Genomic DNA, 288358 nt, shown 5'->3' with positions numbered 1-288358 from the left:
CAGGCCGAGACCCTTCATCAGGACTTAAATTTATTTGCCTGGAATGACAAAATTTCTTGGCAAAGCAATTAGTACACCTGAATTTTGGAAGGAGATTACAATAATTTAGAAAAATAAATTTGAGGGAAAAATTTGCTATTCCACTAACAGATTTTAAAAGTAATTGATTGTGTTCATACAAGCCCTTAGTTGGCACAATCAAATGAAATAAAAGTGATTTCTATGATGTTCCTTGATGTTCTGTGGTGTTCAATAGGTGGAGGCAACAGATAAAGGAAACCATGTTGATGAAACACCATTAGAAGTCTTCACGACTCTTTTCAACTTACCATTGCTTTGGCAAAAATAAAGGAGGAGGAATTTCTTTTACTAGAAGAAGAAAACCAATATCCATACCAGCAGATTGGAGGCTACCCATGTGAAATATAAGGCATTGTTCCTCCACCCTGAGTATGCCTCAGCTTGGCATGAGAGGAGACAATGGACCAACATTTTGTAACAAGAATAGGAATTGGAATCCCTCTCCTCTCTTCTAAATTCCCCACTAAGACCTTTTACCTCTTCTCTCCTGCCTATCACTTCCCTCTGGGTACCCAACCCCTCCTTCCTTTTCTCCTATGGCCCACTCTCCCTCCCTAAAAGATTCCATCTTCTCCAGCCCTTCACCTTTCCCCCCAACCTAGCTTCACCTATCATCTTCCAGCTTCCTGTCCCCATATCTTTTTATTCTGGTGTCTTCTCCCTTCCTTTTCAGTCCTGATGAAGGGTCTCAGCCCGAAACAGTGACTGTTTATTCATTTCCATAGAGGCTGAGTTCAACACAGTAATTTGCACGAGTCCTTCTAAAAACTCATCTCGGTTTCCATTTGTGACTTCGGGTTTATCAGAACAATTGTTAATATACCAAGTTATTGTTTCCATAAGTTTCCCTACTACAGAGTTTTATCCAACTGGCCTGTGGCTTCTGGGTTTAATTTTACTCCTTCTTGAACAGATGTGTAACATCTGCAGTTCTCCTGCCAATTGGCACCACACATGTATCTAAGGAAGATTAGAGAACTATGGCAATGCTCAAGATTAAGAGTTCATGTGTATGGTTTTTTGGATATTATCACAAAAAGGTAATTCATTTCATGAATTAAAACCATGATGACTTGCTCTAAGTTTGGGGTTTTAGATGTGCTGTATGTAAACTCATGTGGTTAAAGAGAGCAAACTTGGAGAAGGTGTAAAACCTTGAATTGCACAGACACTTGGGGGCAAGACTACTGAGATAGCTACTTCAGCTCCAGGCACATTCATCAATAATATTCTAGATCCGTTTCATCAGCAAATTGTTAATTATATCGTCACAATTGTATCTAATGTCCTCAAAACTTCCCAGTACAGCTGAAGTGATTGTGCTTCCCGATGACCTTTAAACCTCTCAAATTCCAACCCTACATCCCTGTTGTGAGAGGTGAAAATGGGTAAGGCCAGCCAACGGGGCTCTGGTGTAGCTGAGTCGGCCAATCCCCTCTACAACGGATACAATCGATTACAGAAACAATGATGAATTCCAACCATACCATTGACTTTGGGAGATGAGAGGTCATCAATGGCCAATGCTCCACTGGGAGCTAAGGGTCCAAGAAGAAGAGGAATAACCTTTAAGAAAGCCACCAAGAAAATCGAGCAATTCCTATCCCAAGTTTTCTTAATTCCAAACACTGCATTAAGCAACCAGCAACCATAGTGTCATCAAGCCGGATGAGCAGACAAAACAAATGTTAATTAGAATAGACACAAGTAACTAAAGCAGCAAATGAAACGTAACTAAATCCTCTTTTTTGAAGTACTGAAGGAACTCACAATGCATTTCATAATTTTTTTCCAGTGCCAGATGTTTGGTTTGTGATAACTATAGCCTAGCTGACCAATCTTCTTCTTATCATGTCCACAGACAGTCTATATATGGCCCAACCTGAACTGGACACATTTTTGTGTCTTGTTGTTGAATTCGGCAAGATCTGCAACAGTACAGGGTTCCTTTAGTGTTGGGCATTGCAGGAGATGCTTGTGGCTCAGTTCCACATTCACAAGTTGTCGGGCTGGTTGTATATCCCCATTTGCTTACTGACACCTTTGAACGACCTACACCAGTCCTAAGTCTGTTAAGGAACTTCCAGGTTGGGGTCAAAGTATTCATATTGCAGCCCTGTTTCAACCAATTCTACCACCACCATGCGCAGCAAGTAGCTGACCAATAAAACCAATTGATAGATGACACAATAGCCACACCTCTACACACCGTCCTTACACACCTGGAGAATGGGAGAATCCTGTTCTTGGACTACATTTCAGCATTCAACACCATAATTCCTCCAAGGTTGACAAGAAGCTCAGAGACTTCACCCTGCTTTGTGCAGCTGGATCCTGGACTTGCTGTCAGATCACCGGCAGGTGGTAAGAGTGGGCTCCCTCACCTCTGTCCCTCTGACCCTCAACACAGGAGCCCCTCAGGGTTGTTACTAAGCCCCCTCCTTTACTCTCTGCATACCCATGACTGTATCCACAGCTCCAATCTGCTAATTAAAGTTGCTGATGATACTACATTGATTGTACATTCAAATAATAATGAGGCAGTCTGCAGAGAAGAAGGCATCGCCCTGAAACAGTGGTGTCAAGAAAACAACCTCTCCCTCAACGTCACAAAAACAAAGGAGCTGGTTGTGGATTACAGGAGGAATGAAGATGAGTAACCCCTATTGACATCAGTGGATCTGGGGTTGAGAGGGTGAACAGCTTTATGTTCCTTGGCATTCACATCACTGAGGACCTCACGTGTGGTGAAAAAAGCATAACAGCACCTCTCACACCTCAAATTGTTGAGGAAGTTTGGCATGAGTCCCCAGATATTAAGAACTTTCTACAGGGGCACAATTGAGAGCATCTATGGGAAATGTACTTCCCTCAACCACAGGATTCCACAGAGTGGAGCGGACAGCCCAGCCCACCTGTAGATGTGAAATTCCCACTATTCAGGATATTTACAGAGACAGGTGTGTAAAAAGGGCCCAAAGTATCATTTGGTCACCCCAACCACAAACTGTTCCAGCTGCTACCATTTGGGAAACGGTACCGCAGTATAAAAGCCAGGACCAACAGGCTCCAGGACAGCTTCTTCCACCAGGCCATCTGTCTGATTATTTCACACCGACACAATTGTATTTCTAAGCTATATTAACTGTTGAACATGCTATTTATTACAAATGACTACAAATTGCACATTGCACATACAGAGATGTAGCGTAAAGATTTTTCTTCCTCGTGTATGTGAAGGATGTAAGAAATAAAGTCAATTCAATTCAATTCAATTCAGACTGACGTTAGTGTTGGGTTATTTCAAGTGCCTTAACATATATATATTCTGCAATTCATGTTATTTTATGTGATCTTTTAACATTCCATTGAATAAGACTACAGAGAGCACAGCTTGGAAGGTTACAAAGTCATTGGTTAAGTACACAACCCTGAAAATATCAAAGTTTCAGACACTCTCGTGGAAAAATAACAACGAAGACTGGAAGTTTCACCATTATTATTGGAGCAAAATCTCACAAAGTCTAACCCTACATCCCTGCCATGAGAGGTAGAAATGGGTAAGGGCAGCCAGCAGGGCTCTGGTGTAGCTGTGGATACAACCGATGATAGAAACATTGATGAACTCCAACTATACCATCAACTTTGGACGATAGAGATGGGAGATGGGAGGTTATAAATGGTCTATGCTCCACTGGGAGCTAAGGGCCCAAGAAAAAGATTATGGCAAAATCTGGCCCAAGATAATTACAGGGCAACAATTCCTTCAATGCAGAAGCAAGTGTGCCTAAATGCTTCTTAAACTTTATTTACTTTCCTTAAAGTGCTTGTTTTTACTCAACTGAGTATTGCAATTATAGGTGGGGCAGATATTTTTGAGGTTACACAATTTTTGGTTGAGAATGAATGAATAAAACATGAAGCATTTTTGATAAACCCTCTCATGGGCCCAGAAAATAATTGGATACCACCCCTGTAATTTAAATAATGTGTATATGTCATGCAAAGCACAATTTATTAGAAGTATAAAGAAAATACATTTCCTTCTACTACTGTGGAGCAAATTTCTGTTTCAGGAACTGTCATAATCACAAAACTACCATTTACCGACTGGTATTTTGTTATTCGCTCCTTTCAGATTCCTTACTCTCCAGCCTTTTATCTTTTCTCCCCACCTGGCTTCACCTATCACCTTCTAGCTATCCCCTTTCCCCTCCCACCACTTTTTATTCAGGCATCCTACCCCTTCCTTTCCAGTTCCATAAAAGGGTCTCGGCCTGAAACATTTCCATAGATGCTGCCTGGCCTGCTGAGTTCCTTCAGCATTTTGCACGTGTTGTTTTGTTATATCGATTAGATAATACCAATACCAGCATTTCTGAAACAATTTCTTTGGTATAATATGTATAATATACTCTCCTCTGAATACTTAACAGTTTCCTCTCTTCCTGTCTGTTTTATCTGAATTCTACTTGCATACCAAGCTATATGGATAGCCTGGTTTCTAGATGACAATATTGTGTGCACAGACTGAGGGGATATTGAACATGAGCTGTAAAATGGGTTCAACTTCAATACATCTTTTATAGTGTGATGCACTGAATAGCTTCCTTCTCTTCTGTAAATTCCTCTGAATACACACAACTTGGAAAAAAAGGACAGAACAATAGTTTCAGTTCTCAAAGAAATTGACCAATCAATAAAATGGGGTGGCATGGTAGCGTATTGGTTTGCTCAACGCTTTAGAGTACAGGGTTCAATTCCTGCCACTGCTTTTAAGGAGTTGGTACATTCACCCCGTGACCACGTGGGTTTCTTCGGGGTGCTCTTGTTTCCTCCCACAGTCCAAAGACATACCGGTTGGTAGGTGAATTGGTCATTGTAAATTGTCCCATGATTGGACAAGGATTAAATCAAACGATTGCAGAGTGGCGCAGCTGTAGGTCTGAAAGGGCCTATTCCATGCTGTATCTCAATAAAATAAAAAATCAAGTAAGAAAAAAAGCAGCTGGAATTGTTTTGTGGAAAATTGGGTCAGACTGAACAGATTTGAAAGACGGAGTCCTTACACAAGCAGTAAACACATGCCAAATGAATGCTTTTTTTTTGCACGGGGAATCCACTTTTCTAGACAGTAGGTGCAATATTTGCACCAAAACTGGAAGCTGCCACTCTCCAGCCTCTAACATTGAGCTGAGAGATTGGACCTATTCAAGTACATAGTACTTTATATTGTGTTCCACTGTTTATTTCTGCATGATGTAACCAAAAATGTACATAGCATGTAATGAAACTTAAGAATGGACGATACTCAAAATACGAAATTCTGAGGGGTATAGACAGGATAAATGCAAGCTGGTTTTTTCTACTGAGGTTGGGTGGGACTACAAACAGAGGTCATAATTTGAGGGTGAAATGTGAAAAGTTTAAGGGGAACATGAGGGGAACCTTCATCACTCAGAGGGTCGTGAGAGTGGGAAACAAGCTGTCAGCGCAAGTGGTGAATGCAAGCTTGATTTCAACGTAGAAGGGAAGTTTGGACAGGGAAATGGATGGCATGGGTATGGAGGGCTATGGTCTCGGTGCGGGTTGATGGGAGTAGGCAGGTTAGGTGGTTCAGCATGGACTAAATGAAGAACCTGTTTTGGTGCTGCGCTTTTCTATGACTCTATGACATTGCAGCCCTTAACACTGAACTGATAAATTCCACCTGTTCATGTAAGTAGTATATTAAGTTGTGTTTCACTGTTTATTTATGTAAGATATTACCAAAAATGTACATAGCATGTAATGAAACATAAAGGCGTGCATTATGCATTACCCCAAATGTACAATTAGGCACTTCCAACAACAAACACTTCCAGTTCCATGTTCCTTTTGGACAATTAACTGGTAAATTAGTCGGAACTGTCTTGGAAGTGATTATCAATACTCTCACACATTTTTCTAGCTTCCTCCATAACATATCTGCTGTTCAATTCAACCATTCCATGTGGTAGCCGAGAATTTTGGAAATAATTACCAAAATTCAATGTGGATTGCCTTCTGACAACATGAATTCTAAAAGTCACAAAAGGATCAACAGAAGCCATTATCCTCATTTTTTCCATGCTCTCTAAACTGTGCACACTTTGCCAAAAAGACGGGAGAGTAACCAATGCAAGTTCTCTGGTTCAAGAAATGATAGTGAAGTAAACCAGATATCTGCACTTGGGTTCATCTATTCTTTCTTGTGGGTGAATCTATAATTTCTGATTAAAATTAATGAGTATTTAAAAATGCATAACTTAATCAAGGACAGCTGGCATGAATTTATTAAAGGCAAATTACATTTGACAGATGTAATCAACACTTTTCGAGAAGTGACATCTCTCGTTATCGAAGTTTATTCAAGAGTGGATAAAGGGTCTGCAGGAGAGTGGCAGATATCAATTTCCAGAAAGCATTAATAACATCCCCTGTGAAAGGCCTGCTATGAAAACCCAGGTGCAGTGACCAAAGGAAAGGCAAATAGCAGGGAACAAAGTGACTGAAAATAGGCTGGAAGCATTGTAGCCGAATCTCCCTTTTAATAATATATAACTTATTTGCATAGGCTCGAGAAGAACATGATCGTGTAATTCACCAGCCATGCAAATCGTAGGGGTTCTGGAAAAAGCAAGGAATACGCGAAAAGAGATTAATGTAGCGGTCTGATTTAATAATGGGATAAATAAATATATTTGAAAAAAGAATAAATTATGAAATGAAATGAAATTATTAATTCAATTGCTAAATGAAATGTATATTAAATTTTTTAAAAATGAAGGAAGAGACCCATGCATTGGTAGAAAGAGTTCAGCAATATGGTCGCAGAAATCAAACCCATAATGAAGAGGAAAGAGAGAGATTATCTTTATTTGTCATAGTGAAATCCAACCTTGCATGTCCATAACTCACTAACCCAGGGGTTGACAACCTGCGGTCCGCGGACTCCTCAGTTAATGGTAGGGGTCCATGGCATAAACGGTTGGGAACCCCTGCACTAACCCTAAACAGATGGATTGGAAGGCCACTTTCAATGTAGCAGAGGCTGAGGCATTTAATAAGGCTTTTATGATAATTATGAACTTTTATGATTGACTTCAAAGTTAATCCTTGTTGTCACACTACGTTTCAAATTCAGCTTCATTGATTCAAGTGGAAATGATATTCATAAATAGAGCACAATAAGGAGCCTAGCACATTTAGCACAAAATGACTGAGCCAATATTTCTTTCAGGATGTAGCTTAAGATGATTTTAGACAACCTTAAAGATGGAAAATTTTAAAGTGGTTACTATTATAAATGCTAATACCAGTGACAGTATATGACAGTATGCTGGTTATGGGAAGAGACACATCTTGGATTTTTGTGAGGAGCAGAGGGATGGGGCAAGATGAATCAAGTTGGAAGAATATGACCAGAACTTGAGAAGATGCACCAACCTTTTCATAAACATTTTGTGAAGTCAACCATTGTTTCTTTATACATTCTTCTTTTCTGAATCTTTTTATCTCCAAATACCTTGACATGGGTGGCTTTAGACCATTCAAAATTTAATTTAGGCCAATTAATTTAATTTGAATTAATTTAGAGATACAGCATGGCCCTATGACCTGCTCCATACAATCAGACCCATATGACCAATTAACCTACCAATCCATGTGCCTCTGGAATGTGGGAGGAAACCAGAGCACCTGGGGAAACCACATTTTAGCAAAATGAATACCTTGAGATTCGAAACATATTTTTACAAATGACAGAAACTCCTTTCTCTTTTGTATGAAACATGCAAAACACATGATCATATTTGTAATGAGTACCAGTTCTGAAATTGAAATCAATATAATAGATTTATGAAGTGGATTTTTATATGCAAACATTGCTGTGTATGTAATAAAAAACTTCTTTCACTTACACAGATTAGATACACTTGTCATTTGTCACATGTGCATCAAACTTACTTATTACCCGTTGCTGCCACTAGTGATTAAGGCAGCAATGAAAGTCCTCCAACTCTGTCTATCCTTGGCCATCTTCTGGGTCTTCATTTCTCCCTCTACGGTATGGTGCCATGTCGTCTTTGGGCTCCTCTGCCCTTCAGGGATCCAGTGAAGTGCTGGCTTGATGATGGATTTGGCCTCTCCTCTCATCATGTTCTCAATCCACTTCCAACACTTTCTCATGATGATTGTGCCCATGTTCTATTAATGTCATCAAAGGAGTAGGGTGCGACTGGAGATCTTTCTTGGCCAGAAAGTATGGAGGACCTTCCAGAGGGTCATTGTGTGAAATAATGACAGCTTGGCGAAGTGGCTCGTAAAAGATGCCTTTTTCTTCAACCTCACTATCATTAGTTGGAGCATAGCACTGGATCACAGTCGTGCTTACTTGCTTCCCTTTCAGACTGACTTCCATCGGCGTCCTTTTGATTAGTTTCCACTCCAGCAAGCACATCTCAACGTCTTTCTTCAAAACGACATCATGATACTGATCATCTTCCCTTCGTGAGGAAAAAACTGTTTCAGCACATACAAACTGATCCACGTTCACTAGGGAGATGAGTAGAAGACAGTGTTCATCACATCTGCTGGCCACAATAAGTATATGCTGATGCCTTTTGGACTTTCCAACAGTCCATCCTTTTTCCAAGCCTTCATCAATGAGGTTCTCTGAGACATGCAATACAGGTATGTGTTTGTCTGAACCAATGACTTTCTCATCTTCTCCAACGAACCCCAAGACCATGTCTTTCACGTTCTTTCAGTCCTACAGCATCTGCTTGAAAATCAATTGTTCTTCAAGTTGGAAAATTGCCATTTTCACACCCTAGTCATTTCCTTCCTGCATTATGTCCTTTCACCCCGAGGAAGAACCATGGACTCAGTAAAAATGCGCATCATCACTGAATGGCCCCGAACCCGACTGCGCTCCCTTAAACAGATACAGCACTTCTTAGGCTACTCCAAGTTCTATCATCATTTCATCAGGAACGATAACGAAATTGCTGCTCCTCTCACCTCCCTCACCAACTCACCCACGTCACTGCCGGCCTCCTGCCATGAGCCAAGCTTTTGAGGAGCTTTAGAGACCCTTCACCATTCTCCACCATCCAAAACCATTCGGACCTTTTGTGGTAGAGATGATGTATCTGAGGTGAGCACCGGGGCCATCCTCTGCCAACGAGGATGGGAAGATACACCTTGATGCCTTCTTATTGCACAAGTCCAACTCTGGACAATGCTGTTCTCCTGCGACAGATGTGCTCTATGGTGGGGTGTGCTTTAGTTGTGATGGACTGGGCCAAGTCCATTACTTCTTGTCGGCTTTTCTGCTCAAGGGCATTGGTGTTTTCCTATCAGGATGTGATGCAACCAGTCAATATACCCTCCACCACACATCTGTAGAAGTTTGTCGATGTTTTAGATGACAAGCCAAATCATTACAAACTTTTAAGTAGAAGCACTGCAGTGCTTTGCTTGGAATGGCACTTACATGCTGGACCCAGGACAGCTAATCTGAAATATTAACACCAAGGAATTTACCATTCCCCTCCCCACCTCTGATGTCCGAATGAGGACTGGCTCATGGATAATCGGTTTCACCCTCCTGAAGTCAATAATCATTTCCTTGATCTTGCTGACATTGAGTAAGAGGTTGTTGCTAAGCACAACTCAGCCAGATTTTCAATCTCCTTCCAACTATAAATGCTGATTCGTCACTATATGGTATCGTCGATAAACTTAAATATAGCTTTGGAGCTGTGCTTAGCCTCACAGTCATAGGTGTAAAGCATGTAGTTCAGGGGGCTAAGCACACAGCCTTCTGGTGTGCCAGTGCTTGCTTCAGCTAGCAGCTTAATATAGGGGAAGATAGCCCCCCCCCCACCCCCCTGGCCCAGCTAAACTTAAGAAATCTCATTTGGGTGGATGCTGTGTGGTGTGTCCCCTGTTACAAATCAGTACCATGAAATAACAAACAATGCACAATATGCGATTAAACAATTGAGCTTTATAATTCTTAATTTGACTATATGGTTAGTAAAGAAAACTAAAAAAAAGAAAAGGGGCCCATTCTCAAGAAACAGTCTAATGCGCAACGTTGGAGCTCACTGATAAGGCCGTTCGTCCACCATCAACCTCCTCCGATCGTCGCTGACCATCGGACCCTCGCTCCAAGTCTACTCTGTCTGGCGGTCTACCAACTCCATTTGCGTCCTCTCTCCTCATTGCTCCCCGGCAAAATACCGTGAATTCCCGGCTCCCAGACACACAAGAAAGAACAACATCCTGCTCATTGGCTAACATGCCCATTATCTCTAGTCATAACCCAAACATTGCTGCTACAGAGAAACCATTACCTCAGCAGTGGAACATTACAGAGAAGCCATTACATTAGCAGTGAAACCTTACAGTGTGTTACACATGCATTTCATTGTACTGCTGCTATAAAGTTAACGAATTTCACCACGTATGCCGGTATATTAAACGTAATTCTGATTTTGATTCACCCGTGACTCGTTTCCAACTCATCAGCTGCAGTCTATTTAAACCCAACTTATATCCACTGGCCTTCATTAGCATTCATTTCAATAGCAGGGATGTGATGCTCAGGCTATACAAGGCACTGGTGAGGCCTCACCTTGAGTACTGTTAACAGTTTTGAGCTCCTCATCTAAGAAAAGATATGCTGGCATTGGAGAGGGTCCAGGGGAGGTTCACAAGGGTAATTCCGGGAATGAAAGAGTTGTCATATGAGGAATGTTTGATGGCTCTGGGTCTGTACTTACTGGAATTTAGAAGGATGGGGATCTCATCGAAACCTTTCAAATGTTGAAAGGTCTGGACGGGTAGATGTGGAAAGGATGTTTCCCACGGAGGGGAGTCTAGGTCAAGAGGGCACAATCTCAGGATAGAAGGGCATCCATTTAAAACAGAGATGGGGAGAAATTTCTTTAGCCAGCGGGTGGTGAATTTATGGAAATTATTACCACAGACAGCAGGGGGGACATCCTTTGGGTGTATTTAAGGCAGAGCTTCATAGGTTCTTGATTGGACAGCATCAAAGGTTACGGGGAAAAGACTAGGGAGTGGGGTTGAGGACAAAATAAAAATATCAGCCAAGGTTGAATGGTGGAGCAGACTTGACGGGCCAAATGGTCCAATTCTGCTTCTATGTCTTATGATCTTATGATCTTTGTTCACTCATCAAACTAGCTGGCTTCAACCAGTTGCTCCTAGCCTTCAGTTACCTTGGTACCTTGTCAAATTATGCACCTGTTCTCTCTTGTTTTGTGGCCTTCCCTGACATGCTATTTTGCATTTTATTCATAAAATATCATTTACTGCTGAATCATCTCCGCCACACTGCTTTTGGGTCAAATCTCCTCTACATTTCCGGAAAAGGTCACATCAAAAATGCCGCTGTCAAGGCTTTTTGGTTTTACCTTGTAGTTACATCATTACTATTGATTTTCCAGTCAGAATGTGATAAATCACATGCCAATACACAGAATTAATGTTGTTTCTTGTTGAACAAAATATGTGATATCGAGGGCAAGTTACTCCAGGGAAGGTTCAAATATCTATCTGGAACCAAGCAACACACACAAAATGCTGGAGGAGCTCAGCAGATGAGGAGTAGATATAAAAGGTGGCCGGGGGGTGGGGGGAGCAGGGAGAAACACAAGGTGATGGGTGAAACTGAGATGGAGGAGGGGTGAAGTAAAGAGCTGGGAAGTTGATTGGTAGAAGAGATACAGGGCTGCAGAAGCAGGAATCTAATAGGAGAGCACAGAAGGCCATGGAAGAAAGAAAAGGGGGAGGAGATGGAGGCAATAAGCAGGCAAGGAGATAAGGTGAGAGAGGGAAAAGGGGATGGGGAATGGTGGGGGTGTGGGCATTACCAGAAGTTCGAGAAATTAATGTTCATGCCATCAGGTTGGAGGCTACCCAGACAAAATATAAGGTGTTGCTCCTCTAACACCAAGGTTGAATGGTGGAGCAGACTTGACGGGCCAAATGGTCCAATTCTGCTTCTATGTCTTATGATCTTATGATCTTTGTTCACTCATCAAACTAGCTGGCTTCAACCAGTTGCTCCTAGCCTTCAGTTACCTTGGTACCTTGTCAAATTATGCATCTCTGGTTTCTACAGTTATATTAAAAGCAAGAGGATAGTGAGGGATAAAATTGGCCCCTTAGAGAATCAGAGTGGTCAGCTACGTGTGGAACCGAAGGAGATGGGAGAGATTTTGAATGATTTCTTCCCTTCGGTATTCACTAAGGAGAAGGATATTGAATTGTCTAAGTTGTGGGAAACAAGTAAGGAAGTTATGGAACCTATGACAATTAAAGAGGTGGAGGTACTGGCGCTTTTAAGAAATTTAAAAGTGGATAAATCTCCGGATCCTGACAGGATATTCCCCAGGACCTTGAGGGAAGTTTGTGTAGAAATAGCAGGAGCTCTGACGGAGATCTTTAATATGTCATTAGAAACGGGGATTGTGCCGGAGGATTGGCTCATGTGGTTCCATTGTTTAAAAAGGGTTCTAGAAGGAAGCCTAGCAATTATAGACCTGTCAGTTTGACATCAGTGGTGGGTAAATTAATGGAAAGTATTCTTAGAGATAGTATTTATAATTATCTGGATAGACGGGATCTGATTAGAAGTAGCCAGCATGGATTTGTGCGTGGAAGGTCATGTTTGACAAATCTTATTGAATTTTTTGAAGAAGTTACGAGGAATGTTGACGAGGGTAAGGCAGTGGATGTAGTCTATATGGACTTCAGCAAAGCCTTTGACAAAGTTCCACATGGAAGGTTAGTTAAGAAGGTTCAGTCATTAGGTATTAATGCTGGAGTAATAAAATGGATTCAACAGTGGCTAGATGGGAGATGCCAGAGAGTAGTGGTGGATAATTGTTATCAGGATGGAGGCCGGTGACTAGCGGGGTGCCTCAGGGATCTGTTTTGGGCCCAATGTTGTTTGTAATATACATAAATGATCTGGATGATGGGGTGGTAAATTGGATTAGTAAGTATGCGGATGATACTAAGGTAGGAGGTGTTGTGGATAATGAGGTGGATTTTCAAAGCTTGCAGGGAGATTTATGCCGGTTAGAAGAATGGGCTGAATGTTGGCAGATGGAGTTTAATGCTGAGAAGTGTGAGGTTCTACATTTTGGCAGGAATAATCCAAATAGAACATACAGAGTTAAAGTTAGGGCATTGAGGAATGCAGAGGAACAGAGAGATCTAGGAATAACTGTGCATAGTTCCCTGAAAGTGGAGTCTCATGTAGATAGGCTGGTGAAGAGGGCTTTTGGAATGCTGGCTTTTATAAATCAAAGCATTGAGTACAGAAGTTGGGATGTAATGCTAAAGTTGTACAAGACATTGATAAGGCCAAATTTGGAATATTGTGTGCAGTTCTGGTCACCGAATTATAGGAAAGATATCAATAAATTAGAGAGAGTGCAGAGACGATTTACTAGGATGTTACCTGGGTTTCAGCACTTAAGTTACAGAATGTTGAACAAGTTAGGTCTCTATTCATTGGAGCGTAGAAGGTTGAGGGGGGTTTTGATCGAGGTATTTAAAATTTTGAGAGGGATAGATAGAGTTGACGTGAACAGGCTGTTTCCTTTGAGAGTAGGGGAGATTCAAACTAGAGGACATGATTTGAGAGTTAGGGGGCAGAAGTTTAAGGGAAACACGAGGGGGTATTTCTTAACTCAAAGAGTGATAGCTGTGTGGAATGAGCTTCCTGTAGAAGTAGTAGAGGCCAGTTCAGTTGTGTCATTTAAGGTAAAATTGGATAGGTATATGAACAGGAAAGGAGTGGAGGGTTATGGGCTGAGTGCGGGTAGGTGGGACTAGGTGAGATTAAGGTGAGACTAGGAGGGCCAAGATGGCCTGTTTCCGTGCTGTGATTGTTATATGGTTAACACCTCATCATGACGGTAGAGGAGGTCATGGATTGATATATTGGAATGGGAATGGAAAGTGGAATTAAAATAGGTAGCCACTGGGAGATCCCACTTCTTTTGGCAGACAGAGCATAGGTGTTCAGTGAGGCAGTCTCCCAATCTGTGTCTGGTCTCACTAATGTACAGGAGGCTGCCCCAGGAGCACTGGACACAGTATATGACCTCAACAGACTCACAGGTGAAGTGTTGCTTCATCTGAAAGGACTGTTTGGGGCCCTGAATGGTAGTGAGGGAGGAGGTATAGGGGCAGGTGTAGCACTTGTTCCACTTGCAAGGATAAGTGACAGGAGGGAGGTCGGTGGGGAAGGGTGAATGGACAAGGGAGTCACATAGGGAGCGATCCCTGCAGAAAGCAGAATGTGGTGGGGGGGGGGGGGTGGAAAAATGTGTTTGATGGTGGGATCCAATTGGAGGTGGAAGAGATACTGTTCAGGGCACCATTGATGGTGGAGGAAAGGAAGACCCTTTCTTTGATGAAACAGGACATCATTGTTCTGGAATGGAAAGCCTCATCATGAGAGTGGATGCAGTGGAAATGGAAGAATTGAGAGAAGGGGATGGTGTTTACACTCGTAACAGGGTGGGAAGAGGTATAGTCCAGGTAGCTGTGAGAGTCAGTGGGTTTATAATAGACATCAGTATATAAGCTGTCTCCAGAGGTAGAGACAGAACGACCAAGAAAGGGGAGGGAGGTGTCAGAAGTGAACCAGGTAATCTGAGAGCAGGGTGGAACCCAGCACAGCAGCAACCATGAAACACAAAGCCTATGCAGCAGTTCTTCAGTCTGATTTTCCCACAAGATGTCACTATCATTCCTTGTAATGACTAACCTGTGTAACAAAGATTCTCAGTAATAAAAGTAGCTTTGTGTCGAACTGAATGTTTATGCAACCCAGTACATTCTGCGATACAAAGGCCTTGCGATCTAAACCAGATTTTAAAAAAGCCAGAAATTTTCTCTCTATTGCGTGAAATATGCAGTGAGTGCCACTCCTGAGACTGGAATCAGCAGAAATCCCCTTCGTCAAAAACAGGAAGAAATTACTTTACAAACACTGTAAGTCTTTAAGAAGTGGATTTTTATGTGCAACCGTTGTTGTGCATGCAAGAGAAATACTTTTGCACATACAAGCGTTTGTAAAGTAATTTCTTTCTGTGTTTGACGAATGACTAAAACATTCCAGCATGATCAGACATAAAATGCCAAACCCTACACTAAGCAACTGAGATGAACTCTCAGGAGGGTCTGAGGGACATTGGGGTCGCTTGGAGACAGTCAGGAAATCAGATGTGGTGCAGATTCAGCAGGGCCATAGGCACAGCACAATTCATTCTTTTAATTTTTCTACATCCATTAAGAAATGGATAATGTTCAGAATCGATCCTTATTCATTGGCCTAGATTTAGATGATCTCTTTGCTGGTATCATCCACTTTATGAACTAAAACAATATTTGGAGTTCATACACAAGGAAATCTGCAGATGCTGGAAATTCGAACACACATAAAATGCTGGTGGAACACAGCAGCATTTTGTGTGTGTTGTTTGGAGTTTATACATATTTTAGAATCAGAATGCAAAAGCTGAAACTAAAATCATGGCTTTGGCTACATTTCATCTTTATCTCATGGTCCCTGGATTCTGAAATTCCCCTTTATAATGCTAATGTAGATGCATCATATTTCAATCGTTATGTGCCGTGTCATATGACATGAGTGATCATGGTCTTTCCATGACCATAGTTGTTCTTGGCAAATTTCTCTTCAGAAGAGGTTTGCGATTGCCTTCTTCAGGGCAGTGTCTTCACAAGATGGGTGACCCAGAGATAGTCTGCTTGACATCAATGATCACAAAACCAGGATTTGTGATACGCACCAGCAGCTCATACGACCCTCCACCACCTGCTCCCATGGTTTCATGTGACCCTGATTGGGGGCTAAGCAAGTGCTATGCCTTGCCCAAGGGTGACCTGCAGGCTAGTGGAGGGAAGGAGCACCTAACACCTCCTTTGCTAGAGACGTATCTCCACCCCGCCACTCATAGGGTCCTTCAAAAAGAGGCCTTGTTTCACCCATCTCAGGGTAATCTGGTGCATTGAACTACAGTATCTCCAAAGAATAAAATATATTTTTTGGGACACTCTCAAAATACTCCAAGGAAGAATATCTCCAACAACCCATGCCCCCTTTACGTAAGACAATGAAGAGATTATGAGACCATAAGACTTAGTTAGGCCATTGAGCCCATCAAGTCTGCTCTGCCATTCCATCATGGCTGATCCCGGACTCCACTTAACCCCAGACATCTTCCTCCTTGCCATATCTTTCGATGCCCTGACTGATCAGGAAACTATCAAATTTTGCCTTAACTATACCCACGGACTTGGCTTCCACCACAGCCTTTTTTCCATTATTCATTCACGGAATGTGGGCATCACCAGTTAAATCAGCATTTATTGCCCATCCTTAATTGCCCTTGAGAAGGTGGTGATGAGCTGCTTTCTTGAACCGCTGCAGTCCCTGACATGTAGGGACACTGACGGTGCTGTTAGGGAGGACCCCATGAAGGAACGATGATGTTTCCAGTTCAGGATGGTGAGTGACTTGGAGGGGGATTCCCATAATGTTTTTTTACCCTTGCAGTCTCTTAACTCCACCCACAATGATTCAACATTCTCTGACCTATGTCACCTCTTTCTAAAGATGTAATTCCATCTCTTACCAAGAGAGTCACACCACTGCCTATGCCTTCCCGTCTGTCCTTTTGATACAAAGAATATCCTTTCATGATAAGCAACTAGCTATGGCCTCCTTTCAGCCACGACTCAGTGATGCCTACAACGTCATACCAACCAATCTCTAACTGCGCTACAAGTTTGTTCACCTTATTCCAAAGGCTACATTTCTTCTAAATACAGCATTCTTCATCCTTTTGAATTTTGCCTCTGTGGTACAATTTAACTCTTTGCTCTGTTTGTGTTTGTCCTTCCTTACATTCATGTTACATCTATCATCTACTTGTAAACCTGCTAGCTCCTCAACTTTATCATCCTGGTTCCCATATGAGTTTAAACCACTCCTAACAGCTCTATTAAACCTGCCCACAAGAATATTAGTTCCCCCTCGGATTCAAGTGCAACCTGTCCCTTTTGCTTAGGTCACACCTGCCCCAGAAGAGATCTCAATTATCCAGCTATTTGAATTCTTGCCTCCTGCTCCAATTCTTCAGCCACACATTTATCTGTCACCTCATTCTATTTCTACCTTCACTGTCGCACGACACAGGCAACAATCCCAAGGTTACTACCCTCGAGGCTCTGCTTCTCAGCTTCTTTCCTAACTTCCTGTATTCTATTTTCAGGATCTCCTCCCTTTTTCTACCTATGTCCTAACATGTACCATGACTTCTGGCTGCTCAACCTCCCTCTGCAAGATATTGTGGATGCATTCAGAAACATCTCAGACCCTGACACCTGGGAGACAAACTACCATCCATGTTTCTTCATTGTGTCCACAGAATTACATATCTGTCCCTCTCACTATGGAATCCCCTATTACAGCCACTATCCTCTTCAGTTCCCTATTCCTTTGAGCCACGGGGCCAGACTCAGTGCCGGGGCACAGCTGTTGTTACTTCCCTCAGTAATCTGCTACACATTTCCATTATTCTCTCATCATCATGTTTGCAAATTACAGATTCACAGATTTAGAATAAGCCTACTTTTACTATATTTTATTCAATTAAATAGAAATTGAAAATCCCAGGTTATATTTTAGACAGTTCTGCCCAATTAAGTGGCAGCTTGAATCAGTCAAGTGCAAAGAATGAATCTGTGATGAAGTCATGTAATTGACTGACATTTGGTTTCAGTGTGTGAGCAGAATGAGAGATTCTAATGAAGTATTCATACTTCCTTCTCAAAGTTTATGAGTAAAAGAAATTTCATGAATTGGATTGAATTGAAAATACACATGAAATAAGATGTTAACTGTCCTGTGCTATCATTAGTTGATCTGCCACCTGTCCTCAGGAGTTTTGGCCCGCTTATGATCAAGACTCCTTCGAGGTTGTGGGCCACCAGTGCTAAAGCACCACCTCCCACTGATGAGCTTAACAACTTGGCGTCTGCCTCTATCAGAGTTGTTGGTCACTTCCATCCAACAGATAGTCTACTCTTCAGGTGTCTACGCAGCTACTGAAGAGTTTACAGAAGATGGATACACTGTCTGACTGTCTGTCCCTCTGGATGTACTTGTAACACATGAAATACGAGAGGTAGAAGAGGAGAAGAGGTTAGTTAAAACAGCTGTTCTGACCAAACAAGGGGCTTGGACCTGGTGGGAAAGTGTTGAACAACGACACCTATCTTGGAATGTCCTGTGGCAGATGGAACCGCTCCGCATTTCTTTTCTATATGGAGCAGCGTATGTCCTGCTCGCAACACCTGCCAACCTCAGCACCTGGTATAAAGATAAGACAGACAGGTGTGCTGCTTGTGGTGAGAAGGGAACACTTCAGCATATTGTGAGTGCATGCAGAGTCAATCTTTCCAGCGACATGTACACTTGGAGACATAACAACGTTCTCAAAGTTGTAACAGAGCGGTTGAGCAGAGAGAACTGCAGCACAACTTATCTCATGCCTCATGCTGCACAGAACATCACATATCATTTGTGAAAGAAGGCTCCAAGTCAAGGGTGTACAGCACAGGCCCACGATCAAGCATACTTTCTTCAGCCAATGACTGGTGTGTCAAGGCTGACCTGGATGGGAAAGGCAGTTTCCCGGAGCAAATAGTTTTCACCACATTGCGTCCAGATATAATCGTCTGGTCTGACACCAGCAGAGAAGTGGTTATTGGTGAACTCTCAGTACCCTGGGAAGACAACATCGATGAAGTCCATGAGCGCAAGTTAACCAAGAATGTAGAATTGAGATCAGAGTGCAGAGACAGAGGGTGGAAGGTCTCATTCTATCCATTCGAAGTATGGTGCTGTGGCTTTATTGCGTTCACCTTCCAGAAGTGGCTGTGTGACCTTGGCTTTGTTAGAAGAGAGATCAAGTCAACCAGCAGGGCTGTAGCTGAGGCAGCAGAGGCAGGATCGTCATGGGTGTGGACTAAGGGAACTGATGCTATTCCCATGCCAGTCCTAAATTTATGTGGATCCTCTGTAAACCTAGGGTGTTTTAAATGACAGATATCAGCCCATCAGTCAGTTTGCTCTTCCTTTGGATACAGCAAGGATCCAACAGTACGGCCTGAACCACTGGGATTTCCAAATAGAATGATTCCTCATATCTGGTCTTCTGCCAATCAAATTTGGCACAGTACTGGCGAACATGTTAAGTTCAAGGTAACTCAGGTCCTGGAAGTTAGGACAAAGGTGAATACTTTTACTGATCTTATTTTGATCAACTAATTTTTTTTAACCTTTCAGATTTTTTTTAGTACATTGTAATTAATATGCAATGTTTAAAAAAATTGAACGTACTTAATAATTATTTATAGTTGCTGTATTAGGTCTTAACTATCTCAAAACATCAGAAACTTTGAAAAACTATAAACTAAAATCTTCACATGCTGATTAAAGGTAACGTTAGCGATTTTGATGATGGCGTGTCCAGTAGTCAGAGGTCCGATGTCTGTGAGTCGACAGGTTTGTGCCAGGTATGAACCTGGGACAGCAAGTCCCAGGATCAGAAGCCCGTGCAAGTCTGGAGTTCAAAGCCTCGTAATTGGTGAGTCCTGGGATTGATACCAACACCTGAAGCACGAATGTTGATGATGACAGTCGGCAAGTCCGTAAGTGAAGTCCCAATTGTCAAAGCCCCTGGGTGGGGGCAAAGGACACTGCTATGGCAACTAGTGTGCACATGGCTGCAAGAAGCTGCAGAGAGCATGGACACAGCTCAGGACATCAGTCTCCCCTCTCTGGGCTCTGTCTGGACTTCTCGTCATCTCAGTAAAGCAGCCTGGATAATCCAAGGCCCCACCCACCCCAGACATTCTCTCTTCTCCCCTCTTCCATCGGGCAGAAGATACAAAAGCACATACCAGTAGCTCAAACACAGCTTCTATCATACTGCTGAATGTCTCTCTTGTGCAGTCAGATCTCACAATCTACCCCATTGTGGTTTTGCACTGTATTGTTTGCCCACTTTGTACTCTCATGGTAGCTTTTTACAGTTTAAAAACGCAAACATGAGGAAATCTGCAGATGCTGGAAATTCAAGCAACACACACAAAATGCTGGTGGAACGCAGCAGGCCAGGCAGCATCTATAAGAAGACGTACCTTCAATGTTTCAGGCCAAGAAACAAAGGGTCTTGGCCCGAAACGTTGACTGTACTTCTCCCTATAGATGCTGCCTGGCCTGCTGTGTTCCACCAGCATTTTGTGTGTGTTGCTTTTTACACTTTATTCTGCTTTGTGAGCATTTTATCTTATTCTAATTCATAAAGTACAGCACAGAAACAGGCCCTTTGGCTCATCTAGTCCACGCTGAAACCATTTAAACTGCTTACTCCTGTTAACCTGCACCAGGACCATAGCCCTCCATACCCCTACCATCGATGTATCTATCCAAACTTCTCTTAAATGTTGAGATAGAACTCACATGCACCACTTGTTCTGGCAGCTCATTCTACACTTCGCAATCCTCTGAGTGAAAAAGTTTCTCCTCATATTCCCCTTAAACTTTTCACCTTTCACCCTTAATCCATGATCTCTGGTTGTTCTCCCACCCAACCTCAGTGGAAAAGCATCTGCTGCAATTATCCTGTCTATACCCCTCATAATTTTGTATGCCTCTACCAAATCTCTCAATCTTCTATGTTCCAAGGAATAAGGTCCTAACCTATTCAACCTTTCCATATAACTCAGGTACTCCTGACCTGGCAACATCCTTGTAAATTTTTGATGCACTTTTTTAACATTATTTACATGTATCCTGCAGGTAGATGACCAAAGCTATAAACAGTACTCCAAATTAGGCCTCATCAATGTCTTATACAACTTCAACATAACATCCCTTCATAACATTCAATTTCAGGAGAAAATCTGCAGATGCTGGAAATCTAAGCAAGACACACAAAATGCTGGAAGAACTCAGCAGGCCAGGCATCATCTATGGAAAGGAGTACAGTAAAAGAGACCTGATGAAGGGTCTCGGCACAAAACATTGACTGTACTCTTTTCCAGAGATGCTGCCTAGCCTGCTGAGATCCCCCTGCATTTTGTTGGTGTTCTTAGAACATAGAACATAGAAATCTACAGCACATTACAACCCTTCGGCCCACAATGTTGTGGCCATGTAACCTACTCTAGAAACTGTCTAGAGTTTCTCTAATATGTAGCCCTCTACTCAGTTCATTGATTTATGAAGTTCAATGTGCCAGAAGCTTCCTTTACAAATTTATCAATGAAAAATCGACTATTCCCAGATCCCATTGTTCTACCCCAATCCTCAGAGCCTTACCGTTCACTGTGTAAGACCTACCCTAGTTGCTCCTACCAACACTTATCTACACTAAATTCCATCTGTCATTTAAAGATGGAATTTCCAGCTGATCCAGATCCAGATTCCTCTTCAAGCCGTGATAGTCTTCCTCGCTGACTACTCCTCACAAATTTGTTGACATGTTTGTATGTAGGCCTCCATTAGTCTCGATAGACCATGGATTTGCACCTTGGAAAGTTTCCAGGGTGCAAGCCTGGGCAAGGTTTTTTTTTATGGAAGACCAGCAGTTGCCCAAGCTGCAATTCTCCCCTCTCCATGCCACCAATGTTGTCCAAGGGAAGGGCATTGGGACCCATATAGCTTGGCACCGGAGTCAGCGCAGAGCAATGTGTGGTTAAGCGCCTTGTTCAAGGACACACATGCAGCCTCAGCCAAGGCTTGAACTAGCGACCTTCAGATCACTAGACAAACGCCTTAACCACTTGGCCACGCGCCAGCACTTGCTGACATAGATCACAAATGACAATGGTCCCACTACTGATTCCTATGACACTCCACTAGTTCATACAAGGAATGTTTGATGGCTCTGAGTCAGTACTCACTGCAATTTAGAAGGATAAGGGAGGATCTCATTGAAGTTTTTCAAAGGCATAGATAGAATAGGTGTGGAAACGATGTTTCCTATGGTGGTGGATTCTAGGGCAAGAGGGCACAGCCTTAGAATAGAGGGAGTCCTTTTAAAACAGAGGTGAGGGAAAATTTCTCTAGCTTGAGAGTGATGCATTTGTGGAATTTGTTACCACAGACAGTTGTGGAGGCCAGGTCGTTGGATATATTTAAGGCAGAGATTGATAGGTTCTTGATCAGCCACAGCATCCAAGGTTATGGGGAGAAAGCCAGGGACTGGGCAGAGAAGGGGGAAGAAAAGGATCAGCCATGATTGAATGGCAGAGCAGACTCAATGGGCCAATTGGCCTAATTCTGCTCTTCTGTCTTACGGTCTTATCATCTCTGGTCTACAGTCCATATTGACAGTATCCACTACCTTGCCTTCATCCATTTTCCTGGTAACTTCCTCAAAAAAAACTCTATAAGATTGGTTAGACATGATCTACAATGCACAAAGCCTAGCTGGCTATCATTAATCAGTCCACGCCTATCCTTACACTTATATATCCGATCCCTTAGAATACCTTCCAATAACTTTCTCACAACAGGTGTCAGATTCGCAGGCCTTTAATTTCCTGGTTTATGTTTAGAGCCCTTTTTAAGCAAAGAAACAACATTGGCTATTCTCCAATCCTCTGGTATCTCTCCTGTCACTAGGATACTTTAAATATCTCTGCCAGTGCTCCAGCAATTTCAACACTTGCCTTCTGCAATGTCCGAGGGAACACCTTGTCAGGCCCTGGGGATTTATCGACCCTGATTTGCCTCAGGATAGCAAACATCTTCTCCTCAGTAATCTGCAGAGGGGCCATGAAGTTGATGCTGCTTTGCCTCACCTCTATAGACTCTGTGTCTGTCTACTGAGTAAATACAGATACAAAGAACTCACTTAAGATCTCCCCCTTCCGTTTTGGCTTCAAACATGGATTACCATTCTGGCCTTCCAGAAGACCAACTTTGTCCCTTGCGATCCTTTTGCCCTGAACATATCTGAGGAATTCCTTCGGATTCTTCTTCAGCTTGTCTGCTGGAGCAACTTAATGACTTCTTTTAGCCCTCCTGATTTCTTTCTTAAGTATTCCCTTGCATTTCATTTACTCCATAAGCACCTCATTTGTTCCTACCTGCCTATACCTACTATGCACCTCCTTTTTTCTCTTAACCAGGGCTTCAATGCCAAGTACAACTTTGCTAGGAAAAAGCCTGTCCCAATCCACACTTGCTAGATTGTTTCTGATGTCATCAAAATTGGCCTTTCTCCAAATTAGAATTTCAACCTATGAACCAGACCTATATTTTTCCATTTTTACTTTGAAACTAATGACATAGTGATCACTGGAGGCAATGTATTTCCCTACACAATCTTCTGTCACCTGCCCTGTCTCATCCCCGAATAGAAGATTAAGTATCATACATTCGTTCATTAGGATTCCTAAATACTGATTAACGAAACTTTCCTGAACAGGTTTGACAAACTCTACCCGATCTGGTCCTTTTACAGAATGGGAGTCTCAGTCAATATGTGGAAAGTTAAAATCACGATCTTGTGTTTCTTGCAATGGTCTGCAATCTCTCTACAAACTTTTTCCTCAAATTCCCTCAGAGTGTTGGGTGGTCTATAATATTGTCCCATTAATCCGGTCATACCTTTCTTATTTCTCTCTTCCACCCACAATGGTTCACTAGACAAGTTCAACAGTCTGTCCTAACTGAGCACTGCTGTGACATTTTCCTTGACTAGTAATGGCACCCATTCTCCTTTAATCCCTCCCACTCTGTCACTTCTAAAACAATGGAACCTGAGAATATTAAGCTGCCAATCCTTCCCCTCCTACAACCGAATCTCAAGATTGGTTGTATAATTCCAGGTATTGATCTATGCCCTCTGCTCATCTACCTTTCCTACAAAAAGTGCAAAACAAAAATAAATAATAATAATAATTTTAAAAAACAATAGATATTGAGAACTTGAGATAAGGAGTACTTGAAGATGAGTTCATGGGTAGTGGGAACAGGTTAATGATGGACCTGTGAAGTTAAGTTATCCCTTCTGGTTTAAGAGCCTGATAGTTGAGGAGTAATAACTGTTACTGAACCTGATGGTGTGTGTCCTGAGGCACCTGTGTCTTCTTCCTGATGACAGTAGTGAGAAGAAAGCATGACCCCTGTATGTTTTGATGTCCATGTAGCAAGTTAATCTTCATCTTTATCAAGTCCCTGAGGATGCTCTGTGCAGTTTTGTGAATATTAAATGTTGATCATTTTTATTAAATTACAACTTCTCAGAATTATAATTCACAGAATAATTAGATGATTCCAATTCAACAAGACACGTTCTAAGAATTAACAATTCAGCTGTATACAAACTGCAGATAATGATGCAAATTTATCAGGCTGTTTGGTGGCAGTGAAAGGTATTCTTTATTTTATATTTAAATTTGAAATTTATTTTCTTAGTGTTCTGATATTGAACGAGTATAGCATCAAGGTGCCCTTGCTAAAATGGAGTCAATGGGAATTAGGGAAAAACCCTCCACTGGGTGGAATCATACCTGACACAAAAGAAGATGGTTGTGGTGTTGGAGGTCAACCATCTCATCCTCAGGGCATCACTGCAGGAGTTCCTCAGTGAAGTGTCTTGGACCAACCATCTTCAGCTGCTTCATCAATGACCTTCCTTCCATTATAAGGTCAGAAGTGAGGATGTTTGCAGATGGCTGCACAATGTTCTGCACCACTTGTGACTCCTCAGATAGTGAAGCAGTTCAAACCCAAACACAGCAGGACCTGGACAATATCCAGGCTTAGGCTAACAAGTGGCAAGTAACATTTGAGGCATGCAAGTGCCAGGTGATGACCATCTCCAACAAAAGAGGGTCTAACCATCGTCCCTTGAAATTCAGTGGCATCACCATCACTGAATTCCCTGCTATCAACATCCTGGGGGTTACACTGTGGCTACCAGAGCAGGTCAAAGGCTAGGAATCCTGCAGCGAGTAACTCACCTCCTGACTCCCCTAAACCTGTCCACCATCCACAAGGCTCAGGTCAGGAGTGTAATGGAATACTCACCACTCACCCGGATGAGTGCAGCTCCATCAAGACTCAACAAGCTTGACACCATCCAGTACAAGGCAGCCCACTTGATTGGTACCCCTTCCCCAAGCACCCAATCCCTCCACCATCGATGAACAGTTGCAGCAGTGTGAACTATCTACAAGATGCACTGCAACAACACATCAAATTTCCTAAGGGATCACCTTGCAGACCTACGACCACTACCATCTAGAAGGACGAGAACAGCAGATACCTGGGAACACCACCACTTGGAAATTCCCCTCCAAGTCACTCATCATCCTGACTTGGAAATATATCGCCGTTCCTTCATCGCAGGGTCAAGATCATGGAATTCTCTCCCTAACAGCACTGTGGGTGTACCTACACCTCAGGGACTGCAACTCATCACCACCTTCTCAAAGGCAACTAGGGATAGACAATAAATGCTGGCTTAGTGGCGACGCCGACATCCCGTAAATGAATAAATTTTAAAAAACGATACAGGGTACTGCTGAGACCACACCTGGAATACTGTCTGCAGTTCTGGTCTCCTAATTTGAGGAAGGACATACTGAGTTTTGAGGCGGTGCAGAGGAGGTTCACCAGGTTGATTCCAGAGATGAGGGGGTTAGACTGTAAGGAGAGTTTGAGTCACCTGGAACTGTACTTGCTGGAATTCAGAAGAATGAGAGGAGATCTTATATAAATGTATAAAATTATGAAAGTGATAGATTAGATAAAGGCAAGAAACTTGTTTCCACTGATAGGTGAGACTAGAATTAGGGGACATAGACTCAATATTTGGGGGAGTAGATTTAGGACAGAGATGAGGAGGAACTGCTTTTCCCAGGGGTGGTGAATCTGTGACGTTCTCTGCCCAATGGAGCAGTGGAGGCTGCTTCAGTAAATATATTTCAGACAAGGTTGGATAGATTTTTACATAGTAGGCGAATGAAAGAATATGGGGAAAGGACAGCTAGGTGAAGTGAGTCCATGGCCAGATCTTATTGAACGGTGGAACAGGCTTGACAAGCCAAATGGCCTGCACCTGCTCCTATTTCTTATGTTCTAATGTTCTTATACTTATTTTCAGTTAACAACAACAGTATCTGAATACAGGAGCAAGGAAACCCTACCGTAATTACGGAGGGTCTTGATGAGACCATCTTGGAGCTGTCAGTTGTAGGACCTTCAGCCCATCTAGTTCATGCTCTGTTATTCTGCCTAATGTCTGTAATCTTACAGACAATGTTGGTCTGCATGTTCAAAAGAAGATGTACTTACAGGTGGTGAGTGCAGTGAATGTTCACCCAATTGGTTCCAGAGTAACACACACATAATGCTGGAGGAACTGGCCGGTCAGGTAGCATCTAGGGAGAGGGATAAACATTCAACATTTTGGGCTGAGACCCCCAGAGTTGGTGGGTTTTCTAGTTGAGGAGACATTAAGTAGCTAGTATCTCTATTCTTCAACGATTAGAAAAATGAGAGGAAAATTCAGTAAAGCCTACAAAACTCTTAACAGGAGTTGACAGGCTGGACACAGGGAGGATGTTACCCCTGACTTGGGAGTCTAAAACTGGATCACAGCAAAGCACTATGGAGATATCTATATAAAACTGAGATGAAGGGACACTTCCTCATTTGGGGGTGAACTTTTATGAACTCTCTTCCCTGGGGGGTTGGAGGTTGTCACGTTCATTCAAACAGAGGTTGTTAGATTTCTGAATATTAAAAGGATATGGTGATACTGTTGGAAAACAACACCAAAGTGAAGCAGATGATCAACACCTGCTCTTATTTCTTATGTATAGAAACAAGTATTCTAATAAAGGGTGATATTTCTCATTGCATACAAAATTTCAAAGTTAACGTGTCTGTTCCTGTTACTGGGATAAATTCAATTTACAGGGTGGCAATGCAGGAAGCTCGATGGAACAAAACATTATGTTTGTATGTATTCATGCCTCAACTTGAAGTCGCTCACACCCGTCGCCTGGAGAACAAATGAGAAAACTAGGAGTAATCCACAGAGAGAGAGAGAGATAGTGGGGGGGGGGGGGGGGGAGGGAGAGAGGGGGAGAAAGAGAGGGAGAAAGATCAGAAGAGGGAGAGAACAGAGAGAGAAAACAGAGACAGAAAGCAAAAGAGAGAGAGAGAACAGAGAGAATTAGAGAGGGGGAGCAAGAGTGAGAGAACACAATGTTGTGCCAGCATTTTAATCTACTCTAAGATCAACCTGTCTCTACCCTCTTACATAGCCATGTACTTTTCTATTATTGATGTGCCTGTCTGTTTCTTAAATGGCCCTAATGTACAGTATCTATCTCTAGCACCACTCTCTGTGTAAAAAAATAATTACCTCTGAAATCCCCCTATACTTTCCTTAAAATGATGACTCTCATATTAGTAATTTCCACTTTGGCAAAAGAGTATCTGGCTATCTATTCGATCTATGGCTCTTATAATCTTGTACATCTGTATCATATAACCTCTCATCCTCCTTCACTTCAAAGAGAAAGCCTAAATTTGCTCTGCGTATCCTCAGAAGATGTGCTGTCTAATCTAGGCAGCTTCATGTTCAATCTCCTCTGCACCTGCAGAGCCAACAACCTGTATCTGAACAAAACAAAAGAGCTGGCTGTTGGAACGACCACTCTTCACTGAACGTCAACGGCTTCTCCGTAGAGATCGGTAAGAGCACCAAATTTCTTGGTGTTCACTTGGCGGAGAATCTCACCTGGTCCCTCAGCACCAGCTCCATAGCCAAGAAGGCCCAGCAGAGTCTCTACTTTCTGCGAAGGCTGAGGAAAGTCCATCTCCCACCCCCCATCCTCATCGCATTCTACAGGGGTTGTATTGAGAGTATCCTGAGCAGCTGCATCTCTGCCTGGTTCAGAAATTGCACCATCTTGGATCATAAGACCCTGCAGTAGATAGTGAGGTCAGCTGAAGGGATCATTGAGGTCTTTCTTCCCGCCATTACAGACATTTACACCAAGTGCTGCATCCGCAAAGCTAACAGCATTGTGAAGGACCCCTCACACCCCTCATACAAACTCTTCTCCCTCTTGCCATCTGGGAAAAGGCACCAAAGCATTCGGGCTCTCACGGCCAGACTATGTAACAGTTTCTTGCTCCAACCCATTAGACTCCTCAATTCCCATAGTCTAGTCTGACACCTAACACACACACACACACACACACACACACACACACACCACTTTGCAATTTTTGCTCATTTCTTTCTCAATTTCTGCTAAAACATTGTTTAGATTTAGATTTACATTTACATTTACTTCATTTACTATTATATTGTAATTTGCCCTTTACTGTGTCTTTTCTCGTGTTTATTAGTTACTGTTTTGTGCACTTTATGTAGTCCTGTGTAGGTTTGAAGTCTAATGTAGTTTTGTGTTGTTTCGCGTAGCGCCATGATCCTGGAGGAACGTTGTCTCAATTTTACTATGTACTGTACCAGCAGTTATGGTTGAAATGACAATAAAAGGGACCTGACTTGACTTGACCTACTCTAAATCTTCCACATCCTTCTTATAATGAAATGAACAGTAATTAACACAATATTCCAAGTGTGGCCTAACTAGTGAACATAGTGAAAAGTTCATTTCTGATATTGGAAATTTTGATGCAACTACATTATTACCTAAATATGGGGGGGGGGGGATAATTACAATAGGCACTGAAAATAGATGTTGTATCAGATTGCAAAGATAAAACATGTCCATTCAGTGTCAATAATCCAGTAGCCTCGGACAACAAGGAAAAGGTGAAACACGCAAACTGCTAAAGAAACTTAGCAGGTCAGGATGAAGGGTTTCGACCCGAAACGTCGTCACTACCTCCTCCCATAGATGCTGTCTGTCCTGCTGAGTTCTGCCAGCATTTTGTGTTTTTATTGGCAGGTTGGGAAGCACTTATGGAGGGAAGTGAACAGTGGATATTTCGGGCTGAGACCCTTCACCTGAGCAAGCCTTCTGCAGAGATGCACAGGAACCACGAGATGCAGAAGCAAGGGCTTTCCAAAATGGTTCTTTTTCCCCATAGCAGACTCCCACATACATAGATAGTTGACATGCCAAGCCACTGGGCATGAGGCAAAACAGAAATTTCCTGGAGCACTACTCGGCCATCTTGGACAGCCCTTGCTCCTAAACTTCATGAGTTCCTTGCAAATTTCTGCAGAAGGCTTGTTCAGATGAAGGATCTCGACCCAAATTTAAGGTCTATGACCTTTCATCAGAATTAGGAACAGCTGAAAAATCAAATCTATTTAAAGCCACAGAGAAGAGTGGAATGGGAAAATGAGACAATATCTGTAAGGATGAAAACAATGACACAGATAGTGATGGCAGCTGAAAGAGTGTATTGAACGATGAGAGAAATAGAGTTAATAATGTAAGCTAATGACTTTCAGGACTGGTCAGTTCTGATACAATCTGGAATGGCGTGTTATCTGAAATTGTTGAATTTAGTGTTGAGGGATGCTACGTGGAAGATAAGCTACATTTCATTGAGATTTTTAAATTGGGTTTCAGTGGAACATGCAAAAGGCCCATGACAGATAGGGTGGAGAATTAAAATGATAGGCAATTGGAAGTTTAGCGAAAGCTTGGACTCATCTGATTTGTATTTGATTTCTCCAATATGGTGAAAACCACATCATAAGCATCAAATGTAATATGCAAAGTGGAGAAAGGGTAAAAGTACAATTTACCCTAGTACCGTTTCATTCCAGCTACTTAAGAACAGCATCCTCAACAGGTAGCAGATAATAGATACTCACTTGGCATGACAATAACAACCTTAGAAACTCCATGATTTATAGAGAGGCTCACAACATGCATTCATCATTAAAGTCACTTACAATCCAAGACACAACTACTTCCCTTTACTCCAGTACCCCTCCTGCAGGGAGGAGGTACAGGAGCCTGAAGATGCACACTCAATATTTTAGAAACAGCTTCTTCTCCTCTGCTAACAGGTTTCTAAATGGTCTTTGGAAATGTATCTGTAACCTGTGGTGAACTACATATACCTGTCTGGATACACCCCCTGCTGACTGCTCCTGTGGCTCCTCCCACAGACCCCTGTATAAAGGCGATCAAGGCCTGAGCCCGGCCTCTCAGTCTCCAGGATGTAGTATGGTGGTCAACCACTGCTTGTTCCTTCTTCCAGTCAATAAAAGCCGATATCTTGCCTTTACGTCTCAGATAGAGTTATTGATGGTGGATCATAGCCCTGAAATCCTTATGAGTTTATAACTTCTGTAAAATGTAATATGACAAAATGGAACCTGATTGAGGTCAGAGTGCTTTGCTGGTTTGTTGATATGTGTGTGTTTATGGCAGGGAGAGTTTTGACAGCAGAGAAATACAGGACACAGCTGTCCTTAGAGCAGTGGAGAAGAACACTCAAAGACAAATGGGTTCATTAAAGACAAATGCAACTCATTTAAGACAGATGTAGATTTGAAAGGAATGCAATTAAGGATTGAATGACCTCTAAACCATGAAGTTGATGAATTACTGGACTCTGTAAGTGTATAAAGATGTTCTGTTTTGAGCTGCAAGATTGAAGCTACCAAATGATGATCTAACCTATGAAGGTAGACTTTCCCTTGCAAATAATAAAAGCACTTATAATTTGATCCATTCTGTGTTTGTTGTGGTCTATTACTGTATACCTAGAAGATCAGTCTGAATTGTACGCAACATGACCTCACTGTTTTGCTCTCTTTTTGAACTATTTATTTATTTTTATATTTCTTATTGCAAGCTATAGTAATCGTGTATTACATTGTACTGCAGCCACAGAATAATAATTTTCATGAAATACGTCAGTAACAATAACTCTGATTCTGATTTGGATTGTAACCAGGACTGGTACAAGGAGAACATAGGTGCCAGTTTACTGCAGGATAATGGTGCATGCCAGTTCTTTTGCAGAAGATTTAAAGGAGAAATTCAATGGGGCAGTCTTCAGACAAAGGATGCTATGGAGCACCTGCAGATGGGAAGAACCCAGATGCTTAAATGTCCTGGACTATCGGGTGACTGTGGAAATGAACTATAGATTATGAGAAGTTGCTTATTGTTATGTTTTTGTTACAGTATGCACCCTATTGTGCCAGCCCCTGGGGTTTAGTCTCTCTGATTCTCTGGAGTATGGATAGCTGATGTGGTCCCTTTAAAGATCTGGCCTACTCTGTTAATTGGTGGCCATGATCTGGTGCCAAGATTTGGATATTTGAAGAGCACCTGAACTCAGGTTTGCTGCTGATTTGTCAGCTCAGCTGAGATCCAGTCTGCAATTGCGTTTGGGATTTCCGTCTCATTTAGATTCTCATCCAGTCTCATCAGATTTTTGTCTAACATTTAATCATGAACCCTATTCTTGTTTCAGTCTTGAAATTCTGTCCCAATTCCAGTCTTGGATACACCAGCACATGGGCCCTTATCATCCTCACCTAGGCCTCTCGTCACAGATTTGTAACTTCAAAACATTAAATAAATTCAAAGCAAGACATGGGAGTCTGGGAATGCTGGTCTAATTTTGTGTTTTCTTGAAGCACGACGCACGCATATTATGTGGCAGCATGATGATGTATGCAATCCACATTTTTATACATATAGCCCGTAATGAATTATTGAAACAAATGAGAATGGTTAATCAAACAATATATTTACAAGGTTCAAAGTACATATATTATCAAAGAACATATAAATTATACAACATTGAGATTTATCTGCTTACAGGCAGCCACCGAGCAGGAAACTCAAAAGAACCCAATTAGAAAAAAATAAAGATCAAAACCAGATGCGCAGAGAAAGAGAAATCATGCTAAATCATGCAAATGATAGTAGCGAGCAACACCATTCCGAGCCAATTTAAGTCCTCAGATCGGAATCCCCAGTGCAGCCTAGAGTAGGCCCCAAGCCTTGGTCTCAGTTCATCGTATTAGTAGGCAAATCACCGCGAAGCTCCCAGACACAAAACACAACAGCCGAGGTCGTCTCACAGCCTCAGCATTGTGGAGAGACGAGTGAACATCATGGGATTACTCAAATATTACTGAAATATTAAATACACAACACTTATATTTGCTTTTTGAAGAGGGACCTTTGCCATTTATTCTTTCATGCTCTATTCTCTGTACAGTGCCGACTATTGCACCATTCTTGGCAGACACGATAGTGGGTAGAAACCCAAGGTCATAACAGTTTTTCACCACCTGCTGCACCGTTCCCTAAAGGGTTTTGCAACCCAAAACAACCAAAGAATGCAGTACCTAACTCTAGTATTGCAACCAATTTAGCCTGCAACTTGACAGCAAGTACGAAACAATTTCCTGAAATAGCACTGGTGAAGTTCTCAGAGCTGAGGGGGTGAAAAACTACCGGAGGTTAAATGGGAGCATTGGCCTGGGAGCTGAATTTCAGTGTGGGATCATGGCCATCAAATCAGCTCTGATAGTTTTAAACAACCTGCTGTGATAGCCATATTTGCCAACAAATTCCTGATTCTTCTAATTCCTCATTAAAAATTTTGTTGCAAGTTTGGGAGAAATTGCAATTTTGGAGAGACATCAGGGATTTCTTTTGTTCTTTGGTTGTTTGGCTGCTTTCGTTTGTATGCAGTTTTTTTTATTAATTCTATTATGTTTCTTTGTATCTACTAAGAATACCTGTAAGCAAGTGAATCTCAGGGTAGTTAATCGTGACATATATGTACTTTGATAATAAATTTACTTTGTGCTTTTGAGCTTTGATTTCTATTGTTCTGTTTAAGTTTCTTCGGTGTGACTATTTCAGAGGACCTGTCCTGAATCCAGCAGGAAAGTGCAATTGCAAAGAAAGCACAGCAGCATCTTTACTTCCTTAGGATTCTGCGGAGATTTGGCATAATATCTGAGATTCTGCTAAACTTCTATAGGTGTTTAGTGGAGAGTATATTGACTGGCTGTACCACGGCCATGTTCTTGTTATTTATTTATATTTGCATTGTGCGGTTCGGTGTTTTCTGCACTCTGGTTGATCTTTCATTGGTCCTGTTATAGTTACTATTCTATAGATTTACTGAGTATGCCCACAGGAACATGTATCTCAGGATTGTATACGACGACATATAGGTACTGTGATAATAATATTTACTTTGATCTTTGAACTTTGAAGTTTCCAAAGCTATTTGGAACAACTGTGGAAATTGTCAATGAACAATGTTTTGACCCTTTTACAAACCATTAGGTCCTCTTTCAAGTCACCTTTCGTCCTAGGGGAATGAGAAGTGGATAGGTGTACAGGATGTTGAGATGCATAGATAGATAGCTGGAGATTTTTCCCAGGGTGGAAATGATTTACACAATGGGGCATAACTTTAAGTTGTTTGGATGAAAGCATGGGGGGCGGGGGTTGCCATCGGAACTTGTTTTGTTATTTTACACACAGTGGTAGGTGCATGGAACATGCTACCAGTGTAGTGGTAGGGACAGCTACATTATAGGCATTTAAGAAAACCTTAGCTAGGCACATGGATGAAAGAAAGATAGAGGTGTTATGTGGAAGGAAAAGTTTAGACTGATTTTAGAGTAGGTTAAAAAGTGGGCAAAACATCATGGGCCACAGGGTCTGCACTGTGTTGTGCTGATCCATGTTCTGTGTTGTATGTAGCTGAAATGCTGCTTCCTTCTTCCTCAGCCACATGCCACTTAGTAAAAGATTGATTTTCATATAATGCTGATCATATTTCTTTCAGAATATCCCAAAGACTTTTGTGGGAACTGGAGTACAGTGTATTTAGTGGTGTGATAGGAACATCAGAAACAGTAACAAGGCATTTAATAACATGGCAGTTGACTGGTCACCTACACTCAATGGCCTCCTTTAGGCACACCTGTATACTTGATCGTTAACACAAATCAGCCAATCATGTGGCTGCAACTCAATGCATAAATGCATGGCGGCATGGTCAAGAGGTTCAGTTGTTCAGACCAAATATTAGAAAGGGGAAGAAGTGTGATCTTAGTGCCTTTGACTGTGGAATAATTGCTTGTGCCAGACGGGGTAGTTTGAGTATCTCACAAAAAGCTGTTGGAATTTTCATGCACAACAGTCTCTAAAGTTTACGGAGAATGGTGCAAAAATAAAACATCCAGTGAGCAGCAGTTCTGTGGCAAAAATGGCTTGTTAGTAAAGCAGGTCAGAGGAGAATAGCCAGAATGGTTCAGACAAATAGGAAGGTGACAGTAATTCAAATAACCTCATATTATAACATCAGAAGAGCATCTCTGAATGCACAACATGTCAAAATTTTAAGTGGATAAGTTACAGCAACAAAGACAACAAGCATACACACAAGTACAGGAGGTACCTCATAAAGTAGCCATTGAGTGTATATACCCTAAATATCAAAAGATCTATCAATCCATCTATTAAATGATACATGGGAATTAATTTGGACAACAAGTTGTCTTAAGCAGAAATGCAATAATGACCAGATAATCTGTTTCAGAAATGTCCTTTATGAGAAATGCTGGCTAGAATATCAGAAGTGACCTCCCTGTTCTTCAAAATAGATCTTGTATGCCCAATATTTGGCAGCTCAGATAGTGAATCACTCCCATGATATTGCGCTGGAGTGTCAGACCAGATTGTTGTGTTCAAGGATTTGGAGTGGGATGTGAAACTGAAACTCTTGAACTCAGAGACAGAAGAGCTACTGGCTGAGTCACAGCACCTAGTTTTGACCTCTGCAGCCGAGAGAACGCTCACATGATATTACAATGAGTGAAGTGCATTAACCTCTTCAGCACTATATATAATTCTATGACATACAAATATAATTCTATGATATCTCAGGAAGTATTATAGATCAGAATAATGCTTTTACCCTCATTGATGCTGTATCAAATTTTGTAGACCATTTCCATTCACAAGCAGAACTTATCAAAGGTTAGAACTGCTGGCCTCAATGTTCACTTAATTTTACAACGTTCTGGTAGCGATACGGCACTGGAAGGGAAGAATTATTTCTCTGGATATGCCAGGCAAGTAGGTCAAGAAACTAACCAAATTCTTTCTCCATTAAAAACAAAATTTCAAATGAAGGAAGCGGCATCAAAATGACTGAACTTAATTATTGGAACAAACACGATGTAATCACGTTAAATGACTTCCCTAACTGCAAACCTACAAGCATGGCTTAAGCTTAAGAATCGGAATCTGAACCTGAATAGCCTAATAAAATAGGCGCTATTGTGCTACGGCCTTTGTACTGTCTAAAATTTCCAGTTTCATTGAGCAGTGTGCTTAGATTCCTGGAACTAATTGTGATGACAAACAAAATGAGTGCACTTCAGAATAATTGAAACCTAGTAGCTATTTTTTTTTCCACACAAACCACTGAACTGAAATCAGCCTATAATAAGCACTTTCAATGGAGATCGACACTCTATGCCAACAAAATACAAAAACTCTGGGAAATGAAAGCCCGCTCTTTATCTTTCAGCTCTAATCTGCTTCTCCACTTAGTTAAAATGTTTAATGATGCATTTACACTTGCTCTACAACATTAATACACTGAAGTTAATTAGACAGAACATCCTACCATGCCAGATAATTGCACACAGATTATAGCTTCGCTAATAATTATTTCAAAAAAACAAAATAAATCATACAATCTACATTTTACACAAATAAAATTTGTGATGCCTATTTTTAAGGAAGTCTTTTTTCTTCTACATTTACAACTCCAATGTGACGGATGAATCCACGCAGCTCTGACAGTATTTAAACTCTAAACACCTCAAGAATTCTAATTTAGTATTTTATCAGTTTCTGCAATAATTGATTTTTTGTGCAGTCTGTGTACTCACCAAGCAGCAGAGCTATAGGAATCTTCTTATATTCACTCAGCAGCCACTGTAATGATTAATATCCTGAGAGAGAGGTTCAGCAGAAGAACACATGTTGGTCTATATTTGTGACTGGCTATTTCTGCCTGGCTGATTTTTATGTGAGCATCACATTGCCTCTGTGATACTGTGACATCAGCCAAGCTTGCCTCATCCACACAATGAAGAGAGGTCTGAAGCAAAACCCAAACCTGTTACTTTTGATTACAATGTGGCAATGCTTTATTAAATTAGTTGTTTACAGACTATAAAAGCCACAAAGCCTGTAATTTAGGCTTCCATTTGTTATTTAAGTTCAATGTATGTTGAAACAAATGGAGACACCCCATGATTAATTATTCCATTGGTAGGGTCCAAATTATTGCAGAAAAGGTGATCTAGTTCGTCAAAGAATGCCTCACATCTGGAGACTTGATTCAGATGAATTTCCAAAGCTGTCAATGACATCAAAATCATGAAGTGATATCTGAGAGCAGTATGAATGATAATGGTCTTTAGGAACATATAAAACACAGTCTCCAGTTACAATTAAGAGTGGCATGAACCTTAATTTTAAATTAGGTTAAATTATTATTAACCTTAACTGAAAGCACCACTTTCCATTGAGGCAATTCACTGAAAGTATTGTTAGAGTTATTATGCTCATTTACCAGAATATGTATAATTCTACACAGACAGCCTGACTGAGGAGATTCAGTACCTTTAAATCCACACAATATGTGAACAGCACTCTGCTTGATGAACTATATGGCTGAATATTGTTTTGTACAATGGGAAAGAATTAATTGGCAATCTGGATGCAAAGATATCTTTTGAGCAGGGTTTCCCACATTTCTTTATGCCTTGGACCATTACCATTAACCAAGCAGTTTGTGGACACCAGGTTGGGCAACTCAGCTTTAGAAGAAGAGTTTTCTATAACTTGACATTTTGCAGCTGGTTTGGAAGTGATGTAGTTCATGACAAAATTAGGGTCTTAAATCTCGAGAAATGTGAGGGGATGAATGGAAAGTAAGTTTGGTTGAACTGAAGTTAATACAATATAACTAATTATTCCTTCCCCTGTCTTTAATCTGCCCTTGGCTATTGTGAATGCCAAATTTGCTGTGTTTGGCTATTGTTAATCCCTTGTCTTGCTCAGAATTCCACCCGCACCCACTGCCAAGCTAGTTTAAACATCCAATATAACACTACCAAATTTCTCTGCAAGGATATTTATTCCATATAACCATATAACCATATAACAATCACAGCACGGAAACAGGCCATCTTGGCCCTCCTAGTCCGTGCCGAACCCTTAATCTCACCTAGTCCCACCTACCCGCACTCAGCCCATAACCCTCCACTCCTTTCCTGTCCATATACCTATCCAATTTTACCTTAAATGACACAACTGAACTGGCCTCTACTACTTCTACAGGAAGCTCATTCCACACAGCTATCACTCTTTGAGTAAAGAAATACCCCCTCATGTTTCCCTTAAACTTCTGCCCCCTAACTCTCAAATCATGTCCTCTAGTTTGAATCTCCCCTACTCTCAATGGAAACAGCCTGTTCACGTCAACTCTATCTATCCCTCTCAAAATTTTAAATACCTCGATCAAATCCCCCCTCAACCTTCTACGCTCCAATGAACAGAGACCTAACTTGTTCAACCTTTCTCTGTAACTTAATTGCTGAAACCCAGGTAACATCCTAGTAAATCGTCTCTGCACTCTCTCTAATTTATTGATATCTTTCCTATAATTCGGTGACCAGAACTGCACACAATATTCCAAATTTGCCCTTATCAATGCCTTGTACAACTTTAGCATTACATCCCAACTTCTGTACTCAATGCTTTGATTTATAAAGGCCAGCGTTCCAAAAGCCCTCTTCACCACCCTATCTACATGAGACTCCACTTTCAGGGAACTATGCACAGTTATTCCTAGATCTCTCTGTTCCTCTGCATTCCTCAATGCCCTACCATTTACCCTGTATGTTCTATTTGGATTATTCCTGCCAAAATGTAGAACCTCACACTTCTCAGCATTAAACTCCATCTGCCAACATTCAGCCCATTCTTCTAACCGGCATAAATCTCCCTGCAAGCTTTGAAAATCCACCTCATTATCCACAACACCTCCTACCTTAGTATCATCGGCATACTTACTAATCCAATTTACCACCCCATCATCCAGATCATTTATGTATATTACAAACAACATTGGGCCCAAAACAGATCTCTGAGGCACCCCGCTAGTCACCGGCCTCCATCCTGATAAACAATTATCCACCACTACTCTCTGGCATCTCCCATCTAGCCACTGTTGAATCCATTGTATTTATTCCTCTCTGGTTAAGTACTATTTTAGCTTCTTGTGTCTGTCACCTTGACCCCAGAAGATATCCAAATGGTCTAAGAATCTGAGTTCTGCTCCCTCTCCCACACCAGCTCCTCATCCTCACCTAACCTATCCTTCGATATCCCAACTCATTAGTAGATAGTGCTCGGGGTAGAGAGCTATCCACATCTACTGTGCACTTTATGTGCTGAATCTCCATGGTCAGACTGTCTGTATACAATTATATATATCCTGACAAATGGGCATCAGTAACACTATAGCAATATTTTCAGTGGATTGCCATAAATGGAAAGTGGACCTTTCAGTTAAGATTCACAGACACTTAACTTAATTTCTGGAGTTCACTAAGGTTGAGGTTCTGTTTTTTTAACTTCTTAACTAACACACAATACTCATTCTGCAGGACTTCATCCCTTGTTCGACCTAACATCATTTTCACCAACGCAGACAACCACCACTGGTTACCCTTCTGCTGAAGAATTTTCTGCAGCACCTGTGAAGCAACAAGCTGTCCTGGTATCTTCTCTGTAGTCACAGAACCTCTTGAGTATCCTCCTGACAACCGAGTCTCCAATCACTGTTTGCTGCCTTTCCCTCAGAGCCTCAGAACTAGTCACAGAACCAGAGGCCTGACAACTGCTGCTAGCTCCTGAAAGAACATTGCCCTCAACAGCCACAGGCTGTTGACTGTCTGCTGCACTTACATTTCCTGATGGTCAGCTCTCTCTCTGACGCACGAAATTTGGGTGTGACTCAAAATAGTTATCACCAACAAATCAGTACCAGAGGAACCAACACATTGAACCACGGTTACACCACCATCAAGAGAGCTTACCATTCAATTCCATGCCCACACTTCGGAAAGTCTGATCACCTAGCTGTACTTCTATTCCCTGAGTATAGACGGAGACTGAAGACTGGTAGTGAGGAGCAAGAAGGTATGGACAGGGGAGGTGCAGGAGTGCTTTGAGTCGGTGGATTCCGTTGACCTTTGGCTTGCACAGGATAGTGAGAAGATCATCAATCAGAGTTATAGGGAAGTAGTCACCTCTAAGTTGTGGAAGGCGGGTAGCTGGGTGATTGTCAGGAGAAGGAATGGGAAGGTGATAGGCATTTGATGCTGAGCACCCCTCTGACCGTTCCCCTCAATAATAAGTATATTGTTTTGGAACTGCGGTGGTGGGATGAGCTCCCAGGGGGAATGCCACAGAGACCAAGTTAATGGCACAGAGCATGGGTTCATGGTGAGAAGGGAAAAATTCAGAAGAGGGGAGTGGCAGTGATAGGGGATTCAATAGTCAGAGGAACAGACAGGATATTCTGTGGGCCTGAACAAAACACCCAGATGGTATCTTGCCTCCTAGGAGCTAGGGCCAGGAATGTCTTGGATCACATCCACAACATTTTGGAGGGGGAGGGGGAGCAGCCAGATGTCTTGGTACATATTGGTACCAATGACATGGGAAGGAAAAGCAAAAAGGTCCTGCAGAGGGAATTTAGAAAGCGAGGCAGAAAGCTGAGAAGCAGGACCCTCCAGGGTAGTCATTTCTGGATTGCTACCTGTGACATGCACTGGTGAGGGTAGAAACAGGATGATGTACCAGAAAAATGTGTGGCTGTGAAGTTGGAGCAGGGGGCAAGACTTCAGGTTCTTGGATCATTGTGATCTCTTCTGGAGGAGGTATAACATGTACAAGAGGAATGGTTTGCACTTGAACATGAGGTGGATGAAAATCTCAAGGCCAGGTTTGTTATAGTTGTTGGGGAGAAACTAATTTGGCAGGGGGATGGGAACTGGAGTGAAGGGACTCAGGATAGGACTGATGATAAAAAAGTAATGATAGTGTGATGTCAAACTGTCAGGAAAGGCAGACAGATGATAGCACAAAATTGCAGCCAACAGGGTGAGTATCAGTGCATTAGGGATGCAGAATCAAAAAAGGTAGCAAATACAGCACTCAAAACATTATATCTCAATGCATGGAGTATAAGAAATAAGGTGGATGATCTTGTTGCACTTTTACAGATTGCTGGGCATGATATTGTGGCCATCACTGAATCATGACTGAAAGACGGCTGTAATTGGGAGCTGAATGCCCAAGGTTACACATTGTATTGGAGGGATAGGAAGGCTGGCAGAGGGGACGATGTGGCTCTGCTGGTAAAAAATGGCATCAAATCATTAGAAAGATGTGACATAGGATTGGAGATGTTGAAACTTGTGTTGAGTTAAAAAACTGCAAGATTAAAAGGACCCTGATGGCAACTATGCTATATATGGAGGCCACCAAACAGCAACTGCGATAAGGGCTACAGATTATAATGGGAAATAGAAAAGGCATGTTAAAAGGGCAATACTATGATAGTCATGGGAGATTTAAAACATGCAGGTAGATTGGGAAACTCAGGTTGGTAATGGATCTCAAGAGAGTGAAATTGTTGAGTGCCTAAGAGATGGCCTTTTAGAGCAGTTTGTCATTGAGCCTATGCAATGAACTGGAGGCAATTAGGAAGCTTAAAGTAAAAGAACCCTTAGGAGGCAGTGATCAAAATGTGATTGAGTTCAACTTGAAATTTGATAAGGAGAAAGTGAAGTCTGACGTAGCAATATTTCAGTGAAGTAAAGGACATTACAGAGGTATGAGAGAGGAGTTGGCTGAAGAAAATTGGAAGAAAATGCTGGCAGAGATGACAGCAGAGCAGCAGTGACATGAGTTTCTCAGAAGATATGAGGAACATAAGACTATAAGGCATAGGAGCAAAATTAGGCCACCTGGCCCATTGAGTTTGATCCAGCAGTCAATCATGGTTGATCCTTTGTCCTCCTCAGCCCCAGTTCCCCGCCTTCTCTTCAAAACCTTTAATGCCATGTCCAATCAAGAACCTATCCATCTCTGCCTTAAATATACCCAATGACCTGACCTCCACAGCTACATGTGGCAACAAATTCCACTAATTCACCACCAATTGGTTAGTGAAATTTCCCTGCTTCTCTGTTTTGAAAGTGTGCCCCTCTATGCTGAGGCTGTGCCCTCTTGTCCTAGACTCTCCCGCCATAGGAAACATTCTTTCTACATCTACTCTGTCTAGGCCTTTCAACATTCAAGAGGTTTCAATAAGATCCCCACTCATCCTTCTGAATTCCAGAGAGTACAGACACTGAGCCATCAAATGTTCTTCTACTGATAATCCTTTTATTCCTGGAGTCATCCCTGTGAACCTCCTCTGGACCCTCTCCAATGCCGGCACATATTTTCTAAGATGAGGAACCCAAAACTGCTCACAATACTCAAAGTGAGGCCTCACCAGAGCCTTATAAATCCTCATTATCACATCCTTGCTCTTGTATTCTAGACCTCTTGAAGTGAATGCTGACATGGCATTTGCCTTCCTCACCACAGACTCAACCTGCAAGGTAACTTTCACGGTGTTCTGCACAAGGACTCCCAAGTCCCTCTGCATTGCAGCTTTTTGGATTTTCTCCACATTTAGAAAATTGTCCACACATTTATTTCTACTGCCAAAGTGTATGACCATGCATTTTCCAACATTATATTTCATTTGCTACTTTCTTGCCCATTCTCCTAATCTATCTAAGTCCTTCCACATCCTACCTATTTCCGCAACACTACCTGCTCCTCCACCAATCTTCATACCATCTGCAAACTTGGCAACAAAACCATTTATTCCATCACCTAAATCATTTATACAGAATAAAAAGAAGTGATCCCAAAATTCTGCTCCTTAGTCTATGGTCTTATAGACTAGATTCTCTTTAATTTTGAAGTCAAGCTTGCATGCACCATTTGTACTGGCAACTCATTTCATACACTCATTAATGTGCAACTCTCAAAATTGAAAATAACCTTTTCTTCCATAGATTATCCATCTGTAATGTTGACTCAGTCATTCTCTTAAAATTACCTGTCTAATTACTTCCTATAGAACCAACCTGCAACAAAGCCATCTATTCCATCATCTAAATCATTTATTAACAGCAAAAAAAGAAGTGGTCCCAACACCGACCCCTGCAGAACACCTCTAGTCACCGGCAGCCAACCAGAAAAAGATCCTTTTATTCCCACTTGCTGCCTACTACCAATCAGACAGTGCTGTAACCATGTGACTTTCCTGTAATACCATGGGTTCTTAACTTGATAAGCAGCCTCATGTGCGGCACCTTGTCAAAGGCCTTCTGAAGGTTCAAATACTCATCATCCACTGCATCCCCTTTATCTTTCCTACTTGTAATCTCCTCAAAGAATTCCAACAGGATCATCAGGCAGCATTTTCCTTGAAGGAAACCATGCTGAGTTTGTACTATCTTGTCCTGTGTCACCAAGTACTCCATCACCTCATCCTTAACAATTGATTTTTAACATCTTCCCAACCACTGAGGTCAGGTTAACTGGTCTATAAATTTCTTTCTGCTGCCTTCGTCCTTTCTTAAAGAGTGGAGTATCATTTGCAATTTTCCAGTCCTCTGGCACCATGCCAGATTCCAATGGTTTTTGAAAGATCATTTCTAATGCCACCACAATCTCTGACGCTACCACTTTCAGATCCCTAGGGTGCAGTTCATCTGGTCTGGTGACTTATGTACATTTGGCTCTTTCAACTTTTTGAGCACTTTCTCTTTTGTAACAGTAACTGCACCCAAACTAACTTTCCAGATAGGTGTATTCCAAAAACAAAGAAATACTCAAAGTGCAAAATAGTACAACTGTGGTAGGCAGGGGAAGTCAAAGCTAATGTAAAAGAAAAAGAGAGGGCATACAACAAAACAAAATTCATGGGAGGACTGCCTTGACGAGCATCTCTGGTCCATCCGCCAAAAGTGGAACTTCCCAGTGACCAAACATTTTAATTCCCGTTCCGACATGTCAGTCCATTTCCTCCTCTTGTGCCAAGATGAGGCCACCTTCAGGATTGATGAACAACATCTCATATTCTGTTTGAGTAGCCTCCAATCTGATGGTGTAAATATCGATTTCTCCTTTATTTAAAAACAGTTGTTTCCCTTCCCCCTCCCCTCCTCATTTATTTCCCCTCTCTGGCCTTTTGCCTCTTCTTAACTGACAATCACTTCTCCTGGGTCCTCTCTTCCTTCCTTTTCTCCTAAGGTCCACTCTCCTCCTATCAGATTTCTTTTTCTCCAGACTTTTACTTTTCCCATCCAGCTTAGCTCAGCTATCACCTTCAAGCTAGCCTCCTTCCCCTCCCCTCACCTCCTTTTTCTAGTGTCTTCCCCCTTGATTTTCAGTCCCGCAGAAGGGACTTTACCTGAAACTTCAATATTTATTTATTTCCATAGATGCTGCCCGACCTGCTGAGTTCCCACAGCATTTTGTGTGTGCTGCTCTGAATTTCCAGCATCTGCAGACTTTCTTATGATTATATTGAAGTTATTGCCTGTTTCTGAATGGAAGCTTTTATAAATCTCCATTAATAATGAAAGCCCAACCCCATATCCCCTATACCTTCCATAATCATATTCCCACACTTTGATTGGGAATAGGATTTCAGATGAGTGTCTTGCAACTCCATCTTGAGGGAATGGGTTTTTCTGGCCTGACTTCCTCTTGAAGGATTTTAGATGGTGGCTTGTCCTCAAGTGCTTCCTAATATGCATAATAGTTTCAGCACTTCCTTATTTTAATTTCAAATTTCTATTGCCTGTTCCATTGTGCTGTTGGTTCTGGTATTGTTGTAAACCTTTGTCTGAAACTAGACATCAAGAATGTTGAGAAGAGCAAGCAGCTCACAAATCATTCAATAGCTAGGATGAAAAGTTACCTAATTCCTTAATGACGTGAGCTGAAACTGCCTGGCCTGCTAACCATTTCCAATATTTCCTGTTTTTATTCAAATCTTCGGACTTTTTTCTGCTGAATATTCAGAATAAGTAATTACACAAATGCAACAACCGACAGATGTACACTAGATCAACACAAGATACTGGAGGAACTTAGCATGCTAGGCCAAATCCATGGAGTGAAATGAACAGTCAAAGTTTTAGATTGAAACCCTTCATCAGGATTAGGTCAGCTGAGTTCCTATAACATGTTATGTGTTTTGATGCAGATTTCCAGTATCTGCAGTCTCTTTTGTGACTCTGGCAGATGTACACTCTCCAGATTTAAATCCCTACATAGATTAATTCCCAAACAATATTATTTTACCTAGTTTAGCAGACTGGCAATAGAATTACCTTTTTGACATGCATTGCAGAGGATTAATCTCTTTGTAGTATAAATATGAGCTTTAGATGTCCCCAGTATTTTTGTGTTCACTGACAATGCATATGAACCTCAACATTCTAGAGTACAAAGTAAATTTATTATGAAAATACACATATGTCACCATATACAACCGTGAAATTCATTTTCTTGTGGGCATACTCAATAAATGCAACAGCCATAAAATAATTGGTTTAAGACACTGTGTACAACCAATGTGCAAAAGACAACAAACTGAGCAAATATAAAAATAAAGAAGAAATATTAATGATGATGATAATAATAACAATAATAAGCAATAAATATCGAGAATGTGAGATGAAGCATCCTTGAAAGTGACTCCATAGATTGAGGAGAACATTTCAGTGATGAGGCAGATGAAGATGAGTGAAGTTATCTCCTGTGGTTCAAAAACTTGATAGCTGAGGGGTAACAACTGTTCCTTAACTTGGTTGGTGTGAGTCCTAAGGCTCTTATACCTTCTCCCTGATGGCAGCAGCAAGAAGAGAGCATGGCCTGGCTGGTGGGGGTCCCTGAAGATGCATGCTGCTTTCCTACGACAACCGTCCATATAGATGTGCTCAGTGATGGGGAGGTATTTGCCTGTGATGGACCTGTGCTCTCAATGATCATTTTCTAAGAAATGAATAAAGAAATAAAAATAATTTTAAATGGAGAGTTGGTAATGTAGCCAAGAGAATAGACAATTGTTTTTTTATTCTCAGAAGAGCATATTTTTAAGAGAGAAGGTGTAAAGGAACAAGAAATAAGACCATAACAATTAAAAGCAGAACTAGGCCTGATCTGCCATTCCTTCATGGATGATTTACTATCCCTCATAGCCTCATTCTCCTGCCTTCTCTTCATAACTTTTGATGCTCTTACAAATCAGGAACCTATTGACCTCTCTTTTAAAGACTTGGCCTCCGCAGCCATCTGTGGCAATGAATTCCACAATTCTACCCCACCCCCCAGCTAAAGAAATTCCTCCTCATCTCTATTCTAAATGAATGTCCTTCTATTCTAAGCCTGGGCCCTCTGAACCAAGACTTCCCCATTAAGGAAACATCCTCTCCATGCCATTCTATCAAGGCCTTTCGGTATTCAATTGGTTTCAGTGAAATCCCCCCTCATTCTTCTAAACACCATTGAGTACAGGTCCAGAGCCATCAAACACTCCTCAAACATTCCTGTGAGCCTCCTTCGGACCCTCACCAATGTCAACACATTGTTTTTTAGACCAGGGGCCCAGAACTACTCACAATGCCCCAAGTGCAGTCTGACCAGTGCCTTACAAAGCCTCTGCATTAGATCCTTGCTCGTGTAACCAGATAAAACAAAGAATTACCCCTTTTGTTTCTGGCAGGGGGGAAAGTAGCATGGGTCCACCCTTCCCATGTGGCCTTAAACTCGGCCAGTGTCTAGTCCATAAGGGGAGGAGAGTGGCAATACTGCTGATCCTTTTAGTTCAATTATTTTAGTGACATGTGTACCTGCGTGAGGTGTGTTACTTATGCAGCTCCTTTTGTACATTTCAGGACGGTGTAGGTCTTTGTCTGAGTCACTGCTTTAGCCCTTTCACTTACTGTTTTTTGCTTAACTTGAGTTTGACTTATTTATATAGTTAGTCTTAAATCTCCTTGCAAACCTGAGGCACTGGTACTCTTTATTATACTAGTGTACTAGCTTTACCTAATAAACTTCATAGCACCTACTCTGTCTGATGATAACCCAAGTGCTGTATTTTATGTGAAATCTGACTTGCTTCTCCATGTACAATGGTTTTAACAAAACTGCTGTTTGTAAATAAAATTTGTTATAACTTTAAACTGCCTTGTCAGAATGCCTGCCTTAAAGGTGCAGAACCTGCCTGTAACCTGACATTTGTCTTGTTTTGTCTTGTTTACCTGGTTGATTTGTTTGCTACATATATAGAAAATGTCTAATGCTGATGCGTTGGCATCCAAGCCATTGGAAGTTGTGGCAATGGATTTCACAGTGCTTGAACCAACGTCGGGTGGGCGGGAGAATGTGCTGGTTTTGGTTGATGTGTTCTCCAAGTCTACTGTCGTTGTGCCAACACGTGATCAGCGGGCAGCTACTGCAGCTAAATGCTTGGTGAAGCACTAGATCCAGACATACAGGGTTCCAACTTGGAGACACTCAGACCTAAGGGAAGTGTTTCGAAACTGAGATGGTCCAGTCCCTGTGTAAACTCTATGCCATCCAGAAGAGCAGAATAACTCCATATTATTCCCAGGGTAATGGGTAATGTGAACGGTTTAACCAGATGCTTCACAACCTTCTTCACATCCTTTCCTCACAGAAGAAGAAATGGGTGAAGTATGTGCCTGACGTTATTTTTGACTATAACACTACGGAGCATCAAAGCACTGGGTATTCTCAATATTTTCTCCTCCTCGGATGGACTCCCAACATACCCCAAGACATCATCTTAGGAGCTGAAGAGTCTGACTTTGGGGGAGGGATGGAGGAGATGGTTTTGCAGCACCAAGACAAACTGCAGGCTGGCCAAAGTAAATTGGAAGTAGCTGCAGGCAGGAATGTCAGCAGAGCAGCAATGGGGTGCGATTCTGGGAAAAACGAGGAAGGTGCAGGACATCTGTATTCCAAAAATGAAGAGATCAGAATCAGGTTTATTATCACTGGCATGTGACGTGAAATTTGTTAACTTAGCAGCAGCAGTTCAGTGTAATATATAATCCAGCAGAGAGAGAAAAACACTAATAATAATAGTAAATAAAATAAAACATAATAATAAATAAACAAGTAAATCAATTATGTATATTGAATAGATTATTAAAAATGTGCAGAAACAGAAATAATGTATATTAAAAAAATGAGGTAATGTCCAAATCTTCAATGTCCATTTAGGAATTGGATGGCAGAGGGGAAGAAGCTGTTCCTGAATCATTGACTGTGTGCCTTCAGGCTTCTGTATCACTTACCTGATGGTAACAGTGAGAAAAGGGCATGCCCTGGGTGCTGGAGGTCTTTAATAATGGACGCTGCCTTTCTGAGACACCGCTTCCTAAAGATGTCCTGGGTACTTTGTAGGCTCAAGTGGTAAAATAGTACAACCATGGCTGACAAAGGAAGTCAAAGCTATTGTAAAAGCAAAATGAAGGGCATACAACAAAGCAAAAATTAGTGGGAAAATAGAGGATTGGGAAGTTATTAAAAAACTACAGAGAGCAACAAAAAAAATCATTAGAAGGGAAAAGATGAAATATGAAAGCAAGCTAGCAGATAATATAAAAGTGGACAATAAAAGTTTATTAAAGTATGTTAAAAATAAAAGAGAAATGAGGGTGGATATAGGACCCACGAGAAAATGAGGCAGGAGAAATAATTTCGGGGGCCAAGGAGTTGGCTGATGAACTAAATGAATATTTTGCATCAGTCTTCTCTGTGGAAGACACTAGCAGTATGCCTGATGTCATAGAGTGTGAAGGAAGAGAAGTGCTTCCTGTTACAAGAGAATAGGTGATCAAAAAGTTGAAAGACCTACAGATACTTATGTTACCACACCAGATGAACTGCACTCTAGGATTCTGAAAGTGGTAGCATTAGAGATTGTGGTTGCACTGAGAATGGTCTTTCAAAAATCACTGGAATCTGGCATGGGGCCAGAGGATTGGAAAACTGTGAAAGTCACTCCACTCTTTAAGAAAGGAGGAAGGCAGGAGAAAGGAAATTATAGACCAGTTAGTCTGACTTCAGTGGTTGGGAAGCTTTTGGAGTCAATTGTTAAGGATGAGATGATAGAATACTTGGTGACACAGGACAACGATTTTCCTTCAGGGAAAATCCTGCCTGATGAACCTGTTGGAATTCTTTGAGGAGATTACAAGTAGGATAAATAAAGAGGATGCAGTGGATGATGTGTATTTGGACTTTCAAAAGGCCTTTGACAAGGTGCCGCACATGAGGCTGCTTATCAAGTTAAGAACCCATGGTATTACAGGAAAGTTATATGGTTACAGCACTGTCTGATTGGTAGTAGGCAGCAAGTGGGAATAAAAGGATCTTTTTCTGGTTGGCTGCCAGTGACTAGAGGTATTCTGCATGGGTCGGTGTTGGGACCACTTCTTTTTTTGCTGTTAAATGATTTAGATGATGGAATAGATGGCTTTGTTGCAGGTTGGTTATATAGGAAGTAATTAGACTTAGGTAACGTTAAGAGAAAAACTGAGTTAACATTATGGATGGATAACTTTGAGAGTTCCACACTTATGAGTTTATGAAATGAGTTGCCAGTACAAATGGTGCATGCAAGCCTGACTTCAAAATAAAAGAAAAGCTAGTCCATAAGACTTATGAAAAGAATTAGGCCATCTGGCCCATTGAGCTTGCTCCGCCATTCAATCATGGCTGGTCCTTCCTTTCCATCTTCTCCTCAACCCCAGTTCCTGGCCTTCTCCCCATTAACCTTTGATGCCACGTCCAATCAAGAACCTATCAAGCTCTGCCTTAAATACACCTAATGATCTGGCCTCCACAGCTGCATGTTGCAACAAATTCCACAAATTCACCACCCTCTAGCTAAAGACATTTCTCCGCATCTCTGTTTTGAAAAGGTGCCCTTCTATCCTGGGGCTGTGCCTTCTTGTCCTAGAAGCTCCCACCACGGGAAACATCCTTTCCACATCTACTCTGTCTAGGTCTTTCAATATTCAAAAGGCTTCAATGAGATCCCCCCTCATCCTTCTGAATTCCAGTGAGTACAGACCCAGAGCCATCAAATATTCCTCGTATGATAACCCTTTCATTCCTGGAATCATGCTTGTGAAGCTCCGCTGGACCCTCTCCAATCCCAGCACATCTTTTCTAAGAAGAGGAGCCCAAAACTGTTCACAATACTCAAGGTGAGGCCTCAGCAGTGCCTTATAAAGCCTCAGCATCACATTCCTGCTGTTATATTCTAGACCTCTTGAAAAGAATACTAACATTGCATTTGCCTTCCTTACCACATGACTCAACCTTCAAGTTAACCTTCAGGGTATTTTGTACAAGGACTCACAAGTCCCTTTGCATCTCAGATTCCTGGATTTTCTTCTCATTTAGAAAATAGTCTGCACATTTATTTCTACTACCAAAGTGCAAGACCATGCATTTTCCAACATTAGATTTCATTTGCCACTTTCTTGCCCATTCTCCTAATCTGTCTAAGTCTTCTGCATCCTACCTGTTTCCTCAACACTACCTGCCCCTCCAGCAATCTTTGTATCATCTGAAAACTTGGCAACAAAACCATCTATTCCATCATCTAAATCATTTATACAGAATTAAAGGATAATAGGAAAGAAGTCAACAAATTAGAGAGAGTACAGAGGAGATTTACTAGAATGTTACCTGGGTTTCAGCACCTAAGTTACAGGGAAAGGTTGAACAAGTTAGTTCTTTATTCTTTGTAGCATAGAAGGTTGAAGGGGGACTTGATAGAGGTATTTAAAATTATGAGGGGGATAGGTAGAGTTGACATGGATAGGCTTTTCCATTGAGAGTAGGGGAGATCAAACAAGAGGACATGAGTTGAGAGTTAAGGGGCAAAAGTTTAGGGGCAACACGAGGGGGAACTTCTTTACTCAGAGAGTGGTAGCTGTGTGGAATGAGCTTCCAGTAGAAGTGGTAGAGGCAGGTTCAATTTTGTCATTTTAAAAAATTGGATAAGTATATGGATAAGAAAGGAATGGAGGGTTATGGGCTGAGTGCAGGTAGATGGGAATAGGTGAGAATAAGCGTTTGGCATGGACTAGATGGTCCGAGATGGCCTGTTTCCATGCTGTAATTGTTATATGGTTATATGGTTAAAAGGAAGTGGTCCCAACATCAACCCGTGCAGAACACCACTTGTCACTGGCAGCCAACCAGAAAAGGATCCTTTTATTCCCACTCGCTGCCTCCTACCAATCAGCCAATTTTCTAATCTTGTTAGTAATTTTCCTGTAATAGCATGGGCAGCCTCTTGTGTGGTACCTTGTCAAAAGCCTTCTGAAAGTCCAAATATACAACATCCACTACATCTCCTTTATCTATCCTATTTGCAACCTCCTCAAAGAATTCCAACAGGTTCATCAGGCAGGATTTTCCCTGAAGGAAACCATGCTGACTTTGTACTATCTTGTCCTGCGTCACCAAGTACTCCATCACCTCATCTTTAACAATTGTCTCTAACATCTTCCCAACCACTGAGGTCAGGCCAACTGGTCTATAATCTCCTTTCTGCTGCCTTCCTCCTATCTTAAAGATTATGGAGTGTCATTTGCAATTTCCCGGTCCTCTGGCACCATGCCAGAGTCCAATGATTTTTGAAAGATCATTTCTAAAGCCACCACAATATCTAACACTACTTCTTTCAGAACCCTGGAGTGCATACATCTCTGAAGGAGGGTAAAGAAAGGGTAAAAAGGAGAAGATACCTCTCTGGGAATACAAAATTTGCAGCACATCTTCTCTAGGGGAAGAAACTCAGGAACTTTGTTGCTGTAGAGTGGTCCGCACTTAATTAATTGCCACTCCAGAGTTAATGGCACACTTATGAATGCTTCATTAAAGGTTACAAAAACAGTAGATTGAACTGACCTTTACCTTCCTCTTCTACTGAGGAACAAATTAGTTTCTGGTAGTGATTAATATGTTCATAGATTAGGGAAGTTTGGAAGGTTACTTTGACCTTTAAGAAGTTTAGAGAATTTTTGTAGACTGAGATGTTCTAAATTGCAATGAATAAATTAGGAAATTAGAAGCGCACTTAACACCGACTATATGAATGTCATGGAAGACTTCAATCTGCATAGAGGCTGAGCAAATCAAATTAGTAGAAATAGCCTGGAGGACAAATTCATGAATTGTGTAAGAAGTGGTTTATCAGATCAGTCGTTGACGAATCAATGAGAGAACAGAGTACATTCGACACTTTTTCTCTGTCATGAGCATGGGTTAATTAATCAGGTAGTTAGTGAACATTTAGGCATAGCAATCAAAGCAAAACAGTGTTTTCCACGGAAATTGAAAATCGCTTAGTTCAATCTGAGACCAGATATATGAAAAAGTGAACTATAAATGTCTGAGAAATGAGATATGAGTTGAATGTGGCAGCCTGGAAGTTGGCACTGTCTACATTCACCTGAAGTATGTTTATCTAAACAACGGGGCGTTTAAACCAGTATGGCCAAAGTCTTAGCCAAGTCTTAGCTAACTTCCTCCCTCTGGCCTCTCCTATCCTCCAAAGTGAAGTGACCTTTTTCTGGATCTCATATAAATGGCTCCCCTCAATTGTGTGTCCCATGGTACCTATCAGATTGCAAGAAGTTAGTCCTTACTTTTAACCTTTGCCTCCTCCTTACTTAGTGGAATATCATTATTAATGGCACTGACCTTCATAGATTGTTTAGCCAGCCTATTGACTACTTTACTTCCCTCCACCCCAACATGAGCAGGAATCTACAAAAAGCAGTCATACACTTCCAAATACTCCAGCTGTAATATTGTTTGTTCAATTTCCAACAAATCACCTGGATGACTATTGGACACACTCACCTTAAGACTACACAGTACAGAGAAGGAATCAGAACAGACAGCAACACAGTTATGCTGTACGTCCTCTATCCACTGCAAAGCCGGAAGGATTGCCACCACTTCAACAGTATAAACTGGAAGTTTATTAGATAATCTTCTTTCTAATTAGCATCTGAAATTCTGGGACATAGATGGCTGAACCACTGTTATGAGCCATCTGTAAACACTGGAACCTTTTCATGACATTGATGATGCACAAATAGAGTCACCACTACCTCTTCAGATATTCTCTGGGCACATTCTGACAGCCTCTCCCAAAGAGTCAAATCTACCCCCGGTAAAGGAAATAGCCAGGAGGAATAATAGATAAAGCCACATTTGGAGCATCAGTCATATAAAACAGAGCCGTGATCTCTGCTTGATCATTTCCTTTCACATACGAAGAAACTGACGCCTGTTTCGACATCTGTCCCTACAGTCTAAACTGAACCTCTTGATCATGTCTGCATGCTTTTATGCATTGAATTGCTGCCACGTCATTAGCAGATTTGTATTAACAAGCAGGTGTACAGGTCTATCTAATAAAGTTACCACTGACTGCACATTGTATAAAGTAAGTTGTTAGTGGAGTTCTTATTCTTGTCTTGTTTTGTCTGGTGGATTTGGAGCTCCTTTCCTGGGAACGCGCTAAGACAGTAGTGCAATATTAATACGCAGCAGCCTGTGTGGACTCTGGATTGGGGATTGCCAAACGTTATGTGGATTTTCTGGTGTAGTCTGTTTTGTCATATGCTTTTGTGATATCATTCTGGAGGAACGTTGTCTCATTTTTTAACTGCATTGCATTTGTGGTTTCTAAATGACGATAAACTGAATCTGAATCTGAACCTGAAAAAAATAATGCTCTTGTCTAGCTCAGAGTTTTTTGAGGCTTTTGAGTAAAGATTTGCTATATATGTGAGTACATACAACATAAAAGATAGAAGGAGCCATTTGACAGTATGTAAATGCTACACTGTACAGTCTTTTACCTCAGTGTCACAGTCTTGTTCTAAATGTGTACTCTCTGCACAGGGACCTTTTCCCATACAATATAAACAGGAAATAGTGAGAATCCTCAATACAGCCAATTGAAGAATCAAAGTGGAAAGTACAGAGTAAAGTTAAAATATTTAATTTAATATAAAATCTTGTAAAGAAAGCAAATTCTTAAAATATTTAATTTAATATAAAATCTTGTAAAGAAAGCAAATTCAAGAAGGGAAAAAGCTGGGATTAAAATTGAAAGAAATCAGAGAGACAAAAAGAAAAACAATGATCTAAGTTATCAATGGTAATGAAATTTTGAAAGAATAGTACTCAATGCTTAAAAAAATTCTGGAGCAGAGAGGCTGTCTTCAGTATTTAGGACTAATCAATTCCTTAAGCCTTGACCCACACCAATCCTATATTTTTCTAGCATGTTTAGCAGGTAATTACTTCATACTTGTACCCTGGGTGTGTCAACGAGGTACCAGCATGACATGATTTATAGTGTAGATAGAAATATTAAAGAGCTGCTTCCAGATCCCTGAGTTTGAACTGCCCGTGTTTTCCACAAATTGCTGTCCGATAGCCTCGTAATTATTGTTATGATGATCAGCAGTATGCAGGCATAGGTGTGGAATCAGGAGACAATGAGGAAGACTGAAGGAAATGAAAGCACAGGTAATGATTAGGAAAGGATGGGAATGAAGCTGAGAGAAGATAAAAAGCAAGGAGAGGTAAAAGAGTTTGGGTAAAGGGAAAAAAATCTCCAATATTGCAATAGAAATTAGTTCCTTTATTAGACAACCAAAGAAAACAAATCAAAAAATAGGAAAAGGGACATATGATAATAATACTGTTGGAAAAGTATATGAAATTTAAGTTAATTTTGTGTAAAATGTACAGTTCATGGGTTATTAATACATTTTTCATAGTATTGTTTTCAAGTTTAATTATTTGCTATGCTACCTAATGTTTGCTTGTATTTAGATCTCTAGAAAATGCTGACAATTTTTTGCAGAAGGTGTCAAGGATTTTTCCAGCAGGATCTATAAGAACTTTATTAATGATTAGGCAATAATTCATTCATGAACGTTAGTCAGTGCTCGAGCCCTGAATGCAATTTCACAGCTAAATGAATCAGAAAGTAAGAGCTGTATTCCTTAATCAGTTTGAGTTATCTTATTTCATTACAAGCTTAATAAGCACTGTGTTTCCACATTGTTTATGGCTAAATCAAGGCAACAGACCAAGAGCTACAAAGTGGGATAAAGCTACATATCTTTACTTCAATCAATGAGGACAGAAAGAGCTAAACAGCCTTTCTTATTGTAAATTTTTGTGACTCTTCTACACATTCCATTAATTTTGTTTAACTCTTGTTCAAACATGATTTTTCTTTTGAGGGAAGCAGGTAACATTGAAAATGAAGAGTTATAGAATATAGAACATAAAGTATTACGGCACAGTGCAGGTTCTTCAACCCATGATGTTGTGCTGACCTTTTAACCTGATCAAAGATCAATCCAGCCGTTCCTTCCTACATAGCCCTCTATTTATCTGGCATACATGTGCATATCTAAGTGTTTCTTAAATGCCCCAAATGTGTCTGCTTCCACCATCACCCCTGGCAGGACATTCCACACACCCACCGCTCTCTGTGTACTGTATATACATATAAAAAAACCACCTACCTCTGACAGACCTGCTAAATTTTCCTCCAATCAACATCAGTTATAATCAGAATCAGAATCAGGTTTATTATCACCAGCATGTGCTGTGAAATTTGTTATCTTAGCAGCAGCAGTTCAATGCAATACATAATAGAGAAGAAAACAAAATTAAGAAAGTAAATCAATTACAGTATATGTACATTGAATAGATTAAAAACTGTTCAAAAACAGAAATAATGTATGTTAAAAAAAAGTGAGTTACTGTTCATGAGTTCAATGTCCATTTAGGAATCAGATGCCAGAGGGGAAGAAGCTGTTCCTGAACCACGAAGTGTGTGCCTTCTATACCTTCTATCTGATGGTAACAGTGAGAAAAGGGCATGCTCTGGGTGCTGGGTGCTTAATAATGTCTGCTGCCTTTCTGAGACACCGCTCCTTGAAGATGTCCTGGGTACTTTGTAGGCTAGTACCCAAGATGGAGATGACTAAATTTACCACCCTCTGCAGCTTCTTTCCATCCTGTGCAGTAGCCCCCTATACCACACAGTGATGCAACTTTTCAGAATTCTCTCCATGGAATATCTATAGAAGTTTTTGAGTGTTTTTATTGACATACTAAATTTCTTCAAACTAATGAAGTATAGTCACTGTCTTGCCTTCTTTATAGGCGCATCGATATGTTGTGACCAGATTAGATCCTCAGAGATCTTGACACCCAGGAACTTGAAACTGCTCACTCTTTCCACTTCTGATCCCTTTATATAGATTGGTATGTGTTCTTTTGTCTTACCCTTCCTGAAGTCCACAATCAGCTCTTTTGTCTTACTGATATTGAGCGCAAGGTTGTTGCTGCTACACCACTCCACTAGTTGGTATATCTCACTCCTGTATGTTCTCTCGTCTCCATCTGAGATTCTACCAACAATGGTTGTATTGTCAGCAAATTTATAGATGGTATTTGAACTATGCTTAGACACACAGTCGTGGGTATACAGAGAGTAGAGCAATGGGCTAAGCACACACCCCTGAGGTGCACCAGTGTTGATCGTCAGCGAGGAGGATATGTTATCACTAATCCATAGAAATTGTGGTCTTCCAGTTAGGAAGTCCAGGATCCAATTGCAGACAGAGGTACAGAGGCCCAGGTTCTGTATCTTATCAATTAGGATTGTTGGATTGATGATTTTAAATGCTGAGCTATAGTTGATGAACAGTATCCTGACATAGGTGTTTGTATTGTCTCGGTGGTCTAAAGCCATGTGAAGAGCCATTGAGATTGTGTCTGCCATTGACCTATTGTGGCAATAGGGAAATTGCAGTGGGCCCAGGTCCTTATTGAGGTACGACTTCAGTCTAGTCGTGAGTGATAGTCATTAAAGCGGCCCACATTATTCTTCTTAGGCACTGGTATTGCTGCCTTTTTAAAGCAAGTGGAAACTTCTGCCCGTAGCAGTGAGAGGTTGAAAATGTCCTTGAATCCTCCCGCCAGTTGTTTGGCACAAGTTTTCGAAGCCTTACCAGGTACTCCATTGGGACCTTCCGCCTTGCGAGAGTTTACCCTCATGAAAGACAACCTAGCATACCCCCTCATATTAGCCATTTCAGCCCTATGAAAAGGTCTAGCTATCCATTTAATCATTGTCTTTCATCACCTTCTACACTTCCATCAAGTCACCTCTCATCTTTCTTCACTCCAAAGGGAAAAAGCCCAAGCTCACTCAACTAATATGCTTAAAACATGCTCTCTAATCCAGGCATCATCCTGGCAAAACTCTCAACCTTTCTGATGTCTTAATAAAATAATACACACATAACAATAATAAAATGTATCCCTTTATATGTTTTATTCAGCCAAACATAATGGCACTAATAGTCCAATAATGTAATGTTTACAATGTAATTTGTATATATTTAGAAACACAGAAACATAGAAAACCTACAGCACAAGTAAGGCCCTTCGGCCCACAAAGCTGTGCCGAACAAGTAATTACTTTAGATATTACCTAGGGTTACCCATAGCCCTCTATTTTTCTAAGCTCCATGTATCTATTCAAGAGCCTCTTAAAAGATCTGATTGTATCTGCCTCTACCACTGTCGCCGGCAGCCCATTACACGCGCTCACCACTCACTGTGTAAAAAACTTACCCCTGACATCTCCTCTGTACCTACTTCCAAGCACCTTAAAACTATGCCCTCTCATGTTAGCCATTTCATCCCTGGGAAAAAGCCTCTGACTATCCATACGGTCAATGCCTCTTATCATCTTATACACCTCTTTCAGGTCACCTCTCATCTTCCGTTTTTCCAAAGAGAAAAGGCCAAGTTCACTGAATTTTTAATTAATTTCACATACAAGTATTTCATATACAATTGTATGGTTTAATGCAAGTCTCCCTTAAAGTCAATTAGCATAAATAAGTGTTTAATTTAGTGTAGATAGGTACTTAATGGTTGGTTCCATAAGGTGGGCCAAAGGACATGTTCCTGTCTTGTTTGACTGTGAGTAAATTTTGAAGGAGAGATTATATATCCTTTCTTTATAAGCACATTCCTGTTTCTTCTTTTAAATAAATCTACAATGCATTTTATTTTACTACTTCTGTTATTAATGTATTTTATTTTTATCATACAATTCTGATGAAATGCTGCTAAAGCAATAAATTTCAAAGTTCAAAGTCAATTTGTTATGAAAGTACAATTTGTCACCATACATTACTTTGAGATTCATTTTCTTGTGGGCATTCACAGTAGAACACAATGGAATCAGTGAGAAACCACACACAAGACTGACAAACAGCCTACAACAAAAGAAGACAAAATGTACAAAACAAAAGGGAAAAAAAGAAAGAAAAATGATAACATGAGTTGTAGAGCCCTTGAAAGTCAGTTCATAGATTGTGGAATCAGCTCAGTATTGAGGTGAGTGAGGTTTTCTATGTTAGTTCAGGGGCCTGATGGTTGAAGGGTAATAGCTTTTCATGAACCTGGTGGTGTGGAACCTATCTACGACTATCAAGGCAAAATCATTCTTTCACTACTAGTTTTTAAAGCCCCTTGCCAAGAGAGATAGTGAGGAAATTCCATAAGTTTAAATTCCAATAAGTTTAAAATTGAGCAAAAAATGTAGAACATATGGCAAACATTTAGCAAAGTGATTGCCAAAACCCATTTTACCACTTTGTTGTTTATCTATCTTGTCCCAATCTCCTTTACTCATCATTCCCCATAAACTCCCAGGTATGGTGGTGCAGTGATTCACACAACACTTTACAGTACCAGTGTCCCGGGTTCAATTCCCACCACTCCCTCCCGTGCCCATGTGTGTTTCTTCCAGATTCTCTGGTTTCCTCCCACAGTCCAAAGGCATAGCAGTTGATGGGTTAATTGGTCATTGTAAATTGTTTTATGATTAGGCTAGGGTGAAATAGCGAGTTGCTGGTTGAATAGGGGACAACACAGCTCAAAGGGCTGGCAGAGCCTATTCCACATTCTATTTCAATAAATAAATACATTCCTTCATGGGTCCTTTATGTTTTGACTTCACTAGTCACGTTGATTGAAAAATTGTTTCATTTTCTTCTTGATTCAATAGAATGTCCTCTGGTCTTCGTCCTCATTAACCCAGGCCTTCACTCAGCTGATAAACTTCCACCATAAATAATGTCCTGTGAGAGCAATGGACAGAAGGATGGAGGAAAAGACATTCTCTTGACATTTCCCACTAAAACAACCTTTTAAATCATGGGATCATTGCAACCTTCTAGCATTTTATTTTTATTTTGATTGCCAAGTTTTCAGTGAACATAGAGCATCTTTGGCAAAAATTTCAATATTGAAAGGGCAAAGAAGATGCTGGGAAATGTAAAATTGCTGCCTTTGTAAGGAAAGGGTTAAGTTAATTTTCATGTGTAATTATGATGCAGAGACTAAATACAAAAATAACTTGAGATTTTGGACAATGGTTATATTATCAGGGAATAGAGAAACATTTAATTTCAGATTGTTACGGCTAGGGTCATTCTCTTGTTCTGCTGGAGCCAACTGAGTCGAGTCATGAATCCAAATTACTAAGTTCAGTTATTTTCTAAAAAAAAAACAATAATAATAATAATAATAATAATAATAATAATAATTAACAAGTACATAAGACATAGGAACAGAATTAGGCTATTTGACTCATCATGTCTGCTCTGCCATTCAATCATGGCTGATTCTTTTTTAACCCCCTCCTCAGCCCCACTCCCTGGCCTTCTCCCTGTAACCTTTGATGCCATGTCCAATCAAGAATCTATCAATCTCTCCCTTCAGGACACCCAACGACCTGGCCTCCACTGCTGCTTGTGGTATTAAATTCCACAAATTCATTACCGATTGACAAAATAAATTTCTCTGCCTCTCTATTTTAAATGGATGCCTCTCTATCCTGAGGCGGTGCCCTCTTGTCTTGGACTCGCTTGCCATGGGAAATATCCTTTCCACATCTACTCTGTCTAGGCCTTTCAACATTCAAAAGATTTCAATAAGATCCCCTCTCTACCTTCTAAATTCTAGCGAGTACAGACACAAAGACAACAAATGTTTCTCATATGATAACACTTACATTCCCGGAATCATCTTTATAAAAATCCTCTGAATCCTCTCCAATGCCAGCACATCTTGTATTGAATGAGGAGACCAAAACTGTTCACAATACTCAAGGTGAGGCCTCACTGGTGCCTTATAAAGCCTCAGCATCACATCCTTGCTCATGTATTCTAGATCTCTTGAAATTAATGCTAAATTTGCATTTGTCTTCCTCACTACTAACTCTACTTGCAAGGTAAACTTTAGGGTATTCTGCACAAGGACTTCCAAGTCCCTTTGCTTCTCAGATTTTTGGATTTTCTCCCCACTTAGAAGATAGTCTGCACATTTACTTCTGCTACCCAATTACATGACTATGCATTTTTCCAACATTGCATTCCCCAACACTACTTGCTCCCCCACCAATCTTTGTATCACCTGTCCACTTGGCAACAAAGCCATCTATTCTATCATCTAAATCATTGACATACAGCATAAAAAGAAGCAGTCCCAACACCAACCCCTAAGGAACACCACTAGTCACTGGCAGCCAACCAGAAAAGGATCCTTTTATTCCCAATTGCTGCCTCCTACCAATCAGCTAATACTCTAACCATGCCAGTAACTTCCCTGTAATACCATGGGCTCTTAACCTGGTAAACAACTTCATGTATGACACCTTGTCAGAGCCTTCTGTAGGTCCAAATGTACAACATCCACTGCATCCCCTTTATCTATCGTACTTGTAATCTCCTCAAAGAGTTCAAACAGGTTCTTCAGGCAAGATTATCCCTTAAGGAAACCTTGCTGACTTTGTCCTAGCTTGTCCTGTGTCACCAAGTACTCCGATACCTCATCCTTAACAATTGAATCTAACATTTCCCAACCACTGAGGTCAGGCTAACTGGTCTATAATTTCCTTTCTCCTGCCTTCCTCCTTTCTTAAAAGAGTGGAGTAACATTTGCAATTTCCCAGTCCTCCAGTACCATGCCAGAATCCAATGATTTTTGAAAGATCATTACTGATGACTCCACAATCTCTAACACTGCCTCTTTCAGATCCCTAGGGTGCAGTTCCTCTGGTTCGGTGAATTATGTACCCTTAGGTCATTTAGCTTTTTGAGCAACTTCTCCCTTGTAATAGTAACTGCACCCACTTCTCTTCCCTCACACCCTTCTGCTGTTGGCACACTGCTAGTGCCTTCCACAGTGAAGACTGACGCAAAATACTCATTAACTTCATTTGTCATCTCCTTGTCCCCCATTATTATTTCTTCAGCCTCATTTTCTAGTGGTCCTATATCCACTCTCATCTCTCTTTTATTTTTTACAGACTTGAAAAAGCTTTTTCTATCTCCCTTAATATTGTTTGCTAGCTTGCTTTCATATTTCATCTTTTCCCTCCCTTTACCCTTAACTTCCCCTTTCAGCCACAGTTGTACTATTTTGCTATTTGAGTATTTAATTGTTTTTGGACTACGTCTATCCTACACCCTTTCTAATTTTTCCCAGAAACTCACTTCATTGCTGCTCTGCTGTCATCCCTGCCAGAAGCTCCTTCCAATTTACATTGGCCAACTCCTCTCTCATACCACTGTAATTTCCTTTACTCCACTGAAATACTGCTACATCAGGCTTTACTTTCTCCCCATCAGATTTCAAGGTGAACTCAATCATATTGTGATCACTTCCTCCCAAGAGTTCTTTCTACCTTAACCTCCCTAATCACTTCTGGTTCATTACATAACACCCAATCCAGTATGGCTGATCCCCCTGGTAGGTTCAATGACAAACTCACTCTCTTGAGATCCATTGCCAGCCTGATTTTTCCAATTGATCTGCATGTTCAAATCTCCCATGACTATCATAGCATTGCCCCTTTGACAAGTCTTCTCTATTTCCTGTTGTAATCACTTTGTGTGCTGCATTTGCTACCCTTATTTGATTCTGTATTCCTAATGCACTAATCTCAACCTGCTGGCTGCAGTTTTGTCCTATCATCTGCCTGCCCTTCCTGACAGCACACTATCTCTGCTTTTTACCGTCTATCCTATCCTGAGTCCCTTCACTCTGGTTTCTGCCTCTATATCAAATTAGTTGAAACTCTCCCCAACAGGTCTAACAACCTTACTGTTGAGAATATTACCCCCCGCCCTCGGGTTCAAGTGCAACTCATCACTTTTGAACAGGTCATACCTCCCCCGGAAGAGATCCCAATGATCCAAGAACCTGAAGCCCTCCCCCTTGCACCAGATTCTCAGCCATGTATTAATCTGCCAAATCATCCTGTTTCTATCTTCTCTGGCACAGGGCACAGGCAGTAATCCAGAAATTACTATCTGGGAGGTTGTACTTCTCAGTTTTCTACCTAGCTTTCTAAACTCTCTTTTCAGGACCTCTTTGCTTTTCCTTCCTATATCATTGGTACCGATATTTACCAAGACGTCTGGCTACTCGCTGTCTCTCCAAAATGTTGTGGACATGATCCAAGATGACTCTGACCCTGGCAGCTGTATTGATAACAATCATTGACGAAGAAAATTCAGGCTGCTTAATAGGATTATCTTTCAAGTTCTTTCAATCTTTCTATTTTTATTCTTAGCGACTAAGAACAGTTTCGTAAAGAATGGTTCAGCAGCATCAGCTAGCGTAAATTGACATATATCTGTTTTTTTCTGAGCAACACAAACAAAATGGTGAAAGAACTTGACAAGTCAGGCAGCACCTGTGGAGGGGTATAAACAGTCAACATTTCTGGATGAGACCCTTCATCATGCATTAAATCCAAATCACTAGGTTCAATTGTTTTCGCTGAGATAATAGTAAAGTCTGTATACAAATAAATCTGTGGGTTTTGACATCTTGTATTGGCAAAGATTATGAAGAGACTGACAAAGAAAATTCATTAATTGTTCAATGATCAGAAAAAGTAGTATGATATCACCATACAAATTATTTACCCAGAGGATAATAGATTTTTTAAATACTCCTTTGAAACAGACAATTCTGATAAATCAAGAAACAATTACAATCTTCTCTTGATGGTCTGAAGAACATTCACATTATTAGATAATTTAGTGTTGAACTGCATTTAAGGTGGTTCCACCATTTGCTTAGTGCAGTTTCCTTTTCAAATTGTTGCAAAACTAAATATTGCTTATTGCAAAAATAAAATCTATCATTTGTAATTCTGAAAATTAAAAAAATTACATCCATTTGGCATCTGGACAGAAAAAAAAATATTATGTAGCATTATACAGTTTTTATTTTCACATCCAAAAAAAATCTCTGACGACATGATACCATCTGAGGAACAGAAGTATGCAAGGGCTAGGAGAAATGGTATTAAATCTGGTCTATCAGAGGAAGCTTTTGTTTAATTGTAATACTTCCTCCCTCCTTGTGTTATATTAGATTTTGTGAAACATTGGTTGAATGTTTGGAGGGTCAAAATCATAATTTAGCACTTCCCAAGTTTGCAGTATGTGTACAGAGTAAATAGTGTTCATCTGTAGAATGTTTACTGATAGTAACTGGATTCTTTATTAGTCCCAGGCACCATTAAAATGCGAAGGTATGTCAAGATGACTTGAAGAATTATTTTTGGATTTGAGCTCACTGTGTATATACTGTATAAACATTAATATACTCATCTAAGTCCAAAGCAATGTAAGGAGTGACTATTACAATGCCTAATTAATTCATGAAGAATCTGTTAATGGACATAGCATATCTTTGAAGAAAAGAGAGACTGTGTTGGAACAAAAGATCAAAGAGTTTGTCTGTCTCTGTGTGTCTCTGTACATCTGAAACTTCAACTTATGTGGGTGCCTTTTCCAATTTTATTGGACTTCAACCAAGGACAGAAGTCGTGATGGTGCCTTGGACCCAAGGGCGTCTTCACGAAAGGGTCAGAATTCAGAACTCCCCCAACAGCAACAATTAAGTGGTGAGTAAGAATTGTGAGTCGTGAAATCTTTTTGGTTTGCAGAAATCTTTGAGATTTACTCTGTAGTGTTTTCTGTAGTTTATTTGTACTTTCTACAAATTAGGCTTAAGTTACTTGGTTGTGCTTGCAAGCTTATTATCACATCTCCAGGACACTCAAATTGTTGGGACTGATTAATCCAGCCCATTGCAGTATTTTAGGAGTTTTGATGATAAGTTACACTACATAGGGAACCTGACCCAAAAGGACAACTTTACATTGTTTTCTGCATTCTTTTTACTGCCTCTATGTACTTATGCATGTACAACCAATTGATCCAATAGGCTCAATTACTTATTGCATCACAATAATGAAGTAACATTGTCTTCTCAATAGTAAGGCCAACTGGAAGTAAGGTATGTAGTGGAAGAACGTAACCTTCATAGATGTAATGGTCATAGAAAACAGGTGGCTTTGGAAGCTTTACACACAAATTGCTGAAGGACTCAGCAGGTCAGGTAGCATCTGTGGAGAGAAATAAACAGTCGATGTTTTGGGCCAACATGCTTCATCCGGGTCTCAGCCCGAAACATCAACTACTTATTCCTCTCCATATATACTGCCTGACGTACGGAGTCTCTTGAGCAATTTGTATATGTTGCTCTGGATTTCCAGAAGATGCAGAATGTTTTGTGTTTAGGATTTGGGCAGTTGTAGTCACACGCGAGGCTGCTCAACAAGGTATTGCTCAACAAGCCCACGGTATTACAGGAAGGGTATTAGCAGGGATAGAAGATAGGCTGACTGGCAGGAAGCAAAGAGTTGGAAGAAAAGGAGCCTTGTTTGGTTTGCTACTGGTGATTAGTGGTGTCTGTAGGTGTTGGATGTTGGTGCTGCCTCTTCTCACATTATATGTCAATGATTTGGATGACAGAATTAATCTTATTGTGGCCATGTCTGAGGATGATGCAAAGATCGGTAGATGGGCAGGTAGTGGCGAGGAAGCAGAAAGGCTTCAGAAGGGCTTAGACAAATTGAGAGAATGGGCAACAAAGTGGTAGATAAATAAAGTTGAGGTAAGTGTATGATTGTGCACTTTTGTACAAGTAATAAAGACATAGACTATTTTCTAAATGGAGAGAAAGTTCAAAGAAACAGACGTGCAAGAAAACTTGTGAGTCCTCATCCAGGATTCCCTAAAGGTTAATCTATAGGTTGAATCAGTAGTAGGGAAGGCAAATGCAATGATAGCATTCATTTCAAGAGGACTAGAATATGAAAGCAAGGATGCAATGCTGAGGTTTTATAAGACATTGAGCAGACGACACTAGGAGATTGTGGTGATTTTTGGGCCCCTTATCTAAGAAAAAGTGTTGGCATTAGAGAGGGTTCAGAGGAGTTCATGAAAATTATTACAGGAATGAAAGGGTTACCATATGAGGACCAATTGATGGCTCTGAGCTTGTACGCATTTGGATACAGGAAAATGAGGGGCATCTCACTGAGATCTGTTGAATATTGAAAGGCCTAGATAGATTGGTTGAGGAGAAGATGTTTCTTTTAACCATATAACAATTGCAGCACAGAAACAGGCCATCTCAGCCCTTCTAGTCCATGCCGAACACTTACTCTCACCTAGTCCCACTGGCCCGCACTCAGCCCATAACCCTCCATTCCTTTCCTGTCCATATACTTATCCAATTTTATTCTAAATGTCAATACTGAACCTGCCTCTACCACTTCTACTGGAAGCTCGTTCCACACAGCTACCACTCTCTGAGTAAAGAAATTCCCCCTCGTGTTCCCCTTAAACTTTTGCCCCCTAACTCTCAACTCATGTCCTCTTGTTTGTATCTCCCCTACACTCAATGGAAAAAGCCTATCCACATCAACTCTATCTATCCCCCTCATAATTTTAAATACCTCTATCAAGTCCCCCCTCAACCTTCTATGCTTCAAAGAATAAAGACCTAACTTGTTCAATCTTTCCCTGTAACTTAGGTGCTGAAACCCAGGTAACATTCTAGTAAATCTTCTCTGTACTCTCTCTATTTTGTTGACCTTTCCTATAATTCGGTGACCAGAACTGTGCAGAATACTTCAAATTCGGCCTTACCAATGCCTTGTATGATTTTAACATTACATCCCAACTCATATACTCAATGCTCTGATTTACAAAGGCCGGCATACTAAAAGCTTTCTTCACCACCCTATCCACATGAGATTCCACCTTCAGGGAACTATGCACCATTATTCTTAGATCACTCTGTTCTACTGTATTCCTCAATGCCTTACTATTTACCATGTATGTCCGATTTGGATTATTCCTACCAAAATGGAGCACCTCACACTTATCAGCATTAAACTCCATCTGCCATCATTCAGCCCACTCTTCTAACTGGCCTAAATCTCTCTGCAAACTTTGAAAACCTACTTCATTATCCACAACGCCACCTATCTGCATACTTACTAATCCAATTTACCACCCCATCATCCAGATCATTAATGTATATGACAAACAACATTGGACCCAGTACAGATCCCTGAGGCACACCACTAGTCACCGGCCTCCAACCTGACAAACAGTTATCCGCCACTACTCTGTGGGATCTCCCACCAGCCACTGCTGAATCCATTTTACTACTTCAATATTAATACCTGACAATTGAACCTTCCTAACTAACCTTCCATGTGGAGGTCAGGGAGGTCAGGGAGTCTAGGACCAGATGGCAGACTCCCAGAAGAGAGGGACGTCCATTTGGAACAGAGATGAAGGGAAATTTCTTTAGCCAGAGGGCAGTGAATCTGTGGAATTCATTGTCACAGATGGCTGTAGAGACCAAGTCATTGAGCATATTTAAGGTGGAGCTTGATGGGTTCTTAATTAGTCAGGGCATCTCAATGATTACAGGGAGGAGGCAGGAGAATGGAGTTGAAGGGGATAGTAAGTCATCCATAATGGAATGGCGGAGCTGAATTGATGGGCAGAATGATCTAATTCTGCTCCTATGTCTCGTGGTCCTATGAAGCTCAATTATGCTTCATTCCTTGTGAGTGATATCCACGAATGAGAAGCACTGGATTTGGATATTGGATTTCAAGAATGATTTATTTGTGCCCAAGTTTATTCTTGATGACTTTGGAGCCAGAATTCTAACAGATTTGTGCTTTCCCTAGGACTTGTACAGCTCTTCGGCACCGAGCTTCACTGCTAATTTCTTTGCATGTCAGAACCTGCCTTGTCATCCTGGGGATTGCACAGAATTGCATCACTGGAAATGACAGCATTGCCTTTTCTACTTTTAAGTGCTGAAGCTGAGCTCAATCCCAAAAGTGCCCAACTACGAGATAAAAATATGTATAAACACAGGAGGTTCTGCAGATGCTGGAAATCTTGAGCAACTCACACAAAATGCTGGAGGAACTCAGCAAGTCAGGCAGCATCTATGGAAGGTAGTAAACAGTTCTGGGCAGAGACTCTTAATCAGAAAAAAATTGCAATCTTTATCTTCACTCTTTGATCACATAAATCATTTTTTAAGACTTTTTGGTTGCTTTGGTGTAATTTTCCCTAGATGTCGTGAAATTACTTTGCAGTCTCCAAGATTTTAGGTGTGAACTTGGTGTTAATGGAATCACAGCATAATAAAAATATGCTCCATAGATTTCCAATAATCCTGGGCTCCCACAGTTCCCTTGAATGGCCTGAACATACCAAGGACTGTACAGTAGATTAGGAAAAATAATATTCAATGATTTATAACAACATCTTTAGACCAAGGGTTTCCAAACTGAGGTCCATGGACCCCTTGCTTAATGGTATTGGCCCATGGCATAAACAGGTTGTGAATCCCTATCTCAGAATGACTTATTTGACATGTCTCTTGCTATTGTTTCCTAATAGAGGTTACACTTTTAATTATCAATTAGCAGCTTTACCTGAGCTAGCATGTCTACAGAAATGATATTCTCTGGAATCACTGGAAAACAAAGATTTTGCTTCCTGAATACCTTTAGGTATATCTTATGTATTTTAGGCTACTGATCATGAAAGTCACCATGAAATTTCCCTATCATGCACCATTTTTAAATAAACTTATGTTTATTATTTAAATTCATAATTCAAGTCAATTAAAATGTTGCCTACAATGTAAGCTGGTAAGTTTCCTATCTTGTCCACGCGGCCGCTGCATGGCAGGACAGGTTTTAGTAATAATTATTGGGTTCCGGACTGTAAGGATGGAATTTGCTATCACCAGGCACTAAAATTTCTATGAAGGATTTTGATATATGAGACAGATGCTTCCCAGAATAACTGATGCCAAGATTAAGGAAAGCAATTTTGTTGGTCCACAAATCAAACAGGTCATCAATGACAGGCAATTTGAAGAATTTCTAGTGGGACCGGAGAAAATCACATGGAAGGCATTCAAGGAAGTTGTTGAAATTTTTCCTCAGCATCTACAAAAACTACATGAAAGCATGCTTCAAGCATATAAAACATTGAAAGGCATTATAAAACATGTCACTAAAGATTCGCTTTCTGCATTCCCATTTATACTTCTTCCCTGCAAATCTTGGTGCTGTTAGTGATGAACATGGAGAAAGGTTTCACCAGGACATTACGGTCATGGAGAAAAGATACCAGAGCAACTGGAATCCATCAATGCTGGTGAATTATTGTTGGACACTTAAGTGAGATGCCTCAGACACTGAGTACAAATGAAACTTATTAACAAAATATTTTTAACTTAGTTGAACTATCGCAAAGCATCAGCACCATTATGCAATTAACATTATATTCAATAAAAGTTATTTGTTGTTTCTCCAAATTCCTACATGATACAAGTATTCTGAAATTATGTTTGTGTTCATCTTCAAGTAGTCTGTCATAAACACAAAAAATTCTGAGGAAGCAACAATTTTGAAAAAAATTGATATTAATTTCTTCTTGATATAATGAACACAAGAGTTAAGAATAATGGAAAATGATTGATTCATTAATTCTACTTTACCTGACAAGTACATAATTGGTAGATGTTGGTTTCATTGTAATTTCCTCTCAGGTTCCATGATAGACATTATGGTTCATCAGAGCTTACTGCAGTAATATCAAATTGGCCATTATACCTCCACCCCCTTTCTCTTCTAAACAACAATTGAAGAATGTGCATGAAGTATATATATGCCATTATCATTCTTCCATATCATGTTTATTAAAGGCTATGTTTCTTTCTCCATTAGTCTAGCTGCTCTTGAAACTCATCATTATCAATACTCCTGTAAATTAATTTCTAACTAAAGGGAAAGTATTTATTTTTGAAGTAATCATATCATGCCTTTTATTGTGTCCTCCAGTAACGCAGTCATTATAATACGGCCTTAATACATTTTAGCAATGCAATATGAATGTGATGTATGAGCCAAAAATGATTAGGTATTGAATCTATTCTATGTAGATCACAATCAACTATATTAGCAAATAATTCCATATGTGTTGTAGGAACAATAGGGAAATCCAAATAAAGGAGTCAGTAAGGGACAAAACTGACAAATTTTACTGGAGAACATGAGAGGGAAACTGAAACACATTTGGTCAGTAAAACATGATGAGCTGTTATTAAAAAGACAATGCACAATGATAGATTAATTATAGATTGAAAGGGGAAAAAGACAACTAGGTACCAATCTACATACTTCTCAGTGTAGAACAGTCAAAAAAAAAATCAAATGCCTCTGCACTTCAGAGGTCTAAGTCCTTTGCTTTATCTGAGGTGTTACTCTTCAAGATTTATGACTCAGAGAAAAAGAAGAAGTGGAGAAAACTTAAGAGTTGAGAAATCTGGGTAACATGAAAGCACAATATATATCCCATCAATGTATAATAAGTGAAAATTCTGCTTTTAAAACATTGTAGTATTACCATATTGCTGTTGAGAGCAATTCTCAAAGGTTATGAAAATATGTCAATCTATAGAACCCAAATCTTATCAATAAAATTAAACTGTGACTGAAACTAATGTTTCATAAAGTATCATTGCAAATATGATACTTTTAATTAATCTAATTAGCTTAGGAGTAGGCAATGGAGGCAGCAGTTAGGGCAGTTGAGTGCTCCGGTTGCAGTATGCGGGAAGTCAGAACGAGCACAGCTGTCCCTGATGACTACACTTGCAAAAGGTGCATCCAGCTGCAGCTCCTGACAAACCGTGATAGGCAACTGGAGCTAGAGCTGGATGAACTTCAGACCATTCAGGAGGCAGAGGCAGAAATAGATGGGAGTTTCAGGGAAATAGTCACCCCTAGGAGTCAGGAGACAGGTGACTGTCAGGAGAGGGAAGGGGAATAGACAGGAAGAGCAGAGCACCCCTGTGGCCATTCCCATCAACAATAAGTATACCATTTTGGATACTTTTGGTGGAGACAACCTACCAGGGACAAGTTGCAGTGGTTGTGTCTCTGGCACCGAAACCGGACCCTCAGCTCAGCAGGGAAGGAGGGAAGAGAGGAGAGCCGTAGTGATAGGGGATTTGATAGTTAGGGGGACAGATAGGAGGTTCTGTGGAAGAGATCGAGAATCCTGGATGGTCTGTTGCCTCCCTGGTGCCAGGGTCCGCGATATCTGGGATCAAGTTCTCAGTATTCTCAAGAGGGAGGGTGAGCAGTCGGATGTCGTGGTCCAGGTAGGGACCAATGACGTTGAGGAGGTGAGCTAGGTGCCAAGTTAAAGGACAGGGCCTCTAGGATAGCAATCTCAGGATTATTACCAGTGCCACATGCAGGTGGGTTTAGAAATAGTAAGATAGTGCAGATCAACACATGGCTGAAGGCATGGTGCAGGAGGGAGGGCTTCAGATTCATAGATAATTGGGCAGTTTTCCAGGGAAAGTAGGACCTGTTCCAGCGGGATGGTTTACATCTGAACTGGAGGAGGACAAATATTCTTGCAGGCAGGTTTGCTAGAGAGGCTCCAGTGGATTTAAACTAGATATGAGGGGGGGAGGGGAACCAGAGTGTAGGAACAGATGTACAGGAGAAGGAAGTAAAAGAAGACAGTTAAGTTCTTTGTACTGTTAGAGATAAAGAGAGAGGAAGAGGTGGAAAAGTTCTTAAATGCATTTATTTTAATGCTAGGAGCATTGTAAGAAAGGTGGATGAGCTTAGAGCATGGATTGATACCTGGAAATATGATGTTGTAGCTATTAGTGAAACATGGTTGCAGGCGGAGTGTGATTGGCAACTAAATATTCCTGGATTTCGTTGCTTCAGGTGTGATAGAATCAGAAGGACAAGAGGAGGAGGTGTTGCATTGCTTGTCAGGGAAAACATTACAGTGGTGCTCTGGCAGGATAGATTAGAGGGCTCGTCTAGGGAGATTATTTGGGTAGAATTGAGGAATGGGAAAGGTATAGTAACACATATAGAGGTGTATTACAGACCACCTAATGGGGAGCGAGAATTGGAGGAGCAAATTTGCAAGGGGATAGCAGATATTTGTAGTAAGCACAGGGTTGTGATTGTGGGAGATTTTAACTTTCCTGTAAAAGGGATGGATAGTTTGGAGTTTGTAAAATGTGTGCAGGATAGTTTTTTGCAGCAATACATAGAGGTACCAACTAGAGAAGGAGCAGTGTTGGATCAATGAAATAGGTCAGGTGACAGAGGTATGTGTTGGGGGGCACTTGGGTCCAGTGATCACAATGCCATTAGTTTCAATATAATTATGGAGAAGAATAGGACTGAACCCAGGGTTGAGATTTTTGATTGGAGTAAGGTTAACTTTCAGGAGATGTGAAAGGATTTAGAAGGAGTGGATTGGGACAAATTATTTTATGGGAAGGATGTAATAGAGAAATGGAGGTAATTTAAAGATATAATTTTGAGGGTACAGAATATTTATGTTCCTGTTAGGTTGAAAGGAAAGGTCAAAAGTTTGAGAGAGCCATGGTTTTCAATGGATATTGGAAACTTGATTAGGAAAAAGAGAGAGGTCTACAATAAATATAGACAGCATGGAGCAAATGAGGTGCTCGAGGAATATAAAGAATGTAAGAAGAATCTTAAGAAAGAAATTAGAAAAGCTAAAAGAAGGTACAAGGTTGCTTTGGCAAGTACAGTGAAAATAAATCCAAAGGGTTTCTACAGTTATATTAATAGCAAAAGGATAGTGAGGGATAAAATTGGTCCCTTAGAGAATCAGAGTGGACAGCTATGTGTGGAGCCGAAAGAGATTTTGAACAATTTCTTTTCTTCAGTATTTACGAAGGAGAAGGATATTGAATTGTGTAAGGTAAGGGAAACAAGTAGGGAAGTTATGGAAACTATGACGACTAAAGGGGAGGAAGTACTGGTGCTTTTAAGGAATATAAATGTGGATAAATCTCTGGGTCCTGACAGGATATCCCTAGGACCTTGAGGGAAGTTAGTGTAGAAATAGCAGGGGCTCTGACAGAAATATTTCAAATGTCATTAGAAATGGGGATGGTGTCGGAGGATTGGTGTATTGCTTATGTGGTTCAATTGTTTAAAAAGGGTGTGGGTAAGTTACTGGAAAGTATTCTTGGAGATGGTATATATAATTATTTGGATAGACAGGGTCTGATTAGGAACAGTCAACATGGATTTGTGCGTGGAAAGTCATGTTTGACAAATCTTATTGAATTTTTTGAAGAGGTTACGAGGAACATTGACAAGGGTAAAACATGTAGTCTATATGGACTTCAGTAAGGCCTTTGACAAGGTTCTGCATGGAAGGTTAGTTAGGAAGGTTCAATCATTAGGTATTAATATTGAAGTAGTAAAATGGATTCAACAGTGGCTGGATGGGAGATGCCAGAGAGTAGTGGTGGATAACTGTTTGTAAGGTTGGAGGCCGGTGACTAGTGGTGTGCCTCAGGGATCTGTACTGGGTCCAATGTTGTTTGTCATATACATTAATGATCTGATTGATGGGGTGGTAAATTGGATTAGTAAGTATGCAGATAGGTGGCGTTGTGGATAATGAAGTAGGTTTTCAAAGTTTGCAGAGAGATTTAGGCCAGTTAGAAGAGTGGGCTGAATGATGGCAGATAGAATTTAATGCTGATAAGTGTGAGGTGATTTTGGTAGGAATAATCCAAATAGGACATACATGGTAAATGGTAGGGCATTGAAGAATGCAGTAGAACAAAGTGATCTAGGAATAATAGTGCATAGTTCCCTGAAGGTGGAATCTCGTGTGGATAGGGTGGTGAAGAAAGCTTTTAGTATGCTGGCCTTTATAAATCAGAGCATTGAGTATAGGAGTTGGGATGTAATGTTAAAATTGTACAAGGCATTGGTAGGGCCGAATTTGGAGTATTGTGTACGGTTCTGGTTACCGAATTATAGGAAAGATGTCAACAAAATAGAGAGAGTACAGAGAAGATTTACTAGAATGTTACCTGGGTTTCAGCACCTAAGTTACAGAGAAAGGCTGAACAAGTTAGGTCTTTATTCTTTGGAGCGTAGAAGGTTGAGGGGGGACTTGATAGAGGTATTTAAAATTATGAGGGGGATAGATAGAGTTGATGTGGATAGGCTTTTTCCATTGAGAGTAGGGGAGATTCAAAGAAGAGGACATGAGTTGAGAGGGGGCAAAAGTTTAGGGGTAACACGAGGGGGAATTTCTTTACCCAGAGAATGGTAGCTGTGTAGAACAAGCTTGCAGTAGAAGTGGTAGAGGCAGGTTCGGTATTGTCATTTAAAGTAAAATTGGATAGGCATATGGTCAGGAAAGGAATAGAAGGTTATGGGCTGAGTGCGGGCCAGTGAGGCTAGGTGAGAGTAAGCGTTTGGCATGGATTAGAAGGGCCAAGATGGCCTGCTTCCGTGCTGTAATTGTTATATGTTTATATGGTTATATGGTGAAAGAGGCATTTGCTACATTCATCAGACCAATACATAGATGTGCTCAGAGCACCCTCTTGTGGAAATTCTAAAATTTAAATGAAGAATATAATTTTGTTTTTGGAAAATCATTTGATTTTTTATATATTAAAGTATTTTAGACATTTTTATACTGTGTTTCTTTGATTTGATTGAACAAACCTCAGGCCTACATGTACTATCTTCTTCTTTGACATTCCCTTAGGACTGAAAACGGTATGCTTCCATATCAAATTTCAGGGCTCTAATGTTGCCAATGAGAGAACTACAGGCTCAGCCATATGTGGAGCAGGAGGAGTATGATGGGTGTGTTGTGTTCTTTATATTAATACATATTGTGGGTTTCTAATAATGAAACATATTCTGGAAGAATAGAACTTTTATTTACTACAGCAACAAAACCACACGTGTCTTACAGCATCATGCTTCACCATGTTTCACCATGTTTCTAGATCTTTCTGCACATGCTCAGAACTCTCTCCAATCATATCCTTACATGTGATACCACCACATCTTCCTTTCCTTAAAAAGAAAAACTATTAGCAACATTGACCATAGCAAATGCATAATCTAACATGTCTTTATCAGTCTCTCTGGGGATTTACAAACACAAGTAGACCTTCTAAGTGGTTCACACAGTTCTTGTATTTCGTTGTTATTTCCATGTTTTGTCTGCTCTGCATCAATTAACTGAAACTTTGAAGTCGGTTCTTTCTTGAGGTCTTTGTGATTTCTTCTTAACACTGCTCCTTCTTCTGTTTGGACCATGTGCGATCTGGGTTGTAGTTCTTCAAATACTGTAGATTTCTGTGTCCATGTGTTCACATTGTCTTGTATCCTCACTTCATCTCCTTGGCGAAGTTCAGGTAATGGACGAGAACATCTGTCAAAGTATATTTTCTGCTTTGCATTGTGTTCATCTTTCCATCTTTTCAGAAGGCTCTCATCTACTGACAGATTGGATCTCAAATGGCGTCCCATAGGCTAACAAAGCTTTATAAAAATCACCTCCACTATCATGTGCTTTGTGCATCAGCTTCTTGATAATTCCTACTGACTTCTCAACTAATCCATTGGACTGAGGGGAAAATGGACTAGATGTTATATGAACAAAGCCCCATTCATGAACAAACTGTCTCATACATTCACCATTGAATTGTGGAGCATTGTCTGTGAAAACGTCATCAGGTACACCATGTCTGAAAAAAACTGATTTCATGCCTGTAATTACATTCTCTGCTCAGACCACACACTTCAGAATACAATGAGTAGTAATATGTTATTAATAGATCATTGTTGTCAGATACAAAAAGATCAATGTCTAACTTCTGATCAGGTCTCTGAGGACTAGGATGTGGATGCAGTGGCTCCTTAAGTTTGCTAGGTTGGTATTTAAGGCATATTTGACAAGAAGACACCAAGTTTACCATTTCTTGGTTCATCCTGGTCTAATACATCCCTTCCCATGCCCTTCGCTTACATTTTTAAATACCTAGGTGCCTTCATGAATTTTCCCAAGCATTTCTTTTTGGAGACTTTTAGGAATCACAATTCTGCTGCCTTTGTACATTATCCCATCCACAACAGACAGTTCTGATATGTGGTTCCAATAATCTAGTACTACTGAAGTACAATCATGCCTATTATCTGGTCATCCATCCATCACCTCTTGTATTACCTGACTGAGAATTTTGTCCTTCTCTGTCTCAAGATGCAGCAGTTCCAACTTTTTGAGAGCAACAGGTACAGTCTCTATGACCACATCAACAAATACCATCAACAAATAGCATCCCTGTGACTGTCTTTTGTTGCTGAATCCACAGCTCTGAAAAGTGTGTCCACCGTGTACATGAATTTTCCAGGTGTGACTGACACTTTAATTGCATATCTTTGTAATTTGATCATCTTTCGCTGAATTCGCAAAGGACAGTCGCTTAAATGTTTGTTAAACAATGCAATCAAAGGCTTATGATCGGATTCAACATCAACAGATTGCCCTGACACAAACTAATGAAATCTCTCACAAGCAAACAGAATACTGAGCAATTCTTTTTCAATTTGGGCATATCTTGTTTCTGGATCAGATAATGAACGAGATGCATATGCCACTGGTAGCCATTCCTTATCATGTTTCTGGAGTAATACTGCCCCTAAGCCTGCTTGAGGTGCATCACATGAGATTTTGACGGGTCTCTCAGCATCATAGAATTTCAATACAGGTTCTTTTGTGAGCACTTTCTTGAGATTTTGCCATGCCTTCTCCTGTTCCTGATTCCAGCTCCATTTGTTTCTCTTTTCTGTTAGCTGCCTCAATGGAGCAAGCTGTCCTGAAAGATTGGGTATGAATTTTCCCATGTGGTTGACCATTCACATTATCCTTTGAACATCCTTTTTACGTTGTGGTCTTGGCATGTTCTCAATAGCAGAAACCTTCAATGGAGCAGGATGTACATCCTCTTTGCTGATGATATCACCCACAGAGGTAAGTTCAGTCACTCCTAGCTGACATTTTTCTTTATTCAACTTCAGGCTTGCCTTGCGTGTTGCCTCAAAGACTTGTCTGAGTCTGGCGTCGTGCTCTTGTTTAGATGATCCCCAAATAATATCATCCATGGAAGTATCCACGCCCTCAATGTGCTCATATAGCATGTGAATAGTTTCATGGTACACTTCAGGAGCTGATGCAATTCCAGACAGAAGCTGAAGAAAACAGTATCTGGCAAAAGGAGTGTTAAAGGTACACAACTTGGAACTCGGTTCATCTAGTTGAAGTTGTCAGAATCCAGAGGATGCATCTAATTTACTAAAGTACTTTGCATTAGCAACTGTGACTTAATTTCTTCATGAGTGGGCAATTTGAAATGCTCTCTTTTATTGGCTTGATTCAAGTCTCTCAGATCTAAACAAATACTCAGTTTTCCATTTTTCTTATCAACAATGACAAGCGAATTGACCCATTCAGTCGGTTCATCAACTTTTTTTATGACTCCTAGCCATTCCATTCTGTCAAGCTGTGTTTTCAGTTGATGACGTAATGCAAAAGGCACTTTTCTACATGGATGTACTATGGGTGGCACTGTGTTGTCAATTTTAATCGTGTGCTCTCCTGAAAGACAACCAAGCCCTTTGAACAAGTGCATTTACTTGTTTTATTTTCTTTCTACTTCTGCAACAGCGTGAAAAATTATTACTCTTACCACAGTCGTTGCACATTTTCCCATGCGCTGGATACCGTTTTGGCCAGTGCTGCCACCCACAGCTATCACATAGCTTTTGTCTCTCAGATGACGTCTTGCTCTCTGTCGGTTTTGTTGTCATTTTATTATTATTTCTAATATGTTCATGCACAGCGTGTATGTTGCAGTATTCAATAAAAAGCTCATTAGCCTGCAACGTCATGGTTTCCGAAGCTTGGCAGAGTGCCAAAGCTTTTTCCAAATCTAAATCTTGTTCTCTTAACAGTCTTTCTCTCAGACCAAAATGCCACAAACAATTCTGTCTTTAATGAGAGAGTCTGTCAATTCTGCAAACTCGCATGTTTTACTGCAGTGTCTCAACTTGGTAATGAATTGATCAATCATTTGACCAGCTCTCCACTGACATGTAAAGAATTTGTACTGTTCTTACATCACATTATGCTTCAGTATACAAAGTGCCTCAAATTTGTCCATTATCGATTTTAGATTCAAATTACCTCCATTTTCAAAAGTAAAATGGTTATATACCTCAATTGCATCGTCACCTATTATGTGGATTAGAGGTGCAGCTTTCATTTTTTCTGGTTTTTTTTATCTGCTCTAATCGCCAATAAATAAATTTCAAAATGTTGTTTAAATTTTCTCCAGTTCTCAGCTACATTCCCAGACAATTGAAATGACAGTGGCAGCTGCAGTCCTTCCATTTGCAAAACTGTTAGCAATCATCAAAACACTTCAAACTCTTTTTTTTCTCCTTCGATTATCTTCTATTTTCCTGTATTCGGAAATGTATTATTCTTCCAAACCGACTTCTGACACCATGTTGTGTTCTTTTTGTCAATGCGTACAATGGATTTCTAATAACAATACATATTCTGGAAGAATAGAACTTTTATTTACAACAGCAACAAAACCACACATGCCTTATAGCGCCATGCTTCTCAATGATTCTAGATCTTTCTGCGCATGCTCAGAACTCTCTCCAATCATGTTCTTACACATTATATCACCACAGGGTGAATAATGAGTGAGGTGGCGTGCTGCTTCCACCATTCACAATGGGCTTCTGTAAGCTGTTTGCACATTGATCTCTTACTTGGTAGCTTACTTGGTTGGCACAACATTGTGGGCAGAAGGGCCTGTAATGAGCTGTAGATTTCTATGTTCTATTAACATATGTAGAGTGTTTGTCAGCTTTGCGCCTGTGCTCACTGGAATTTAGAAGAATGTGTGGGGATCATACAGTGAAATGCATTGTTTGTGGCAACAACCAACACAGTCCGGGGGCAGCCCACAAAAATTGCTATGTTGCCAGCACCAACATAACATACCCACAACTTAATAACCTGTATGTCTTAGGAATGTGGGAGAAAACCAGAGCACCTGGAGGAAACTCATGCAGTGACACTTAGAGTGTACAGACTCCTTACAGACAGCAACAGGAATAGACTTCTATTGCCATACTAGTATGCCACCCTAAGAGATGACATTTATGACAGTTTGTTTATTATGTCATGAATTTGGATTAATGGGAAATTGTCAGTCTATACACTAATAATCCAATCTGAATAAATTATAAACATCCTAGAAATAATCTCTGCTCAGAGAGTCATAGAATCATATAGTAGAGGAATGTTATTTGACCCATCATATCCATGCTTACCATTAAGTACCTATCATTTAACAATACTTGATAAATGTCCCTCTATACCAGTGGTTCCCAACCTGGGATCTACGGACCTCTCTGTAAATCATATAAAAAAAGGTTGGGAATCTGACGAAGGGTCTCGGCCCGAAACGTCGACAGTGCTTCTCCCTATAGATGCTGCCTGACCTGCTGTGATCCACCAGCATTTTGTGTGTGTTGTTGTTGTTTGAATTTCCAGCATCTGCAGATTTCCTCATGTTGGGAATCCCTGTTACCTTCTGATCCAGGTACAGGTGTACCCCCCTTTTGCAAAGGCAGAGCGTTCCTATGAAACCTTTCTTAAGCTGAAATGGCATAAAGTGAAGAACCATTAATTTATATGGGAAAAAATTTCAGGAAAGTAAAAATTCTCTTTGTAATGTGAAAACAGGTTACTAATGTAGGTCTTTTGTAAAAGCGAAGTGCCATAAAGCGAACATTCTTAAAGCGGGGGGACACCTGTACTTTTGAAAGTTGTGGTAGTCTTTATCACCACCTCCTTCTCAGGTATACGATCTAGAGTGAAAACTCCCTCTGGTTAAAAAGTGTTTCCTCAGATCCCCTCAAACCTACTTATTCCTTGGGTTAAACTTATGCCCCCAGGTTTTACACATAACTGTTGTAGGGAAAAGTTTCTCACTATCCATCCCACCTCCAGCCCTCAAAATGTTGGATACCTTGATTGGGTTCCCACTCAGGCTCTCCAGTCCAAGAAAACAAATACAGCCTAATCTAGTTTCTCCTTACGTGAACATCCCACCCCCTCACTTACTTAGTTTCTTACTGCCCATTACACCACTGGAGTTTAGGGCAGCAATGAAGGTCCTCCATCTGTCTGTATAAAAGGGTTCCTCATTTCTGTTTCTGCAATAATTGATTTTTTTGACCAATCAGGCTTGTTTACCCCAAACTTGGAGGACCAGTGGACCACTCTTATTCAGGCCTCTACCCTTTGTCATGGGTGTAACCAGATAGCTGTGCCTGTCCCATGATAGCACTGCCCTCACCTGGTCGGAGGTCACACTATCTGCCAGTCAACATTTCGCCTCTCCCAACTAATCAATACACACTTAACCATTGGCCACCTTAATTGGATTAACCTGTCTAGCACCAAGCCATTGGCTCCCTGACCTATAAAGGGTGCTACATGTGCTTGGCTTGTTCTCTTTTGCCATCCTCGAGGGACCACCCTGCTTCACTCCAGGTAAGGTGTGCATTGAATAGAGTTGTAGGAGCATTTATTGGTGTCCCTTTAGCAAAGAGCCGTGCTTGCCCATAGCCAAAGGGGGGGAGAACAAGTATTGTAGATACTTTCCCCTGCTTGTATGTGTATCTGTACTCCGTCCCCACACTGTTTTCCCATGTATTGTACTGCAGACCCGACTTTTCCCACGCTCCTCTATTCTAAGCATGTTTGTATGAATACTGTAGCCGCTTGTGTTGTTCCCAAGCTTTTTCTTCCCTTGTAAGTAAACTCCTTATTATTAAAAATGTGTGTCTAGAGCTCTTGCCTTGAGACCCAAAGAATCTTTCTCATTTCCATCACAACATTAGGTGACCCTACCAATAGCCAAAACATAAAGCCCTGACTCCAGCCAACATCACTCTCCAGGTCATTGAGGCACACAAGCCTCCAAATCCTACGACAAGGTTGTGGTCCTCTTGGAGGTTCCACCCTCTCAGGTGCGTTCATATCCTCCTTATTCTGTGGCGACTGGAATGACACACAATATTCCACTTGCAGCTAACTGAAGTTTTATAAAATTGCACCAGGATCTCCATGCGCTTGAATCCTATGCCAGCATTCCAAATGCCTTATCACTGCTTTATCCATCTGTTTATTCCTGTTCTGTTGAGGCAACAGAAAGTGTCTGATTGGAGACTGTTTGTGGGTGGCTAAAGCGTGGCAGGACAATATTATTCATTTTGTTTGTCTATTCTCCTCCTGAAGGTAAAGAGATAATTTAATGCAAAATAGCAGAACATAATTTAATCTAATTACTTGCAATGTAACCTTACATATCACTCTACAATACATATAACAATGGTACACCTCCCTTGCAATAACTGATCATTGATCATATAAGATTAATTTTTTTATAGTCCATGCTTTTGCAGAATTATTTATACAAAATTATGGAAGGTTTATTGTTGTTATTCAATTAGTTTTATCTATTTTGATGTGGAATAAGGAAAATTTTAAAAACAAGAGAAAATCTGCAGATGCTGGAAATCAAAATAATGCTCATAAAATGCTGGAGGAACTCAGCAGGTCAGACAGCATCTATGGAAAAGAGTAAACAGTCAATGTTTTGGGTTGAGACCCTTCATTAGGGTTAATACTGAATATTAATTAATGCTGATTCAACACTACAGACCACTGGGAATAATAGATTATATAACCATATAACCATATAACAATCACAGCACGGAAACAGGCCATCTTGGCCCTCCTAGTCCGTGCCAAACCCTTAATCTCACCTAGTCCCACCTACCCGCACTCAGCCCATAACCCTCCACTCCTTTCCTGTTCATATACCTAACCAATTTTACCTTAAATGACACAACTGAACTGGCCTCTACTACTTCTACAGGAAGCTCATTCCACTCAGCTATCACTCTTTGAGTAAAGAAATACCCCCTCGTGTTTCCCTTAAACTTCTGCCCCCTAACTCTCAAATCATGTCCTCTAGTTTGAATCTCCCCTACTCTCAAAGGAAGCAGCCTGTTCACGTCAATTCTATCTATCCCTCTCAAAATTTTAAATACCTCGATCAAAACCCCCCTCAACCTTCTACGCTCCAATGAATAGAGACCTAACTTGTTCAACCTTTCTCTGTAACTTAATTGCTGAAACCCAGGTAACATCCTAGTAAATTGTCTCTGCACTCTCTCTAATTTATTGATATCTTTCCTATAATTCGGTGACCAGAACTGCACACAATATTCCAAATTTCCAATGCCTTGTACAACTTTAGCATTACATCCCAACTTCTGTATTCAATGCTTTGATTTATAAAGGCCAGCGTTCCAAAAGCCCTCTTCACCACCCTATCTACATGAGACTCCACTTGTGTTGGGGGGGAGGGTGGAAATTACGTTAATACAATGTATTTGCATTTAATTTATGCATTCTAGTGAGTCCGTTCTGTCTGTGATACTTGAGTCCACTGATCCATCTCTGCCAGTATTATTCCTCACGCTACTAGAGGAGATGCAACATCTTTACCCCTACACCCACAACTATGTGGTTAGGCTCAACTCAGACACCCTCTGTAAATTTTCCAATGACACAACACTTTTGGCAGACTTTCAAATGGTGACGAGGGGACATACAGGAGCAAGATATATCAGCTGGTGGAGTGGTGCTGCAACAACAACCTTGCACTTAACATCAGTAAGATCAAGAAATTGATTGTGGACTTCAGGAAGGGGAAGTCGAAGGAATGCTCACCAGTTGTCATTGGGGGATCAGTAGTGCAAGATGTGAGCAGTGTCAGTTCCTGGGCGTCAACATCTCTGAGGATCTATCCTGGCCCCAACGTATTGATGTGAAGTCACAACAGCGGCAATATTTCATTGGAAGATTGAGGAGATTTGGAATGTCAACAAAAACACTCAAATTTCTACAGATGTACCATGGAGGACAGTCTAACTTCTTTCATCACTGTCTGGTATGGAGGCTGCCGCAAAGCAACAAATTTCATGACATGTGCTGGTGATATTAAACCTGAGTTTGATTTCTCTCCTCTCTTTTGCTATTTTAGATTTCACTCAACTGAAACATCCTTATGAAAGCCCAAAGTTTTCTTTACTATTTTAATGCGTTTGTTAACTGAAATATGGATATTTCATAATGGTAAACTGGAGGAGTATTGTTATTCTTTCATGGGTTGTGGGTGTTTGCTGTTAAAGCTAGTGTTTATAAGTGAACCCGCTAATGTTATGCTGCACCAGCTTCTTGATCATTTGAATCGCTGGGGTCAAGGTGCCCTCATTGCACTGTTGAGTATGGTCATTGTTGTTGCTCCTTCTGCATCTTCTGGTGCTTCGGGCAGCATTCCTTTAGCATTTTTGTCTGTTTTTAATGCCACTCAACCTGGCATGGATTTAAAAACATGCAAGGCACTGGCTAGATTTGAACCCAGGACCACCCACCACCAGTTGGCTATTGTTGTGCATGGAGTTCCAAGATTTCAGTACTATGATGATGATGATGGAATAGTGATGTGTTTCCAGCTCAGATTGATAAGTGATCATTGTTAATGACTGATATTTTTGTTGATTCGATTGTATTTCTTTGCTCTGCTGTGAATGCCTGCAAGGAAATTAATCTCAGTGTTGTATATGATGACATTTATGTACTTCAATAATAAACTTACTTTGGACTTTGAATTTGGGTGCAACATTTTGGTAGTGATATTGCCAGAGTCCTGCTTCTCTTATCCTGGGCAATGATGACAACAGCTGTAAAATGTTGAATTCATTTGAACCTCCTGGAGTGTTGGCAGCATTTTCTGTTTTAATTTCAGATATTTAGTGTCTGTAGTTTTTAATTTTCAATAGAGACTGTGGTATTGAGATGCTATTGGAGAAACCTCAATGTTTGAGTGGGTGCATCTGACAAAATCCGGTAATCCCTGCCATTATCAATATTCTTCAGAGATTGTCTGCCTGGTGTCAGTGGTTGCATAACCAGGACTTGTGATATGCACTAGTTGCTCATCTGACTATCCACCACTTGCTCCCATGGCTAAATGTGACCCTGAATGGAGGGGCTAAGCAGGCGCTACATCTTACCCAAGGGTGACTAGCAGGCTAGTAGAGGCTGGAGCACCTTACACCTACTTTGGTAGAGATGTATCTCTACACTGCCAACCAATATTCTTCTTTCTTGGGATTCATTACCTAAAAGCAGTGAGGAAGTCCCTTGAGACCAAGATGGAAGATAACCACCACTTTTTCAAGGGAAATTAAAAATAGACAACCCTAAGATGCTATAAATGAATGGATTAAAACATTGCCTTACCATTGCTAATCAGTCATCATTCCAGACCGCTGTCACTCATGACAATGTTATCTGTAGTCTCCCCCATTGCATTGAGTGGATCATTCACCAGTCCGGCCAAAGTCACTGGAAGTAATTCATAGACCAAGCAAAATTTTCGGGATTGGTCACTGGTCAACAGCTGTTGGCTTATGATTTTTAGATTTGATTAGGGCAGAGTATTCATGATTTGTGGTCAAGCAGTGACAGTAGAAAGGTAATATGGCCTTAGTTCCTGGACCAGATTCAGCTGATAGATTAATTGTTTATTTGAACAAAAAGTAGGATTTTTTTTTACTAGTAATTATTTTAAATAAGGATTCAAGTTCCTTTTTATCTGTAAAATTAATTGGGAAATTGTGTGACTTGGAAACTTTGCACTTGGTGATCCCAGTTTAATTACTGTTATTGTCATTCCAGATGGTACAAATGACTAGCTTTGGGGAGTCTTTGAGGCAGTTTTAATGAGTTGATGCCATCCATTTTAGAGGTGGCAATACACAAAAGTAGTATATTGGTGGAAGACAGCAATTAAATTTGAGGTCTTGGTCAAGTGGATTGCTTTGCCTTGAATGAACTCGTGCTTCTTCACTACATTTTGAGCTGCAATGATTCAGACAAATATGGAAGCTTACCTGCATGGTTGGAGCTGCAATTTTCTAGGTGAGTGGAACAACTCTCTTCTGCTTTTAATTAATTACACCTCGTATATTTTGGAAAGGCTTTGCAAAGTCAGGAGTTAAGGGTTTAATTGCAAAATATTCAGCTTTCAATATGTTCTTTCACCCACAATAATATAATCAGAGCTCCATATCAGTTTCTTGGCAATAATGACCCACTAATGCCAATGACTTTCAAGAGCTGATTTCTTCCTACTGGAGATATCCTTCCATAAGATATAGGAGGATAATTAGGCTATTTGGCCCATCAAGTCTGCTGCACTATTACATCATGGCTGATCAATTTTCCTCTCGGCCTCAATCTCCTGCCACTACCCCATCACACCACCCCCATATCCCTTTATGCCCTGACCAATCAAAAAACTATCAACCTCTACCTTAAATATACCCACTGACTTGGCATCCACAGCTTCCTGTGGCAACAAATTCCACAGATTCACCATTCTCTGGCTAAATAAATTCTTCCTCATCTCCATTCTAAAAGGGTGCCCCTCTACTCAGAAGCTGTGTCCTCTGATCTTAGACTCTCCCTCCTTCTTTGCACTTCTGTGCTTCAACTAGTCAAATATCAACTTTTCAAATATTGCCCCGACCTGACTGATTTTCTCTTACTTTGTTCTTCAAATATATCCTCCTCCTCCAACTTTACCTGCATTAGTGAGGATGTAACAGTAACTCCCCCTGGAGAGGAGTGCAGAGTGTTCTAGGTATCTGGAATGCCAATTGAGGATTCCTGTTACTTTTCCTACAATGTCCCTTGTAACTCCATTGCTCCCATTGTAAATTTTCTCAGCAGCGCCTTTGTCCCCCAAGAGACTTTCAGTGTAATAGAGTAGCTGGAATATGGTGAATGCAAGCAGTCTGATCAAGAATGAACAAGTCTTCCACATTTCCTTGTTGCTTGGCAATGGCCAACAGGATGCGTTATAGAAGTTACACTCAGTGAGTGATAATGCTTTTTTATTGTAAAAGTTCTATTCCTATGCTTACCCTTAATTCCCCATTGCCATTGGCCTATCTGGGAAGTGCTCAGACTGGGCACACCCCTGTGCTCATGACATGCTGCTCCTTTTTTAAAAGACAAAAATGAATCAAAGTTCAAGGTAATTTTTTTATTAAAGTAAATACCTTAATAATATTTGTGAATGTATATGTTATAATCTGCTTTGAGGTACATTTTATTGCAAGCATTCATAGTAGAACAAAAATATAAATAGGATCAAGGATAAGCTACATACAAAGACTGACAAACAAAACAATGCAAGATAAACTGTGCAAAACAAAAGTAATAATAATAAAGGCTGTTAATAACTGATAAGATTCTGTAATTCTAATACAAGCCTGGCAGAAAAGCAGAAATCCTTCATGTTATATTGACTTTCAAAAAAGATTTGTTTCTGTCCCACACTCATGGTTAATAGAAGATCTTAATCTATAGAAACTACACACAATAATTCTAGAATTTTTACACTATTGGCTTACCCTAATCACCCTGTCTATTAACAACCAAAAAAGAGCAAACACTGTTATCAAAATAAACAAAAGTATTTTTTAGGGTGACTCTCTAAGCCCACTAGCTTTAAACCCACTCCACATCGATAAGGAAGTGTTGAAGATTCAGAGCTGGAGACCTCTTCCCAGAAACAGAAGGGAAGATAATGGCAATATAGAACAAAAAAAATCAGAAATACATAATTAAATGACCAACAAATTCAAGATAATAAATGCAGAAAATGTCAAGAGAAACCGGAAACAATCCAACACATTACAGGATTCTTCAGCAGTTTAACTCGATCCGATTACTTACATGGGCTCAATCAAGTGGTAAGCATCTTTCACCAAAATTTTGCTTTAAAATGCACACTCATAAAAGGTATTCTATAAATACAAGCCTGGTCCAGTTTTAGTGTCAGAATCCGACCAACTATATTACTATCAGCACGATTTGGTGCTGGGTTTCAGCACCTAAGTTACAAGGAAATGTTGAACAAGTTAGGTCTTTATTCTTTGGAGAGTAGAAGGTTGAGGGGGGACGATAGAGGTATTTAAAATTATGAGGGGGATAGATAGAGTTGATGTGTATAGGCTTTTTCCATCGAGAGTAGGGGAGATTCAAACAAGAGGACATGAGTTGAGAGTTAGGGGGCAAAAGTTTAAGGGTAACATGAGGGGGAATTTCTTTACTCAGAGTGGTAGCTGTGTGGAATGAGCTTCCAGTAGAAGTGGTAGAGGCGGGTTTGGTATTGTCATTTAAAGTAAAATTGGATAGGTATATGGATATGGACAGGAAAGGAACGGAAGGTTATGGGTTGAGAGCGGATCAGTGGGACTAGGTGAGAGTAAGCATTCTGCACAGTCTAGAAGAGCTGAGATGGCCTGTTTCCATGATGTAATTGTTATATGGTTATCAATCCATTATTACAGATAGGACAATCCATAATAACTGTATGGGTATAATAAAAACAAGATAAACCGGCAAGAACAAATTACTTAATAGATATAGCCACTCCAAACACACATAATATACAGAAATCAGTAAGTGAAAAACACTAGAAAAATGCTGAATTAAAAGAGGAAATTGAAAGATTGTGGAACATGAACAGGGTATGCATTATCCCAATAGTAATATCTACAACTGGTGTCATGCTAAAATCACTGCACGATAGCATTAAACATTTAGAGCTACACAGCAATATTTATGTAAATCTTCAGAAATCTACATTTAAATGGTCCGAAAGTTCTTAGTGATTGAGAAAACAGTGTGCTTAGCTATGCCCTTACCTCAGGTTTTACCAGTTTGAGCTGAGAAAAAAATTAATAACAAATTTAATAATAAAGACTGATAACATGAGTCAGAGTCCTTGTAATTTAGTCCACAGGTGGTAGAATCTATTCGGAGTTGAGGTGAGTGATGTTATCCACACTGGTTTGGAAGCCTGATTGTTGAAGGGTAATAACTGTTCCTGAACCTGGTAGTAGGGGAGCCTCCTCCCTAATGGCAGCAGTGAGAAGAGAGCATGGCTAGACGGTGGTGATCGTTGCTGATGTGCTTTGGCTGTAACATTGACTGCTCATTTATTTCCATGAATGCTGCCACCTGCTGAGCTGCTCCAGCATTTTGTGTGTCTGTGTGTCTGTGTGTCTGTGTGTCTGTGTGTCTGTGTGTCTGTGTGTCTGTGTGTCTGTGTGTCTGTGTGTCTGTGTGTCTGTGTGTCTGTGTGTCTGTGTTGCTCTGGATTTCCAGCATCTGCAGAATCTCTTCTGTCTTGATGCTGCTTTCTTGTGGTACCCTTCCAGGAGGTGTGACAATGGCGAGGAGGGATCCTCCTGCGATGGATGGTGCTGTACCCTCCACTTTCTGTGAGCTTTTCCAATGTCGGGCGTTGGTGTTTCCGTACCGGGCTGTGATGCAGCCAGTCAGGATTGTCTCCACTGTGCACCTACAGTATGGATGTTTGCCAAAGCTTGAGGTGATGTGCCAAATGTTCACATATTTCTAAGCCAGCAAAGGCACTGCTGTGCCTTGTTTATGATGGCACACACTTACTGGTCTGAGGACAGATCCTCTGATATGATGACACTGAGGAATTTCCATTGCCTTGGTAAGCAAGTCTCAGGGAAGTCAGAATTACATTGATGAGTCCAAAAAAAAAGAAGATCCATTGGGAAATAATGGATTATTTGTTTATAATTGCCCTTTCCTGCCATTGGGTAGTACGAGTTAAAGCAAAAGCAGAGACAGAATAACAACTATAGAGAAAAAGTGTTGCAGCTGTGGATGTAACAGTAGAGAATTCTGATGCTTTGCCTAGCTGTATCTTTCACTTCCTCTGAATATTGCACCACTTTGCTAATACTGTACCAACACATCTATGGATAGCTAGATCCTAACTGGGGAGTACTTCCAGGACCATTAAAGCTTTAGCAGAGTACAGCACCACCTAATCATGGTTAAGTGTGTGAAAGTTTTAAAATTAAAATCCTTACTTTGTGAAATTACCTTAATTTAACAAAAAAAATGAAGAGAATTATAGAAACATTGCCATACAAATGGAGACTGTTTGGCCCATCGCAGCCAAGCCATTCCAAAGAGATTTCTAATCTAACCCCACCTCTAGAACTTGAACTTTGCTCCTGAATGTTATAGTTCTTCAAACACACATGGAGGTATTTCCTAAGTATGATGGGGGTTTTTTGCCTCTTAAATCCTCGCTGGCAGAGAGCTCCAGACTCCTATTATTCCTCATTTCCACTCTAATACTTACTCAATAATTTTGAATATGTGCACTCTAGTTTTCGACCCTTCAGCTAATGGAAAATTTCTTTCCTATTTACTCAGTCCTGACCACTCAGCACTAGTTTTCTCACAACAACAGTGAAAGCCAGGGATATACTACAGAGAATCTTTTCTTCCTTTCTCATCTGAGTGACTCAGCACATTAAAAAGCACCATTATAAACCTGGCAACTATCATTTGTATTCCAGAAGGTTCTTTAGTGACAGGGCTCAAGGAAAAGAGTGGGCTTCAAACAAAAGGTGAATTGTGCTAAGATCATAATAAAATCTGAAGCATTTTACTCAGAGCAAGCTAATTTGACTATGATTTCATGCCTTATTCCTTTTTGTAAATGTGAATAATACAGCTATAATTCTATGGATTGCTGAGTCCTCAATCTCTTGCCAATTTAAATGACTATCCTGGCATGATCCTACAAATAATATTCAATTTTTAATAAGTGCTTTTCCTGCTTTATCTGCATTCTATAATGATTCTTTAAATTCTCAGCTTCTATATTTTGTTTTATATTTTGACTTCATATATATTTTCAGCTTGGTTACTTAAGGTTGTCATAGCCGAGGGTGGTAGAGGAGATGAGCTCCAACTACCTATAAAATGTTCCCAATGTCGTGCATCTCAAATAGCCTCTGACAACCAAGTCCAGCTCCTGGCCCTCATGTGTGGCTTAGCTACTAAACCTGGCAAAACTGTTTCTACTGACAAGAGAAAGGGAAAAGGCAAGTTACTGGCACCTTCGGGCAAATAGGGCTTGTCAGCCATGTTTTGCAGCTCATCTACGAGAAGGAAAACTCCGATCTCAAACCTCCCCTGCCTTGTGGAGTACCCATTCATGGGGAAGGCTTCCAGAGTAAACCCTGAGGAACAATCTGTAGCTGGAGTTCCCAAGACAGTCCCATAGTGAGTTCAATGCTTGCTGACAACTCCTGCAATAATGCTGGTGCCAAATTGTATCAATCTCTGCTGTTCCTTTGGATTCAGCAGCATGGAGAGTGGGAGCCTGCTGTGTGGGCAACAGCTTGCTCTCCATATCATACTGCCCTGGCTTGTGTGCTGGCTTGCATCATCCATGGTTGACCCTGACCAACACAGGGCCTCAAATATCTTCTCAAAAATTTCTGTTTGCTGATTTTCACATCTGTGTTGTGGTGTATTCAATTCTGTAAAATATTGGATGACAGTCTGAACAGCTCCAATTGATACTTTAACTCTTTGTGAGCTCACAGCATACAAGGTGTCAAGGTATCTATACAATTTGAATGCTGCAGGTTTGTTAAGATCCAATGTTTGCTGCTAGCAGCTGGAGTCCTCCTTGGCCTCAGCCAACCGTATCGTGAGAGCAAAAGACCAAAGAGTTTATCTGTCTCTGCACGTCTCAGTGCTTGTGGAACTCCCTATTTATCAGGGTACCTTTCCCTCAGCTCCAGGGACTTCACCTTGACCAAAGAATTGCAATTGAGTTGTGCCTGGGACCCAGACCCAGAGTTGGAATTCGGAATTCCCCTAACAACGGTAGCAATCAGGTACCCAACAACAGCAACAATCAAGTTGGAGACTAAGAACTGAAATCTTTGTGGAAATCTTTCTAGCTTACTATGTAGCATTTTGTGTGGTTTATTTTATTACAATAATTAAGGCCTGAGTGTTGTGCTTGTACCATTATTACCACATCTCCTGGACACTCAAATTGGTTTGGGTCCGATCAAACCAGCCCATTACAACATTTATCCATTGCAAATCAAGGTTTATCACATTTATTCTTTTCCGGTTTGCCATGCCAAGAACTCGTTTAGGTGGTGAAACAGAATGAAACAATAAGGGTCACAGCTGGTGGAGAGCGAGCGGTTGTTGGAGAATTAGAATTAAAGTATGTGGCAACATGAAATATGTGGGGCTGTGGGGTTAGAGACAATCAAGGAAGTGGTGAGCTGTGGGAAATGGAAAACAGGAATAGGAGGCAATGAATAAGAATCAGGTTTATTATCTCTGACATATGTCATAAAATTTAGTAATGCAGTGCAATGCACAAAAATGACTAAGCAATTTTAAAAATAAACCAATGGTGCAGAAAGAGGGCATAGGATTGAGATAGTTTTCATGCATTCATTGACTGTTCAGAAACCTAATGACAGAGGGAAAGAAGCTGTTCCTAAACTGTTGAGTGTTCATCTTCAGACTCCTTGACTTCCTCCTTGATTGATGGCATTAATGAGGAAAGGACACATCCTGATGATGAGTGTCATTGATAAATGGATTCAACCTCGGTTGTATTGAGAGCATCTTGAGCAGCTGCATCACTGCCTGGTTCGGAAATTGCACCATCTCAGATCGCAAGACCCTGCAGCGGATAGTGAGGTCAGCTGAGAAGATCATCGGGGTCTCTCTTCCTGCCATTACGGACATTTACACTACACGCTGCACCTGCAAAGCAAACAGCATTCTGAAGGATCCCACGCACCCCTCATACAAACCCTTCTCCCTCCTGCCATCTGGGAAAAGGCTCCGAAGCATTCGGGCTCTCACGAACAGACTATGTAACAGTTTCTTCCCCCAAGCTATCAGACTCCTCAGTATCTGAAGCCTGGACTGACACCTTGCCCTATTGTCCTGTTTATTATTTATTGCAATGCCTGCACTGTTTTTGTGCACTTTATGCAGTCTTGTATAGGTCTGTAATCTAGTGTAGTTGTTGTGTTTTTTTTTCCTGTGTTGTACGTAGTTCAGTCTAGTTTTTGTACTGTCGTGTAACACCATGGTCCTGAAAAACGTTGTCTCATTTTTACTATGCACTGTACCAGCAGTTATGGTCGAAATGACAATAAAAGTGACTTGACTTGAACCTTCTTGAAGCTTCACTTTTTGAAGATTCCCTCAATGGTGGAGAGGCTAGTGTCCATGATGGAACTGTCTGAATCTATAACCCTCTATAGCAGGGGTCAACAGACCTCTTGCTTAATAATATTGGTCCATGGCATAAAAATAGTTTTGAACCTCTACTCTATAGCTTTGTAAAATTCTGTACATCAGAGCCTCCATACACAGTGGCAACGCAACCAGTCAAATGCTCTGCACAGTATATCAGTAGAAATTTGCTAGAGTGTTTGGCGACATAACAGATCTCCTCAAATTCCTCATGAAATATTCCTGCTGACGTACCCAGGGATCCTCAGAGAAGATCATGCCAGAGAACTTAACTTTTCATCCTTTTTACTGGTCAGCCCTTGATGAAGACTGGTGCATGTTCTCCTGACTTCCCTTCCTGAAGTCCCCGATCAATTTCTTGGACATACTGACATTGAGTGTGAGCTTGTAATTGCAATATCACTCAATGAAGATAATTAGTGCTCTGAGATGAAGTAAGAATCTGGGATTACGAATATTCAAAATGTGGGCACTTTTTAAAGCTTAGTTGAAGACCAAGTTTTGAGCTCTATAGAAATAGAGAGAAGTGCAGAGATTTAAGATGGGTACTGCCAACTTAGGATCAACGTGATTGAGATACTTAATATAACAGCAGCTCAAAGACATGCAGAATAAAAAGGTTATGAGAGGTCTAGGCGATCACAAATGAAGGAATGATCATGGTTTTACACTCCGAACGCAAGACTAGAAACCGGAAAAAGTGAGGAAGAGGCTCATGGAAAGCATGAACACTAAAGATTCTGCAGATGCTGGAAATAATAATATTTTATTGATTCCAAGTGGCAAATTCTTTCGTTACAGCAAGAATATTTAAAAACACACTTAGACTGAACTAATAATGAAGTACTGAATAATAAGAACAATAATAGTTTACCAATGCACAAAATAATGAAACAGAGACTATAGTAAATTCAGAGACACACACGGACAAAATGCTGGAGGAACTCCAAAGCATCTATCGACAGGATCCAGGGATTCGGCCCAAAACGTCGACTATTTCTTCCACTCCTTAGCTGCTGTCTGAGCTGTTGCGTTTTCATGTGTAGTACTCGTGGACTGCAGCCGCTTCGCTGGACAGGGAGGCAACTCATTCCGACGGGCTTCACAGTTGCCCGGAGACTGGGATCACGCAAAGGCAACTGCGCGCGCACTGTCATCGCAAGGGGGCGAGCCGGCCGCTCGGACCCGGAAGCGCGCGCCCCGCCGCCGGACGGGGATTGGCGGGGGCGCGCAGGCGGAAGCGCGGTGCGGGTAAACAAGCCGTCAGTCCGGGGGTATCGCAGCGCAGGCGGGCAGCCGGAGCGATGGGCGCCGCTCTCGGGGCTTGTTCTTTAGCCAGCTGGGTAGGTATTACAGATCCGGGGCAATGTCGCTTTACCCACAGGCGTGTGCAGCAAACTGCCGGAGACGAATTGTCTCTCCACCCACCCCCCACCCCTCGTCGAGAACCGTGCGAACAAAGGCGCACAACAGCACGGGTTCAGGACCCACTGTTGCCTTTGTTCTTTTCTGTGCCGGGCGGGGGATGTCTCTTTTAGTGTCGAGCGCTTGCTGCCGTTCGCGGTGATGGAGGCTGAAGAGATGAGTCATGGCGGTGGGGCCTTTAGAGAACGGGTGCTGGCGACCGGCCGACAACCGCTCGCTGCTGTTTCTGCGCGTTAGCAGCGTCTACATTGTCCGGCGACCGAGGGCCCGCGATGGAACAGCTGCCGAGCCGTAAATCACCTTTATAGATGAATGCGAGACAGCTCAATTCGTTTTTTTATATATCTGAAGCGTATTTGCAGTAATAAATGACTGCGTGTCTGGGTGGGCGGTTGTTGAGATGGCTGGTTGTGTTAATTTTTTTTCTCCTTTAGTTGACGCTGCGAATTTCTTCCGTTTGTATATAAAGATTAAATGTGATGGTTGTATTACTTGATCTGCAGTGCAAACGCTGATAGAGATTGATTGCATCCTGGTTTGCCTTTCATCTTGCCCTTTATGGGACAAGCTGCGGTTACTGGCTGATAGGGCGAGAGAACGTATTGTAGAACTGGGGCGTGATGTTCTCGCTGGCTCACAGGTGCCGGTTGGGTGGCTCTCTGTAAGAAAACTATCACCCAACGTGTTGAAGCTGATGTACTAATTTGTTACCTGTCTGCATTCCATGGTACATCGCAGTTTTCTTTAAACACATCCGTCACCTTGTGCGAGAGTTCTTTCCAACGTGATTATTTCATCAGTTTTTCCAATGTGATTATTAACAGATTACAATAATTCAGATTATTGGACATTGCAGTTGTACCTCAAATCATGATTATATAGCTTATCAATCTATTCTTTTCTCTCCACACACGCTATTCAAATGCATTTCTAAATTAAAATATAATATGGTTTCCATTTCTGGTCAGTAATTCCAAATGAATCCATGTTGCATTTCATCCGCCATTTCAGTGCACAAATATAACATTATTAGTGTTCTCTGTGGGACTTAACTGATTTCTTAGGATTTCCTGAAATCCTAGTTTATTATTGAAGGTAACAGTGAGAGTGTACACTTGGTAATTTGAGAACAGTGTGACTGCCAGGAAGCCCTGAGTACACCCAAGCTGTGTGTGCAGAGTTTGCAGTCCAGACACAACCTGGTTCATTGAATTTCATACAGCACCACACAAGGTTACTGGTTTCAGTTGTTAATACCCAGTCTAGTGACTGAAAGTGTTAATCATTTAACACTAGGTTTTTTTCATAAAATTCTCATGAATTTTAGAGCAATCTACTTAAAGGTAACATACACTGTTTTACATGTATGGCTTTATGGAGAGGAACGCATACAAAATGCTGGAGGAACTCAGCAGGTCAGGCAGCATCTATGGAAGAGCCAATATTTCAGGCCAAGTCCCGATGAAGGGTCTTGGCCCAAATGTCTGCTCTTTATTCCTCTCCATAGATTCCACCTGACTTGCTGAGTTCCTTCGGTATGTGTTACTTTGGATTTCCAGAGACTACAGAATCTCTTGTGGCTTTCTAGTTTTATTAGTTCATTTCTGATTCTTTGCAGGTACCGTGTCTATGTGGCAGTGCACCATGCCTTCTTTGCGGATGCTGTCCCAGTGGGAAGAACTCAACAGTGACTCGTCTGATTTTTGCATTCTTTCTGCTGCTCGGAGTGGCAGTGGCTTGTATCATGTTAATGCCAGGAATGGAAGAGCAGCTCAAGAAGGTTGAGTATCTGTCGGCCATCTGGCACAAGTGCATCTTTATATTTTAAATGCCAGTGTGGCAAAAATGTGCAGATGGCTCTCACGGGGAGCATTGGGTCTAATGAATTCATGCATTTACAGGAATGCTAGTTAAGTAAACAAGGGAGAAAGGGTTAAAGGATCATTATTGCAGAAGGTTGGGGAAGGCCAAGGCACATAAATATCCCTGAAAGCAGGTTAGTCACAAGGCATGTTTCTGTGGAGTTTGCTCCAGGTAGTTGTTTTATAATTTAAAAAGTTCTTTCCCCCCCCCCCCCCCCCCCACACTTTTCAACTTTTTTTTCATTTGACTAAATTTGCTTTTTAACAATTGAACTAAAATGTTTCACCTCATGAATCCATGGTGGTACTAATGGTTGTCACCAGAAGCTTGCCTGGGAATTTGTGGAATGCCTCAAGAACTTAGTAACTGGGTTTGCCGGGTCCTTCCATGCACTAAAACATCTGGGATGAACTATTGGATATATTGTTTTTGCTTTCCCAATTATCCTTCTGACACCAAATGGAGATATTATTGTACTGTGGGGAGGTGTCAAAGCTAAAGTATATCTGCAGAGGCAAATTCAGCATGCCAGGTGGATATAGCTGGCCAGGTAATATAAGGCATGATGCATCTGGATCAATGTGCGTAGCAGAAGGAAAATGCTTCAACTATGGAGCGAGGATCACAATGTCCTTGTATTCACTTTTGTTGGGCATTTGCCATCTTAACAATGGTGGGTACCTTACATGTGCTACTTAAGTCTGTTGTCAAGCCAAGTATGAATGTCCATTAGGTTAATCAGTACAGGTTTCCAGTAGATCAGGGGTTCCCAACCTTTTTTATTGCATTAACCGAGGGTCCTGTGGATTCCTGCAGTAGATGGATCTTGGCAGTTTTTCAGGAGCTTTATGAAAAGCTTATTTTAGACAGGTGAGTGTTGCTGAGAAGATTGGTACTCACTTTCTATCTGGTTTCCACTGAAAGTGTTATTATTTGGAATTGATGGAGTGTTGATGAGTGACTGATGTTCTGGGTTTGGCCAGGCAAATGTCTGCCATCAACTTCATAAGGATGTTAGTGAATCATTAATACCTGGTTCTTAAAAGAACAATTTTAAATGCCATAATGGTATGTTGATACTTTATTGGTCCATGGACATAAGCTGTGTATGCCTGTACTTATTCTTGAAAGACTGGCATCTTTTTATTTTTAGTTAATAAACAGACCCCAGGGACTGAAGAATAGAAATTTTCATGGATGCTAGAAAGGGGATGTGAATTGTCTTTAAAGTAAATTTAATAGTTTGTGTTTAGACCACAGTGGAATAGCCTTTTATCACTTCATAGTCATGTATCATGTTAATTAAAATCACTGAGATGCAACAGGCCCCTGGTCTTAGAGTAAGGGATGACCCGATGTTTGGACACTTTAAACACTGGTCCAGATGGATTGAAAAGGCAGGGTGTCCGAACCAGAGGGAAGGGTTGGGCCAGTTCTGCTCATTGCTCCGTGACGTTGGTTCCACTCTCCACTGTGCTGAGGCTGGGGGCTTGCTCTAGCTGCTCCAGGTTTCATGTCTGCAGGCTCAGTGATGATTTGCTCTGCTGTGTGATGAACTGCGGTTGAAGCTGTGAGCCTTTTCCGGGCTTTATGTCTATGGACTCACTTTTGTTCTGAATGTTGTTGCTTGCTTGTCTGCATGATTTTTTTCTCTCTCTGCGCTCTTGGATTTTTAAAAAAATGGGTTCTTTTTGGGTTCCTTGTTTCGTGGCTACCTGTAAGGTTTCAAATCTCAAGGTTGTATGATGTATACATAACTTTGATAATAAATGCACTTTGTTCAACACAGATACGTTTTAAGAGCTATGAAGTTACTTCTCTACAGAAGTGTTTTTAATTTTACTTACAACTTTCTTGCATTTAAATGATGAGTAATTTTAATTTCTCTTATTTCCCCCATTTCCTATGCAGATTCCTGGGTTTTGTGATGGTGGAATGGGCACCACCATCCCTGGTATCCATGGACAGGTGAACTGTGATGTGCTGGTTGGATACAAGGCAGTGTACAGGGTTTGCTTTGGCATGGCAATGTTCTTCCTTCTGTTTTCCTTGCTGATGATTAAAGTGAAGAGCAGCCAGGACCCAAGGGCTGCAGTACACAATGGGTAATAGATTTCATTCTGGTTCTAAGTGGGAGAGGGAGGGTAAGTTACCAGCAATTTTAGCTTCATGTGACAATTAGGTAATCAGCTTCTAAGTGTACTGTGTAATTGCTGGTGTTGTGGGAGTAAGTTTAAAGCTGCCTACTTATCTTCTCAGCCAGTTTTTGAGACACTTATTTTTTTTTATTCACTATGAATCACTCTAACACCCCCCCCCCCCCCCCAGGACACATCAATGTTGCACCAGAAAGATCTGCTAAGTGATACACTCACCAGTTCTATTAATGCTTTCTGTAAAGGACTTCTTAAAGCTGAGTGTAAAGAAAAAACATTGAAACAATGATTGAAGGCATTTCTGATTAAATTACCTTGAGTATGAGGATGATTGGAATAAGGATCAACTTTATTTTTCAGATCATTTACATGTGTTAAGAATTTTGCGGTGGTGTTTTGGTCCGGGTGTGATATGCAACAAAAAAAACAACTTTCAACAATTGTAGCAAATAAAGAATTATAAATACAATGCTAGAAGTTAGAGAAAAGCTAATAAAAGTTATAAATGTTTTCATTGGCTTTCTTCTTCAATTTTTCCTTTTACTTTTGTTAACCTTGTTTCTGTATTTCTCACCTTTAAAACTTTACTTGGTCTTGAGTCCCTTATTTTTCACCTTTTGCGAAGCATTCCTGGAGCTTATTATAGAGCTTCACAAGACGGAAATGGGAGTCCAAACCCATCAAGCACTCATCTGCATTTATCCTTTCAAATTCTCAACCATGTCCTGCCCTCCCCAAAATGCCTATCATCCACTTTGCTGCAATTTGCAGTGGCCAATTAACCTTTGCCTTAAGGCTGTGGGAAGAAGCTGGAGCACCCAGAGGAGACATGGGGAGGCCATGCAAACTTGGTATGTTTAGGGTCAAATGCAGGTCTGCAGAACTGAGGTGGCAGTAGTAACTTGCATCACTATGCTACCCAAGTTTCCATTTTAAAGCATTGCATAAATTGTTATTTTGAAGCCTGTGTGCTTTTGAGTGATGTTCAGCATACAGCCGGCAGCTCAGAACACGAGAGAAGGAATATCGATATTCTTCAAATCCAGTGCCAACGTCACCATTCTTTCCCATGCCAACATCCCAACATCAAGGTCTCAGTGTGCTTAGCTAGCTCTAGCATTGTGGCTTGTGCTAGACTCCCAAAAGCAGTTACTCTATTTTGGGCTTTGACAGGAGGGCAGAAAAGTATCATTAAGACCATAAGATATAGGAGCAGACCTCTTCCTTAAATATACCCAATGACTTGACCTCCACAGTTGCCTGTGGCAAAGAATTCCACAAATTCACCACTGTCTAGCTAAAGAAATTCCTCCTCCTCTCAATTCTAAAAGGACGCCCTTCTATTCTGAGGCCATGTTCTATGGTCTTAGACTCTCCCACCATTGGAAACATCCTCTCCACATCCACTTTATTGAGCCCTTCTAACATTTGATAGGTTTCGCTGAGGTTACCCCTCATTCTTCTGAATTCCAGTGAGTGGAGACCCACAGCCATCAAATGCTCCTCATATGACAAGCTTTTCAATCCGAGGATCATTTTTGTGAATATCTTTTGAACCCTCTCCAATGTCAGCACATCCTTTTTTGGATAAGGGGCCCAGAACTGCTCACAGTACTCTCAAGTGCAACATCACCAGTGCTTTACAAAGCCTCAATATTACATCCTTTTTTTTTTAAGGACTTCTATCACCCAGAACATTCCCTCTTCTCATTACTGCCATTAAGTTGGAGGTGAAGTAGCATAAAGACACACACACGCAATGTTTTAGGAACAGGTTCTTGCTCTCTGCCATCAGATTTCTGAACGGACAATGAACCCATGTACACTAACTTGCTTTTTCCCCATCTCTTCTTGCATTACTTATTTAATTTGTTTTTTATATATTGTAATTTATAGATTTTTTATTACATATTGCACTGTACTACTGCAAAACAACACATTTTATGACATGTTCCGTGATATAAACTTGATTCTGAAATGATTGAAGATGTCCTCATAGTCATCTTGGGGAGAAAAATAATTCCATTGTTTCACAGGAATTTCTTGCTGCTGATGGATCATAGGGAGATCTCTGGATGCCGTGAGAACCTACCTTTGTTTGTAGTACACAAACTAACAATATTCTCAACTCTAGTTCCTCCTGCACCACCATGAAGGTTGCACATTACCCCTTCACAGAACTGGAATGAAAGGAATTTGTTTTCAATCCGAAGGGTTTTCTAAGACAAAAGTATAGCTTAAATTTCCTTAAATCTCAAACTACTGATGAAACTATCTCATGGAATATCTCTGGCTGTAATATGTCATAATTTCTTGATTAGCAGCAGACATTGAAGTACAACCTGATACGAGTCTGACTTGACTCTTGTTTTTTTCCAACAATGAGACTTTGAAACTTCAATTAAGATGTGTCTGAGGATGAGTTTGTGCCCACAGAATTTGACATTTTGACTACTTTTTGTTCTCTCCGCTGAAGATATCTAGCTAATTAATTGAGCTTCATAGTTGTACATAAAATAGCAAAGGAGAAGATGTCTATGCCATTATTGTTCCATTAACTAGTTGTATTTCTGACTTCTGTCCTAGGAACTATTGATATTAATACAGTAAGACGTTGACTAGAACATCATTGATTAATGATGAAGATTTTAATTAATTAATTAAATTTAAATTAGTTGAGGTTTTGCCTCCTGTCCCCTGGCATTGGAGTGAAAGTACTAAATTTTGCACATTTTTTCATTTTAATGAAAACATTTGTTTGAATGAGTTGAAATCTTTTTACCAGGAATATAATAATTTATTTGGGCACATACAAATATACAGTATACCTTTTGTGCTGCTGGTTAGTGCCTGCTTTGACTACAAAAAGGATATTAAGAAACCTGTTTAGAACTGTAGATTGACAATGATCTTGCTGCCTTTTACTCTTTTCTAGATTTTGGTTCTTTAAATTTGCCACAATGGTTGCAATCACAGTGGGTGCCTTCTTCATTCCAGAAGGACCCTTCACAACAGGTTTGTACAATGGATGTACTGATAATTCTTACCAGGTCATTTAATTGCAAAATGTGGCCTATTGGTGTGGACGAGGTCTTAGTTCAATTACAATACACCCCAGTTGTAGTATGGATATTGCGAGTTCAGCAATTTACATAAAATTTTGACAGCATTGATTAGCAGTGAAGGAAAGTCTGTATTCAAGGTCAAGCAGGGAAAATATTTCTACAGGAAAATAATTTCAGTTAATTTGCAGAGCAGCAAGTTATCTACACAAAATGCTGGTGGAGCTCAGCAGGCCGGGCAGCACCCATGGAAAAGAGTAAACAGTCGATGTTTTGGGCCGAGACCTACCATCAAGAGTCCTGCTTGTCCTGCTGAGTTCCTCTAGCATTTTGTGTGTGTTGCTTTAGATTTCCAGCATCTGCAGATTTTCACGTATTGGCAATTGACTACCTAATTTACTTGGCACAGTGTTGCACAAAATGTACTGCATGGAGTCAGCATTTTGGGCTCAGCCAGTCCATGTTGGCATATATGCTGCATGTGAACCTCCTTCCAAAAATCTTCCTATGAATTTACAGCTCTTCCCTTTTCTTGTTTGTCCACCTTTCCTTAACTGCTGCTTTACTGTTCAAGGCAGTCACTCGTGACAACAGTAGGTTCCACATTCACACCTTTTTTGAGTAATGAAGTTGCCTATCATATTACTTCCTTCCTCACAAGAAACCATACTCAGAATGTTTTGTAATTTTAAAGACCTCTGTTAGGTAAGCTCTAAACTGCCTTTTCTTGACAGTCCCAGTATATACGTCCATCTGTAATATATATACTCTTTCACTTCTTCAGTCTTGTAAATCTTGTCTGCCAAGAGAATTATAAATAATAGTCTTAAGCATAGTTTAAACAAAGCTTAGTGCAAATTAGCACAAATTTCCTATTTAGCAATTAACCATTTTGCATTAATATTTTTAAATATGTAAACTGACATGGTCATTATTAATTTTTATTTGTTATTCCATCAATAGAAATTGCAAAAAAGTTTTATATCAAGGACTTTTAGAAAAAAATTGGTTACTGTTGTGTATTTAATATTTCAGTTATATTTGAGTGATCTTTGTGTGTGTATACACACGCGTTCTTTAAATAATTCCTTATGTGTTATAAGTACAAATATGTGAATTGTAAGTGTCAGCACGCTACCATGTAATACATGCATGCCTTGCTTAAAGTAAATTGGAAGCCAGACCCGCATTCCTGGACTCCCATGTCTTCCTTTGATATTTAATGTTTTGAATTTACAAAACATAATAGTGTCCTAAATGCACAATTTAAAATTGTATATAATGTATGTTAAACTGCCATATTAAACTGTATTTTTATTCATTTGCAGTCTGGTTCTATGTTGGAATGGCTGGTGCGTTCTGTTTCATTTTAATCCAGTTGGTCCTACTCATTGATTTTGCCCACTCCTGGAATGAGTCATGGGTTGAAAAAATGGAAGAAGGCAATTCCAGGTGCTGGTATGCAGGTAAGTACAGCATACTAGAGAATAATAACTCCAAAGGGTAGTGTGGATGTGCGTTTTGTGTGGTGGGTTTATGAAAGTAGGATGTAGGTGAAAATTGAGACTCTACTGAAGTTTACTGAAATTACTGTTCAGATTTTGCACAAGATGGTTAGAGTATGTATACTTTCTCTTACAGCCCTGCTGTCGGCAACTGGCGTGAACTATCTTTTGTCCTTGATTGCCATAGTTCTCTTCTACTGCTACTACACGCATCCTGAGGGCTGCATTGAGAACAAAGTCTTCATCAGTTTAAATATGCTGTTATGTGTGGCAGCCTCTGTTATGTCCATCCTGCCAAAGATACAGGTATGTTTTGGAAACTTCAGGACAGTTGACATGATATTTGGAGTTCAGGATTCAAATCAACAAAAAACATAAATTCTGCTTCTCACTTCTGTTTTATCTCTCCTGGTAAATGTAGGAGCAGGGTAACACAGTAGCTCGTAGTAATACTACAGCTCTTTTCCTGGAATTATAGTGGAACAAGGCTGATGTGCAACTTATTTATAACCTCCACCTATGGTCTTGACAGTTACAATTGGTTCAGGATCCACTGTATTTTAAGGGATAGAGTGAGAAGAAAGTGAAATGTAGATTTATATTCTGTATGTGTGTAAGGGAGAGGGGTGGCAGCCGGCGCAATGCTTTCTTATTTCAATCCCATCAATTTGCCTCTAATTTTATATTTCTTTATGGGTTCCTCTACTAAAGGCAATGCATGCCTGATCATCTACTTCAAATCATTTTACCCTTTTGAAGACATCTCATTCTTTCCAGTGCAAGAACATAAGCTGAGTTTGTTCCATGGTTTCAGAAATGTAGCCCTCAAGGCTTGATTTGTGCCAATGCACAATGCAAGGTCAAAATGGCTGCCTTGAGATACAGTGCCCAGTCAAGAATATTATATCTCAGATGATGTATGACTCAGCCAGTTGCTGAAACATTATTTCTTCAAGTTTACATTGCATTGTATTCCCCTTGAAATGAAAGGCCAACTTGCCTGAATGTTTTTATCACACTTAGGACCTGCACACTAGATCTTTGTTATTTTATCTTTGTACCTGGTCATTTGTACTCCTTTGCTGCTCAGCACATCTGGAAAATACTGTTAACTCGTCCTCTTTGAATCAAAGTGGATGATGACGTACTTGTTCAAACTCCAGCCAAGTTTTTCCCTACTCATTTAATCTGGATTTTTCCAATGACTGTTTTCCGTACTTGACTTATTGAGCCTCTTGTGTTAACTACACATTTGCTTAGGCAATCATCCTTTCTTGTATTAGCATTTATGTGGTAAAGATAGCTGAAAAAAACACTATTTCCAACCAATCAGGGTTCTGATTTGATCTCTACTGTCTTGGACTTCCAACTATTATCAGTCTTGTTAAGAAGTTGTCTGCAGTTCCATCTCTGGCATAATTTTTTTCTGTTTCTTCTCCACTGAGTCAGAATCTAGAAGTGCGTGCAGTATTCTGTGGTCTAAACAACATTCAGAACAAGTTAAGCATATCTTTCCAAATCTTGAAATGGCTCTTTGAGTTAATTCATTTTAAAAATATGCTGGCATGTTGGTAATGATTTTCAATTCTGCTCAACCAAGGTATTTCTGTTCTCACAACAAAACCTTAGCTCATCTTTTTTTGTATTCAAAATGCACACCTAATTTTATAAATGGCAAATATAATGCATTTGAGCTTTAGTTTACACTTTTTGTTGGAATATCTCTTGTGAAGAGTTAAGCAAATGCTTTTTTGGGAGTTTATAGAATATCCACCCAGGCCTTGGGCAATTATGCTTGTGAGCTCATCAATAATAAATATGCAATACATGATCATGCTAGGGGAAGTATGCAGGTATAACATGTTGAAACTTGCAAAGACAAAATGATTGAACCTACTAACTAATTAAGCTAGCATTGAATAAGACTGTAGGCCTTTGCTGTCTGAATATTTGGTCATGTCTTCAAAATTACCTTAAGGAAAAAGCATATTCTACAATTTATATGATGGGTCTATTTTCAGGAATCTCAGCCCCGATCTGGTTTGCTGCAATCCTCCATCATCACTTTGTACACCATGTATCTTACATGGTCAGCAATGACTAATGAACCAGGTACTTTGATCATTTTCCTAAACTATGTCATAAAGGATATATATTAAAAATAATGCTCCTTGTTATACATTAAGCCTGAAACTCTGATACTCTGGCACTGTGAAGATGGTGTCATACTGAAATAACATGTTGGAAATACTCAAGCCAGGCAATCCCAGGGTGGCATTGAAAATGGCACTAAGTTGCCTTAAAATGAATTAAGAATTTCAGCACTTAAAAATATAGGGGGTAAAAACACCTTGTCTTGTTTTACTACTTTCCAGATCGATGGGAGTAGACCTTAAAAGATTAAACCCAAAATACTCTGCAGATGCTGGGGTCAAAGCAACACGCTGGAGGAATTCAGCAGGTCAGGCAACATCCGACATGGCCTCCTCTACTGCCACGATGAGGCCAAACTCAGGTTGGAGGAGCAACACCTCATACCATCTGGGTAGTCTCCAGCCCCTTGGTATGAACATTGAATTCTCCAACTTCTGGTAATTCCCCCCCCCCATCCCAGTTTCAGTCTGCCTCCTCCTCCTCCAGCTGCCTGTCACCTCCCTCATGGTTCCACATCCTACTACCCATAGTGCTTTCCCCTTACATTCCTTCTTCACCTTTCCTGCCTATCCCCTCCCCAACCCTTTGACCAGCCTTCTCCTTCCCACCCTCCCCCTACCTTATTTGTAGGGCCCCTGCCCCCTCCCTCTTCAGTCCAGACGAAGGGTCTCTGCCTGAAACGTTGACTCTTCATATCCACAGATGCTGCCCAACCTCCTGAGTTCCTCCAGCATTTTGTGTGTGTAACCTTAAAAGATTACTTTTCAAAGACAAAAAAAAGGTCTTGGCAAAATTGTCAGTTAGTTTACTGCTGGTATTTCCTCACAATTGATAGATACTTTATTGATCCCAAGGAATTACAGTGTCACAGTCTCATTGCAAGTACACAGAAATAAATATTAGAGAAGTAGAAAGAATAAAAAAATAAGTTACCACAAACAGCCTAAGAGGAGTTTGGACTGTTGGGTGAAGGTACAATGCTCTCTGCTTTTTGTTATTTTGTCAAATGAAGATGGGAATCATGAAGGTGACAGTGTAACATTTGGCACAGTTCTTTCACAGCTCCTCTGACCTGAGTGAAGTTTGTGGTATGGGTTTTCCCTGGGTGTTTTGGTTTCCTACAATATCCCAGGGATGTAATGGTACAGAGTTAGTTACTACAAGTTGTCATTAGTGGTTGGCAAGAGAATTCATGGGTTTTAATGGGCACATCAGTGAGAACAGGTTATTGAGAAAATACGTAATTTGGTTGAATGGAATTGATGAGGTTGCTGTGAGTTAACATAGACTTAGTGGACTGAAGGGTGTGCAAGTTTGTTGGTGCATTAGAAATGAATAGATTTAATGATAACATTTAATTGAATAAATTGAATGTTAATCTGTTTCTGCAGACATATGTGAGGTCACTTCTCAGAACTGTCTGTGGTGCACGGAATGGGTAGAGTGATCTTGGCCTTTTCTCCTTGGAGAGACGGAGAATGAGAGGTGACCTGACAGAGGTGTATAAGATGATGAGAGGGATTTATCATATGGATAGCCAGAAAGTTTTTCCCAGGGCTGCAGTGGCTAACACAAGGGGCATAGCTTTAAGGTGTTTGGAAGTAGGTACAAGAGGGATGTCAGAAGTAAGTTTTTCCACACAGAGTGGTAGGTGCGTGGAATGCACTCTCATCAACGGTGGTAGAGGTGGATACAATAGGGTCTTTTAAGAGACTGATAGGTAGGTGGAGCTTAGAAAAATAGAGGGCTATGCGGTGGGGAAATTCTTAGTAGTTTCTAAAGCAGGTTACATGGTCGGCACAACATTGTGGGCTGAAGGGCCTGTCAAGTGCTGTAGATTTCTGTTTCTATCTCATTATATATTCCAAAATCTGGAAAAAAATCAAAAACACTTGGCCTCGAGCATTTCGGGTAAGGAGGTACTCAACTAGAATTGTTTTTATAATTAATTTAATTTGGTCTTTAAAATACTTGAATTATCCCTTTACAGATTTAAGAATGTTATTAACTGGAACATTTAGATCTAACAGAGTCAAAGTACTGCAGCATGGAACCGGGTGAAAATACAGCTAATCGTGTAATTTCCTTTTCGTGTGTGTGTTTTACAGACCGAAAATGCAATCCAAGTTTATTGAGCATGATTGGGTACAATAGCACAGGGACTTATGTCCCCGGTCAAGTCATCCAGTGGTGGGATGCACAAGGCATTATAGGACTGATTCTGTTTTTACTTTGTGTTCTTTATTCAAGGTCAGTTGATGTACATTTTATCTTAACAATCTCATCAGGAGTATTTTTATTTTAAAAAAAGTGTGTCTGGAGAATGACTAAACATGTTAGCCAAAATTGTATTGTGACAGTAAATTATGTTTATATATCATGAAATAATGGGTGAATGGATGGTGTGGTTAAGTGGTCTTTTAACTTCTAATTTTGATTTGACTTTGTCAGTTTGAGTTGTCACTTCCTCAGATTAAATAATATAAAACATTTTTAGTCCAATTTCTTCCCTAGAATTGATATTAAGCTAATTTATTTGTAGTTTTATCTCTTTTTTAATGAAGGACTTAATTTGACTGTTTTCAAATGTTTCTCAAATCAGAAGAACTTCCAAAAATTGAAAGTAGTGCTTCAGCTATCCCATTACCCACTTCTTTTGGGGACTTGTCAGCCTGCTGTTTTTGTAATTTGCTCAGTATTACTTTCAGATGATTAGCTTTCCTTTTGTATTTCATTTCCTCTCTCGGGGATGTTAAACTCTGTAGTGAAGACTGACGGAAAATGCTTGTTCAATTCATCTACTATCTCCTTGATTTTCTTTATTTCGGTGAACAATTAACATCTTTCTAAATTATTTCTAATAACTTTTTTTTACTATCTGATATTCTATGGCATCCTAGTTGAAGATGGAACACAATACAGGCATGGTGGCATAAGAAATGAACAGTTAGTATGGTTCATGGGATTGCAGTCCAAACAGTTGTATTTTCCTGCATGGTATTTAGCTTGTTGGTTTTGGAAATACGAATCCAATCAAGCACAGGATATTGCTATGATTTCTGCCTTATAAATAGTCAAAAAGACTTTGATTACTGGATTTTGAGCCAATTCCTGTCTTGATTGCAAACTAACATTGTCCAAATTTTCAGCAAACCTGCCGACTTAATACTTTGCATTATTTCTGAAGCAGCGGTAGCTGTTTAGGGCTGAAATTGCTGTCTTGGGGATTTGCTGATAGAATGTCTTCATCAGGATTTTTATTTTGTGCAGATTATTGACTCCAGCTATTCAGCCCTTTGTATCTTGACTTTGGATTTACTGCGCATAAATCATGATGTTTTTGACTTAATGTGATATCAAGGGCTCAGATTTCAGTACAGCCACATTTCTGAAGCAGAATTCAATGTATACAAATTGTACAATGTCCACTTGTATTGAGAACTAATTTCTAACCCCAGATTTTCCATTAGCTTTCATAAACCTTGAATACAAGGTAAACACTGCATCACACAATGACTAATTTTGTTAATTTCTCCCAATTCTGAGTAAATAAAGTGTTCATAAGCAGAGAAAATGAATTGGCATAATGTACTGACGCAAACTAATTTGCTGTGCAGCAATTGCTTGTTTATAGCAAGTAACTAACATTTAGTCTTTTGAATATTGACAGTATTCGAACATCAAACAACAGCCAAGTTAACAAACTCACTCTAACAAGTGATGAATCAACACTTATAGAAGAAGGAGTTCCTCGAAGTGACAGCTCACTGGATGATGGCAACAATACACATCGCGCAGAGGACAATGAGAGAGACGGTGTCACCTACAGCTATTCCTTCTTTCATTTTATGCTATTTTTGGCGTCCCTTTACATTATGATGACACTAACCAATTGGTATAGGTATGTAAATATTTTACACCAAAACATTTCATTTACTGATGATAGTGTTGAGTATTCAGTTTACACTTGTTTTTCTATGGGAAAAATAAGTAGTTTGAAATTGAAAATAGTATTTAATGTAACTATCATTAAGAATTAGGTATTATAGCTTGAGGCATGATAAGTTTGTACTTGTTCCTTTTTTATATTGGGTTTGGTGATGAAGATTCTTCTTTAGCGATGCTACATTTTGTTATTTTATTGATGTGGAATGGACCCTTTCAGCCTTTTTTAACCGTAGCCTAATCATGGGAGGAAGCCAGAGCACCCATGCGGTTCCTGGGAGGACGTACAAACTCCTTACAGGTAGCTGTGGGAGTTGAATCCAGGTTGCTAGAACTGTAAAGTGTTATGCTAACCGCAATGCTGTCATGCCACCCCAAATAAATTTTGTGCTCAGTGAGTCTTGCTGGAAAACAAGCAATTGTTGATTTGGAGGGAACTGAACTTTACGTAAGCTCACCAACCTTGTCACCACAGGTGGCTGTGGAGACCAAGTCATTGAGTGTATTTAATGCAGAGGTTGATAGATTCTTGATTAGTCAGGGCTCGAAGGGATAAGGGGAGAATGCACAAGATTGGGGCTGAGAGGGAAATGGATCAGCCACGATAAAATGGTGGTGCAGACTCGATGAGCCAAATAGTGGAATTTGACTGGTGTATCTTATGGTCTAAGATGAGATTCAGTGCTGTTGTTCAGAATCCAGTTATGACTAGCAAGAGCAATACACCACCTTCTGTATATAACTAATGAAGTGATGATCTACCTACTGTCTCATAGCAGGGGGTGGTCATTTTGTAAGGAGCAGGTAAATTACCCACGTAAAGTGACTTGGCTAACGCAATAGAGATTTGTGCATCTAATCAAACATAAAGGGGATGGAGGTTGAATAATGCACATAAAGATAGATGGCACACTTAAGGATACATGCCTTGTGGATATTTTATCATATTCAGCATGCTTTGTGCGTCAACGATAATTGTGTTTTCTCTTTTCAGTCCTGACTCCTCTTATGAAATGACCAGCAAGTGGCCATCAGTTTGGGTTAAGATTTCTTCCAGCTGGATTTGTATTCTGCTCTATGGATGGACACTGGTTGCACCACTTGTTTTGACAACTCGTGACTTTGATTGAAGAGCCAACATTTAAAGCATGTGGCTTGTTGTTTCAATGTCTAGTTAGTCTTGTGATTAAAACTCAGCTAACAGTATTTGAAGACCACCGCATAATTATAAACATGGGTGTGTGTGTGTAAAGCTTTTCACTTTTATTGCATGGCTAATACCTCAGCTTTGACATGTTCAACAGATTCAGTGGATAATCTAGTGCTGATGAATGCAAACATCAAAATGATTTGCCTATATTGATGGTAAATATCAGTGTCATATTAAAATATTGTTGTATACTAAATATTTAAAGAGGAAAAAGCTAGCTTTTGTCTTAATGTGTAATTGGTCTGTAGAAATTTTCTTAGTGACAAGGATAAAGCTAGTCAATAATATGATTTAGAATACTATCTACAAAATAAATGACTCGCTGTGTAGTGACAAATGCAACTTGCACTTAAGTATTGGAATTGTTTTCTGGAATTTCAGGGTGTATATACTTAATGTTAGATTTAAAGATAGATCAATACTGATCGCTGACTAGCCTTGCTTTATCAGATTTAATTTTGCCATTTAGTAAACTAGAAGTGATTGTGGAAATGGTTGTGGATTTTATTATAAACATTAAATTTGGAAATGAGTATCACTTTAATATAAATTTGATGTTAACTTTATTGAAACTCCAGCCAGGAATGAGATAGCAAAAGTGATGAGGATTTCAAAGTACTGACTTGTAAATTGGAAATTAAGAAATCCTTCATGATGGAAAAACAACTATTTATAATAAGGATAAGTTTCTATTGAAGCTTTAATGCCAAGATCAGTATCAATTAATTCTATGCAAATTTAAATCTAATTAGTTGCTGTATATGAATACTTTTAAGATCAATCTACATGTCACTTAACATTTCAACTTTGTATTGACTATATATTTTTAGTTGTGTTGTATTTCAAATAAACTCAAACCATGATTTTTTTTAATGTTACTGCAGATAGTTAAAACCTCTCCAATTGCAATATGACCCAATTCGTAGCATATCTTAAATGGCATCAGTTCTGTAAGGAAGTCCCTTTAAAATACAGGGCTTTTATATAGATTGTTAACTATTATTACATTTGACAATGTAAACTTATGCAGATTTTCCTATATATGTAGGGAAAATTCACCTGTTTCTGTGCTACTTTAGACAAAGTCGTTAAAATTTTACTGTATTGAATATTTCAATTGACAAACATTCCAGGACTATTCATCACAAATGAGAAAATCTGCAGATGCTGGAACAACTCAGCTGGTCAGCAGCATCTATGGAAAGGAATAAACAGTAGCTGTTTGGGCTGAGACCCTTCATCAACAGGTCTGGAAAGGAAGGAGAGGATGTGGGGGAGGGGAGCAAGTAGTACAAGGTGGTAGGTGAAGCCAGAAGGGGAATGAAATAAAGAGCTAGGAAGTTAATTGATGAAAGGGGCTGGAGGAGGGGGAAATCTGATAGGGAGAGGGTAGAAAACCATGGAAGAAAGGTAAGGAGGAGCACTAGCAGATGAGTGATGGGCAGGTAAGGAAAAAGGTGGGTGGTTGGGGGGAGAGAGAAGAAGATTACCAGAAGTTTGAGAAATGGATATTCAGACCATCAGGTTGGAGGCTACCCAGATGGAATACCAAGTGTTGCTCCTCCAACCTTTGTGTGGCCTCATCACAACAGTAGAGGAGGCGATAGACATGTCGCAATGCGAAGTGGAATTGAAATGGGTGGCTACCAGCTTTTTCAGGCAGATAGAGCAGTCTCCCCATCTATGTCAGGTGTCACAAATGTACAGGAGGCCACATAGATACCAAGAGAATCACAGGTGAAGTGTCACCTGGGGGCCTGAATGGCAGTGAAGGTGCTGGTGTTGGGGCAGGTGTGGCACTTGTTCCTCTTCCAGAATGGAACAGAGAAGGGGGTGGCATTTTTACAAGTGACAGGGTGGGAAGAGGTAGCTGAGAATCAGTAGGCCTATAAAAGATACTGGATGGACTATCTCCAGAGGTAGAGGCGGAAAGATAGAGAAAATAACTGTTTATGGTTGGAACCTCACACTAGGCCCACTCCAAGAAAGCATTTAGTGGACCAGAAAGCAGCAAACTACAGAATTTATCTACATTTGGTGCACCAGCACAATGATGCAAACTTGTGCAAGGGCAGCAGTGTGAAAGTTGATTGGAAAGATTCGTTCTATAGATGCTATCTTGCTTGTACAATTCCAGGATTTTTCTCTGAACTACAACCTCCTCAATCTTATTTATGGTATAGTACTTCTCTAAAGACCAAGTCTAAGCTGAAGCTCATTTCTACTCTGAAGCCAAGAGTGCTGTAGGCACAGTTCAATTAGAATACAAAGCTAAAGTACATGCATTGTTGACCTTATTCCCACATTATATTCATTTGCAACTTGATTTTTGTACATACGCTTTTCTGTGCTGACCTCCAAATATATAAACATGTCACTATTGGAAAAATAACCCTCAAGGTTATGCCAAAAATAAGCACAAAACCAAATACAATTGCCACAGACTGACCTAAGCTGATCGCTTGTTCCAGTGTCATTTGGGCAAACTATTTAACCTGCCCTGCAGGTACTGTCAATAACAAAGAGCTGAAAACAAGGCTTTTACATACAGAAACAAGGAAACAGTTTCTGTGCATACAAAAAACAAAACCAGAACACCATCACTGTAGTTCAGACCTGAAGCTAACTTTAACAATATAATGACATGCTTTGTAGTTCAAGCATTTCATTTCTATTCCAAGTCCTTTAGCCCTCAAAATATAGAATCTTATGTTTTCAAATAATATTTCTACTCAAAGTTTTAGACAATTAAGGATCTGATTAAAGCAGCTACAATATATTAATGAACATTGGCCAAGCTTTAGCTGACAATACATACAGTATTAATATTCCTTTTAAGCTTTATGGAATGTAGGGTAGTGCTTTTAATAATCCCAAATTGATTTTGGGTAAAAAGAAAATTTACACAAGTTCAAAGGTATTGATTTTCCAATTTCTTACATTGTTGCCATCAGTAACAAAAATAAAACAATGCTCAGTAATGCCACAGCAATAGTACTAAAGTCACTTGAACATAGAGCTGATTTCTGATGGAGTTATTAAGAATATAGTGGAACAAAGTACTCTGCATATATTAGCAAAAAGAGAGCAACATATTTACAAGAATTTCAATATAGGACCTGAACTACACAAATCAATCTTACAGTATAAATTAAACATTTCAAGTTTTAAGTTAGTTATTTGCTAGATGTACCAATACAAACCTTTAACTTATTGGCTAACTGTCCAGTAAAGAATTTTCACCATCTAATGTACTTGACGGTGTCAGTTCACATAAGTAAAACAATGTTTCTTCTTTTGCTTCTTCTTCCGTGAGAGGCTCTAATTTAAAAAGTTGACTTGTCTTTTTCTTCTGATTTTCTCCTTCTACTAGCTCACTTTTCTCCAGGTGATTGTCATCAATTGAATATTTATTGCTTGGAGCAATGTGTTCCTTTTCTGATATAGCTGAGGTAGTTCCATCCAGAAAAGCTAGTACAGGATACATATTATACTGCATCAACTGCTTACCTGCAAATAAACCAGGAACAACTGATGTTTTTTGGACCTTCCCAAAATGAGTTCTTGAATATAGAACTGTTAAAAATATCAAAATCTACATTGAACTAACAAGTTAAGATCATGATTAGTAAGGGTATCAAGGTTATGGGGAGAAGGCAGAATAATGTAAAATAAATTAGCCATGATCTAAAGAGGTGCAGACTCAATGGGCCAAATGGCTTAATTTTGCTCCTCTGTCTTAAGAGTCTAATAGACGGCAATTTCTTCTGAATGGGTATACTGATGCCAATACATGGAACTCCAAGTCTACCAACAGAAGGAATTAATAGATACAAATTGGCCATAAATGCTCTTCAGAATACGTCCCAGGCTACACTGTGGGCACGGAAATGTTTGGTGACACTTGCAGGCTGCCCCAGCATATCTTTGTTTTTTTTTTACAACAAAAAAATGCTTTTCACTGAATGCTTTGATGTACGTGTGATAAATAAATGAATCTGAATCTGATAATAGGGGATGCACATTGCTGCCATGACAGAACAAAAGTGGCTTCATCTGAAAGGACATTTATAAAATTTACTTGTGTAAGCCTTAGCCTAACCTAGCGATGCTGCTTATCAGAAAATTCCTCAGGCACAAGCAAGTTAGTCTATACCACCTAGACTCCGGAATCCCAGCAGACAAATCCCACTTTAATCCTTTCAATCTTTCCATGATTGCTAAGAGTGCAGTGGGCTTCTGACATGCAACTATGCCTAAATACCTATCAGTTTCAAGTCTGAACTGCCAAAAAGTTAAAATTAGGCAAGAGCAACCTAACTTTCCAAATGACCTGACCCATAAAGTCAACCAAGCTTAAATGTGATGGAGTTTGGTCTTGGACTGAGCATTCTATCTTTGTCCAATGACTAGACAAAGGATGAAACATGAAAATTCACCCTTTATTATAACTGCCAATGGCAAATATTTAACAGATTCTATCACCACTAACCAGTATTAGAAGACTTGCTTTCATCCACTTTGGATTCTGTTCCATTAAGACTTTCTTTCGTTCCTGATACCTGGCATTAAAAAAAAATCATACGAACATGTTAAATTTTTAAAAAACGGTGCAAGTATACTTAGTTCTAATAATATTCAGTAGCAGCTCACTCACCACCCATCAAGTTACACCCAGAAGTTTGGATTTAAGTTTATAAGATTACATTCATGATTACAAAATTAATACTTAGCCCATAAGATTCTCTACAATACTTACTGAATTAAATCATAAAATGGGAAGTTCATCCAGACGCTTGTGTACAACAGATTAATCTGCTATTGGGTGGTTTGACATATGCTCAATGTGCTGTTTCCCCATACACCCTTAGGATCATGAGGACCTCATTTCCCCATACATTTCAAACTTCCCAGGCCCCATTTGCAGTGCCCCTTTTAAACTCAATAGGGGCCCGTTTCCCACATTTCCTTTAAGCTCGTCACTTTCATTGGGATTTTTTATACTACTGATTATCAATTTACAAAGTAAATTAAAAGAATGCTGCAGTAACATTAGGAGTAATACCCTATTATTACTGCAACACCTTGGGAAACATTGGAAAATCTACAGATTACAGGGTGGCAGAGGTTAGAGATTTACAGTGTATTGGGAATAGAAGGTGACAATGGTAAATTGCAGCTACTGATACATCTATGTAAAGTAGAAATTAAAACCTTTCCCCCAAATTGCTCAAGCTGGAATTTCAGAGGGAGAAGGTAAAGTCAGAGGTATTAGCAAACAATATCAAAGTAAAAGCTTTTTCATGTAAAGAAGAAGAGGTAAGATATAGGATTACTAGAAAAGGAGGCCAAAGGAATAATAAAACTGCATCCCCAAGGTTTTGAAAGAGGTAGTGGTAGAGATTGTAGAGGCGTTAGTAATGATCTTTCAAAAATCATTGGACTATGGCATGGTGCCTGAGGACTGGAAAATTTCAAATGTCACTCCACTCTAAGAATGTTGCATCCAGGCGGTGCGACAAAAAGTGGCTTATGTCCTTGAGTGATGAGTCACGAAACATCAGTCAGCCTGCTGCCAGTGTGCCTTGAGAAGTGGTAGTAACGTTTGTCCCAAGCACACTCCAGTCTCCCGCTGCCCGAGTCAGCTCGTTTTGATTCACAAGGAACTCTTCCAAAATTAGGTTTTGTTTCTGTTGAGAAACCACTACTTCTTGCTTCATACCAAGTGGCATATAAAGTGGCCAAATCCAAGAAGTCCCATACAATTGCAGAAGATCTCATCAAGCCATGTGCACTGGAAATGGCAACAGTTATCCTGGGCAAAGAAGCAAGAAAAAAATTTGAACAGGTGCCCCTATCAAATAATGTCATTCACAACCGAATCAGTGATTTGAGTGACGATATTTTGGACCAAGTCATCTTAGATGTCAGAGCTAGCCCTCTTGAAATCTCTATTCAGTTGGATGAGTCAACTGATGTCTCCAGTTGTAGTCAACTCATCACATTAGTGAGGTATGTCAATGATTGTGCTGTGAAGGAAGATTTCCTGTTTTGAAAAGATGTGAAAACAAGCACAACTACAAAGGATGTGATGCAGCTGGTGGAAGACTTCTTTGCCAAACATGATTTAGATATCAAAGTCATTGGTTCTGTGTTCACTGCAATGCTTGGAAATAAATCTGGCTTTTCTGCATTGGTGAAAAAGGAGATTCCAGACTTGCAAGTTACACATTGTTTTCTTCATCAGCATGCTTTGGCATCAAAAACATTGCCTCTAAATTTGAAGGAAGTCCTTGATACTTGAGTGAAGATCATCAACTGGATCAGGGGGTGTGCTCTGAATCATTGTATCTTCAAATCATTTTGCGAGGATCTGGGAAGTGAGCATTCAGTTTTGCTTTTCCACACAGAAGTCCGTTGGTTGTCATGAGGACAAGCTTTAACCTGCTTCTTTGAAATATGGGAAGAAATCAAAAGTTTTTCTGGAGAAGCATGAATGTGATCTGGTTGGGGCAATGGAATCACAGGAATTTGCCCAAATGCTGGCTTACTTAGCTGACATTTTCACTTGTATGAATGACCTGAGTGTTTCTCTTCAAGGAAAAGCGATAAACATATTGAAGGCTTGTGAAAAGTTGAATGCCTTCAAAGAAAAGTTACGTCTTTGGCGTCGAAGGATGGAAAGAGGCAGTCTCTTAAATTTTCCTTCACTAGAAGAGATGGTTGATGATGCTGGATCCATATCTCCTACTGTGCGTGAAGAAATTGTGGCTCATTTGGAAATGCTGTCAGAATTGTTTGATGAATATTTTGCTGCTGGAGACCTGAAGATTTCAGAAGAATAGATCATGAATCCATACTCCTACAATTTGGAGAAAATGTCAGGTGATTAAGAGCTGAAGGAAGATCTTATTGATTTGCAGACAAATCAAGCTCTTGAAATGCAATTTGAAAGCAAGACTTTGGAGGAGCTTTGGTGTGCAGCACTAGATATGTTCCCAAGACTTGGTGGAAAAGCACTCCGTGTCCTCATTCCATTTGCAATAACGTACTTGTGTGAATCTGGATTCAGTTCTCTTTTGTTCATTAAGACAAAATCTAGGAATTGCCTGAATTCACAGGCAGACCTGTGGATCACAGTCAGCAAGAAAGTTCCACGTTTTGACAAAATCATGAACGAGAAGCAGGAGCAAAGAAGTCTTTGAATTTTATGTTCACAATTGGGTTTGATTTTACTGTTTACAATTTTTTCTGAATAAATTAGAATCTAATTGCTCAATTTATATTTGCTTTTTATGCAGAGTTGAAAGCTTATTTTTTAAAGTTCAATTTGTTCACCCGCAGTATTGTATGTGGTTCAAAAATTAGAAATTAGACTTCTTCATCTTGAAATGTGATATTACTTTTGTAGGGGGTGTGAGGGGTGTGGGGCACAGAAAAGGTTGGGAACCACTGCCCTAGAGCAAGGGGTTTAGACGGATGAAGTTTGTTAGGTGTGTTCAGGAAGGTTTCTTGACACAAAATGAAGATACGCCTACAAGAGGAGAGACTGTACTTGATCTGGTATTGGGAAATGAACCTGGTGAGGCACCAGATCTCTCAGTGGGAGAGCATAATTCTATCTCCTTTACCACAGCATTGGAGAGGGAAAGGAACAGCCAAGTTAGGAAAGTGTTTAATTGGAGCAAGGGGAAATATGAAGCTATCAGGCAGGAACTTGGAAGCATAAATTTGGAATAAATGTTTACAGGGAAATAAATGTACAGCAGAAATGTGGCAAATGTTCAGGGGATATTTGCATGACGTTCTGCATAAATATGTTCCAATGAGACATGGAAAGGATGATAGGCTACAGCAACCGTGGTGTACAAAGGCTGTTGAAAATCCAATCAAGTAGAAAAGCTGCCAAAAAGTTTAAAAAAATAGGTAATGATAGAGATCTAGATTATAATGCTAGAAGGAAGGAGCTTAAGAATGAAATTAGGAGAGCCAGAAGGGGCCATGAGAATGATTTGGCGAGCAGAATTATAGAAAACCCCAAGGCATTATACAAGTATGTGAAGAGCAAGAGGATAAGACGTGAGCAAATAGGACCTATCAAGTGTGACAGTGGAAAACTGTTTATTAAACTGGAGGAGATAGCGGAGGTACTTAATGAATATTTTGCTTCAGCATTCACTATGGAAAAGGATCTTGGCGATTGTAGGGGTGAATTAGAGCGGACTGAAAAGCTTGAGCATATAGACATTAAAAAGAGGATGTGCTGGAGTTTTTGGAGAGCATCAAGTTGGATAAGTCGCCGGGACCGGATGAGGTATACCCCAGGCTACTGTGGGAGGCAAGGGAGGAGATTGCTGATCCTCTGGCAATGATCTTTGCATCATCAATGGGAACAGGAGAGGTTCCGGAGGATTAGAGGGTTGCAGATCGTTTCATTATTTAAGAAAGGGGGTAGAGATAGCTCAGGAAATTACAGATCAGTGAATCTTACAGGTGGTAGGTACAGAGGAAATGTCAGGGGCAAGTTTTTTTTTAAATGCCGAGGGTAGTTAGGGCATGGAATGGGCTGCCAGCAATGGTAGTGGAGGCGGATACAATTGGGTCTTTTAAGAGACTCCTGGATAGGTACATGGAACTTACAAAAAAATAGAGTGCTATGGGTTACCCTAGGTAATTTCTGAAATAAGTACACGTTCGGCACAGCATTGTGGGCTGAAGGGCCTGTATTGTGCTGTAGGTTTTCTATGTGTCTAACTTGAATCTGTGGAATGCTGTGCCACAGACCATAGTTGAGGTTAAGTCTTTGAGTATACTTAAAGCAGAAGTTGATAAGATTCCATCCAGGAATATGGTGAGAGGGCATGTGTAAAGGATTGAATGAGGTCCGTGATCAACCATGATGAAATGGTTGAGCAGACTCCCTGGCCTAATTCAGCTCCCATGTCTTATGGTCTAACTAAAAAAAGTCATAAAGAAGGAACATGAAGATAAGCTAGCCAATACTACCAAAGAGGTTAGCACAAGTTTTTTCAAATATATAAAAGAGTAAAAGACAGGCAAAAGTGGACATCAGAAAATAACACTGAAGAAGTAGTAATGGAGGACAATGTGGATGAACTAATTAAGTATTCTGCATCCATCTTCACTGTGGAAGACAATAGCAGTACATTGGTAGTTCAAAAGTGCCGAGGCAGAAGTATGTCTAAGTGCTATTACTTGGGGAATAAATGCTTGTGAAGCTAAAAGGTCTGAAGGGGGATAAGTCACCTGGACCAGATGAACTACAGCCCAGGGTTCTGAAAAAAGTGGATGGGGAGACTGTGGAGGTACTGGTAGTGATCTTTCAAGAATCACTGCATTCTGGCATGATTCTAGAAAACTGCAAATGTTACTCCACTCTTCAAGGGAGGAAGACAGAAGAAAATAAATTATAGGCCAGTTAGTCTGACCTTAGTGGTTATTAAGATGTTGGAATTGATTGGCAAGGATGAGGTCTCAGGGTACTTGGAAGCACATGATAAAATAGGCTGAAGTCAGCATGGTTTCCGGAAAATATTGCCTGACGTATCTGTTGTGAAATTCTTTGAGGAAATAACATGCAGGATAGACAAAGGAGAGTTGGTGGATGTTGTGTACTTGGGTTTTAAGAACGCCTTTGACAAGGTGCCACACATGAGGCTGACTAACTAGTTAAGAGCACATGGCATTACAGAAAGCTAATAGCATGGATAGAGCATTGGCTGATTGGTAGGAGACAGAGTGGGAGCCTCTTCTGGCTGGCCACTAGTGACTAGCGGTGTTCTGCAGGGACTTCCTTTCATGTTATATGCCAGTGATTCGGATGACAAAATTGAAGGTTTTGTGGGCAGGTTTACGAACAATAGAGGGACAGGTAATATTGAAGAAGCGGAGAGGCTGCAGTAGGACTTGGATTAGGAGAATAAGCAAAGTGGCAGATAGAATAGCGTTGGAAAGGTACAGTTATGCACTCCGGCAGAAGGACCAAAAATGTAGCTTATTCTCTAAATGGGCAGAAATTTTAAAATTCCCAAGACTTGGGAGTCCTTGTGAAGGATTCCCTAAAGGTCAACTTTCAGATTGAGTCGGTGGTGAGAAAGGCAAATACAATGTTAACATTCGTTTTGAATGGACTAGAGTACAAAAAGCTAGGGTGTAATGCTGAGGCTTTATGGGGCACTGGTCAGGCCTCACTAATGTAAGCAGTTTTGGGTCCCCTATCTAAGGAAGAATGTGCTGAAGAGGGCTCAGGGGAGGTTCAAAAGAATGATTAATGGAAAGAAAGAGTTATTGATTGACATTTGATGGCTTTCAGCCTGTACTTGCTGGAATTTAAGAGAACAGAGTGGATGTGGAGAGGATGTTTCCTATAGTGGGGGCGACTTGGACCAGAAGGCAGCCTTACAATTGAGCAGGGGTTTCCAAATATGGAGTCCACAGACCCCTTGGTTAATGGCAAGGCTCCATAAACCCCTGGAATAAAAGGACACTCATTTAGAACGGAGATGAGAAGGAATTTCTTTAGCCAGAGGGTGGTAAATCCATGGAACTCACTGCAGCCGGCGGCCGTGGAGGCCAGGTCATCGGGTATATTTAAGTGGAAGTTGATAGGTTCTTGATTAGTCAGGGCATGAAAAGTTATGGGGTGACAGCAGGAAAATGGGGTTCAGAGGGAAAATGACTCAATCATGATAAAATGGTAGAGCAGACTCGATGGGCCAAGTTACCTAACTCTGCTCTTATCTGGTATTCTTATGGATATATTACAAAACTAAAGCATTCATTTTTCAACTACATTCATTTGGATTTAGTTCCCAAAATTCAAAAACCTCACAAAGCTACAAGTATGCAATGACAAGCTGCACTGGCTATATATCTACTCTATATTGCTGGCTGGTGTTTCCTTACTGCTACAATATATTCAGAGTTATTTCTTGAATTATTCTATTTCATGAAACAATAACTTATATACTCATTGCACAAGAAACTATCTGACAAGAGTCATTTGTGACAGGGGGCCAACGTAGCAAAGCCATTAGCACAAAGCTATTACAGCTCAGGCGTCAAGAGTGTTCATTTCTGATGTCATCTATAAGGAGTTTGAATGTTAACTGGTCATTATAAATTGTCCTATGATTAGGCTAGGGTTAAACTGGGAGTTGCTAGGTGGAGTGACTCGAAGGTCCCCCTCCCTGGCACACCTCCTCTGCCACCTATGGTGCTTCACCCTTGCCACTTCCAATTCTGTTTGCTCCAGCCAGATTTATAAACTCGCTCTCCACTCAAGTGGACAAATACAGTACTATGCAAAATTCTTAGGCACCCTAGCTACATATGTGCCTTAAGACTTTTGCACAGTACTGTTAGTGTAAAAGTCCACCTCAAGCTGAACTTCAAGATAGAATTTGCAATAAATCTCTGCCTTGTGAGGAATCAGCTTCCAGGAACTGGGACAACTATAAGTCAGGCCAGGTATTAGCTTTAGAAAGGCAGAATATTGTATTAAAGGTAAGTCTCCTGGCAGTGTGGAGAATCAGAGGGATCTTGGGATCTGAGTCCACAGGACACTCAAAGCTGCTGTGCAGGTTGACTGTGTGGTTAAGAAGACATACAGTGTATTGGCCTGCATCAATCACGGGATTGAGTTCAAGAGCCGAGAGGTAATATTACAGCCATATAGGACCCTAGTTAGGCCCCACTTGGAGAACTGTGCTCAGTTCTGGTCACTTGACTACAGGAAGGATGCGAAAACTAAAGAAAGGGTGCAGAGGAGATTTAAAAGGATGTTGCCTGGATTGGGAGCATTCCTTATGAGAATAGATTGAGTGAACTTGGTCCTTTCTCCTTGGAGTGACAGAAGATGAGAGGTAACCTGATAGAGATGTATAAGATGATGAGAGGCATTGATCATGTGGATAGTCAGAGGCTTTATCCCAGGGCTGAAATGGCTAGCACGAGAGGGTACAGTTTTAAGGTGCTTGGCAGTAGGTACAGAGGAGCAGTCAGGAGTAAATTGTTTTTTTTTTAAAAACACAGAGGGTGGTGAGGGCTTGGAATGGGCTGCCAGCAAGGGTGGTGGAGGTGGATTCAATAGGGTCTTTTAAGACTCTTGGAAAGGTACATGGAGCTCAGAAAAAAAGAAGGCTATGGGTAAACCTAGGTAATTTATAAAGTTCATGTTCAACACAGCATTGTGGGCTGAAGAGCCTGTATTTTGCTATTTTCATTTCACATCTTGTCACACCAGACAGCCAGCCACTCTAGTGTTGTTTGGTTGATGCTGAGCAGGTCAGTGTCAGCTAAATCAGGTGAGAGTGGGCAGTTGCACAGAACGTGTTCAATGTTCTGCATCCTTTCGCCACACTCACAGGATCTGCTGGTCTTTAAACCCTACTTCACCATATTGTCTCCCGTCCTACAAACTCCCGCTCTTGCTCTGTGAGAGTGCAGCACTTCCATCTGTCAATCAGTACCCCATCTGGCAACGTTTCTGTGGGGTCTTGCACAGTATTGTTTGGTGGGGTTCTGGCTTCTGCTTGTTGCCAGAGGTCAATCCTGTATGCTTTGGGGGGGGGGGGGGGGGGGGATGTTCCATGCAGTAGTTCCTCCACTGTAGCAAAGCTTTTCCTCAATTAACAGGTTTTTTTATGTCCTAAAGCATTAGATGTCAATGCCTTTGATACAGGATGATGAAGAATACATGATGAAGCAGGCCCTACAGGCTCTGACTTGACTAGACTAGAGAAGGAATAATTACTGGACAGTTTGAATAAGACATGATGAGCAACAAAGCCAGAAAGCGATTTGATCTATTGTAAGAAGTTAGTATCAACACAACTGAAAGAAGCTTACAGCTTCTTATTAGCACAAAATAGATTTCATGTTTGCTCTTGGCACATACCTGTTATATTATTAATGCACACGAGCATCTATAAACAGATTACTAGACAAAGTGATCATCAGCAAAATGAGTTAAATGCCATAAACATAATTCTAAGTATAGCGAATTCCTGTTAATTGGGACCAATACATTTTGGCCTAAATAAGCGACTGTCCTTATTAGCCAAAGTTTTATGGAAATAGTTTAAAAAAGACAAACTACACTTAACTGAGTTACAAATTATGTATTTAAATGAAACAGACCAAATTAGAACACTACCAATATTACTACAGTACTATAAAACTATTAGTTCCTAAAAGATATCGACAGAGGAATTCATAGTGTATGCTGCTGTGTTTTTTTGATTGAACGTAAATGGAAAAAAAATCAGCGCTAATGATGAAGGGTAAGGTAAACTTAGGTAGAGGGATAAGTAGATGGGGGAATGGATTAAGGGGTATGATTAGCTTATGATCAATTTTCTTATAGATACCTTATGTTATTGAGCAGTCAGAAATAAACTCTATCCGGCAACAGGTGACGCACAAGGCTGTAAAAAGTGCTAAGCATAACTAAATACGGGTATATTATGATTGAAGGAGCATCTCCAGGCATTACTAAATATGGGACAGAATGCTCGAGAGAAGAGGGAAGTGTCAGGGGAAGGTGCCAATATGAGGAAATTAAGTTGTATCCAGGCTAGTCTTGGCATCAATAATTATAACTAACCAATAATGATTTTACATCTAATTGTATCTTAGCAAGTGATCGAAACTATTCTAAAACTGTATTAACTCGTGTAATTATAATATTTCCTGTAATGGTCAATGTAATAAATTGTGTGGAATTGTGTTTGGGGGAGGGCAGTGTCTCTTTGGGAGATCAGTCCGTAACTTCCCCCATAGCATGCTATGAATAAAAAGTGAAGTTTGACGAAGTATCGCTTGCTATATGGTTTTATTGAATTCTTGATACCTTGCATTACTGCATCGGGTCGATCCGCCTCTGACACTAACACTTTGTGCAGATAATGGACTGCCATCATTGCCTTCCTGAATATCTAAAAATCATTACTTTTTAATTCAGTGTTCATTGGCACAAATGAGTTACCTAACACAAGCATATGCAAATAACATTATTTAAAAACTGTTCACTTTTGACACTGTGTAGAGTCTGATGGCCACACAAGTGCATGTGACTGACACTAGTTAGAAATTGTTGCATTCTCTAAATCTTTATTTTCATTGTAACATTCAAGATGATTGTCGATACCTTTGAATTCCTTGTAGTTCGTAACTTGTTGAATTAGTGAAACAGTTTCATTTTTAATCCCAGCTGTTTCTCACATCTCTATCCCCAAAAGCTTGAATTGCAGTGAGCAAAAAGTTCTGAATTCTCTTATTTCTTGCCAACTATCAGTGACAAAAATCACTCCTTTTTGAACACACACATGCCCAACTGATGTTATTTCAAAATTGTTCGCTCTAAGCATGGCAACTAACGGCCACATAAGTGCATGCAAATGATGCTAGTTGGAAACTGTTTAGCAAGTCTCCTGTCCCAATTAAGCAGCTGTGTCCCAAATAGACAAAGGAAATCCCAGCTATTTTCTCGATTGGTTTTAGTTCTTTAAGAATTATCCCAAATAAGCATCTGCCCCAATTAACCAGAATTCACTGTACTTAATATAAAAGAAAGAAAATCTAAGATGTAGTTTTATCTCATGAATAACTAGCTACCATCTAGTACAAGTGAGAAATCCACTTTAGACCTAGTTACATGATGGGTACTTACATCTGACAGAATATCTGGATCCACATTGAATTGTTTTCCTGATAACGTAGCCTGGAAATCTTCTAAACTACAGTCAATACTGTCCAAATAATCCATAAGTTCTACCCTGCAAGGCCAGAAATTGTTTAATACTTGTTAATGTGGTATTGATTCAAGCTGATGGAACTTTGAATAAGGACAAAGTCTACGTTTATGACATATACTATGACAAAATCAGTGAATCTCATAAGTAAATTAAAAACAACTAAATTCATATATACATGCATTTTTATAAAATATATTCATGGAAGAGCCAGTTGTGTGCAGTTTCACATAATACAACTCACAATGCTGATCTAGCAACAAGATCATCAAACTCAGTATATATTTAAGTACATTCTGACATGAACGTATATTGACTTCATCTAGAGTCCTAAAAGAAATGGTGTTGGCTGTTGCTACTCTATACAAGGAAATGATTTGCTAATTTGTCTACCAACTAAGAAAATCTCAAAAACATCACAATCTAGAAATTAGTGCAACTACTTAAGCAGACAAATGCAAGTCAGTAAGCACACAGTAATTTTTAAATATGTAGTGTAAAAATACCCAGAATACATCTCCACCTCTAAGTTAAAAAAAAATGTTCCATGTGGAATAAGTGGAAAGGGTGATTGATTTCATGTTCCTGGGTGTCAATATCTCCGAGGATCTACCCTGGACCCAACATATCGATGCAATTACAATGAAGGCATGATGACGGTTATATTTCATTAGGAGTTTAGGAGATTTGATATCACCAGAAACACTCTCAAATTTCTACAGCTGTACCATAGAGAGCATTCTAACTGGCTGCATTACCAGCTGGTATGTGGGAGGATACTGCACAAGATTGAATTAATCTGCAGAAAGTTGTAAACTTAGTCAGCACTAGCCCCTATAGTATCCAGCACATCTTCAAGGAGCTGTGCCTCAAAATTGCTGCATCCATTATTCAGGACTCCTCCCACCCCATCAACCCAGGTCATGCTTTATTCTCACTGTTGCCAACAGGAAGGAAGTACAGAAGCCTGAAGGCACACATTCAATTATTCAAGAATAGCTTCTTCCCCTCTGCCATCCGATTTCTGAATGGACATTGAACCCATGAACACTACCTCACTATTTTTTTACTTCTATTTTTGCACTACTTATTTACCCATTCACTTACTGTAACTCATTTTTTCTATTATGTATTGCATTTTACTGGTGCCGCAAAGACAACAAATTTCATGACATAGACTGGTGATATTAAACCTGATTTTGAACTTGTATTGCATCAAAAATAAAACCTCACATTTACTCACTTGCCAAGAAGATTTATGTTCTGTGAAATAACTGCATTGTCTTTCAAAATGGAGTCCATCATAGATATGGGATCTTCAGAACTTATTGATGATTCGGTATTTGTTATTTCAACATTGTCGTTTATCATAGTGTTCATTACTTGGTCAGTACTGCATACATCCATTATCTCAGATGATGGAAGTGATTCCTGATTTTTAGTATTTACTACTTTATGTGAAGAATCATCCTGTTCTGTAACTCTGGAAAGATCAGTAAGAATGTACAAAATTGATTCAACAATATTGAATTTTGCAACTTATTTAAAGTTGTGTACATTTTGTTTTACAGTTACACGAAAAGAAAATTAAAGACACAAATTGGGTACTTTATAACATACCTTCAGCAATAGTGCTAAAGTACAGCATCTAACACCTTTCAAAATTCCCATTTTCCAAATGGTACTAATCTTTTAATTTAAATATTGTTAGTGGATCTCCAAAACACTTTCCCAAGTTGCATGGCTTTGTCGAGTCCAACTATGCATTGCAATGATTTTTTTTTTCTTGCTGAATCGCCACTATTTAGAAGCACTCACAGTATGGTTTAAAAAAAACAACAAAAAACAATACAAATTGAAAAGATTCTTACTTTTGTAGTACTTTTTACAGGTGTACAGACCTAATACCAAAGAAATCTGGAGGAACAGATTCAATGGCATCATTAAGTTATATTAAGTTATGCAGAGACATGGAAGTATTCTCAGAAGTACTTCCCACACAGTACAAAGCCACATTTTGTGCAGTAGCATTAATCACAGTATATTTTCATAAATAATGCTGCAACAACCAACTTTGTAGGTCTCAGCATACCCAAAATTGTTCATAATTGTCTGAGTCAAAACTAACTGGAGAGCTTTGAGGTTCACTGAAGTCATTTGAAATTCCGATGGTGTTTTTTTTGCGTATCCTGAACAACACAATCAGATCTGATTTGAAAGTTCTGTTCCTTCCTCTCCACCCCTTTATCTTTCTTACCCACCTGGCTTCACCTGTCACCTTCTAGTTATCCTCCTTCCTCTCCTCTAACCTTTTTATTCTGGCGACTTCCCCCTTCCTTTCCAGTCCTGAAGAAGGTTCTCAAACTGAAACGTTAACTGTTTATTCATGTTCTATCTATGAATCTTATGTATATTATGACATTAAAAGTAAGTAGAAAAGGTGCATATTTAGAAGGACACCGTACCACACAAAACTGAACAGAACTTGGCTGTTTATCCTGTGATTTTTTATTGTTAATTTTAAGGATGAAAATTAAGAAGCTGACAAATACAGTCAAGATCATACAGCACTTCTTCCCCACCTCCTAGATGAAAGAACTCAATCTCAAATTTCCTCTAAACCTTTAACCATGTATCTTTACACCCATGGCCACTAGTTATAGACACCTCTAAGAAAAGTTTCTAATGCCTCCAGTTTTGCATACCTCAATCAGATTTCCCTGCAACATGCTCAGGTCCAAGAAAAATAAACCAGGCCTACCTTGCCTCCCCTTATAGCTAAAATGCTCCATCCCAGGCAACAACTTAGACAATCCCTTGTACACCTTCCATTACAAACACATCCTTCTTACAGCATACCAACCAGAACTGCACAAAGCTCTCCAGTGTGATTCAACAAATGTTTTATAAAGTTGTCCCAGAATCTTCCTGCTTTTATATATCTTAGGATGCTAATTCTAGGTATGCCAAATGCCTTCTTAACCATCCTATTCACTTGTGCTGAAGCTCCAATTCAAATACTTAGACTCCAATACTCAAAGTTTCTCTCGTCATCTTTACCGTGCAACCTCAGAGGAACTTGTTGGCCCTGAATTTTAACTATCTCCCATTTAAAAGACTCACACTTGTTGGATGCTGTTTTACTTGTAAGCAGGTGCTCTCAATCCACTTTCACCAGGTTCTGTTGTATATTATTAAAATTGGTCCTTCTACGATTTAGAATATTAATTTACAGCTCATATGTCTTCCTCTCCATTATTATCTTAGAACTTACAGAATTATGATCACTATTCCACTCCATCATTTGCCTTATTTAATTTCATGAAAGTAGTAGACTATCCATATATTGGCTCAAAAATTGTCCTGGATACACCATTAAAAACTCTTCTCCATCTAAGCCCCTCACATCAAGGTTAAGTCAATAGAAGGATCAATAGTTTATAACAATGATGGTAGAATCCTCCATAATTTTAACCCTATTATTCTTGCACATTTCTGTGATAAGCCCACGTATACACTCATCATCACTCATTGACTGCTGGATGGGCAGGAATGTAGTATAACCCAAAGTGATGGCCCCTTCTTATTTCCAAGTCTTACACTTCCAGTTAAGAACATTTCTGCAACTGAATACTGTAATACAACAATCACAGTATGCAAAATAACAACTGGGAATTAATCATACTCATTAGTAGCAAATACAGATGCTTCATCCTTTTCAGATTCTTCTGTTGGCCTGTCTGTGATGTCACAAATGACAATATCATCTAAGTTTCTAACACACTGCTTTACACCATTTGGTCCATGCACAGGAACCTAACAAGAAAGACACAAATTTTAAAAGTCATTTCCAACCTTACATCTTAAAAAGTGGAAAAAAAAAAGTTAAAACTTCAAAAAGGTGCTTATTTACATGAGTCGCATCATCAGGTTCTTTGACTATGTGATGAAAGTATTTTGGCTTAGAAGGTCCAGAGGTATTAATCATTATTGGCCTAGAGTAATGAAAGAAAAGTTATGTACAAGCTTAAAATATGAACCAAGTTAATCTAAGAACCAAGCATGAGATAGTAAAACTGAACTAACTAGATTATGCAATTCTAGCTTCTGGATTTATTAATATACACAAACAAGGAAAAATAAATTGGAAGGCTAGGCACTTGATTGATAAAGAATATGACTGTAGCTTGATAAATATTAGCTTGTTGCCAGGTCAGGAGTACCTGAGTTATATAGAAAGATTGAATAGGTTAGAACTTTATTCCTTGGAACATAGAAGATTCAGAGATTTGATAGAGGCATACAAAATTACAACAGGTATAGAAGGGTAAATGCAAGTAGGCTTTTTCTACTGAGGCTGGGTGGGACTACAACAGGTTAACAGGTACAACAGAGATCACAGGTTAAGGGTGAAACGTGAAAACTTTAGGGAAACATGAAGGGAAACTTCTTCACTCAGAGGGATGTTTGAGAGTATGGAACAAGCTACCAGTCCAAGTGATGCATGTGAGCTCAATTTCAATGTTCAGAGAAGTCTGGATAGGTACATGGATGGTAGAGGCATGGAAGGCTATGATCTTGGTGCAGGTCGATGGGGGTAGGCAGTTTAAATGGCTCGGCATGAACTACATGGGCCGAAGGACCATGCTGTACTTTCCTATCATCCTATAAATACATTATATCCTAATCATAGCCAGAAATATTTTTTCACTTAAGTAACGCAAAATTCTATTAAACTACTAAGTGGATACAAATGATGGCGTCATCTAACTCCCATACAGCAGTGAATTTACTACTAACAGTTTGCTTCACGAGTTATTTAATTTCAGCCTGATGGATAATATTTTGAGGTCTTGAAAACTCAGATTTCTGGGAGAATATAAATTTTCTTACCTCTTCAATAAAATGCCCAACAGTTTTTATATAAACATTCATTTTGAGTAGACCAAAGGAAGAATAAGCAGAGTTAACAATGCACCTCAGAGTTATTAACTCTGTACTGCCCTTTATAAATCAAAAACTGAAGTGACCTCTCTAAAATAATGATAGTCAGACACCTCACAGCAAATCTGACAAATTGTTTTAAAAAAAATTAGCAATCAGAACTACATTTGCATGACAAATTGTTGTCATGTGGTATTTGAACCCTATATTAAAAAAATACAGTTGTACCATATATTTACGTACTTTCATATTAGGGATTTTAAATATTCACTGCCTGATTGCTATAACCACGGCGAACTATCAAGCTGCATGAGAAAAATGTTGCTTCAATTTTTATCATTCTATATCCATGTTTTTATTCAAATAAGCAGAGCCTAATGGCAGAAATATTTAAAGGTCTACGCACTGCCATTTAAATTTCAAACTGCTTGTTACAAAACAGACAAATAATCCATATGGCTCAACGGTATTTCAAAACAGCACTCAATCGCCATTAGATTTTGCCATCAATGGTCTGAACGGCCAATGAACCCATGAACATTACCTCACTATTTTTGCTCTTTTTTAATGTATATACATTTCTTATTGCAATTTGTAGTGTATTTTCTGTATACCGCTGTCCTGCTGCCACCAAACAAGCTTCATGACATGTCAGTGATAGCAAATCAAATTCTGATTGCGTTATTTTTGTTGTCACTCACAAAGTCAGTATGTTACTGGTAATCATCAAGTATTTAGCTGAAACTGTACAAGTAAACAACTTTTGTGACAGAAGGCAGGATGTAATCCAAATTTGAAATTAAAAGCTACTATAAATGAAAAATTGATAAGATTTCACAGAACATATTGAGGTGCTAAGATATGCCAATTTGCAACTGTTTTGAAGAATTTCATACTGAAGTTAAATATTGAAATTTAAAAGCAGCTACAACAAAGCACACTTTCTTACATACTTTAAGTGAATAAACATTGCACTATGTACAAAATAATACGGTTTACTTTCCGAAATTTCTTGAGAAGTAAATTAAAGAACATTATTCTCATGAGCTTGAATATCCAGAAACAAATCATTTCATAGTCTTGGGGAAATTAACACTTACCATTCTACCAACTAATGTTTCAAAAGATGTTTCATTCAAAGCTATATTTACAAACCAAATACAATTACATGGAGACCTGAATGCTTTCAAATTATTGGGACATGACTGAAACAAAAACACACCCCAATGTGAAAAAATATATTTGCAAAATAGACATGCATACCTCTTCCGCTTCAAAGTTACAATTTGGTTATTCTGCACCAAACTAACGATAAATTTAATAATCTGAAAAACAGGGAGTGTAAATATTTTGAATTTTCAACTACAAGTCTGAAAAGTCAATATCTTTCCCCTAATAAAGTTATAGACAGCTGTAAATATGTTCACACAACCACTGCTACACTAACAGTAAGAAATATCTGATTTTCTCCTGGTATTACTATCTAGGAGATCCATGTAATACTGTGTAAACACTAAACAAAAGTAGTTAACCATTTCTTAAAAATGCAAAAGCATTAGACATTATATGAAGCTCAGAGGCCTATACTTAAGAACCACTACTTATATACTTACTCCTTTCAGACTTTTGAACCAATCACCTCTTTCACACACTCTTCCTACTGGTGTAACAATGTTCTTGAAATCTTAACTCTAGCTCTCTCAATTATTCTGTTGTCACTTCAACATTTCTTTTTGCACTGCTTCAGATTGCAAAACACTCTCTGCTCTGTTCTGCACTTGTATTTATTGGCAGATTTGTTATTACAATGTATACTGTTTACTGAGTTTCATGGAAGGAACTTCCATTACATCCAGGTGTATTTAGAAGAATGACTGGATCTTACAGAAACATATAAAATTATGAAAGGGGTAGATAAAACAGAGGCAAGAAAGTTGCTTCCGCTAATAGATGACACTAGAACTGAGGGACATAGCCTCAAGATTCAGGGGAAGTCGATTTAGGACGGAGATGAAGAGGAACTGCTTTTCTCAGAGGGTGGTGAATCTGTGGAATTCTCTGTCCAATGAAGCTGTGGAGGCTACCTCAGTAAACATATTTAAGACAAGTTTGAATAGACTTTTGTATAGTAGCAGAATTAAGGGTTATGGGGAAAAGGCAGGTAGGTGGAGATGAGTCCAGAATGGCGGAGCAGGCTTGACGGGCCAGATAGCCTACTCCTGCTCCTATTTCTTATGTTCTTATATAACAATAATATACTAATTTTAATGCAGGAAAATAAACAAAATTAGTTTACAGATGCTTCTTCTGAAAAAAGCAAAGCAGATGATAGCTTAAGGACAAGTGAAAAGAAGTCTGAGAGAAAAGCTTGGTTATTTTGTCAACTAGGCCCTATGATGGGGGAGAAGGAAAGGATGAGAATGACTATATTAGGAGTGGAAGATAATCAAATCTGGAGAGATGAAGGGAGGAAGTCATTGAGGGGTTTAAACCTGAAACACTCATGGGGCAATGGCTAATAAATCTCAGCCAGTGGGAGCTTGCACAAGTCTGAGATTAACAATATCTTGGATGAATTTAAGTTTGTGTAGGTGGAAGATGGGGCGCAAAGTTATTGAAAAGTAAAGAGGTAACAATACCACAAACCATGTTTTGTGGAGATCAAATCATGAAGTGTTCTCTTGCGAGGAACAATGAAAATGTATTTAAGATGTGGGGTCAGTAACAGATTCAGCTAACGTGGAAGCCAGAAAGTCGGCTTGATGAGACTTTAGTCAGAATAAGATCAAAAGAACGGTAATCAAACCAAAAGCAGAATCTAGCACTGATGGCCTAGTTACATTCAATCAGCTATACTGGGCTGACCATGTTCTGCATTTTCAAAACCAGACCCCAAACAGACACACGGGTTCCAAGATCTACGATAGGAAGGGTTCAGATGTATTGAAAAGATTCAGGGATGTGATTGAAGTTCTACTGAAGTAGAACAGCATACTTATTAACCCCTGAGAATCTCTAATCTGAATAGATCAAAGCAGAGGAGCAGCAAGTGGGCATTTCAAAGCTCTGTATGCATCGGGGGTCATACAAAAGCTCTGTGATACAAAGAGCACACCACCTTGCTCCTAACCAATCCATGGAAGAGTCCACAGTTCCATTAGTAGTCTGACCAGCCATCTCACAATGCACAATACCACACTGGAAACATATCATTCATGATCTATAAGACAAAAAAATCGTCCAACTAGTTGGTCTCAACTACTCAGTCATGTTAGAAGTTGGTATTTTAATTTTAGGGAATACAGTACACAGATACAGAGATACACACTTCAAACAAAATTAAGGACTAAAATTAAAATTTTCAATCTTGTAACATTTGTCCTGATCTTTCTATCAGTCTTCAAATCATTTGATGGTACTGCTCCAAATATTGTTAAAGTAGGGATCGTTTAACATAATCCTTGGAGCAGCATAAACACTAGTATGTTTTATTGAGTTTGAAGAATGCATTGAATTTTGGAAACTATAACAAAAGCAAAAAATTAACAGTTTAAGTCAAACTTTAAGAGTTATTCATTCTGAGTCATTTGTTATTTTTTTGTTGTGGAAGGAGACACATACTGGATTAGCATGAAAAGATTAAATTTGAAATAATTTTTGCAAATTCAAATTTGAAAACACCATTGCAGCTTTCTTAAACAGTTTGGAAAGGACTAATAAGCTAAGTACACAGGACAAGTATTTTTTAAAAATCTCTGTAATTACACTTTCCATAGAATTTGAAACAATGTAGGAACATTTTACCTGTCTGATTACTTGCTGTTGCTGTGCATGCTTCTGTCTAAGATCACCAATCTCTCTCCACAGAGTTTCATTTTCCCTGTCGATCAGCAAATAAAAAGTCAACTTGACAGCAATGTTTTCTAATTGTTAAAAATCAAAGTGACAATAATAAATTATCTATGAACCATTATCGCTTGAAGTGTTACTATCTACAATTGGGGCAGGTTGAAAATAAATATCAACAGATTTCAGTTCATTTGTATGTGGCTTTGAATTAACATAGAAATGGAACGAGACTATTTAGCCCCATCAGCCAATGAGTGTCATGACTTAACAGTATTCCCTCACTTTTGGCACACATCTCCAAGGAACACTGAACAAAAAAAAAATGCATTTCTGATTTAAAATTAAGTTATTAGAACACCTTTTACCTTTTGCAGCCTGCAGTTTTTCCATGAAAGACAAAAATTGAGCAAGACTGATGCCCCTTGTCTTAGCCTGAATTAGAGAAAATAGTCCCCAACCTCTTTATAAAATAATTCTCATTGAAAACTCCTTCCCTCCAGCAAACCCTTAAATTTCAGGAATACAATGAAATTATATATTCCTTATATATTAATTCTTGGGAGTCTAGATATCCTTTAATCAAGTTCATTCAACACTCTGACCTAGGTGTTAGCATTCTCCATCTTGTAAAATTGAGGCTTTGGTTCTCACTCTGAACAAAAAAACTAGACTAAGTGATTACTGTACATTATAGATTTTACCCGCTTAGTGAGATTTTTAAATTCAGGGTCCCATCTGGCACTTGGGAGATATAATAGACTGACTAGCACTATTTCAAATAGGATGGGAGTCATGCCTCCATTAAAGCAGGGGTTCCCAATATTTTTTATGCCATAGACCCGATACCTTTAACCGAGGGGTCCGTGGACCCCAGGTTAGAAATACCTGCATTAAGATAAAGATGAATTTATCCTACCAGACTGCTCATGGTGGAAGCTTCCTGTATGCAACATGGCTAACATTTTTCTCATTTTACAAAAAAAAAACTTCAATTTAAAATTACTTTAACTATAGAGCATCCTGTTGGCCTTGGGTAAATTTCATGGATCTGCAAGTCTTCTTGTACCTTTAATACTCCTGGATTTATTTATTTATTTCATTTATTGACATGCAGCATGAAGTAAGCCCTTCTACCCACAAAGCCCAGCAATCCCCCAAATTAATCCTAGCCTAATCACAGGACAATTTACAATGACCAATTAACTGATCAACCTGTACATCTTTGGAATGTGGGAGGAAACTGAAGCATGCGGAGGAAACCCACATGGTCACAAAGAGAATGTACAAACTCCTTACAGGTAGCGGCGGGAATTGAACATGGATCACCTTTACTGTAAAGTGTACTAACCATTATGCTACTGTGCCACCATCACTTAAAGTACCTTACTCTATTTTTTTAGCTCCAAGTTATGATATAATGCTTTTATTTACATTGCTTAAAATGTTCTTTTATGTGCCATCTGATAAAAGATCATAAATATGATTTATTGCAAATCCACTAGTTATGTCCTGATGTTGTTCTTTTCTAACATGCAGTCAATTCCAAATTGACTGGGATTCCCTCATTATTTCAATTACACCTTCAAAAGGTTTCACATTTTATCAGCCACAAGTAACATTAATGAAGTTATCTAGACTCCTTTAAAAAAATGTCCAGTCAGCAGTCTAAATTTATAACTTTCCCTAACAATAGACATTAAGCCATCTGGTAGATAGCAGTTAATACTCACTTTCTTTTATCAAACAGTAAATGTGCATTTTCTAGCCCCAAATAGCTTCTCATTCAAATTGGTTGATTTAGGAGAAGCTATTTGGGGGTTTTCATTAAAAAAGAACTCTACTAAAGTCACTTGCCCTGGGAAATTGTGACTCTAACCCATTTTCTTTGTTATTATTTTTCTTACATTGAAGTGGTCAATTCCTAGCCAATTTATTATTTAATTGGAAAATGCAGCATGCTGATTGTTTTTACACTGTAAATATTAATATAAAGTAATTAATTTCTAATCTCTCTATTCCCTATTTAAAATACATTTGTCAATTTTCAAGTTTTCTTAACTTCATTTGCAGCTGATTATGTTCTTCCAGTCACAGATATCAGCCAATACATATACTGCTGTATATCTCTTTTATATGTGCTATTCTTTATTTTGTTTTGGCAATTATGGATCTTGCTCATCAAGCTTAGTAAGTTTTGCAGTGAATTAAAGTTACTCCTGTACAGACTATGCTTGCTTCTCACTTTATTCATGAGCAGCTTTATCTAGTTTAATATGGATGGTGTGAATTATCCTACAATATTTGACCATAGCTAAATCTTCTCCTTTTCTTTTTCCACGTTTGTTATTAAATAAAGGTCCAATTGTCATTTAACTGTTAATTGAACCTGTGTGGCGACCCATTTCCTAGCGTATCCGAACCGACTCACAATTAGATAGCCTACGGGGGTTTGCGAGCACAGAGCTTTGGAGCCTCTACGCCATGGGGGGCCGGTTGACAGAGGCTTAAAAGTGAGGCTGAAGTTTTCGAATAAAGTTTTTTCCTTCGACTGCAGTTACCGACTCCGTGTCGTAATTTTAGCGCTGCGTGTAGCACACCGCTACACCTGCTTCATTAATAAATATATGATCTCTGGCTTTATTAGTCCTGTTTGATCTCACTGCAGAAAACTATTCCAAATCCACAAAAAAGTATTTTTTTCTGACAAGACCAATATCCAACTAATCAAAATGCAAGTTAAAGATTATCAAAACATTTCAAATCATTTCATTTAATCTCTTAATTTTCACGTTGCTCAATTTACACAATAGAAGATAGTGATAGCAGCCATTGCTATCAGAAATACATTTTTAAATATATTAATTTTACCTATACAATTTCCCCTACATGGGGATTCTTAACTTCAATTACTAGCAATTTCATCCTTAATAATTTTGGCTATTTCTATCTTGTCACCATTTTCCCCATTCTTCCTTTAGATCTGATAATTATTGTTGAAATACAATAATATTGCAATACAATAAGAGATCAATGTCATCTTTCCCAAAATAGAACACTATATAGGGAACCATGGGGAAGAAATAAAAATCATGGAGGGTGCATCATGATCTATCTTTCTTAAATGAAGAAAGCATTCCCTTACAAAGATATTTCAAAAAATTTATTTATATTTTATAAAATTTAAGGAAATTTATTTTATTTGGTCCTCCTTACTCAGAGAAGGCATCCAGCAAAAAATGAGTGCCTAGTTTTTAGGAAATCCAGTTCTCAGTTTGTTCCAGTATTTATTGCATCGACATGAACCAATAAACCCAAGGACAAGAACAAAAAATTCCATTCCCATTTTGTAGCCTGGTAAAGGAAACTATTAACAAGCACTACATAGCAATACCATTTCAAGGAAGTCAATCTTGAGTCAAGGCTTTCTTGCTTTGCTTGTATTTCTTGAACACTGGATAAAATAGCATTCAAGCCCTCCTGTTGAAGTTTAGCTTCATCCGGTTTAATTGATGATACCTACGATACCATAAGCACAACTATGTTACCAAACACAAACACAAAATGTTGATCTACACTCAAAAGCTTTTAAAGTCCTCACAAATTTCTTCAATTAAATCTTAATTTGTGACTAGTTAGAAATGTAAATTAGAAAGCCATTCCAATATTTTTAAACACAATTTACAAGATTAAGACATAACAGTAAAAAATGTAGAGACTTTATAATGCCTATACTCATTACTGTAGATATCAATTACTTAGAGTAGTAGTTTGTCATTGATCCTAGGGGATCATGGGTTTGCGCTTCTAGTGGACTGTGCCCTCTCGAGGGCGCAAGCCTGGGCAGGCAGATACGAAGAACTGGCTGTTGCCTATGCAGTGGGTTCCCCTGCTCCATATCACTGATTTTGTTCAAGGGAAGGGAAAACACAGATACATCTTGGCACCAGAGTCGAAGAGATTCCCAGAATGAAGTTGTAAACAACATTAATCTGCTTTAGGGACCCCAGCTCCAGATTTCTTCCTTGGGGTTTACTCCCGAAGTTTTTCTCATGGGTGGGTATGGCGTAAAGGCAATGGAGGTTTAAAATCAGAGTTTTCCTTCTCTGAGGCAGGATGCCGTCCAAGGCTGACAAGCCCCACCTGCCCAAAGCAACTGGTTTTGAGGCACCAGTGGTCCGCCTTTGCCCCTTTTCTTGTCAGTAGAAACAGTTCTGCTGGGCCTAGTAGCTAAGCCACACATGAAGGCCAAGAGTTGGACCTGGTTGGCAGAGGCTGTTAGTGACGCACGCAATTTGGAGCACTTTATAGATAGTGGGAACTTATCCCGACTACTACCACTGGCTTAGGAACCTATTACTATTTAAAGAACACAGAAAGCTGAACTCTCACATTTGCTAATTTCTCTGAGGAAACAAAATACTGGTTGCTTCAAATTCAAATCAACTTTTTTTTTAAAAAACACTGAGCTTAATAAAGAATTTAACACTTAATTCATGCCATTGTGGCATGTCAGGATTGAGCACCCACAGAAAGGGAAGAATTGATAAAACCAATTCTTCAATAAAAACAGTATAAATAAGCCAGTTCTAAAATCTGCAGATGAATCATTACAAACCCCACGTTGTCAACACTGTCTGCATCAGAAACCAGATAAGGAAATTTGGTTATGTACAATCGTGAAGCATACCTCACACGCCAACCAGACAGAAGGTGACAAACTTTGGAGCACAGTTTAAATTCCTTTGTGCATAGTAGGGGAATTAAGGGGTATGAGGCAAAGGCAGGTAGTTGGAGATGAGTCCATGGCCGGATCAGCCATGATCTAATTGAATGGCAGGGCAGGCTCGACGGGCCAGATGGCCTACTCCTGCTCCTATTTCTTGTGCCATAACACAGCAAAAGATGTGTACGCGCGTGTACACCTTACAGGGAACATTGGTCAGGAGGGGAATAATGAGAGTTTAAGATGGCCAAGTCATTAATTGACAGTGAAATCATATCTTGCAAATAGTTTGCTTGTTTCAGCCAAAAGCTATTACGATGTCCAGGCTCATCAAAAGCACATTTTAAAGCAGGCAAATAACACAAACAGGAGAATATCTGGAGATGCTGGAAATCTAAGCAACAAGTGGAGGAACTTAGCAAATAACACAAGTTGTTTTCTGTAACCATGGAAGTTCAATACATACTTCAATGCAAGTTTCTATCACTTGTGTTGCTCAAGTTTTCTGCCCCATCGTGTCATACTTTGGTTTACATTTTATCCCTTCATTACCCTGTGCTGAGTTGGATGGGCAACAGGCTTTTTCCCAGGGCTGAAATGGCTAACGCGGGAGGGCAGTTTTAAGGTGCTTTAAGTAGGTACAGAGGAGATGTCAGGGGTAAGTTGTTGCTGTTGTTGTTTTAAAAAACAGAGTGGTGAACAGGTGGAATGGGCTGCCGGGAACGGTGGTGGAGGCGGATACAATAGGGTCTTTTATGACACTCCTGGATAGGTACATGGAGCTCAGAAAAATAGAGGGTATAGGCAACCCCTAGGTAACTTCCATAGAAAGGACATAGTAGGCACAGCTTTGTGGGCTGATAGGCCTGTATTGTGCTGTAGGTTTTCTATGTGTCCTTGAGGATGGTAAAACTGTTTCAGCCACACTGGTTCAATTCTAAGCACTGGTACTTTCTGCGAAGGGTTCGCAGGTTTCTCTGCAACTGCACTGGGTTTCCCCAGGGCAATTAGTTTTTCCTCCTACTTCCTATAATAAGCACATTGACAGATTAATGGCTCACTTTACATTGGCCCTAGTGCTTAGTTGAGTAGACATGAGATTTTGCATATGCTGAAATCTTGAGCAACACACACAAAATGCTGAAGGAACTCAGCAAGTCAGGTAGCATCTATGGAGAGGCTGATGAATGGTCTTGGCCAAAATATCGACTGTTTATTCCTTTTCAGAGATGCTGTCCGACTTGCAGAGTTCCTCCAGCATTTTGTGCGTGTTGCATTGGTGAGTAGTAGAATGGGCAGATTCGATGATAATTGTACTTTTCTCAGACAATAATCATGCAATTATTACATTTGTACCGGTAGTTCTGTTTTTCAGTTTTACCCATCAGCAAATCCTCTTTCCTAGTTCAACCAATGCTATCAGAGCCCAAGTGGACCACAGTAAGTGTTCCTTTCCCTTCCAACTCAATTTCCACTAGAGCTCAAAGGGATATCTTTGACCTAGGCACTGGGCAAGTGACAGAGCCTTTGCTCCAAAGAACCACCTCCCCTTTAAATGTCTTGACAATCATCTTACGCCCTCTGCTTCTCAATTCCTCTGCTCCTGGGCAAAAGATTCTGGCCATGTATCCAAACTATGCTTCTCAACAAGGTCAAGTCTCAGCATCCTGCATTCCAATGAGAATAAAGACAGCCTATCCAACCACTTACAGATAAAGACAAAATCCTGGTGGATCATTTCTGCACTCCTGTAGTGTGGTGACAAGAACTGTACATCATACTCTTAAGTGCAGTCTAACCAATTCCAAACAATTGAAGCAGGACATCCAACTCTTATACTTAATGCTGACACTTATAAAGGCAAACCATACCAAATAATTTTTTCACTACCCTCTCAGTTTTAGGGAGCTATGGACTTGCACTCCAAGATCTCTTTAAATATTCTAAGGTCCCTGTCATTTATTCCATATGGAATATTTTGCTGTAATTTACCATCTTGCCAAGATATTTCGAAAGGCAGATATGAGATAACTCCTTCGCTAGGATCAGAAAGGCAAGACAAGATATGGATGTCAAAACAGTATGTACATACTGTCTGTACGACCAGTTAAACAACTAAAGATAATGCCCATGAGGCAAAGATTTTGATAATATTTTCATAACTGTCCCTTAATACAGGATAAATTGGTCCCAGTACATAATTAAAATGAGTTTCTTTGAGTACTGCATAATACTGATATATAATTAAGAAATCTATTTGAATAACACACATAAAATGCTGGTGGAACACAGCAGGCCAGGCAGCATCTATAAGATGAAGCAATGTTGACATTTCGGGCTGAGACCCTTCGTCAGGACTAGATTTGTATAATCAATTGTATAATCACTTTCAGATTTCAATGGTACAAAAGCAATAGCACACATTCTGGAAATAGAATTACAAAAGAAAAAAAAACATTCTCAAGCAGCTGACCATTTTCAGCTTTTTTTTTGTTTTCCTTTCTGACATCACCAAATTGTAGGCATGTTATGAACACAAGTAACGTTTAGGAAGTTCGTTAATATTTTTTGCAGAATTAGCTGCTAAATGAGATTACTTCAGCATTCAGTAGTAACACTGAAATTCAATTTAAACTTGTCTCCATTAAAGAGCACCACAGATGGACTCACTGGAGGTGCTCTCATTTCAGATTTGATATTATGTCATGAATTCACTTGGCATCCTTTTGGATTAGATTCTTTTGTTTAGCTCTCTACTTAAACATTAATCATTCACAATTGTTCTTAAACTAATGTATCACCCCTTGAAAGAAACAATATAAAGAACCAAGGCAAAGAACAGAAGTACAGTAAACAGTTAATAAAAAAGGAAAAAGGGAAAATTAAGAAAAGCATTTTCTCCCCCCAGTACACTAGAAATTATGGCACTTACCTTTCGTTTTATGTTTTCCAATAAGTCATCTTGCCCTTGCTTGAAAAATGGATGTTGAAACTCTACAGGTCCGTCACGTTCCTGTTTGACTATACCTCCATCGACATGCAGCACTTTACGAAAGCCATCTATAAAGCATTTATAGATTACTTCAGCATTAGGGAAAGATCCTTGAAAGATTCAGCAAGTCACTTGCTATAGATAACTAAAAACACATTGGGATTTCAGTAACATAATAAAAATGATAGATGATAAAAAAAAATCAAAATGACACAAAATGAAAGGAGGGAGACAATGGTGGAATCATGACAACAAGCAGATCCTAATTATTAAAAACCTCAGTTGTGTAAGTAAAATAAAACATATTGCTGAAAGGTTTCCACTCATTTCAATTAACTATTTTCAGTTGGACACTTTATTTTGGAAAGGGCAGTCATTCTCACCACTGAAACTTAGGTTGTGTCCAAACTGAGGACTGGTGAATACATGCCCCTTGGTAGCAGTTAATGATCCCATCAAGCAGTAAGTACATTAGCAAGACATTAAATGTTCAGAAAGCATTTGTCTCACTCCTGTCTACAATAGAAATCTTCTAAGTCAGACTGGCTGAAGATACAGCAAGTTGTTGGCTAGTCTTCAACACATCAGCTAAAGTAATAAAGTTACACTCAAACATGGGAATATCTTAAGAGATCATGAAAAAAAGACCTTAAAAAAGAACATGAAAAACATCTGCAGCAAGAAGAATGGAAAAGCTGAGTTTATTCACCTTAGAGTTATGAGGAAATCTAACAAAAATATTCAAAACCATTAAGAATTCAGGTAATTGCTAGTGGAACTGTTCATGACAAAAAGCCAAAACTGTAAGATGATCAACTTAAGAACCAAAGGTTAAATGCGAAAAACTTATTCTGATGCAGGATCTTGACCAAAACATTGACCATTCTTCCACTTTAAAGGTTTTCCCTGACCACGAGTTGTTCCAGCAACTTGTATTTTTCTCCATTACCCTGGGTTTCAACTTCGAACACTGCAGATAATTTTTAGGTATATTCAGTGCTGTTTCTTGCGACTAGTTATTAGACTGAGGACAGTTTAAATAAAGTGCATTGAGGTGAGGGTGTGAGGTAGAAGATGATAAAATGAACTAAAGGAATCTGACATTCACTCAGAACTTTCCCTGTACAATTCACAGAACACACAAAATATATGCACATTACTAAATCTTAGGGTGGATATTGAACTTGCATTACTGAACATATTATTCAACATACACCGAGTGGCCACTTTATTAGGTACACCTGCTTGGTAATGCAAATAGTGGTCAGCAATTCAATGCATAAAAGCATACAAACATGGTTAAGAGCTTCTATTGTTTCAGACTAATTATCAAAATGGGGAAGAAATGTAATCTAAGTGATTGATTGTGGAATGACTATTGCTGCCAGATGGGCTGGTTTGAATATCTCAGAACTGCTGATCTGGGATTTTCATGCACAACAGTCTCTAGAGTTTACAGAGAACGGAACAATAAACAACAAAAAAAAATCCAGTGAACAGCAGTCTGTAAGCAAAAATGGCTTGCTAATGAGAGAGGTCAGAGGAGAATGGCTAACCTGGTTCAAGCTGACAGGAAAGGTGACAGTAACTCAAACAACCACGTGTTACAACAGTGGTGTGCAGAAGAGCTTCTCTGACTGCACATGTTGGACCTTGAAGTAGACTAGCTAGAGCAATAGCAGACCATACTGGGTTTCACTCCCTATCTAATAATGTGGCCACTGAGTATATGACCAAAAGCATCCACCCACTACAATTCATCTACTGTTCAGTAAGTTTAGTATCAAAGTAGCTACCATCTTTAGGATTCAATTTTCCAAAAATGAAGAAATTACTATGTAGATCATTCAGCCAATGATAAACTCAAAGTTAATGAATCGTCTTACGTAGCTGTAGGGCTAAAAGCCAAACCTTGGACCATGATAGGGAGAAAGTCCTTCAACTAGCTTGGTATAAACAGAAAGCTTGATAATTATAATTACAATTTTCTTCACTATTTTTTCCCATTCCATCCAATTTCACCCAGTAACTTTGCTTAAGTCTGAAGCAAAACTGAATGCAGAAGCAATAACTGCACTAACATTGTTCAGTTTAAACCACTGATTACATCTTCAACCACAAATACCCACCACTAAGCACATCTTGCCTTCCTCCATATGCAACTCCCTTGTCCACTCATTCCTCCCCACTGATCTCTGTCCTGGTACTTACCCTTGCAAGTGGAACAAGTGCTACACCTGCCCCTACACCACCTCCCTCACTACCATTTAGGGTCCCAAACGGTCCTTCCAGGTGAGGTGACACTTCACCTGAGCCCATCTGGGTCATATGCTGTATCCGGTATGGCCTCCTGTATATCGATGACACCTGTCATAGATTCAGAGACCACTTTGCCAACTGCCAACAATCCATCCGCCAGAAAAAGCAGTATCTCCCAGTAGCCACCCATTTCAATTCTACTTCCCATTCTCATTCCAACATGTCAATCCACGGTCTCCTCTACACTAAGGTTGTGGCTGCAACACCTTATATTCCCACTGGGTAACCTCCAACCTGATTAACATGAATATCTATTTCCTCAAACTTCTAGTAACTGCACTGCACCCCCCACTTTACATTCCCCCACTCCTGTTTTTCTCTCTCACTTTATCTCCCCACCTGCCCATCAGCTCCCTCTGGTGCTCCTCCCCTTTCCCTTTCTTCCATGGTCTTCTGTCATCCCTTTTCAGATTCCCACTTCTCCAGCCCTTTAACTCTTTCAGCAATCAACTTCCCAGCTCTTTACTTCACCCCTCCCTCTCTCTCGGTTTCACCTACCACCTTGTCCTCCCCTTCATCCACCTTCTTACTCTGAGTTCTCATCTTTTTATCCCAATCCTGATGAAGGGTTTCGGCCCAAAACATCAACTATCGTTGTTGTCTGGCTTGGAGAGCATGCCTTATAAGAATAGGTTGAGTGAACTTGGTCTCTTCTCCTTGGAGCAACGGAGGGTGAAAGGTGACCTGATAGAGTGTATAAGATGATGAGAGGCTTTGATCATGTGGATAGTCAGAGGCTTTTTCCCAGGGCTGAAATGGCTAACACAAAGGGAGCATAGTTTAAAAATGCTTAGAAGTAGGTACAAGGGGAATGTCAGAGGTATGTTTTTCACACAGAGAGTGGGGGGTGTGGAATGCACTGCCAGCGACAGTAGAGGCAGATACAAAAGGGTCTTTTAAGAGACTCTTAGGTACATGGAGCTTAGAATAGAGGGCTATGTGGTAGGGAAATTCTAGGGAGTTTCTAGAGTAAACACGAGGAAATCTGCAGATGCTGGTGGAACACAGCAGGCCAGGCAGCATCTATAGGATTAAGTACAGTTGATGTTTTGGGCTGAGACCCTTCATCAGGACTCTTCTTTCTAGGGTAGGTTACATGGTTGGCACAACTTTGTGGGCCGAAGGGCCTGTAATGTGCTGTAGATTTCTATGTTTCTATTTACTCTTTTCCATAGATCTGCCCAGCCTGCCAAGTTCCTCCAGCATTTTGTATGTGTTGCTTACATCTTCAATTTAAACTTGTTCCACATAGAACATATAGATTATTCACAGCTTATGAAGACCCAACATACAGTCTATATAGCCTGTATGTGGGAGAATACACTTGGGAGGCTGGAAGATGGATTTCAGGATGCTGTGTGGCTGTAGGCAAGCAACTGTTCTTGAAACTAGCTGGAATTTTGCTACATCAAACCCACAAAGCAAAAGTTCTAGTTAACACACTGATGTCAATGTTGCAAATCCATTCTAGAGATACACCATCTAGGCCAACAGGAGTGGTTTTTTTAAAACCATCAAAAGCATTTAAAACCTCACCTACAATGAAATATTTTAAACTGTCATTGGTCAGAAATAACCTCATACTAAATTTATTAATATCAGCTGTTTAACAAAAGTGTAAAAAAAACAAGATTTAAATTGCTTCTCCAGACCATCTATTTATCTATTTCTGTGCGACTATCCATCACAGCAGGCATCTTCTGCCCTATGAGAATTTGGCTGGCAAACTGGGTAACAAATAGCTGCCAGGAATGGAAATCTGCCAAAACTTGGGAAGGACATATAAATGTTGCAATAAAAAGAATGGAGAAAGGATTGAATTGCATGGGACTGTGCTCTATGGAACTTGGGAGAAAGAATGGGGCGAGTAAATTTATACAGACATAAAGTTGTGAAATGAATAAAATATAAAGTTGTTCCCACTGGTGAATAGACCTAGAACTAGGGGGCACAGGTTCAGGTTTTGGAGAATATATTTGGGATGGAGGGGACTTTCCCAGAGAGCGGTCAATCTCTATCATTCTCTGCTCAGGTAGCAACAGAGGCTACCTCTTTATGTACAAAGATATTTTTTGCATAGTTGGGGAAATTAAGGGTTATAGGGAAAAGGAAAGCAGGTGGAACTAAGTACATGGCCAGATTAGCCATGATCTTTTTGAATGGCACAGTAGACTAAACTGGTCAGATGACCTACACTTATTTCTGATGTTATGATGTTATCCTGGGCCAAACATGAAGAAGGCACACTGGGGGCTCTACTTCATTAAGAGTTTGAAGACATTTGGTAGGTCATCAACCTCATGAAAAATTCTACATATGTATGGTGGTTGGCGAGCATTTGACTCATTGCATCACAGCCTGGTGTGGATGGTTACAGGAAGCTTCAAATGGTTGTGGACTCGGCAACCTCCATCACGGATACAACACTCCTCTCCTCCCCCATCAAGGATATCTTCAAAGAGGTGCCTCAAGAAGGTGGCAACCATCATTAAGGACCCTCACCACCCCCACCCCAGGACAAGCCCTCTTCTCATTGGGCTATGAGATACAAGAGCCTGAAGACTCACACTCAACATTTTAGGAAAGCTTCCTACTCTCCACCAGATTTCTGAGCAGTCCAGGAACCCAAAAACGCTGCCTTGTTATTCCTCTTTTGCACTGTTTTAGTAATTGATAGGAATGTCTGTTTTGCACTGTACTGCTGCAGCAAACCAACAAATTTCACAACCATTGACACCTATAGTAAACTTGATTCAAGAGTGAAGAGCATTCATTAGAAATAGAGTAAAAATAGGCATCCTGTTACCAAAGAATCACTACTTTAACTGTTACCGACAGGAAATCTAGTGAAGTTCTCACATAAATGGGAATATAGCAAGATGTTAAAGTCAACAGGATTGATTAAATTGTGGATAAAGAGAGCACAGGAGTAAGATTCATGGAGTGTTGCGGCCAGTTCTGGCACTAAAGAGACCAATTCAAGGTGGACAGAGTACACCTCAGTAGCAAGGGTATCAACATTTGTGTGGGGACTGGAGAAGAAATAAGTATTCCTTCAAGTACGAGCATGAAGTCGTAAAAATGAATAAAGTTTTGAATTAATAAAGGATATTAAAAGCAAATCGCTTGACCAACTCAAGTTACAGAAGGTGATTGAAGTGAATGCAGATTTCAATGTGGATTTACAGAAGGTGTTTATGAATGTGCTATTTGTAAAATTGAGGTTGATGGATTAGAAGTCTTTATAAATAAGTGCTTTCAGACAGAATGACTTATAGTAATGTCCCACAGAGGTCAGTGCTGAAACTAATGTAGTTTTCAATGAATTTTAATTATTTGGATTTGGTTGTTCAAGACACTATTTTAGAATTTACAGATGATGTTTTTTTGAGGATAGCAACAAACCGCGACAGTTTATAGATAGGCCAACATAATGGATAGATAACTTGCAGATTAAGTTCAATACTGAGAAGTGTAAAGTGATACATTTTGGCAAGATGCTAAAAATATAAACAAAATGCATGATTTGAAGGACATTCAGGAACACAGAGATCTGAATGTATACATGTATTAGTCATATGAAGAAGCCTGGATATCAGAAACAGAGGCATTATATTGAATCTCTATAAAATATTAAACTGACCGCAATTCAAGTATTGGAACTGATTCTTGTTACTATGGTTAAGTATGAGAAATCTTTATTTGATAACAGTATTCAAGATAATTTGAGTAAATAGAGAGAAGATGTTCCCAAGAGAAAAGATTCAGAGAGCAGCAAAGACAGATTTAAAAAGATGAACATCAGATTAAGAAAAAAAACAACAGTAAGTGGTTATGACCTGGAAACCATAACTTGAAAACAGTCAACGAGGGTTTAAAAACTAACTGCACGAGCACTAGGAAGAAAATAATTTGCAGAGCTATAGAGAAACAGCCGACAGCCACAAGGCTTCTCTACGTAATACAGGTACAAACACAAAGAAAATCTCCATTAACAATAAGGAAATCTCTCACTGTAATTCTTGTCTACATTTGTAACTTCACTGCAAATTCAAACCTTTCTAACAATTTGGTGGACTGTGCAAAAGTCTTACGCCATATATAGCTAAGATGCCTAAGATTTTTGCACAACACTACATTTGTCACTGTGAATCAGAGGGAGTTTGAAAATCTGGTGGATGCAAAAAATGTTGGGGATGGTGAGGGTGCAGCACTGCAGGAGAGGTGTGGAACAAGTTGCACAGGTGTGTGAGGGGCAGGGTTGAGGCATCTTTCCCATTATAGAGCTTCAGATGGAGTGTCTTTTCCAGGATGCTAACGACTAGTGCTGGACATGCAAACATTGTAGCTTACCCAAGAGAGCAACTAGGGCCACACTGTAGGGGACACTAACTGGGAAAGGGCACTGACATTGATTTTCATCCTTCTAGTGAACCTGGACCACTTTGCAGATGTGAATATAACTTTGCTTCATTCTGCTCTGCTGGAATGCCTGCTATAAGTAATTGTATGTATGAGATCAGAGATTACCATTGGCTGGTAAACCATGCATTTTGTACAGATCATTGGGTACAATTGTCCATCAAGCATCATTTTCCTCAATCAAAGGCTGTCCTCATTCATTAATAATGATATTCACTGTCTTCAATGTTTACCTTTGAGGGGCGGCAGCTCCCTCGACATGGGAAGTTGTTCACATTTTGGTAAGACTTGTCATGAACTTCTAATGTTGCAGGGAGTGGGGGCAGAAGAGCTATTGCTTTGTAATGGGACAGGATGAGAGGTCACGCAGACGTTAAGCATAGGGCACATTCAGTTCATAATAAAATCAATGGCTAAAGTTCTTTTCTACCCTACCTTTCCCAATTTTCCTATGTTAATCGTTTAATTCCCAAGGATGGAAGCACAAACCATCTACACTTGGGAGATTGAGGCATGCAAGGTTCCCCACACCATCGAGTGCCCCCGGTCTGGCTGCTTCATTGTGTGATACAGAATATGCAAGACATCAGACCACAAGACTCTACAGAGGATAAATAAAAACTGCTGAGAGTATCATTGGGGTCTCCCTCCCAGTATCTGTGACATTTACTGGGAGCATTGTATATGAAGGGCCCAAAGCATTTCTGAAGATCCCTACCACCCATCTTCTCACAATCTATCTGAGCTACCACCATCAGGAAGGCATCAACATGAACATCAGGTCTAGGACTGCCAGACTGGGTAAGATAACAGCTTCTTACCTCAGGATGAGAGACAAATACCCTGCTATCACCGAGCTGTATGCTATTTACCAATCTTGTACACTACATGCATTTTGAATTATGTTTCATTAACTTATTTGTGGCAATATTTAGTTATATACTATGTGTGATATATGTTTTATGGGTGCACTGTGGTCCAGAGGAACATTGTTTCATTTGGTTGTATCCATGTACAGTCAGATGATAATAGACTTGAACTTGAAGATGTTACAGCTTCAGAGAGCATAAAATAAAGCTTAACTGTAGTCTAATAAGAGTTATACAACACAGAAGCAGGTCATTCATCCCAACTTGTCAGGACTGACCAAGTTGTTTATCTAACCTTGTCTCATCTTCCTCCAAACGGTTCCCATTATTGAACATTTCTAAATTTATTTCAAATGTTGTAACTGTGCCTGTCACTCTGCTAGCTTGTTCCATATACCCACCACCCTCTGCGAGAAATACTAGTCCATGTTCCCTATAAAACTTTCCCTCCTCACCTATGCCTACTAGTTTTTGCTTCCACTACCCTGAAAAAAAAGATCAAGCATTCATTTAACTTTAAAGATCGGCCCTCAGCCTCTTATACTTCGGGGAAAAAGTCAAAGCCTTGTAACTCAAGTCCTCGTTAATCTTCGCTGCACCGTTTCCAGCTTAATAACAAACCAGAACTGAACATAATATTCTCACATGTAGCCTCACCAATGATTTTTATAGTTGTAATATTCATGATTAGACAACGTAAAACTATCACGATAAAAATTAGATTACTTTTCTATTATTCTATCCAAACGACTTTTGGTTTACGGAGTAACATGGGCGTTACCTTCACTGTCTTTATTTTATTATGCACGAGGAGAATTTAAAAAGGAAGTCATGCCTGAGGAACCTGTTGTGATGGGTGAGACTAGGCCTGCGTGCCTGATGCACATGTCACCAGGAAAAAGCGTGTTTACACTTACACATATTGAGCTGCCGGACGAAACTGGCCATGTTATTGTGCTTGAAGTACATGGGTAGGATTTCCTTGGAGAAGCGCTGCTCGTCCAGGACCAGGAAGCCGTGGCCATTCTGCAGTCAGAAAGGGAATCAAGAAGGAGATGTGACCCAGCGCCTTTCAGCACACGCACCAGCCCCCTCCCCGCACTCCCTACACCGGGCCCCGAGGACCGCAACGCCGCCTGGGCTGGCTCCCGGGCTCGGCCACACGGAGCGGCGTCACTCCTTTTGTTTTCCTTCCGGATCCACGGCCACCAGGCAACAAGCCGGCCCCGGCGAGAGGGGGGGAGGACGCCGCCGCTTCCCCGCGGCTGAAGCACAAAGGCGCCCCCCCACCCCTCCCGGAGGACGCGGGGCAGCTTGCGGCGCCGCTTCACCTGGTTCCAGCAGATGAACTCGTTGGTGTCAGGATCCTCGACCAGGGCCCACAGCTTGGTGAGGAAGGCCGGCACCGCCACCGTCTGCTTCATCCTCACGACGGGTCCGACTCCGACCCTGCTCCCCGCCCACAAACGGCCGCGGGCACCCGCACGTCCGGCACAACGTCACAGAGCAGCGGGGAGGCGCGTTCCCGATCCAGCGGCGATGGGGAGGGAGGTGAGGGGACTTGGAGAACAATGATTTTTCTGTGCTGGGGGGTGGTCGCAAACAAGAAGATGTAGGAAATCCATGCAACACACACACAAAGTGCTGGTGGAACTCAGCAGGCCAAAACGTCGACTGTACTTTTCATAGATGCTGCCTGGCCTGCTGAGTTCCTCCAGCACTTTGTTTGAACAGTGACATGCTTGAGATGGGAAGGAAGGATGTAGGGGACTTGGGGAATAATGATGGAGGGTGTAATAGGGAGGAAGGAGATGTAGGGGATGCCTTGGGGAGGAAGGAAAGAGAGATGGGACTTGGGAAGCGGTGATGGGAGAGGTGTGTCTTGGGGAGGATAGGAGGGAAATTCCAGGGGTATGATAGGGAGGGATGTGATGGGGAGGAGGGAGATGCAGGGGATATAATAGGGAAGGAGGGGAGTCAGCAGTAATGTGGCTTTAGGAGAACTGTGGGTATGTGATGGGGAGAGAAGAAGTGAGATGTATGGATGTGATGGGGTAGGAAAGAGGCATTTGATGGGAAGGGAAGGAGGTGGGGTGTAGGGGATGTGATGGAGGGGCTTAGGGGGCAATGATGGGAGGGAAGATGGAGCTGTTGTGGATGTGATAGGGAGGGGAGGATGGGGCTGCCTTAAGGAGCAGTACTCGTAGGATGGTGTTAACAAATGTAAATCCACGCTCTGTGTCTTCTAGACTTAATTACCTTCAAGAAACTGTAGAGGCTTGTGAACTTTGCTCTGTACATCACAGGAACCAGCATCCCCTCTACAGACGCTGTCAAGAGTTTCCACTGCCTCAATTAATCAGCCAGCATAATCAAAGACCCCACCCACCCTGGGCATTCTCTCATTCTCTCATTCTCTCTTCCTTCCTCTCACACACACACATATATACCTAAGGCTTTTGCACAGTACTGCAGCAATTTTATGTATTGCACTTCATTCCTTTTCTGCCACCTACCCTACATCCTTCCTGCTGTGCTCTACCCTTGCCGTTTCCAACATCCTTTGTTCCTGCCAGATTTACAAACTCATTCTTTGCTCCATTTTGACAAACACATGGCTGTGCAAAAGTCTTAGGCAAAAGAAAACAAATTTCATAACATCAGAATCAGACTTTAATCGCCAAGTACCTGTGCACATACAAGGAATTTACTTCCGGCAGATGTTGTCTCTCTGCTCATAACAATAATAATGATAAATATAAATGAAAATATAGATTATACATACAGGTAGTGCAATCCAAGTAATAGTTAGCCGACAGTTAACCGGCAGTTAACTGTTCAGCAAAGTGACAGCAGTAGGGAAAAAACTTCTCCAGTGCCTATTAGTCTTAGCCTGGAGGGATCTGAAGCGCCTACCAGACGGAAGCAGTTCAAACAGTCCGTGCGCAGGATGGAAGGAGTCCTTTATGATGTTCCCCACCCTCTTCACATATGTGAGTGATGATAAACCTGATTCTGATAGGGATCTCTATTGTGGACTCAGAGTGGGAAGGAGGCATGGGGAGGGAAGATGGAGCTGTTAAATGAATAACAGTTAAATATTAGAACCCCAAAGCCCCCCCCCCCCAGGTCCCTTCAGAGTTCAATTCCAGCACCATTCTGTAAGAAGTCTCTGTACATCCTCTCCATGACATGGGTGTGTTTCCTGCCACAGTCCGAAGACCTACCGGGTAGGTTAATTGGTCATTGTAAATTGCCCCGTGATTAGTTTAGGATTACACAGTCGGCCCTCCTTATCCGCGGATTCAACCAACCGCAGATCGGGAGAACCCGGAAGTTCTCTCTCCAGCACTCGTTGTTTGAGCATGTACAGACTTTTTTTCTTGTCATTATTCCTTAAACAATACAGTATAAAAACTATTTACAGAGCATTTACATTGTATCGGGTATTATAAGTGATCTAGAGATGATTTAAAGCATATGGGTGGATGTGCATAGGTTATTGCAGATTGGTAATAAAAAAAACAGAAGTTCTCTAAGTCGGAACAGGTACGTCCAGTATTATTTAGCATCAGTTAGTCAAACGTTTGTCTTAGTATATTGGGTTTGCTGGGGTAAGCATAGCTCAAAGGGCCTACACCATTAAATAGATAATCTGCTGAACTTGCATACTAAGCAAAATATATGATTTTGAGCAACTGTTGCCCTCTGCTGACAAGCACGAGTAAACACTACAAATGCTGAAAATCTGAAATAAAAGCAGGAAATGTTGCTTCTGTTAGTAGATCAGGCAGCATCTGTGGAGAATGAGAGTTAAGATGGCAGGTCACAAATATCTCATCAGAAAATACCTATTAAATGCTTATCTGTATTTTGGGTGAAGTATGCGACAGTAGGTTTATAGCCATTCAACCGTGATAGTAGAGAATGGTCAATGCCTGTGAGTCTGACAAGCTGGAGGCCCTGAGGTGGCCTCTCCTGAGGTTGTAGGACTGGGGTAGTGTGGGTTTAGTACTTTTTTTAAGGATTATATGGGTTAGCACAACATGGAGGGCTGAAGGGCCTGTAATCTGCTGTAGGATTCTATGGACTGTGTGTGCATGAATGGGTTGGTGGGAGGGAAGGGAAAGAGGCTTATTTTGCTATTGTAGCCTTCTTTTCATGTTGGTGCTGTTGATTGTGGGCACCAGAATGTGTGGTGTCCCCTTGGTGTGTTCGTTGTTAACGCAAATAACGCATTTCACTGTATGTTTCAATGTACATGTGATTAATAAATCTGAATCTGAAATGTAATATTTAGAATTGTTGGTCTTCCATCTGACCACCACAATTTATAATGACTTTCCTTGATAGGACTCCATGCTATATTCTGCATAAGTGAGCCTCTGATCAGGAGTTATTATCCATGCTGGAAATTGCTGATGGTAAATCACAGGTTAATTTTCCTTCGTATTCTGCATGGAAGATGGTGAACAGTGGTGTTCTGCAGGGATCTATTCTGGGACTCCTCCTCCTTGTGATTTTTATAAACGTATTGGATAATGGGTTAATAAGTTTGCTGATGACACAAATGTTTGGGGTGTTGTGGATAGTCTGGAGGGATGTCAGAGGTTACTGTGTGACATTGATAGGCAGAACTGGGCTGAGAAGTGGCAGTTGGAGTAGAGAGGTGTGAAGTGGTTCATTTCGGTAGATCAAATTTGAAGATTTAATGGTAAGACCCCTGACAGTGTGGAAGATCAGTGAGATCTTGGGGTCCAGGTCCATAGGACACTCAAAGCTGCTGCGCAGGTTGACAGTGTTGTTAAGAAGGCGTATGGTGTGTTGGCCTTCATCAATCATGGGATTGAGTTCAAGAGCCGTGAGGTAATGTTATAGCTTAGTTAGGTCCCACTTGGAGTACTATGTTCAGTTCTGATCTGTGCTGTGGATTTTCTATGTTTCTCTATGTTTAATTCTTTGTTTATAATATTTTAAAAAATAAAACTTGATTGCGCCCATAGAGAAACATTTGAACCTCCATGTGCAAGCAGTGGAATCAATTCAACATGAAGGCTACAGGAAAAGAACGTGGGTACATTTTACCCACCTTTTGCTATTTTGCTCTCCTTTTACACTATTTTTAAAAATCTATTCTTGTTGTAATTTATAATAATTTTTATATATTCCACTGTATTTCTGGCGCAAAACAATAAATTTCACGACATGTGCCAATGATAATAAAACAGATTCTTATCCTGAAGTCAAACTAGTATAAACACAAAGGTCAAAATGGACATAATGGGCTAAAGTTCAAAGTAAATTTATTATCAAAGTATGTATATGTAACCATATGCTACCCTGAGATTCATTTTCTTGCAACCATTCACAGTGGAACAAAGTAATACAAAAGAATCAATGAAAAACTACTCACAAAGACTGATAAATGGTCAATGTGCACAAGAAGACAAACTGTGCAAATACAAAACAAAAACAAATAATGAGTGAGGCCTCTGTTGGTCAGACTTGATCATGGATATTGTATCCTAGCTGTCTAGATACGCATGCCTGTGCAGTACGATGTGGAGAGCAAGCTGTTGCTCATGTAGTAAGCTCCCCCTCTCCACACAACTAATGAACCCAAAGCAATGGCAAAGACCAAAACCGTTTGGTGCTAGCAGAATTGTAGGAGTTGCCAGTCAGCACTGAAGTCATCGTAGGACTGCCTTAGGGAATCCAGCTCCCGATTTTCCCGGTATAGCTGCAAAACAGTGGAGGTTTGAGATCAGAGTTTTCCTGATGAGCCCCATCTGCTCAAAGTGACTGGTTTTAAGGCGCCAGTAACCTGCCTTTGCTCCTTCTCCTATCAGTAGAAATGGTTCTGCCAGGCTTAGTAGCTAAGCCAAATGTGAAGGCCAAGAGCTGAACTTGGTTATCAGAGATTATTTGAGGCGAACACCATTGTGAGCATTTAATAGGTAGTGGGAGCTTGTCCCCTTTACCACACGAGGCTACAAAAACTTTAGGAAGCACAAAAAAACCAAATAATAAATAAATAAGCAAATAAATAATACTGAGAACATGAGTTTTAGAGTCATTGAAAGGGAGACCAAAAAATTATGTAATCAATTCAGTGTTGAGGTGAGTAAAGTTATCCACGCTGGTTCATTCAAGGACATAATGCTGTGCTCTACAACTCTATGATTCCCCCTGAGTCTATAACTCCTAATTGGTTAATTACTTAGTGCCTCAATTTTAAAGAAGGATTAAATTACATAAATTGCTCAATTATCTTTCACTGGTGTACTGATTGTTATTCAAATAGATCTCATGTGAAAATGTGGTTGGTTCCTTGCCAGGAGGTTTGAGATTTTCCAATATGTTTGTCAGAACACAGATGCTGAAGTTCCTAACTTGTAACACACAAAATGCTGGAGGAACTCAGCAGGTCAGGCAGTATCCATGCAGAAGAATAGAGTCAATGTTTTGGGCTTCATCAGAACGGGCTTGATGCACCATCAATAACTCTGAGACGTGGGTTAAGGTAGGCTTTTATTGGCTGGAAGAAAGCACAACCAGCAAGTGACCACCACACAACATCCTGGAGACTGAGAAAGGGTCTGTGCCTCCAATCGCCTTTATACAGGGGTCTGTGGGAGGAGCCACAGGAGCAGTCAGCAGGGGGGCATGTCCAGACAGGTATACATAGTTCACCACAGGGCTTACATGTATCAGCCAGCATTTTCAGAGCTAAGCTCTAACGCTGTAACAGAGGAGTACGAAGTTAGGACAAATTGCAGCAATTACTCCAGAGTTTCTGCATGAACAGGCTAGATCTGAAACACGGAATTCCTCACCGCCCATTTTTAGTTGGGAGGGATTATAATGGACATCAGTTTTTTAGATACATTTTAATTGAATTTATTTGATTTAAAAAATAATGTTCTTAAAGTATTTCTTTTAATTTTATTTCACTGATAGCTTGATTTATATTCATTTATATTTAGGCAATTATTAAGAGCATGTAACTTCACAAGGATCTTGGCAGTTCTGGAGGGCTTGAATTAAACTGAGATTGGATAAGCTGGGCTTGTTTTCTACAGTGAAGGAGGCTAGGGGGTGATCTTATTAAGGTTTATAAAATCATGAGGAGCATTGATGAAGTGGATGGTCACAATCTTTCCCCTAAGGTAAGGAAATCCTCGGTGGTGAGATGGAGATATGCCTCTGCCAAAGAATCACCTTCTCTCCGCTAGCCTGCAGGTCACCCTTGGGCAAAGTGTAGTACCTGATTAGCCCCCCCGATCAGGGTCACGTGTAGCCTTGAGAGTAGGTGGTGAATGGTCATTTGAACAACTGGTGCATGTCACAAGTCCTGGTTCCATGACCACTGATGCCAGGAAGACAATCTCTGAAGAGTATTGATAATGGCTGGGGTCACCTGTCTTGTAAAAACACTCTCCAGAAGAATGCAATGGCAAACCACTTCAGGAAAATTTGCCAAGAACAATCATAGTGAAGACCATGATTGCCCATGTCATATGGCACAGTACATAACGACGATGATGATGATGGGAATTGAAAATTAGAGGGATAAGGTTTAAGATGAGAGGGTCAAGATTGAAAGGGGACATGAGGGGCAAATCTTGCACATAGAGTGAAGTGGTATATGGAACAAACTTCTAGAGAAGTTTGTAAAGGCAATTACAATGTTTAAATGACATTTGGACAGATTCAAGAAAGAAGGGTTTAGGTTAATATGGGCCAACTTAAGGCAAATTAAATAAGCTCAGGTATACAACTTAGTCTGCATGAATGAGTTGAACTGAAGGACTTGTTTCTGGGCTGTATAACTGACTCTTAAGCTACCCACCAATGTCTCAGGTCTGCCACTCTTGTTTGTGCAGGAGCAATATCTCGCTCCCTCGCTAGTGAGGGAGAGTCTGTTTGAGATGTCGAACTGTTGGAGTGGACAGTAATTTTTTGATGGGCTCTAATCATGGTTTCTTTGAGGTGCTTTGCTATTGCTTGCATGGGGTATCAGTGTTGTTGCTAGAGCAAGTGGGGGAGGGGGAGGTCAATGCTTTCGCTGCTCCTTGTTAATGGGAGGAGGGATAGGCTTTGGGATTCTAATGTTCCTGTCATTCATTCTGCGGGGTTTTTTTCTGTTTTGTGGATGGCTGCGAAGAGCAAGAATTTCAGGTGGTATTCTGTATCCATTCTCTGACACTGCATTGAACCACTGAACCATTCCATTCCTGTGAATCGAATGTTCCTGTATTGAGTCTAATCTGACACAAGTTCAGAGGGCACGGTCCCCAGGATAAATAAAAGTAGCAATGCTGGAGATACTTAGCAGGTTAGAAAGCATTTGCGAACAGAGAAGTTCAGTTAGCGATTTCCAGCAACTGCAGTTTTCATTTTGCTTTTCGCCAACATAAATGCTAGAGAGAACTGTAGTTTACAGCTCGCTGCTGGATTCCGTGAGACATCCAGCAGCAGATCATAATTACAAAGTCTCCACCTGTTAGGAAGATTGAAACTTCTGAGGGCGCGAGGTGCCCCAAATATTCTGACAGTTGCACGGGTAAGTACAGGCAGTTACACAAGCAAGTCCTGATATTTCTCAGATCACTGAGTAAGTGGGCAAAACTGTGGGAGAGGGTTTCAAAACAGGCAAATATTAGTTAATTCATTTATTTAGCACAGTTCTGCTGAGCATAACCAGGAACCATGCTCCACAGAACATATTTATTTGTCATTATTCAAAGAACATCAGGAAGCAAAATGACCCTTGAGGGATATGCTAATCTCCAGAGTGTCATTGGTTGCATTCATTGTAGTCTCCACTTCTACTCAGGGAACCTATAGGATTTCTGCATTGGTGTGCGATTTATCAATATTGTGGTGGCAATGTCGTCACCCATCTAAGCTACCTGCTTGCTCTTTTTAAGAGTATCATAAATACAGTCCTTTAGTGAAGCTTGCTTAATGGTTTATTATGGTCACATGTACCAAGATACAGGCGAAAAACCTTGTCTTGCAAGCTATTTATACAGATCAAATCATTACACAGTGCATTGAGCTGGAATAAGGTAAAACAATAACAATGCAGAATGAGTTGTAAAAGCTACCGGTGCAGGTAGACAATAGAGTCCAAGATCATAACGAGGTAGTTTGTGAGGCCGAGGTCACGTGCAGAGCAGTTTGCCATATCAAGCTGTGCATCCAGACAGAATGCTTTCCATGGGAGCATCAGTAAAAATGGGTAAGAGTCAGTGGGGACAGAGATGAGAACTTTAGCTGTAGAAAGGTTAACGTGAAGATAGAGCTGAAAAATGTTATGGTTGTGGAGATCAATCCAGCGTTGCTGCTTCTGTCCTTTCAGTCATCTCCAAAACAGCAAAGTTGAAAGAGATGAATTTATATCATCAGTATTCTTATTATTTAATATAAACTGATCTAAAGCCATCAACATAGGTGATGTCATGCGGGTGAAAAGTCCATGTACCAGATTTCCTGCCACATGGAAAATCCAGTCTGTTGTGACTCCTCTAGTTGTCAGTAAGCTTTTAAGATTGCCTGTTCAAAAATTCACTTGCGTGCACATTATAAAATTGGAACCAGATTTGTTGCACTGTTTTTGATTAATACGTTTATGTTACCCAATGAAATAAAATGCAAGGCATGAGAGGTTGATATTTAGCAGGGCTTTGAAATGTTTCTGTCTCTCTCTGTGCCAAACCTACCAGGCTGTGCTGTCATTCACCAGATGTATTCTATTGAATTACACTTTTCTGTGAAATGACATAGAATAATCAATGAAGAGAGTTTTTTTCTAAGCTATGTGGAGTAAAATGCAGCCGTGCTAAAAATCTGCATAGCCTGCAAGAAATGATGAAGACAATTATAGACTTCATATAGAAATTTGCTTAAATCAATGGAAATGTTTCCTGCATCTCTTTTGGAAATGAAATAACACACAAAATGCTCGAGAAACCCAGTACATCATGCAGCATCTATGGGAAGGAATAAAGAATTGACATTTCCGGCTGAGCCCCTTGAGCCTCAGCCTGAAATGTCAACGCTTTATTCCTTTCCAGAGATACCGCTTGACCTGCTAAGTCCCTCCAATATTTTGTGTTACGGTGGTTTCCAGCATCTGCAAAATCTCTTTTGTTTATGCAAAAGAAATAAGATCTGTTTATTAGACAAGTTTCCTGCCTTTTGTGAGCAAATCTTTTACAGAAATGTTTAGCAAAAAAATTAAATGCGAGTTTTATGAGTTGTATGAGCTCATGGACTGTTTGTCCCACTCCCTTCAGGGAGGAGGCTACATAACATCCATGCCAGGACTACCAGACTCAAAAACAGTTACTTTCCCCAAAATGGTCAACACCTACACCCAATAACCCACCCCTCCACACTATAAACTCTCCCCCACCCAATTCTTGTCAGAGACAATATACATACAGACACTCAAGTGCTTAGCGTCACTTTATGGACATACAATTGATCTATATACAGTACATAAGCTATCTTATGTATTTGTATTTATTGCATTTTTTAAATTATTATGTTCTTTCTTTAAATTATTGGTTTTTTTTGTGCTGCATCGGATCTAGAGTAACAACTCCCCTTCCTTTCCAGTCCTAAAGAAGGGTCTCCGCCTGAAACGTTGACTATTGACTTTTCCGTCAATGCTGCCTGGCCTGCTGAGTTCCTCCGGCATTTTGTCTGTGTTTCTTTGGATTTCCAGCATTTGCAGATATTTGTAACAATTATTTCATTCTCCTTTACACTTGTGTACTGGGAATGACGTTAAACAATCTTGAATCTTATAAAAGTGAGGCAACAGACTGCAGATCCATATCAGTGTATCATTGATAATGATACCCAGAAGAGTCTAGTGTATTAAAAATATTGCGCAATTGATTCTTGCTGATGAATGCTTGCAGATCTGCTGACATTTACTCCTCTGAGTCCAAGCAAGTACAGATGTTGAAGCAGGTGTGTCCAAATCCAAATCCAGCTGGTGAATCTACCAGTAAGAACTTTGCATGGAGTCCAAAATCAGAATGCAAGCCTACTGAGATCCCCAGCAATCATACTGGGAGATCAACTCAATTGTCCTTCACCAGATCGGGCACTTTACTTCCATGGCTATTTTATAGCCGTGCGGAAAGAAGACAAGCTACTTTTTAATTTGTTGCAATTTTTAAAAGTTTGTATGTCTGAGATGATATAGCTAACTTCTTTAATTGGATGTAGTCTTTTTGTGAAAGCAAAGACATAAAAAATTACTATTAGTTCCTCATCATCATTATGTGCCGTGTTGTATGATGTAGGCGATCATGGTCTTTCCATGACCTTGATTGTTCTTGGCAAATTTTCTGGCAGAAGTGGTTTGTCATTGTCTGGGCAATGCTTTTACAAGACAGGTGACCCCAGCCATTATCAATACTCTTCAGAGACTGTCTGCCTGGTGTCAGTGGTCGCATAACCAGGACTTGTGATGTGCACCAGCTGCTCATACGACCATCCACCACCTGCTCCCATGGCTTCAGATGGCCTCGATTGGGGGCTAAGCAGGTGCTACATCTTGTCCAAGTGTGACCTGCAGGCTAGCAGAGGGAAGAAGCACCTTGTACCTCCTTAGGTAGAAATGTATCTCCACCCCACCAACTGCCACTACCAGTTACAATAAAAATGTTGTATTCCATGTTACATTAACTGTTCTATTTATTATAAATTATTATAAATTACTATGATTGCACATTTAGATGGAGACGTAGCATAAAGATTTTTACTCCTCATGTATGTGAAGGATGTAAGAAATAAAGTGAAATAAAATAAATAAATGGTGTAAAAGGGGAACAGTGCAGTATAATTGTCAGCTTGCTTGTGCCTCTGTGTACAGATGATGAGCTAATATACTCGATGCCCATTAGTTCTGTATTATGAATGCTGAGGGTTACACTGATATTGTAACCACTGAGAGTGGGAGATGGTGTTGTCTTCCTCTGGAGTAGAAATTGGAAGTCACATATCAAATGGCACAAGCTCAGATGTTAAAATGGGCAATAGAATAAGAGCACAAACCCAAAACTTAAATAAGATTAGTAATGATCAACACAAAAGTTTCAGCAGATGTTGGATCCAGAGCAGCACACACAAAATGCTGGAGGAACTCAACAGGCCAGGCGGTGTCTATGGAGCAGAATAAACAGTGAGCATTCTGGGCAGCGATCCTTCATCAGGACTAGAAAGAAAGGGTGAAGAAGGTGGGGGGAGGAGAAGCTGTGCAAGCTGGCAGGTGACAGGTGGAACCAGGTGAGAGGGAATGGGAATGAGGAAAGAAGTTGGGAGGTGATAGGTGGAAGAGGTAAAGCACTGATAAGAGGCAACAGTGAGCCATGGGAAAAAGGGAAGGTGGAGGGGGCACCAGAAGGGAGATGATGGGCAGGTGAGGACAAGAGAAGGATTGAGAGTGGAACCTGATCCTGAGTATTTTTGTTCCATAATGAAGGTATTGCAAACAGCCTGCAAAAAAAGAGAGAAACAAACTCATTTTAGACTAACTTGCTGGACAAGAAATTTGCAAACCTTTAATTTAAAATAGAAGATTGACAAGAAAGAATCTGAATATTCTAACCAAGTACAGTTAAATATGATGTAAAAATTATATTTAGTAAGTACAGATGTTTTCCCTTCAAAGTACTCAAAAACAGTCAAGTTACTAAATAATGAAGAAATTGGTAAATTGGTTTATTACTGTCACAATTTTTGAGGTACAATGACAAACTTGCCTTGCATATTGTTCATACAGATCAGTTCATTACAACAGTGTGTTGAGGTGACAAGGTATATCGAGAGGTTCATAATCCATTTTATCATACTAGGGAGTCATTTAGTATTCTTATAATGGTGGGAGAGAAACTGTCCTTGAATTAGGTGATCCGTGCTTTCAAGCTTTTCTATCTCCTGCCCTGTGGGAGGAGGGAGAAGAGAAAATGTCTCGGGTGGGTGGGGTCTTTGATACGCTGGCTGCTTTATCGAGGCATTGTGAAATGCATATAGTCAAGGCTGGTTTCCGTGATGTGCTGAGCTGCATCCTCAACCGTCTGAATTTTCTTGTGCTCATGGGCAGAGCAGTTGCCATACTGAGCTGAGAAGCATCTGGAAAGGATGCTTTCTCTGGTCCATCAATAAACATTAGTGAGGGTCAAAGGGGACATGTTAAGTTTCCTTAGCCTTTTGAGATTTCTTGGCTGTGGCATCAGTGTCATTGGATCAAGGCAGGCTATTGATGATGTCCACTCCTCATAACTTGAAACTCTCGACCCTCTTGACCTCAGCACTGTTGAGTACGCTCATCGGCCATTTTATTATGTACACCTGTATACCTGCTCATTAATGCAAATATTTAATCAGCCAATCATGTGGCAGCAACTCAGTGCATAAAAGCATGCAGGCATGGTCAAGATGCTCAGTTGTTCAGACCAAAGAGCAGAATGGGGAAGAAAAGTGTTCTAAGTGATTTTGTTGCTGCCAGACTAGGTGATTTGAGTATTTCAGAAACTGCTTATCTCCCAGGATTTTCACGCACAACAGAATTAAGAGAATGGTGCGAAAAACAAAATATATATCCAGTGAGCAGCAGTTCTGTGGGTGAAAATTCCTTGTTGATGAGAAATATCAGAGGAGAATGGCCAGATTGGTTCAAGCTGACAGGAATTCAAGAGAAACTGAAATATCCACACAGTACAACAGTCATGAGCAAAAGAGCATCTCTGAATGCACAACACATCAGACCAGGGGGCTGAGGATGCAGTCTCATGAGGCACCAACGTTGAGGATTATCGTGGCAGAAGTGTTCCTCCCTATCTTTACTAACTGCAATCTGTTGGTCAGGAAGTTAAGAATTCACTTGCAAAGGGTGGTGTTTAGTTCCTTTTCCAGAAACTTGGAGATGAGGTTGCTTGGAATTATACTATTAAAGTTGGAGCCATAATCCATAAACAATAGTCTAATTAGGTATCTTTACTGTCTAGATTTTCCAGAGATGAGTGTAGGGCCAGGAAGTTGGTGTCTCAGCAGTAGACAAATTGCAGTGATTGTAGTAGTCTGAGAGGCTGGAATTAATGTGTGTTAGATCCTTGAAGTACTTCATGATAGGGTGGATGTAGGAACTACCAGGCAGTAGTAATTAAGACTCGTTTTCTAAGGTATAGGGAAAATAGTGGCCCTCTTAAAGAGGATGGGAACTTCAGATTGAAGCAGGGAGATGTTAAAAATATCTGCAAATATCCCCACCAGCTGATCTGTGCAGGATTTAAGGACATGGCCAAGGACGTCATCTGGGCCTGTTGCTTTCCATGGATTCAGTCTCTGGAAGATGGTCTATAACAGTGACTGTGGGTTCATGTGCATTTGAGGCCGTCGGGCCGGGTGGTGACTTTCCAATCCTCTTCTGTTCAAAAGGACAGAGAATGCATGAAGCTCATTGGGAAAGAATGTGCTGTTGTTGGCAATGCTGCCTGACTTTGTCTTGAAGCCAAATATTTTATGTAAGACCTGACACAATTGACAGCTTGTTGGGGACAAAATATTGGCCTGTTACTGTCTCTTGGCATTTCTGGTAACTTTTCAGCAGTCGTATCTCAATTTCTTGTAAAGGTCACCGTCTCTTGATTTGAATGCTACAGTCCTGGACTTCAGTAGAGCATGGATCTGGTTTCTGGTTTGGAAAAGCCCAGACTGTCTTTGGTACATAGTACTCAGCACACTTGCTGGTAAAGTGACGGTGGTGACGTCCCCATCTAGGCTGGCTGCTGAATCTTTGAATATGGACTAATGGTTCAATAGTTGCATTTAATATTGGAGAATCTATACAGTGTACAACCTGAAATTCTTACTCTTTGCAAACATCCACGAAACAGGAAAAAAAAACCCCACAAAGAATGAATGATGGAAAAAATGATAGAACCCCAAAACTTGCCCTTTCCCTCCCACATACAGGTAGCAGCAAAGCAACAACTTTCCCCCTCCCTCTTCCCCTTCCTACCACAGCAAAAACATCAGCCCCCCCCACCACCTGCCATGCAAGCAACAGCAAAGCCCCCAAAGAGACCATGATCCAGAGGGCATCAAAAACCCACTGTTCATCCTAACACTTTGCCATGCCACAGGCTGTCTCTTTCACTTACAAGGGAGAGACAGATATCACTCCTGCCACAGCGAGAGGGAGACCAACAGCTCGCTGTCTTGTTGTTCCAGTCTGCCGTATTGCTTACTGCAACAGCACTGCACACTGCTACTTCGATGTTCTGATTTCCGGCGATGCTCCTCCGGTGAGGAGTCGGCTCATCCATAGAGCTGCAGGTCACACCCAGAAGGTACATTTCTTCCCGGCCGCTCCTGGAGATACTGAAAACGCTAGGCCACTTGGCAAGCTTTGAGAGGCGAACACGCTGCCATGAAGAGCTGAAGTTTGAGTGCAGCTGGAGATCATGGACTCCAACAGAACCCCAGTCACCTTGAAAAGGAATGAGGAGACATTAGAGAGAAGAAATTCGACTGTTTCACAGATTAATTTGAAGAAGTCACCCTCTGGCACCAGTCAACCTTCTGAAATCAGTCAAGTGGAAAATCATTTATTTCCTAAGACCAGCGCTAAATGACTTTCTGAACTAGATCTTCACATTTCAGGTTCTCATTAAGGCGATGATCTTATTTTGCTTGTTGCGCTGGAGGAGCCTTACAGGGAAAAGCTGTTGGAGTTTAAAAGTTGGTGCTGGAATAAAAGGTTGGCCAAGGGTTGGGGGGGGGTGGAATTTGGTGCTAAGACACAAGGGATTTAGGATTCGATTTTTCAGTTGCAGGGTTGTGCTGGTGGAGGGATAAGAGTTGACGGTCCAGACAGGGTGGAGCACGTGGGGCCCGAGCGATTGTAAAGGTGAGTTAACATCTTAAGCGGAACCTTCCTGAAGCTGATTTCAAGCATTTGATTCATAAGCTGGGACATGTTCAGCCATCTTCATTTCAATGTATAGCTAAAGTAGACTTCAGGCTCATGGATACGGTTTGTTGAGTGTTGTGTGAAACATGGTTCCAGGAGAACTCCCCAAGCACCACTGATCTTCTGCCCTTACCACTCAGGGACTTGTGCTCATATTATTTTGCTACCATAGCTAACACGTCATGTGTTGTGTGTGACTGTACATTCAATGTTTTGCATCTTGGCCCCAGAGGAGCACTATTTTGCTTGGCTGTATATATGTGTATGGTTGAATGACAGTTAAAGTTGAACTTGAATTTGTATTTGAACTTAGTTGCCATCTATGTACCAAGCATATAACATCAAACTTCTTGGAAATTACCTCAGGGAGTCATTACACATCTATGGATGCCCTGATTCAGTTCTGGGTGCTTCCATATGTAATACGCTGTCAGGTTTCACTGCTAGTGTAATGGGTCTCTGTAATGTTTCACTGTTAAGGTAATGTTTTCTCTGTAGCAGCAAAGTTTGGGTTATGACTAGAGATAAACGGGGCATGTTAGCCAATGAGCAGGATGTTGTTCTTCCTTATGTGTCTGGGAGTAGGGACTTCGTGGTCTTTTGTCAGGAGAGATGAAGAGAGAGGACATGAATGGAGAGAGTTGGTAGACCACCAGACGGAGTGGACTAAGGAGTGTGGAGGAGGTCGACGGGAACAAATGGACGACACTGTGAGCTCCAAAGTTTGCACGTTAGACTATTTCATGAGAATGGGGCCCTTTTTTTTTATTACTTTACTAACCATATAGTCAAATTAAGAATTATAAAGCTCAATTGTTTAATTGCATATTGTGTACTGTTTGATATTTCGTGGTACTAATTTGTAACAGGAGACATATCACGCAGCATCCACCCAAATGAGATTTCTTAAGCTTAGCTAGGCCAGTGGCTATCATCCCCTAGATTCAGCCACTAGCCAAACCGAGGTTCACACATATGTTAATTCAATACGCTCAGGGTCTGGAAAAAAATCTTGGAAACTTGTTATTAAATCAACAAGAAAATGATTCACTTCTGATAAAAATCCATTTCATGGCATGTTTTACTATTAAGTAATAGAATTCCCAAATCATAGATCTAGATATTCAGATTCAAATTCACATGTACATGAAAATATACAGTGAAATGCATCATTTGTGTTAACAAATGGGGGCAGCCTGCAAGTGTCACCACACACATTCTAGTGCCAATGTTGTTTGCCCACAATGTTCTGCAGAACAACACAAATAGCAGCAGCAACAACAGCAACATCAAGAAAACAAGAAATCAAGTAAAACCAGCCCCCTTCGCATTCCTCCTATCTACTGACATTTGCAGTCAGGCCTCCAACTACAAGTCAGACTGCCTCTGGGCCTCTAGTCCATGTCCCCCAGTTGAATAAATGATTTCTACTTTTGCTTCACATCTTTTTTTACTACACAGAAGGGTGTCATTTAACCTATTGAATCTTATGGATCACAAAGGGCAGGAGTTGTGGTGGAGAATGTCCCAGGGTGGGGAAGGTACGGATCTTCAGTTGAGGTGAGGTGATGCCTCTGTCATTCAGGGTCGACCATGGATGAAGCATCCTAGCTGACTAGATATGCAAGCCTAGGTAGTACGATTATGGAGAGCAAGCTGTTGCCCATGTAGCAAGCTCCCCCTCTCCATGTACCTGATCAACCCAAAGCAATGGCAGAGGCTGATACAGTTTGGCAACAACAACACTTCAGGAGTTGCCAGTCAACACTGAACTCAACATAGGACTGACTTAGGTACCCCAGCTCCAGATTTTTCCCTTGGGGTTTACCCACAATGCCTTTCCCATGAGTGGGCATAGCCGCAAGGCAACGGAGGTTTGAGATCAGAGTTTTCCTTTTAGATGAGTTGCCAGTCATGGCTGGCAAGCCCTATATGCCTGACGAAGGTGAGACTAAACATTGGTGGTAGTTGACTGTTCTGTGCAATGGTTGATTCAGAAGTTCAGTTTCCAGCATGCTTCTTCTACTCATGGGAGAGCTAAAGAAAACCTGCAGCAAGAAGCAGATCCAAAATGTATGGGACATCCACTCTGTCACTGGCTTTAAGCACTAGACACTAGTGTACTTGTCCTGGTCAGGTTGAAGCCTCCCTTAGTTACAAGGATTTGTATTTGCAAGAGTAGTCTTTGCCAAATGAAGGCCACACATGCCCATTTATCTGGTATCTGGGTGTGCATGTACGGAATTGGATGCTATGCATAAATCTGGGTGTCTCCTTTTGTAAACACACCGTATATACATTTACTGTTATTTAACAACTGTGAACAACTTCTCCTCTTGGTTTTCTGCTATATTGCTACCGTGCAGTACACATAGGCTTTAGAAATTATGCTAAGATACACAAAACATAGCAGAGCAGTAGTAAACCTATAAAATAGTCAAAGCAACTTTATTTGACAGCTGAATTACACATTTGAAGCATAGAATTAAAAGATAGAAGTCATCTCAGGTCACAGTGATGCACAGCAACTGAAGAAAGAAATATGTTTATAAAAGGAATGGGTTACACTTGCCAGGAATCTAGCAGTTAAAACATATTGACTTAAGGGTTTTGTCAGAACTAGAGTCTGGTCCAAGTGTGACTTATAGCAAAAGTTTAGTTACTTAAGCAAATAAGATTCCTTCCCTACTAATTGCCTCTGTTAGTTTTTTTTTGTTGTTCGTTAATTGGAAGAGCTTATCACTGAACCAGATGCACTTTGGAAAATATTACATGTTAAGGCACCATGCAAGTGCGCTATTGTGCCAGGTCTGTTATTAATTCACTGAAAAATCAGGTGATAATTAGAATACATGGCCCACTGCTCCTGAACTTGTTCTTATTTGGAAAACTGGCAACATTTTCTTCACTTTGTAGGAATGCACAGCTGAAAGAACCTAGTTCTATGATATTATGAAATTAATTGTTATAGCAGGGAAGGAGGCCATTTGGCCCATCAAGTCCATGTCAACACCTAGTAGGGCAATTACATCAATCCATTCTCCTATACTTTTCCCATAGATCATATCTGAAGTGTTATCCTGTTCCTTGAAGGATATCCTCAAGGAACTGTAACTCAAAAAAGCAGAGTCAATCATTAAGGAACTCCACCACCCAGTTACGTGTAAAAAAGCCATCCTTTTCTCTCAATTTCTCTGTCTCCTCTGCACCTGCTCTTAGGATGTGGCTTTTTATTCCAGAATGAAGGAGATGTCCTCCTTTTACAAATAAAGGGGCTTCCCTTCCTCCACCATCAAGCTGCCCTCAATCTCCACAACTCTTCCATTTCATATACACCTGCTCTTACCCCATCTTCTCACCACCCTACCAGGGATAGGGTTCCTCTTGTCTTCAGCCACCACCCCACCAACCTGTGCATCCAACACATAATTCTCCAGAACTTTTGCCATCCCACATGGATCACACCACCAAACACATTTTCCCTCCCCTCCCTGCCACTTAGTGCTTTCGGCAGGGATCGCTCCCTACGAGATTCCCTTGTCCATTCATCGCTCCCCATTGATCTCCCTCCTAGAACATAGAAATCGACAGCACATTACAGGCCCTTTGGTCCACAATGTTGTACCGATCATGTAGCCTACTCTAGAAACTGCCTAGAGTTACCCTAACACATAGCCCTCTATTTTTCTAAACTCCATGTGCCTATCTAAAAGTCTCTTGGCATTTATCCTTGCAAGCAGAACAAGTGCTGCACCTTCCCCTACACCTTCTCCCTCACAACCATTCAGGGCTCTACCAGTCCTTCCAGGTGAAGCGACACTTCACCTGTGAGTCTGTTGGCTTCATATACTGTGTCCGGTGCTCCTGGTGTGGTCTGCTGTCTATCAGTGATACAACGTAGATTGGGAGACCACTGCAGCGAGTGCCTATGCTCCACCTGCCAGAAGAAGTGGGATATCCCAGTGGCTACCCATTTTAATTCTACTTCCCATTCCCATTCCAATATGTTACACCATGGTCTCTACTTTTGCAATGAGGCCACACTCAAGTTGGAGGAACAACACTTTATATTCAGTCCGGGTAGCTTCCAACTTGATGGCATGAACATCAACTTCTCAAACTTCTGCTAATGGCCCCCTATCCCATTCCCTTTGACCTCTCTCACTTTACCTTCTTGCCTGCCTGTTACCTCGTTATGGTGCTCCTCTTCCCTTTTCTTCCTTCTATCACCTTCTGTCCTCTCTTATCAGACTCCGTCTTCTCCAGCCCGTATCTTTTTAACCAATCAACTTCCCAGCTCTTTATTTCATCCCTCCCCCTCCCAGTTTCACCAATCACCTTATGTTTCTCTCTTCTCTCCCCCACCTTTTAAATCTACTCCTCATCTTTTTCTCTCCAGTCCTGCTGAAGGGTCTCAGCCTGAAGCATCAACTGTAATCTTTCCCACAGCTGCTGCCTGGCCTGCTGAGTTCCTCCAGCATTTTGTGTGTTTTACATGCCCATTTCTCATTGCTACCATCAGGAAGGAGGTACAGGAGGCTGAAAACACACTCAGAAATTCAGGAACATCTTCTTCCCCTCTGCCATCCAATTTCTGAATGGACATTCAACACATGAACATGACCTCACTACTTTTTTATTTGTTTTTCTTTTGCACTACTCATTTAAATTAACTAATATGTATATATACATACATATACTTACTATAATGCACAGTTTTCCTTTTTTCTTTATTATCATGTATTGCATTGAACTGCTGCTGCAAAGCTAACTACTTAATGACGTAGGCCGATGATATGAAACCTGATTCTGATTCCCCTTTGAAGGAACTAATTAACTCTGTACTACTTCAAAGGCAGTGATTTTTAGATTGTTGCTACATCTGAATGAAAATATTTTCCATGTATGTTCCATGTTTTGCTTAAACTTTTGAATCTGTGAGCAGTGTTTTTTACTTCCAGACACTGCACCATTGGGCTCGTTGAGCTGCACTGTCCCACAACCTCAGACAGCCCCGATTTAACCCTAAACTAATCACGGGACATCTTACAATGACCAATTAACCTACCCTGTATGTCTTTGGACTGTGGGAGGAGACCAGAGGACCTGGAGCTAACCCACGCATTCCTTAGGGATATCATATAGGTATTCCTTGGAGAGGACGCCAGGATTGAATTCCGATCTCCGATGAGCTGTGATAGTGTAGTGCTACGGTAGTATGGCACCAAAGCTTCTGGACTACTGGGAAAAGCTTCTCTCGAGTTACCATATCAAGATATTTCTTGAACACATACACTTCAGTCAAGTGTCTCCAAGAACATAACAAGGTTTTTTTTCAGTCTGGTCTTGCAGCTGAAATTAATTATCTTTAGCAACACAAAAGACTGCAGATAATGGAGTATGGAACAATGTACAATCTGCTGGAGGAACTCAGAAGGATGAGCTGAATCTGTCCATCAGAGGAAAGAAAGCATAAAAGACTCATTCCACCAATCACCTCAAAATCCTTTCTTGCCACTCTCCATCTTCCCTCTGTGCTGGCAATCTCACCTCTCTACTGTCAGTCTTGTGCAGGGTTTTGACTAACAATATCCAGAATTTCTTCCCCCCCCCACCACCCCACCACCCCACCACCCCACCACCCCACCACCCCATTGATGCTGCTCAGTTCTTCCAGCAGATTGTATCTCTGGAGATATTTGAGCCAACCTTCCCTGCATTGTCTTCATTTATGCTTCCTTAATTAACGTGACCTACAATAGGGGCAAAACCCGCATTACGTAATGCGTTCGTTATGTGCCTTGTCGTACGATGTAAGCAGCCATGGTCTTCCCATGACCATGATTGCTCTTGGCAAAGTTTTCTACAGAAGTGGTTTGCCATTGCCTTCTTCTGGGCAGTGCCTTTACAAGAGGGGTGACCCCAGCCATTATCAATACTCTTCAGAGATCGTGAGCCTTGCATAATCAGGATTTGTAATATAGAGCAGCTGCTCATATGGCCATTCACCACCTCCTCCCATGACTTCACGTGATCCTGATTGGGGTCTAAGCAGGTGCTATACCTTGCCCAAAGATGACCCGCAGGCCAGCAGAGAGAAAGAGTGCCTTACACCTCTTTTGGTAGAGATGTATCTCCACCTAGCCATCCAACAGTTATGTAGAGGTTTAACAGAATACCCCTTGCTGTCTAAGCTTCTACTTATGGCTCAGAATGCTAGATATTTAGTTTAAGGCAAAAAAAACTGCTGAAAGAACACATCAGGTCAAGCAGCATCTGTAGAGGCAGAGATAATTGCCATTTCATTTCAAGACCCTGTATCTGGACTGAGTGAGAGAGAGAGTGTGTAGAAGTGAGAAGAAAAGAAAAGGTAGATGATTAGAGTTAACAAAGAATTCACAGTACAATAGTTAATTAGAGTTACTCTTGCACAGATAATTTACATAAGAAAAAACTTTAGAGGCTTGGTCTCATTATTTCTAATGAGCAAATTAGACAAAGATAAGGAAGGCTTCAATGGTTACAGACACCAACGTTTGAGGTAAATAAATCTTTCCAGGTGGTGACTAAAACTGATTGCACATTTTTCAATAATGTAATCAACTCAAGTGTAAAAATAAACAGGTCAATTTTAAAGATAAATGTGTTTTAATTATAAATTAATTAATGGTTTCTGTTTTATCCTTAGTTTTAGTCAAGGTACATGGTTTAATTATAACAAAACAGCAGTAAGAGCATGGAACTCCTGTTGCCTGAGTTGCTGAGTATTTCCAACAGTACTTACTTGTTTTTATTTCAGATTTTCAGCTCCTCCAGATTTATTGCTTGTCTTTGGTAATTGAAGGAAATTTAAAAAAACAGCATCTGTGGTCCTGAACAACAGAGGCCTTGTGATCCAACGTGGAAGATGTAGGTAGGAGGAAAAATCTAGCCCTTTCAAAGAACCCAACTACAATTCCATCAGAACTTGCTGGGTCAGATCTGATAAAAGGATGAAGGTGGACATCCTGTTTCAGTTTCGGGGCTTTTGTTGTCCCTGGGCTGGCAGATCAATCAGAATCAGAACTGGTTTTATTATCACCGGAATTTATTGATTTGCAGGAGGTAATATTCATGGTTGGCTCATGGTGGATAGGAAGAAGCTATTCCTCAAGCATTGAATGTGGGTCTTTAGGCTCCTGTACCTCCTCCATGTGGGTGGTATGGTGGAGATACATCTCCACCAAAGGAGGTGTAAGGTGCTCCTTCTCTCCTGTAGCCTAAAGGTCACCCTTGGGCAAGGTGTAGCATTTGCTTAGCCCTTCGATCAGGGTTACATGAAGCCATGGGAGCAAGTGGTGGATGGCCATATGAGCAGCTGGTGCATATCAGAAGCTCCAGTTATGCGATCATTAACACAAGGCAGACCATTTCTAAAGAGTATTGATAATGGCTGGAGTCACCCACCTTGTAAAGGCACTACCCAGATGACAGCAATGGCAAACCACTTCTACAGAAAAATCTAACAAGCACAATCATGGTCACACACACGGCACATAACAAATGCACGAGCTTCTTCCCTGATGGTAGTAATGAGAGCTGTGCTTGTTCAGGATGGTAAGGGTCCATAATGATAATTGATGGTGGGAGGACTGTGCCCTTGATGGTGCTGGCTGAGTTTATACCCCTCTGCAGCCACCTGCGACCCTGTGCAGTGGAGCCTCCATAAAAGGCGATGCTGCAACCTTTACCTGGAGGTTGAATATTCTGTTTTTATACCCAAGCTTGCAAAATAATTGAAGACATTCTTACTTCAAGCACAAGGAAGAGATCTCACAAATATTCTGCAACTAGGCATCTGGAGACCAGACACCTACAGAACTGAGGCCATGTGGCAGCATCTCATCAGTAAAGTGTTTTGCCCCTGAAGATCCTCATTCCGTATCCTTGTGGAATTAGTTTAGAAGTGTCCCTGAACTTCCTCACCCTCCCCTTCTCCTCCGTCCCACCTTTCCCACTTAGTGCTCTCTACATCTGTGGTTCAATTTTGCGACTGTTTGTGCCATCTCCGTCACATCACCAGCTTTATACCGCAGCTGGAGCACCATGCATAAACGAGCTGTGGCTAATACAGCACAAAATAGTTGAGACTTTCTTTATTTGGTCTTCCCAGCTTGTCGGTTGAGTTTATCCGGACTGTGCCTGCAGTTACCAGACGAATGCGTTGGGTGGCGCTGTGCACATTTAAAACCGCCTTAACATCCTTGCTGATCCCTGCGCTGCTGATGGGCTTGTTTGTCCGATTTGCTTTAGGAGCATAACAAAGAACAAGGATCAAGGATAATCTTTATTTCCCATATACATTTAGAGGTATTAGGAATACCCTGTGGTGTGTTGGCACTACATGCAACAAAACCAACATTCAACAATGATTAAGTATAAAGAATTATCAGAATCAGAAAAAAAATTGTTATCACCAGCATGTCATAAAAGTTGTTAACAATATAATGCAAGTCATGATAATATAGCAAAAAATCTGTGAGTTACAGTAAATATATATTAAACGTCTGAACACTCCCTTGTTACTGTTTTATTTCTGTTTTTGTACTACTTATCTAATTTAGCTATCATATATATAATAAAACTGAGGACTGGGGGATATGATGGATTTTAGTATGGTTTGTTTGCCCAATGATAAGCTCATTCAGGAAGGCAGGAGGCATGAGTTCCAGGGACTATTACCTGTGCGGATTCAGAATTGGATTGGCCCCAGAATGCAGAGGCTGCGGTGGTCTTCATTAGACGAGGGAATGAGTGTAAGAGCTGTGAGATAATTACGTAGCCCTATAAAACCCTTTTCTGATGAGTTTTCTATAAAACTCTTTTCTGATGGTAGTATTGAGAAAAGGGAATGTCCTGGGTGGTGGGGTCCTTGATAATGGGCACCCCATTTTTGAGACACCACTCCTTGAAGATCTGTTGGATATTATGGAGGCTAGTGCCAGTGATCGAGCCAACTAACTCTCTGCAGCTCACTTCAAATGGTGTGTGTTCCCTCATCTTAACATTTCTGAAATCCACAATCAGCTCTTTGGTCTTACTGACATTGAGTGGAAAATTGTTGCTGCGACCCCACTCAACTAGCTGGTATATCTTGCTCCTCTATGCCCTCTTGTCACCATCTGAAATTCTACCAACAATATTTGTGCCATCAGTAAATTTATAGATGACATTTGAGCTGTGCCTAGCCACGCAGTCATAGGTGTATTATATAAAATACAGTGAGAATGGTTATGGACTAAAATGTACATAAATAGATAAATACAAGCATGTATTTAGAATGAAAGAGCACTTGGAGAGGAGTTTGTTGCCAATTCTTGGGTCAGAGAATTCAGGGGAAAAAGTGGCACGACTGACTTTATCATTGTAAGTCAGCAAGTTGTTTTGTTGTGTCTCCCCTTTCGCTGTGAAAAGGGACTCCTCTTTTCCCCTTTATTAGGCCTGTGGTATGTCAGATTGTCGTGTGAACAGTTAGTTTTTGTTGTACTACTGGAGAAGAGTTGGAGAATGAGAATGAGCATGCTGTGGAAGTGTGGGGAGGCATGAGGACCATCTCTGGCTGTAGAGCCTTGGAGTGCAGCCATGAATGGACTAACGAGTTCAACCAGTTCCTCAATAGGGTTAACAACTGCCCTCCTGTTCACACCCGCCTTAGCACCCCAGTCGAGGTGCGGAGGCACCCAATGCTTCCTCAGCACCAACACCTCTCCTCCCTCCTTAATCCTCCCCTCCAGTTCAACACGTGGATGAACAACACAGGCTACCACTGTCTACATCTCCTCCTTGCCCTGCACCTACTACACACATCCACATACCAACTGCTATCTTCATCTCCCCCTTCTATAACACAGGAACAGGCCATTTGGCCCACAATGTTGTACTGAACCAGTTAAATTAGTTCTTAAACTTTAAATGTTGGGGAAAAGAATAGAGATAAATGTGAAGAGAATCCTTTGTACTTAGAGAGTGGTTGTTGGCTGCAGCTCATTGCCTGTAAAGTGTGAAATAATTTTGAGCTTTTGACAGGAAATTAGATAGGTATTTCATAAACACAAGAGTTTCTGCAGATGCCGGAAACCTTGAACAACACGAAGTTCTAGAGCAACTCCAGCATTATCAACAGAGGAGAAATTTGCCTGAACTATGGATGGCATGGTGGCACAAAAGCTGGTTCTGCAGCTCCCAGCTCTGGTGATGCAGGTTCAACTCTGAGCTCGGGCACTTTCTGGCAGAGCTTGTATGTCCGTTCTCTGAGTATGGGGGTTTCTCCTGGATGGTTCCACTTTCCCCACATGGCCTTGCTCACCATACCCTCATTGCAAGTTGATGACAACAATAACCAAAAGGGGGAGTTGTTGTGAATGTGCGAGAGAGGGTAAGTTACAAGGGCACAGGAAAAGAAGGAGTGGGAATGGGATAAAATGAATTCCTCTCCCAGGAACTGTCATGGACCCATTGCCCCAAATTATCTCCAACTATATTAATATAAGTATCAGACTTTGCAAGACTTTGAGAAAATAGGACTGATATAGTGCAATGCTGCAGTCAACATTGGTAAGACCAAGGAACTGATTGTGAACTTCAGGAATGGGAAGTCAAGGTAAAGCACACCAGTCCTCCTTGAGGGATCTGAAGTGGAAAGGGTGAGCAATTTCAAGTTCCTTTGTGTCAGCATCTCTGAGGATCTAGCCTGGGCCCAGCATATTGATACAATTACAAAGAAGGCATAACGACTGCTATATTGCATTAGAAGTTGAGAAGAGTTAGTATGTGGCCGAAGACTCTCACAAATTTCTCCTGATGTTCTGTGGAGAGCATTCTAACTGGTTGTATCACCAGCTGGTATGGAGAGGCCACTGCACAAGACGGGGAAAAAACAGCAGAAAGTTGTAAACTCAGCTCGGTCCATCACTGACACTAGCATCCCCAGCACTCAGGACACCTTCAAAAGGCAATGCCTCCAAAAGGCAGATTCCATCACCAAGGACCATCATCCCCCAGGACATGCCCTCTTCTTATTGCTACCATTGTGGATGACGTACAGGTGCTGACCGTCTGTCAATAGAACTAGGTTAGGAAATTCATTATGCAACTTGTAATTAATTGAAGCTCACCCTTCATTGTCTCTGCACAAACAGTAATATAACTATGTCGACCCCTGGCTAACATCTTAAAACATGAATTCTACTGTTCGCTCTGTACCAATACTCACTCAGACAATTTGTCCGATTTATAACACCAAAATAGGTTGGATGATCGATCCTTTCTTCACCCATCTCCTGGCATGGGGATTCTTCTCTTGTGATGCTTGGTCTCTGGAGAGAGTTATTGCTGACAGCACAATCGAAGTGTCCACTTTTATAGTCAGCCCTTACCAATTCCAGTGTCACTAGCTGTAGGTTATCTGATTGACCTTTAACACCTTTTTTATTGGCTCTGCTCCAGGCTGGTATCTATTTGTTGGCCTCTTCTCAGCAAGTGACAGTCAGTAATTTATGGCTCTTAGTTCTCTTCAGTAACCAGCTCGAATCACTCCAGGCAAGCACCAGCCCCAACATTCACAAACCTGCATGCTACATTATATCAAAGAACACCTCACCAATAACTTCTTCTGAAATTATCTCTAGTTCAGCAGATTACCTTAAGTATCACTGTGTCTACTTTAAAATAGCTTTTATTATCAGGTATTGCAATGCACTGCTGATAGAAAACGACCAATTTCACACCATAAGGCAGTGATCTTGAACCTGATTCCGATTCTGAAATTGCATTCATAGGAGTTGACATGAACTTTTGGGGGCATATGTTCTTCTGCCAAGGCTTAACAATTCCATTAAATTGCTTACACTCGCCCTAGTGAGAAAGTTCTGGGTTTGTCCCATATGTTAGATTCAGATACAAACTCCCAAATGCATTAAAACTAAATCAGTATCAATGCAGAATAGCTCCAATCAAGCATAGAAGTTTATGTCAAAGGTTTTTATGTTTTTCACTAGATGAAGTAGATTCTGACTTAGTGTAATTAATGAAAAATAGTATTTCCATTAAGTTAAATAAAAATTTGGGCAAGGATCACAGCCCAAAACATTGATTGTTTATTTCCCTCCATATATGCTACTTCACCTGCTGAGTTCTTCCAACATTTTGTGTGCACTGGTCAATGAAATAGGCTGTCAGCTAATGATGATCTGTTTTACACAATCAAACAAAATCATAATCTAAGTTAGCAAACCTTAACATTTTTTAGATACATCATTATGTGTCATGTCATCTAATGTGGGGGATCATGGTCTATCATAGTCTATCCATGACCACGATTGTTCTTGAAGATTTTTTCGACTGAAGTGGTTTCCCATTGCCTTCTTTTGGGCAGTGTCTTTAGAAGACGGGTGATCCCCAGCCATTACCAATACTCTTCAGAGACTGTCTGCCTAGCATCAATATCGTATCACCAAGGCTTGTGATGTGCACCAGCTGCTCATACAACCATCCACCACTTGCTCTGATGGCTTCACGTGACCCTGATCAGGGTGGCCAGCAGTCTAGTGGAGAGAAAAAGCATCTTTTTCCTCCTTCGATAGGGGTGTATCTCCACTGCACCAACAAGTTTTAAATAGTATACTTTTGAAATTAGTTTTCAGGTTAACCCACTGCTCAGTTTTCATTGAAATTGAGCAGGACAGTTGCAGACTTTTACAGGAACATCCTTCGAGCTCAGCTTTCACCACATCTGTCAGCAAGGGTTAGGTCAGCTGGTATTACGATTAGGTTCTCCTGTTTAAAATACGGTTTTATTGCATTAGCTCCAAACAACTGCAGCCTCCGAGTTAAGTTCTGAATTAGCTATCAAAGAAGGAATACACTAATATAACAAAGTTTTCTTCCCCTAAGGGTCAAAAATGTGCTTTAGTAATGATGCACCATCAATAACTCACTCTGAGATGTAAAGGCGAGATATCGGCTTTTATTGACTGGAAGAAGGAACAAGCAGTGAGTGACCACCATACTACATCCTGGAGACAGAGAGGCCGGGCTCAGGCCTCAATCGCCTTTATACAGGGGTCTGTGGGAGGAGCCACAGGAGGGGGCGTGTCCAGACAGGTATATGTAGTTCACCACAAGTAATAAAGAGAAGTCCACTAAGATATACTGTAGAGAGGTTTGGAAAGTCTCAGCTGTAACAATATCGTTGGAAAGGTCACTGAGGATTGAACAGCCCTTCCTCAGGCCACTCCACATTCTACCAGCTTAATTGATAAGCCAGGCCCTCAGTTAAAAGCCCACAGGTAAATAACATTCAGAAGTTATTGTAACTTATGGTCAATAGAGTGAGGGGACACCCAAGGAGTGGCAGTAGAGAGACGGAAGGTGCCAAATCTGCTTTCACCTTCAGGACTAAGAGGGGCAGAGATGCTCCTCCCAGGGTTAACAAGGGAATCATCAGTAGCCACCAAGTCAGCTTCTTTCTCTTTTTCTTGACTTATTAACTTTGGTGGATTGTCCACTTGCATCGTGTTCTTCAGGATTGTCGGATAAACATATAACGAGGAACAAACATTGCCACAGATGGCTCTGGAGGACAAACCATTGGGTACCCGTGAGCATGGGCGTTTTCTCCCAGAGCTCAAAGACATACCGATCAATAGGTTAATTGGTTATTCTAAATTGTCCAGTGGTTATGCAGGGTTAAATATCTGGGTTGCTGGGCCAGAAGAATCTGTTCTGTGCTGATCTCTCAATATGTGAAAAGAATAAGCAACACACACAAAATGCTGGTGGAACGCAGCAGGTCAGGTAACACATCTATAGGGAGAAGCGCTGTCGATGTTGAGGGTCTCGGCTTGAATTTCCAGCATCTGCAGATTTCCTCGTGTTTGCCGGTGAAAAGAATAACTTTGTTTAAAGCAGAGGCTGATAAGTTCCTAAATAGTAATGGCATCAATGTTTTGAGGAGAAGACAGGAGAATGAGGCTGAGAGGGAAAATTAATCAGCCACGATGGAATGGCAGAACAGACTCGATGGGCCAAATAGCCTAATTCTGCTCCTATGTCTTTTATCTTAAACTCCTTTATAAAGCCACGGGAGTACTAGATGCAATGTTGGCTTTAGTAAGAACAGATTCCCTGAGGGAAATGTGAAAACATTGCACCTAAGCTCATGGAAATGTTCTGCATTAAGCACCATTATTTCATTAATTCCAGAATAGTGTGATACACCCTGATGTTATCAACTATTCGATTGGAATCCACATTTGCAAAATGAACATAGTCTTTACTGGATTCATAATATTTGCAGTTAAATAAAACAGAACATTTTCCTTAATTGAATGATGAAATAGAATCAATACAAGATGCTCTTGTACTGCCGTGTTACTGTGGATTCTGGAACAGCACTCCCTCCCCTGCTGGATTCACATCAGTGTAAGATTGAAGGTTACGTTGTTGAGAGGAAACTGAGCTGAACAGAAGTTGCTTTCTGTCTACTTCCATTTTTCTGCCTCTGTGGCTGGATCCCCCAATGCTGGCTTTAAAGCATTTGCCCTGGGAAAATGATGGACAAACACAGAGACTGTAGGCTCTGAGGTAATCAAGTTCAAGTTCAGTTTATTGTCATTCAAGTGTTCACATCTATACTACCAAACAAAACAACATTCCTCTTGACCAAGGTATACAATGCAGCACATACAAATGACACACATAAAGACTATAAGACCATAAAAGAGAGGAGCAGAGTTAGGCCATTTGGCCCATCGAATCTGCTCCTCCATTTCATAATGGCTGATCTCCTGCCTTATCCTCATATCCCTTCATGCCCTGACTAATCAAGAATCTATCAACCTCTTCCTTAAATAAACCTAATGACTTGGCTTCCACTGATTCATCACTCTAATAAAGTAATATTACCACAAAATATTAGCAAATAATAAGGTGCGTATATGACACAAGTTAAAAAGTAAATCATATAATGCTACTGGTACTTCATACATGATGAGACCTGAGTGGTGGCAGGGAGTTCAGTAACACTACAATCTACTGTTCCTTGTCCTAGCAGTTCTTGTCCTAATGCAGTGGTACCTCCTGCCTGATGGTAGGGGGTTAAAGAGATTGTTGGAAAAATGGGAGGGATCATTGACAATGCGAAGGACTTGCATATACAGCGCTCCTGTTAAAAATGCTCACAGGTTCTAGAGCTTAACACAGAAAGTATGAATGCGTTTCTAGGCAGATCTCTCTCATAAGGCCAACTCGTACAAAACAAGGAACTTCAGATTTTGGTCTGGCAACAGTAGGTTAATGTTAAACTCAGGAGATTCTGCAGATGCTTAAAATCCAGAGTAACACACACAAAATGCTGAAGGAACTCAACATGTCAGACACCATCAATGTAGATGATGCTTCAGGCTGACACCCTTCAATGGGATTGTAAATGTACTGCTCACACAACTCCAGCTAAGAGTTGTATGTGTTCCTTTCTCAGTGCTGCAGTCCCTTAAGGACACAGAGTATGGATATTGTCTCTGTGATCGCGTGAGTTTCCTTTGCTTTTCCCTGTTATCTCCTAGTCTAAAAACACCATTTTGTAGGCCAATTGGTCATTGTAAACTGTTGTGTGATCATTTAACATTCAGAGAGGGGAGTGTCCTAAGCACGTCATTAGTTTTAAGTGAAGATGAGTGTTTCCTGGCTTCTTGGCATTGCAGGACTCTTCATTACCTCTGGTTTTCTTCGGGATGCTGAATCACATAAATCAAGTTACCGCAAACAATAGGAACAAAGAGAAATGATGCTGCAGTAGTCCAGCTTTAACCTTGGCTAGGATTTCAAAGGAAGGCTCTGATCCAACATCACTGCCAAATTTCTGCATGCAACACAAAAAAACACCCCAAAGCCATCTCAAGTTATTGTATCAGTCAATAAAACTTGTTCAGTGTTATAGATGCCCCGGCATTTTTTGATCCACATCATACAATATTCCCTCAATCTCCATTAATCTTGGCACACTATGGAACGTCGTGGTTAGCATGATGTTATTACAGCTCTGCATTGTTGCTGAGTTTGGTACTGAATTCCAGCACAGGAGTTTGTATATTCTCACTGTGACCATGTGGGATTCCTCTAGGTATGCCTGTTCCCACACAGTCTAAAGACATACCGATTTGTAGGTTCATCAGTCATGGTAAATTTTCATGTGATTAGGTTAGTGTAAATGGTGGGTTTCTGAGTAGCACAGCTCGTTGGGCTAGAAAACCTTGAACCATACTGTACCTCCAAATAAATCCTGGTTCTGTGAGAAGCCTATTTCACCACATACTGGAACACCAAAGGTTTTATTTTGTAATAACTATACTTCACTATCTGTAGCCTGGGTTTATCTTTGAGGTAGAAACAGAAAACGTTGAGATACTCAGCAGATCAGGCAGCATCTGTGGAGAGAAAAAAAAAGAGTTAATAAGAGTTAATAAAAGCCTGCTTGCATTAATCCTATCTATACTCGTTATTGTATCCAAAATTTTGAAGGATATATGTAGGTTTAATGTGAACCGGCTTTTTCCAATGATGTTAGGTGAAACTAGAACTAGAGGTTATAGGTTAAGGGTAAAAGGTAAGCATTGTAGTTTGTGTAACTCTTCACAGTGTGAGTTCTAAGATCGGGATTCAGTTCTTGCCGCTGTCTGTAATGTTTTTGTACAATCTCCCTGTGACAGTTTGGCTTCCCACCCGTTGCTCTGCTTTCCTCCCAGCTTCCAAAGACATACATGATAGAGTATTGTGAGCATGCTATATTGGCACTGGAAGCAGGCCGAGACTTGGCTGCCCCCAGCATCTCGTTGGGCTATCTTGGTCATTGATGCGTTTTACGGTAAATTCCGATGTTTCAATGTACAAGTGACAATTAAAGCTAATCTTATCTTCCAAAAGTGGGGCTTCCCTCTACCATCATTAGCAGAGGCCTCACATGCATTTTCCTCTATTGCCCATACTTCTGTTCTTAACCCCCTTTTCCCAGGCAGAACAGAGATAATTCTCCATTTGTCCTCAACTTTCACTCCATGATCTTCCTCATTCTCCAACAATTGCCCCAATGAGATCCATCAGCAGTTGCAACTTTCTCCCTGCCCCACTTCCTGCTTTCCACCGGGACCAATCTGTCTGTGGCTTCCTCGTCCCCTCATGCCAAACCTGTTCCCTGGCAATCCCACCTGTAGCTGAAGGTGGTTTAACACCTGTTCCTTCATGTACACCCTGACTGCCAAAATCTGCTCTTCTGGGTGAGGCAGAGGTTCACCTGTATCTCTGCCAAACTGGTCTACTGCATTAGGTGCCTGTGATGTGGCCTCCTTCACAATGAAGAAACCAAGCAACTAATTTGTGAAGCACCTGCTCTCTTTCTGCAACAGCCATTTTGAACTTCCAGCTGCATGTACGCTTTAAACCTCCTTCCCAATTCCACAGTGACCCCACTGTCCTTGGCCTCCTTCATTGCTACCATAAACTCAAGAAACTCTGGAGATGTGGGAAGTCCATATTAAGACACACAAAATACTGGAGGAATTCAGCAGATTGTGCAGCATCTGTGGAAAGGAATAAAAATATGATGTTTCAGGCTGAGGCCCTTCAACAGGATTGGCAAGGAAGGGGGAAGAATCCAGAGCAAGAAGTTAGGAGGTAGGAGAAGGAGTACAAGCTAGAAGGTTGGTGGTGAAGCCAGGCGAAGGGGAAGGAAAGTGGGTGGGGAAGCAAGTGATGAAGTGAGAAGCTGAGTGGTGATAGCTGGAAAAGTTAAAAGGGATGAAGAAGATGAACTCTGATAGGAGAGGAGATTGGACCATGGTAGAGAGAAAGGGAGGAGGGGCATCAGAGAGGAGAAATAACCACAACTTAGAGAAATTATTATTAATACCATCACATTGGAGACCACCAAGATGGAATATGAGTTGTTGCACCTCCAATCTGAGGGTAGCCTCATTGGAAGCCATGGACTGTCATGTCAGTAAGGGAATGGGAATTGGAATTAAAATAGTTGGCCAATGGGAAACCCTAAGAGGTCAAACAAAAACAAGAAAAACATCTCATATTACACCCGATTTGCTCACAACTCAATAAAAATACCAATTGCTTTTGTGTCTGACATTTGAGTTGACTGAAGTTTCATCTATGTTCCTCAAGATGGTGAACCGGAAGTTGATGGTACCTGTCCATGCTGGAGTCAGTGCTGCCCCCAGTGTTTGCTCAGTAGAAGACGAGATATATTGTGTTCAACTGGAGACTACTGCAACATTCATGCGCTCAGGGACTTGGAATTTTTTTTACTCAGTCTTGCATATGCTATGTGTGCCTTGTGCTGGGATTGATTTCTGGTACTGTGTTGTGCACCTTGGTCCTGGAGTGATGCTGTTTCATTGGGCTGTATTCATGGGTATTCCTGTATGAAATTGAATGACAATTCAACTTGAACTTGATCATTCATTTATTCAGCACTCTCCTCTCAGTACAAACATCTGTTTCTGTGAATCTCTTTTTGCTACATAAGGTCTCTAGTCCTAGAGTTAACCTCAGAGTTCTTCTTTGATCCTCCTCCAATTTATCAATTTCCTTTGAAGGGCTTAAATCTCAAATAGCACCATAAATTGAGTCTCAGCAATGATCTGTTCAAGGCTAGAATAATTTGTTTCACTTTATAATCGTATCCTTGAGATCTATTTCATTATAGGATTAACCTTGCTGATAACAAACTCTTATTGAACCAATGCCAGTAGATTACGTGTAACATTTATAATCAAGTGACCTTGGAATACTTCCTCTCATATGATTTATATAACCAATAACAACATCATGTCCACTGGTTACTTTTGTTGAAGGATGCAGAACTATACAAATTTTCATTTTCTACCTTTTCTAATGGATATCTCTTCATTCTGAACATATTTCTTTGCTCTAATTTCAACTTTTATTGTCCCACTTACTTGTTAGAACGATTTATGTTTAGTAGTTTTTCCTTAGCTTATTTGGTTTAACCACTTAATTGGTTAAAGTCAATTTGAATTCAATCAAAACTTATAATGCTAATGAGATCGAATAGCAGCTTATCAACAGAGCTTATTTTCACAAAGGACATGATTGAAGAATATTGCAAACAACAGAAAGCTCTTACAAATTCCTACATGAATCCCCAGCCTGAGTATTCATCTCCATATATTATCATCCTTTACCGATAAACCAGTTAAATCTAGTTAACTGCTTGCCGTTATACTAATGGGCTTTTCCCTTTTGAGTAAAGCACACTTCAGAAACCTTATGAAATGCTCCATGAAAATCTGAAATGATATTTCTATATTGTTCTTAGCAAACAAGTGAATTACTTTATTTGGAGGGCATACTGGTGCTTATAAAGGCCTTGCAAATTCAGAAATCAAGTGCCTTTCACCTCCATAAGTGCCTTGTAGCTAATAAGTTACTCACTCAAGTTATAAGAAACCCGGTAGCCAGTGTGCGCAAAATTGCCAAGGATTCTTGTATCATAAATTAACATTATTATTTGTTAATTTCTTTGGGGCAGTGTGTGTGTGTGTGTGTGTGTGTGTGTGTGTGTGTGTGTGGTTTCATTTGGCAGTATATCTGTACATGTGTACAGTTGAATGACAATAAACAGCTTGAATACTATCTAATCGAGCAGGCAACCTCAGAGCAAGATTAAGTCTGAAAGAGTGTACTTCTCAAAATGTAACAGTGCAGAGGCAGCAGTCTGATATTTTTCTGCAGCACCGCATACGAAATGCTGGCGGAACTCAGTTTTGGGCTGAGACCCTTCTTCAGGACTGGAATGGAGGGGGAAAGACACTGGATTAAAAAGGTGGGTGGGAAGGCAGGGCCGGATGAAGCTAGTGTTGGGCCTATAGCATATGTTATAAAGGGGCCCTAAATTTCAAAAATGCACATAAGTATTAAAACTTAAATTATTTCCTTGCATAGTAAAGTAATTCAATTTTTTCATTTGCTATACAGCCAGATAATATGACAAATGTCTGACACTTCAGTAATAGTATTACTTACATGTAGGTGTCAATTTCAATGTCAAAAGTAACAAAACTACATTTTAAAAGTTAGATGTTCTAGATATAGCATGAGCAAATTTATTAATAATACTGGAAATGTCTATTTCACGCAGAATTCCATGTTCAATGCTCATTGGAGTGAGATTGTTCAATCTGTTTTGACCCACGGTGCTCCTTAGTTCATTTTTAATCCTTTTCAGTTTTGAAAATGAGCGTTCTCCACTGCAGTTGGTAACCATAAGTGACAAATAGATGCACAAGGCATTTTTTACATTTGGAAAACATGACCTCAAAGAATTGTCAGTTATCAAACGGTACAACTGTAACTCTACAAGGTCTTGTTTGGCGCCAATATGAGAAGCAAGATCAGTTTTCAACAGTTCAGTAAACTGCACAAATTCTTCATCAAGTCTTTCTTCCAGACCTTCTGGATATGATTTAATAAGATTTGATGACCCCTTAACGATCTCTTCAGGTGTAAATGACTGTAACTGATGACGGAATCTAAAGACACCATTCATCTTTGGACAGGGCAGAAAGCAAGCTGTCAATAATCGTACAAAATGTTTGACGTTTAAACTTCTGAGAAGGCATTTGAGATTCAACAAGTGGAACCACTGAAAACAACAGATGCGTGATTTTGCTTGTGTTTTCTTTGAGTTTGCTGTTGATAATCTTCACATTTAGTCAGATCCTTGGCTTTTTGCTCAATGTCTGAAAAAGTAGACCACATAGCTTGAATATATCCATGTAAGGATTCATAGAGTGCACAAGCTGTGTTCAAGTCCTGGCCAGAAGATTGCAAAGAAGCTCTGGTCATTTGAAAATGCTATAATACTTGATCCCACAATATGACCATTATTCCTGTTTCCAGCTTCACCATGGTTGAAAGTAGTCCACGAGCCTGTTGTCGACATTGTGCCTTCTGATCATTGTTATTTGAAATGTCATCCAAGACTTGTTTTATTGCAGAAAAGCTGTATGCTTTTGTTGCATCTGCACGAGCTGCCCACCTGATATCTGACATTCTTTTCATAATGGGCAAATGAGCACCCCCATCAGATAATGGAGCAGAATGGAGATCTCACCAATAAGTTGAAGCAGGAAAAAAAATGTGTACAGGCTTTCTACAAATTGAAAGAAAATTAATGCTTCTTGACAACATTCAGCAGCACATTTTCCAACCAAATTTAGTGAATGTGCAAAACATGGAATGTAATCTGCAAACTCATCCAGCTCTTTAATTCGTGCTTGTAAGCCACTATACTTGCCACTCGTGTTGCTGGCATTGTCATAGCTTTGACTACGGCAGTCTTTTATATCAATGTCATTCTCCTTTAAAAAGTCAAGTAAGCTTTGAGCGAGCTGTTCAGCGCTATGACCTTCCATATCCAAAAACTTCACACATCTTTCAACTGGTCCAGACATATCACACAGTCAAAGTCAGCTGGTCCACATTAGATATATCTGGAGTAGAATCCAATGAAACAGAATAGGACTTGTATTGCTTCACTTCACCGATAATGTGATCCAGCTTGCTGGATCCAATCAGATTGATGAATTCCTCACATGTTATTTTAGATAGGTATGATTTATGTCCCCTTTCTTGGTTTGCATGAGCATTTATATGCTCTGCCAGAAAAGGGTCAAACTTGGCCAGTGATTCTAACAACCCCAAGTAATTTCCATTATGAGGAGAGCCAACAGTTTCATCACTACCATGAAATGAAAGGCCTCTTCTGCTAAAAACTTGAGTGTGCACCAACATTTTTGTTCAGTCTCCATTTCTTTTACAGAGTAGGAATCGACATGTTTAGCTTTGATTTTGTGCATCGACAGTGAAATTAAAGCTTGTCTGTGTGAGGAACTTTCTTCATGTTGACGTAATAGATTGCTTGCATTTTTCCAGTCATTAAACCCCTCGTCACTAAACTTTGATGAACATCCTGAAGTCATAACCTTGTATAAACAGAATAGGCTTCCTTCGATTTCTGAATAGCATAACCAATTTCTTGCATGTTGCTTGTTTGTAGGACTATGAACATATGTAAAGTAAGACTTCTGACAGTGCCGAGGTTTCTTTTCATTGTCAGACAATAGCATGGATGAAGAGAAGTCAGCATGTTGACATTCACCACTTCCCTTGGCTATCCAACATTCATGATCACAATCATCTAGATTGTTTGTCCATTCACTGATATTATTAAAGTACTTGTTCTTTCGCATTCAATAGATGCTGGCTGTTGCTGTATCATGTCTTCTGCCACACTAGTACTAGTTGTTCCTATATTCCCAACTTCAGCCGTTATAGCACCATCACCATCTCCATGAACATCAAAATATTCTGTCAACTTACATTTTTGATATCACAAGTTGGTCTCTTCTTTCTTTTTCTTCCTTCATTTTACGTTTTGGACTTCCAGAAGCATAATGACATCCAATATCTCTGGCTCTATTCCTCATTACTATCTGCAAATAGAATAATGAAGCGTGCATTTAAAATCAAGTAGTTTATGTTACAAAAGCTAAGTAACGGTATCAACAAAGACTAATGAACAATAACCAATTTATATGACTGTTGTGGCTATGAGCATGTGTGGATCACATGCGCTCAACAACCAACTAGGAATAGTGTTCTGAAAATTATCTGTTTAGTTGCTTATTGAAACTCATTTCAATTGGGAAATACAGTTTGAAACTCACAGTCTAATCCGATCTTGTATGTTCCTGAACTGGACTATTTAAAATCAGGAAAAAAATGAGGAGTCATGAACTGGGTCACGTAAAACTGTTGAGTTGCTGGAGATGAAGGAATCTGATAGGAGAGAAGAGTGGACCATAGGAGAATGGGAAGGAGGAGAGGACCCGGGGGGAGTAATAGCTTGGTAAGAAGAGGCAAAAGGCCAGAGTGGGGATTAGAACAAGAGGAGAGGGGGGAAGGAAAGTCTTTTTACAGGAAGGAGAAATTGATATTCATACCATCAGGCTGGAGTCTACCCAAAAGCAATATTAGGTGTTGTTCCTCTTCCATGAGGGTAGCTTTATCTTGGCACGAGAGGAGTCCATGGACTGATATGTTAGAATGGGAATGGGAATGGGAATTAAAATGTTTGGGCCACTGGGAAGTTTCACTTCTGGCGGATGGAATGGAGATGCTTAATGAAGTGTTCCCCCAGTTTATGACGGGTCTCACTGATGTAGAGAAGCCACATCAGGAGCACTGGACACAATAGAAGACATTAGCAGATTTGCAGGTGAGGTGTTGTTGTGGAGGGATGAATTTACAAGGGAATCATCGAAGGAGCAATCAAGGCAGAAAGCAAAGAAAAGGGGGAGGTAAAGATATGTTTGATCGCTTTGGAGATGGCAGAAGTTGCAGAGGAGGATGTTTTGGATGTGGAGGCTCATGGGGTGGTAGATAAGGATAAGAAGAACTCTATCACCGTTAAGGCAGTAGGAGGATGAGGTAAGCATGGATATTTGAGAAATGGAAGAGATGCGGGTGAGTACAGCATCCACGATGAAGCATAGATATGGTGCTCTTGACTGGAACTTGAACTCACAACCATCTAATATAGAGGCAACCATGGTCTCCGGTAAGCCACAGCCAATACCGGCAGGGCTGTACATTTGAGGTGGGACAAGAAGGATTCCGGCAGTGGTGGGTGCATGGAATGCACTGCCTGGGATGGTGGTAGAGGTAGGTACATTAGTGACTTTTAAAGCACATTTAGATAAGCACATGGATGTGAGGGAAATGGGTGGATATGGACATTGTGTAGGCAGAAGGGATTAGTTAAGTTGGCAATTTGGTTACTAAGTTACTAATTAGTTTGGCACAGCATTTCGGGCTGAATGGCCTGTTTCTGAGCTGTATTGATCTATGTTCAATGTAACACTGTGGTTCAAAAGGACCGTACTGTGCTGGACTATTCTGTGTTCTATGGCTTCCAGCAATGCCATCGCTGTCCCACAATGCAAAGCATTCCAGTTGCGGCATTTGGTAGCCTATTTGATTCTGATAATCAGAGGCATTGAAAACTTTTGAAATAAATTTAAATTAAAATTTAAAATTATGCACAAAAATAATCTAAATTAAAATATAAATTCAGTTATTGTGCACTGTGTTAAACCATACTATAAATTGAAACGAAGAAACTTAAATAAAAACATCAAACAACAACACACACAAAACGCTAGTGGAACACAGCAGGCTAGGCAGCATCTATAGGGAGAAGCACTGTCGACGTTTCAGGCCGAAGGGCGAAAGGATGAAGAGTCTCGGCCCGAAACGTAGACAGCGCTTCTCCCTATAGATGCTGCCTGGCCTGCTGTGTTCTACCAGCATTTTGTGTGTGTTGTTGTTTGAATTTCCAGCATCTGCAGATTTCCTCGTGTTTGCTCTATAAAAACATCATGTTCACTTCCCTTTTTATGAGGGTTGGTATCCCTATTCTAAGCAATGGGCTGTATTTGATAAAACTGGTCTAGCTATAAAGTCTAATCTTCCTCTCAGATCAGCACCATCTGGAAATCCTTGGAGGCTTGGAATGACATTCGACTCCTAACACGCTAAGAGGTTGTGAAGACACTGACACATGGATAACATAGCGAGCAGTTCATAATCCTTTTTATGTTTGTGAGATATTTAAATATATTAATTATTTTGATTAATTATGGGAAAATGTAATCACTGTTAAAATAATGTTAGGTGATAGAAAGGATCTCAAAGGATCACCTATTTATTTAAAAGATTATGAATTTCCATACAGCAACTCTTTTTAGGACTAACTAGTTCAATTCATTATAGTGGGAATAAATATAAAATTAAAATTATCCCTGGCTTATGGAAACTTTTTAAGCTACATAAATACATTAATTGGTCATCTTATTAGGTACACCTGCTCATTAGTGCAAATATCTAATCAGCCAATCATGTGGCAGCCACTCAATGCATAAAAGCATGCAGACATGGTCAAGAGGTTCATTGGTATTCAGACCAAGCATCAGAATGGGGGAAGAAATGTGACTTTCAACATGGAATGATTGTTGGTGCCAGGCAGGGTGGTTTGAATATTTCAGAAACTGCTGGCCCCCAGGGATTTTTATGCTGGATGTTCCCTAGAGTTAATAGAAAATGGTGCAAAAAAACAAAATATATATCCAGTGAGCAGCAGTGCTGTGGGTGAGAATTCCTTGTTGATGAGAAATATTAGAGGAGAATGGCCAAATTGGTTTAAGCTGACAGGAAGTCAAGAGCAACTCAAGTAACCACACAGCACAACAGTCCAGGGCAGAAGAGCATTTCTGAATGCACAACACATTGAACTTTAAAGGAGATGAGCTACAGCAGCAGCAAACCATGAACGTACACTCGGTGTCCACTCGGTGTATACCATTCTTTCAGGAGATTTTTCTGTAATTTTAAGTGACATAATTTAAATAAGACTACATAAGAGTAGAGTAAGTTCTTGGATTTTAACATATTGAATAAATTATTAGGTAAAACAAACATTTCATCTGAGTATTTATTATTTTCATTACCAGTATAATTCTTGCAGAACTTAAGCAATGGAAAATATGATGTGCTACAAATTGGAAACAAATCTTAATGCTGAAGGAATTGATAAACAATACAGGACTGGTAATCTACTGTCAGGTCTGTCTTTTGCAATACACGGAATTGGCCAAATATTCAGTGAAATTATTCTCAAGAAATTCAATTATTCAGTATCATTTATTTCATCTGTAAAAATGGCTGAGTAAATTGTTCTTCAGCACTCTGGTATTAACTTCAATATTAGGTACTAAATCATTTAGTAGTAGTAAGTTAAATTGTACAACATTTCTCAAGTCGTGGCTGCTTTCTTTTAATACTAAAATTCTGTAAGACTAATCCTTTTTAAGGTTTTACAGTTGTGTTTTCTATTTTAATCACAAAATATCTGTAATGACTGTGAGGCATTAAAATGGTCTGAGTTATACATTCATTAAAGTTTTTACATTGATTTATATCGACTATTAGCTGAATTAATTGGGTTCGCCTAAAAGCCCTATTTATTGGAAATAGATTTATTATACTAAATTTCTTTGAACATCAAAGGATTTCAACAGTAACTCAGAATTCAAATAATTAACACAATACTTCAAGAAACTGAGTGACAGTAAAGGCCAATTCTCGGTCAAAATATTGTTTAAAAATACATCTAAAACTAATCTGCAGCTTGCATAGAAGAAAGCCCAACCATAAATATTTGATCTTTTCTGTCACTGAGAAATTTTACCAAGATTGTGAGATTACTTGGTTTCAAAATATAGAAGAACAGGTTCAGACATCATTTTTTGAACAAAATCTGGCACTAGTTTCAACCCCCACTCTCATCTTCTCCTTCACCTCTGTGCAGCTTCAGAATTAAAAAAAAGCATTTTATATGTTGGAGGAATATTAAGTATGTTTTTAAAGTGATTTGGGAAGCATACTGATTGAGTTACCAGGCTAGTGTCCTGAGTTCTGGATCGTGCAGAAATATGAGTTTGAGTTCTACTAATGCAGAAGGTTAATTTAAATTCAGGTAGTTTGCAATTAAAATTAGTCTAATTAACGGCAATCATCAAACTACCAGATTGCCATCAAACCCAACTGGTTCAGTATTGATCTTCAAGGAAGAAAATCTGCTGTCCTGACTTGTTTTTCATTATACGTGACTCCAAGCCTACCAATGTGGATGAATTTTAATCAGTACCTCAGTTTATTATCAATAATTAGGGATAGATGCTAAATGCTGGTGTTTCCAGAAATGTCTGCTTCTGTGGAAATATTGAAACAAAAATCCAGCTTTAACTTTAGTGATCTTTGTTCTGTAGTGAATTTGTATATGGATATAAATACAAATGAAGCATGAGGCACATTGGTCCTTCAAGGTTGCTATAAACGAGTGTGGTAATGAGGACAAGCTCCAATGACCTATTTGCTCCCAATGGCGTGTGCCTCAAATAGCCTTTGACAACCAAGTCCAGCTCTTGTCACATTCTTGAGATTCTTAACTACTAAACCCGACAGAACCATTTCTACTGACTGGAGAAGGGGCAAAGTCGGGTTACTGATGTCCTAAAACAAGTTGCTTTGTGTAGATGGGGCTGGTCAGCCGTGATTGGCAGCTCTTCTAGGAGAAGAAAAACTCCGATCCCAAATCTCTGCTGTCTTGCAGCTATATTCACTCATGGGGAAGGCTTCGGGAATAAACCCCGAGGGAAAAATCTGGAACTAGAGTCCCTAAGGCAGTACGACATAGAGTTCAATACAGACTGGCAACTCCTGCAACGTTGCTGGTACCAAACTGTATTAGCCTCTGCCATTCCTTGAGGTTCATCAGATGCATGGAGAGGAGGAGCTTGCTACATGGGCAACAGCGTGCTCTTCATATTGTGCTGCCCAGGCTTGAGTATCTAGACAGCTAGGAGAACCATCGACGATCCTGACCAACGGAGGATTCACTCGCTCGCTCTCTCATTAGACAGGGTAAATATTTTAAACTTTATATATTGGTAGGGTCACCCATACCAAACAGATCAGAGGGTAGAGGACAGACTAAGAGTAGTCCACTGGTCTTCCGGATTCGAGGGTTCAGCTCAGGGTTAACCACCCTGACTGGTCAAACAAAATAGTTACAGAAACGGCAATGAAGAATCCTTCCACATCTGAGTGTGACAGTATTCCTGAGTCTCCACCTGGGAATTGCATGACTGACAGTAGAGGAAACCAAGAGGAATCTATTGGCACAATGAAAGAAGCCTTGAACACCATCAGAGATGGAGGACCTTCATTGTTGCCCTAAATGCTAACGGTGTAATGGGCAGTAAGCTAACTTTTATGTATTACTGTTTCTGTGGCTGAAATGAAGACAGTAAGATAGCAAGGATAAGTAACAATTAAGGTTATAAGGAAATAATCATGATGAATTGGCTGGTATGAAGAGGTACAATTTTCATATGGATCATAGGGGAGGGAAGTTCAAGGGGGATATTAGAGGAAGGTTTCTCACTCAGAGAGTGGTTGGTGCGTGGAATGCACTGCCTGAGTCAGTGGTGGCGGCGGACACACTAGTGAAGTTTAAGAGACTACTAGACAAGTATATGGAGGAATTTAAGGTGGGGAGTTATATGTGAGGCAGGGTTTGAGGGTCAGCACAACATTGTGGGCCGAAGGGCCCGTAATGTGCTGTACTATTTTATGGTCTATATTCTATGTTCTATCAGCAATGCTAAAAGCACAATAGCTATTTTTCTTATTTTGACTGTAGATATGCAGTATTCCTTCAGTAACACGTTTTCTCTAACACAGATCAGAATTGAAACCTTCAACAGTGCATCAAATAAGGAACTTAAGACTCCAAATATTTGAATTAAATCTCTATTATTTATTAATGTATAAAGGAACCTGACAATATTCTTTTGTGCAGTTCAGCAAACTCTTCTCAAATCACTATGAACTTCATAGTGATGAAAAGTGATTTCATAGTGATTCATAAGTAATTCAAAACCTTTGTTATTTTGAGCATGTTACAATTCTGTAGGTCACATGTGGTTCTGGACGGTGACCTTCATGTTAATGTTTTCATTGAAATGTGACTCTCTTTTTGTCCTTGCACTTGTCCCCACTTGGAACAGTTAAATTTATTTATTTATGAGTTGAGATACAGATGGCCTCCTCCCACTCCTATTTCTTATGTTCTTCTACAGTGTGGAACAGACCCTTCTGGCACTTTGAGCCGTGCTGTCCAGCAAGTCCCCCTGATTTAACCCTAGCCTATTCACAGAACAGTTTACAACAACCAATTAACCTACCAACTGATGCATCTTTGGACTGTGGGAGGAAAATGGAGCACTCGGAAGAAACACGACAGTCATGGGGAGAATGTACAAAATTCTTACAGGCAGTGGGGATTGAACCCAGGTCGCTGATGCCATAAGCTGTTGTGCTAACCACTATGCTACCGTGCTCCTTATGTCTCAATAACGTCGTATTGGAATTTGTTTCTGGAATATGGAACATTATAGCACAGTACAGGCCCTTCAACCCATGATGTTGTGCCAACATTTTAACCTACTCCAAAATTATTCTAACCATTCCCTCCCGCATAGCCATCCATTTTTCTTTCATTCAGGTGCCTATCTTAAGTGTCTTGAACATACCTACCTGTACCACCAACCTCTGACATCCATCTCCATACTTTCTCCAATCACCTTAAAATTATGCCCTCTTGAGTTTGCCATTTCAGCTCTGGTGCAAAGGTCCACTATGCTCCTTCCCTCGGCTAGCTGCAAATCACCCTTGGGCAAGGTGTAGCACCTGCTTATTGCCCCCCAACCCCCGATCAGGATCATGTGAAATCATGGGAGCAGATGGTGGACGGTTATATGAGCAGCTGGTGCATATCACAAGTCTTGATATGTGACTACTGACGCCAGGCAGAAAATCACTGAAGAGTATTGATAATGCCTGGGGTCACCCGTCTTGTAGACACTGCCCAGAAAAAGGCAATGGCAAAACTCTCCTGCAGAAAAATTTGCCAGGAACAATCACAGACATAAGACTATAATCTACTACAATGCTATAACGATTTATTGTTGTTCACCAATCAAGACACCAGTGTCTAGACACTTGTTTCATTTTATTAAAAACACAAAATGCTGGCAGAACTCAGCAGGCCAGACAGCATCTATGGGAGGAGGTAGTGACGATGTTTCGGGCCAAAACCCTTCATCAGGAGTGTTTGAGTTGTTTCATTTTGTTTCATTTTTCCTGATGTCAACATATATGGGTATAGTCAAGTATCTTTGAAACCTTTGCTGGCTTAAGCTAATTGTTCAGGGTGGCATGTATGTGACAAGAACAGGAGCCTGACCAATAAACTCTTTTCTAGTTCAGGAATGCTGAGGTCAAACACTATGACTGCTGCATGTCTGGAGCAAGCTAAGCCAGCACAAATAACAAAAATAACTCTTTATCCACCTCAATATTATTTTGTACGTCTCTAGTCATTTCTCGTGTCAAATTTGAAACAAAGCTTTGTAACCTTACTTCAAACATGGGCTAATCTGGAAGACTGGTTTTCTCCATTTGATGAAAGATTACAGAATTTTAAAGAGAACAATAAATTAATCTATTCTGTTCATGTTAAAGTGGGTAATACTTGGGAAGGCACATTTTCTTTTTATTTACTTTGGACACCATCATGCTATTCCAGTTCAAGAACATCACCAGCAAATTAAGAGCATAATAGTTCTGTTTTGTCCCGCAAGTTTGCATTATTCTCCACCATCTCAGTAGAGCCTATATCCTTTAGAGTCAAAGATTCAGTGAACATAACAACACAGAAACAGGCCCTTTGGCCCATCTAGTCTGTGCCAAACTATTAGTCTGTCAAGTCCCATCAACTGGTACCCAGATCCTAGCCCTCCATACCCTCCCATCCACCTACATTTCTTTTTAAATTGAACCCACGTCACTACTTCCACCGGCAGCTCATTCATCACCCTCACCACTCTCTGAGTGAAGAAGTTCAGAATCAGGTTTATTATCACTGGCATATCTCATGAGATTTGTTAACTTAGCAGCAGCTGTACAATGCAATACAAGACAGTATAGAAAGAAATGTAAATCAATTATAGTAAGTATATCCATATAGGTAGGTAAATTAAAAATAGTTAAAAAACAGAAGTAATAAACTGAAGGAGTGAGGTAGTGTTCATGGGTTCACTATCCATTTAGGAATTAGATAGCAGAAGGAAATAAACTGTTTCTGAATCACTGAGTGTGTGCCTTCAGGTTTCTGATCTCCTTCCTGACAGTAACAATGAGAAGAGGACATGTCCTGTGTGATGGGGGTCTTTAATAATGGATGCTGCCTTTCTGAGGCACTGCTCCTTGAAGATGTCTTGGATACTACAGGGGCTAGCTTCTTCAATCCTATGCAGTAGCCACCCCGACACCCCCCACCCCACCCATACCTGACAGTGAAGCAGCCTGTCAGAATACTCTTCGAGGTACATCTGTAGAAGTTTTCAAGTGTTCTAGGTGATCAACCAAATCTCCACAAACTCCTAGTGAAATATACCTGCTGCCTTGCTGTCTTTATACTGGTATTTATATGTTGGGACAAGGTTAGATCCTCAGAGATCTTGTCAACCAGGAACTTGAAGTCGCTTGCTGTCTCCACTTCTGATCCCTCTATGCAGATTGGTTAGTGTTCCCTTGCCCTACACTTTCTGAATTTCACGTTCAGCTCTTTGCTCTTACTGACATTGAGTGTAAGTTTGTTGCTGCAGCACCACTCAACTAGTTGCTATATCTCGCTCCTGTACGCCCTCTCACCTCCATCTGAAATTCTGCCAACATGTTCCCCTTAAACATTGCTCCTTTTATCTTTAACCCATAACCTCTAGTTTTAGTCACATCCAACCTCAGTGGAAAAAAAAATCCTACTTACAATAACCCCACTTATACCACTCATAATTTTGTATAGCTCTATTAAATCTCCCCTCATTCTTCTATGCTGTAGGGAATAAAGTCCTAACCTATTCAATTTTTTTCTTATAACTCAGGTCCTCAAGTATTGGCCACATCCTTGCAAATTTGCTCTTCAATATTTCAATCTTATTGACATATTTTCTGTAAAGTAATGACTAAACTGAACACAATACTCCAAATTAGGCCTCGGCTAGGTCTTATACAATTTCAACATCCTAACTCCCGTACTCAATACTTTGATTTATGGCCAATGTGCCAAAAGCTTTCTTTATGACCCTAGCTGCCTGTGATGCGGCTTTCAATGAACTATGGATCTATATTCCCAGATCCCTTTGTTCTATGCAATCCTCAGTGCCTTAACGTACACTGTGTAAGTCTTACCCTGGATTCTCCTCCCAAATTGGAACATCTCAGACTAGTTTGCATTACAGTGCATTCCATCTGCCATTTTCCAGCCCAGTTTTCCGCCTGGTCCAGGTCCCGCTGCAAGCTCTGATAGTCTTCCTCACTGTCCTCCACACCCCAATCTTGGTGTTATCCTTACATTTGCTGATCCATTTGACTACATTATCATCCAGATCATTGATGGGGATGACAAATAACAGCAGACCCAGCACTGATCCCTGAGACACACTGCTAATCACATGTTGACTATCCTCAATCAGTCTTTGTCAATCCAAATACACATATATCCAGCCTCTTAGAATATCTTCCAATCACTTACCCACTACTGATGGACAGCTCACTGGCCATCATTTCCTATCACTTTAAAGATCTCTGCTATGGCCCCTGCACTTTCTGCACTAGACTCCCACTGTGATCTTCCAGACCAATTTTGTCTCTTGCAATCATTTTGCTCTTAATATAACTGTAGAAGCCTTTATGATTCACCTTCACCTTCTCTGCTAGAACAACTGCATACCTTCTTTTAGCCCTCCTGATTTCCTACTTGTGTTCTCTTGCATTTATTAACTCCTCAAGTACCTCATTTGCTCCTTCCTGCCTATACCTGCTATACACCTCCTTTTTCTTAATGAGGGCATCAGCATCTTTCGAAAACCAAAGGTCCCTGTGGTAAACTATGTGTATACCTGTCTGGACACGCCCCTCTGCTGACTGCTCCAGTGGCTCCTCCCACAGACCCCTGTATAAAGGCGATTGGAGGCACTGCTCCTCCCTCAGTCTCCAAGATGTTGTGGTCACGTTTGCAGCTAATAAAAGCCTATCTTTTGCCTCCCATCTCCGAGAGTTACTGATGGTGCTTCATTCCCTAAACCTGTTAAACTTGCCTTTTATTCTGACAGGAACATGCAAACCCTGTACTCTCACGTTTGAAGGCCTCCCACTTACGAAGTACACTTTTGCCTGAAAACATCCTGGCCCATTCCACACTTGCCGGATTCTTTCTGATCAAAATCGGCTATTCTCCAATTTAGAACCTCAACCTATGGGCCAGCCATATGCTTCTGCATCATTATCTTTCAACTAATACTATTATGATCATGGGATGCAAAGTGTTCCCCTACACAAACTTCTGTCACCTGCCCTGCCCTGCCCTGCCCTGAGTGTGTTTTGTGGATTTGGAGAAGGTCAACAGGTTTGCTTTTATTGGCATCTCCAGTTGCCTCTGTTTCTTATCTTCTTACCTATTTTTTTTTCATTTTTGTCTTCCATTAATAGAGACCAATTCCATTCTCCCATTCTCCAATAAACAAGTGATACTCAATGGTTAACTGAAAACAAGCAAAATCAATGTGAATATATACATACATTTGACTTGGGAGTCCTAAGACATACATAGGACACAAATTTTCTTGGAATGATATTGAGGAAAACTGGGCTTCTATGAATGTTTTAGAACCCCTAAGTTGAATATGTATGAAAAGAAACAAGCACACATACATTGTATATCCAAGTCCCACTTTCGTAAGACATTGAAAGAGAGAATCAAAGACTACTTCAGTGATACTAAGGGATTACCATGGAATCAGGTGGAGCAGCACTACTGGCTTGCATTCCCAAAAAAAATCAGTTAAAGTAATGGAAGCATACGGCATGGAACTCGGCCATTCAGGCCATCATCAACCATCCATTTACACTAACCTTAGTCAGTTCCTTTTTTATCCACTCCATATTCCTGTTAATTTCTCCCAGATTCTACCATTATACTACACACCAGGCACAATTGTGTTCAGCCTATCAAGCGTCTTGTTTTTGTGATGTGAGGAGAAGCCTGAACAGCTATAGGAGGCACAATTGGTCACAGGAAGAATATGCAAACTTCTCACAGAGACCAGCGTGTAGCCTCTGTAACTGCGTTGCCTAATTTTGCATTTCCTAAGTCAGTGCTGATGAAAGGAATAATTTTTGCAGGTTAGAAAAATCAATGTTCATGCCAAATTGCTATTGAAGCAAGGCCTAAGTATAGTGTAAGCATCCTGTGTGTTGTGTTGAGCAGGAAGATCACTGAAGTAGTTCCTCTTTTACACACAGGATGAAACTGCATTCCTGCCAAAGGGTCTCGGCCCAAAACACCAACTGTACTTTTCCCCATAGATGCTGCCTGGCCTGCTGAGTTCCTCCAGCATTTTTTGTGTGTTGCTTGGATCTCCAGCAAGATTTTCTCCTGTTTGTGACTAAACCTATTAAGCCTCTTCCTTTGTGGGAGAAAATTATGCCTTGGATTCCTAGGCAGCAGACTAGGAACAAGTTAATAAGTTTCATCAATAAGTTAATATCTTACTGATGAAACCCAGAGAAAGATTATACTCTTCAGTGTATTCTTTCCTTAGACCTTCTGTATGTGCAAGAATTTTATATGTCTGCCATCTGACCAAGTTTCTTTAAACACATGTCATACATGTGCATTACATATATAAAATTTGCAAAATTACCCAATAGATTCACAAAGCTCAAAGTTTTCGATAAAACGAACTCACAATGTTCACAAAAACCTTGTGTCCCTGAGTTACTTTCAAAACTTAGCCTTTATCTTACATCACGTCAAGTATTTAGCAACTTAAATTGCTCATACTTTTTCATTTCTTGTTGTAAATAACTCTCTGTCTTATCCACTTTTAATCAAGAACTTCCTGTAACAATGTCCAAATGTTTCTACTGTGTTAATTTTTTTCATTTTTTTTAGGTCAGTTATTTTTAGAATATTAGTTTCCCTTAAACAGTATTATTTCAGACGGCACTATATATTTTTTTTCTTATTTAATTATTATTCGAACCTGATTTGGATACAAGTGCAGTACGGTGTTCAACTTTTGGTGACACACCTTACATAAACTCTTCGGAGAGGGTGCAGAAATTAAGCGGGGATGAGCGATTTTCATCATCTAGATAGACAACTTAAGCTTGGGTTTTCTTCTCTAGGGGTCTCGAGCAGGAGATCCCAACTGGGGTCTACGGACCCCTAGATTCAACAGAGAATATTTCAAAATAAATTGTTTTTGGTATGGGATAATTGTTGGGAGATAGAGTGTGAAGTGGATTGAGCGAGGACTGGGCAAGAGACAAAGGACATAGATTAAAGGTTACAGGCAAATCAGAGATTAAATGAGGGTATTTTAATTGTACACAGTGAGCAATAAGGATGCTATGAGGGGTAGTAGTGGAAAGAGATTCATTTGTAAAGTTGAAAGTGGATTTTGTTATGTCTATGAAAGGAATGAATTTTCAGGGAAGTGGGGATAGAGCCCTGAGGGACTGGGACTCCATAGACTTGTAGGTGACCAACAGACTCTCCTTCCGTGCTGCAACCATTTTGTGATCCTGTGAATATTATTTCTTTTACTTCCCACTTCTCAGTGCATTATTTTCTTTTTCCTTTGTTTCCAGCTGCATTAAACAAATGTAGAGCTAGATTTCTAATTTGCAGTTTCAGATGTAGACAGATAATCAAGTTTGCTATCATAGTCACTGTCATAGTCCGAATCAAAGGTGGCGATGAATCAGCGTATAAGAGGGAGATTGAAAATCTAGCTGAGCGGGCATTACAAACCAAGGAGCTGATAATAGACTTCAGGAGAAGGAAACCAGAGGTCCACGGAATCGAAGGAATCGGAGGATCAGAGGTGGAGAGCATTAGCAACTTTAAATTCCTGAGAGATAGTCGCTGTTCCAGAACCTGGTAGCGTGAGTCCTGGGCACAGAACATAAGAGCCATTAGGAAGAAAGCATGGCAGCACCTCTACTGGCTTAGGAGTTTGTGGAGATTCAGCATGACATCTAAAACTTTGACAAACTTTTATAGCTGAGTAGTGGAGAGTATATTAACTGGCTGCATCAGAGCTTGCTATGGAAACACCAACGTCCTTGAATGGAAAATCCTACAAAAAGGAGTGGATATGGCCCAGTCCATTACGGGGAAAGGCCTCCCTACCATTGAGCACATCTGCATGAAATGCTGCCACAGGAAAGCAGCATCCATCATAAAACCATAAGACCATAAGACATAGGAGCAGAATTAGGCCACTCAGCCCATCAAGTCTACTCTGCCATTCCATCATGGCTGATTCAGATCCCACTCGATCCCATACATTTGCCTTCTCACCATATCCTTTTACACCCCGACCGATCAATTTCTGCCTCAAATATATGCAACGGCTTGGCCTGCACTGCAGTTTATGGCAGAGCATTCTACAGGTTTACTACTCTCTGGCTAAAAAAAATTCCTCCTTATCTCTGTTCCAAAGGGTCACCCCACACTTTTGAGGCCATGCTCTCTCGTTCTAAATACCCCTATCATCAGAAATATCCTCTCCACATCCACCTTATCTAGTCCTTTCAACATTCAGTGGGTTTCAATAAGATCCCCCTTGCATACTTCTAAACTCCAGTGAGTACAGGCCCAAAGCTGCCAAATGCTCCTCATATGTTAACCCCTTCATTCCAGTAATCATCCTTCATCTTCAGAAAACAAGTGCTTTCTGAGATATGGGGCCCAAAACTTTTGACAATACTCCAAGTGTGTACTCCAAGTGTCTCAGAAAGTCTCAGCATTATCTCCTTGCTTTTATATTCTATTGCCCTTGAAATAAAAGCCAACTTAGCATTTGCCTTCTTTACCACAAACTCAACCTGTAAATTAACCTTCTGAGAGTTTTACATGAGGACTCCTAACTCCCTCTGCACTGCTGATGTTTGAATCTTCTCCCCATTTGATAATAAACAGCACTATTGTTCCTTTTACCAAAATGCATTATCATACGTTTCCATCTGCCACTTCTTTTGCCCACTGTTTCAATTTGTCTAATTCCTGCTGCAATTGCGTTGTTTCCTCAGCACTACTTACCCCTCCACCTATCTTCGTATCATCAGGGGCTCCCACCACCCAGGACATGTTCTGTTGGCAACAGGAAGAAGGTACAAGAGCCTTAGGACTCAGGAACAGCTGCTTCCACTCAGCCATCAGGCTCTTGAAGCAAAGGGGATAACTTTACTCAACATCACTTGCCCCATCATTGAAAAGTTCTCACAACCAATGGATTCACATTCAAGGACTCTTTGTCTCAGGTTCTCAATATTTATCGCTTATTTACTTATTATTATTAATTCCTCTTTTCGTATTTGCGAAGTTTGTTGTTTTCTGCACTCTTATTGAATGCCGTAGTTGGGCGGTCTTTCATTCATTCCTTTATGGTTATTATCCTATAGATTTATTGAATATGTCTACAGGAAAATGAATCTCATTATTGTATATGGTGACATAGATGTATTTTAATCATAAATTTACTTTGAGCTTTGAACATTTCTTCAAGGACCTTCAAATTCTGTTTTAATTTTTAATATATTTTTGTTTATTTTTTTTCTCCTTCATTAGATAAAGCCATCGGTCTTTTCTGCTTCTTTTAACCAAGAAGTTTCTGTAATAATTTCAAGCAATACCAACTGTATCAATTTTTAATACAGACCTGAAGAAGGTTCTCATCCTTTAACTTTGACTGTTTATTCATTTCCATGGATGGTGCCAGACCTGCTGATTTCCTCTAGCATTTTCTGTGTGCTGTTTTGGATTTCCAGCATCTTCCTCAGCTTTACCTTTTGTGTCAGGCTTGAATACAATTAAGACCCGTTACTTTCATGTGTATCTGGTGAATTTTTATCCAGTACTTTTTAACTATTATTTGCCCCTTTCATTTGTCACAGAACGAGCAACTACCACATGATCTGCTTAATAGGCTTCCCACTACTCTTGGCTCAGATGAGACAATTCATCACATCTTCTTTCTATGCCACTCTATCTGAAGATACATTTATTGGATTTCACGTAACAATTTCTTGTATTATGTGTTCCTGTGATCTATCCCCACTAAATACTCTACCTGTTATGGTCCATTAATTAAACTGGCAACAAAGATCTTGCTTCCTGAATACTTTTGGGTAAACCTTATGGATTCTGGGCTGCTGATTATGAAAAGTCACAGCGACTTTTCCCTATTATGCACTATTTTTAAAACAATCACTTTTAATTGTTATTTCAACTCATAATTCAATTCCAAATAACTGATGCCAAGATTAAGGAAGGCATTTTTGTTGGACCACAAATCAAATAGGTCATCAATAACAGGCAATTCGACGAACTTCTAGTGGGACCAGAGAAAATCACTTGGAAGGCTTTCAATTTTCTTGGCAACTACGGAACGCCAAACAACATGCAGCTGGTTGACAACATGAATCCAGCATACAAAACCATAACGTGCAACATGTCACTAAAGATACATTTTCTGCATTCCTTTTTAGATTTTTTCATTGCAAATCTTGGCGCTGTCACGGATGAGCACGGTGAAAGGTTTCACCAGGACATTGCAGTCATAGAGAAACAGTATCTGGGCAACTGGAATCCGTCAATGCTGGCTAACTATTTTTGGACACTTAAGCAAGAGGCCTCAGACACTAAGTACAAATAAAAATCATCAACAAAACATTTGTAGCTTAGTTAAACTATTGCAAAGTGTAATTATTAATTATATTTGTGTTCAGCTTCAAATGGTCTATCATAAACAAAAAAATTCTGAGGAAACAACACTTTCAAAAAAAATGTGTTGTCCAGTGTAATTCTTTTCTCCTTGTTTATAACATGCCATATAATTACTTTTCTCTTTGTTTTCAGTATGTTAGGGCTTCATAATATATTGATAATTTCTGCTGTTTTAAATAATTTATAATAATTCTGACTTAAATTTAAATTCAGTCATACTCATTATCAATAATAATTTCAAATGTTAAGTATTTTTATTATGCTGACATTGGAGGGCTTTAAATGCTGGCTTTGTCAATGACAACAATGCCTTCTGTATGAATACAAGAGATCATACTTAATTCATTTAGATTTATTAATTATCGATAAATAATTGTCATGAAAGCACAGCATTATGTAGCAGGGAAGCAGACCATTCATCCCACCTCAGACATGCCGGCTGTAACCCTCTCATTGGGCTTGTGTGCAAGTTTGGCTTGATAGCTAACTCAGCTAGCAGCCTTGGGACTCAGAGGTGAGGCCATCTTATAAACAATATACTGTATGTCTAGAGCAAACACAAGGGAATCTGCAGATGCTGGAAATTCAAACCACACAGACAAAATGCTGGTGGAACACAGCAGGCCAGGCAGCATCTATAGGGAGAAGCACTGTCGACGTTTCGGGCCGAGACCCTTCGTCAGGACTAACTGAAAGGAAAGATAGTAAGAGATTTGAAAGTAGTTGGGGGAGGGGGAAATGCGAAATGATAGGAAAAGACCAGAGGGGGTGGGATGAAGCTAAGAGCTGGAAAGGTGATTGGCGAAAGTGATACAGAGCTGAAGAAGGGAAAGGATATTGGGATGGGAGGCCTTAGGAGAAAGAAGGGGGGGGGGAAGCACCAGAGGGAGATGGAGAACAGGCAAACAACTAAATATGTTAGGGATGGGGTAAGAAGGGGATGAGGGGCATTAATGGAAGTTAGAGAAGTCAATGTTCATGCCATCAGGCTACCCAGCAGGTATATAAGGTGTTGTTCCTCCAACCTGAGTTTGGATTCATTTTGACAGTGGAGGAGGCCATGGATAGACATATTAGAATAGGAATGGGACGTGGAATTAAAATGTGTGGCCACTGGGAGATCCTGCTTTTTCTGGCGGACCGAGCATAGGTGTTCAGCGAAATGGTCTCTCAGTCTGCGTCGGGTCTCACCAATATATAAAAGGCCACACCGGGAGCACCGAACGCAGTATACCACACCAGCCGACTCACAGGTGAAGTGTCGCCTCACCTGGAAGGACTGTCTGGGGCCCTGAATGGTGGTGAGGGAGGAAGTGTAAGGGCAGGTGTAGCACTTGTTCCACTTACATGGATAAGTGCCAGGAGGGAGATCGGCAGGAAGGGATGGGGGAGACGAGTGGACAAGGGAGTCGCGTAGGGAGCGATCCCTGTGGAAAGTAGAAAGAGGTGGGGAGGGAAAGATGTGCTTGGTAGTGGGATCCTGTTGGAGGTGACAGAAGTTACGGAGAATTATACATTGGACCTGGAGGCTGGTGGGGTGGTAGCTGAGGACAAGGGGAACCCTATCCCAAGTGGGGTGGCAGGCGGATGGGGTGAGGGCAGATGTGTGTGAAATGGGAGAGATGCATTTGAGAATAGAGTTGATGGTGGAAGAAGGGAAGCCCCTCTGTTTAAAAAAGGAAGACATCTCCTTCGTCCTGGAATGAAAAGCCTCATCCTGAGAGCAGATGCAGCGGAGATGGAGGAATTGTGAGAAGGGGATAGCCTTTTTGCAAGAGACAGGGTGGGAAGAGGAATAGTCCAGGTAGCTGTGAGAGTCTGTAGGCTTATAGTAGATATCAGTAGATAAGCCATCTCCAGAGATGGAGACAGAAAGATCAAGAAAGGGGAGGGAGGTGTCGGAAATGGACCAGGTAAATTTGAGGGCAGGGTGAAAGTTGGAGGCAAAGTTAGTGAAGTCAACGAGCTCAGCATGTATGCAGGAGGCAGCGCCAATGCAGTCGTCGATGTAGTGACAAGTGCTACACCTGCCCTTACACTTCCTCCCTCACCACCATTCAGGGCCCCAGACAGTCCTTCCAGGTGAGGCGACACTTCACCTGTGAGTTGGCTGGTGTGGTATACTGTGTCCGGTGCTCCCGGTGTGGCCTTTTATATATTGGTGAGACCCGACGCAGACTGGGAGCCCGTTTCGCTGAACACCTACACTCGGTCCGCCAGAGAAAGCAGGATTTCCCAGTATTTTAATTCCACGTCCCATTCCCATTCTGATATGTCTACCCATGGCTTCCTCTACTGTCAAATTGAATCCAAACTCAGGTTTGAGGAATAACATCGTATATACCGGCTGGGTAGCCTGGTGGCATGAACATTGACTTCTCTAACTTCCATTAATGCCCCTCCTCCCCTTCTTACCCCATCCCTGACAATATTTAGTTGTTTGCCTGTTCTCCATTTCCCTCTGGTGCTCGCCCCCCCCCTTCCTTTCTCCTGAGGTCTCCCATCCCATGATCCTTTCCCTTCTCCAGTTTGGTATCACCTTTCCAGCTCTTAGCTTCATCCCACCCCCTCCGGTCTTCTCCTATCATTTCGCATTTCCTCCTCCTCCCACTACTTTCAAATCTCTTACTATCTTTCCTTTCAGTTAGTCCTGACGAAGGGTCTCGGCCCAAAAAGTCGACAGTGCTTCTCCTTATAGATGCTGCCTGGCCTGCTGTGTTCCTCCAGCATTTTGGGTGTATAATTTAAAAGCATTTCTAGGGTCAGTATGATTTGGGGCTCAACCAAACTGGAAAGTTAGGATGTCTGATTAAAGAAACCTCAATTTGAATGAATGCAGTGTAAATACTACCCATACACAATTGCTGGTCAGCAAGAAATAACAGATCGTACACTGCATAAAGTCGTAAAGAAAGTATATTTGCTGATTTCAGCTTTATCAGACAGTTAATAGGAAAAAGAAAAGGGGCCATTTCAGTTAAACCAATGTGCACATGACTGTCGGAGATCATACTGGAATTGTCGGGGGTGTTTCTCTTTCTCATGCGCCTGACTCATGGTCTGTGTGAAAATACCCGCACAGTTTCAAACTCTCCTTGAGCAAACTGGCTCTCTCCTTCTCAGGAGTATTGTCCCTCCTCCTGCGAGCTATTCATCTGCAAGAAGCACTTTCTGCAACGGGGATGCTCCTCGCAGTGGCATCTTCTCCTCTGTACTGCTCAGCAGCTCCCGCCAAAAAACCCCAAATGAGACTACTGCCCTTCAGAAAACTCTTCCCCACAGCTCTCTGGAACCTTCTTTCACATCCCACAGTCTTGAGTGGCTGACTTGCATTCCTCAGCTGGACAACAGGGGTCCAGATCTTAGCCAAATCCCAGATACACTTTCCAGCATGGCACACAGCTTTTTACAGAAAACTAATAATATAAAGTACTTCACAGCATAGCAGGGCAAATCTTAACCAGGGCATTATATGCCAGCCAGCGGGCTCTCATCCATAGTAATCCCATCTGCCTGATCTTGGCTCATAGATCTATGCCCAGGTGGTTCAACTTTTCATATTATGTTTATGTTTATATTTAATTATATTTATAATAAATTTAGAGCATGCGAGCAAGCCTTTCCACATGACCAATTGACCTACTAATCCATTCACCTTTGGAACGTAGGAGGGAACGAAACCACCCTGAGGAAGCCCATGTGGTCACAGGGAGTGAAACAGTTACTTTAAACCAAGCCAAAACCACTAAGAAACTAAGCCAGGAGATTGACACTGTATGACGCACTTCGAAATAACGAAGTTCCAAAGCCGTAAGAGGTACTTTTGATCCTTTATTACGAAACCAGCAAAGATGAATGATGTTGTAACGATGAAAAACTAATGAAACTAAATTAGCAATATAAGGTTCAAGTTAGCAAAGTAAAAAAGTTAGCGGTCAAACTAATGTATTTAAGTGAAGCTAGCATTCCAATAACGTCCCAATTAGCGTAACTAAACGTTCAAACTAAATTAGCTTTCTATATGCATTTAAGTGTATGAATAGCTATCAACAAAAATATCATTCACCATGGCCCTCTGGCTAACAAGTAACTAACCCAAAGCATGAATACATGAATACAAATGAATGCTCATTTGCTTCTACCATGGCCCAAACAAATGTCACAGTTTACCATAATATACGCACCACAAAATACAATACAGACAGAAAATAGATACACAGCTCCTACAGGAAGAACGTGAAAAACTCCTTACAGACAGTGCTGGAATTGAACCCCAGTCACTGGTGCTGTAATAGCGTTATGCTAACCACGACTTACTCTACCTACTGCACTGCCCCACCCAGCTACTTTTTAAATGCTGTCGGTGAATCTGCTACCACCATGCTGTATTCCAGGTACTCTATTTCCTTTGCACCTGTAGTCTGATGAATATTGCTGTTTTACGAATGAAACATCAGTTTATCCCCATTTCAGAAACACAAAGGATGCTTTTCTCTTTACAATTTCTCTTCATTGCTGTTTAGTGATTTTGTACCGACTCTCTCGTGAAATGCTTTTAAACCAGCTGTGCTCAGAATGCATAAAGTTAAGTGAATACTGCATCAATTACCTTACCAGTAATTACATATAACTAGGACAAGGACTGTTAAGATTGGAAACAGCTTCTTCCCCCAGGTCATGAGACTAGTAGGGACCAACGATGTAGGTAAGGTGAGTGAGGGGGTCCTGCTTAGAGAGTTCGGGGAGCTAGGAGTGAAGCTGAAAGGCAGGACCTCCAGGGTGACAATCTCGGGATTGCTACCTGTGCCACGTGCGAGTGAGGCAAAGAATAGAATGATTATGCACATTAATACGAGGCTGAGAGCATGGTGCAGGAAGGAAGGGTACAGGTTTTTGGATAATTGGTCTTTGTTCCAGGGACATTGGGATCTGTTTCGAAGGGATGGTCTACATCTGAACTGGAGGGGTACTAACATTCTTGCAGGAGTGTTTGCCAGTGCTGTTCGGGGGGGGGGGGTTTAAACTAGATGTGCAGGGGGCAGGGATCCAGATCCAGAGGGTTGGTCAGAAGGTGCATGGGGTTAAATGTGTAGAAGGTTTGGGTGATCTTGAGAAGGTCATCAAAATTCAGGGTGCAATTTGCCCGATGGAAGTTCAAGGAGCTGGGTTAGGTACAGTAGACAGTGTTTTAAGCAAAGAGAGGAGGAATGGGCTAAGAATTCTATACTTGAATGCGCGTAGTGTCAGAAATAAGACAGATGAGCTTGAAGCTCAGATGAAAATGGGGAACTACGATATTGTTGGGATAACGGAGACATGGCTGCAAGGGGATCAGGCCTGGGAATTGAGTGTACCAGGGTATACGTGCTATCATAGAGACAGAAATATGGGAAGAGGGGGTGGGGTGGCCCTGTTGGTGAGGAATGAGATACAGTCCTTAGCAAGAGGTGACTTGGGAACAGGGGAAGTAGAGTCTGTGTGGATTGAGCTGAGGAACAGTAAGGGGAAAAAGACCCTAATGGGTGTTGTGTACAGGCCCCCAAACAGTAGCGTGGATATTGGGTACAAGTTGATTAGGGAGTTAACATTGGCATGTGCTAAAGGCAATGCAGTCGTTATGGGAGATTTCAACATGCAGGTGAACTGGGAGAATCAGGTAGGTGCTGGACTCCAGGATAGGGAGTTTGTGGAGTGTCTAAGGGATGTATTTTTGGAACAGCTTGTGCTTGAGCCAACCAGGAACGAGGCTATTTTGGACTTGGTGATGTGTAATGAACAGGAATTGATAAGTAATCTTGAAGTAAAGGAGCCATTAGCAAGTAGTGATCATAACATGATAAGTTTTTATCTACAATTTGAGAGGGATAAGGGCAGATCAGAGGTGTCAGTGTTGCAATTAAATAAAGGAGACTACGGAGCCATGAGGGAAGAGCTGGCCAAAGTTAAATGGGCGGATGCCCTGGCAGGAAAGACAGTGGATCAACAGTGGCAGATATACTTGGGCATAATACAAAAGATGCAAAAGCAGTTCATTCCAATGAGAAGGAAGGATTCAAAGAGGGGGAAGGGGCCACAGTGGTTGACAAAGGAAGTCAGAGATTGTATAGCATTAAAGAAAAAGAAGTATGACAGGGCTAAGATGAGTGGGAATACAGATGATTGGGAAAGTTTTAAGGAACAGCAGATCTTAAATAAAAAAGCAATACGAAGAGAAAAAATCAGGTATGAGCTCAGTCTAGCCAGGAATATAAAAGGGGATAGCAAAAGCTTTTTTAGCTATGTGAAGAGAAAGAAGATAGTTAAGAACAATGTTGGCCCCTTGAAGAATGAATTGGGAGAAATTGTTATGGGAAACAGGGAAATGGCAACAGAATTTAATGCATACTTTAGATCTGTCTTCACCAGGGAGGACACAAGCAATCTCCCAGATGTATGGATGGGCCAGGGTCATAAGATATCAGAGGAATTGAGACAGATTGACATTAGGAAAGAAACTGTGATGAGTAGACTGGTAGGACTGAAGGCTAATAAATCCCCGGGTCCAGATGGTCTGCATCCGAGGCTTCTAAAAGAGGTGGCTCAGGAAATTGCGGATGCATTGGTGATCATTTTCCAATGTTCCTTAGATTCAGGATCAGTTCCTGAAGATTGGAGAGTGGCTAATGTTGTCCCACTTTTCAAGAAGGGAGGGAAGGAGAAAACGGAGAACTATCGCCCTGTTAGCCTAACGTCAGTCGTGGGGAAGATGCTTGAGTCCATTATTAAGGACGAAATAGTGGCACATCTAGATGGCAGAAATAGGATTAGGCCGAGCCAGCATGGATTTACCAAGGGCAAATCATGCTTGACTAATTTGTTGGAGTTTTTTGAGGGTGTAACAAGGATGTTAGACGAGGGTAAGCCAGTGGATGTTGTGTACCTAGATTTTCAGAAGGCATTCAATAAGGTGCCACATAGGAGATTGGTGAGTAAAATCAGAGCTCATGGCATTGGGGGCAGGGTTTCAACATGGATAGAAAACTGGTTGGCAGATAGAAAGCAAAGGGTAGCAGTGAATGGGTGTTTCTCGGACTGGCTGGAGGTGACTAGTGGGGTACCACAGGGCTCTGTATTGGGACCACAGCTCTTACGATTTATGTCAATGATTTAGATGAGGGCATTGAAAACTATATCAGCAAGTTTGCTGACGATACTAAACTGGGTGGCATTGTGACATGCGAAGAGGACGTTAGGAGAATACAGGGAGACTTGGATAGGCTGAGTGAGTGGGCAGATACTTGGCAGATGTCATTCAATGTGAATAAATGTGAAGTTATCCACTTTGGAAGCAGGAACAAGAGGGCAGAGTATTGTCTGAACGGTGTCGAGTTAGGTAAGGGAGAAATGCAAAGAGACCTAGGAGTCCTAGTTCATCAGTCAATGAAGGTGAATGAGCAAGTGCAACAGGCAGTAAAGAGGGCAAATGGAATGTTGGCCTTTGTTACAAGGGAATTGAATACAAGAGCAAGGATGTCCTTTTGCATTTGTACAGGGCCCTGGTGAGACCACACCTGGAATATTGTGTACAGTTTTGGTCTCCAGGTTTAAGGAAGGACATTCTGGCAATTGAGGAAGTGCAGCGTAGATTCACTAGGTTGATTCCTGGGATGGCAAGGCTGTCTTACACAGAGAGATCGGAGAGATTGGGCTTGTACACGCTGGAATTGAGGAGATTGAGAGGAGATCTGATTGAAACGTTTAAGATAATTAAAGGATTTGATAGGATTGAGGCAGGAAATATGTTCCAGATGTTGGGAGAGTCCAGTACCAGAGGGCATGGATTGAGAATAAGAGGTCAGTTATTTAAAACAGAGTTGAGGAAGAGCTTCTTCTCCCAGAGAGTTGTGGAGGTGTGGAATGCACTGCCTCGGAAGATGGTGGAGGCCAATTCTCTGGATGCTTTCAAGAAGGAGCTGGATAGATATCTGATGGATAGGGGAATCAAGGGATATGGGGACAAGGCAGGGACTGGGTATTGATAGTGAATGATCAGCCATGATCTCAGAATGGCGGTGCAGACTCGAGGGGCCGAATGGTCTACTTCTGCACCTATTGTCTATTGTCTATACTGAACTCCCTGGCATCATCCAAGTCCCATCACTTATAAAGTATCAGTAATGTTAGACTGTTTACTTTTGAACTTGTGCCGAAAATGCTAAATGCCAATCTTAGAGAATGTACTTTATGATCTGTTAATTTATTTGTAGTAATATTACTTTATGTGTTGTCCGTGAGTTATATGTCCTGAGTTGTGCACCTTGGTCTGGAGGAATGTTTCATTTGGATGAAAAATGTGTAAGCGGTTGAATGACAACACACTTGAAATTGAACTTAAAGTAACAGCTAATGGCTGGAAATGGACTCAGAGAGTGGCGGGCTCTTCTGAATAGTGTGTCAGTACAAGCAGCTAGAGTGCGCCAAAGCCCAAAGATAGCTTACTCTAAAAATAAAACCTGGCTAGCTTTGCATGCCATCACTATGTTCTTGTATGATTTTAACAAGGATCAGCTACAAGGCAGAGTAGCCTGAAAATGTTAATATGCATCAAAATAGGTAATGAAAATTCTAAGGCACAGGGTTGCCTGTTCCTTTCAGGGAAGCACAGCAGTGATTTCCCTCTGCGGACAATGCATAAACCATAACTCTGGGCCATAGCCATTGTGGTAGAGACTTCTAAAGAGATGTTCCTCAACTAGAACAACTGCTTCAAGTTGGGGAGATTAGGTTTTGCTTTTCCTTAGAAAAGTGGCTTGAAGGTAGAGCGCTCTGTGTCTATAACAGGCGATGTGTATGCTACATTGGAGTTAGAAGCATTCCAGTGTTAGGCACTCCACAGGTGTACTTCCAGGCTGTGTTCTCAGCCCTCTGTTTACTCTCAATGCACAAGTGACTGAATATCAAAGCACAGCCCCAATACCATCTTCAGATTTACCAATGGCATCACTGTTGTTAGTCGAATCTCAGGTCGTGATGAGTCAGCTGTCCGGAGAGAAGTACGACACTTGGTTGAGTGGTTTCACAACAACAACCTCTCACACAAGGTCAGTAAAACTAATGTTGACCTCTGGAAGGAGAAAGGGAGCAAACATGTTCTAGTCTACGTCAAGGGGTTGTTGGTGCAGCTAATCAGCAGCTTTAGAATCTTATGTATTTATATATGTATTTATTTAGAGATAGAGCATGGTAACAAATCCTTCTGGCACATTGAACCCTCACCATTCAATTACGTCTGTGTGATTAATTAATCTACTCTAACCCATACGTCTTTAGAATGTGGGAAGAAACCAGAGCACCCAAAGAAAACCCACGATGCACAAACTCCTTAGAGACAGCAATGGAATTGAACCCTGCTAACTGCTACGCTACTGTGCTGCCCATGTTCCTGGCCGTTAGCTTATCAGATGACCCGTCCTGGGCCCTATGCATAGACAGAATATCAAGGAAAGCCTACCGTCTTTTCGACTTTCTTAGGAGGCTAAAGAGGTTTAGCTCGTCACTGAACACTTTAACAGCTGGACATTTGATAAAATACTGACTGGTTGCGTCATGGTCAGATATGGCAATTCAAGTGCATTTCAGATGTAGGAAGCAACAGAGATTCTATCTGACACACTATGATCACCATTGCTCGTATCTATGGGAAGTGCTCCCTCAAGAAGGCAATATCTGGCAGGAGTCTGTGCCAGGAAAAAACTAAACCCTAGCCGGCCCGCTCTCCCGTCCATTCTGCTCTCCAATGGACATTAAATTGGACTACATCTGTGGCAACGAAATACTCGGTGGGAGTACAGAAACGGACGGAATCCCAGATGTCACCATTCAGCTGATTATTTATGTAACAGATTTTCCCCCAAGCCATCGGACTACCAACCTACTGCCCTCTGCTGTGCCTATTGTCTTGTTTATTATTTATTGTAATACCTGCACTGTTCTGTGTACTTTATGCAGTCCTGGGTAGGTCTGCAGTCTAGTGTAGTTTTTGTGTTGGTTTACGTAGTTCAGTGTAGTTTTTGTATTGTTCATGTAGCACCAGGGTCCTGAAAAACGTTGTCACATTTTAACTGTGTACTGTACCAGCAGTTATGGTCAAAATGACAATAAAAGTGACTTGACTTGACTTGACTTGCCTTCACTTGACTTGATCTATCATCAAAGATTCTCTCCCTCTGGGCCATATCTTCTGACAGCTGCCATCAGACAGAAGGTACAGAAGACTGAAATCCCACACCACCAAGTTCAAGAACAGCTGCTTCCCTTCAACCTATCAGTTCTCGAATTAAGCTGCAAAACCCTAGACACTACAGTTTAGCAACACTATGACCAATTTGATAACATTGCATTAAACTGGACATAATTTGTTCCATAGACACGAGGAAATCTGAAGATGCTGGAAATTCAAGCAACAGTCACAAAATGCTGGTGGAACACAGCAGGCCAGGCAGCATCAATAGGGAGAAGTACAGTTGTCTGCATTCCTGCATTCCACCAACATTTTGTGTGTGTTAATTTGATCCATTCTTTCTTGTAAATAGAGTATAATTTATGTTCAATTTATATTTTTCTTGTGAATGCTGCTTATATGAGTGCCTATGATGATAATACTGCAAATACATCTTTCTTTGGATCTATATGTATATACACTGATGGATACGGTATGACAATAAACTTAACTTTGACTTTATGGAAGGCAGACTCACTTCAAACATGGAAGATATCTAGTTCGTTACAGAAGATCTTCAGTGGCAGACTCACAGAGAGTGGAGCAAGCAAGGTCAAAGCCACAAGTTCAACATTGGCCTTCTTTCTCCCTCATTAAAGACTGACTTTCTACTAAAGATTCATCCATTTTCTGAAGCATGCAAGCAAGCTCAGTTGTTGCAATGATAATGTCACCTGGCAATACAGCATATGCCAATTGCATAGCACTGGTACCGTGGCCCAGCTAGTAGAGCTGTTGCATCTCTTGGCTTCTATTCTGACCTCCTGTGCTTCTGTGTGGAATTTCTATGTTCCCTCTGTGTTGGTGGAAGCTACCACCCCCCCTCCCTACCTCCTGCTCTCTACCAGATCCCAAAGATGGAGCAGTTGTAAGTTCATTGGCCAAAACAATGGTGTGTAGATGAATGATAGAATCTGGAGAGAGTTGCCGAGAATGTGGGGAGAGCGAAGTGGGATAAATATCAGAACTGGAATCAGGTTTATTTCCACCGACATTTGTCGTAAACTTTATTGTCTTGCAGCAGCAGTGCAGGTCAAGCCAGAAAAATTTTCTGAGTTACAAAATAAATAAGTAGTGTTAATGACAAATAACAGGGCAACGTAGGCAGTGTTCATTGTCTGTCCAGAAATCATGTGGTGGATGGAAAGAAGTTATTCTTAAAATGTTGAGTATGGGTCCTCAGGCTCCTGTACCTCCTCCCTGTTGGCAGCAGCGAGAAGATGGCATGCCCTGAATGCAGAGGGTCTTTAATCATACATTCTGCTTTCTTGAGGCATCACTTATTGACGATGTCCTGGACAATGCGGGGGCTTTGTGCTCATGGTGACTACATCTCCTCACAGCCTACAGGTCTACAGTCTCCTGTGACCCTGAGCTTTGGAGCTTTCAAACCAGGTGGTGAGGCAACCAGTTCAAATGTTCTCCACCAAACATCTTCAAAGATCTGCAAGTGTCATTGTTGACATATGAAATCTCCTCAAACTCCTAATAGTGGTTGACATGCCTCCTTTGGGGCCACATCAATGTGCTGAGCCCAGGATGGAACTTCTGTGATGCTGATGCCCAGGAACTTGAAGCTGCTCAACCTTTCTACCACTGTCCCCTCAATGAGGACCACTGTGTGTCCTTGGTGGGTGCTTGGTGATCGGATCGGATTCATTGGGTATGTGGGCCTGTTTCATAGAGCACAGAAATGGATCTTTCTGCCCACTATGCCCATGCCAGCATCTAAATTAAACTCATTTTACCACATTTTGACTGTATTGTTCTACACTTTGCCTATTTAAGTATACTCTTTCAATTTATTGATTTAAGTATACTATTTAAGTGACGTGGTGGTGGGGTCCCAGCCCAGAGCATATCGAGGTGACAGTGCGAGGAATGATCCGATGTTTGGATGATCTAAATGCTCGGCCAGATTGAAAAGGCAGGGAACTGGGACCAGAGACCAGGGTCGTACTGGTTCTGCTCACTGCTCCGGAACGTTTACTTAGCTCTGCATTGAACTGAGGCTGTGGCCTGTTCCAGTTACTCCAGGTTCGGTGAAAACTAGAGTTAAGATTTGATCAGTCATGATCTTGTTGAATGGCGGAGCAGGCTTGAGGGGCCGATTGGCCTACTCCTGCTCCTATCTCTTACGTTATGTTATATTATGTTATGTATTGTGCCTGTGGACTCACTTCCGTTCTGAATGCTATTTGCTGACTTTAACGTTTGCACAATTTGTTTTTTGTCCCTCTGCACACTGAGTGTTTGACAGTCTTCTTGTTTTTATGGGTTCTTTTCGGTTTCTTTGTTTCGCAGCTCCCTTTAAGCAGATGAATCTCAAAGGTGAATAATGTATACATACTTTGATAATAAATATACTTTGAATTTAGAACTTTACTTCTACAAGGGGTGATATAACTCATCTAGTTCTACCGTAGGCCACAAACTTATCAATCACCCGTGCTGTGGACACTTTCTGGAGGTCCAAGATCCATATGCTCCACGACCGCTGGACTAAGTGTGTAAATGTAGGAGGGGACTATGTTGAAAAATAAATGTGCTAGGTTTTCTAAAACTGACTTGTTCTATCTTAGGCCATGAACTTATCAATCACCCTTTGTAAATGTCTTTTTTAAGTCTAGCCAATGCATTTGATTCCATCACTTTTGTTGGCAATGAATTCTGGATATCACTCACACTGTAAAAATGCCCCTTTGATCCCTTTAAATCTCTTTCATCTTGCTTAAGACTATGTTCTCCTTTTTCAAGTCAAGTCAAGTCATTTTTATTGTCATTTCGACCATCACCGCTGGTACAGTACATAGTAAAAATGAGACAACGTTTCTCAGGACCATGGTGTTTCATGACACAGTACAAAAAACTAGACTGAACTAAGTAAAAAAAAACAACACAGAGAAAGCTACGCTAGACTACAGACCTATACAGGACTACATAAAGTGCACAAAAACAGTGCAGGCATTTCAATAAATAATAAACAGGACAATAGGGCAAGGTGTCAGTCCAGGCTTCGGGTATTGAGGAGTCTGATAGCTTGGGGGAAGAAACTGTTACATAGTCTGGTTGTGAGAGCCCGAATGCTTCGGAGCCTTTTCTCAGATGGCAGGAGGGAGAAGAGATTGTATGAGGGGTGCATGGGGTCCTTCATGATGCTGTTTCCTTTGCGGATGCAGCGTGTGGTGTAAGTGTCTGTGATGGCGGGAAGAGAAAGGTCAGAAAGGCCTTTAACAAGGAAAATGAATTTGACTATCTATGCTGCTTATGCCTCTCCTAATCCATCAATGCTATTTCCATGCCGTATGGCTCCATGTGTGAATAACAAGCTCCATGCATGAACTCATCATGTGGACAACTTACAGGAACACACATAATTTTTACTGCTCATTACATGCAGAAATGCTCGTTACATTTAACGATCAAAACAATGCACACAAAATGCCAGAGGAACTCAGCAGGTCAGGCAGCATCTATGCAAGTGAATAAACAGTCAACATTTTGAGCCGAGACCTTTCTTCAGGATTGGAAGGAAGGGGGAAGATGTTGGAATAGAGGGAGGGGATGGAAGGACTCAAGTGGGTTGGTAAGATAAAGAGCTGGGGAAGGGATCTGGTAGGAGAGGAGAGTGGTCTATAAGAGAAAGGGAAGGAGGATGGGACGCAGGGGGGTGTGACAGGGAGGTGAGAAAAGGTAAGGAGTCAGACTGGGGAACAGAAGAAGAGGGGATGGGAAGAGAAAAATCTTTTTACCTGACGGAGAAATCCATATGCATGCCAACAGGTTGGATGCTACCCAGACGGAATATAAGGTGTTGCTCCTCCACCCTGACGGTGGCCTCATCTTGGAGCAAGAGATGGCAATGGACTGACATGTCAGAATGGGAATGGGAATCAGAATTAAAATGTTTGGCAACCAGGAATTTCCATTTTGGCAGATGGAGCAGAGGTGCTCTATGAAGCGGCCCTCCAATTTACAACGGCTCTCAGAGGAGGTTGCACCGAGAGCACCGGACACAATAAACCATCCCAGCAGGTGAAGTGTTGCCTCACTTGGGGCCCTGAATGAAGGTGAAGGAGGAAGTGAATGGGCAGATCTAGCACTAAGGTTGCTTGCAGTGATGTTCCGAGAGGAAAGAATGGACAAGAAGTCTCAGTTGAAGCATTTCCGGCAGAAAGCGGAGAGGGGAGATAAAGATATGTTTAGTGGTTGGACTCCTCTGGAGATAGTGGATGTTATGGGCTGTTTGTTTGTGGAGTTGGTTGAGTTGGAGGCTCATGGGGTGGTAGGTAAGGACAGGAGTAACTCTATCAATATTACGGTAGTGGGAAGAGGGGGTGAGCTCAGATGTTTGGGAGATGGAGGAGATGTGGGTCAGGGGAACATCAATAATGGAGGAAAGGAAACTAGCAGATGTCCTAGAAAGGAAAGCCACATCCTGGGAACAGATGCAGCAGAGGTAAAAGCAGTGAGTAAAGGAGATGGGTTGGGGGTTGAGGGGCAAAAGGTATATTCAAGATAACTGTGGGAGTTGATGCATTTATGAAAGGTACTCATTGACAGATAGTCTCCAGAAATCGAGACAAAGAGACTGTGAAAGCGAAAGGTGGTGTCAGAAATGGACCAAGTGAACTTAAGGGCAGGATGGAAGTTAGAGGCAAAGTTGATGATATTGACCAGCTCAGATTGGGTGTATGAGGCAGGACCAATGCATTCATCAATAAAGCTGAGAAAGAGTTGGGGAGCATTACTGGGGAATTTTGGAACGTGGACTGTTCTATGTAGTCAATGAAGAGGCAGCTATAGCTGGGGCCCATGCAGGTCCCCGTGGCTACCCTTGAAGTCTGGAGAAAGTGGGAGGAGCGGAAGGAAAAATTGTTGAGGGTGAGGACCCATTCTGCCAGACAGAGTGGGTGGTGGTGGTGGAGGGGAACTAGTTGGGTCTTCTGTTGAGAAAGAAGCAGAGAGCTTTGAGGCCTTATTGATGGGGGCTAGAAGTATGTTGGGACTGTACATCCATCGTGAAAATGAGGCAGTCAGTGACAGGGATACTGATGAGAATGAAAGTGTGCTAAGAGTCATGGATGTAGGTGGGAAGGGACTGAAGCAAGGGAGATAGAATGGAGTCAAGGTGTGAGAACATATAATCGGTGGAGCAGGAGCAGGTAGAGACAAGAGGCGTCCCTAGACAGTCAGGTTTGTGGATTTTGGGTAGGAGGTAGAAGCAAGCAGTGTGGGATAATGGAGCTATAAGTTTGGTGGCAGTGGATGGGTGTTCTCCAGAGGTGATGATGTCAGTCAAATCTAGCGATCAAATCTCCATTTGTAATTTGGAATCACAAAGGTATTGATGAAAATCTGTCGCTACACATGATCAGATTTCTAAATCGCTGTTGGTTCCTCTTAAATGCAAGAAAACAAGAAAGAGTTACAAAGGCCAGAAATATGCCTCCCACACTGCCTGATATAGCTGGGCCAGCAGTTATTTCAGGCACAGACTCTCCTTCGCCCATATGTGGAAACCGGAGCTCCCAGGGTGGAGAGGCCTCTTTCAATGGATTCAGGCAGCTTTTGCCTCTGTGTGGTGCCTGGCAAATCAATACGTCAAAGATGATGTGGAGATCAGTATCACATCAATATTCAAGAGGTAAAATACCTAAATTAGAGGGTCACAATTTCTAGATGTTATCCTAGATGTTCAGATATTACAACAATGTTGGATTTGGACAGTATTGCGATGTTAGTTCAGCTCCATTTTTAAATGAAAACATCTCATGTGTCACACTAAACATGTTACATAAACAGGAATAATTATTCTTGGAATCATTTCATAATAGGATATTTTGGACTGAATGTAAGTTTCCATGTTGCACATCTGTGGGGCTTTGCTTTTATAGTTTCCTATGAAATGTAGCACACAGTGAAATTGACACTGTCTGCAATATACCCAGCACTAGGCAAACTCACTTCTTCAAATGCTATTCAGGAACACTTATCATTTGGGAATCAGACCAAAATATTTTATAGAGTAAGTGTTAAAGCTGGTCAAAAGTTGGAAAGTATGCTCACTACCTGTAAAAAAATGCATTTTGATTTCCAGTAACAAATTACTTGAAGCATTTGTGAGTTACTAAACAAGAATGCCATTAGATTTAATATGCTGGTGTTTTCTGAGCATTTTGGCCAACATCCTTTTAAGGGTCATAGAGTCATAGAAAAGGACTGCACAGAAAAAGGCCCTTCAGCCCATCTAGTCTATGCTGAGCCTTTTAAACAGCCTACTCCCATCGACCCTCACCGGGACCATGGCCGTCCATACCCCTATCATCCATGTACCTATCAAACTTCCTTTAGAAGTTGAACGAGCTGGCATGCACAATTTGTGCTGGTAGCTCGTTCTGCACTCTCACGACCCTCTGAGTGAAGAAGTTTCCCTTCAGGTTTCCCCTAAACTTTTTACCTTTCATCATTAACCCATAACATCTAGTTGTAGTCCTACCCAACCTCAGTGGAAAATGCCTGCTCATATTTACCCTACCTATACCAGTCATAATTTTGTATACCTCTATCAAATCTCCTTTTAATCTTCTGCACTCCAAGGAATAAAGTCCTAACCTATTCAATCTTTCCTTTTAACTCAGATCCTCCAGACCCTGCAGTATTTTTGTGAATTTTCTCTGTACTCTTTCAACCTTATTTACATCTTTCCTGTAGGTGGGTAACTGTAACTGCACACAATACCCCAAATCAGGCCTCACCGATGTCTTGTATAACTTCAACATCATATCTCAACTCCTGTACTCAGTATTTATGAAGGCCAACATGCCAGAAGTTTTCTTTCCAGAGCTATGACACCACCTTCAATGAATTATGGATGTGTGTTCATTCAATCACACTCTTCAGTGCCCTAGCATTCACCATGTAAGATCTACCCTGGTTGGTCCTGCTGAAGTGAAACACATTAAGTTCTATCTGCTGCTTTTCTGCCTATTTTTCAGGCTGATCCAGATCACTCTGCAAGCCATGATAGTCTTCCTCACTGTCCACTACACCCCCAATCTTTGTGTCATCTGCAAACTAACTGATCCAGTTAACCACATTATTATCCAGAACTTTGATATATAAACCACCAATCCCCATGGCACTCACTAGTCACGGGCCTCCGGTCAGAGAAGCAACAATCTGTTACAAAGTAAAGTGGGTCAAGAGTGTTCAAATGTGTTTTACCCCAGTGGTTCATAGCTTTGATATAAAAGAGGGACCTCGTGCAAATGCAGTTCACGCACGCACGAACGCACACATGCACATACGCACACACACATACACACACACACACCATTTGTCAAGCACCAATAACTTGGGCTCCAACTGTCCATCCATGCCAATGATGAATCCATCACTGAATATATTAACATGGAGCACTGACAAAAGAAAGCAACGTCTTGTCATCAAAGCCCCCCATCAACCAGGCCAAGCTTTCTTCTCACTCTTACTATGATGTAGGAGGTACAAAAGTCTTGGGTCCCACCTCACCAGGTTTAGGAACAGTTATACCTACAACTATCAGTTTCCTGAACTGGCATGGGTAACTGCTCTGAGCTGATTCTACGACCTACCTACTCACTTTCAGGGGCTCTTTAGGCTCATGCTCTCAGTAATATGTTTTATTTGCACAGTTTGCATATTGATTTCTTGTCAGTTTTGTTTATTTATGTACAGTTTTCTCAAAAATTCTATTTCTTTTTTTCCATTCAATGCCTGCAAGAAAATGAACCTCTAGGTGGTATGTGGTAACTTATACGTACTTTGATAATAAATTTATTTGGAACTTTGAAGTCCCAAGCATTCTGCATCATGTTTGGAACCTGCACCATCATCACTCCATCAGTGGGAGCCCTCAGAGCAGGTCTTCACCAGATGTGGTCCTCGTTAGCACCTCTGGCTGCTGTGAAGACTCATCACTGCTAACCACCCAGGCAGAATTATTGGTGTCTAGGCCTGCTAGTGGGGGATGATTTTACCCCAGCTGTTATCTTCCAGAAACTGTTCTCAGTACAGCAAATTGGATGGCAAAATAGGATGGCCACTACTGGTCACTTCAAAGGATAATGAGCTTGGGAGAAACTTTGAACACAACCCTCCAAATGAACTACTGGTGCAAAACCTAGGCTCAATCCATTCTGCTTCTCTATTGTTTCATTTTCCTTGAACCAATATTTATACTGTTCATTCAGGCACTAATTGATGGACATGCTTTGTTATCATTAACATCTGTTCTTGCTGTGGTATCAGTCCCCGAGAACTCAGAGTGAACATCTGGCCCAGCTAGTTGTGCAGTTATAGATCTTAAGGTCATCTTGCTTAATTTTTCTGATGAGTTCCTGCTCCTGTTCTGCAATCCAGGCTTGGTTGAACAAAATGTCTTTAACGTGACCTAGCATGCAATCGTTTCCATTGTAAGATTAATCAGATGTTCTGGTTAAAATTGTTGCTTTGCTGGGTTGTTCTAAGGAATAGGATGGAATAACTTCAAAACAGCATGGGGCTAAATCTTTTAGCCAGTGAAAATTCACCAAGGGCTCGCCTGCAGGCAGGCAGCCTGCTAGCTTTAGGAAGTCTGCATTAGGAGAGGGTCAAACCTGTGAGCGGCAGGCAACCGTAAAATCTGTGAGAGATTGTCAGAGAATGGGGTAGACCAGGGTCTAAGAGTTTCGGATAATGCCCTGGTAGGCTTGGCAGAGGTGCAAGGCGGAGGTGGGAAAAATCGATGGAAGGCGTGGTAACAAATTGCAATAAAGGTCAATGTCGCAAGTTAGGCATTAGGGAAAGAATGTAGTGTTACAGAAATTCAATGATCTCATTCTTGAAATAGAGTCATAGAAAAGCCCCACACAGAAAGAGGCCATTCTGCCCTACTAGTCTGTGCCAAACCATTTAAAATGTCTACTCCCATTCACCGCACCCTGACCATAGCCGTCCATACCCCTGACATCCATGTACCTATCCAAACTTATCTTAACCTTTGAAATCAATCTCACATGCACTATTTCTGCTGGCAGCTTGTTCCATACCCTCATAACCCTCTGAGTGAAGAAGTTTCCCCTAATATTCCCCTTAATCTTTTCACTGTTCACACTTACCCATCTCCTCTAGCTATATCTATTGCATCATATCCGGTGTAACGATCCTTTACACTTGTGTGCTGAAGAATGACAATAGACAATGATGGACTTTGAATCTTGTATCGATTGTTTCTTCCACTGAAAATCATCTAACAAACAGGTATAAGAAAAGGAGCACCAGATCGTCAGCTGTGCATATGGAAGACTATTGCTAAGGAAATGAGCCGAGGTCATTAGCTGATTTTTTTTTGTGCAATAAAACAACATTTCCTTTGGAAATCTAGTAACAAATGTTACTTTTGTGATAGTTTTACTTCTGCAAGTAGCCAAGAAAATACTGTGTTGACCAGAGACAATTTGTGGCATTGTTAGTGAATAAAGAATTAAAGGATTGTTGTTATTGATTTTGCCTGATAGTGAAGACAGAGCAGGCAGGAAAGGGAAGCATGGATTCATCATTAGAGTAAGCAACAGCAAAACATACACCAGGCTGCTGTTTTCGATTACAGCTCAGTGTTCAATTCCATCATCCCCTGTGGATTAATCAGTAGGCTTCTAAAACTGAGCCTTTGTGCTGGATCCTCAACTTCCTCATTAGCGGGCTACAATCAGTATGGATCCTTGATAACATCTCCATCTTGCTGACAATCAACAAAGGCACACTTCAATGAAGCGTGCTTAGCCCACAGTTCCAGGCACAGCTAAGGCACTATCTATAAATTTGCAATGACAGCGCTGTTGTTAGCAGAATCTCAGACTGTGTCTCAGATCAGCTGTCTGAGCGGAGTCACAACGCCAACCTCACACTTGATGCCAGCAGGATCAAGGAGATGATTGGAGATTTCAGGAAGGAGAAATCAGGAGAACACATACAATTCCACATTGATGGGTGAGTGCTGGATGGGGTGAGCAGCTCTAAATTCCTGGCTGTCAACATCTCAGAGGACATAAGGTACTGTGCAAAAGTCTTGGACATAGACATATATTCACCCTCCCCTTGGAAGTTTTCATGTTCTATTGTTTTGCAACATGGAGTCACAGTGGATTTCATTTGGCTTTTTTGACGCTGATCAACAGGAAAATACTCTTTTGTGTCAAAGGGAAAAGAGATCTCTACAAAGTGATCTAAATTAACTACAGATATAAAACACAAAATAATTGATTGCACCCCTTTTATATGATACAGCAAATCCACCTGGTTGCAAAGTGGAGAGGACAAGGAATTAAATATTCAAGGGTATCAGGTAATACAGAAAGATAGGCAGGAAGGCAAAGGAGGTGGGGTGGTGCTCTTGATTCGGGATGAGATCAGGGCGATTGTGAGAGACGATATAAGATCTACGGAGCAGAATGTTGAGTCCATCTGGGTAGAGATTAAGAATAGTAAAGGGGAAAAATAACTGGTGGGAGTTGTCTATAGACCACCTAATAAAAATATTGCCGTGGCAGAGGTGATTAACCAAGAAATCGAAGGCGTTTGATAAGTTGCTACACAAGAGACATAAATAGGATACGGATGCGTGGAGTTGGAGGAAGTGTATTAGTGTGGATAGTGGATTGGTTAATCAATAGAAGGTAGAGAGCTGGTATAAATGGGTGTTTCTCCGGTTGGCAGTCAGTGGTGAGTGGGGTGCCGCAGGGGCTGGTGCTGGGCCCACAGCTGTTTACCATTTACATTGATGATTTGTAAGAGGGGACTGAGAGTAGCATAGTAACATTTGCTGATGACACTAAACTGAATGGAAAAGCAAATTGTACAGAGGATGTGGAGAGTCTGCAGAGGGATATAGATAGGTTAATTGAGTGGGTCAAGGTCTAGCAGATGGAATGCAACGTTGGTAAATGCAAGATCATCCACTTTGGAAGGAATAATAGAAGAGCAGATTATTATTTAAATGGTGAAATGTTGCAGCATGCAGCTGTGCAGAGGGATTTGGGAGTGCTCGTGCATGAACTGCAATAAAGTTGGCTTGCAGGTATAACAAGTTATTAAGAAGACAAACAGAATGATGGCCATTGCTAGAGGGATTGAATTCAAGAGCAGGGAGGTCATGCTGAAATTATACAGGGTACTGGTGAGGTCACACCTGGAGTACTGTGTGCAGTTCTGGTCTCCATACTTGAGGAAGGATATACTGGCTTTGGAGGCAATACAGAAGAGGTTCACCAGGTTGATTCCAGAGATGAAGGGGTTAACCTAAGATGAGAGATTGAGTCGCCTGGGATTTTACTCTCCGGAATTCAGAAGAATGAGAGGGGATCTTATAGAAACATACAAAATTTTGAAAGGGATAGATAAAATACAAATAGGAAAGTTGTTTCCATTGGTAGGTGAGACTAGAACTAGGGGACATTGCTTCAAGATTCAGGGGAGAAGATTTAGGATGGAGATGAGGAGAAACTGTTTCTCTCAGAGAGTGGTGAATCTGTGGAATTCTCTGCCCAGGGAAGTAGTTGAGGCTTCTTCACTAAATATATTTAAGATACAGTTAGATAGATTTTTACATAATAGGGGAATTAAGGGTTATGAGGAAAAGGCAGGTAGATGGAGCTGAGTTTACAGATAGATCAGCCATGATCTTATTGAATCCAGGGCAGGCTTGATGGGCTGAATGGCCTACTCCTGCTCATATTTCTTATGTTATGTTCTCATGTTATCACTGGTGCAGCCAATTGGTTTTAGAAGTCACATTATTAGTTAAGTGGAGATCTGTTTTTGGAGACCCGTGTGCAGTCAAGGTGTTTCAAATGATTGTAGTAAAAATCCACCTGTATCTGGAAGATCCAACTGCTGGTGAGTCAGTGTCCTGGCAAAAAGCTACATGATGAGGACTAAAGAACACACCAAACAATTATGCAAAAAGGTTATTGAAAAGCACAAGTCAGACGATGGATACGAGAAAAATTCCCAGTCACTGAAAATCCATCGGAGTACAGTTAAATCGATCACTCAGAAATGGAAAGAATATGGCACAGCTCTAAATCTACCTAGAGCAGGCTGTCCTCAAAAATGAAGTCACTTTGTAAGAAGTGAACTAGTGAGGGAGGCCACTAAGAGAACTATGACAACTCTGGAGGAGTTACAAGCTTCAGTGGCTGATACGGCAGAGTCTGACTGTTGAGCGGGTGCCTCTTTATGGGAGAGTGGTAAAGAGATAACACTGTAAAAAAAAACTCACATGAAATCTCGGCTCGAGTTTGCCAAAAGGCATGTGGAAGACTCTGGAGTCAGCTGAAAGAAGGTTCTATGATCTGATGAAATCAAAATTGAGCTTTTTGGCCATCAGAACTTTTGGAACTTAGCAGGCCAGGCAGCATCTATGGCAAAGAGTACTGTCGACATTTTGGGACAAGACCCTTCAGCAGGATTGGAGAGAAAAGGATGAGGAGTAGATTTAAAAGGTGGGGAGGGGAGAAGGAAACACAAGGTGGTCGGTGAAACCTGAAGGGGGAGGGATGAAGTAAAGAGCTGGGAAGTTAGTTGGTGAAAGAAATAAAGCACTGGAGAAGGGGGAGTCTGATAGAAGAGAACAGAAAGCCATGGGAGAAAGAAAAAGGAGAGGAGCACCAGAGGGAGGTGATAGGCGGGCAGGGAGATAAGGTGAGAGAGGGAAAAAGGGATGGTGAATGGTGAGGGAGGGCAATGTTAGTAGTGCATGACAGAAATAATAAAAGTGAAGTAATGTTCATGGTTTCAATGTCCATTTAGAAATTGTATGGCAGAGGGGGAGAAGCTGTTCCTAAATTACTGAGTGTGTGCCTTCAGGCTTCTGTACCCCCCTTCCTGATGATAACAATGAAAAGGGAGCGTGCCCTGTTGATGGGGATCCTAAATAATGGACACCACCCTTCTGAAGCAACACTCCTTGAAGATGTCTTGGATACTACAGAGGCTAGACCCATGATGGAGCTGATTAATTTTGCAACTCTCTGTAGCTTTTTTTTGATCCCATGCAGTAGCCCCCCTCCCCAATACCAGCCAGTGATGCAGCCTGTCAGTATGCTCTCCATGGTACATGTGTAGATGCACATCATGAGCCTCTCCCTCATTAAGCCTAAAGATGTAGGGGAGAAGAAAGAAAAGGATAATAAATTTGAATACATTGTTAGGGATGAAAAGAGAGGAGGAGGTGGAGAGTATCTTAAATGTATCTATTTTAATGCTAGGAGCATTGTAAGAAAGGTGGATGAGCTTAAAGCATGGATTGATACCTGGAATTATGAGGTTGTAGCTATTAGTGAAACATGGTTGCAGGAAGGGTGTGATTGGCAATTAAATATTCCTGGATTTAGTTGCTTCAGGTGTGATAATGTAGGAGGGGCCAGAGGAGGAGGTGTTGCATTGCTTGTCCGAGAAAATCTTATGGCGGTGCTTTGGAAGGATAGATTAGAGAGCTCCTCTAGAGAGGCTATTTGGGTGGAATTGAGGAATGGGAAAGATGTAGTAAAACTGATAGGAGTGTATTATAGGCCACCTAATGGGGAGCATGAGTTGGAAGAGAAAGTGTGTAAGGAGATAGCAGATATTTGTAGTAAACACAAGGTGGTGATTGTGGGAGATTTTAATTTTCTACACGAAGATTGGGAAGCTCATTCTGTAAAAGGGCTGGATGGTTTAGAGTTTGTGAAATGTGTGCAGGATAGTTTTTTGCAACAATACATAGAAGTACCGACTAGAGATGGGGCAGTGTTGGATCTCCTGTTAGGGAATGTGATAGGTCAGCTGACAGATGTATGTGCTGGGGAGAACTTCGGGTCCAGTGATCACAATAGCATTAGCTTCAATATAATTATGGAGAAGGACAGGACTGGACCTAAAGTTGAGATTTTTGATTGGAGAAAGGCTAACTTTGAGGAGATGCGAACAGATTTAGAGAGAGTGGATTGGGTCAAGTTGTTTTATGGGAAGGATGTAATAGAGAAATGGAGGTCATTTAAGGAGAAATTATGAGGGTACAGAATCTTTATGTTCCTGTTAGGTTGAAAGGAAAGGTTAAAGGTGTGAAAGCACCATGGTTTTCAAGGGATATTAGAAACTTGGTTCGGAAAAAGAGAGATGTCTACAATAGATACAGGCAGCATGGAGTAAAGGAATTGCTCGAGGAATATAAAGAATGTAAAAGGAATCTTAAAAAAGAGATAGAAAAGCTAAAAGAAGATTTTTTTTGAAGAAGTTACGAGGAATGTTGACGAGGGTAAGGCAGTGGATGTAGTCTATATGGACTTCAGCAAAGCCTTTGACAAAGTTCCACATGGAAGGTTAGTTAAGGTTCAGTCGTTAGGTATTAATGCTGGAGTAATAAAATGGATTCAACAGTGGCTAGATGGGAGATGCCAGAGAGTAGTGGTGGATAATTGTTTATCGGGATGGAGGCCGGTGACTAGCGGGGTGCCTCAGGGATCTGTTTTGGGCCCAATGTTGTTTGTAATATACATAAATGATCTGGATGATGGGTTGGTAAATTGGACTAGTAAGTATGCCGATGATACTAAGGTAGGAGGTGTTGTGGATAATGAGGTGGGTTTTCAAAGCTTGCAGGGAGATTTATGCCAGTTAGAAGAATGGGCTGAATGGTGGCAGATGGAGTTTAATGCTGAGAAGTGTGAGGTTCTACATTTTGGCAGGAATAATCCAAATAGAACATACAGGGCAAATGGTAGGGCATTGAGGAATGCAGTGGAACAGAGAGATTTAGGAATAACAGTGCATAGTTCCCTGAAGGTAGAGTCTAATGTAGATAGGGTGGTGAAGAAGGCTTTTGGAATGCTGGCCTTTATAAATCAAAGCATTGAGTACAGAAGTTGGGATGTAATGTTAAAATTGTACAAGGCATTAGTAAGGCCAAATTTGGAATATTGTGTACAGTTCTGGTCACCGAATTATAAGAAAGATATCAATAAATTAGAGAGAGTGCAGAGACGATTTACTAGGATGTTACCTGGGTTTCAGCACTTAAGTTACAGAATGTTGAACAAGTTAGGTCTCTATTCATTGGAGCGTAGAAGGTTGAGGGGGGATTTGATCGAGGTATTTAAAATTTTGAGAGGGATAGATAGAGTTGACATGAATAGGCTGTTTCCATTGAGAGTAGGGGAGATTCAAACGAGAGGACATGATTTGAGAGTTAGGGGGCAGAAGTTTAAGGAAACATGAGGGGGTATTTCTTTACTCAGAGAGTGATAGCTGTGTGGAATGAGCTTCCTGTAGAAGTAGTAGAGGCCAGTTCAGTTGTGTCATTTAAGGTAAAATTGGATAGGTATATGGACAGGAAAGGAGTGGAGGGCTATGGGCTGAGTGCGGGTAGGTGGGACTAGGGGAGATTAAGAGTTCGGCATGGACTAGGAGGGCCGAGATGGCCTGTTTCCGTGCTGTGATTGCTATATGGTTATATGGTTATTAGGGGGACTGGAGGTGGAGAGGGTCAGTAACGTTAACTGTCTTGGCATTATCATTTTGGAGGACCTGTCCTGGGACCAGCACGCAGATGCCTTTACAAAGAAGGCACGGAAGTGCCTCTACTTCCATGGAAGTTTGTTTAGAGGTGGCATGTCATCTAAAATGTTGATAAACTTCTATAGGTACACAGTGGAGAGTATCCTGACTGGCTGCATCACAGTCTGGTACGGAAACACCCATGCCCAAGAATGGAAAAGCTTACAAAACATGGTGGATACAGCTCAGTCCATCACTGGAAAACCTCTCTCTGTCATTGTATACTTCTGCATGGATTATCCATCGGGCCATGCTGCCATCAAGAAGGAGTTACAGGAGTCTCAGGTCCTGCAGCACCAGGTTCAGGAATGGCTATCACCCTTCAACCAACAGTCTCCTGAACTAGTGTGGATAACTTCACTCACTTCAGCACTGAACACAACCTATAGACTCACTTTCAACGACATTACAACTCATGTGTTCAGTATTATTCATTTACTTCTTTTTTTTGTATTTACACAGTTTGTTGCTTTTTGCACATTGGCTGTTTGTCTCTGTGTAGCTTTTCATTGATTTTATTGTATTTCTTTGTTCGACTGAGAAGGCAGCAAGAAATGAATCCCTGAGTAGCACACAGTGACATGATAGTGGTAATAATTCAAATAGTTCTAACGGCTCAATTTAACATCAGAGCATGTATACAGTATACAACCTGAAATTCTTACTCTTCACAGACATCTATGAAATAGAAAAAAAACAAAGAATGAATGACAGAATCATCAGAACCCCAGAGCCAGCCACCATGCACAAGCAGCAGTAGAAGCACCATCCCTCCCTTCCCCCCTCAATTGTCCCAGCAAAAGCACTAAACCCTTCCCCCACCATCGCCAAACCTCCAAAGATACCTTGATCCAGAGTCCGTGAAAAGCTACAGTCCATCCCAACACTTCCGTATCTCAGATAGTCACTTTGGTAGTAAATTTACTTTCAACTTTATACAATCATTCTGATCTGAGTCTTCCAGAAACTTCTTTGCTGAAAGCAATCAAGCCTGCTGCTTGCATGAGATGGGTTAAAGCCAAATCAGCACACACCTTTTAATACCTTGTTGTCATTAGATTAGATTGAAAACATCTCTGCACTTGATCTGCAGAAACTGTGTTTTTATTCAATTTCTGTCCAGTTTCCAGTAATATCAGAATATTGAATCCAAGTTTTCCACAATAGCTTATTATAGTCATTAATCTAAACCAAATCATTAAATGTTTCTCCTATTAGTAATAATGGATAAAGATGAAAGAGTCAATCCTTTCTAAAGAATTTACATTAAGTATTGTCAATTATGCCAAAGCTTTTATTTTATAGTCACTGGATTAAAAGATATTACATGACATAGTTTCTAAAGTATAAGTTGAAAATGGTCTTAATTATCTATTCTATAAACATCAACAGAGTTTGAAATATAAAAGATGTCCATAAAGATAATGTTTCAATCTGATAGTTCAAATTAATAACTGCACATCATTAACACCATTCACAATGCAAATAGTGTAATATTGGAAGCAGATTAACAACAAATACAACTAATCTTTAAGACAAAGTATTTGAATTTCCATAGAACTGATATGTAAAGTTATGAATCTCTGAGCTTTCAGGTGAAGTACCATCAGTTTATGGAAAGGGAATATGTAATCAACATGAAGAACTTGCCCTAAATTAACCCTTCAGTTCTCATGCTTAATATATTTTAATTTTAAGCTAGGGCAAAAAAGATTGTCATTTCTGCTAATTGGCAAGATCAATTATATTTTTTTAATGTAACAACAACAACCTATTGTGGTAACCTTCTGCCTAATTCCATCCAGAGTACCTTTCATGTAAGAATTATTTTATGTTCAAAGCAGAAGACTACTCAACTAATACTGTGTGAAAATATATTTGTAACCCTTTATGAATTTGTAACTTTTGTAAAATGCAATGAGACAAAATGGAACCTATGTGATCTGAGAGTGCGTTGCTGGTTTGGATGGAGGCTTTCATGAAATCTGTAGGTGTTTTATGATGGGGGGTGTATTTATGATAAGATATGATTTGACAATAGAGATAATCAGAGATGTCCTCAATGGTTAGATGAATATGTATTTGGTATATTTCAGCAAGGTAATAGTTAAAATGATTTGTATAGTTTTGCACATTCTCATTTCCTCACCTTCTCAGAAAAAACATTTTACAAGGTTTACAGAAGCATTTATTGATTTTCCCTTCTCAACTGACCCAACACAGCTGAGGTTTGTTTCCATATTAAGGAATGAAATGCAGAATCTAAAGTGAAGTCAGCTTACAAGACACGTAGTGATCTTTAATGTAACATGCAGTTCACCTACAGGCATCTTGTTCTTCTTATTACTCAAATGCAATGTTTTTCCCGTTGAATTGTTTCATGGACATTTCATGAAGGAAAACACATTTAGAAAGCAAATTCAATGCCTGTAACTTTAAGTTCTTCACTTTTCACAACACAAATATGAAAGGAAGGACCCTGTTATTGCAGGTCTTATAAATTTGTTGAAGGCAGTTATGGATGACGCAGCTCAGATAAAAGCCGTGCAGTTCAACTTGTCCATGCAGATCTACACCTACTGCCCTCTTTATTAGGTAACCCCTGTACCTAACAAAGTGCCCACTGAGTGTACATTCATGGTCTCCTGCTATGGTAGCCCATCCACTTCAAGATTTGAGGTACTGTGTGCTCGGAGCTGATGTTCTGCATACCACTTTGTAACAAGTGGTTATCTGAGCTACTGTCACCTTCCTGTCAGCTCTGTCTCGTCTCGCCATACTCCCCTCACCTCCCTCATTAGCAAGGCCCTTTTGTCCACAGAACTGCTATTCCCATCATCTTTGTTCTGGTTCTCTGTAAATTCTAGAAACTATTGTGCATAAAAGTCCCAGGAGACCCATAGTTTCTGAGATACTCAAGCCACCCTGTCTGGTACCAACAATCATTCCACAGTCAAAGTCACTTTGATCACATTTCTTCCCCATTCTGATGCCTGGTCTGAACAACAGCTGAACCTCTTGTCCAATTTTACATGCTTTTTTTGCATTGAGTTGCTGCCACTTAATTGGCAAATTAGATGTTTGCATTAATGAGCAGGTGCACCAGTATAGGTAGTAAAGTGGCCACTGAATGTAGATCCTCATTTGAACTAGTCCTATTTATCTGCTTTTGGCATATGTTAATCTAAACTTGTCATATCCATCTACCTATCCTAGTGCCTTTTAAATGCTGTTAACGTACCTGTCCCTAGTACTTCATCTGAAAGTTTATTCCATATGAAGTCCACCCTCTGTGTGAAACAAAAAAATCCCCTGAGTTTCCTATTAAATTTTCCCTTCTCATCGTAAACTTCAGTTCTTGATTGCACAATCCAGGGAAAGGACTATACGGCATCCTCATAAGTTTCCTCTACAACCCTTCCAGCTTTCTTAAATTAGGATAACTGAAACTGAACACATTACTCAAAATGTTGCCTCACCAAGGTCTTGAACAACACAAGTTCATCAATTATAATATGGCAATATGGAAAAAACGTATTTTAACCACAACAAGTGAAGAGAAAACTAAAATTAAAAAAAAAAACAAGTGAAGTAGAAGAGAGATATGAGCAATGATTGGGTAGAATACTGGAACAGAACTATTCCTGATCACATTCTACCCAATCAGGCACTTTGGATTGCCCTCAACACCTCCTCAATGGTCTCCATCAGCTCAGGTGTACTACTACATGCTCAGCCCTCAGCTCTACTCGCTTTACACTTAATACCATGCGGTTATGCACAGCTCAATGTCATATATGATTGCTGATGACACCACTCTCGCAGGCCGAATTAATGATGGTGACAAATCAGCATATTGGAAGTCAGCATAGTGAAATTGAAAATCTGGCTGAGTCGTGCCACAACAACAACCATCTTGTTCAATGACAGCAAGACCAAAGGGCAAATGATTGATTTCAGGAGGAGGAAGGCAGAGGTCCATGTGCTGGTGTTCATCAGGGGATCAGGGGTGGAGAGGGTCAGCAAGTTTAAATTCATTGGTGTTACCATTTTAGAGGAACTGTCCTGGGCTCAGCATGTAAGAGCAATTACGAGGAAACCACAGCAGTGCCTGTACTTCCTTTGGAGCTTGTGAAGATTGAGCATGACAGCTAAACCTTTGCATGCTGGATAGTATATTGACTGGCTGCATCACAGCCTGGTATGGAAAAATCAATGCCCTTGAATGGAAATTCCTACAAAAAGTAGTGGATTTGACCCAGTCCATCATGGTTATAGCCCTACCCTCTATTCAGCACATCTACACAGAGTAGGAAAGTAACGTCCATCATCAAGGACCCCCACCACCCAGTTCATGCTCTCTTCCCACTGCTGCCATCAGGAAAGAGGAGCCTCATTAGCCGCCTAAACCACAGGGACTATTTCACTCAACTTCACTTGCCCCAAACTATGGACTCATGTTCAATGACTCTTCATCTCGTGCTCTCAATATTTGTTGCTTATTTATTTATTATTATTCCTTTTTTCTCTTTCTTTTTGTACTTGCACAGTTTGTTGTCTTTTGCACACTGGCTGTCCACTCCATTGATGTGGTCTTCAAAGCAGAAAGTTCAACGTACATTTATTATCAAAGTACTGAATGTATACATTATCCAATCTTGAGATTCATCTCTTTACAGGAAATCAAAAAGAACCCATAAAAAAGACAACAAATAGGCAATGTGCAGAGAAAGGGAAAAAAAAAACAAAGCATGCAAACAATGAAAGTAAGCAAATAGCTTTTGGAATGGAAGACACAAAGACAGACACGAAGTCTGGTTCAGCTGAAGCAGGCCCACATCCTCTGCCCAGTTCAGCACATAGCAGAATAAACGTCATGGAGCCCAGAGCAGCCGGAGCAGGCCCACAACCTCTACTCGGTTCAGAGAAGAGTGGAGTAAACATCGATGAGCAGTAGGAGAACCAGTCCAACCTTTGCTTCTGGTCGTGACACCCTGCCTTTTCAAGCCATCTGGTCCAGCACTTGAATTATCCAAACATCGTATCGTTCCTTGCTCTAGGATCTGAGCCTCTTCACCTTGATATGCTCTGGGCATGGAACCCACAACTACCTTTCATCTTGTGTCTGATCTTTCCAAATCAGCCCGAAGCTTGGGTTGATCAAACCCCACTCTCGGTTAAGCCGAATCTCCTCCGTTCCAACTTTTCTCTGCCTCGCAAACCCTGACTCTGTCATGAACATGTCTTGATTTCACTCCGATGCTGTCTCAAATATGCCTCAACCCTGCTCCCACTCCTGCTTGAACATGCCTTGACCTCCCTATGACCTTGTCTGGCACCCGCAAGCTTCGACTCTTGACTCAGCCTTGCCTTCGGATGCCTCTTCGTTGTGTAGTGTTTGCCCACACTGCGTCTTTAGACTCGGGGCCAACCTTTTCACCAGGCCATCTGGGGCTGGGTGGTAGAGTGCAGATGTAATATTGGACTTGGACATGAGAGTGTAGAGATAATCAATCAGAGTTCAGGGAAGTAGTCACCCCTAAGTTGGAGAAGGCGAGTGGCTGGGCGACTTTCCCATGATGGGGGAGTCTAGGACAAGAGGACATAGCCTCAGAAAAAAAGGGTGTCCATTTAAAACTGAGATGTGGAGAAATTTCTTTATCCAGAGGATGGTGAATTTGTGGAATTTCTTACAGTTGAGTGAGTTGAAGCAGAGGGTTCTCTTGGTTGGATACGGCATCAAAATTTATTGGGAGAAGGTCGGCGAGTGGGGCTGAGGAGGGGAAAAGTAGGATCAGCCGTGATTGAATGGTGGTGCAGATTTGATGGGACAAATGGCCTAATTCTGCTCCTATGTCTAATGGTCTAATATATCTTTTTCCATTCATTTCCAGGAATGACTGAAACTGTACTGCTACAAACCGTGCTCCATTGTCACGGAGTAAGGGTTCTGGAACACCAGCTCTTGAGAAGAGCTTTCTCAGCACATCAGCAGTGTGTAAGGCTGCAGGGGAGGTCAAGGGGAACATTTCAGGCCACTTTCTAGTTGTATCCACTACTACCAAGAAATTTGTGGCCATGAATGTTCTGGCAAAATCAGCATTAATATTCTGCCAGGGCAAAGTCGGCCATTCCCAGGGACGGAGAGGAGAGGCTCTGCTCTCAGCATCTTCTGTACATGATAGTATCCCAAAGAGTAAGGGAACGTGATATAGAGTGTTCGCCTCTATTATTCCAAACATGTGATATGACTGCACAGGCAAGCTTCACTGGATGATGTGGGTCATAATGTGTACTACAGTGTCTGAGGTCACAATTTCCTTTGCCTTTTGGAAAGGTACGTCACATCGCTTTGGCCATTGCCATTTCTTCCTGATCTGTAGTAATGAGCTTAAGGGGTGGAGCATTAGTCAGGTTTGGCAGCAACCTGTCATAGTAATTGACAATATCTTAAAAAGGTCCACAACTGTGATTCAACTTTTTGCCCTAAAAAAGACATGGTGCATCTAGAGACCAAAGATGCCTGCATTAGGATGCTCTTTTTCAATTTCAGCTCGGCATTCATTACCATCATCCCCTCAGAACTAATCATTAAGTTTCAAGACCCTGCCCTCAATACTTCCTTCTGCAATTAGATCCTTGATTTCTTTGCTTGCAGATGCCTATCAGTTTGGATTGGCAAAAACAACTCCTCCACAATCTCCATTAGCACAGTGGAGAGTATATTGACTGGCAACATCACAACCTGATAGGGAAACATCAATTCCCTTGAATGAAAAGTCCCAAACAAAAGTAATTGATCGATCTCAATCCATCATGGGTAAAGCTCTCCCTACTATTGAGCACACTTTGTTACATTTTCTGCAAGTTTTGCCTTTAAACTGGCATTGGTCTGGTGCATGTGAGCCCCTGCCATAATGGTAATGCAATTTATTCAGTTGGGTAGGTTTCTGTTTAGACATTACAATTTTGTTCATGCTCATTTTTATTCCTGACTGCATCTCTGGCTGATATGTCTGATATTCCATTGATATGTCAATATGAACTGCACTTTTAAATGTGAGTTGTGCTTCAGTTTGGAGACATTTTTGAATGCTTTCTTGTAAAACTCCACAAACTAAGTGATCTTTCAGTGCATAATTAAATCCATCACCGAACTGACAATGCTCATGCGTCCATGTACGATGAACAGGACTCCCTTTCTTTTTGACTCCACTTAGGAACCCTAAAGTGTTCTGCAGTCAACAACAGTTTCAGTTCTAAATGTTCCTGCATTCCGTTCACATTATCAGCAAAGTTCATATCAAGGTTTGGTTGGAGCAGATAAAATACTAAGCAAACTGTATCCTTCCCCCCCCCCCTGTTGTTCTCAGCAATATTAGCATCGCTTTTTCTCTGCTATTTCATTTGCTTCAAAATACTGCTCAATTTAGTCAGTATACGTTATCAAGTTATCTGATGCGCAATTGAATGTGTTTAACTTACCGACTAGCCAGCTATTTCTGCTTTTTTAAAATCAGTATCACCATTTGGATTGGCAACAATCTTCACTGATAATGAAGCAGCGCATACAAAATGCTGGAGGAACTTAGCAAGCCAGGCAGCATCGAATGAAAAGAGTAAACTGTGGCTGTTTCGGATTTCCATTAGGATTAGAAAGAAGGAGGAGAAGCAAGCAAATTTATTTGTGTAGCTCTTTACAAACACAAGGCATTTCAAAGTGCTTTACATAGAACAAGGTATAAAAATCAAACATCAAATTTCAGACAATGTATAAAACAATAAAATCACACAAAAATAGACGTGATAAATAGAAGTTACAGTGCAGCAGATTCTAATTATCAGCTACAGCAAAAAGGAAACTTTTAAGTTTCAGTTTTAAAGAGCTTAAAGTTGGGGCAGACTTCAGACTTCTGAAAGATTAACCCAGCTATGTAGAACATAAAAGCTGCTTCACCAATTTCAGTTTTGACCCTGGGGATCGTAGGCAGACCCACCCCAGACAACCTGAGAACCTGGGAAGGTTCATAATGCAGCAGGAGATCGGAGATGTATTTTGGCCCTAGACTATTCAGTGTTTTATAAACCAATAGAAATATTTGAAAGTCAGTCCTCTGATGGACAAGAAACCAGAGTAATGATCTGAGAACTGGAGTGATATGTCCTACTTTCTTGGTCTTAGTGAGGACTCTAGCAGAGTATTCTGAATGAGCTGCAACTGTCTGAGGAATTTTTACAGAGACCTGTGTAAACACCATTACAGTAGTCAAGCCTGCTAAAAATCACTGCATGGAGGAGTTTTTCTAGATCTTGCTGAAACATAAGCCCTTTAGCTCTCATTACATTTTTAAATTACAGTCGGCTGATTTTGTAATGGTCTTAATGTGGCTGTTAAAATTTAAGTCGGAGTCCATCACAACACCAAGATTTCTGGCTTGGTTTGTGGTTTGTAAAGACAAGGATTCGAAGTGAGCACTAACTTTTAATCATTTTTTTCCCTCCAGTTTTCTCTGTGTTTCACCGGAGGAAATTCTGACACAGCCAATCAGTAAGTTGTTCAATAGATTTTTTTAGTATTTTTAGGGGCCATTGTCACTTGATGACACTGTTATATAAATCTGAGTGTCATCCGCATAATTAAGGTAAGATATTTTGTTGCTTACCATGATTTAAGCTAGAGGGATCACGTATACGTTAAACAGAAGAGGCTCTAGTGTGGACTTTTCATCTGTCATTTTTGTTTGATCAGATATCCAGCTACCAATCAATACAAAATAGTCCATCGCCTGTAAATACAATTTAAATCAGTTTAGGACTCTACCAGGAAGTCCCAACCAGTTTTCCAGTCTGTCCAGTAATATGCCATGGTCAATTCTGTCAAAAGCAGCTCTGAGATCCAGTAGAACCAAAAGTGAAATTTTATCACCATCATGTTTTAAGCTATGTCATTTAAAACCTCGACCAGAGCAGTCTTAGTGTTATGGCGTTGTCGAAATCCCGACTGGAGAACGTCCATTTGTTTAGTGCCAAAAAGCTGATAAGTTACAGATCAACAACCTTTTCAAAGATTTTACTTGAACATGCTAAGTTTGATATAGGCCTGCAGTTGTTAATTACTGAGGTATCCAAGCAGTTCTTTTTTTAAACGAGGCTTAATAACTGCAGCTTTCAGGGCTTTTGGGAAGCAGGCTGATAGAAGAGAAGTGTTGTCTATTTGCAGAATGTCTGGTGCCATGCAATTAAAATCACTTTTTAAAAAGGTTGTAGGTAAAATTTCAAGGGAACTGAAGGAGGATATCTTCGAGCGTTTTATAGTCAATAGGTTTGAATCATGTCATTTTAACTAAATAAATTCTCAGTGACTTCTGTCTTCTGACCTGATGCAGAGACACTGACAGCTTGTCTAATCTTCTGAATTTTTGTCTGAAAAACAGAACGCAATGTCATTACATGAGTTTGTGGATAGAAGTTCAGGTGCTACTGATACAGGACGATGTGTGAGCCTATCAGCTGTAGCAAATAAGACACGTGCATTATTGCTGTTGTTGTTTACAACATCAGAGAATATGGACTGCCTTGCACATTTGCACTCTAAATTATGGATCCAAAGAGTTTCTTTATAAATGTCGCAAGGGATCTGCAGTTTTGTTATCCATCATTTGTGTTCAGCTTTTCAACACTCTCTGCTTTGGAGTTTAACCGCTGAGGTGTTTCTCCATGGTGTTTTTCCTTCTCAGTGCCACGTACACGCAACCCTGTAAAGTCCCGGCAGCAACAGAACACACCTGGAGTCTGGTTTTGCTGTTAACAATCACTATTTTATTGGTAACTACATAATACAGTAACTTAAACCAGGTAAACCAAGCGTTAACCGTATTATGCATATATAGGTGTAAATACATAAATCCCCAAACTTATTCAAGCTTAGGTGGTGATACAGTTTTACGATGGTATGTAAGAAAGTTCTGTTCAGTTCAATCCACAGAATTTGAAGTGAGAGGGAGATATTTGTAATCCAAACCAACAGGTGTCACCAATCTTCCTGTTGGCCTCTGAATCCTCACATGAAATATCACCAACAGTAGCTTATCACAAAGGGGACCATCTTCAAAGGAACCCAGACAAGGGTTGACACACCAGTAAATTCCACAAGGCTACCCCAATCACACACAACATGATAGCCACTTATCCAGTTCCACGACATATGAAGTAACTCCAACAGTGATTTGCCACAGGGGTGCCTTTCTTCAGTGAAATACCACACCCAGACAGAGGGTGGACACACACGTGGTATTCACAAAGGTTTTCCCTTCACCAGAGAACCCACTCCTGTGGTTAACTATGTGACAATCACTCTTTTGTAGCTGAATGGAAACAAATTCACCCCTTACAGGCTACTTGGAGAGAGAGTCCAAACAGTGATCTCTTTTGGTTTCTTCTGTTTCAAACCTTCCTCTCCTCTCCTCTCTGCAAACTTCTTCTAGTTGCAGCGACTTGTGAGAGTCATTTATCAATACTCGGGATCAACTCACCCCTTCTGGGCTACTGAAAGATTAAACCAGCGACTGACTCACTGATGTCTTCCATTGACCAAAACCATCTTAACTCTGAGCATGTGTCTTTCTGTGTGTGTCTCTGTGTCCTTGTATATTCAAAACAAGCTGCGAGAAACCATAAACATTCATTGTCCATCACCTCTCTCACCATAGTAACCAAGCAACTCTGCAGTCAGCAGAAATCCAACAGTGTCCAAAAGTCAGTCTCATTTCTCTGCGTTTTAAAGTGACAGTCCACAGAAAAAATGAACCCTAGGGGTATATAACATATAAAATACTTCTACTTTTGTGGGGGTGATTGCGTCAATAAAATCTGTAAGTTTACAGCTGAGATGGTCGACAAGATCATCGGCAGAGGCCAGAGAGAAGGCAAGTGTGGGAGAAAAGGCCTGCGTGAAGTCAGTGTAAGAAGGTGGGGGGAGGGGAAGAAGAAGTACAAAGTGGTAGGTGAAACTGGGCAAGGGGGAAGAAGTGAAGTAATGGCAACGAGAGCTTTATGGTTAATATCATGAGAAGGACAACGGGCAGAATCAAAGGTCAGACACGTTTCACTGCCGAGGAAAAGGAACTTGGGGCATGTCATCAAATTGGTGACCATTCTCTCCCTCAAAGTTGCTTTATAAGAAAAAAAAGGAGCTCAAGAATATGACTCAGAGAGTAAAAGGCAAATCATTACAAGACTAAAAACTAATATGACATGTTGAAATTAAAACTCTAGTTCTCTGTAAAACTTTGTTCAGTGTTCAATGTTTGTGGTAAGAAATGTTCATAATTTTAAACTCTATTGAAAGTTACAAAGCTTTATCCAGTACCAGGGGAAGCCCTTGTGGTAATGAGCAATTCATATATAAAATAATGTGTTTAAACAGAGATAAATGAACAGTCAATGTTTCAGGCCGAGACCCTTCATCAGGGTAATATATCCTGGCTTCTTCCCCCTCTCTTTGCTGTCCTGATCAAGTGCCTTGGCCCAAAATTACTTTTTCCTCTCCATAGATGCTGCCTGATCTCCTAAGCAAAACTGATGCAGAGGGCAGGGTTTCAGAATTCTGGATCATTGGGATCTCTTCTGGGGAAGGTATAACCTGTACTAAAGGGATAGGTTGCACCTGAACCTAACGGAAACCAATACCTTTGTGGTCAGTATTGTTAGAGCTGTTGGGGAAAGTTTAAATTAAGTTAGCAGGGGGATGGGGCTGAGTGATAGGGCTGTTGGTTTAGAAGCAGAGGTAATGTGTAGTGAGACTGTTAGGAAGGACAGGCAGATAAAAGAACAAAATTGCTGTCAGTGGGATAAGTTGCAGTGGAAAATGAAGACAAAATTGAAAAGGATGGCAGATACTGATGTTATATGTGGATGCACGCAGTACAGTATACGGAATAAAGTAGATAATCTTGTAGCGCAGTTAGGGATTGGTAGGTATGGCACAGCATCAGTGAGTAATGGCTGAAAGAAGATTTTAGTTGAGTGTTTAACATCCAAGGATGCATATTTAATTGAAAGCTCAGGCAGGTAGGCAGAGAGGGTGATGGAGGTCTGTTGGTGAAAAATTAAATCAAATCCTTAGAAACAGGTGACATAAAATTGGAAAATGTAGAATCCTCGTGGGTAGAGTTAAAGAAATGCAAATGTAAAAAGACCCTGATGAGAGTTATATACAGGCCTCCAAACAGTAGCCATGATTGGGACTACAGATTTGGAGCAAGAAGGCTGCGAGTGAATGGCTGATTTCCGGAGCAAAGGAAGTTTTACAACTTGGGGTGAAAGAGAGGTGAGACTACTCAGGCGTGTGGCGTCAGCCAGTAGAGCGCAAAATGTTTAAAAAGATGGCCATATCCAGTGGGCAGCATTCGGAGCAGGCAGTGGAGTGACAGGTAGCAGCGTAATAGGGCTTTGGCTCAACGGGTTTAGGCAGTAACGGGACGAGGCGAGGTAGGTTTACCTGTGGTACTTGTGGAAAGGAGGAAGAATGTGTGTGAGGCCAGTTTTTTTGTGCTCGGTGTCAGATATGAGGGGTCCTGGAGCCTCCCAGCCTCCTGGACGGCCATTTCTGCACCCGGTGTGTCGAGCTGCAGCTCCTAAGGGACCACATTAGGGAACTGGAGATGCAGCTCGATGACCTTCGCCTGGTCAGGGAGAATGAGGAGGAGATAAAAAGGAGTTATAGACAGGTGGTCACACCGGGGCCACGGGAGACAAACAAGTGGGCAACAGTCAGGAGGGGGAAGGGGAAAAGTCAGGTACAAGAGAGTCCCCCTGTGGCTATACCCCTTGACAATAAGTATTCCTGTTTGAGTACTGTTGTGGGGGGGGGGGGGGGACAGTGGTCGTGCCTCTGACATAGAGTCTGTCCCTACGGCTCAGATGGGTAGGGAAAGGAAGTGGAAGGCAGTAGTGATAGGAGACTCTATAGTTAGGGAGTCAGACAGGCGAATTTGTGGACGCAGGAAAGAAACCCGGATGGTAGTTTGCCTCCCAGGTGCCAGGTTCCGGGATGTTTCAGATCGTGTGTGCAGTAGGAGGGAGAATAGGCAGAGGTCGTGGTACATATTGGTACCAATGACATAGGTAGGAAAAGCAAAGAGATCCTGAATAAAGACTACAGGGAGTTAGGAAGGAAGTTGAGAAGTAGGACCCCAAAGGTAGTAATCTCGGGATTACTGCCTGTGCCACGCGGCAGTGAGAATAGGATTAGAATGAGATGGAGGATAAATGTGTGGCTGAGGGATTGGAGCAGGGGGCAGGGATTCAGATTTCTGGATCATTGGGACCTCTTTTGGGGCAGGTGTGACCTGTACAAAATAGACGGGTTGCACTTGAATCCCAGGGGGACCAATATCCTGGCGGCGAGGCTTGCTAGGGTTACTGGGGAGAGTTTAAACTAGAATTGTTGGGGCATGGGAAACGAACAGAAGCGACTGGGGAAGAGGAGGTTGACTCAAGCTTGTAGACAGTGCAAGAGGGAGGATAGGCAGGTGATAGAGAAGGGATGCACTCAGACCGAAGGTTTGAGATGTATCTATTTAACACAAGAAATGTTGTGAACAATGTGGATGAGCCTAGAAAGTGGTTCAGTACTTGGAGATCTGATGCAGTGGCCATTACAGAGACTTGGATGGCTCAGGGACAGGATTGGTTACTTGATGTGCTGAGTTTAGATGTTTCAGAAAGGACAGGGAGGGAGGCCAAAGAGGTGGGGGCATGGCACTGTTGATCAGAGATAGTGTCATGGTGGCAGAAAAGGTGAACGCCATGGATGGATTGTCAACGGAGTCTCTGTGGGTCGAGGTTCAGAACAGCAAGAGGTCAATAACTTTACTGGGTGTTTTTTATAGGCTGCCCAATAGTAACAGGAATATCAAGGAGCAGATAGGGAAACAGATCCTGGAAAGGTGTAAAAATAACAGAGTTGTCGTGATGGGAGATTTTAATTTTCCAAATATCGATTGGCATCTCCCTAGAGCAGAGGGTTTAGATGGGCTGGAGTTTGTAAGGTGTGTGCAGGAAGGTTTCTTGACACAATATTGTTACGTATTCAGGCAACAATAAATATATGAGATCGGCAAGGGTTTCTTATAACAAACAACACGTTTATTAAACACAGAAAACAAACCCCCCAAAAGTAAACAAACACTACCGTAACCGGAAACAGCTGCTGAGCGGCTGTTCAAACAGTTCGTAAAGTGATATTCCAAAACAGTTCTTTAAAGTGGTATTGCCAAAAGTTCGATATGCTCCCAGTCCATTTAAAAGGAAAGACTTTACAGGACAATTTAGGTTCTCTTTCACGTCGCTTGCTTCGATCCCCGACATCGAACTTCCCACGAAGAATTCATGAAACAGAACGGCTTAAAGGCACTGACCTTTCCTTCTCCACTACCTTCAATCCTTTCTAGTTAAACCTAGGGATTAACACGAAGATAGTCAACGAAATCCTTCCAAATAAGGATCAAACAAAGGTCGCCCCCGTTTCACCGTAGAAAGCGATTCTCCTCGATCTTTAACTTCCGAACTTTGAATCTTCACTCTCCTCTAATTCTCAAACTAACAGAATCATAAAGAACCTGCCGGCAATGACCTTTTAAACTTTAGGCATTAAATAAAAACTTCATCCTTCAACTAAACTGCGTCATCACTTCAAACACGCAGTGGCATGAAGTCAACTTGGTAAATCCAGCCACGAACTGCCCCTCTTCACAGGGTGGGGTCTACCTTCTATAACCTGTTAAAAAAACCTGTCACATGATCTCTACTGGCGGGAAAATGACATCATTCCATCATCACAAGACCATCACCTCAAGTCCAGTACAGCTTCAACCCCAGTCACATGACAAGGGCACCACTGTCATGTGTCACGAGTACGTAACAATATGTAGATAAGCCTACAAGAGGAGAGGTTGTACTTGATTTGGTATTGGGAAATGAATCTGGTCATTTGTCAGGTTTCTCAGTGGGACAGCATTTTGGAGATAGTGATCACAATTCTATTTCCTTTACCATAGAATTGGACAGGGATATAACCATTTCAAAAAGGACTGATGGCGATAATTTATAAATGGTTATTGAATTTGCGAATAGTATCTAACGATAAAGTTAAACCTGCTTAGGAATTGGAATTTCTAGAGTCACTTTCAGATAATCAATGGGATAAAATTTTTCATTTGGTAAGTACTTCATCTATTTGTGCCCATCATTCCTTGATACAGTTCAAGGTAGTACATCGGGCACATATGTCAAAGGATAAATTAGCCCGTATCTTTCCCAATATTAATTCTATTTGCGACAGATGGAATATTGAGGTGGCTACTTTAACTCATATATTTTGGTCTTGTATCAAAATAGATAATTTTTGGAAAGATGTCTTTAAAACTTTATCAGAAGTCTTGAATTTGGACCGACAACCAAATTTATTTACAGCAATTTTTGGCTCTCCCCACTGGAAGTAGGATATATTCCTGTTTCCGCTCAACGGATGATGGCTTTTAAAAGTTTATTGGCTAGGAGAGGCATTTTGCTTAAACGGAAGGACCCTAATCCACCTACTGTTTTTTATTGGCTTACCTCCATTATGTCCTGTCTACGTTTAGAGAAAATAAGAAGTCAGACATTTGATATATCTTTTAAATTTGATGAAACCTGGTGACCTTTTATTCAATATTTTCATATGGTTTGATTTATTGCCCTTCCAGTTAAAGTCTCAAAACTTTAGACTTAATCAGAAAGTTTCTCTTTTTTCTTGCTTTTACTCTCAGTATAGGCTGCCCAGTCCCTTTTCTTTCTCTTTTTCTTTCTGTTTTGTTTTGTTTAGTGTTTTTTATGTATATAAAATTATAAAAGTTTCTTTATCTTTTTTCTTCTTTTCATGGAATGATAATCTTATTTTTTATTATATACTATTATATTAATACTATGTATGATCTTGATAATATTAATTTTACCTTTTATGTTAATTGTTATCAATATAGATATTTGAGATAATTCTCTTCTTGTTTATATATATTTGCTTTTTTAATTAATAAAAAATATTAATGAAGAAAGAAGGATAGGAGCAGACACGTCAGGAAAATGTTTAATTCAAGTAGGGGGAAATATGAAGTTATCAGGCAGGAATTTGGAAGCATAAATTGGGAGCAGATGTTCTCAGGGAAATGTGCAGCAGAAATGTGGCAATTGTGCGAGGGATATTTGTATGGAGTTCTGCATAAGTATGTTCCAATAAGACAGGGAAAAGATGGCAGCATAAAGGAACCATGGTGTATAAGTGCTGCTGAAAATCTAGTCAAAAAGAAAAAAAAAGATTACGAAAGGTTTAAAAAACTAGGTAATGATAGAGATCTAGAAGATTATAAGGCTAGCAGGAAGGAGCTTAAGAATAAAATTAGGAGAGTAAGAAGGGGCCATATAAAGGCCTTGACGGACAGGATAAAAGAAAACCCCAAGGCATTCTACAAGTATGTGAAGTGTAAGAAGATAAGACTTGAGAGAATAGGACCAATAAAGTGTGATAGTGGAAAAGTGTGTATACAACCAGAGGTGGTAGCAGAGGTACTTAATGAATACTTAGCTTCAGTATTCACTACGGAAAAGGACGTTGGTGATTGGAGAGATGACTTGCAGCAGACTGAAAAGCTTGAGCATATAGACATTAAGAAAAAGGCTATGCTGGAGCTTTTGGAAAGTATCAAGTTGGATAATAGGGATTGGACGAGATATACCACAGGCTACTGTGGGAGGTGAGGGCGAAGATTGCCGAGCCTCTGGCAATGATCAGTGCATCATCGTTGGGGATGGGAGAGGCTCTGGAGGATTAGAGGATTGTAGATGTTGTTCCCTTATTCAAGAAAGTGAGTAGAGATTACCCAAGAAATTATAGAACAATGAGACTTACTTCTGTGCTTGGTAAGTTGATGGAGAAGATCCTAAGAGGCAGGATTTATGAACATTTGAAGAGGTATCATATGATTAGGAGTAGTCAGCGTGGCTTTGTCGGCCTGATTGAATTTATTGAGGATGTGACTAAGCACATTGAGGATAGAGCAGTTAATGCAGTTTATATAGATTTCAGCAAGGCATTTGATAAGGTAGCCCATGCAAAGCTTATTGAGAAGGGAAGGAGTCATGGGATCCAAGGTGACATTGCTTTGTGGATCCAGAACTGGTTTGGCCACAGAAGGCAAAGAGTGGTTGTAGATGGTTCATATTCTGCATGGAGGCCGGTGACCAGTGGTGTGCCTTAGGGATCTGTTCTGGGAACCCTTCTCTTCGTGATTTTTATAAATGACCTGGATGAGGAAGTGGAGGGATGGGTTAGTAAATTTGCTGATGACACAAAGGTTGGGGATGTTGTGGATAGTGTGGAGGGCTGTTAGCGGTAACAGTGGGACATTGATAGGATGCAAAATTGGACTGAGAAGTGGCAGATGGAGTTCAACCCAGATAAGTGTGAGGTGGTTCATTTTGGTAGGTCAACTATGATAGCAGAATATAGTATTAATGGTAAGACTCTCAGCAGTATGGAGGATCAGAAGGTTCTTGAGAGTCCATAGGACTGGGATTGAGTTTAAGAGCTGAGAGGTAATATTTCAGCTATATAGGACCCTGGTCAGACCCCACCTGGAGTACTATGCTCAGTTCTGGTCGCCTCACTGCAGAGGAGATTTACAAGGATGTTGCCTTATGAGAACAGGTGGAGTAAACTCGGCCTTTTCTCCTTGGAGCAACAGAGGATGAGAGGTGACCTGATAGAGATGTATAAGATGATGAGAGGCTTTGATCATGTGGCGAGTTAGAGGCTTTTCCCCCGGGGCAGAAATGGCTAACAAGAGAGGGCACATTTTTAAGGTGCTTGGAAGTAGGTACAGAGATGTCAGGGGTAAGTTTTTTTTACACAGAAAGTGATGAGAGCATGGAATGGGCTGCCGGCTATGGGTCACCCTTGGTAATCTCTAAAGTAAGAACATGTTCGGCACAGCATTGTGGGTCGAAGGGCCTGTATTGTGCCGTAGGTTTTACTATGTTTCTAAAATAAAGCAGAGAATGCTAGAAATATCCAGGAGATCAATGTATGGAAAGAGGATTTAACATTTTGTTTCTCTGCCACAGAGACTCCATAATCTGTGTCCTATTTTCAGCATTTACAGTTTTATTTCAGATTTCCTGCACCTGTTACATTCAGTGTTTGGATTAGTGTTTGTAATGATTTGGCTGTCTGCTTAGAGCCAAAGTTTAAAGTAAAGCTTCAAAGTACATTTATTATCAAGGCTGTGTATACAAAATACAGCTCTGAGATTCATCCTCCCGTAGGCCATATTGGAATACTGGATATTCAGCAGTCAAGCCAGGTCCACCATTTGATTAGATCATGTCTGGCTTGAGTCTTAACTCTGTCTGCCCATATTGCTTTTGCAACCCTTAAAAACTCTGAATGCAGTTTTGAACTTCTCAACTGATCTCACTGCAATATCCTTTGGGAGGAAGAGTACCAGATATCCACAGATCTCCACGAAGGGCCTCCTCCCATCTGCCTGAAGTGACCTGCTCTGAATTTTAAAGTTATCAATCTTGGCACTGGATTCACCCTGTTAAAAGGCATTAATAATGCTAGCAGGTGTTTCTTTTTGCTGATATAAACAAACCTCAGCTTTAGTTGTAACAAAATGAATACATGCAGAAGCATATGCTGAATAGGGCCAACAATACAACCCCTGTTGTTCTTCAGTATCCACGCAGCGTTTTGTAAGCCATAAACATTTAATACACGCAATTTCATCCCTGTCCAATTACTTTAAACAATTTTTTTCTGTTCATTTGTTTGCACACATGTTTTCAGTAATAACAGAGTCCACTTATGAATTGTGCTGTTTTATTGTTGATGCCCATCAGATTTGATTGGACATAATTTCTGTACCATTAATTGGGTCTTCCTACATGTAAAAACTTACATGTCCATGTCAGTTGATCTAAATGTGAGTTATGTAGCTAATAATGGAGGTCACAAAAATAAACACGAGGAAGAAGGAATGGAGAATTATCATGGGAACGTGGCACAGAAAAGGACCAAGTGGATCCACATTCTGGCTTTTTTCTCCTTCCTTTCCAGTCCTGATAAAGGGTCTCGGTCAGAAATCTTGACTCTTCATTTCCCTCCATGGATGCTGCCTCACCTGCTGAGTTCCTCCAGCATTTTGTGTGCGTTACTCTGGATTTGCAGCATCTGCAGAATCTCTTGTGTTTATAAATGGTTCATTACGTCCACGCTGGGAATCAGTTCTTGATCAGTCTAATCCAACTACCCTTCTATTGGAGGTTACAGCACATTATGTAATCATCTGATATGCTCTACATGTTGTAAAGGTCTCTCTCTCTCTCTCACGACATGTACAGCATATCTGATCCAGAATCAGAATCAGGTTTAATTTCACTGACACACACACACTGGATTCCAGTTATTCAGGACACTTTGAGATCAGTACATTTTGGACCAGTTAGCTGATACTTCATGGAAATAGTTAAAAGGAATAAAAAAGACAAGCCACTGTTTAACTGAGTAGCAAATTATGTATTTAATTTAAATACAGAACAATTTAGAATACTACCACTACTGCTGCGTTACTTATAAAACTGTGTATTAGCTATCGACAGAGGAATTCAGCTAGTGAATCCTGCCGTGTTTTTTTTTGACTGACTGTAAATGAGCAAAATCAGCACAATGTGCTGTGTGATAGGGATTCTTATTGATGGATGTTGCCTTTTTGAGGCATTGCTTTTTGAAGATCCTTGCATATGTACCTTTCCAAAGTACTTGCAAATGTGGATTTAGACAGAATAAGTAAACAGAAAACTTCAGTGCACTTTTATTGGGAGACAACCAAGGTTCAAAGTAATTTTTAATCAAAGTACATATATGGCACAGTTTGCAAACCTGAGATTAATTTTCGGAACAATAGTCTGCAGCCCACAGAATGTCGCCAGTGTCGTGCAGTCTAAGAAATTCAAAAGTGGTAACAAAACCATGGGAAATCGGGTATAAATGAAACACATCAGGATAAAAGTTCTGAAGGAAATTCTAGGGGTTACCCCGCCTAATGCCATCAATGGAAATCAAATGTCATTTCTTATTTTACCATCTACAAGTTTGCATTTGCTATATAGTCCTTTGAGAAGAGTCCTGCAGCACTCAGTCTGTCTCCCAGCCACTCTACCACTTTAATTACAAAGCCCCACGTAATGTATACCTGTCTCGCATTATTCCTGCTCAAGTAAATACTGGCTTAGTTATTTTTGTAAGAAAACATGGCCACTACCATATGATTACATTCTGTCTAGAATTTGTCCCTATTTAAGACTCTTGCACACAATCTGGCTGCTTTCCTCACCTACTCGGCCCCTTCCCTAAACCCCATTTCAGCATTAGCTGGTGAGGCACTAAAGCAAAGTTGCCTTCCCCCATGGGTCGAGCCCCCTGTGTATGTAGGACTAATTGCAGCATTTTGGCCTGGTGATGCAGGAGAGTCTCAGGGAACAATTTATATTGTGCCTTTGGCTTTGGCTGGACACCAACTCTACATGCACTGCACCTGAGAGTTGATGAAAGCCTGGACTGGTTTCTACCACCACAGCAATGTCTTCCCCTTCGCTCTTACCTCGCTTATTACACTACCAAATAAGACTCTGTCTTGCTGAGAGCACTCCCGTTTGTTCAAACGATATTGATCCCAGATATTCAGTTTTTTTTCCTTCTTTGCTTTGTTGCAATGCAATGCAAGTTGAATTTTTTTGGCTGAGAAACCTTTTGTTTAGTGAATAAATGCAAGTATATTCAAAATTTTAATAGTATGGAACTACAGCTTTCAGCAATTAGGTTGTTTCAACGGAAAAAGGATCATGTACATTTTTGAACTATGACTTTATTGAAATCCTCAAATTCATCTTTTTTAGTGATATATTATGATTATTCTGCTCTCAGGAGAGCTTTCTAAACCTGGCCCCGTTCAGCTTTCACAATTACAAGTTATTACTTGGTTCCAGCACTCAGTGTTTAGCTCTCAACAATACTGGCTGCTCCTGGAGACTATCATCATTAAACTGATATTTTTCCAGATCACTTATTGCCTTAAACAGCAGTGTGACAGCTTTCTGGCAAGGTTTGAGTAGTCGTGGCTGTTTACTAACAAAACTCCTTCTTCAGATTGGTGTGTAAGTGGTCACCAAATGTGTTACAACACAAGGATTCAGACCCTAATGAACAGTCAGTTTTGACCAGTCGCTTTAATTTCCCACAGTCTTGATATTAATTTATCTTCTATGTGGAGCTGGCTTTTGCTACTGGTTTTTGTCTCTCTAATACCTCCTGCTTCTTAAGAGAATGTCCCTTAAAACACAAGTAAACTTGGTTTTATTCATAACCTTGAAAATTAATATAATTTTAATATTAGAAAATTGACTGTAGTACATACAAAATGCTAGGGGAACGCAATGGGTCAGGCAGGGTCTCAATTAAAACGTCAACTGTTTATTTCTTTCCATAGATATTGCCTGACCTGCTGATTTCCTTCAGCATTTTGTGTGTGTTACCCTGGATTTCCAGAATCTGCAGATTCTCTTGTGTTTATAATTTCTGTAAATATAGGCTCCTAGGGTATCCAAACTCCCCTATTTCTTTACCTTTGAATTAGCAGAGTCATAAAGGCATAAAAGTACAGCACAGAAACAGGACCTTTGGCCTACCTAGTCCATGCCAAACCATTTAAACTGGCTATTCACATCGACCTGCACCCGGACAATAGCCTCCCCCGTATACCTACCAACTACGTACCTATCCAAACTTCTCTAAAAAAATTGAAATCAAGCTTGCATGCACCACTTGCACTGGCAGCTGATTCCACAATCTCACGGCCCTCTGTGAGTGAAGAAGTTACCCTTTAATTTCCTCTTAAACTCTTCACCTTCGACCTTAACCCATCCAACCTCAGTGAAAAAGCCTGCTTGCATTTACCCTATATATAGTATATATCCCTCATAATTTTGTATATCTCTATGATGCACCATCAATAACTCACACTGAGACGTAGGCGAGATATCGGCTTTTATTGACTGGAAGAAGGAACCAGGAGTGAGTGTCTATCATACAAGGTCCTGGAGACTGAGGCCGAGCGTCAGGCCGCAGGTCTCCTTTATACAGGGGCCTGTGGGAGGAGCCACAGGAGCAGTCAGCAGGGGCGTGTCCCGACAGGCACATAGTTCACCACACTCTATCAAATTTCCCCTCAATTTTCTGCGTTCCAAGGAATAAAGTCTTAACCTATTCAATCCTTCCTTATGTTACGGATTCAGCAACAATAAATATATAAATGAGGCAGGGTTTTTTTTAATAACAAATAAAACATTTATTAAACACTGAAAAAGAAACCCCCAAAAGTAAACAAACAACTAATGTAACCGGAAATCAGCTGCTGTGTGGCAGCTTAAACAGTTCTTAAAGGAATAAAGCGAAAACAGTTCTTAAAGCGATGTTGCGAAAACAGTTCTTCAAGGAAGTACTGCAAAAGTTCATGCTTACAGTCCATTAAAGGAGAGACTTTTTAGATGATTTAAATTTTCTTTCACGTCGTGTTGTTGCGGTTCCCAGTTGAACTATACTTTTCCCGGAGAATTTACGAAGATGAAAATGAAACGGCTTAAAGGCACTGACCTTTCCTTTACAAAACTGTACCCAACCCTTTCTGCTATTATTTGCAGGGGTTACCACGGGCACAGCCGACGAATTCCTTCCAAATGAACCTGTTTCACCGTCGAAATCGATTTTCCTTGATCTTTTAGCTTCCAAACTCCAATCTTCACTCTCCACTGATTTTTAACTGGCAGTATTATAAAGAAACTGCCAGCAATGACCTTTTAAACTTTAGGCATTAAATAAAACTCCACCTTTCAAACAAACTGCGTCATACTATTGGACCACGCAGTGGCATGGAGTCAAAATAGCAAATCCAGCCACGAACTGCCCCTCCTCAGAGGGAGGGATCCTCCTTTTATACCCTGTAAAAAAAACTGACACATGACCTCTATTGGCAGGAAAATGACATCACCATACCATTACAAGACCACTACCTTAGGTCCAGCATATCTTCAACACCACTGTCATGTGACAAGTACAAGATACCCACGGGTACGTAACACTTATAACTCAGTTCCTCCAGTCATGAGAACATCTTTGTAAATTTCTGTACCCTTTCAAACTTATGTATATCTTTCCTGTAGGTAGGTGACCAAAACTGTACACAATACTCCAAATTAGTCTTATGCAACTTCAGCATAATATTCCATCTCCTGCACTCCTTGATTTATGAAGGCCAATGTGCCAAAAGCTTTCTTTACAACCCGGTCTACCTGTGAAGCCACTTTCAATGAATTATGGACCTGTATTCTCAGATCCCTTTAACTGCTTACAGTGTGTATTCACATTTTGCTTATGATTTGCAAAAAGTGAGTTTATGCTAAGTCAATACTCCTCCATAGCGTATGTTTACTGTACAATGCACTTTTGTAAATACGTCTGAGCTCAATTTTCTTCATTCTGCTATTTTATATATATCAAATCTCATTTAGTTATATTAACGGCATACTGGTTTTCTAAGTATAGGCCTTTGACCTAGAGTAATAACTTTGTTTTCCTCTCCACAGCTGTTGCTTGACCTGTTCAGGGAGGTTTGGTAACATGGACCAGCAGCATAGCTGCACTATAAGCAGTGTGCTTAACTCCCTCCTCTACTCTCTGTACATACTGTCTCTGAATGTGTGGCTAAGCACAGTTCCAAAGCTGTCAACACTGCTGGTGTTGCATGAACCACAGGTGGTGATGAGTCAGTATACATAGCAAGGGAGGATAGCGGTTGAGCATTTCTGAAGCAGCGGCCTCTCAGCGTCAATAAAATAAAAGAAATGATTGTTGACTTCAGGAAGGAGAAGGTGAGGAGGATGAATACACCCTCGTCTGTATTGGTGGATCCCTCCACCATGTGGATCAATACATTGATATCTTGTGGAGGCTTGCGTGCTTCAAGGACTCGATTAGGCGATGCCAACTCAGGGCCACCCATGTTGTAACGGCTGTGGACAAGACGTCAGACAAAGATCGACCCAATCCCTGCTCCCAAATGGACAGATTCGCATCTGCCCCTCCCGGGCCACACTTCAATTTGAAGTGTGAATGTCATACAAAACAACAACTGGTAGATCGGTGGTGGAGTCAGCAATGTTCAGATTTTGGACATCAACCTATCAGAAGACACTTCCTGGGCCCAGCACATAGATCAAAAGGAAAGTGTGTGGCATCTTTACATTCTTAGAAGGTTAAGAAGGTTTGAAAGATCACTGAACACTCTAAAAAACTACCACACAAAAGATTCTGCAGATGCTGAAAATCTTAAGCATCACACACGAAGAGTGGAGGAGCTCAGCAAGTTTGGCAGCGTTTATGCAGGAAAATAAATATTTGACATTTCAGGTTGACTCCATTAGTCAGGACTGAAAAGCAAGGGGTCAGAAGCTAGAATACTCTGACTGCTGCTCCGTTCCTTTCCAGTCCTGATGAAGGGTCTCAGTCTGAAACATCAACTGTTCATTCCTGTCCAAATTTACTGTTGAAAGTATCTAGTACAACAATTTGACTGTATAGGAACGCAAGAAGCTGCAGAGAGTGGTAGACTCAGCCTATTATATCGTAGGCACATCCCTCCCCAACATTGGTAGGATCTATGTGAGGCACTACTTCAAGAAGGAACATCTGTCATCTAAGATCCATCATCTAGGCCATACCATTTTCTCACAGCTACAATTGCGCAGGCGGTACAGAGGTCCCACACCTCCAGCTTCAGGAACACTTACTTCCCTTCATGAAATCAGCTCTTCAACCAAACTGCACAACACTAATCATTAGAGCTTAACAAAACTACAACTATTTTGATCATTTTGAATTAAAATGGACATTTTTGTTCTAACTGTATCCTTCCTTCTGACTCTCATGCTAAACGCCCTCTAGCTTTGGACAACACTGCCCTGGGGAAAAGACTGTTACCATTCACCTTATCTACGCCTCTCATAATTTTAAACAATTCTGTAAAGTCTCCCCACCCCCTCATTCTACTAGATTCAGCCTGGCCAACCTCTCCCTATAACGCAGGCTTGCTAATCCTCATTACTGTACTCTTTCCAACTTAACTACATCAGCATGACCAAAAATGTATACGGTCCTTCAAGCGCAGCCTCACTATGACTTATACAACTGCACCATGATGTCCTGACTCCTAATGTGCCCGTGATTCTGCTGTGACTTGTCTCTGCACTGGACTGAGGCAATCGCCTGCAATTAATGGGACCTGGACCAGCCGCAGAGATGAACTGTGGACTCACTTCTGGGAACTTTAGTTCTCAGTGCTACTTCCTTACCTTTTGTTGTTTGCATGATTTTTTTTTTGCACATTTGGTGTTTGGCGATGAATTGGTTCTATTGTGTTTCTTGGTGGCTGCTTGTAAAACGATGAATCCCAAGGGTTGTATGTAGTCTACACACTTTGATAATAAATGTACTTTGAACTTTGAACGAGTAAGTTTTCATTGCATCTGTACATACGAGTACTCGTGCATATGATAGTTGACTTGATTTTGTCTGTTGTGTTTTATCCAGCAGTGCTTCAGGGGATCATAACGGTGAGTACAACATTATTACAGCTCAGGGCTTATGAGTTCGGAGTTCAACTCTAGCTCCATCTGTAAGGAGACCTGTGACCACGTGGGATTCTACCAGGTGCTCCGGTTTCCTCCCATAGTCCAAAGACGTACTGGTTAGTACGTTAATTGGTCATTGTAAAGTGCCCTGTGATTAAGGCCCTGTGTTAAATAGGTGGGTTGCAGGGTGGTACAGTTCGTTGGGCTAGAGGGGTCTATTCTGTGCTGTATCTCTAAACCAAATAAAAAAATCAATATATAAATAAATAATTTCCCAACAGTATTTTGCTTTCTTGCTGTTTTGGTTTTAAGAGAACAGACTCTGGCATGAAGCATTAATGCTGTATGGAAGAGAAAGGCATTGTAAAATGGTAATGGCCACCTCAGGCATGCAGCCTTCAACTAAACAGCAATTGCTTCATTGCCTTTTGGGCAGCGAGCTCATTTTCTCCCGAGCTCCTCCTTTATGATCCACTGCCAAACAAATTAGGAACAGATCAGGGGAAAGGAGATAAATGTGGAATAACTCCCTCAAGCTTACAACATAGTTTAGATAATGAAATGCACCACAAATATGAATTTATGGTGAATCAAAGGTAGTAAATGAAGCCATCAGCTACATTTTATTATTTATAATGATATATTATTCTTTAATGGTAAAGAAAAGAAAAAAAAATATTCGTGTTCTTTCCGTGTTTTGGCAGCCAGTTTCAGTAATTCCCTCTGTTCCATCCAGCAATATTTCTTAACGCTATCCTAAGAAAACACCCAGTCACTGCATTTTCTGAGATTCTTTCAATTTCCCTGGATGTTCTTGCTTATGGAATCTCATCGGCTGCCAAACCACTGGAGTGTGAGCACTGCTGTGCTGTGGACACTAGAGGGGGTGCACTTCTTTGGGATGCCACTCCAGCAGACAATCACTGGAAAAACCAAAGGAGTTATGTTTGAATATCACTTATGTTTGGGGATTTTTGTCCTTGCTTCTGTTGTGCTTCTGCCAGAGCTCATGCAGGCAAATTGCAAAACTCGAACAGAAATCTAATCCCAATTGGATTAGGGAGTGAGATGAGATTACAGATACAGGGGAAAGTGGGTTAACTAAAGCAGCCAAATTGGCCAAGTCAGCATGTTCAAGTAATTCCATTCAGATCCCACCAGGAATTCTATCTTTACCACTTAGATCCTCTCAGGGCCACAAATATCCATGTATTCTTATTTTGCTTGTTGTTGGGTGATTTTTGAAAGAGTGGTCCTGCTCTATTCTTCTACCTTGCTTAAATAAATGTTCAATAATTCACCCGCTCAAGTTTTTCAGTTCTTGTATATTGGATAAGAAAGAAATGCCAAAGCCAACAGATTTTAGTTACATGTTTTATATTTGATGCCAATAAATATGATATTTGATTCTATTCATTGCTGTTAAAGACTTTTGCTTCCTTCTGCTGCATTGTAGTTATGAAACATTCATAATTGTAACTTTTGATGACCAAGTGATTAAAATTATGTTTAAATACCAGCCAGCTTTCTTGTAATTTCTATAAGTAGAGACTATTCAGTTTTGCTCTGCATTAATTATGGTAAAGTGCAGATTTCTGCAGCATTCCTGGGTCGAGTCTGAACTTTTTTTTTGTGTGGCTATATTTTACGGTTGCTATATATGCTTTGTGCCATGTGACTGTTGGTACTGTGCTTTGCACCTTGGTCCCGGAATAACACCATCTCATTTGGCTATATTCATAGGTATTTGTGTAGAGTTAAATGGCAATTAAACTTGAATTGAATTGAATTGAATTTGGAGAAACATCCTCTAATGCTTCTTATAGCAAAAGGAAGTTTTAAAACAAAACAGTTCTATTCATTTTTACTAGTAATTTAGAACTGTTTTAAATTATCTCACAAAATGCTGTTTGAGTCCAGTATTTTTTTTTAATAATCAGCAGGTTGACATACATGATTGGGGAATAGCTCCTGCTCCTTTAGTGCTTTTGAGAAGTGCAATCAGCATTTTCTCCTCTAAACTCTTCCCTAAGCAACTCTGCTCTTCCATGTGTTTTGCGGTAATGCTTATATCTCATTCCCAATAACCCCTTTGGAAGCCCTGTTGTCTCTATGCTGTCGGACTGCTTGTCTCAGTCAATTTATAGTGTGTTCCTATCAAACAACGCAGTCCTTCTCCCAAGCACAGTGCCAGGTTAACTCAGGATTTTATTGAATGTTTAATTGAGTTTTTCACCCTCCATTCTCCCCATCATAATGTTTATCTTTTTCCATCTCATCCATCTATCCTTTGGTTCATAAAAGGTCCTATGAACATCATTGTTACCTTTAAACTGTCTTCATATCCTGCACATTCTTATTTCATCCAATGCTTTGTTCTTTGTTTTCTGTACTCTCGAACTCTCCCCTGGTCTTGTCCTTGGTGGCTCTTATGATCTCTGTTCCCACAATTCCTCAAAATTTAAAGTTCATATCTTTCCATGAATATCTCTTTTTGACTTAATGCTTCCTGAGTCTGCAGCCTGGGGTAGGTTATGTCCTCTTGTTTCAACTATGACCCTAGTAACAAAACCCCAACAATATGCTTGAAATACTGGTGATGTTCTGGTTCCCAGTATCATTCGCATTTCATTTCCCTCACCATTTGCCCGCAGTAGCTTGCACTGTGATTTCAGTGATAAGATATCAGCCTGAAATATTAACATTGCTTCTCCTTCAAGTGACCTAGTGTTTTCAACTTTTTCTGGAATTTAGCACTTGTAATTGCCTGTCTGGATAGCGGGATGGAGGTATGTCTCTATAAGGAGGTGTAAGGCGCTTCTTCCTTCTGCTAGCCAGCAGGTCACCATTGGGCAAAGTGTAACACCTGCTTATCCACCACTATCAGGGCCACGTGAAGCCATGCGAGCAGGTGGTGTTGGCTGTATGAGGAGCTGGTGGACATCACAAGTCCTGGTATGTGACCACTGACACAAGGCGGACAACCTCTGAAGAGTATAGATAACAACTGGGGTCACCTGTCTTGTAAAGATGCTGCCCAGAAGAAGGCAATGGCTTGTAGAAAAATTTGCCAAGAACAATCATGGTCATGGAAAAACCATGATTGCCCATGTCATATGACATGGCACATAACAAGTCAAGGAATTGCCTTTCATAAGATCGTCTGTCTCACATTATACCTGTAATTGCGTGGTTAAGTACAGCAGCAGTACTATATTTCAGTTTTCTGATAACTCCCGCTGTTTTTGGTCAAACCAAAGGAGATAACAAAATGGCATAAAGGAGGGAGATTGAAAATTTAGTTGAATGGTGTTATAATAACAAACGTCTCACTCAACACCAGTAAAACCAAAGTGTCGATTATTGACCTCATGAGGTAGAAGCCAGAAGTCCATGAGCCAGTTCTCATTAGGAGAGGGTCAGTAACTTAAAATTCCCTGGAGTTATCTTATCAGAGAATCTGTCCTGGGACTAACACATAAATGCCATCATAACCAAAGCACGACATTACCTCTACTTCCGTAGAATTTTGTGTAGATTCAGGTCCTGGAATCAGCATGTAAGTGCCATCTCAAAGAAGGCATGACCGAGCCTCCAGTTTAATTGAAGCATGTATATGCTCAGCATGTTACCAAAAACTTTGACAAACTTCTCTCAGTACACATTGGAGATAATCCTAACTAGCTGCATAATGGCCTGGTATGCAAACACGGATGCCCAGAAACAGATAAGTCTACAGAAAGTGGTGCCCCAGCCCATGCCAGTCTATCAAAGGCAAAGACTTCCCTACCATTAAGCACGTTTGCATGGAGCGGGGTACTGCCATAAGAAAGAGGTGCCGTGGTAATATGGTGGTTAGAGTGACACTATTACAGCTTGGGGCATCCGTGCTAGGAGTTCAGTTCCAGCATTGTCTCCAAGGAGTTCATATGTTCTCCCCGTGACTGCCTGCGTTTCCTCCAGGTGCTTCGGTTTTCTCCCACATTCCAAAGACATGCTGGCTAGTAGGTAAAAAGGTCATTGTAAATTGTCCTGTGAATAGGCAAGGGTTAAATAGGTGGATAACTGGGTAGCGCAGCTCGTTAGGTGGAAGGGGCCTATTCCATGCTGTTTCAATCAACCAATAAGTAAACAGTTAAATAAATATATAAATAAACAAACAAATAAATAAATAGATAAATAGAGGGATAAATAAACAAACAAACAAACAAACAAATAAATAAATAGATAGATAGATAGATAGATAGATAGATAGATAGATAGATAGATAGATAGATAGATAGATAAGAGGCATCCATCCTCAAGGACCCCCACTATCCGGACCATGCTCTCTTCTTGCTACTATCATTGGGCAGGGGGTCCTCCATCACCAGGTCCAGAAACCTGGTACAAAAATCAAGCACTTGAAATTACGTGCTTAACTTCATTCACCCATACCCTGAACTGATTCTCCAACCGACGGACTCAAGTTCAAGGACTCTACACTCATGATGTCAGTATTATTTGTTTTTCATTTTCCAAAATCTGTCTTTTTTCACTTATTAGTTGTTAGTGAGTCTTTGTTTATGTATAGTTTTTATAAATTCTATTATATTTCTTTCTTTTCACTTAAATGCCTGCAAGAAAATTAATGTGAAGGTAGTATATGTTATGCATACTTTGATAATAAAATTTACATAGACTTTTAAGCACTTCAGTGGTTTATAGAAGTAAAACAATGCACCAGTAGAATAAGAAATTAAAGGCTGGATTTGCAAAGGCTGATTTTCTAAAATGTAAACAGTAGAGACTACCAGAGAGCAATGATCAATCAGATGACTAAAAGATCTGTGGAGGATGTGAAGAGAAGACAGAGACAGAAATGAGGTGGGGGGGGGGGGGTGGGAATCAAAGTTCATAGTATATGTATTATCAAGGTATGTACACATTATACAACCTTGAGATTTGTCTTTTTACAGGCAGCCATAAAGCAAAGAAACCGCAAAAGAACCCATTAAAAAGACCACCAAACACCCAATGAGCAGAGCAAGAGAAAAAAACAAATCATGCAAACAATAAAAGTCAGCAAATAGCATTCAGAACAGGATGTTTCCTATAGTAGGGGAGTCTAGGACCAGAAGGCGCAGTCTCAGAGTACAAAGACAACCCTTTAGGACAGAGATGCGGAGGAATTTATTTAGCTAGAGGGTGGTGAATCTGTAGAACCTATTGCCACAGACGGCTGTGGAGGCCAAGTCTTTGGATACCTTTAAAACAGAGGTTAATAGGTTCTTGATTAGCAAGGGTATCAAGGGCAACAGAGAGTGGTGGGTGAATGGTGTTAAGAGGGAAGCTACATCAGCCAAATTAGAATAGTGGAGCAGACTTGAAAGGCCAATTGCCGAATTCTGTTCCTACAGGATTGTGCAAAAGTCTTAGGCACATAGAAACATAGAAATCTACAGCTCATTACAGGCCCTACAGCCCACAATGTTCTGTCGACCGTGTAACCTATTCTAGAAGCTGCCCGGAATTTCCCTACCGCATAGTCCTCTACTTTTCTAAGCTCCATGTACCTATCTAAGAGTCTGCTAAAGGACCCTATTGTATTTGCCTCTATTGGCATTGCTGACAGTTCATTCCACACACCCACCACACTCTGCATGAAAAGCTTGCCTCTTGTACCTCCAAGCACCTTAAAACTATGCCCCCTCATGCTAGCCATTTCAGCCCTGGGAAAATGCCTCTGACTACCCACACAGCCAATGGCTCTCATCATCTCATATATACTGTGTGTGTATATATATATTTAGTGCCTAAGACATTTGCACAGTACGCATTTGTCAATCTGGCGGGAGCAAAGAATGTTGGGAATGACGAGGGTGGAGCATTGCAGAAGAAGTTTGGGACAGGTGGCAGAGAAGGAAAACACAACCCAGGCAAGGTCATTGAGTCCAAACAATTGGTTTATTGATCATTACAGAATGTCTCTCTGGTGTTTCCTGCTTCCTCCCTTCTCCCTTTTCCTTTTCCCAACCATGAATCTCCTTTCCCTGCCCACTTCCCACTCTCAGTCTACAATGGAGACCCATATCAGAATTAGGTTTATCGTCACTCACATATGTCATGACATTTGTTTTTTTCAGGGCATCAGTACAGGGCGATACGTAAAATTACCACAGTCCTGTGCAAAAGTCATAGAGACCGTATATGTGCGTAAGACTTTTGAGAGTACCGTATGTCTTATGGTCTTATCTCTTATTATCACTGATCTCTGATATTTTCAAATTAAATCTGATATCTATTTTATTACATTTCATGTATAAGATCCCCTTTGATTGTGAAAAACAAAACAAAAATCATACTTTCAGCTGAAGCCTCTGTGTAATTTATATCTGTGGCTTCTGCAGAATGGATTATTCTCTAAATTATTCTCTAAAGATAATAACAACACTTAAATTGAAACATTCCTTTTCACATTTTATTGAACTGTTGATCTATAACTTTGAGTGGCTGTATAATACTTTGGTGTCCAGAAAATCTTCACCACTGGAAGGCAAAGCACATTATTCACAGATGTTATGTTGGCATATGTTTAACAGTGTGAAAAGATGATTGATTGAAACTTAAAGCTCACGGAGTGCCATGATGATTGCTTATTCAGCTCCGAAGCAGGGACCTTGAAGGCAGCGTTCTTCATATGCTTTTGTTATAATGCTATATAGCCGTCATTAAAAAGAATACTCAGAGTGCATTATGTCAGGAATAATAATGGCAATACCACAAACAATGACCGTAACTGTTATTCCCTGGTGCTCAATCGACCTATTGGGAAGAGCATAGTGAACTGACAACATGCAATATTGAGCAATGGAATTCCTAAAATGAATGAGAGTCAAGCCAGATTTATAAATTATTCTGAAACAAAATGGATCAGGTCCATTTAACTAAGCCAGAATGTTTCTCCAAATGGACCATTTAAATTGTCTTTGGATGATACAGAAATTTAGAAGTGCATACAACAGTGACATATTAACCATGTGTGCATATTTGTGGGAATTATTTTGCTGTGGAATCCCAATAAAGTGTATTCATGAATTTTGTGATACATGCATAAGATGTTCATTTGAAGCAAGAGTCCTGAACATTAGCAACATGGCACTTATCTGCACTCACTTGAACAAGACTGAGCTACACAACCAATGTTCATGAATTGTACAGGTCTGAAAAGGGAAGCAAGTCCTAATCCAGGGATTTAACCCGTTTTCTTTGTTCTCCTCTTTCCTTCATTGCTGTTCTGTACTTCTCCAAATCTGTTGCTATGTTTAGAATCCGCTCTCACCCTGATTCCTAATCTTCTCTCTGATTGCTCTAATTATATCCCTGAAAGCTCCACATCATCTGATCCCACTCCCAAGCATATTGCAGAATCCCAGCCACCACCTGCACTATGGTTTCTTCCCATGGGATTTTCCTGACATAAATCCAGTCTTCCCACCAATCAATCCTTATGAAAATATGTATAAGAGGCAGAAGTGGTCCACTAGATCTCTGAAACACAGTTAGCATAAAATTTTAGAGCTTTAGTGATCAGGGTTCAATTCTCACTGCTGTCTGTAAGGAGTTTGTACATTCTCACCCTGACCAAGTGAGCTTCTTCCAGGTAATTCAGCTTCCTACCACACCCAGACATGTACGGGTTAGTAAGGTTTAGAATGTTGTGGGAATGCTACTTTGTGCCGGAAGCATTGTGCCACTTAAAGATTGTCTCCAGCACATTGGCGGACTATGTTGGTCCTTGACGCAATTGTGTGTTTTCATGTACATAAGGCAAATAAAGCTAATGTTGAAAGCCTATATTAAAATGCTGGTATACTTGAGGGATAAGTATAGCTTAATAATATCCTCAACCTCATATTTCTGCTTACCCACAGCACCTTTGATGTAACTTCTCTGTGACTTACACAGTTTGTAAATGCAGGAAATTATCAAGGAAGGACCTTTGTGCACATTTAACCTTGTTACAAGTTATCCTACCAAAGATAGTCACTGACCCTTATGTATGCAACGGACAGCAAAAGTAGTAGAAGCATGTTTTTATATACTTTAAATTTCCTCTGAGTTTTCCTTTATGAATTTTTCAGGATGTGGGCTTGACTGGAAATGCCATGATTTATTGCCCTTGAGAATGAGGAGCAAGAATTCATCTTGTGGTGATAGATCATGGTATATTTAACACCATAACTTTCCATAAACAGTCTGAAGAAACTCAGGAAAATGAATTTCACTCATAAGAAGAATAGACAGAGTGGACAGCCAGTGCCTCTTCCCCAGGGTACCACTGGTTTGTCCAAGAGGACATGGCTTTAAGGCAAGTGGAGGGAAGTTCAAGGGGGATAGTAGAGGAAGGTTTTTCACTCAGAGAGTGGTTGGTGCATGGAATGCACTGCTTGAGTCAGTGGTGGAGCCAGATACACTTGTGAAGGTTAAGAGACTATTAGACAGGTATATGGAGGAATTTAAGGTGGGGGGGGGGTTATATGGGAGGCAGGGTTTGAGGGTTGGCACAACATTGTGGGCTGAAGGGCCTGTAATGGGCTGTACTATTCTATGTTCTATGTTCATACTAGTATCATAGTTACAGAACTGAGAAAAAGTCCCTTCAGCTGGACTGGTTCATGCTGACCAAGATGCTCATAAATGAGATGTCAAAGAAGAGTAAGAAATTCAGTGAAGTAAACAGGTAGCCATAGTTTCACTGATCCTTGTAGGATGCTGGGCTTGAAGAAAACTGGCCTAAAGATCGATTGTTCATTAAGTGCCATGTCATGAGACATGGGCAATCACGGTCTTTCCATGAGTGTGATTGTTCTTGCCAAATTTTTCAAGACAATTGTTTTGTCATTACCTTCTTCTGGGCAGTGTCTTTACAAGAATGGTGACCCCAGTCATTGTCAATATTCTTCAGAGATTGTCAGCCTGGTGTCAGTGGGCAGGTAACCAGGACTTGAGATATGTACCAGCTGCTCAAACGACCATCCACCACCTGCTCCCATGGCTTCATGTGACCCTAATCGAGGGGGCTAAGCAGGTGCTACACCTTGCCCAAGGGTGACCTGCAGGCTAGCGGAGGGAAGGAGCACCTTGCACTTCCTTTGGTAGAGATGTATCTCCACCCTGCCACACAAAAAAGATAGATGATGAGAGACATTGATCACGTAGATAGCTAGAGGCTTTTTCCCAGGTCTGAAATGGTTGCCACAAGAGGTCACAGGTTTAAGGTGCTGGGGAGTAGGTACAGAGGAGATGTCAGGGGTAAGTTTTTTACTCAGAGAGTGGTGAGTACGTGGAATGGGCTGCCGGCAACGGAGGTGGAGGCGGATACAATATGGTCTTTTAACAGACTTTTGGATAGGTGCATGGAGTGAGAAAAATAGAGGGCAATGGGTAAGCCTAGTAATTTCTAAGGTAGGGACATGTTCGGCACAACTTTGTGGGCCGAAAGGCCTGTATTGTGCTGTAGGTTTTCTATGTTTCTATGTAAAGGTGCTTGAAAGCACCTTGATGAAATTATTCCCAAGATTTTGGTTATGTGGATAGACTGGAGTAGCTGTAACTGTTCTCATTGGAATGGGGGAGGCTGTAAAGGGATCTGCTGGAGGTATTTAAAATCATGAATGATTATTAGCATATAATTCTTTTTCTATGTATGAAGTTCCTATTGACGGAGTCATAAATAATTAGGGAAGTTTGGTAAAAGAAAACTAACAGCAACATGAGGACTATATATATATATATATATATACAGTGTAAAATTAAGGACTGGAATGTACTATTGGGATGGGTTTGGGTGGGTGTTATTGAAGGCAGATTCATTTATAGCATTCATAGAGGATTTGGATATTTCCCTGAAAGGAGAAGAACATCTGCAAGCTTGATGAAAGAGGTTGAGGTCAGGGGCAATCTGAATTAGCCTCAAATAGACTTAGCAAACAGAATGGCTTTGTCTTTGTCCAAATGGTAATTATCTTTGAATGGTTGGGGATGGGAGCTCAGGTATAGGATTTAGTGATTTGAGCAGGAGTCAAAGGTAAGTACATAGAACATCGGCCATAGAACAGTACAGCACAGCACAGGCCCTTCAGCCCATGATGGCATGACAGCCTTTTAACCTATTCCAATCTCAATCTAACCCTTCCCTCATACATTGCCATCCTGTTTTATTTCACCCACGTCTTTTATATTGCATGTATTAAAGTTTTTATTGGTGCTGTTGTGTATTTCATGTTTCAATAATCCTACGTATATATTTTATTTTGAAGAAGAAGTTACGAGGAATGTTGAAGAGGGTAAGGCAGTGGATGTAGTCTATATGGACTTCAGCAAGGCCTTTGACAAAGTTCCACATGGAAGGTTAGTTAAGAAGGTTCAGTCATTAGGTATTAATGCTGGAGTAATAAAATGGATTCAACAGTGGCTAGATGGGAGATGCCAGAGAGTAGTGGTGGACAATTGTTTATCGGGATGGAGGCCGGTGACTAGCGGGGTGCCTGAGGGATCTGTTTTGGGCCCAATGTTGTTTGTAATATACATAAATGATCTGGATGATGGGGTGGTAAATTGGATTAGTAAGTATGCCGATGATACTAAGGTAGGAGGTGTTGTGGATAATGAGGTGGGTTTTCAAAGCTTGCAGGGAGATTTATGCCGGTTAGAAGAATGGGCTGAACGTTGGCAGATGGAGTTTAATGCTGAGAAGTGTGAGGTTCTACATTTTGGCAGGAATAATCCAAGTAGAACATACAGGGTAAATGGTAGGGCATTGAGGAATGCAGAGGAACAGAGAGATCTAGAAATAACAGTGCATAGTTCCCTGAAGGTGGAGTCTCATGTAGATAGGGTGGTGAAGAAGGCTTTTGGAATGCTGGCCTTTATAAATCAGAGCATTGAGTACAGAAGTTGAGATGTAATGTTAAAATTGTACAAGGCATTGGTAAGGCCAAATTTGGAATATTGCGTGCAGTTCTGGTCACCGAATTATTGGAAAGATATCAATAAATTAGAGAGAGTGCAGAGACGATTTACTAGGATGTTACCTGGGTTTCAGCACTTAAGTTACAGAGAAAGGTTGAACAAGTTAGGTCTCTATTCATTGGAGTGTAGAAGGTTGAGGGGGGATTTGATCGAGGTATTTAAAATTTTGAGAGGGATAGATAGAGTTGACGTGAATAGGCTGTTTCCATTGAGAGTAGGGGAGATTCAAACGCGAGGACATGATTTGAGAGTTAGGGGGCAAAAGTTTAAGGGAAACATGAGGGGGTATTTCTTTACTCAGGGAGTGATAGCTGTGTGGAATGAGCTTCCTGTAGAAGTAGTAGAGGCCAGTTCAGTTGTGTCATTTAAGGTAAAATTGGATAGGTATATGGACAGGAAAGGAGTGGAGGGCTATGGGCTGAGTGCGGGTAAGTGGGATTAGGTGAGATTAAGAGTTCGGCACGGACTAGGAGGGCCGAGATGGCCTGTTTCCGTGCTGTGATTGTTATATGGTTATATATGCTGATTAAGCATTGTTGTTCATTTAAATAATTCATACAGTATACTGTGCATATGCCATTATGCTACCACTTAGTACGTGCATGCCTCATTTAAAGTTAACTCAAAGTAAGACCCACTTTTCAGACTCCCGTGTTTTCTTTGAATTAGTTTTCACACAGAGAGTGGTGGGTGCATGGAATGCATTGCCAGTAAAGATGGTAGAGGTGGATACAATAGGGCATTTTAAGAGACTCTTAGGTAGGTACAGGGAGCTTAGAAAAATAGAAGGCTATGCAGTAGAGAAATTCGAGGCAGCTTCCAAGGTGGGTTACATGGTTGGCACAACATTGTGGACTGACGGGCCTGTAATATGCTGTAGATTTCTATGTTTCTAAATCTTAACATTGGTGACGAAGTATTTTTTCAAATGAACCTGAGATGGCTACCAACCTGTTCAAACACAGCAAGATGTTCAAACTAAAATGAATGCAGCTAGGAATGGTGAGTGAAATATGCAGCCCAGCACTCGCAGGTTGTGAGGTTAAAAAAAAACAGCATAGTGCATATTCTTCAGAAGGGAAGACACAGTAGAGTTTTTTTTTAAAGTCATAAAACTGTCTCCATGCTGTACCCCATGAACTGTTGTCAAACAGAAGACAAGCAGGTGTTTATGCCAACCATGGTGCCTCTATTTGGAAGGCATATTGGATAAGAAAGGACCACGCTGTGCAGAGGAAATGTGGGAGTGATTAAAGCAGTGGTCCGACTACAACAATTTTTGCAGGGAACATATCTGAGGAAGTTTCTGATATATTCATCAGGCAGTTACTCATGAAATGTGGCTTGATTTTAAGCAAGGAGCTTCAGGGAATTTGAAAGTATTTGGCTTTTGTGAGTATAGAGAATCAGAACCTACTTTGTGTGCAATGAGGTTATTTCATGAACTTAAAGTGGAAGACAAAAAGCTGCTGGTAAAAATAGAAAGGAGTCAATGGAGATATGAAAATGAAGAATTTGTCAGATGATGATGTGGATATGGAAACTAAGAGGAGAGATCCCATAGTAAAAAGAGCAATAGAGGATTAATAAGAGATTACTCCAGTGAACTAAATGGACCTTCCCAATATCAAGATGCACAATGAGAAAAAAGGGAGGGAAGAGAGAGAGAAAGAATGTGAAAGAGAAAAAGAATGGTGTGGAAGTGAAGGGATGTAAGAATGAAAAAGGGATGGATCAAAGTAGATCTAGAGAAAGAAAAGGAGAGGATGTCCACAGCAGTCTCAGACTCGACTCCTACAACCACCATGGAGGAGACCCCAGAACCTGGGATTATTTTCACAGCCACAAGTCTCACCTGGCAAGCAGAGTGATTCCCCTTGTCAAAAAAGACATTATCCCACAAGAGTAAGAAATCTTTTACAGTGATTAAATCTTAAGGTTGAACGGGCCAAGTTAAAATTTACTCTTCTGTAGATGTCTATACTTAGTAATTTTATTATGTAATATACTGTGTACATAGTTGAGATGCATTCCCTGTTGAGTTGTAGTTTATAACTAAGCAGGGAGAAGTATTGTGTATTTAATATTTCAATAACATTTGAGCAAAGGTGTGTGTATATATATATATATATATATATAGGTTGATTAAGCAGTCCTGTTTGTTTAAATAATTTATTATGTGTTATATGTAAAATTACATTACTTGCATACATTTTCATGCTACCATGTGATATGTACAGCCTCACTTATAGTAAACTTGAACCTGCATTTTGGACTCCCATGGCTTCTTTGAATTTGTTTAATGTTTTGAGGTTACAAAACATAACAGGTGGGGTGGGGAATTTGGTTTGAGGGTAGATTAGAGGATAGGGATTTATTGTTGGGGACTCAAATTGTCACGCTGGTGTGGAGAGGCAGACAACAAATGGGAGCAGTTATATTAAAGTGGAGCAGATGCAGAAGTAATTTACTTAACTTAAGTTGTGTGTAAGTAAGACCCTGTGGCCTCACACATGCTCATCAATATTGTCCAAGTTTTCCTGCGGTGCTCTGAAAGGAATGTTGCATTGGGGAATGACATTACTCCATGCACTACTGAATATTGCATTCAAAGAGTTGCTGATGCCAAGGACATGAAAATGTTCACAATCAGAAACTACTCCGTGTAAAAAAATATTTTCAGTTACATGGAACATAGAGAGAACAGTTCCATTTAATCACTCTTCCATCCAATAGCTCCCATCTCAATTGCAATCACTAATTATTTGTGCTCTCATCGTACAAGGACTGCTTTATACAATGTGTGTGGATTTTAATTTGTTCCTATAATGCCTTCACCTCTCTAGGACATTAACAGCTTTCCTGCTGACATCTGTATTATTCCCTTGGTGACCAGTGCAGTGTGTTCAACCAATTCCAATACTCTCAAGGGTCTTGAAAAACAGGACATTGTTGTTCTTAGCTTTTCAGAGAAAGAAAACTGTGACTATCCAGACTATTTATAACTGTTTCCAAGCAACATTTGAAAAGCATTTCCAGCAGTGCTATTTAGCAGTCAGAAAACATTAAAATACTATTCATTTGGTAGAGAAAATCTAATTTCTCTTTTCTTTCTGATTGTTACTTAGATGCACAACTTTCATGGGAACTGTAGAACTGTAGTGGGACTCTCAAGCTTTAATCCTGCATTTTTACTTTTAAAAGGGACAGGACCATGTCAGCAGGGGATAAATTAATGGGATTATCTATGATTCAAAGTGTCAATTAGTTGAATAGTTTAGCAGGATTATCAAAGATACTGGGTATTAATTTGCATCTGAGCCTATTAAATCAGCAAGCCTCCAATCACAAACTGCAGAAAGTCTGCAGTTGCTGGAAATCCAAGCAACACACACAAAATGCTGGAACAACTCAGCAGGCCAGGCAGCATCTATGGAAAAAAAGTACTGTCGATGTTTCGGGCCGAAATCCTTTGGCAGGACTGACTGGACAAAAAAATCTGAGGAGTAGATTTGAAAGTGTGGGGGAGGGAATAGAGAAATGCCAGGCGATAGGTGACACTTGGAGGAGAAGGTATGAATCAAAAAGCTAGGAAGAGCCAGAAGGTCATGGAAGAAAGAAGAAAGGCCAGGGGTGGGGGAGAGGTTGTATGAGGAGCACCAGAGGGAGGCAGTGGGTGAGCAAGTAGATAACATGAGAGCGGGACAAGGAGATAGGAAATGGTGAAGGTGGGGGGGGGGGTGGAGGCATTAGTGGAAGTTTGATGTTCATGTCATCAGATTGGAGGCTACTTAAATGGAATATAAGGTGTTGTTCCACCAACCTAAGTGTGGCCTTATCCCGGCAGTGGAGGAGGCCATGGATGGGCATATTGGAATGGGAATAGGAAGTGGAATTAAAATGGGTGGCCACTGGGAGATCCTGCTTGTTCTGGCGGATGGAATTTCCAATAATATTTGCTTTGAGCTGCTCATGTTCAATGGGATGGGATGGAATTGGATGGGAGAGAATAGGATGAAATGTGATGAGATGGAATGAGATAGGATGCAATGGGATGAGATGAGATGAGATGTGATGAGATGAAATGAGATGGGATGGGATGGGATTAGACAGGTTGAGATGAAATGATAGGAGATGAGATGAGATAGAATGAAATGAGATGGATGGCATTGGATGGAATGGGATGGGATGGGATGCAATGAAATGAGAGGAGAGAAGATGAGATGAGATGGAATGACATCGAATGGGACAGGACAGGAAGGGTTGGGACAGGATGGGGTGAGGTAAGACAAGGTGAAATGAGACAAAACGAGGCAAGATGAGATGAGATGGAATGAGATGGGATGGGAAGGGAAGGGAATGGACTGGAGGGGAACATATTTGTAGGGTATCTCACTTCATGGTCTATATGGGGAGCTTTTTCAGAGTGACCAAAACACTGTGGGGCAGAGGCAATATGACTTCAAACTGGACATTCATTTCAGAAGAAGTTTTTTTTGATTACATAAGCATCAGAAACAAACTCCTCTTCCTGTCTTTTGTGTAACAGATGCTGAGAACAAATATTTACTATGATAGGGAGAAGTCAATATCGCAACCACTGACCATTATAACTGGCTACAGTATAGGAAACGTTTAATGATATAACCAGGCAGACTTGATAGATTTCTTTTGCTCTCTGCTCAAAATATTGTTAATTCTCCCCTCTTGCTTTCCACACTATTCCTTAATTCAGCAAACAACCTAGCATTGCACTTTCTTTCTGCCTTTCACATGCTCTAAGATGTTGCTCCTTCTCTCAAAACTTCATTACTTACAGTGGAGATGAAAAACAACTGGAACCTGCAGGTACTGGTGCTCAGCTTGAGCCTCGTATCCTTGCCATTTAAATTCTATCAATATTATCTTTTGTTATCTTCTCTCTCAAGCCATTGATAGGACAATGTTGCATTAAAAGTGAATGGCAATTATTGAAGATTTCTTCCATTTTGAGCCTTTGCCTGGCTTGTTATTGGTTTCCTTCAGTAATATTTGTTAATCACTTCTGTTAGCAAGCTTAAACCACCTCATAAATACTGAATGTTAAAATTGTACAAGGCTTTGGTAAGGCCAAATTTGGAGTATTGTGTACAGTTCTGGTCACCGAATTATAGGAAAGATATCAACAAATTAGAGAGAGTACAGAGGAGAGTATTAGAATGTTACCTGGGTTTCAGCATCTAAGTTACAGAGAAAGGTTGAACAAGTTAGGTCTTTATTCTTTGGAGCGTAGAAGGTTGAGGGGGGACTTGATAGAGGTATTTAAAATTATGAGGGGGATAGATAGAATTGACGTGGATAGGCTTTTTCCATTGAAAGTAGGGGAGATTCAAAAAAGAGGACATGAGTTGAGAGTTAAGGGGCAAACATTTAGGGGTAACACGAGGGGGAACTTCTTTACTCAGGGAGTGGTAGCTGTGTGGAACAAACTTCCAATAGAAGTGGTAGAAGCAGGCTCGATTTTGTCATTTAAAAAATTGGATAGGTATATGGACAGGATAGGAACGGAGGGTTATGGGCTGAGTGCAGGTCGGTGGGACTAGGTGAGAGTAAGCGTTCGGCATGGACTAGAAGGGCTGAGATGGCTTGTTTCCATGCTGTAATTGTTATATGGTTATATAGTTATAAAGACCCTGAAGAAATATTTATACTCTTGTTGGGGCAGAGTAGGAGATGGAGTACAAGTTTTACCATTTAACATTCCCACATTCTACATTCTCCAACTGGAAGGGACTTAATTGGGCTGAATCCTGAGAAAATCGGTCTATTCTGTAATATTCATTTCTTTTTCTTCCATCTTCCATTAGTTGTCTTCCATCCATTGGCGCAAATTATCTTAAGAGCTGTGATAAATGAAAAAAAAAACTGCATTGCCAGAGATATCTAAGGTTCACAAAGTTAGACCATGAGACCATAAGTCCATAAGACATAAGAGCAGAATTAGGCCATTTGGCCTGTCGAGTCTGCTCAACCATTCAATCATGGCTGATACTTTTTTCCCCTCCTCAGCCCCACTCCCTGGCCTTCTCCCAGTAACCTTTGGTGCCATGACCAATGAAGAACCTATCAAGCTCTGCTTTGCTAATGATACGAAGTTAGGTGGAGAAGTGGGTAGTGTTGAGGAAACAGAGAGCCTGCAGAGAGACTTAGATAGTTTAGTGGAATGGGCAAAGAAGTGGCAAATGAAATGCAATGTTGGAAAGTGTACGCTCATGCACTTTGGTGGAAGAATTAAACGGTCAGACTATTATTTAGATGGGGAGAGAATTCAAAATGCAGAGATGCAAAGGGACTTGAGAGTATTTGTGCAGGATACCCTAAAGGTTAACATCCAGGTTGAGACAGTGGTGAAGAGGCGAATGCAATAATGGCATTCATTTCTAGAGATATAAAATATAAGAGCAGGGATGTGATGTTGAGGCTTTATAAGGCACTCATGAGACCACACTTGGAGTATTGTGTGTAGTTTTGGGCTCATTTTAGAAAGGATATACTGACATTGGAGGGAGTTCAGAGAAGATTCACGAGAATGATTCCAGGTATGAAAGGGTTACCATATGAGGAATGTTTGGCAGTGCTTGGGCTGTATTCCCTGGAGTTCAGCAGAATGAGGGGAGATCTCATAGAAACATTCCAAATGTTAAAAGGCCTGAACAGATTAGATATGGCAAAGTTATTTCCCATGGTCGGGGAGTCTAGGACATGAGGGCATGACTTCAGGATTGAAGGACGTCCATTTAGAACAGAGTTGTGGGGAAATTACTTTCATCAGAAGGTGCTAAATCTGTGGAATTTGTTGCCATGAGCGGCTGTATAGGCCAAGTCATTGGGTGCATTTAAGGCAGAGATGGATAGGTTCTTAATTAGCCAGTACATCAAAGAATGTGGGGAGAAGGCAGGGAAATGGGGATGACTGGAAGAATTGCATTAGCCCATGATTAAATGGCAGAGCAGACTTGATGGGCCAATTGGCCTACTTCTGCTCCTATATCTTATAGTCTTATGGCCTTAAGTATATCCAACAACCTGGCCTCCACAGCTGTCTGTGGTAACAAATTCTAAACATCTGGCAAAAGAAATTTCTCCGAATCTCTGTTTTAAATGGATGTCTCTCTTAAATGATGCTGTGCCCTCTTGTCCTGGACTCCCCTGCCATGGGAAATATCCTTTTCATATCTACTATGGCTAGGCCTTTCGACATTTGACAGGTTTCACTGAGAACCCCTCATCTTTCTAATTTCCAGAGAGTACAGACCCAGAGCTATCAAATGTTCCTCGTATAATAACTCTTTAATTCCTGACAGCCCCAAACTGTTCACAATACTCAGCATCACATCCTTGCTGTTATACTCTAGACCTCTTGAAATGAATGCTAATGTTGCATTTGGTCTACATCAAATATGTGCAATTAAGATAATTTAAACTGTAGGGACACATGGTGTAATACAAACAAAAAGTCTCCAGAGCCCTTCTTGCATGTTAGTTAGAAATGGGCGAGAATTGCTTCAACTGTTGTTAGAAATAGCACTGGCGAATATAGAGTGGCAAGAAAGGTTGAGGTTAAAGAAATGAGAGATGTAGTCCTGTTTTATACTTATTCCTGAGGGCCCAGTATACCTCTGCAGGTTCTCTCGTCATTTAAGTTGGGTTTCATCAAGGAATTGAAATGAGAGTTGGTTGTGAATGGGTATTTCATTTCCACTTGCTGTTTCAGTCCCACTACTGCTGCCGCATTTTAAGGGAAAAAACAGATAGGTGGGTTCGTTACTGCTTGTTATGCCGCTGGCGTTTAGGGCAGCAGATATGTAAGTAAGGACACAGAAATATCATTCCTAACAGGTTTTCTCTTGTATCTGTACAAAACTGAATAAAGACATACTATATAATGCCCCTACCCAGCCAAATTGATTTCTATGCATACAACGATTTATAAAAGCACTTCCAGACCATCAGCCATATGGATGACTTTCAGCCTGTGTGCATTTGCTAAATTTTCCACTTAAGCCTGCAGTTTTTCAATTATCTTGGAAGAAGTATTGAACTGATCATTAAACTTCAGTTTTCTTGTTTAGTTCAGTCATTTTAAGGCTTTCTGAAAAATTACTGCGGAACATTATTTGGTAGAGGAATTAATTTCACAAAATGTGCAATGAAAATTAAATCACAATGATACCGGGCACTATAAATTGCCCCTGTTGTGTAGGTGAGTGACAGAAAGCAGGGGAGATAAGGGGAATGTGGCAATATTACACAGGGAAGACAAATGCGAGAACAGGATCGTTTTGTGAACCTGAACAAATTTAATTGGCTGAATAGTGTACTTTTAGATCATAAGGAAATACAAAATATAATATGTAATCTCCAAGACTAAATTACAAAGGTAAAGGATATCCAGACAAACATGAACTAGCTGAAGCACTACCTGAGTACAATGCAAAATTATATCTTGCCAAAATAATATAAAATGAGAACAATCTTATTCCTTGTGCTTTCATTGAAACGGTTTTTCTTGTTCAGATCTATACATCTTGCCATTGTTTATTCCCTATAAATGTGCCTGCATGCTAATTTGGCAAAGTGAAATACAATTGTGCTGGAGACTGACTGATTCTTAATATTACTCCAAACATTGGTCAAATAATCATCATATATTTTCTCCTTTACTTCAGAATCAGGTTTAATACCACTGCCTTATGTTGTGAAATTTGCTTACTATTACATTACTATTATTAACTTAATATGCTTAAGAATTCTGCTTTTATCATTCTATGGTTAATATGGATCTAAAATATAGAGAATAATTAAGATAAGAAATATGGCTATGTGGTATTATTTTGTATTTGTAACTAAACTTAACAGTTTTAGCTGAAACTTTTGCAATTAACCCTACTCTGTTACATCCCGCCATGTCACAGAAGTTCATATGTGATGCACCATCAAATACTCTCCGAGACGTGAGGCGAGATATAGGCTTCTATTGGCTGGAAGAAAGAACAAGCAGCAATTGACCACCATACTACATCCTGGAGACTGAGGGCAGGGCTGTGCCTCCAATCGCCTTTATACCAGGGTCTGTGGGAGGAGCCACGGTCAGTGGGAGAAGCCACAGGAGCAGTCAGCGGGTGTGCATGTCCAGACAGGTATATGTAGTTCACCACAATATGCAAGCCAATTATGACAAGAACGGGCAGTTAAAGTGGGTGTTTAGCAACAATAGTTTGGCTTGTCTCACTTCCTTTCACATAGACATTATAGAAATAAAAATGAATTGGGTATAAAATGTGGTTGCCAATGATTAATTTGCACTCCCATGCCTCTACCCATCCCCCCCCACAATGTCAATTTTTTTCTCTACAGGTCTTAGTGCTCCAGTATTCAGAAATAAATCAATCAAATCCTGATGATTTGAATCACTGATTTTGCCATTCAGTTCATGATATTCCATTCTAAATAAAGCATTAAAAAGGACATCAACCCCTCAGAAGGTTCTAACAAACATAAGAACAGATAATAATGATAAAATAGATAGATAGATAGATACTTTATTGATCCCAAAGGAAATTGCAGTATCACAGTAGCATAACAAGTTCACAGGTGTACAAATACACAAATATTAGAAGGGAAGTATGAAAGAATAAAAGATAAGTTACCTCAAACAGAAGGGAGTCTTCACTTCCCCAGCTATAGGTTGACTCATTACAGAGCCTAACGGCAGAGGGTAAGAATGACCTCATATAGCACTGCTTGGAGCAGCGCAGTTATTTTAGTTTATTACTAAAAGTGCTCCTCCCTTCAGCCAAGGTGCATGCAGAGGATGAGAAACGTTGTCCAGAATTGACAGGATTTTCTGTAGGTTCCTTTGTTCTACCACTGCCTCCACTGTGTCCAGGTTGACTCTTATAACAGAGTCAGCCTTTCTAATCAGTTTATTGAGCCGGTTGGTATCAGCCACGTTGATGCCATTGCCCCAGCACACCACCACATAGAGGACTGTACTGGTGCAAACAGATTGGTAGAACATGTGAAGGACAGGCCTGCATCCTCCAAAGGACTTTGGTCTCCCCAGGGAAGAGAGGTGACTCTGGTCCTTCTTGTACACAGCCTCAGTGTTGGTATTCTATGTTGGTATTCCACTCAAGTCTGTCATCCAGGTTCACTTCCAGGTACTTGCAGATCCTCACCACATCCACGTCCTCACCATCAAATGTAACAGGGAGCAGTGGAAGGCTTAATCTTCCTAAAGTCCATCACCATCTCTTTTGTCTTTCTGATGTTGAGCTGTAGGTAATTCAGCTTGCACCATTTGACTAAGTCCTCCACCAGGGCCCTGTATTCATCCTCCTGTCCTCCCTTTATACACCCATCAGAGAATTTCTGCAGGTGACATGACTCAGTGTTGCACCTAAAGTCTGAGGTATACAGGGTAAACAGGAAGGGAGCCAATTCAGTCCCGTGTGGGGTCCCAGTGCTGTTTATAGCCACACTGCTCTGAAGCTGCACAAACTGCGGTCTGCCAGCCATCTAGAGCAAGGGGAAGCGTTATGAGGTTGTTTGAATATTGCACTAATTTAAATTAAAAGTATTGAAGATTGACACTTTATACATCAATCAAAATAAAGGAATATTTATCCAGAGTCATTGGTGTTATCAATCATAAAATCAATACCTTAATCGTGAATAACCTTTAAAAGGAGATGGTTATTTGATTTGTTAGAGTACGAGTCATCAAGATGCTCTCTAAAAGAGTTTGCAAAGGCATCACGTGAAATTGTTCACTTCTATTTGCCACTAAAAGGTGCAGAATCATGTGGATAGAGCTAAGGAACTAGAAGGGTAAATAGACCCTGATGGGGGTTACAAAGACCCCTAAACAGTAATAAGGATGTGGTTTGCAAATAACAACTGGAGATAGAAAATAAATGCCAAAAGGAGCAACGTTACAATAGTCATGGGGAATGTCAATATTCAAGAAGATTGGGAAAATCAGGCGGGTGCTGGATTCTAAGAGGGGACATTTCCATAATGCCTATGAGATTTTTTTTAGAGCAGCTTGTGGTTGAGCACACTAGGGGATCGGCTGTTCTGGATTTGATGCTGTGCAATGAACCAGTATTAATTAGGCAGCCTAAGGTACAAGAACCATTCGGGGAAAGTGATCATAATATGATCAAGTTCACCCTGAAATCTGAGAAGCAGAAGCTAAAGTCAGATGTATCAGTATTATGGTGGAGTAAAGGGAATTATAGAGGCATGGGAGAGGTGTTGGCTAGAATTGGAAAAGAACACTGGCCCTATCACTCACTGTGTAAGACCTACTCTGACTGGTCCTTGCAAAGTGCAACACCCCACACTTGTCTGCATTAAACTCCATTTGCCACTTTCAGCCTTTCTTAAACAACGGTACAACATTACCTATTCTCCAATCCTCCGGCACCTCATCCGGAGCTTGCTATAAGTATCTCTGCTAAGTCCCTGAAATTTCTGTACTAGCTTCCCACAGCATCCAAGGGAGAATTTTGACAGGCCCTGGGGACTTATCCACTCTAATGTACCTTGAGACAGCAAACACCTTCTCCTCTGTTAGCTTTATAGGACCCATAACCTTGCAGCTGCATTTCCACACATCCATAGACTTCCATCTTCCACACATCAATCTTCCGAGTAAAAACGGATATAAAAAATCCATTTAAGATTTCCCCCATCACTTCCAGCTCCATGCATAGATCACCGCTCTGATCTTCCAGAGGACAAATTTTGTCCCTCGCTATCCTTTTGCTTTTAATACATCTGTAGAAACCGTTAGGATTCTCCTTCACCTTGTTTGCGAGAACAACCTCATGCCTTTGTTTAGCTTTCCTGATTAAGTGTTCCCTTGCATTTCTTATATTCCTCAAGAACCCCATTTATTCTTATCTGTCTATACCTGTTATATACATTCTTCTTTTTCTTAAGCAGGGCCTCAATATCTCTTGAAAACCAAGGGTCCCTAAATCTGTTAATCTTGCCTTTTATCCTGATAGGAGAATACAAACTCTGTCCTCTCAAAATTTCATTTCTGAAGGCCTCCCACTTACCAAGTACACCTTTGCCAGAAAACAGTCTCTCCCAGTCCATACTTGCTAAATCCTTTCTGAAACTGTCAATATTGTCCTTTCTCCAGTTTCGAATCTCAACCCAAGGACCAGACTTATCCTTTTCCATAATTACCTTGAAGCTAATGGCATTATGACCGCTAGTTGCAAAGTGTTCCCCTACACAAACTTCTGTTACTTACCCTGATTCATTCCCTAATAGGAGATCTAGTATCATACTCTCTCTAGAGGGGACTTCTATGTACTGATTAAGGAAATTTTTTCCAATCCAGCCTTTTAACATTACACGAGTCATAGTCAATATATGAAACCAGCTACTATCTCAACTTCACACACAAAATGTCAGGACGAAGGGTCTCGGCCCGAAACATCGACTGCTTCTCCTTATAGATGCTGCCTGGCCTGCTGTGTTCCACCAGCATTTTGTGTGTGTTGTTTGAATTTCCAGCAGCTGCAAATTTCCTCATGTTTACTATCTCAACTTTATGGTTCTTGCAAAAGTATGCGACCTCTCTACAAATTTACTCCTCTAATTCCCACAGACTGTTGGGCTGATTATAATATAATAATCACATTAATGTGGTCATACCATTCTCAGTTCTACCCATAAAACCTTACTAGTCTGCTCAGACTGAGCATAGCTGTGACATTTTCCCTGAGTAATAATGCCACCCATCCCCCTCTTAATCCCTCCTACTCTATCACGTCTAAAAAGATGGAGCCCTGGAACATTACCATTCCTGTCCCTCCTGCAACCAAGTCTCACCATAATCGGTTACAAAATCATCATTCAATGTGCTGATACATATCCTAAGCTCATCTACCATTCTTACAATATTTCTTACATTGAAATATAGACAGTTCAGAACACTAATCCCCCCATGCTCGATCTTTTGATTCCTGACTTTCTATGTAGACTTAACATCTTTCTCCACTACTGCTCCTCTATCTTTTCTGGTGCTCTGGTTCCCATCACCCTACAATTCTAGTTTAAACCTTTCTGACAAACACTATTTGTAATATATGGATCTATGTCTTTCAGAGGAATAAATCCACCTCCTTAGCACTGCGTATTGATCTGTTGTCTACACATGTGCATTGTTCTCGTTCTCTCTCATTATAATGGAATTCAACCAGTTAAAGCCATCTCCTGTGTGCATATCTTTATTTAATCGATATGTGGTTGTGCACATTGTGTTGGTGCGTGGCCTAGTGGGCAAGGCATCAGACTAGTAACCTGAAGGTCACTGGTTCGAGCCTCAGCTGAGGCAGCGTGTTTGTGTCCTTGAGCAAGGCACTTAACAACATATTGCTCTGTGACATCACCGGTGCCAAGCTGCATGGGTCCTAGTGCCCTTCCCTTGGACAACATCGATGGCGTGGAGAGGGGAAGGCCTGCAGCTTGGGCAACTGCCGGTCTCCCATACAACCCTGCCCAGGCCTGCGCCTTGGAAAATTCCAGGCACCGATCCATGGTCTCTCGAGACCGACGGATGCCACAACACAACAGGTTGTGCACAGACACAACAAATTGGCGATGATTACGAACCTGAATAACAGAAAATATCATGAATTGCACCGACAGTTACAGGATGAAAGAGTGAGAGTTAAACAGCACAAGAAAATAATAGTGAAAGGCGCACTGAATTTAAAGTGGAAGCAGCATGACGATGGCTTTGGTTGGGAAAGTTGATGAATTTGGTAGTGCTAATGAAGACTGGGAGTTGTATATTGAGAGGGTTGAACAGTATTGTAAGGCAAACAATATGAATGAGGAAAAGAAAACCCCTACACTTCTCAGCCTAATGGGCCCAAGAACATACTGTCCCTTACACAACTTTGTAACCCCTGCAGAGTCTGTAAGCAAGACGTTTGACAAAATTGAGACGATTTTACAAAATCACTTGAACCCTAAACCGCTAGTAATAGTTGAAAGATTTAGATTGTATAAAAGGAACTGGTCATAAGATGACAGCCTTTCTGAAAACATTGCAGAACTGCGCAAACTTTCCCATTACCAGGTCTTTAGAGATGGACTTTTCCGATGCATTAAGGGAGAGGCTTGTAAGTAGCATGCATCGTCAAAACATTCAAAAGAGGTTCCTATCCGAAAGAGACCTAACCTTAGAATGGGTATTGACCATTGAAATATCATCAGGGGCCGCAGCAAGGGATGAAGCAGAAATACAGAAAAGGAGGTTAGAATGTGAAATGCACCCAATGCCCCTGAATGGTGCAAAAGTCCAATGATGATATCAATGTGGCAAATCCTCCCATGATGCAAATGACTGGTGGTTCAAAGAAAAAGTCTGCAGAGAGCATCACAGACAAGTTTGCATAGAGAGAATATGCAAGACAGAGTAAAAGCATAACTGAGTGAAAAGTCTCAAACACAAAACAAAGCAAATGCATAAAGTTACAGAGTGTAAAACTGAATCAGACAACACAGAGTCTGACAAAGGTAAACTGACATGTCCAGAACTACATAGTATAACTAAAGCAAGTCACAAAATCATCTGGATCACAGTAGATGTGTACAGAGTAAAACTGAAAATGGAGGGTCAGCTTTGTCCATAATTCCAGAGGCTGACTACAAACAGACTGTTTTCTAAGATACCATTAGAAAAGCCCTCAGTGATGCTAAAGACCTACACAGGTGAAAAAGTACCTCCCAAAGGCAAAATGATGGTAAGTGTGATCTACAGAGGCCAAACACAACAGTTAGAGCTTTATGTATTGAAAAGTGGAAGGCCAGCTCTTTTCCAATGTGAATGGTTGAGAAAAATCCAACTAGACTGGCACTCAATCAATAGACAACTGCACCCCAAATGGTAGCACTAATCAGAGTCTGTCACAGCTGCTTAATGCTAACCAGAAGGTGTTTGAGAAGGGAATAGATAAACAGATCAAAGACATGGCCAAGAGCTGTCTGGGATGCTAAAGAGTTCAAAATGCATCCCCAGAGGCACTGTTACACTCATGGGAGTGGTGTCGTCTCCATGGCAAAGAGTACATATTAACTTTGCTGGGCCATTCATGGACTCCATGTTTCTGATTGCTGTGGATGCTCATTTGAAGTGGCCGGAGGTTTTATCAATGAACTCAACCACCTCAGCAAAGACTATCTCCACTCTGAGGACTGCCTTCACCAGAAATGGCTTACTAGAACAAATTGTGAGTGATAATGGACAACAAAACATGTCAGAAGAATTCAGACTGTTCATGAAGAAAAATTCAAGTCAGCTCCTCACCAATGAATGAGTTAGCTGAAAGGTTTATCCAAATCTTCAAGAAGTCCATTAAAGCGATGGACAAGGAGGACGACTTCCATTTTATGTATGGGAACTGTGTTCACACAAGGACAAATCAAACACTTGCTATGCTGTTCATGAGCAGGAGTCTGAGATACCGCTAAGACATCCTGAAACCAGGCCTCCGGAGGGAAGTGCAGATTGATCAGTTCAGCCAGTTGCCATGTGAAGCAGCAAGGTGTTTTGAGATTGGACAGGAAGTCCTAGTGCATGATTACCAAGAAGACAAGTGCATACCTATTAGGATAGCTACAAGAACTGTACCATTGGTGTACGCAGTGAATGTTGGAGATCAGACATGGAAACATCATATAGATCAGATACTGGGTGCTCAACTGAAGAATACACCCGAGTTGACTGCATCCAACAAAATGGTCACATTACAGTTAGTGGACTCACCTCTGGGTGATGATCATGTCACTTACAGTAATGTGACACTGGGAACCGAGAAGGTTGGCTTAGTTTGAATTTTGAATTTGAATTTGTATTTGAATTTCGGTTTACTGTCATTCAGAAACCACAACTGCAATGCAGTTAAAAAATGAGACAACGTTCCTCCAGAATGATATCACAAAAGGACATGACAAAACAGACTACACCAGAAAATCCACATAATGTTTGGCAACCCCCAAGTCCAGAGTCCAGAGAGGCTGCTGCATTATTAATATCGAGCTACCATCTTAGCGCGTTCCCCAGAAAGGAGCTCCAAATCCCCCAGACAAAACAAGACTACCCAGACACACCAAGTCAGGAGACCAACTTTACCACCCAACAAACCAAAAACTAAAGCTACAAGACTGGCACAAAACCATATAGTTACATATTATTATAGTTAACATATAGTTACAACAGTGCAAATAATATCATAATTGATAAAAAAAAAGACCATGGGCACAGTAAAAATAGTCCAAAGATGTTAAAAAACCATAAGTTTGAAAGAAACTGCCTTAAATGTAAGGTATCTACCAAACCTAATGTCACTCCACAGGTCCTGAGGCGTGATGAGAAGGTTATTGTTGACAAGACACCGGACAAATCTGATGTCAGTCCGTGGATCCAGAGGCACTATCCTGAAAGAAACAAAGCACCACTCAAGAGACTGAACCTTCAGAACTGTTGTTAGTTATGGACTGTTATTGCGAAAGCATGTTAATATGGGTTTAGGAAAGGAAAATTGAAATGTTTTGTACATATATATTGCATTAATCTAAAGTAGAGGAAGTGTAATGTATGGGTCTATTTCTTTTAGAGCGATGACCTCCCCCTCCCTTAACACTACGTATTGATCTGTTGTCTGTGCATGTACTGTCGTCTACTCATGCACGTTGCTCTCTCTCGTTACAATGCGAATCCATTAGTTTAATTTATCTCCTGCGTGCATGTTTTTATTTAATCAAAATGTAGTTGAGCGCATTCACAACACTATAAGAGAAGCATTTTGAGTCAAAAATCCAGAAAATCTGATTGCCATTATACTAAAAGTTACATGCCATAAGGACATCGAGAAATTAGGTTAATTTTCTTCACTACTCCATTAAGCAATTAGACACATGGCTGATGCTAGTCCACGAGAGAAATTAATGTCAATCAAACTGGAAGGGAACTACACATGTTGTAGAGCCACTGGATCATGATGGAAAAAGAAAACACAGCCAAACCCACAGTGGAAAATTGATGCCGTGCCACTAAGCTACTGCAGAATGGAAAACAGAGCAGGAGCCTATGAGTATTTATGCTCAATTAGATGAACACATCCACACTCATTCATGCATAACACAAGCACACAGGCACACACACACACAAGAAAACATGTACATACTCTTACATCAATGGAACTGATGAAGGATTTCACCCTGAAACATTGACCCTTTATTCCTTTCCATAGATGCTGCCTGAGCTGCTGAGTTCCGCCAACATTTTCTGTGTGTGACCATCCATTGCACTTTACCCCACTGGTATATTATTTCTGGGCTTGGCAGATGCCCACAACGCAGTCTCAAATGGAATGTTTAATACAGGCTTGAAGACATTGGGGATTTTGTCAGAGAAGCAGAAAGTGGGTGTTGGATGCTCAAAATTCTCTTCACTTTAACGATGCTACAAGTCAGATAAATGGCAGCAACTGGTTCCCAAAGACTGCATGACTGGAAGTGTCCTTGTAATCAGCATCAGGAACAAGTTACAGTCATGGCCTTAGTGTACAAAGCATTTTAGTGGTCTAACTGGTTAGGATATTTGAGTGTTCATATAAACCTGCACTGTGCATCAGTTCACCTCTTGCCATGCTGTATGGTCAAGCCTCATTCCGATCACATCAATCACATCATTCCAATCATCTACTAACCCTGTTCTCTTCTTGCTACTAACATCGGCCAAGAGGCGTAGGAGCCTTAGGTCCCACATCACTAGGTTCAGGAACAGTTATTAACTTTAGACCATCAAGCTCTTGAATTAGTGTGGATAACTTCACTCACCACAACTTCCAACTAATTCCACAACCTACTGACTCACTTTCAAGGGCTCTGCAACTCAAGTTTTTAGTATCATTTATTTATTTTTATTTGCAGTTTGGTTTCTTTATTCCCTTGTTAAATATCAGCAAGAAAATGAATCTCAAGGTAGTATATGCTAACATACACATACTTTGATAATAAATTTACTTTGACATTGACTTTGGTATTTCTAAGTACTTGCGGGGCATCCAGACCCATTGATCCACCACTGCCACACTCCCTGAACTGTATGGAATTCGATGTCACACTCTGTTGGGTTCTGTCATCTAAAACACTCAAAAACTTCTACAGGTGTACAGTGGAGAGCATACTGAGAGGCTGCATCACTGTCTGGTATGAGGTGGGGAGGTGCCTACTGCACAGGATCAGATGAAGCTGCAGAAGTCAGCTACATCATGGGTACTAGCCTTCGTAGTATCCAAGACATCTTTAAGAAGTGGTGCCTCAGAAAGGTGGCATCCAATGTTATGGGCCCTCATCATCCAGGACATGTGTTGTTCTCATTGCTACTATCAGGAAAGAGGTACAGAAAACTGAAGGCACACACTCAGTGATTCAGGAACAGCTTCTTCCCCTCTGTCATCCGATTTCTAAATGAACATGAACACTACCTCACTTTTTTTATTATTTCTGTTTTTGCGCTATTTTTGATTTAACTATTTAATATATTCAACACACACAAAATGCTGGAGGAACTCAGTAGACCAGGCAGCTTCTATGGAATAGAGTACAGACGATGTTTCGGGCTGAAACCCTTCAGGACATATATGTGTATATTTACTGTAATTAGTTTTTGTATAGTCATCATATATTTCATTGTACTGCCACCACTAAGTTAACAAATTTCACGACATACGCCGGTGATTTTAAATGATCCTGATTCTATAGACACCCTTACCACTTGCATCCCTTCCATTAGATCGCACGTCACTACAGTAACTCACAGATTTGACCTATCCCCCCCAGCCCAGGAGAAGAGATGGAAAGGTGGAGGGAAAGGGAAAGCTCACAGATCTCACCTAGTGGCTCGCAGAAGGCTCTGAAGGTAAGTGGATTAATAGCAGCATTAGATACTGAAGATGAGGATCACAGTGTCATGCATAACATGTGCAAAATGTTTCACATTACTGAGTTATCTTGACTTGATTTCAACGTGGAGAAAATTACAATAACCTTCCTAATGTAAAATTGCAAAATTGGCTGATGTAGCCTGTACTAATTGGAAATTTTTCTCCATTCCAACTCCTTTACAGAAGCAAAAGCAGTTACATGGATTGCAGACGACTAATTCTCAGAGGTGCTAATTCCTTATGAGCTGGCACTGTTAGAGATTGTATCTCAGTCATGCACCAGTACAGAAATTTGTATGGTAATGCACCCAGACAGATTTTAATCTAGTTCCTAAGCAAGCAAGAGCACAGATTGGTCACAGGGCCAGCTGCAGTGAGCATGCAAGAGTCTCCAGTCTGTGTAGAGCTGGGCTCAGCAACTGTCTACAATGATTATGGACAAAGATTTGTCTCCTCTGCCAAATAGTCCACCTGTGGCTTGTGTTTGAGTGTTGGCTAACAGGGGCCTCTAATAGGGATGTGAAAGCATCTGAAGAGAGTTCAAGGCTTTCCATGGTCATAGGTAATATGTGACCACTATATCCAGCAGCAGGGATCATGTCTCCTGAGACATTGCAGACCCTCCTTTCCCTTTAAAGACTGTCTACAAAAACTGAGAGAAAAGGGAATCCCATCTCATACTTGCATGGTAGCTGTTGGAAAAGGAAGTCTCATGCTTTGCAGTTGGACAACGACAGGTTTTTAAGGTAATAATATATTGCTTAAGTTTTCATTTAATGAAAGATTGGGTAAAAATTGTTCCTTTTATGTTTTGCTCAATCTTGGTTGGTGAATGAACTTGGTTTGCTCGCTCTTGGGTGTTAATATCCCTGAGGATCTAACCTGGACCCAACATATCGATGCAAATACAAAGAAACAGAAATACGTTTTTAGGAGTTTGAGGAGATTTGGTAAGTCAACAAAAACACTTGCAAATTTCTACAGATGCACTGTGGGGAGCATTCTAACTGGCTACATCATCACCTGGTATGGTGGGGTGGGTGGTGGGCTACTGCACGGGATCAAAGTAAGCTGCAGAGAGTTGTAAATTTAGTCAGCTCCATCATGAGCACTAACCAGGACATCCAGCACTAGCCAGCTCCAGGATATCCTGAACATCTTCAAGGAGTGAAGCTTCAAAAAGGCAACATTCATCATTAAGGACCCCCATCACCCAGGACATGCCCCTTTCTCATTGTCACCATGAGGAAGGAGGTATAGAAGCCCGAAGGCACACACTCAATGATTCGGAACACTTTCCTTCCTTCTGCCATCTAATTTCTAAATGGACATTGAACCCATGAACACTACCTCTCTACTTTTTTATTTCTATTTTTTGTACTTCTTATTTAATTTACTTATTTGATATACTTACTGTAATTCACATTTTTTTCTAATATATACAGCAGCCACAAAGTTAACAAATTTCATGACATATGCCTGTGATATTAAACCTGATTCTGATTCTGGGTGGAAAGGTACATTTTTCGTTTTGTTGTTGAATGGAAGAAAATGGGGGTGACTGGCAAGGATGAGAATTGGGTTGGTTCACAGGGCTCTTTGCCTTCAGTGAGATAGGTGGATGGGTGAGAGGTGTACAGATTACATGGCTGAAGAGATGATGGTTAACTGAAGCATTAGTCAACAAAGCACATTGCGTTTTTGCCAGAAATTGAAGTGGTCAGGGCTGATTACCATATTTTTCCTTTCCTGGTCTGCATTTTAGTCTTTTTCCAAATTTGTTTGTAGATGGTGCATAGCCTTTACCTTCAGCTCCAATCCTCACTGGTATGCAGCGCATTTCATGCCCCATCTGGTCATTACTGCAGAGAGCTGCCAGAAAATGTACATTCCTGAAGTATATTTTCAGCAGACCAAGGCTTGTTCACTCACACTTTTATTGACCATTTGATTTTCATTTTGCCCATCTTGTGCTTGATGCATTAAATTGCTCGCAGGTGTCATCAGATGAACATGAACCTGGTGTCTTGTAACTATTTCTTCTCTGTGTGTAGGTGTGAAGAGGTCAGGAGTACTGCTGGATGAAAGTGTTCCCACCCCAACACCCCTCCGCTAAGTATAGTACACATCTCACTGAACATCTTCTTGTGATTACGCACATCTGCACACTGCTGCAGCAGAAGTTTCAGAAATGGAGTCTGTGCTGGACTGGAATCTGTGTGAATTACAACACGTATGTGGTATGTACCTGCGGGGAGCCAGCCAGAGCACAGGTCAAACTTGAAGGGCTTACTCATTCCAACTGAGATCAACATGGGCAGAGATAACATAAATGTTTCCTCAGGCAAACATTCCACCTGTGGCTTGTGGTTGAGTACTAGCTAACAGGAGCCTCTAAGCGGGATGTGAAAGCATCTGAAGAGAGTTCAAGGGTGGTCATTTTTCAAGGTCATGGGTAAAATGTGGTCATTATGTCCAGCAGGGGTTATGTATTCTAAGACATTGCAGACCCTTCCTGCTCTCAGCCATCAGACTACTGAAGGGCCCATGAACCCATAAATCCTAAATCACTATTCTGCTCTTTTTCCACTACCTATTTGTTTTTCAATATTTCATATTGTAACTTATTGTAACAATATCACACTGTCGCATGATAAATTTCATGACATAAGTCAGTAATAATAAAGCTGATTCTGAAATGTCTATTATGTCATAGCACTGGAAGTACTGCTTCAAGCTACAGCTGATACGGCTGGCAGCTTGGTCATCTCTGAGGCCGTTTCCAATGAGTGGACAGCCGCAAGGCCGCAGGACTGAAAGGCATGCCAGGGCGGGTACTCAGGATGTGCGCAGCACAACTGGCAGGTGTGTTTACAGACATCTTTAATCTCTCCCTCTCCCAGTGTAGAATGCCCTCCTGCTTCAAATCATCTATCAATATTCCTGTACCTAAAAAGACCAAGGTAACAAGTCTGAATGTCTGGCATCCAGTCACACTCACCTCAATAATAAGTAAATGCTTTGAGAGGCTGGTTCAGGACTATATCTGCAGCTTGCTACCACCCACACTGGACCCCCTAGAATTTACCTACTGACACAACCGATCGACATTTGACTCAATAGCCACGGCCCTACAGTCCGTTCTTACACACCTGGAGAAGAAGGATGCTTATGTGAGAATGCTGTTCTTGGACCACAGTTCAGCATTCAACACCATAGTTCCCTTCAGGCTCGACAAGAAGCTCAGAGACCTCGGCCTTCACCCTGCCTTGTGCAGCTGGATCCTGAACATCCTGTCAGATCGCCAGCAGGTGGTAAGAGTGGACTCCCTCACCTCTGACCCTCTAACCCTCAATGCAGGTGCCTCTCAGGGCTGTGTCCTAAGCCCCCTCCTTTACTCTCTGTACACCCATGACTGTGTCGCCACCCACAGCTCCAATCTGTTAATTAAATTTGCTGACGACACTACACTGACTGGTCTAATCTCAAATAATAACGAGGCAGCCTAAAGAGAAGAAGTCATCACCCTGACACAGTGGTGTCAAGAAAACAACCTCTCCCTCAATGTCGCAGAAACAATGGAGCTGGTTGTGGACGACAGGAGGAATAGAGACAGGCTAGCTCCTGTTGACGTCAATGGATTTGGGGTTGAGCGGGTGAACAGCTTTAAGTTCTTCAGCATAAACATCAAGGATCTCATGTGTCTGTACATACTGGCTGTGCGGTGAAAAGGTACAACAGCACCTCTTTCACCTCGGATTGAAGAAGTTTGGTGTGGGCCCCCAAATCTTTAGAGCGTTTTGAAGGGGCACAATTGAGAGTATCCTGACTGGCTGCATCACTGCCTGGTATGGGAACTGTACTTCCCTCAATCGCAGGACTCTGCAGAGAGTGGTGCGGACAGCCCAGCGCATCTGTAGATGTGAACTTCCCACTATTCAGGACATTTACAGAGACCGGTGTGTAAAAAGGACCCAAAGGATCATTGGGGACCTGAGTCACCCCAACCATAAATTGTTCCAGCTGCTACCATCTGGAAAATGGTACTGCAGCATAAAAGCCAGGACTAACAGGCTTTGGAACAGCTTCTTCCACCAGGCCATCAGACTGCTTAACTCATGCTAACGCAACTGTATTTCTATGTTATCTTGACTATCCTGTTGTACATACTATTTATTATAAATTGCACATTACACTTTTAGACAGAGACATAATGTAAAGAATTTTAAACCTCATGTATGTGAAGGATGTAAGTAATAAAGTCAATTCAATTCAGTTCAATTTCCTGAGAGATCTAGGGAGCTGAGCCACTGTTGACCTTGTTAAGCAGCTGGTGCACACGGCAAGTTCTATCCACTTAATGCTCTGTGCTGAGCTGTTTTACACTCTTCTCACTCTATTCAGTAATAGTGGAGGCTGTTCCTGCTGGTGACAGACATCCTCTTCCTCTTTTATGCTGCAAGTCTTCTGATCTGTGTCTAAAAACCTCCAAGTTGTGGAGACTCAGCTTGTAGTAGAAGCAGATCAAACAAGCCCACCCCCAATCTCAAGAAAGCAATCCTGAGGGCAGAACATAGAAC

At 40.7% G+C, this 288358-nt stretch overlaps 2 protein-coding genes and 1 long non-coding RNA gene across 3 annotated transcripts; 2 read left to right on the top strand and 1 right to left on the bottom strand.

Moving 5' to 3' along the window:
- The first annotated feature begins 92451 nt into the window (after window positions 1-92451).
- On the top strand, window positions 92452-109448 carry serinc1 (serine incorporator 1). The gene is made up of 10 exons (XM_059981492.1): window positions 92452-92608; window positions 94309-94470; window positions 96465-96658; window positions 99645-99724; window positions 101100-101237; window positions 101413-101582; window positions 103298-103388; window positions 105539-105680; window positions 107101-107331; window positions 108370-109448. Exons 1-10 carry the CDS (start codon window positions 92570-92572, stop codon window positions 108503-108505), a joined length of 1383 nt encoding a protein of 460 aa, XP_059837475.1. The 5' UTR covers window positions 92452-92569; the 3' UTR covers window positions 108506-109448.
- Window positions 108556-148968, bottom strand: hsf2 (heat shock transcription factor 2). The gene is made up of 12 exons (XM_059981490.1): window positions 148809-148968; window positions 148395-148503; window positions 139808-139935; window positions 135544-135668; window positions 132108-132183; window positions 129567-129628; window positions 127273-127354; window positions 127045-127175; window positions 124603-124842; window positions 123278-123383; window positions 113078-113147; window positions 108556-112095 (listed from the first exon to the last, which is right to left on the bottom strand). Exons 1-12 carry the CDS (start codon window positions 148899-148901, stop codon window positions 111803-111805), a joined length of 1515 nt encoding a protein of 504 aa, XP_059837473.1. The 5' UTR covers window positions 148902-148968; the 3' UTR covers window positions 108556-111802.
- Window positions 148895-235100, top strand: LOC132400493 (uncharacterized). Its single transcript, XR_009514270.1, has 3 exons — window positions 148895-149028; window positions 163335-163414; window positions 233856-235100. It is a non-coding gene; the product is annotated as an uncharacterized LOC132400493 (long non-coding RNA).
- The last annotated feature ends 53258 nt before the right edge of the window (window positions 235101-288358 follow it).

The sequence above is a fragment of the Hypanus sabinus genome, chromosome 10 (genome assembly GCF_030144855.1).
Source record: "Hypanus sabinus isolate sHypSab1 chromosome 10, sHypSab1.hap1, whole genome shotgun sequence".
NCBI classification, from domain to species: Eukaryota; Metazoa; Chordata; class Chondrichthyes; order Myliobatiformes; family Dasyatidae; genus Hypanus; species Hypanus sabinus.
Note: the sequence above shows the minus strand (reverse complement) of the source record. Positions and strands in the feature narration are given on the sequence as shown.

Bases quoted from the DNA above. Each gene is read 5' to 3' on its own strand.
- serinc1 (XM_059981492.1), top strand. From the start codon at position 92,570: ATGGGCGCCGCTCTCGGGGCTTGTTCTTTAGCCAGCTGG. The intron at 92,609-94,308 runs GTAGGTATTACA...GATTCTTTGCAG, and splicing joins CTTGTTCTTTAGCCAGCTGG to GTACCGTGTCTATGTGGCAG. The intron at 101,238-101,412 runs GTAAGTACAGCA...TTTCTCTTACAG, and splicing joins TTCCAGGTGCTGGTATGCAG to CCCTGCTGTCGGCAACTGGC.
- hsf2 (XM_059981490.1), bottom strand. From the start codon at position 148,901: ATGAAGCAGACGGTGGCGGTGCCGGCCTTCCTCACCAAGCTGTGGGCC. The intron at 129,629-132,107 runs GTAAAATGTTCC...CCTGTTTTTCAG, and splicing joins AACAGCAAGTAATCAGACAG to ATTATTAAATTTATCGTTAG. The intron at 123,384-124,602 runs GTGAGTAAATGT...CTGGCCTTGCAG, and splicing joins AACATAAATCTTCTTGGCAA to GGTAGAACTTATGGATTATT.